Raw genomic sequence first — 288358 nt, 5'->3', positions numbered from 1 at the left:
GAATTCAGAATAATGATAGTAAGGATGATCCAAAATCTTGGAAATAGAATAGACAAAATGCAAGAAACATTTAACAAGGATGTAGAAGAACTAAAGAGGAACCAAGCAATGATGAAAAACACAATAAATGAAATTAAAAATACTCTAGATGGGATCAATAGTAGAATAACTGAGGCAGAAGAAAGGATAAGTGACCTGGAAGATAAAATGGTGGAAATAACTACTACAGAGCAGGATAAAGAAAAAAGAATGAAAAGAACTGAGGACAGTCTCAGGGACCTCTGGGACAACATTAAACGTGCCAACATTCGAATTATAGGGGTACCAGAAGAAGAAGAGAAAAAGAAAGGGACTGAGAAAATTTTTGAAGAGATTATAGTTGAAAACTTCCCTAATATGGGAAAGGAAATAGTTAATCAAGTCCTGGAAGCACAGAGAGTCCCATACAGGATAAACCCAAGGAGGAACACGCCAAGACACATATTAATCAAACTGTCAAAAATTAAATATAAGGAAAACATATTAAAGGCAGCAAGGGAAAAAAAACAAATAACACACAAGGGAATCCCCATAAGGTTAACATCTGATCTCTCAGCAGAAACTCTGCAAGCCAGAAGGGAGTGGCAGGATATACTTAAAGTCATGAAGGAGAAAAACCTACAACCAAGATTACTCTACCCAGCAAGGATCTCATTCAGATTCGATGGAGAAATTAAAACCTTTACAGACAAGCAAAAGCTGAGAGAGTTCAGCACCACCAAACCAGCTTTACAACAAATGCTAAAGGAAATTCTCTAGGCAAGAAACACAAGAGAAGGAAAACACCTACAATAACAAACCCAATACATTTAAGAAAATGGGAATAGGAACATACATATCGATAATTACCTTGAATGTAAATGGATTAAATGCTCCCACCAAAAGACACAGGCTGGCTGAATGGATACAAAAACAAGACCCATACATATGCTGTCTACAAGAGACGCACTTCAGACCTAGGGACACATACAGACTGAAAGTGAGGGGATGGAAAAAGATATTCCATGCAAATGGAAATCAAAAGAAAGCTGGAGTAGCAATTCTCATATCAGACAAAATAGACTTTAAACTAAAGACTATTACAAGAGACAAAGAAGGACACTATATAATGATCAAGGGATCGATCCAAGAGGAAGGTATAACAATTGTAAATATTTATGCACCCAACATAGGAGCACCTCAATACATAAGGCAAATACTAACAGCCATGAAAGGGGAAATTGACAGCAACACAATCATAGTAGGGGACTTTAACACCCCACTTTCACCAATGGACAGATCATCCAAAATGAAAATAAATAAGGAAAAACAAGCTTTAAATGATACATTAAACAATATGGACTTAATTGATATTTATAGGACATTCCACCCAAAAACAACAGAATACACATTTTTCTCAAGTGCTCATGGAACATTCTCCAGGATAGATCACATCTTGGGTCACAAATCAAGCCTTGGTAAATTTAAGAAAATTGAAATCGTATCAAGTATCTTTTCCGACCACAATGCTATGAGACTAGATATCAATTACAGGAAAAGATCTGTAAAAAATACAAACACATGGAGGCTACACAATACATTACTTAATAACGAAGTGATTACTGAAGAAATCAAAGGGGAAATCAAAAAATACCTAGAAACAAATGACAATGGAGACACGACGACCCAAAACCTATGGGACACAGCAAAAGCAGTGCTAAGAGGGAAGTTTATAGCAATACAAGCCTACCTCAAGAAACAGGAAACATCTCGAATAAACAACCTAACCTTGCACCTAAAGCAATTAGAGAAAGAAGAACAAAAAAACCCCAAAGCTAGCAGAAGGAAAGAAATTATAAAGATCAGGTCAGAAATAAATGAAAAAGAAATGAAGGAAACAATAGCAAAAATCAATGAAACTAAAAGCTGGTTCTTTGAGAAGATAAACAAAATTGATAAACCATTAGCCAGACTCATCAAGAGAAAAAGGGAGAAGACTCAGATCAATAGAATTAGAAATGAAAAAGGAGAAGTAACCACTGACACTGCAGAAATACAAAAGATCATGAGAGATTACTACAAGCAACTATATGCCAATAAAATGGACAACCTGGAAGAAATGGACAGATTCTTAGAAATGCACAAACTGCCGAGACTGAACCAGGAAGAAATAGAAAATATGAACAGACCAATCACAAGCACTGAAATTGAAACTGTGATTAAAAACCTTCCAACAAACAAAAGCCCAGGACCAGATGGCTTCACAGGCGAATTCTATCAAACATTTAGAGAAGAGCTAACACCTATCCTTCTCAAACTCTTCCAAAATATTGCAGAGGGAGGAACACTCCCAAACTCATTCTACGAGGCCACCATCACCCTGATACCAAAACCAGACAAAGATGTCACAAAGAAAGAAAACTACAGGCCAATATCACTGATGAACATAGATGCAAAAATCCTCAACAAAATACTAGCAAACAGAATCCAACAGCACATTAAAAGGATCATACACCATGATCAAGTGGGGTTTATCCCAGGAATGCAAGGATTCTTCAATATACGCAAATCAATCAATGTGATACACCATATTAACAAATTGAAGGAGAAAAACCATATGATCATCTCAATAGATGCAGAGAAAGCTTTTGACAAAATTCAACACCCATTTATGATAAAAGCCCTGCAGAAAGTAGGCATAGAGGGAACTTTCCTCAACATAATAAAGGCCATATATGACAAACCCACAGCCAACATTGTCCTCAATGGTGAAAAACTGAAACCATTTCCACTAAGATCAGGAACAAGACAAGGTTGCCCACTCTCACCACTATTATTCAACATAGTTCTGGAAGTCCTAGCCACAGCAATCAGAGAAGACAAAGAAATAAAAGGAATCCAAATCGGAAAAGAAGAAGTAAAGCTGTCACTATTTGCAGATGACATGATACTATACATAGAGAATCCTAAAGATGCTACCAGAAAACTCCTAGAGCTAATCAATGAATTTGGTAAAGTAGCAGGATACAAAATTAATGCACAGAAATCTCTTGCATTTCTATACACTAATGACGAAAAATCTGAAAGTGAAATTAAGAAAACACTCCCATTTACCATTGCAACAAAAAGAATAAAATATCTAGGAATAAACCTACCTAAGGAGACAAAAGACCTGTATGCAGAAAATTATAAGACACTGATGAAAGAAATTAAAGATGATACAAATAGATGGAGAGATATACCATGTTCCTGGATTGGAAGAATCAACATTGTGAAAATGTCTCTACTACCCAAAGCAATCTACAGATTCAATGCAATCCCTATCAAACTACCACTGGCATTTTTCACAGAACTAGAACAAAAAATTTCACAATTTGTATGGAAACACAAAAGACCCCGAATAGCCAAAGCAATCTTGAGAACGAAAAATGGAGCTGGGGGAATCAGGCTCCCTGACTTCAGACTATATTACAAAGCTTCAGTAATCAAGACAGTTTGGTACTGGCACAAAAACAGAAATATAGATCAATGGAACAGGATAGAAAGCCCAGAGATAAACCCACACACATATGGTCAACTTATCTTTGATAAAGGAGGCAAGCATATACAGTGGAGAAAAGACAGCCTGTTCAATAAGTGGTGCTGGGAAAATTGGACAGGAACATGTAAAAGTATGAAATTAGAACACTCCCTGACACCATGCACAAAAATAAACTCAAAATGGATTAAAGACCTAAGTGTAAGGGCAGACACTATCAAACTCTTAGAGGAAAACATAGGCAGAACACTCTATGACATACATCACAGCAAGATTCTTTTTGACCCAGCTCCCAGAGAAATGGAAATAAGAACACAAATAAACAAATGGGACCTAATGAAACTTAAAAGCTTTTGCACAGCAAAGGAAACCATAAACAAGACCAAAAGACAACCCTCAGAATGGGACAAAATATTTGCAAATGAAGCAACTGACAAAGGATTAATCTCCAAGATTTACAAGCAGCTCATGCAGCTCAATAACAAAAAAACGAACAACCCAATCCAAAAATGGGCAGAAGATCTAAATAGACATTTCTCCAAAGAAGATATACAGATGGCCTACAGACACATGAAAGAATGCTCAACATCATTAATCATTAGAGAAATGCAAATCAAAACTACAATGAGATATCATCTCACACCGGTCAGAATGGCCATCATCAAAAAATCTAGAAACAATAAATGCTGGAGAGGGTGTGGAGGAAAGGGAACACTCTTGCACTGTTGGTGGGAATGTAAATTGATACAGCCACTATGGAGAACAGTATGGAGGTTCCTTAAAAAACTACAAATAGAACTACCATACGACCCAGCAATCCCACTACTGGGCATATACCCTGAGAAAACCATAGGTCAAAAAGAGTCATGTACCAAAATGTTCATTGCAGCTCTATTTACAATAGCCAGGACATGGAAGCAACCTAAATGTCCATCGACAGATGAATGGATAAAGAAGATGTGGCACATATATACAATGGAATATTACTCAGCCATAAAAAGAAATGAAATGGAGGTATTTGTAATGAGGTGGATGGAGTTAGAGTCTGTCATACAGAGTGAAGTAAGTCAGAAAGAGAAAAACAAATACAGTATGCTAACACATATATATGGAATCTAAGGGAAAAAAAAAAAAAGGCCATGAAGAACCTAGTGGCAAGACGGGAATAAAGACACAGACCTACTAGAGAATGGACTTGAGGATATGGGGAGGGGGTGGGGTGAGATGTGACAGGGTAAGAGAGTGTCATGGACATATATACACTACCAAATGTAAAATAGATAGCTAGTGGGAAGCAGCCGCATAGCACAGGGAGATCAGCTCGGTGCTTTGTGACCACCTAGAGGGGTGGGATGGGGAGGGTGGGAGGGAGGGAGATGCAAGAGGGAAGAGAAATGGGAACATATTGTATATGTATAACAGATTCACTTTGTTATAAAGCAGATGCTAACACACTATTGTAAGGCAATTATACTTCAATAAAGATGTTTGAAAAAAAAAAAAAAGGAAAAAAAAAAAGAAGGAAAAAGGGGGTGCTTTTTTTCAGGAAATGATGAGATATATAGTTGGACTAGTATAGTGTATTTTTAATAACTTCCGTTTATTGGGTTTCAGGCATTGTTCTAAGTATCTTATATGTTTTAATTAAATTAATCCTAACAAAGACCTTAAAAGGTAGGTACTATTATGCTCACTTTAGAAATGAGGAAACTGAGGACACTTGTACAACTCCCCACTCTTTTAAGTGGTGAAGATAGGATTCAAATCCAAGCCTATATAATTCCAGAGCTCTTTTCTTTAACCTATTATGTAACCTACCATCTTAGAGAATAAAGGTAGAAGATAAGGCAGGAAAAAGAGGTAGAGCTAGAAGACAGAGGAAAGCTTTAATGTCAGATTTATTTGTTAGGGAAAGGAGAGCCACTGAAATTTTATAAACAAAGAAGGGACGTAATCGAGCTCTGCTTTAAGAAGGTGGACTTGACAACAATGAATAGGAAAAAGGATGGATTAGAGTGGGACTAATCAAAGTCTGATCCCAGAACTGGCAGCATTAACATTATTGATTTGCTAGTTACAAATAAATGCTTGTCCCCCTCCAGACCTACTTAATCAGAATCTCTGGACAGAAAACCAAAATCTGTGTTTTAATAAGTTTTCATGTCATTCTGATCCACACAAAAGTTTGTGAACCACTAGTTAAGAGAGAGGAAAGGCCAGCCTTGAGAAAACAATTTTGAGACAACTGTAATGAAATGAAGGGTATTGAAGGTTTGGGTTAAGATAATTGCAAGGAAAGGATGGAATTGAGACTCCCCATGGCTCTAGAATTTACAGAACTCAGTCACTTCTTGGATGTGGAAAGTAGGGAGATGGAGAAATAAAATAGAAATAAAAAAGTCAGGATTTGCAAGTTTGAGAGAAAGGATAATTTTGGTTTTGAATAGGTTCCCTGGTTAATGTCACCAAAAGGAATTTTTCAAAGCTGATAGCTTACTTCCCAAGCCTAATTTAAACAAACAAACAAACAGATAAAACATATTTCTGCTTGTGGCATGTGACAATTTGTTTGAAGGAAGTTTCTTTTAGCTATTATTTTGGTTTTGTGCATTTCAAACACGTACAGAATTCATGTTAAATCTCCAATAATGCTAGCTGTAATCACTCACATAAAACCACCAAGGAGCACAGAAACAGCTCATCAACTTTCATTGTATAGCTATTAATAAAAATGGACCCTATCCAACATTTAACTACTCTCTCACCCTATGTTCTCAGAAATGCCATTATTTATATATCAGAAAGACACATTTATAGCCTTTACCTTAACCACCAATGGTCTTATTCTACAAATAATTAAATTCTTCCTCTTCCCTTTCTGGGTCTCCTTGCTACTGAATTTCAAACTATTACAAAAATTCCAGAGAGAAACACCTTACATAGTGCCTTCCACATACTAAGCAAGTGCTATAAATGTTGATTTGATTTAAAAGTGTTTTCTAGCTACATTATTTCAAGACCACGCTCTCCAAGGAGAGAACTCTGTGCAATTAAGATCCCCTAGAATTATCTGTTAACAAATGACAATATACTAAACAGAGGCTATTCTATTACAACAAACAGACATTTGGAATAGGAATAAAATGCTGCAAAGTGTTGTTAGCAGCAGAATATGAAGCCTGCTCATCTTTCCTCATCTCAACTTTTTACATCAGTTTCTGATTTAGATGCATTTATGACAGCTGTGGTGGCATTTCCAGACACTCTCTTACTGATTGATTATGATAAACCAGGTTTCTATTCCTCTTCCTTCAGTCAATTCAAAACTGAAGTAGAAAAAGCCTCTATATAGACCCTGAATTAATCATCCCCTCTTACATTCTGTTGTTGGTCTACCCAAATAGGTTTACCCTTCTCCCACTCTCTCTCCCTACTCCATAGCCTCCTTATAAACAAGTAACAATGCACTTGTGAATTTAGGAAGGATGACATACACATGAGTCTGGATAAGATATGGTCTAGAATGAGTTTCTGAGGTAATACTAGCATCTCAAGATACAGAAAACTTTTGCAGGTTTCAATGTATGACCAAATATTGCTTAGGGCCTGCATGTGAGTCCTAGCTCAACCACTAAATAACAATGACTTTACATATAACTCTTTTCCTCTTTTGGCCTCAATCTCCTAGAAAAAGCAGATGATTGGACTAAACAATCTCTAAAGTCTCTTGCAGCTCTAAAGATCTATTATACAAAACTCACTTTTAGTAGTCTGTACATTCATTTAAATTAGCTGGTAACTATGCATTATTTATATTGTGTTAGAAAGCAAAGTATGTGGAAGCTATGTAATAGAGTAGTTAAAAAATGAGGTTTGAAATCATGCTACTGCTTCCAGACTTGATCCATTACTTACTAGCTGTGTAAACTTGAGCAAATTATTCAATCTCTCAGAGCCTAGGTTTCCTCATCTGTTGAACTGAGACAATAACTGAACCTGTCTGAAAGTGTTGTTGTGAAAATGAAAATGATGCTTAGTGATTCTCAATGCATGTTAGATATCATTGCTATTGTAAAACTTAATGTAATCTTAGAAAATATTCAATTTCCAGTTCTGTCTATTACTACTACCTTACTTAAACACTGTGTTAAAACTTTCTTAAAATTGAAGGTGCTAATAAAAATAGTGCCTACTATAGTAGACATTACTAATATTCCCCCTAAATTTAGCTCTCTTTCTACTTACAGATATGTGGAGGATTAAGCTTCCCCACCCTCTTTAACATAGACATGATCACAGGAGTAGTTCTGGCCAATGAAATCGGAGGAGAATTGTTTCAATTCCAAACTGAAACATTTAATCACCATGATTTAACTCTTGCTCTCTCTCCCTCTGACACAGTAAACTCTAAAATCTCATACTGAGAACATGGCATAAGAAGATGCTAAAACCTTAGTCAGTCTGGATCCCTGGGTGAATACAGTGAGAGCAAAAGCGTCTCCCTACCCTGCTGGCCCACAATAGACATGTTGCATGAGCAAGATATAAACCTTTGTTGTTATAAGCCATTGAGATCTGGCAGTTTTTTTTCCAATGTAACCTAACCTAATCTGACTGATGTCATCAACCTGTAACAGTGGTTCCCTGCAGATTAAGAAAGGTTATATTACAACAGTCAGCTCTACCCATCACCAGAGCCTCCCATCGAGCCTCTTAGATAGCCTCAAACACCAGAGGGCAGACAGCAGAAGCAAGAAAAACTACAATCCTGCAACCTGTGGACCACATTCACAGAAAGATAGGCAAGATGAAAAGGCAGACGGCTATATACCAGATGAAGGAACAAGATAAAACCCCAGAAAAACAACTAAATGAGGTGGAGATAGGCAACCTTCCAGAAAAAGAATTCAGAATAATGATAGTGAAGATGATCCAGGACCTCGGAATAAGAATGGAGGCAAACATCAAGAAGATGCAAGAAATGTTTAACAAAGACCTAGAAGAATTAAAGAACAAACAAACAGAGATGAACAATACAATAACTGAAATGAAAACTACACTAGAAGGAATCAATAGCAGAATAACTGAGGCAGAAGAAAGGATAAGTGACCTGGAAGACAGAATGGTGGAATTCACTGCTGTGGAACAGAATAAAGAAAACAGAATGAAAAGAAATGAAGACAGCCTAAGAGACCTCTGGGACAACATTAAATGCAACAACATTCGCATTATAGTGGTCCCAGGAAGAGAAGAGAGAGAGAAAGGACCAGAGAAAATATTTGAAGAGATTATAGTCTAAAACTTCCCTAACATGGGAAAGGAAATAGCCACCCAAGTCCAGGAAGCGCAGAGAGTCCCATACAGGATAAACCCAAGGAGAAACACGCTGGGACACATAGTAATCAAATTGGCAAAAATTAAAGACAAAGAAAAATTATTGAAAGAGGCAAGGGAAAAACGACAAATAATATACAAGGGAACTCCCATAAGGTTAACAGCTGATTTCACAGCAGAAACTCTACAAGCCAGAAGGGAGTGGCATGATATATTTAAAGTGATGAAAGGGAAGAACCTACAACCAAGATTACTCTACCCAGCAGGATCTCATTTATATTTGATAGAGAAATCAAAAGCTTTACAGACAAGCAAAAGCTAAGAGAATTCAGCACCACCAAACCAGCTCTACAACAAATGCTAAAGGAACTTCTCTAAGTGGGAAACACAAGAGAAGAAAAGGACCTACAAAAACAAGCCCAAAACAATTACGAAAATGGTCATAGGAACATACATATCGATAATTACCTTAAACGTGAATGGATTAAATGCTCCAACCAAAAGACACAGGCTTGCTGAATGGATACAAAAACAAGACCCATATATATGCTGTGCACAAGAGACCCACTTCAGACCTAGGGACACATACAGACTGAAAGTGAGGGGATGGAAAAAGATATTCCATGCAAATGGAAATCATAAGAAAGCTGGAGTAGCTATACTCATATTACATAAAATAGACTTTAAAATAAAGAATGTTACAAGAGACAAGGAAGGACACTACGTAATGATCAAGGGATCAATCCAAGAAGAAGATATAACAATTATAAATATATATGCACCCAACATTGGAGCACCTCAATATATAAGGCAACTGCTAACAGCTATAAAAGAGGAAATCGACAGTAACACAATAATAGTGGGAGACTTTAACACCTCACTTACAACAATGGACAGATCATCCAAAATGAAAATAAATAAGGAAACAGAAGCTTTAAATGACACAATAGACCAGATAGATTTAATTGATATTTATAGGACATTCCATCCAAAAACAGCAGATTACACTTTCTTCTCAAGTGCGCATGGAACATTCTACAGGATAGATCACATCTTGGGTCACAAATCAAGCCTCAGTAAATTTAAGAAAACTGAAATCATATCAAGCATCTTTTCGGACCACAACGCTATGAGATTAGAAATGAATTACAGGGAAAAAAACGTGAAAAGCACAAACACATGGAGGCTAAAAAATATGTTACTAAATAACCAAGAGATAACTGAAGAAGTCAAAGATGAAATCAAAAAATACCTAGAGACAAATGACAATGAAAACACGACAATTCAAAACCTATGGGATGCAGCAAAAGCAGTTCTAAGAGGGAAGTTTATAGCTATAAAAGCCTACCTCAAGAAACAAGAAAAATCTCAAGTAAACAATCTAACCTTACACCTAAAGGAACTAGAGAAAGAAGAACAAACAAAACCCAAACTTAGCAGAAGGAAAGAAATCATAAAGGTCAGTGTGGAAATAAATGAAATAGAAACAAAGAAAACAATAGCAAAGATCAATAAAACTAAAAGATGGTTCTTTGAAAAGATAAACAAAATTGATAAGATATTAGCCAGACTCATCAAGAAAAAGAGGGAGGGGACTGAAATCAATAAAATTCGAAATGAAAAAGGAGAAGTTACAACAGACACCACAGAAATACAAGGCATCCTAAGAGACTACTACAAGCAACTCTATGCCAATAAAATGGACAACCTGGAAGAAATGGACAAATTCTTAGAAAGGTATAACCTTCCAAGACTGAACCAGGAAGAAACAGAAAATGTGAACAGACCAAGCACAAGTAATGAAATTGAAACTGTGATTAAAAATCTTCCAACAAACAAAAGTCCAGGACCAGACGGCTTCACAGGGGAGTTCTATCAAACATTTAGAGGAGAGCTAACACCCATCCTTCTCAAACTCTTCCCATACATTGCAGAGGAAAGAACACTCCCAAACTCATTCTATGAGGCCACCATCACCCTGATACCAAAACCAGACAAAGATACTACATAAAAGGAAAATTACAGACCAATATCACTGATGAATATAGATGTAAAACTCCTCAACAAAATACTAGCAAACCAAATCCAACAACACATTAAAAGGATCATACACCACAAACAAGTGGGATTTATCCCAGGGATGCAAGGATTCTTCAATATACGCAAATCAATGAATGTGATACACAATTTTAACAAATTGAAGAATAAAAACCATATGATCATCTCAATAGATGAAGAAAAAGCTTTTGACAAAATTCAACACCTATTTATGATAAAAACTCTCCAGAATGTGGGCATAGAGGGAACCTACCTCCACATAATAAAGGCCATATACGACAAACCCACAGCAAACATCATTCTCAATGGTGAGAAACTGAAAGCATTTCCTCTAAGATCAGGGACGAGACAAGGATGTCCACTCTCACCACTATTATTCAACATAGTTTTGGAAGTACTAGCCACGGCAATCAGAGAAGAAAAAGAAATAAAAGGAGTACAAATTGGAAAAGAAGAAGTAAAACTGTCACTGTTTGCAGATGACATGATACTATACATAGAGAATCCTAAAAATGCCAGCAGAAAACTACTAGAGCTAATTGATGAATTTGGTAAAGTTGCAGGATACAAAATTAATGCACAGAAATCTCTTGCATTCCTATACACTAATGATGAAAAATCTGAAAGAGAAATTATGGAAGCACTCCCATTTACCATTGCAACTAAAAGAATAAAATACCTAGGAATAAACCTACCTAGGGAGACAAAAGACCTGTATGCAGAAAACTATAAGACACTGATGAAAGAAATTAAAGATGACACAAACAGATGGAGAGATATACCATGTTCTTGGATTGGAAGAATCAATATTGTGAAAATGAGTATACTACCCAAAGCAATCTACAGATTCAATGCAATCCCTATCAAATTACCAATGGCATTTTTTATGGAACTAGAACAAATCATCTTAAAATTTGTATGGAGACACAAAAGACCCCGAATAGCCAAAGCAATCTTGAGGGAAAAAAAACGGAGCTGGAGGAATCAGACTCCCTGTCTTCAGACTATACTACAAAGCTACAGTAATCAAGACAATATGGTACTGGCACAAAAACAGAAACATAGATCAATGGATCAAGACAGAAAGCCCAGAGATAAACCCACGCACCTATGGTCAACTAATCTATGACCAAGGAGGCAAAGATATACAATGGAGAAAAGACAGTCTCTTCAATAAGTGGTGCTGGGAAAACTGGACAGCTACATGTAAAAGAATGAAATTAGAATACTCCCTAACACCATACACAAAAATAAACTCAAAATGGATTAGAGACCTAAACGTCAGACTGGACACTATAAAACTCTTAGAGGAAAACACTCTTTAACATAAATCACAGCAAGTTCTTTTTTGATCCACCTCTTAGAGTAATGGAAATAAAAACAAAAATAAACAAATGGGACCTAATGAAACTTCAAAGCTTTTGCACAGCAAAAGAAACCATAAAGAAGACGAAAAGACAACCCTCAGAATGGGAGAAAATATTTGCCAACGAATCAACAGACAAAGGATTAATCTCCAAAATATATAATCAGCTCATGCAGCTCAATATTAAAGAAACAAACAACCCAATCCAAAAATGGGCAGAGGACCTAAATAGACATTTCTCCAAAGAAGACATACAGATGGCCAAGAAGCAAATGAAAAGCTGCTCAACATCACTAATTATTAGAGAAATGCAAATCAAAACTACAATGAGGTATCACCTCACACCAGTTAGAATGGGCATCATCAGAAAATCTACAAACAACAAATGCTGGAGAGGGTGTGGAGAAATGGGAATCCTCTTGTCCTGTTGGTGGGAATGTAAATTGATGCAGCCACTATGGAGAACAATATGGAGGTTCCTTAAAAAACTAAAAATAGAATTACCATATGATCCAGCAATCCCACTACTGGGCATATACCCAGAGAAATCCATAATTCCAAAAGACACATGCACCCCAATGTTCATTGCAGCACTATTTACAATAGCCAGGTCATGGAAGCAACCTAAATGCCCATCGACAGATGAATGGATAAAGAAGATGTGGTACATATATACAATGGAATATTACTCAGCCATAAAAAGGAACGAAATTGAGTCATTTGTTGAGACGTGGATGGATCTAGAGACTGTCATACAGAGTGAAGTAAGTCAGAAAGAGAAAAACAAATATCGTATATTAACGCATGTATGAGGAACCTAGAAAAATGGTACAGATGAACTGGTTTGCAGGGCAGAAGTTGAGACACAGATGTAGAGAAGAAACGTATGGACACCAAGAGGGGAAAACCACGGTGGGTTTGGGATGGTGGTGTGCTGAATTGGGCGATTGGGGTTGACATGTATACACTGATGTGTATAAAATTGATGACTGATTAAAAAAAAAGAAAGGTTATATTAATCACTCAGTACAGTGTCCAACCATTATGGATATTTGTAATTATTTGTATCTGCCAAGCATCTTGAACATCTGCTTATGTTTTTGGCAATCCTTCACTTTATGAGGCATATACCACCTCCTACCACAGAAGCTGAAAATACCAGAGTCTCCCTTTTCTAATTTGCCTGGCAAGTAATGTAAGAGAATATTAAACCTCTGAAAATTAGAATCACCCACCTCAGACTTTGAATGGAAGCTAGAAATTAGAGGACATTGGGGTCATCCAGAAATAATTCTGCTGGTGGGCAATAGCAGTAGCAGTAACTATGTCCAATTACTGAAGTGGTAGTAAAAGTTCTGGTGGTAGTTTCCAGCACAACCTGTGAAAACTTCAAGTTTGGTTCTCTGGTCCCATTCGACTGACAGTATATAAACTACCCTTTTATGCTTAATTTAGCCAGAGTCAATTTTTGTTTCTTGCAACCAAGAACCCTAATATATATATATACTAAACCTTCAAGAGAGATTATCCATTATTTATATTTACTGCTGTTATTCTCCATTCGATAAGGTCAGACAACTTGGCTTATTTTTCTTCGTCTCCACAGAGCTTAGCACAGTGCCAATAATAGAGTAGGTGGCTAAAGTATCAATGTAAAGTTTAATAAATCATAGCACAAATGCTTTCCCGGAATTCAATAGACTTCTCCTTACCCTCACCTCAATTATAAAGTTGTCTGCCTTTTATGATCTTCTATACTTCATTCTATACAAAATTTTTCACGATGGAGAATTGCTATCAAGACTGATTTGAAAATATGTTATTTGTCTGTATTCTGCGCTTTAATATTTCCTTTTGCATTAAAGTATAATTTGGGGGATACCTTTTCATATTAGAAAATAGTAGTGAGCTTAAAATATAGTTATAGTTATAGAGCACACTTTGATGCTGATCACTACAAATTTTTATACTTTTAATCTATTCATCTAGATTCGTTTTTATTTGGAGACATGGCTTTGCTACATCCCCCAAATAGTATTTTATTGAATATCCCAGTCTCCAGCAATCAATTTTCTGGCAGTGCTTGAACGTAGGGCCTCTGTTTTTCTATTTATGACTTTGTACCAATCTCCCCCACCCCATTCATATGCAAATGCAGAATATTTATCACAATACCTGTTCAAAGTAGACACTTGTTATAGGCCTTTTGAAAGACCCTTGCCATTTTGACCCCACTATGTTTTCACTTATGTTGTATGTCCAGGGTACACCTCTGAAAATGCTCAGCTTTACTGATGGAAAATCAATTGGTGATTTTTCCATTCTCATTTGGGGATATCTGTGTTCAGGTGGAAGTTACTGGGTACTGTTCTGAATTTAATGAAAAATAAGTGTGTGCAACATCATTTGACACACAAATAATAGCCAGATAGATATAAATGTATACTTAAGTGCAAATGGTTCATTATGTGAAAAAAAAATAATAGCTAGTATAAATATTTGAATATATGTGTAGCTGTTTCTTCATGTAAGAAAAAAACTGGTAGGTTCTCTTTCTACAACAATATAATATAAACATATAATGTAAACATGATAAGGTCAGCTATAGTTTGGCAACAAACTAAGTCTTAAAATATGCATGACCTTTCATCTAGCAATTCCTCTCCTAGGGATTTATTCTAAGGAGGTTATCAAAGATACATGCAAAAATTAATACATAAGGATTTTCATCAAGATATTATTTATAAGAGTGGAAAATTAGAAACAATCAAAATGTCCAGCAATGGAAAATTAAGTTAATTATAGAAAGTTCATATGGAGGTAAGGTGTACTGCCATTAAAAATCATGTTGTTGAAGAATATTTATTGATATGGGAAAATACAATCCAATGCTAAGGTAAAATATAAGTTTCAAAAAAGTATTACAATGTAATGCCACTTTGAAATATACAAAGAAATGTAGTAATAAATGTAACTAGAGATATATAGATATATGCAAAAACATTAACAATGATTATCTCTGGATGGTGGTATTACAAATGATATTTTGATCATTGTACTCCTTTTTCTTACTTTTTGTACTTAATTTTCTGCATTTGGCATATACTTACTTTTGTAAATAGAAAAAAAATTGTGCTAAAAAGATCAGTTATGATAAGGTTGCAAAGGAGTTTACTGTTATAGCAATTCGTCTGCTCATACATTGTCTATTGAAAAATATGGTAGCCCTTTTGAAAGTGGTTGGTGAAATATAACTTCCATTTGTTTGGATATATGGAATCAGCCTGTAATATATTTGAGAATGAAGGGAGCGATATTGTGTTGTTTAAACTGTGATTGAAACTAATTCCTGGAAGTGGAATAAATAATTTAGAAACAGCATTGTTGATACTCAATCCCGATTAATTCTATTCTGTCTGAGTCTTTGAATTTATAGATTGTGAGCTGTTGTGAACCTACAGAGAGTTTCTGTGATGAATGGAGATTGTGTGCTTCCTTAGAAATTCTCTGAAAATCAGATAAGACTCAACAGTCAGCTGCATGCCTTACTTTTGTATGTCTCAGAGACTACTTAATAGGTGCCAAGGTCAGTGACTATGTGTAGCCCTGGCTGCAGAAAGAATCAGCTCAGGAGCTGATTAGAATTAGAGTCAGAAGCAGGATCCAGGACAGATTTATGAAAAAGCCTGTTTTCCCCAGTGCAATCAGACCAAACACACATGTTGCCTAGACACCTGAGAGGCTAAGGCTAATGGTGTCACATTATATGTAGATTAGAATATACAGATGATGAAGTTCATGCTCTCAGGAACTTACAGTCTTAATTAAATCCAAAGAAAATGATGGCTCTCAAAAATTCCCTCAACTATGCATACCAGATTGGTCCAGAAAACAAGTGAAGCAGATATGTGTTTATCTAATATAAACATATGTATATATATTTTTTTCTGGCCCAAATGCATTCAGAAAATTTCCATCATTGAAAAGTCAAAAGAACTTGTTTAGAAGACACTAGTAACGATGTACAAACCATTTGTAGAGAAAAAAGAGGACATATTTATAAAATAACAGAGAATCAAAAGACTACCTGGAGTAAAGACGCAGACGTAGAGAGTGGACTTGAGGACACGAGGAGGGGGAAGAGTAAGCTGGGATGAAGTGAGAAAGTAGCATTGACATATATACACTACCAAATACAAAATAGATAGCTAGTGGGAAGCAGCTGCATTGCACGGGGAGATCAGCTCGGTGCTTTGTGACCACCTAGAGGGGTGGGATACGGAGGGTGGGAGGGAGACGCAAGAGGGAGGAGATATGGGGAGATATATATATATATATATATATATATATATATATATATATATATATATATATATATATATAAAATATATATAGCTGATTCACTTTGTTATACAGCAGAAACTAACACACCACTGTAAAGCAATTATACTCCAATAAAGATGTTAATAAAAAAAGACTACCTGGAGCTTTGTACAGGCTTAGAATTTTCTACCCAGTTTTACCTAAAACACCTCATTCTTATTCTCATTATTTTTCTGTTTGATGGTAAACTAAATTTATCACATTCACTCGCCAGATGCCTTTAGTTTTTCTTCCTACTCCTCTCTTTCCCTAAGTTGCAACACAACTCCTATTCACTTGGAAAAGATGAAAAAAATCTTAAGAATGAGAAACTAAGTACACCTCACCTCTACTTGAGAGAAGATGCACAAACATGTGTAACTAGTCAAATAATTGATTCAGATATCTCAAAAGCACTCATTGTACTTTAAAGAAACATTGGCAGCTATGGTAACGTCCACTGTTGAGACAACCTCTTGTTACTTAAATTACAAATTCATTTTTTAAAAAGCCAAATAAAACAAAAATAGACCTAAAAACAGATGTTTAAGTGTATGGTGTAGAGAGAAAACACAGTTGTAATGGCGATATGAGTATGAATTACCTCAATGCTGGATGTTCTGTCTACAATGCCAGTCTTCTATATCTTTTTCAGTATGTAAAGTGGGTAGTTTGCATTTTATTAGCTGTTGGTTAGGTATTAATGAAAGGCTGCTTTTTAAAAAAATAAAGGCCAATCAACCAACACTTAACAAATATATCTGAGAAATCTCTTTTTTGTTAAGGCCATATTTAGAGAATATCCGTATATTCAATTCATTTCTCTGTATTTTTTTTTAAACATCTTTATTGGAGTATAATTTCTTTACAATGGTGTGTTAGTTTCTGCTTTATAACAAAGTGAATCAGTTATACATATACATATGTTCGCATATCTCTTCCCTCTTGCATCTCCCTCCCTCCCACCCTCCCTATCCCACCCCTCTAGGTGGTTACAAAGCACCGAGCTGATCTCCCTCTGCTATGCGGCTGCTTCCCACTAGCTATCTACTTTACATTTGGTAGTGTATAAATGTCCATGACACTCTCTCACCCTGTCACATCTCAACCCTCCCCCTCCCCATATCCTCAAGTCCATTCTCTAGTAGGTCTGTGTCTTTATTCCCGTCTTGCCACTAGGTTCTTCATGACCGTTTTTTTTTTCCCTTAGATTCCATATATATGTGTTAGCATACGGTATTTGTTTTTCTCTTTCTGACTTACTTCACTCTGTATGACAGACTCTGACTCGATCCACCTCATTACAAATACCTCCATTTCATTTCTTTTTGTGGCTGAGTAATATTCCATTGTATATATGTGCCACATCTTCTTTATCCATTCATCCGATGATGGACACTTAGGTTGCTTCCATGTCCTGGCTATTGTAAATAGAGCTGCAATGAACATTTTGGTACATGACTCTTTTTGAATTATGGTTTTCTCAGGGTATATGCCCAGTAGTGGGATTGCTGGGTCATATGGTAGTTCTACTTTTAGTTTTTTAAGGAACCTCCATACTGTTCTCCATAGTGGCTCTATCAATTTACATTCCCACCAACAGTGCAAGAGGGTTCCCTTTTCTCCACACCCTCTCCAGCATTTATTGTTTGTAGATTTTTTGATGATGGCCATTCTGACCGGTGTGAGATGATACCTCATTGTAGTTTTGATTTGCATTTCTCTAATGATTAATGCTGTTGAGCATTCTTTCATGTGTCTGTTGGCAATCTGTATATCTTCTTTGGAGAAATGTGTATTTAGGTCTTCTGCCCACTTTTGGATTGGGTTGTTTGTTTTTTTGTTATTGAGCTGCATGAGCTGCTTGTAAATCTTGGAGATTAATCCTTTGTCAGTTGCTTCATTTGCAAATATTTTCTCCCATTCTGAGGGTTGTGATTGGTCTGTTCATATTTTCTATTTCTTCCTGGTTGAGTCTCGGAAGGTTTTGCATTTCTAAGAATCTGTCCATTTCTTCCAGGTTGTCCATTTTATTGGCATAGAGTTGCTTGTAGTAATCTCTCATGATCGTTTGTATTTCTGCAGTGTCAGGGGACACTGCTCCTTTTTCATTTCTAATTCTATTGATTTGAGTCTTCTCCCTTTTGCTCTTGATGAGTCTGGCTGATGGTTTATCAATTTTGTTAATCTTCTCAAAGAACCAGCTTTTAGTTTCATTGATTTTTGCTATTGTTTCCTTCATTTCTTTTTCATTTATTTCTGATCTGATCTTTATGATTTCTTTCCTTCTGCTAGCTTTGGGGTTTTTTTGTTCTTCTTTCTCTAATTGCTTTAGGTGCAAGGTTAGGTTGTTTATTCGAGATGTTTCCTGTTTCTTGAGGTAGGCTTGCATTGCTATAAACTTCCCTCTTAGAACTGCTTTTGCTGCATCCCATAGGTTTTGGGTCGTCGTGTCTCCATTGTCATTTTTTTCTAGGTATTTTTTGATTTCCCCTTTGATTTCTTCAGTCATCATTTCGTTATTAAGTAGTGTATTGTGTAGCCTCCATGTGTTTGTACTTTTTACAGATCTTTTCCTGTAATTGATATCTAGCCTCATAGCGTTGTGGTCGGAAAAGATACTTGATACGATTTCAATTTTCTTAAATTTACCAAGGCTTGATTTGTGACCCAAGATATGACCTATCCTGGAGAATGTTCCATGAGCACTTGAGAAAAATGTGTATTCTGTTGTTTTTGGGTGGAATGTCCTATAAATATCAATTAAGTCCATCTTGCTTAATGTATCATTTAAAGCTTGTGTTTCCTTATTTATTTTCATTTTGGATGATCTGTCCATTGGTGACAGTGGGGTGTTAAAGTCCCCTACTATGATTGTGTTGCTGTCGATTTCCCCTCTTATGGCTGTTAGTATTTGCCTTATGTATTGAGGTGCTCTTATGTTGGGTGCATAAATATTTACAACTGTTATACCTTCCTCTTGGATCGATCCCTTGATCATTATATGGTGTCCTTCTTTGTCTCTTGTAATAGTCTTTATTTTAAAGTCTATTTTGTCTGATATGAGAATTGCTACTCCAGCTTTCTTTTCATTTCCATTTGCATGGAATATCTTTTTCCTTCCCCTAATTTTCAGTCTGTATGTGTCTCTAGGTCTGAAGTGGGTCTCTTGTAGACAGCATATATATGGGTCTTGTTTTGTATCCGTTCAGCCAGTCTGTGTCTTTTGGTGGGAGCATTTAATCCATTTACATTTAAGGTAATTATTGATATGTATGTTCCTATTCCCATTTTCTTAAATGTTTTGGGGTTGTTATTGTAGGTGTTTTCCTTCTCTTGTTTTTCTTGCCTAGAGAAGTTCCTTTAGCATTTGTTGTAAAGCTGGTTTGGTGGTGCTGAACTCTCTCAGCTTTTGCTTGTCTGTAAAGGTTTTAATTTCTCCATCATATCTGAATGAGACCCTTGCTGGGTAGAGTAATCTTGGTTGTAGGTTTTTCTCCTTCATCACTTTAAGTATATCCTGCCACTCCCTTCTGGCTTGCAGAGTTTCTGCTGAAAGATCAGCTGTTACCCTTATGGGGATTCCCTTGTGTGTTATTTGTTGTTTTTCCCTTGCTGCTTTTAATATGTTTTCTTTATATTTAATTTTGGTTAGTTTGATTAATATGTGTCTTGGTGTGTTTCTCCTTGGATTCATCCTGTATGGGACTCCCTGTGCTTCCAGGACTTGATTAACTATTTCCTTTCCCATATTAGGGAAGTTTTCAACTATAATCTCTTCAAATATTTTCTCAGTCCCTTTCTTTTTCTCTTCTTCTTCTGGGACCCCTATAATTCAAATGTTGGTGCGTTTAATGTTGTCCCAGAGGTCTCTGAGACTGCCCTCAGTTCTTTTCATTCTTTTTTCTTTATTCTGCTCTGCAGTAGTTATTTCCACCATTTTATCTTCCAGGTCACTTATCCGTTCTTCTGCCTCAGTTATTCTGCTATTGATCCCGTCTAGAGTATTTTTAATTTCATTTATTGTGTTTTTCATCGTTGCTTGGTTCCTCTTTAGTTCTTCTACATCCTTGTTAAATGTTTCTTGCATTTTGTCTATTCTATCTCCAAGATTTTGGATCATCCTTACTATCATTATTCTGAATTCTTTTTCAGGTAGACTACCTATTTCCTCTTCATTTGTTAGGTCTGGTGTGTTTTGACCCTGCTCCTTCATCTGCTGTGTGTTTTTCTGTCTTCTCATTTTGCTTATCTTACTGTGTTTGGGGTCTCCTTCTCACAGGCTGCAGGTTCGTATTTCCTGTTGTTTTTGGTATCTGTTCCCAGTGGCTAAGGTTGGTTCAGTGGGTTGTGTAGGCTTCCTGGTGGAGGGAACTAGTGCCTGTGTTCTGATGGATGAGGCTGGATCTTGTCTTTCTGGTGGGCACATCCACGTCTTGTGGTGTGTTTTGGGGTGTCTGTGGCATTATTATGATTTTAGGCAGCCTTTCTGCTAATGGATGGGACTGTGTTCCTGTCTTGTTAGTTGTTTGGCATAGGGTGTCCAGCACTGTAGCTTGCTGGTCGTTGAGTGAAGCTGGGTCTTGATGTTTAGATGGAGATCTCTGAAAGATTTTCGCCGTTTGGTATTACGTGGAGCTGGGAGGCCTCTTGTGGACCAGTGTCCTGAAGTTGGCTCTCCCACCTCAGAGGCACGGCCCTGATGCCTGGCTGGAGCACCAAGAGCCTTTCATCCACACGGCTCAGAGTAAAAGGGAGAAAAAATAGAAAGAAAAAAAGAAAGAGGATAAAATAAAATCAAATAAAATAAAGCTATTATAAAGCAAAGCTATACAGATAAAATCTCATCCAGAAGCATACACATATACACTCACAAAAAAAAGGAAAAGGGGGAAAATTAATATATCCTGCTCCCAAAGTCCACCTCCTGAGTTTGGGATGATTCTTTGTCTATTCATGTATCCAACAGATGCAGGCACGTCAAGTTGTTTGTGGAGTTTTAATCCACTGCTTCTGAGGCTGCTGGGAGAGATTTCCCTTTCTCTTCTTTGTTCGCACAGCTCCTGGGGTTCAGCTTTGGATTTGGACCCGCCTCTTTGTGTACATCACCTGAGGGCGTTTGTTCCCCACCCAGACAGAACAGGGTTAAAGGAGCAGCGGCTTCGGGAGCTCTGGCTCACTCAGGCTTGGGGGAGGGAAGGATACGGATGCGGGGCGAGCCTGCAGTGGCAGAGGTGCGCCATGCGTTCTCCTGGGGAAGTTGTCCTGGGATCACGGGAGCCTGGCCTTGGTGGGCTGCACCGGCTCCCGGGAGGGGTGGTGTGGAGAGTGACCTGTGCCCGCACACAGGCTTTTTGGTGGAGGCAGCAGCAGCCTTAGCCTCTCATGCCCATCTCTGGGGTCCGCACTGATAGCTGCGGCTCGCGCCCATCTCTGGAGTTCATTTAGGCAGCGCTCTGAATCCCCTCTCCTTGCGTGCCGCAAAACAAAGAGGGAAGAAAAAGTATCTTGCCTCTTAGGCAGCTGCAGACTTTTTCCCAGACTCCCTCCCGGCTAGCTGTGATGCTCTAACCCCTTCAGGCTGTGTTCACGCCGCCAACCAACCCCAGTCCTCTCCCTGGGATCCAACCAAAGCCCGAGCTTCAGCTCCCAGCCCCCGCCCGCCCTGGCGGGTGAGCAGACAAGCCTCTCGGGCTGGTGAGTGCTGGTCGGGACTGATTCTCTGTGCTGGAATCTCTCCGCTTTTCCCTCTGCGCCCCTGTTGCTGTGGGGTCTGCGCTGATAGCCACGGCTCACGCCCATCTCTGGAGTTCGTTTAGGTGGTGCTCTGAATACCCTCTCCTCACGCACAAGGAAACAAAGAGGCAAGAAAAAGTCTCTTGCCTCTTCGGCAGCTGCAGACTTTTTCCCGGACCCCCTCCCGGCTAGCTGTGGTGCGCTAACCCCTTCAGGATGTGTTCATGCCACCAACCCCAGTCCTCTCCCTTCGATCCGACCGAAGCCCGAGCCTCAGCTCCCAGCTCCCGCCCACCACAGCGGGTGAGCTGACAGGCCTCTCAGGCTGGTGAGTGCTGCTCGGCGCCGAGCCTCTGTGCGAGAATCTCTCCACTTTGCCCTCCGCACCCCTATGGCTGTGCTCTCCTCCGTGGCTCCGAAGCTTACCCCCTCTGCCACCCGCAGTCTCCGCCCACGAAGGGGCTTCCTAGTGTGTGGAAACCTTTCCTCCTTCATGGCTCCCTCCCACTGGTGCAGGTCCTGTCCCTATTCTTTTGTCTCTGTTATTTCTTTTTTCTTTTGCCCTACCCAAGTACGTGGGTAGTTTCTTGCCTTTTGGGAGGTCTGACGTCTTCTGCCAGTGTTCAGTGGGTGTTCTGTAGGAGCAGTTCCACGTGTAGATGTATTTCTACTGTATCTGTGGGAAGGAAGGTGATCTCCGCGTCTTACTCTTCCTCCATCTTGCCCTCCTCCTCCCATTTCTTTGTATTTTTAACGATGGCAGTTCTCATGTGTAGCTCTGAACACCTGGTGCTCTTTAAAAAGCAAACAGATTTTCAAATGCATTAGGGAACTTTTCAATACGTTACAAGTTGTTCAGAAAGGTACACAAAACATCCTCTTGCAGTTTTGCAAAAAACTCTTTTCTTGTGAGAGAAACAAGAGCAGTGGTTGCAATTCAGATAAAGTGGTGACCACTTTATCTGAATTGGGTAAAGTACAAACAAACAACAGATGAGTAAACAAAAACTCATATTAAAATAAATGAATTATTTAAAATTTTGAGAAAGGTATTTCATTCTTGTGGGATTGTCGTTGAGAGGTGTCCTAGAATGAGCAATTCTGCCAGGACAAATTATCTGTTAGCATACTCTCAAGACACTGCTGGAGAAATGGGGCCAAATTTGCCTGCACTGGGTAGACATGACCTAAAGTTTCAAAAGCAACAATAGCATACAGATCTAGTATAAATTCAAGCCTACTTTTCTTTTCTTTTTTTTTTTTTAACTTAATTTTATTATTATTATTATTTTTAACATCTTTATTGGAGTATAATTGCTTTACAATGGTGTGTTAGTTTCTGCTTTATAACAAAGTGAATCATTTATACATATACATATACATATGTCCCCATAGCAAAGATCAATAAAACTAAAAGCTGGTTCTTTGAGAAGATAAACGAAATTGATAAACCATTAGCCAGACTCATCAAGAAAAAAAGGGACAAGACTCAAATCAACGGAATTGGAAATGAAAAAGGAGAAGTAACAACTGACACTGCAGAGATACAAACGATCATGAGAGATTACTACAAGCAACTATATGTCAATAAAGTGGACAACCTGGAAGAAATGGACAAATTCTTATAAATGCACAACCTTCTGAGACTGAACCAGGAAGAAATAGAAAATATGAACAGACCAATCACAAGCACTGAAATTGAAACTGTGATTAAAAATCTTCCAACAAACAAAAGTCCAGGACCAGATGGCTTCACAGGCGAATTCTGTCAAACATTTAGAGAAGAGCTAACACCTATCCTTCTCAAACTCTTCCAAAATATAGCAGAGAGAGTAACACTTCTAAACTCATTCTATGAGGCCACCATCACTCTGATACCAAAACCAGACAAAGATGTCACAAAGAAAGAAAACTACAGGCCAATATCACTGATGAACATAGATGCAAAAATCCTCAACAAAATACTAGTAAACAGAATCCAACAGCACATTAAAAGGATCATGCACTATGATCAAGTGGGGTTTATCCCAGGAATGCAAGGATTCTTCAATATACACAAATCAATCAACGTGATACACCATATTAACTAATTGAAGGAGAAAAACCATATGATCATCTCAATAGATGCAGAGAAAGCTTTCAACAAAATTCAACACCTATTCATGATAAAAACCCTCCAGATAATAGCCATAGAGGGAACTCTCCTCAACATAATAAAGCCTACTTTTCTTATTTGGATACAGTAAAAACCTAGATTTGTCATCTGCTCTTTCTACCATACCGTATTCTCTATATACTACCAATAAAAGAATCTTGAAAACAGATTTATACAATCTCAACTTGTACAAGGCTCATATCTGAATTATGTTCATTGTTCCTCTGTGTTCCCATGACACATATATCTTATTATTAGCACTTCTTGTATGGTTTTGTTATTAGATTATGCGTTCCTGTCTCATAAGGTTGCTGTGAAAATTAGATGAAATAATATGCATACCGTGCATGGCATAAAGTAGGCATTCAGTAACTGGTATCTCCTATTATATTGATGAAGGAGGCTTCTGTCTATATGAATAATTTGAGTGATCTCAAAAAAGTCCCCTTATTCTCCAAAATATCTCCACCATGTCCTTTTCACTGATTAATGCCACCATTAGATTTTTAAATATTTCCTTTGTCTTTCCTTTCTCTCTTTCCTCCCTTCCTCCCTCCCTCCCTTCCTCCCACCCTTCCTTCCTTCCTTTCTTTTTCTTCCTTCCTTATTTCTCATATACTGTTAAAATACCCATTGTGGCAGATATTTCTTGTTGCTTACTTATTGCATGCCCATTACATGTCTTTCTTTTTCCTTACTAACAAAAAGCTTACTTTGTTCATGGTAGTAGTGCCAGCTAAAAACAACTCTATTTCCCAATTTCCCAGTAGCTGTGTTAAATAGTTAGGAGTAGCCATGAGACGTAACTCTGATCAGTGAGATGTATGAGGAAGTCTCTGGAAAGGGCATCTCTTTCTGATTTTAAAGGTGAAACCTTGCTAAAAGAAAGTCTTTCACCTTTTTTGCCCCTTTTTGCACTCCTCTCTTTTTCCTGCCAGGATCTCAGGTGTTAGGCTCAGAGATACAACAGTTATTTCACAATCATGAGGCAACAAGTATGAAAGCAGAAGTTTATACTGCTAAATATGGTAAAGGATGATATTAGAAAGAATATAGGTCTTTGATAGTATCATTAAGCTACAGTACTAGCCTTAGATTGCTTACCCCCAAATTTATCTCTTTAAGCACTTATAGTAAGATTTTTTGTTATTTGCAGCAGAATGCATTCTTAACTGCTACATCAATCTTTTTAGATGGAGTAACATATTATTAGTCATCTACTCTATCCAATCAATTTCAATATGAAATATCCGCAGAGAATTTTATAATACAGTGAAGGGAAAAGCTCAGAACATTGTTTAGGCAGAACAGCCCTATAAGAATGCTAGGAGATGGTATGAGAATATTCGGTCCTTTCTGAAGGAAGGAGATATTTCATTTCAGATAGAAGGCATATAAGACAGGCATAGGCCACCTAGCAATTTGTTCAGGGGCCACAAAGTTAAGAGTTTCAGAACTATTCAAAATTTTTGTTAGCACATTTTGCTATGACTCCAGGTCTGATTTTATAATAACTTTCATAGCATATTCAATGGAATAAAACCAGCAAGAGTTACAATTTTATACAGTAGCCAAAGGGTTAGTTGACACAATTATCTTCCTGGGATTATTATCAGTTCTGATTTTTTTTTTCTTTCACCGTGGACCAATATCTGCTTCTTTATTTTTTCTAATAAATACTAAAAGTAAGGTGGTCCCAATTTCACCTCCAGATAGTTCTGAGTTTTATAACGCACTTGTCACTTAACCTTGCACCAAGTAGACAACATATTTAGAAATGGGATAATCTACTAGAAGTAAGAGACATAAGTCATCCTTAAAATAAAAAGAGCTTTTCTGTTTAATCAGGGATGACTACATTAGAAAGAGCTATCTTGGACTGATCTCCTATGATCAACAAATTGTTTTACTTGGCTGAGTGAATTAATCCACTTTCTATTATTATTATTACTATTATTTCAAAATTTTAGTGAACTGACAGCTTATGGTCAAATTAATTTAGAAAATTTATGTTGAAATGCTTTGAAAAACTGAGAAGTCCTCTATAAATGTAAGTCCTCTATTACGTACTGTAGTATAGCATATTTTCTATCAATGATGCACCAATGGAGTAAAAACGTGTATACACAGGCTGAGTAAAGTTTGATTTTTATACTTTTGTTCATAGGTAGGGAAAGACAAAAAATTAAAAATTTCATCAAGTCCTTAGATTTCTGAGAGATAGCATGCTATAGTGGAATCAAACACACTTAGATACACTACTTATTAGCTAAATGACCTTGAACAAGTGAGTCAACCTTACTGATCTTCCAATCTCTCTTCTGTAAAATGGGAAAAATACTTCGTGTTAGGATTGAATGATTGACATAATGAATATAAAACAGCAAACACCGGCCTGGTAATTAATAGCACTAATGAAATATTTGAGGCATGTGGGTGTTTTGTGTTGAATTGTGTTCCTTCCCTCCCCTCAGAAAAAGAGATATGTTGAAGTTCTAACCCCTAGTGCCTTAGAATTTATTAATATCTTATTTGGAAATAAGATCACTGCAGGTGTTATTAGTTAAGATGTTGTCATACTGGGGTAGAGTGAGCTCCTAGTCCAATATGACTGCTATACTCATAAGAAGACAACCATGTAGAGACACATAGGGAGAATGCCATGTGATATCAAAGGCAGAGAGTAGAGTTATGCAGCTGCAAGCCAAAAATACCAAAGATTGCCAGCAAACCATCAGAAGCTAAGAAGAGGCTAGGAAGTATTCCCTTATAGATTTAAGAGGGAGCATGGTCCTACAATACCTTTGTTTCAGAATTTTAGCTTCCAGAACTGTGAGACAATAAATTTTGGTTGATACAAGCTACCCAGGTTGTAGTACTTCATTACAGCAGCCATAGAAAACTAATACAATGTGTTTCTTTTTAAAATAGTAGACCATATATCAATGCAATTTTGGACAAATTATGCACTTATAAAATAAACATAGTGCTTACTATGTACCAGGGACTGTACTAGTTGTTGGGAATATACTGGTGAACAAAAATAAGAGCAGTCTCTATTCCCATGAAGATATTAATCTTGTGCAGTAAATATCAAATAATCACACACAAAATAATGGATAATGTGTATTCAGTGTGTACAGAGTACAGATTTCAATCTCAAAACACAAGAAATAAAACTTCTTTTATTTTTTAATAACTGAGCTTAATTTCTACTCTGAACCCTCTTTCTACCAAGTGTTTCCTCATCTTCCCCCAGGACTGAGTCTGAGGTTGGGTTGGGGGCTATGTGGTATGTAGGCGTAAATGATAGAGGAGGATATCTGGGTGGGTCCTCATTTATCCAGGCTGGAATCTGCTAAGACATAGCTCATTTCTAAGTCATTTTTTTTTCGCAACCCCAAATATCCATCAGATCCAGTTTTATCTCATCTATCCATGACCCTCTGAGGTACACAGACCCCCTACAGGGCTCCCTCAAGTCTAAATCTTTGCCTAAACTATTAATCAGCTTTTGCTACATTAGAATTTTGCTGTCTTCCTGGATTCTACCAGGGAAGGGGGACACCAGTTTCCTTTTCAATGAGACACCCCCAACCAATATTCCAGGCAAAGGAAACAATGTATGCAAAGGTCCCATGAAGGAAGTAACAGCAAATAGGGAATTGAAAGAAAGCCAACCTGTCTGAAGCACCCTGGAGAGTGAGAAGAAGAGTTGATTAAAATAAAGTACTAGAGGTAGACTCTAATAGACAATGCAATGATTTGGAGGCTATAATAAGGATTAACTTTTAATCCTAAATGCAGTAGAAAGGTATGAAATGATTTTAAGAGGGACACAACTGATTAACAATTTAAAACTATGACTTCAGCTGCTGAATGGAGAGAAAATGGTCCAGGGAAGAGGGGAGAGAAGAAACAAGGAGATTAGGAGGCTATCTTGCCTATTCCAGGTAAGATATAGTGGTAGCTTTGGATAGTGTGTTAGGAATAGAACTGGTTACACATGAATATATTCCAATAAATTTAGGAGGTAAACCTAAGGATTTGGTGATGGATAGGATAAGAGAAATAGGGGTGGGGAAGGTGTCAAGGATGACACTTAGGTGGCTTGCTTGCAAAACTGGTCAGAAAACATTAAATCATGGAATGCTTCCCTCCAGGTGTGTTTGTTTGTTTGGTGGTAAAGGTAGTAGAGAGATGATCATTATTTCAGCCTTAGACGTGTTGAGTTTCAGGTACAATTGAGATCTGGATTAAGTACATGGAATATGAGTCTGACACTCAGATGTGTGCTCTCTGTCTTTCTAAATATTATGTAGATGAAAGTAAATCTCATTTTACAAGGAAAAAACTGAAAAATTCACAAATATGGGGAGAATAAAAATCCTGCTACTGAGCAACCAATGGGTCAATTAAAAAATTAAAAGAGAAATTAAAAATACCTTGAGACAAATGAAAATGAAAATGGAAGTACAACATACCAAAATTTATGGGATGCAGCAAAAACAGTTCTTAGAGGGAAGTTCATAGTGATAAATGCTTTCTCAAGAAATAAGACAAATCTCAAATGAAAAAACCTAACTTTAAACCTCAAGGAACAAGAAAAATAAGAACAAGCAAAGCCCAAAATGAGTACAAGGGAGGAAATAAAGATCAGAGAAGAAATAAATGAAATAGAGCCTAAAAACAAAATATAAAAAATCAATAAAACTAAGAGCAGTTCTTTAAAAGAGAAATAAATTAGACAAACTTTTATCTAGATTCACCAAGAAAAAAAGAGGGCTCAAATAAATAAAATCAGAAATGAAACAAGAGATATTACTACTGATACCATAGAAATATAAAGGATCATAAGAGACTACTATGAACAATTATATGCCAACAAATTGAACAACCTAGTAGAAACTGGTCAATTCCTAGAAACATACAACTTCCAAGGCCAAATCATGAAGAAATAAAATCTGAATAGGCTAATTACTAGTAATGAGATTGAATCAGTAATCAAAAAAGTACAAACAAACAAAAGTCCAGGACCAGATAAATTCTAATAAACATTAAAATTCTAATAATTCTAATGTTTATTAGAATTCTAATGTTATTAATAATTCTAATATTTATTAGAATTCTGCTGAATTTTAATAAACATTCAAAGAAAAATTAATACCTACCCTTCTCAAACCCTTCCAAAAAATGGAAGAGAGAACACTTCCAAGCTCATTTTATGAGACCATCATTACTCTGATACTGAAACTAGACAAGGACACCACAAGAAAAGAAAATTAGAGGCCTATGTCATTGATGAAGATAGATACAAAAATCTTCAACAAATTATTAGCAAACTGTATTCAACAATACATTAAAACACTTATGCACCATGATCAAGTGGGATTTATTCCAGGGAAACACAGATGGTTCAACATCCACAAATCAATCAACATGTACATTAATCTAGCAAAATAAAGGATAGAAATCTTATGATCATTCCAATAGACGCAGAAAAAAACATGTGACAAAAATTCAACAGCCATTTATGATAAAAACTCTATACAAAATGGGTATAGAGGGAAACAACCTCAACATAATGAAGGCCATATAGGACAAGCCCACAGCTAACATCATACTCAGTGGTGAAAGGCTAAGAGCTTTTCCTCTAAGATCAGGAACAAGACAAGGATGCCCACTCTCGCTGTTTTTATTCAACATATTATTGGAATTAGGCAACAGGTAATTGCAGTTTGTCAACTAGGCAAGAAAGGAAATAAAAGGTATTCAAATTGGAAAAGAAGAAGTAAAACCATCCCTATTTGGAAATGACATAATATTATATATAGAAAACCCTGAGGACTCTACCAAAAAACTGTTAGAACTAATCAACCAATTCAATAAAGTTGTAGGAAAAAAATCAATATACAAAACTCTGTTACATTTCTATGTAATAATAACAAACTATCAGAAAGACAAATTAAGAAAGTGATTGCTTTACAATTACATCAAAATAATGAGATACCTAGGAATAAATTTAATCAAGAAGGTGAATGACCTGTACACTGAAAACTATAAGACACTGATGAAAGAAATTGAAGACACAAATAAATGGAAAGATATTCCATGCTCTTGGATTGCAATAATTAAAACTGTTAAAGTGTCCATATTACCCAAAGTAATGTACAGATTCCACGAAATCTTTATCAAAATTACAATGGCATTTTTCACAGAACTAGAACAAATGAACCACAAAGGACCCCAAAGAGCCAAAACAATCTTGAGAAAGAAGAACAAAGCTGGAGGCACCATGCTCCTTGATTTCAAACTATTTTACAAAGCAATAGTGATCAAAACAGTATGGTATTGGCATAAAAAACAGGTATATAGATCAATGGAACAGATTCAAGAGCCCACAAATAAACCCACACATATATAAACACTTTAATTTACGACAAAGAAGCCAAGAATATACATTGGAGAAAGGACAGTCTGTTCAGTAAATTATGCTGGGAAAAATGGACAGCCACATGCAGAATTAAACTGTACTACTATCTTACAACATACATAAAAATTAACTTGAAATGGATTAAAGACTTGAGTGTAAGACCTGAAAGCATAAAACTTATAGAACCATTATATATATATATATGGATAAGGATATAATGTTCAGCATGATAACTATAGTTAATTTAAAAATAAGGTAAATCTGAGTTCTTTGCCTCTTGGAAGAATTACTTAACTTATGAGTAAGCAACTATTGGATGCTGGCTTGGGAAGTATCAAGGCCCGACAGATTTGGCTTTGAATCACTTCCACTTACTGAGTGAGTGGTCTTGGTTTTAAGTCCTTGAACATTCTGAGGTTAAATTTTTTCATATTTAAAGTGGGGTTGATAAAATCTGCCTAATTCTGGGTTTTTATGAGCATCAAATAAGATAAGGTTTAAGAATGTGTGAAACATTAAGCTGAGATTTAGTAACAGGAAAGTTCTGGTGCCTGTTGACTTTTAAATTAAAACTATAGATTGTGAGAATTTTAAGGGGTGCAAGAAATTATATAGTTCAATATCCAGGTTTAACTTATAAATGACTGAGGCACAGAGAAATCATATGATTTGTCCCAGGTCACAAAACTGGTTTGTGGCAAAGTTGGGATTTTAATGTTTCCAACTCGCAACAAACTATTCAGTTTGTTGCATGGACTTGTTTACCACTTTGTGCAGCTGAATCCTAGTGCACAAAGAGTATCTGGAAATTATATGCCTATTAATGACATTTCATGGAGGAATATTTCATGTCAGAGAGAGAGAGAGAGAATAATAGAAAAAATGGGGTGATTAAGTATTTTAAGAAGTCAAGGAGAATAGTAAAACTTTCAATCTTGCCAAGCACATGTTCCCTCACAAATATTTGCCTTATGTAACTAACACATTTATAACCCAAATTTCTAGACTAAAATTTGATTTACTCCCAAGTGAGTTAATGGGAATTGAATACAACGATGAGGTTTTTCTCTTTCCTGCACCTAACATTTCCTTTGAAAACATTTTTTTTAGGTTAAGGTTTTTTGTCTCCTTTGTGGACCCTTATGAAAAATGTCAAGAAGCTTTAGAATAAATTTCTTCAAATCACTGCCATCTGGATTTTTTCTTACTTTATATTTATCTGATATGTTGAAATATTGAGATGAGCCTTTAGTATCAGAAAAGAAGGGTCAGACTTTGCAGAGAATATTTGAAGACATTGCTCAAAGTTCAGAGAAAACTATTATGCTGTGGGTCTTTTACCTGAAATAAAGTAGCTAAGTAATTGTAATTGATAGTATCATCTACTGGGTCTAAAGTATAAATAAGGGTGACATTTTCCTACTATTTGCTTTCCCGTTCTTTATAAAAGTTGTTTTAAATTCTAAAGGGATCTTTAATGTGTTTTCCTCTCAACATATTGAAAGTATTTTGAGGTTGGAAGAAACTTGTTTATTTTGTCCTTGAACAACCTCCCCACCCCCATGTTCCTTCCTTCCACACATACAAGCACACAATGTCAATACATTGCTTAGTACATTTAAAATATTTGATACAAAATAGTTGAGTTTGTTTCCACAAGGTATCTAACACAGAATTCTCTGTTCTGAGAATAACAATTGCTATAAGGGTGGGTCAACAAAGCAGAATCCATTTCCAAAATAATTTAATGGGTTGGGCTAAAGCTGCTATTTAAGCAATCATCTGTACAGCTTAGAAGAGCTGCTCTCAACTAGAAGAGACTGGGACAGCTGGGACGTCATGATTTCAGGTCAGTATAGGAAGGGAAATTATTACAAAGTGAAAGCGGAAAAGAGGGAGGGCAAATGTGGAATTAAGAAGGAGCTATGTCTTGGGGATTATACATTTACAAACTGGTTTCATATGTATGATTTCAGGTGGAGTTTTCTAGGACCCAAGATACTTTCTTTTCCTCTTCTAGGTTTATCCCTATCTCTAAAACAATTTCTGACACTAGTAAAGAAAATTGCGTCAGGTCAAGGCAAAGTAAAGGGTATGTATAATTATTTCAATTTGCCAAACTCAGGATATGAGTCTTGTTTGGAGGTTTTACCGTGTGTGTGTGTGAGAGAGAGTGAGAGAGAGAGAGAGAGAGACAGAAAGACAGACAGACAGGCAGAGACAGAGGTGGAACTACTCCTTTTTCCCCTAAACAACTCCAGCCCCAGACAGACCCATCCTTACTTGGACATGCGTTGATCAGTCATTGTGAAGGTGTATGTAGGAAAAGGAACTTGGCCGCTGGCCTGGGTCTTGGAGTGAGATGCCTAGTGTTAAAAGGTGAACACTCTAGTTAATAACTTGGACTTAGATTTGGCAAGGGATAAATCCATAAAGTGCCTTTGACTATTTTTGTTAAGCCTCGCTGGAGAAATCCTCCCTCTGCCAGAGATTATAATTTGATACATGTGCCCCATGGGAGGAAGTGAGTATATCCCTCCACCCACTCCCTCTGCCTTGCTCCTTCTTTGGCACAGGAAAAGCACTGTTTCTGGCAACACATGAGCTGCATTTCAGCAACTGCTACCATTTTTGTTCTCTGGGTAAACTTAGGTTCACAACATTTCAAATTTTGCCTATGGTCTTTGCCCTCAAGCATTTATCCCTGCCCATCTAAATATGGGGAATTTTTTACAACCAAGTGGTTCTAGTATGATGTTACATGTAAAAAACATGGGAAAAACATCTTTTCCCATTTCTTTTAAAGCTAAGGTCCTGAAGTTCAAATGTGACTTTGAGAGTGCTATTTAATTGCAGGGGGGAGTGTATTAGGTTAAAACTGGGACTATGGAACCAGAGGACTTTAAATTTTATGTCTAAGTTTCTCACAGGAATGCTAGTACATTTTGATTAACATTAGCAAATATGTCAGTGCTCGACTATGCTTATGAGAAGGGATATGCCAGTTTAACAGATGAGGTTTTTCTTGTTTTGTTTTGTTTTTTTACATCTTTATTGGAGTATAATTGCTTTAAAATGTTGTGTTAGTTTCTGCTGTACAACAAAGTGAATCAGCTATATGTATACATATATGCCCATATCCCCTCTCTCTTGAGCCTCCCTATTCCACCCCTCTAGGTCATCACAAAGCATGGAGCTGATCTCCCTGTGTTATGCAGCAGCTCCCCACTAGCCATCCATTTTATATTTGGTAGTGTATATATGTCAATGCTCCTCTCTCACTTCGTCCCAGCTTCCCCTTCCCACTGTGACCTCAATTCCATTCTCTATGTCTGCGTGTTTATTCCTGTCCTGCCACTAGGTTCATCAGTACTGTTTTTTTAGATTCCATATATATGAGTTAACATACGGTATTTCGTTTTCTCTTTCTGACTTACTTCACTCTGTATGACAGACTCTAGGTCCATCCATCAGATGAGGTTTTTTTTCGAGGGTAGAGACAGTGGCAATAAAAATGGTTGGCAAAGACAAAATTGTGCAATTATGTCAGGAGTCTACATAGTGTAGCAGAAAAGTGTTGTGAAATTCCAGTTCATGTGTCCAACACACAGTGAGGCCAAAGAAACCTGAATGTTGGAGTTTAGAGCAGAGAAAAGTTTATTGCAGGGCCAAGCAAGGAGAACAGGTGGCTCATGCTCAAAAGACCTGAACTCCCTGATGATTTTTGGGGAAGAGTTTTTATAGGCAAAATGTGGAAGGAGGTCTGCAGGGTGTGTGACCCTCCTCTGATTGGTTGGTAGTGAGGTAACAGGATGATGTTCCAGGAATCTCAATCATCAGCCTTCTGGTTCCAACCAGTCTGGGGTTCATGTGCTTGTGCTCCTCCTAAAGTTACCATCCTCCTCCTGGGTGGAGGCCTTAGTTCCTGTAGAACTCAGAGATATGTATCAAATTATTATGCACATGCTCGGAGGAAGAACCAGGACAAAACCCCATGTTTCACTATTGTTTCTTTCTGCATTCCTTCACTCCCCTAATTAGTAACTGTCTGAATCTGTCCTTCGGAACTCAGGGAAGATTTAGGACACTTAAATCTTTTTCCAACAAACGAGAAATGGGGAACATGGAAAGGCGTTTGTACTTTGGAGAGCCACACAGGTTCCTGCTGGGTTTCAAAAGGACTAAGACTGGGAATCAGAGCTCTTATTCAACTTCAGACTCTGACCTTTGCTTATTGGCTAATGCAGATCTAGTTGCTTAACTTCTGTAGACTTCAAACTCCTTATTGATAAAGTAAGATAATGGGACTAGGTAATCACCATGGTCCCCTTCAGCTCTAACATTAAACAATTATCTAAATACAGTGAAGATTTTCTCTCATCAGATTACTGCACCCTGAACCTATTGGATAATGCTCCCTCAGAGCTCTGTTCTCAGGGTTTCATAACTCAAAAACAGGTCAAGTGAATAAAGGCTCTTTTTTTTCTTTGTTTGGCATTTAAATAGAACAAATTTTGCTTGTTTTTAAACAATTTACAATATACAGACCAAATGTTCAAAAAGAACCAATCCTTAAATATGGCAAATCATGTCATCATATGTCTGAAAGAGCTAAATGCCCTAATACAGAAAGTCTGTCCTCTAATCAAAGAATAAACACCTCATCTATTAAGAGAGAATAAGGAGAATAGTTTTTTTAAACATTCAGTTTTTTAAAAAAATTCATTCACTATTCCTAACCCTCATTCAATACAAGTTTCATAGCCATCACTGTAGTTCAGAACCTCATCAAATTATATCTGTATTACTCCACCAGCCTTCTAGCTATTCTCTCTTTTTTTTAACATCTTTATTGGAGTATAATTGCTTTACAATGGTGTGTTAATTTCTGCTTTATAACAAAGTGTATCAGCTATACATATACATATATCCCCATATCTCCTCCCTCTTGTGTCTCCCTTCCACCCTCCCTATCACACCCCTCTAGGTGGTCACAAAGCACCCAGCTGATCTCCCTGTGCTATGCGGCTGCTTCCCACTAGCTATCTATTTTACATTTGGTAGTATATATAAGTCCATGCCACTCTCTCACTTTGTCCCAGCTTACCCTTCCCACTCCCCATGTCCTCAAGTCCATTCTCTATGTCTGCGTCTTTATTCCTGTCCTGACCCTAGGTTCTTCAGAACATTTTTTTTTTTAGATTCCATACATATGTGTTTAGCTATTCTCTTTTATTCCAGTCTTTTTCTTTTCTCCCCAGCCTGCATAACATGCTTCGTTTAGCTTGATTTGCATAATTCCTTCCACCCCTGGTCAAGGAAATCCATTGATTGACTAGACTCAAATCAAAACACCTCAGCTTGATAAACAAGACCTTTCATTGATATGTTACCCTGTTTCCATTAACCTCATCACATTCCTCCCTAACATAACTCTGTGCTCTGGCTAGATTTGCTTCATTAATCCCCTGATCATATTTTGTTTACTCTTGTCTCCATGTTCCCTTAACAGAGTTTGTACTCCACTTTTGGAATATTTTCTTGGTTAGTCCACTGGCATCACATGTTTCAAAGCTCATGGATTAGGTTGAATTTTCTTAAATAGCTTTAATAAGTATTTTCCTTACGTATTGCATATGCACTGAAGACACTGTAGAAAATGCAAATACACAAAGAGCCAAATGTAAAACTAGCCCACACCCTAGAACAGAAATTCTCAAAAAAGTGCATAGAAGAATCATCTGCTGTGCTTGTTAAAACTCGAGAGTCCCAGGCCCCACCCCCACATATTTTTGCTCAAAAAGTTTATGATGGAGCCTGAGAATCTGAATTTTTCAAGTGCCTATGTGGTTCTGATCAAAGCAATCTCCATACCACACTTTAAGAAATACTTCTTGAATAGTTCAGATGTTCTTGTTATACTTCTTCAAGGAAACTATCAGTATGTTAAGGTCCTTGAGAGCAAGAGCCATATCTGTCTTGTTCACCACTGTATCCTACAGAGATTTGCATGTACTAAGCGCTTGATAAATAGTTCTTGAATGAATGGATGCATTTTTTAATTTAGTTTCTTTATTTTTTTTTCAAATTACAACAGCAACTCATGCTTGTGGTTATGAAAAAATAGAGTACAAAGATATATAATAGTAAAGTCTACCCTCTGCTTCACACCTCTCAACTTCCCTCCCATGCTTCTGAAGTAATTTGTGAGAGGCTTGTTTGTGTCGTAGCCCACATTATCCTTACTATATGAATTTGTTGAATTATGGAATAATGGAAGTATGTTATTATACCACTATAAATAGGAAGTATTAACATTTCCATGTATTTCTTTGAATCCTTGAGTGTTTGCGCTAGTAGAGAATTCAAAAAAGCTAAGTTTAACCCCCACTCTCATTTCATAAATGAAAAACTTGAATTCCATGAGGACAAATGGTGATTTTGATATATATGTGGAAGAAGACTCATCAGATTAGATATGGCAGACAGGAGCAGTGAAAGACAGGAATAAAAAAATAATTTTAAGGCTGTCATTCTAGACGAATAGGTGAATGATGGTATCAATGGTGGTAAAAGCCAAAGTGGTGTCTGGAGGATGAACTGAATTTCTTTTTGACAGATTAAATCTCAAATGTCAGGAATTCATAAAAAGGGATTTATTAAGAATTTAACTGAAGTTAGTATTGTAAAGTGGAGAACAGGGACTGGTCTGGGGTTATAAATCAAACATTTTAGTTCCGGCTCTGTCAGTAACTGTGTGATCTTGGAAGGTCATAATTTCTGTGAGCCTCAAGTTTCGCCATTTGCAAAATCTGAATAAGTCCATTCTGCTAATTTATAAAATGTTGTAAGGAACACAAAATGTACATAAAAGCACCTATGATGTAATAGGTGTTCTTAATTGAATTATGGGCTCAGCTGAATCTGAACATATGTGAAAGTGCTTTGTAAATTATAAAGAACTCTGTAAATATAAATGATGATTATGGTGATGGTTACCATCATTATTGAATGTTCATACTGTGCTATGCTAATAGCCATATGAAATGACCCAAAGAGACATAATTAGAGCCTGTCAAGATATTCACAAGTAGTCATCCTCCAAGCCTAAGTACATAGAAATGTCTACAATTAACACCTAGGAATACTTTGACAATTCCTGTGAATATATGTGTATGTGTGTCTGAGACTGAAATTTCCATTAATGCTTAAAGAATTTCAACCTAGTCTTTCTCACTTAGTTTTACTTGATATAACCTCTTTCTCTTGGCCTTTGTCCTTTGCAAATTTAAGAGATATTACATGCTACTTCATGGACTGCCGTTATAAGCAAATTTTATGTGTCTGACAGGGTTGAACAGGTAGTCTTGTGTCATGTTTTAATAACGAATACTCAATGTTTTTCTAATACCTGAGCAAATGGAAATTCAACTTAATTAATCCTCATTGCTGTACATGACAACCTCCCTCTTCCTGTTTCCTTACTCCTCTCCCAACACCACCTTGCACTGTAATATTTCAGAAGAGTATCCTCAGTTTCTTCTTTCTTCTTTGCCCTCCTCCCTTCTATCAAACATGTCCACAAATACACCCATCTACCACCACCAACACTACAACTAACAATATTAAGGAAATGTTTTGTGTGTGGTTTTGTGTTCAGTTCACTCAGAACTTTCTGAGTACCTAATATGTGCAAGGCCCTATGCTAGACTCTATAAGCGACACACAAAAAATTGGACTAGCATTTGTGAGCATCTATTATGTGCTAGACACTCTGCTATGAATTTTCCTAACAACAACTCTTGTGATTTAAGTACAATTAACTTCATTTTATTGATGAGTAAACTGAGACTCATAGAAGACAAGAAACCTGTCCAAGGTTCCTGTCCTCAAGACATCAGTTGTGGTTGGCAGACAAAGCTTATAACCATAAAACAGTTTACATACATGACAAGTTGATAGGAGCCCCTTATGAACTTCAGTAATTGGGAAAGGCTCCAAGGAGGAGTTAAGGCCTGAGCTGAGTGTTGAAGAAGGTGTGGAATTTGGATAGACATAATTGCAAGTGAAGATACTACAAAAGAGGAGAAAAGAACTGTGGGAGGTGATGTGTGTTTAATGAGAAAACCAACGTAACTATAACAGAAATAGTCTTCTTGGGGAGAAATTGAAAGGGGTCACACTTCAGAGTGCTTTAAAATTATGCTGGCAATGGGGAGGGCAAAAAATGTAGGGTTTTAATCAGGTATAATAAGTACTTATTATTCAGTAATTATTCCTTTAGAGCCACCTATATGTAAGGCACCGTGACATAATAATGAAAGCAGGCAGATAAATCTGATAGAAGTGTGTTGGATAAAGAGGTAATAAAGAGACCAGTTAGAAAACCATTACCATAATCCAGTCATTAATTGATTTAAAATAGGACTGGGTCATTTTATATGCTGCAGGAAGGATTGTGGCAGGAAAGGAATAAGGTTGTGTCAATAGCATCTCCCAGTTTTCACATTTGAGTGACTAGAAAATGTCATTGATAAAAATAGATAACTTTAGAATAGGTACTACTTTAAAGGTAAGGTATGAGGGGGTGAAAAATTGAATTCCAGATATATTGTTTGAGTTGACAGTGGATTCTCTCAGTGGTGATGTCTGGTAGGTAGATTATGCAGAGTGCTAGAATAGATTGGGGCATTATGCTTAGCTCAGGCCATGGACTCCTAAAGAACAAAGTCACTAATCATCTGAAAAAATGTGATTACCACATAACACTACAATGCTTCCAGGTGAGAATGTCTCCAGTGACTTTTAAGTATAGGTTTCTTGCCTTAACTTTGTAATCAGGATTCTTTTGCAACTACAGCATCATTCTGCAATTCATACTCATTTGTCTCTGATCCTTACCTCCCTTCTCTCTACTTTGTGCACTACTAGTTCAAGAGCACACAAAGCATTACACTCATATTCATGCATCATGTTTCTTTTTTAATGGCACCTACACCATGTCTCAATGCATAACTGACAACTTAGATTACAACCCACTATACCTTTTGCATGTATTTTGATAAGTAGAGTACATTATACACTCTATGAGGCAAAATGCCATCTGTTGAACAATCATTGTTAGTAAGAATTGAGCATTTGTTTTCTATAACTAAGAAATTAAATTTTCTAGTGTTTGCAAGAATAAAGTCCTGCAAGCTCATCATGAAGAGTAATTTTCTTAGTTTGTTTCTTAGAGGAGAGGCAGCATTGTGTAGTAGAAAGAGCATGGTATAGAGTCCAGAGATCTGAAATATATACCCTGATCTGCTATTAAAAAGGTATATGACCTTGGAGAAGACTTTCTTACCCAGGGGACTAGTTCCGTGATCCCTTCCAGCTCTAACACTAAAATTTAATAAAAGTTATTTCTGAAGAATAGTCAGTTCACTGTGGTATGTTTGTCTACTTGAGAAGAAAAGAACTTTCTGTGGAACTCCCATTAGTGTAGATTTCAATAATTTTGACTATGGTTGCTTCAAAATTTTTGTTCATACATGCACATATAATGCTCCTAGCTTAATTTTACTAAATGGGTCAACTACTCTGATGATTTACTATTCTATTTAATAAGACAGAATTAGGGTTGGAATAGGACCCAGTAGTTCTTACATACCTATCTTCTACTCAAACATGAGAGTACAATGTTACGTATCAGCCTGACAACCTTTATCAATGAAGTATTTTTTGCACTTGGGATTCTTTTTTTCCTTGATATTATGTAGCTCAGCTAATGGGCTTGAAATGACCACCTCTAAGTTGCCTGATAAGATGTGTCATTGGGAAGGAAACGATAAAAAGCATTGTTATATGGCAATTTTGTACTTTTGTGGATATGGTTTAGCCTCAGTAATATGGAAAATTGATGGATGGTAATGTGGGTGGCAGCCTACATTCACAGTGCACATTGGAAGTTTATTGTCCATCTGAATATTTAATTCATATTATATGAACCAAATCAGAAGGTATTCATAAAAGATGAAGCTTTGGGATGATTTTTTAAAAGTTCCCAGTAATTATCAAGCATAATTAAAATAATGCTATTGCTCTGAGGCAAGTCCAGCAATCAAGAGACTTGGTAGAAAGTGTGACCACCTGTTGCCGTAGCCTTGTGTTTCATTTATTCATGTTTTCATTCAGTAAATATTTCTTGAAAGTCTATTGGGGATAAGGCAGTGGAGTAAAAAAAAAAAGTGTAACCTGATGGTGTGTATATGTTTAACAGGGAGAGACAGACAATAATGAACAACATAAACAAAATAAACAAGTAGGTCATATAATATATTCATGATTTAGATAAAAATCACACAGGAAAGGAGGACAGGACAAAGAATGCTGGAGTTAGAAGTTTGTAGTTTTGAATAAGGTATTCAGGAAATGCCTCACCAAAAATGTGAGTTTGAGCAAATATTTGTAAAAATCTGAGGAAAGAAACTTCTTGGTGGAAGAAATAGTAAGTTTAAAACCTCTGAGGCAGTATTATTCTGGCTGTTATGACCTCTTTGTTCTTCCTCAGCATACCAGGCATTCTCCTCTCCTAAGGGCTTTTGAATTTACTTTTCCACAGGAGTAGTAGATGAGGTCAGAGAAGCAACAAGAAGCCAAACCCTACACAACAGAGCAGTGGAAGTGATGAGAAGGCTCTAAATTCTGGAAAAATTTTAAGGAGAGCCAATAGTATTTGCTGACTGATTGGATGTAGGGTGTGAGAGAAAGAGTGGAGTGAAGGATGCCTGTAAGGTTTCTGGCCTAGCAACTGGAAGGTTGGAGTTGCCTTTAACTGAAATAAGGAAGCCTATGGGTGAAGGAAGTTAAGAAGTCATTGGGTAATCTGCATTTCAGTTTGGGACACATATGTTTCATTTAATCTATTAGACATCATCTTTTACATTTAGATATCTATAAAAGAGGCAGTTTACAATCATAACTGCCATTTCTCTACCCTCCCTGAAGCCAACCCAACTCATTACAGAAAATAAAACAGGGCTAATACCAGTAATTGTGTTCTTTAATTGCACTTTCAAACTTTTAGTTCTGTAGCTCAATGCTATAAGTAGAGTGAGTCTCTATGCATGTTGATGTTGGAAGTACATATCACTCTAGGAACTATTCTGATTTCCTTAGCCCTTCATTGTTTTTATTATTATTTTTTCTATCATAAGTTTGTCTAAGTCTAAGCAAGCAAATTATCCAGCAATTCAATTATCAACACTGGTGCTTTTAAAGAGAGAAAGCATGAGTGGAAAAGGTGAATTTGTTCAGATGTGAGCATGATGTAGAGGAAAGTGTGCTGGACTTGGAGCCAGATAACATGGAAATTAGTAGAGTTAAGTAATTTGCCCATGTAAACAGAGCTAATCTCAGTTTCTTTATCTATAAAATATAGCTTCATTCTGCCAATCACATTAAAGATGAAATATTGGAAAGCATTTTATCTGGAAATTATATATATATATATATATATATATATATATATATATATATATATAAAATACAGTATACTATGTAAGATGACATTATTTGTGTTACTTTTGGACAATGAGGAAATACTATCAAACAAAGTGATAAATCATTAGTTATGATACCTTTCTTTTCCTTACAGAGAATTTTAAGTCCTGGCACTTTTAAATCTTTCCTGTTTGGCCATGCATTTCTGGCCATACATTTTATATTCTTATAAACAAGCTCAAAGCATAGTCCAACCTAGTAATAATTATTGTATACTGCCAAAATCATCACTTCCAGTGGAAAAGTAGATTAAATTTTAAATTTCTGTTTTGTTTTGTTATGTTTACTATGACCTTTCCACGACAATAATTATGATAAAAATTGATGTTAATGTAGCAATGAGGAAAGCACAACAATGAATGACATCAGGCAATTCAGTTTGGTACCAGACCACTGGGCAGATTTGTCAGGAGGCCAGGCCCCTAGAGTATAAGAAAAGCTGCATTTCAAATAAGCCTGACATAAAGACTATCATTTCCCTGATGGCTAAGGGAGTAAAGTCGAGGACTCTCTATGACATTTCTGGAAGAGATGGAGGAGGTGACCTTCAATTTCCTGAAACACCCTGGAGTCAGCACATGCTTTTTAACTTCGTATTACCTTTTTTGCTATGTGAATTGGAAATCCTATTGTAGAGCTTATGCAGCTCATTCTAAATGCGAAAGAGGTGGTTGGGAGCAGGGAAACCATTTGTAGAAAGCATCTGAGTTAGCCCACAACTTAGTGCTTCACTAGGTAGTTCTGTCTGAGTCAGGATTCATGGTAGTAGTCCAAGCTCAGTGGGGAAATTTGGGAGAGGTAACTTTGGTGTCAGAGTGTCAGGCAGTGGAATTCTGACATGGGTGAGCCAGAAATAGGAGGTTGGAAATCTTGTGAAAAGTAGGGCAGTAACAACTAAAGTGTTAGAATAAAATTAGACCTTTCTAGGTCATCACATACAGTCCCATGGCTTTAAATATCATTTGTACCCTGATGATTACCAAGTTAATATATCCAGTCTCTATCTCTCCTCTGGTCTTCAAACTCATATATTCAACTGTCTGATTTATATTTCCAAACTTAACATGGGCAAAATGGAACTCTTGATTTCCACCCCTCTATCCTGTCCCTTCCTCAGTCTTCTCCATCTCAATAAATGGTACCACCACTCACCCAGTTCTTCAAACAAAAATCTAGAAAGCATTCCTTATTCCTCTTTTTTTTCATCACCAGTATCTATCCCCTCCCCATACTGAGTCCATTAGCAAGTCCTATGAGTTATATTTTCAAAATATGTCCTAACTCTGTCCTTCTCTCTGTATCTCCACTACCAGCAGCTAGTCAAATCCAGTATCAACTCTCATCAGGAGTACAGGAATTATCTCCTATCTGATTTCCTTGATTCTATTTGTCCCTTCCCTTTCTCCAGTTCTCTACACAGCAGCCATAGTGATCTTAAAGTGTAAATTGGATCAAGCCATTGCCCAACTTAAAACCCTCCAATTGACTTTCCATTACACTTAGAATAAAACCCATATCAATGCAAATAAAACCTACCATGAGATACCACTTCATACACACTAGGATGGCTGTAATAAAAAAGAGAGTTAATAAAAAGTATCAACAAAGAGTAGAGGAATTGGAGTCCTCATTGTGGAGTGGTGCAGCTGCTTTGTTGGATGGTCTGGTAGTTTCTCAGACAGTTATACGTGGAGTTGCCATATTATCTAAGAGAAGTAAAACGTGTCTTCACAAAGACCTGTATATGAATATTCATGGTAACATTATTCAGAACATCCCAGAAGTGAAAATAACCCAAATGCCCATAAACTGATGAGTGGATAAATAAAATATCATATATTCATATAAGGGGATATTATTCTCCAATAAAAAGAAATAAAATACTGATATCAGCTGCAATGTGGATGATTCTCAAAAGCATATGCTAAGTGAAAGAATCCAGCTACAAAAGACCACAGATTATATGATTCCATTTATATAAAATGTCCAGAATAGGCAAATCTATAGAGACATAAAGTAGATTGGTGATTGCCTAGAACTTGAGGGGATGGGAAGATTATGAGATGATGGTTAAGGGGTGGGAGGTTTCTTTTTGGGATAATGAATGTGTTCTAAAATTGATTATGGTCATTGATGCATGACTCTGAGTATTCTAAAAGCCATTGAAGTTTACACTTTAAATGGGTGAGTTGTACGGTATGTGAATTATATCTCAAGTAAACTGTTTTAAAAATAAATAAAATAAAATCCATATCCCTTACCATAGCCTAAAAAAAATCTGATCCCTATCTCCTCTGTGACCTACTTACTTATCACTTCCCTTTGCTCATTATACTCTACTCAAACTGGCCTTTTTTCTATCCTTTGAACCTATCAACCTTGCTATTTTTACTCCATGAAATCATCTGCCCCCAGATTCTCATATGACTCGCACCTTCTGGACATTCTTTTCTTAGGTGAAATGAAACCTCCTCAGAGAGGTCTTCCCTGCCCACACGTTCTAAAGTAGTCCCCCTCCAACCCCCCAGTCAGTATCTATCATTTTTTTCTCTATTTTACAATTCCCATTATAGTACTTAATCATATATCAAAATTATTTTATTCATGTGTTTTCTTGCTCACTTTTTTTCTGCCTCTACTTGAATGTAATCTCCATAAGAGCAGGAATGTTGTCTGTCATGCATATCACTATATCTTTAGCACCCAGAACAATGCCTGTCACATAATAGAAGCTCAATACAATAATTATTGACTGATCAATGAAAGAATAAATTTATGAACCAGGGAAATTTTCTGTCTCAGCTCTAGCTGCCCCTATTCCTTCTTGTTCCAATGAGAAAAAATGCTCTGCAGGTACCAGATTAGAGGGCTGAGATACTATCATTTTTCTAATAAGGAAATAATAAAGATACTACAGTTATTATTATCTATTCAGAAGCTTAGTTAGAGGGATTTTCAGGACCACTGTGTAAATGTAAAAAATCTTTAAAATCCAACAAGCAGCTATGCTAGGTTTCTGCCCAGACATCAATCCCAGAATATGAGTAGTTGTGTGATATTTGTAATCACATGAGGAATGACATTCTAAAATAATTAGGCTAAAAGTTGGTACCTTTCTCTGATGAGGTTAGGGTAGTGGAATGCCTAGAAATCAGTGAGCATTGTTCCAGAAATCTTGATTTTTTCCCAGATTTCTATATGCAGCTATGTCTTAGCTGGCTAACCTCAGTTGGAATAGATGTAGAAATGGCAGTTTACTAATTGGCTTTCCTAAGGCTCTAGGGGTGATTTAGAGGAGGAACCTGCTGTCCTAAAAGCTATGATGAGGAACTTCACTCAGATCACAGAAAATCACCATTCTTGTTAAACTCCCATGAGATTCAAACATCTTTGAAAATGTACAAGAAAATGGATCATGATACTGTGATGTTAGGGCAGGAATTTATGTAAGGGCTTTTAAGCAATTTTGAGGTTATCATGCTTTTTTGGTAAAACAAAAAATGGGGACATCAATTCTGTGCCTAACTATTTAAATATGTGCTAAAACAGCTCCTATATCTCTATGGTTTTCAAATATAGCCACACTTCTTTTTCTAATTTCTTATTCTTCACATAAATATTTTAATGTCTATTTTATTCTTTCTAATTATGGTTAGTTCCACCACTACATATATGGCATTACAAAGTAAAAATTAAATGGACAAGTTTGAGGCTTTTTAAGATGTTGAAAAACCTTTTGACTTCTGTGAGATTGATATAAAACTCAAATAATTCAAATTTTGACAGGTTTAGACTCGCCAATTATTTTCTTGCTTGGTTTTAATTATTTTATTCTAATTTCCAAGTGGTCTTATAGTTGACACCTCAGTCTTTAACCACTTCCAAAGCACTAATATAATTTATGACTACTTGCTTTCTCTTATATTGGTAAAAGAGCAGTGGGCAATCAAAAGGTTTGATCATTTGGAAATTCTTGAGATTCAGAGAAACTAGTTAATATGAAAGTTCTGGCCAAAGACTAAAGATAATTTTATTGATTATGCTGAAATATCCTTTCACAGTGGCCAATTCTTTCTTAGTAATTGATTAGCATTTTTATCTCTGGGTACAGGATGACAGCAATATTACCTCTGATTTATTTTATTACCTCAGGATTGTTTCCAAAAATTATTTTTTTCATGGTGTCTAGAGAGAACCATTTCTTGTTGTATGGAGGGGAAATGAGAAATGTGTTTTTCTCTTTAAAAATGGCTATAATGTTTACCTCACTTATTAACAAAGTCCATCATGATACAATCCATCAGTGGCCTAATCCTGTGGAGAAGAGTTAAAACTTTGAAAAGGAAAATAATGTCTCAGATAAATCATTTTAATGACTCTACCTTTGGGAAATTCTGAATCTACACTTTACACAACCCATTTACTTAAAAATAGCTAAATTTGGAATGAACATAACTGTAGTGTGGCACTTAGAGGTGTATATGTTGTAGACCTTTTTCCATCTCCATTTAAGTATGCAAAATACCAAAACTGCAGTCCCCTAGAAACAAATTGTTGTATGAACCTTATTAACATCAAATGAAAAAATAGATACTACTAAATTTCAAGACAGTGTACCCCACAAATTTATTTTCAACATCCTTGCAACCTGCTTTATAAGAATGATATACCTAATTTCATACTCATTAGTAATGGAAACTACAAACACATCTATCACACTATGCTTTCCTGGTAATTCATATGTTCACTAACTAAGCCAGAGGTTAGGGCTAATTGTGCCAAACCCCTCTAGTGTCATCAATATTTCAAAGGCATATTTCAAAGTTTTCCCTCCGACTTCCCCTTGTGTTCCTTGAATTTCAATACTAAGGTTATTTTAGCATCATTGAAAGTCCCCACGAATTTGCAGAGATGTTATTTGCATTGATTTTTATACTTAGGGAGCCTAAACTAGCCACTTCACATTTGTCCATAGTCAAAGGATCTAAGTAGACCAATGGCTATTACAGTTCTCCTAAACATTACTGACACATTAATTAGCTGTTGGTATGGGTCCTTGATAAAAGATTTAGAAAAGCATCAGTCCTGGAATAAGTATTTACTGTGCATTTATTCAAAATATGACTGACACTGCACTGGGAGCTATACTTTCAAAGAAATACATATATTCTTACCTTCAAGGATATTATGGTCTATTTATATAGAGACAGACACTAGTGAAAAGTTAAAATACAAAATAACCATATAAATGATATCATTAAGCAATAAATGAACAGTATACATAATGAGGGCTGCAGCAGCTCATTGGAGGAAGTGATCACCATTGCTTGAAGTCAGAGAAGGCTTTTGGAGGAGGTAGGACGTGCACTGGATAGGTGACCAATAGGACATATTTTTCCATCACCATTAAACAATTGTGAATATGAATTCAGAATTACTATACTATTTTTCTCAGCTGCCTTAAAAATAAATCTTACAATTTTTTCAAACTATGTGTAAACCTATGAATCTTCAAGAATTATGCATTCAATATTACATTGTTTTCTACTTCTTGATATATCACTTCACAGATGTTTCCAAGTTTCATTATATGTGGTTTGTTACCCAGGCTCACCATCACCCTGAGCCAAGACTGTGAAGGTTTCAGTAGCAAACACTGGCAACAGTATACTCTATTCTTTCTTCTCCTTTCCCTCAACAGCCAGGTAAGATTTATAAAATAGTTAATAATATCATAAAAAGTCACATTTTAATTGTAGCAGGTAAATTACACAAAATATGACTTAGAGTGCGATTTTCTTATCCATATGTGAATCTAAGTTAATAATACTCGTTTCATGCCTCAGTATAATGTAATCTCCTTGAGAACTGGGACCACGTTTAATTCATGTTTGCATAATCTCTTTTCCACTATACACATTTTGCATGATGGCCACTCAATAAATGTTTATTGAACTGAATCACTTTGCTGTACACTTAAAAATTTTAAAAAAAGACCTGACACCAATGTTGAAGGTATGGATGTGGGAAAGAGCAATGGAAAAATTCAAGAGAAATTAACAAGTAAGAAATTTAAATTCAATATCCTATTTGGAAATAATTTTATATACTGAAAGTATTTGGACAATACATATTCAATTTACTGATCACACTTTCTATTACATCCCCATTTGTCTTCTTCTTTTCCAGCCAGAAAGTGTGGTATTTTAAATAGTTTATTAAAAATACATGTCTACATTTGAGTTTTGATTTGCATTTCTCTAATAATTAGTGATGTTGAGCATCTTTTTATGTGTTTCTTGGCCATCTTTATGTCTTCTTTGGAAAAATGTTTATTTAGATCTTCTTCCCATTTTTTGATTGGGTTGTTTGTTTTTTTGATATTCAGCTGCATGGGCTGTTTGTATATTTCAGAGATTAATTCCTTGTCCATTGTTTCATTTGCAAATATTTTCTCCCATTCTGAGGGTTGTTTTTTCGTTTTGTTTATGGTTTCCTCTGCTGTGAAAAAACTTTTAAGTTTAATTAGGTCCCATTTGTTTATTTTGATTTTATGTACATTACTCTAAGAGATGGATCAAAAAAGATATTGCTGTAATTTAGGTCATACCAGCTTGATGACAAATCCTTAAGGAACTTCTCTAGGCAGGAAACACAACAGAAGGAAAAGACCTACAATAACAAACCCCCCAAAATAAAGAAAATGGTAATAGGAACATACCTATCAATAATCACGTTAAATGTAAATAGATTAAATGCTCCAACCAAAAGACATAGACTGGCGGAATGAATAAAAAAACAAGAACCGTATATATGCTGTCTAGAAGAGACCCACTTCAGACGTAGGGACACATACAGACTAAAAGTGAGAGGATGGAAAAAGATATTCCATGCAAATGGAAATCAAAAGAAATCTGGAGTAGCAATTCTCATATCAGAAAAAATAGACTTTAAAATAAAGACTATTACAAGAGATAAAGAAAGACACTACATAATGATCAAGGGATGAATCCAAGAAGAAAACATAACAATTATAAATATTTATGCACCCAACATAGGAGCACCTCAATACATAAGGCAAATGCTAACAGCCATAAAAGGAGAAATCGACAATAACACGATCAGAGTAGGGGACTTTAACACCGCACTTTCACCAATGGACAAATCACCCAAAATGAAAATAAATAAGGAAACACAAACTTTAAAAGACACATTGGGCCAGATAGACTTCATTGATATTTATAGGACATTCCATCCAAGAGCAACAGAATACAGTGTGTTCTCAAGTGCTCATGGAACATTCTCCAAGATAGGTCATATCTTGGGTCACAAATCAAGCCTTGGTAAATTTAAGAAAATTGAAATTGTATCAAGTATGTTTTCTAACCACAACACTATGAGACTAGATTTCAATTACAGGAAAAAAGCTACAAAAAATACAAACATATGGAGGCTAAACCATATGCTACTAAATAAACAAGAGATCACTGAAGAAATCAGAGGAAGTCAAAAAACACATAAAAACAAATGACAATGAAAACAAGATGGACCAAAACCTATGGGATACAACAAAAGAAGTTCTGAGAGGGAAGTTTATAGCAATACAATCCTACCTCAAGGAACAAGAAAAATCTCAAATAAACAACCTAAACTTACACCCAAAGCAATTAGAGAAAGAAGAACAAAAAAACCCCAAAGTTAGCATAAGGAAATAAATCGGAAAGATCAGAAATAAATGAAAAAGAAATGAAGGAAACAATAACAAAGATCAATAAAACTAAAAGCTGGTTCTTGGAGAAGATAAACAAAATTGATAAACCATTAGCCAGACTCATCAAGAAAAAAAGGGAGAAGTCTCAAATCAACAGAATTAAAAATGAAAAAGGAGAAGTAACAACTGACACTGCAGAACTGCAAGGGATCATGATAGATTACTAAAAGGGAGTATATGCCAATAAAATGGACAACCTGGAAGAAATGGACAAATTCTTAGAAAAGCACAGCATTCTGAGACTTAACCAGGAAGAAATAGAAAATATAACAGACCAATCACAAGCACTGAAATTGAAACTGTGATTAAAACTCTTCCAACAAACAAAAGTTCATGACTAGATGGCTTCACATGCAAATTCTAAAAATTATTTAGAGAAGAGCTAACACCTATCCTTCTCAAACTCTTCCAAAATACAGCAGAGGGAGGAACACTCCCAAACTCATTCTACAAGGCCACAATCACCCTGATACCAAAACCAGACAAAGATGTCACAAAGAAAGAAAACTACAGGCCAATGTCACTGACGAACATAGATGCAAAAATCCTCAACAAAATACTAGCAAACAGAATCCAACAGCACATTAAAAGGATTATACAGAATGATCAAGCGGGGTTTATCCCAGTAATGCAAGGATTCTTCAATATACACAAATCAATCAATGTGATACACCATATTAAAAAATTGAAGGAGAAAAACCATATGATCATATCAATAGATGCAGAAAAAGCTTTCAACAAAATTAAACACCCATTTATGATAAAAACTCTCCAGAAAGTAGGCACACAGGGAAGTTACCTCAACATAGTAAAGGCCATATATGACAAACCCACAGCCTACATCATTCTCAATGGTGAAAAACTAAAACCATTTCCACTAAGATCAGGAACAAGACAGGGTTGCCCACTCTCACCAGTATTATTCAATATAGTTTTGGAAGTTTTAGCCATAGCAATCAGAGTAGAAAAAGAAAAAAAAAGAATGCAAATCGGAAAAGCAGAAGTAAAACTGTCACTGTTTGCTGATGACATGATACTATACGTAAAGAATCCTGAAGATCCTACCAGAGAACTACTAGAGCTAATCAATGAATTTGGTAAAGTAGCAGGATACAAAATTAATGTACAGAAGTCTCTTGCATTCCTATACACTAATGATGAAAAATCTGAAAGAGAAATTAAGGAAACACTCCCATTTACCATTGCAACAAATAGAACAAAATACCTAGGAATAAACCTACCTAAGGGACAAAAGACCTGTATGCAGAAAATTATAAGACACTGATGAAAGAAATTAAAGATGTTACAAACAGATGGAAAGATATACCATGTTCTTGGATTGGAAGAATCACTTTTGTGAAAATGACTCTACTACCCAAAGCAATCTACAGATTCAATGCAATCCCTATCAAACTACCACTGGCATTTTTCACAGAACTAAAACCAAAAATCTCAGAATTTGTATGGAAACACAAAAGACCCCGAATAACTAAAGCAATCTTGAGAAAGAAAGACTGAGCTGGTGGAATCAGGCTCCATGCCTTCAGACTATATTACAAACATATAGTAATCAAGACAGTATGGTATTGGCACAAAAACAGAAATACAGATCAATGGAACAGGATAGCCCAGACGTAAACCCACACACATATGGTCACCTTATCATCTTTGATAAATGAGGCAAGAATATACAATGGAGAAAAGACAGCCTCTTCAATAAGAGATGCTGGGAAAACTGGACAGCTCCATGTAAAAGAATGTAATTAGAGCCCTCCCAACACCTTACACAAAAATAAACTCAAAATGGATTAAAGACCTAAATGTAAGGGCAAACACTATAAAACACTTAGAGGAAATCATAGGCAGAACACTCTATGACATAAATCACAGCAAGATCCTTTTTGACCCACCTCCTAGAGAAATGGAAATAAAAACAAAAATAAACAAATGGGACCTAATGAAACTTAAAAGCTTTTGCACAGCAAAGGAAACCATAAACAAGACCAAAAAACAATGCTCAGAGTGGGAGAAAATATTTGCAAATGAAGCAACTGGCAAAGGATTAATCCCCAAAGTATATAAGCAGCTCATGCAGCTCAATAAAAAAAAACAAAAACAGCCCAATCCAAAAATGAGCAGAAGACCTAAATAGACATTTCTCCAAAGAAGATATACAGATTGCCAACAAACACATGAGGTGATGCTCAACATCATTAATCATTAGAGAAATACAAATCAAAACTACAATGAGACATCACCTCACACCGGTCAGAATGGGCATCATCAAAAATCTACAAACTGTAGGTGCTGGAGAGGGTGTGGACAGTGGGGGTGGCCCTCTTGCACTGTTGGTGGAAATGTAGATTGATATAGCCACTATGGAAAACAATATGTAGGTTCCTTAAAAAACTAGAAATAGAACTACCATATGACCCAGCAATCCCACTACCTGGCATATACCCTGAGAAAACCATAATTCAAAAATAGTCATGTACCACGGTGTTCATTGCAGCACTATTTACAATAGCCAGGACATGGAAGTAACGTAAGTGTCCATCGACAGATGGATGGATAAAGAAGATGTGGCACATATATACAATGGAATATTACTCAGCCATAAAAAAGAAATGAAATTGAGTTATTTGTAGTGAGGTGGATGGACCTAGAGTGTGTCATACAGATTGAAGTAAGTCAGAAAGAGAAAAACAAATACCGTATGTTAACACATATATATGGAATCTTAATAAAAAATATTTCTGATGAAACTAGTGGCAAGACAGGAATAAAGACACAGGTGTAGAGAATGGACTTGAGGACACGGGGAGCGGAAGGTTAAGCTAGGACAAAGTGAGAGAGTGGCATGGACATATATACACTACCAAACGTAAAATAGATAGCTAGTGGGAAACAGCCGCATAGCACAGGGAGGTCAGCTCGGTACTTTGTGACCACCTAGAGGGTTGGGACAAGGAGGGTGGGAGGGAGACGCAGGAGGGATGGGATATGGGGATATATGTATACGTATAGCTAATTCACTTTGTTATACAGCAGAAACTAACACAACATTGTACAGCAATTATACTACAATAAAGATGTTAAAAAAAAGAAACTAATAATAGAGGTAAGATATGATCCAGGAATCCCACCCCTGGGCATATATCCAGAGAAAGCCATAAGTCGAAAGGATGCATGCACCCCAATATTCATTGCAGCACTTTTTACAATAGCCAGGACATGGAAGTAACCAAAATGTCCATCGACAGTGGAATGGATCAAGAAGATGTGGTACATATATACAATGGAATAATACTCAGCAATAAAAAGGAATGAAATATTGCCATTTGCTGTGCAATGGACGGACCTAGATATTGGCATGCAGAGTGAAGTAAGTCAGACAGAGAAAGACAAATATCGTATAATATTGCTTATATGTGGAATCTAGAAAAATGATACAGATGAACTTATTTGCAAAGCAGAAATAGAGCTATAGATATAGAAAACAAACTTATGGTTACCAAGTGGGGGAGGAGGGGATGGGATGAATTGGGAGACTGGGATTGACATATATACCCTACTATGTATAGAATAGATAACTAATGAGAACCTACTGTATAGCACAGGGAACTCTACTCAGCCCTATATGGTGACCTAGATGGGAAGGGAATCTATGTTTTTTTTGAGTGGATATATATATATATATATATATGTATAACTGATTCACTTTGTTGTACAGGAGAAACTAACACAACATTGTAAAGCAACTATAATCCAGTAAAAATTAATAAAAATACATGTCTATACACGTACATACAATAATGGGACTTTCTTGGGAGAAGAGACCTGGTCTTCTAATGTTTGCTTATTAGTAATTAAAAGGCTAACTTAAATCAGTTCTAGTTCTCACCATCTTTACTACATCACTTTAGTAAGATGATGCACAAAGAAACTTTTAGATACTTTTAGAACTTATCAATACCTATTTGCACTAAGATTTCCAATACTTTAGATTTCATTTATTCATTTTATGTGTCAATATTATCAGAGTAAGTAATGCCTTTGTTTTTTGTAGATAATTGCATGAAAAATTTTTTTACCAAGTCTCTTTAGTCTGGGAATAACAAACTTTTGAAAGAACAAAAGTGAGGACAGACCTCAAAATGAATTTTGGTGGCACTCTAATTACCTTTACCTTACAACATAAAGCTTTAAAAGTGATATTATTATTTTGTATAATCCTCAAGTTAATAAGGAAGCAACTTGGACCCTTAAAATATGTTTCAGGATATAATTAGAGCCACATCTCCTATGCCACCTAGCTGGGTCACATAAATGTTACATTTTTACAAATAGGTTTCATGTTTCACAACTCTAATGATGCAAATCTGCTCAAATTCATTTTGGAAACTAGCTTATCAATTTTAATATTGATATTATAAATCTGTACTTATTTCATTATCTTATCCTCAATTCTATGTATAACTAATGAGCCAGAATTATGTAGAAGGGAGAATGTTCCTTCAAGTTGACTTGGGACAAGCCCACTAATTACAAGACATATTTTTCCAAGTAGTGAAAAAGAAACTTGCTCATCTCCATATTTAAAGTGTTTACAGTTTATAAAAGAGAAAACACATGTATTTGTTTTGTTTTTGTTTTTTTAACTTTTTATTTTATATTGTAGTATAGTTGATTAACAATGTTGTGATAGTTTCGGATGTATTGCAAAGTGATTCATTTATATATATATACATGTATCTATTCTTTTTCAAATTCTTTCCCATTTAGATTGTTACATAATGTTGAACAGAGTTCCCTATGCTATACAGGAGGTCCTTGTTGGTTATCTATTTTAAATACAGCTGTGTGTACATGTCAATCCCAAACTCCCTAACTATCCCTTCCCCCCACCATTCCCCTCCCCACCCCTGTAACCATAAGTTTGTTCTCTAAGTCTGTGAGGCTGTTTCTGTTTTGTAAATAAGTTCATTTGTATCATTTCTTTTTAGATTCTGCATATAAGCGATAACATACTATATTTCTCTTTCTCTGTCTGACTTATTTCACTCTGCATGACAATCTCTAGGTCCATCCATGTTGCTGCAACTGGAATTATTTCATTCTTTTTAATTGCTGAGTAATATTCCATTGTATATAGGTACCACATCTTCTTTATCCATTCTTCTGTTGATGGACATTTAAGTAGCTTCCATGTCTTGGCTATTGTAAACAGTGCTGCAATGAACATTTGGGTGCATGTATCCTTTTGGACCATGTTTTTCTCCAGCTATATGCCCAGGAGTGAGATTGCAGGGTCATATGGTAGCTCCATTTTCAGGTTTTTAAGGAACCTCTGTACTGTTCTCCGCAGTGGCTGTATCAATTTACATTCCCACCAACAGAGTAGGAGGGTTCCCTTCTTTCCACACCCTCTCCAGCATTTATTGTTTGTGGATTTTTTGATGATAGCCATTTTGTCAGGTGTGAGGTGATATCTCATTGTAGTTTTGATTTGCATTTCTCTAATAATTAGCGATGTTGAATATCTTTTCATGTGCCTCCTGGCCATCTTATGTCTTCTTTGGAGAAATATCTATTTAGGTCTTCTGCCCATTTTTTTATTAGATTGTTTGTTTTGATGACATTAAGCTGCATGAGCAGTTTGTAAATTTTGGATATCAATCCCACATCGTTTGCAAATATTTTCTCCCAATCTGTGGGTTGTCTTTTCGTTTTGTTTATGGTTTCCTTTGCTGTGCAAAAGCTTTTGAGTTTAATGAAAGCACATGTATTTGGAATGTGATTCTTGACCAATAGCATTCTTCCAAAAATTTGATTAAGTGTTTAAAAGTATATAAGATTGTAAAGGTTTTATAAGTACCTTTATTGTCATTTAATTATTTCAATACTTTGAAGCTTTAGATTTCTTTTTGGAGCCAACTAATGTAAAATGGATCTGATGTTATTTTTTAAAGTATTATTTAATGTCATATGATGGTTGCCTGTAACTCTATTATGTCAGATTTAAATACAGTACTCTGGTCTGGAAATGTATATTTGAAGCATTCTTCCAAATTACTGGAAACACTACCAATTGTCCCATCTTTGCTCTAGAGTCCTATTCAGGGCAAGGTAAAACATTGAGTATAATCTGCACGTTCTATCACATCTGGAGTAACTTTTTTTTGATGATAGGGAACAGTCCTTAGTTTCTTGGGATACAGACCTAGAAAACAGTAAAATAATTATTTAAACTCATTCAATCAATCAAGAACTTTAGGGCTTCCCTGGTGGCGCAGTGGTTGAGAATCTGCCTGCCAATGCAGGGGACACGGGCTCGAGCCCTGGTCCTGGAAGATCCCGCATGCCGTGGAGCAACTGGGCCCGTGAGCCACAATTACTGAGCCTGCGCGTCTGGAGCCTGTGCTCCGCAACCAGAGAGGCCGCAATAGTGAGAGGCCCGCGCACCGCGATGAAGAGTGGCCCCCGCTTGCCACAACTAGAGAAAGCCCTCGCACAGAAACGAAGACCCAACACAGCCATAAATAAATAAATAAATAAACCCAAAAGTTAAAAAAAAAAAAAAAGAGTTCTGTGCACACCGTCTATGTGTGAGGATCGTTTAAAAAAAAAAAAAGAACTTTATTGCCCAGTCTATATCTTCTTGAAAGGCCATTTCACCTCTTCTCCACCTTATACTTTTCTACTCACCATTCAGGACTCAATTCAAATCTCACAACATTCATTCATCCAGTCATTCAATAAATATTTCTTAGGTTTCTACTATGTGTCAGGTATTGTGTTATGTGCATAGTGAGCAAAATTAGAAATAGTTTCTATAGTCATAGAGTTTAAAGTTTATCAGAGGGAACTGAGGAGACAATCACATAACTACCCATAAAATACAAAATAACTGTGACTAGTGCTATTTTAAAAAGTAACATGGTACTCTGAGAGCTTAGAAATGAGTTATTTGACTTGAGAATTATGCCTCATTTCTTTTTAAGCAGTGTGAGTCACTACCTTCTCTGTGCTCTACTCACTTTTCTGTGCTCCCACAGTATTTGGTATATATATTTCTATTATAGCACTTAATCACATTACATTGCAAGCATTTCTTCATATTGCTATATCTCTTATAAGACTGTAAGCTCAGGATTTGAAGATGGACAGACATGGGTTCAAATTCTGTTTCTGCCATTTGGAAGCTATGACCTTGGGAAAATTACTTAACTTCTCTGAACTGCAGTTTACACAACTGTAAAATGAGGATGATGATACGTTCTTTGAAGTGTAAGAATAAGTCATATTATGCAAACCAGCTAGCACAGAACTGGGAATAAATTCTCTTCCTTAATGGTCAGAGGCCTTTCACATTTATTTTCATTCCTTAAACAGTACCTAATCCATCATAGCTGTCCAATACATGCTGCTGAATGAATTTTCAATACAGAACAGAACATCCCCACTTTTAGATAGAAAGTATTTCTGGAGACCATACATAAAGTATATTGTAAAATTGAAAATGCATGTGAAATGTATCTTGATGTTTCAGAGCTGCTAACTCTATTTTAACACTAGAGGATATTGTTGAATACATTGATAAAAATTTTTATAGGAAGCTGACCTTTCTTGAGCAGCCCCAAATGAGAGGAGTGGAAAGGTTCAAAAGGGAGAATATTGCTGGCTACTTTTATTAACAAACAATTATCCAATTTTGTGCCAGGCAAGAGAAATGTAAGACATGACTTCTTCAGTTAAGAAACTTACAATCTAGTTGAGAAGACTGACTCATGAAACTATTATAACAATTAAGAACAAAATTGTGTGGTGCTGGTTCTCAGTGCAGTAGGAGTCTGGGAAAGAGAGAAATCACTGTGAGCTGCAGAATGTCAGGAAAAGCTATTAAGTTAAAGCTTTAAATGAAAAGGTGATATTTTCAGACCTAAGAATACAAGTGAAGAAAAAAAGAGATTATTTTTAAGATCTTGATTGTACCATTGTTCTTTTCTTTAGAATTCCATACTTGAAAAAAGAAATAGACTTAATACCTCACACATTTAAAACAAAATATTCCCTCTCATAGTTGACACAATATGTTTCTTCAATGAGGCCTGTTATAAAACATTTCTAATTCATAATGTGAAAAGAGAAAATAATATTATGTGTAGCATATAATAATAATAATAATCCCCATGTAAATACTTCACTATTACATTATATTATAAAACATGATATTAGTTAAAAATTAAAACCTTACTTGCAGCTACATACCTCTTTGATTATGAGAAAAACCTAATTTCAATAACAGAACTATTTGTGTTAAAATGGATGCACATTAAAAATATTAACTTGTACTACTAAGTTTTAGGTTTTATTTTAAAGACAAATGTTTGACCTTTATTGTAAATCAAACTTTTATTTATTTTTAATTTCTAACATCTTTTCACTTTTTTTGTTTCTTACGAATTTTCTACTTTTCACCAGTGTATTTTGATGGAAGCAATGAGCACAGCATGGTATAAGGAAAAATAAGTTTCATAAAATTGGCACTCCCCTTGTATGGCTGAGTATGCATTTGTGCAGACAAGATTGAGGTAAACTTAGAGTATGATAGTTTCAACCTTTGGCAGAAACATATCCCGCAAGACTATGAATATGCATCATCTTTCCCATGTTATGTATCATCAGTCTTGTTATGAGGCTCTCCATAATATAAAAAGAACAAACCAAACCCCCCAAAACATACAGTATTCTAGAACAGATAAGCAAAATGTTGACACATTTTAGAAAACAGCCATGGAATAAAGAAATAAGTAATTCAATTAAGAAAATATTTGTTAATTATTCTTGAGGAATAGAGTATGAATTCCTCCTGAATTTAAATTGTGGATGGATAGAGTTACTTTATACGACAATAACAGGATGCAACTATATATAAGAGCTCCAAATCCTTTGTTTTATCTTAACATTTAATGGAAGGGAATGGATGACTGGGCAATCCAAAGCACCAAGCAATCTAACCATCATTCGAATATTTTTTTTATTATGTTAGGGTTTTTTAATTACTGAAGTATAGTAAATTTATAATATTTTATTAGTTTCAGGTGCACAGTGTAGTGAGTCAGTATTTTTACAGATTTTACTCTATTAAAAGTTATTACACGATAATGGCTATAATTCCTTGTGCTATATAATACATCCTTGTTGCTTATCTATTTTATACATAATAGTTTGTATTTCTTAATCCTATACCCCTAACTTCCCCCTCCCCCTTTCCTCTCCCCTCTGGTAACCACTAGTTTGTTTTCCATATCTATGAGTCTGTTTCTATTTTGCATATACATTCATTTGTATTATATTTAGACTCTGCATATGTCATACCATATAGTATTTATCTTTCTGTACCTGACTTATTTTTATACATAATATTCTCTAGGTACATCCACATTGCTGTAAAATACATAATCAGCTCATACAACTCAATATCAAAAAAATGAACAATCAAAAAATGGCCAGAGCACCTGAATAGACATTTTTCCAAAGAAGACATACAAATGGCTAACAGGCACATGAAAAGATGCTCAACATCGCTAATTATTAGGGAAATACAAATCAAAACCAAAATGAGATATCACCTCACACCTGTCAGAATGGCTGTCATCAAAAAGTCTACAAGTTACAAATGTTGGAGAGGATGTGGAGAAAAGGGAACCTGTACACTGCTGGTAGAAATGTAAAATGGTGCAGCCACTATGGAAAGCAGTATGGAATTTCCTCAAAAAACTAAAAATAGAATTACCATATGATACAGCAATTCCACCCCTGGGTATGTATCTGTAAAAAACAAAAACACTAATTCAAAAAGATAAATACACCCCAATGTTCATAGCAACATTATTTACATTAGCCAACATATGGAAGCAACCTAAGTGTCCATCAACAGATGAGTGGATAAAGATGTGATATATATATATATACATACATACATACTATATATATAGTGGATATATAATATTCCATTATATATATATAGTGGAATATTACTCAGCCTTAAAAAAGAATGAAATTCTGCCTTCATTCCAATTTGCATTAACACTATTTCATATGTACATTTCTTTTCTGAGTAGATGGGTTCCTTCAGCATTGGAAGTGAATACGTGCTTATGTGAGAAATCATATTTGATATGCTTTAAGGTTAATCATTAATAAATAATTTATTTTATAAACTAAAAATTATTTTCTTTTATAATTCAAGGAGACACAGTTATATAAAACCTTTCTATATGAAGAGTAATGTTGTATGTGAGGAGATGAAGAAGATATAGCCCCTGCCCACCAGTTTACAAGATAGTGAAAAAGAAATGCATACAAACTATCATAATACCAAGCAGATGGTGACAAGTGCTATAGTTATGAATGCAAAAACATTCTTCATAATACTTTCTTATATAGGACCCACAATAAAATATTCAAATGTAGTTCTATAAAGACGTTTATGAAGAATTTAACTATGTTGGTCTGGATAAGTAGATTTCTGGGGCTCTAACTTAGTATAAGGATATAGCTTATAAATCCTAAATGACAGTCTTTAATACGTCCCTTACACTATCTCAAATATCAAAAGCCTCAAGTAGGATTTGGAAGAAACTAGACTGTTATTAATTTCACTCTGTTTATAACTGAAAGGAACTTCTTAAACTACCAAGCACATTATCAGAGGTACACAGTACTGTGAGAACATAAATAGGAAAGAAACAAAATATAAGACAGAGCTTCTGTGGTGAAAGATTTGGGAACACTTCAGAATGGATGTGCTGTTATTTAAATTTGCTGCATAGTGTGATAACACTTGAGTGTAAGACATGTGGGAGTTCAGAGAAAAGATTATAGAGAGGGGAAGCTAGAAGGTAGGTTAGGAACAGATTATGGAGGACTTTCAATACTGCTCTTCTATTAGAAGTTTGGGGGTTATGCTGTAGGTAATAAAGAAAGTTAAGTATCAGCACAATAAAAATGGAGCCAGATTTTTTTAGATTTTGGGTTTTTTTCTGCAGGCAATGTGAACACTATACTGAAGTGGAAATATATTAATGGTGTGGAAAACATTTGTGACCACTGTAACAGTTCAGGTGAGAAATTATGAGGTCTGAGACTATAATAATGTTAGCACACATTTAAGGAAAGAGACAGATATGAAAAAGATTGCAAAGGCAAAATCAAAAGTACTTAACTATTTAGATGTGAGGAGGTGAACACAGAGTATATGGTGACCCTATGAAAGATATAAATAGACATTTCTCCAAAGAAGACATACAGATGGCCAAAAAGCACATGAAAATATGCTCAACATCACTAATTATTAGAGAAATGCAAATCAAAACTACAATGAGGCATCACCTCACACCAGTCAGAATGGCCATCATCAACAAATCTACAAACAATAAATGCTGGAGAAGGTGTGGAGTAAAGGGAACCCTCCTACACTGTTAGTGGGAATGTAAATTGGTACAGCCACTATGGAGAACAGTATGGAGGTTCCTTAAGAAACTAAAAATAGAACTACCATATGACCCATCAATCCCACTCCTGGGCATATACCCTGAGAAAACCATAATTCCAAAAGATACATGAACCCCATTGCTCATTGCAGCACTATTCACAATAACCAGGACATGGAAGCAACCTAAATGTCTATCAACAGAGGGATGGATAAAAAAGATGTGGTACATATATACAATGGAATATTACTCAGCCATAAAAAGGAATGAAATTGTGTCATTTACAGCAACATGGATGGACCTAGAGATTGTCATACTGAGTGAAGTAAGTCAGACAGAGAAAGACAAATATATGATATCACTTATATGTGGAATCTAATGAAAGGGTACAAATGAACTTTTCTACAAAACAGAAATAGAGTTACAGATGTAGAAAACAAACTTATGGTTACCACGGTGTAAGGTGGGGAGGGACAAATTGGGAGATTGGGATTGACATAATCACACTACTATATGTAAAATAGATAACTAATAAGGACCTGCTGTATAGCACAGGGAACTGTACTCAATACTCTGTAATGGTCTATATGGGAAAAGAATCTAAAAAAGAGTGGATATATGTATATGTACAACTGATTCACTTTGCTGTACACCTGAAACTAACACAACATTGTAAATCAACTATACTCCAATAAAGATGTTAAAAATAAGTAAATGAATAAATAAATATAATGTGACAGCAAAAAACATAAAAGAAAAAAGAGTATATGGTAACCCTAGATTCTTGTGAAGATGGCAGTGCCATTAATAGAGTTGAGGATACAAAAAGATAAATAAATATAAAGATAAATTCTATTTTTTTAAAAAAATTTTATTGAAGCATAGTTGATTTACATTGTTGTGTTAATTACTACTGTAAAGCAAAGTGATTCAGTTATACATATATATACATTCTTTTTTTAAATATTGTTTTCCATTATGGTTTATCATAGGATGTTGAATATGGTTCTCTGAGCTATACAGTAGGACCTTGTTGTTTGTCCATTCTATACATAAAAGCTTACATCTACTAACCCCAATTCCATTTCTGATGGGTTAATTTTAGCATAGCAGTAGATAAATAGAAGGAATTTGGAAATATGAATCTGTAGATCAAAATAAGAAGTTACAGGGTAAGAGAAGGAACACATGATTATTACCAACAATAATGGTAGTAAGTGTTTTTTTGGAAAAATGTAATACTACTCTCAGTGGACTTTTTCTTTAGGATAATTTTAGTAGACTGGAGGAAGGTAGAGATAATTTTTTTTAGTAACATGATTGTTTCTATGATGCCAAAGTAAAGAATGCTATTTCTAAGATGTATGCAGGGCTTCATACTTTTCATCCAAATATCAATCATTTACAAATAAAAATATTTGTAATGCTATAGAAAATCTAGTTCTAGTCTAAATTTGTGGTGTCTGTTCTTTGAGGAAGAAGAAAGAGTAAGAAAATATATTTGTATAATAATTTAATATCCTTTTGTCACACGGATCACAAGAAACAATAGTCACCATCTCTAACAGGTATCCATCAGTAATATTTGGAGCAGGGGATGACTAAAAATTTCTTACCTGAGAAAAAGAAATCTGAAGTCTTTACAGTAAGTCAATGTTTCTTAATATTGAATTAGATACTAGATTAAAAGGTTAAAAGCATATCCTGTGTAATAAAAAGTGGATATGTAACTCTTTCATGGAAGATATTTCTAGGACAGTTCATTGAACTGCATTTTTTATTATATGTCTCAGGTGTACACATTATAATTTATCTGTACACACTACAAAGTGATCAGCATTGCAAATCTAGTTGCCATCCATCACCATACACTTGACCCCCTTCACCCGTTTTGCCACCAACCAACTCCCTTCCCCTCTGGTAACCACTAATCTGTTCACTGTATCTATGCGTTTGTTTTTGTTTTATTTTGTTTGTTCCTTTCTTTCTTTTTTTTTTTTAGATTTCACATATAAGTGAAATCATACAGTAATTTGTCTTTATCCATGTGACTTATTTCACTTAGCATAATATCTTCAATGTCTATCCATGTTGTTGCAAATGGCTGGAGTTCATTATTTTTTATGGATGAGTAATATTTCATTTTATATATACATGCCACATTTTCTTTATGCATTCATCCATCGATGGATACTTATGTTGTTTCCATATCTTGGCTATAAATTAATGCTGTAATGAACATAGGGGTGCATATATCTTTTGAAATTACTGCTTCTATGTTCTTCAAATAAATACCCAGAAGTGGAAAACCTGGGTCATATGCAAGAGTTCCCTTTTCTTCACATCCTCTCCAACATTTTTTTTTATTTCTTGTCTTTTCAATAATAGTCATTCTAACAGGTGTGAAGTGATATCTCATTTCGGTTTTGATTTGCATTTCCCTAATAATTAGTGATGTTAAACATCTTTTCATGTACCTGTTGGCCATCTGTATGTCTCTTTGGAAAAGTGTCTATTCAGATCCTCTGCCCATTTTTTAATCAGGTTGTTTGGTTTTCTTTTTTGTTGAGTTTTATGAGTTTTTTTTGTATTTTGAATATTAACCCTTTATCAGATATTTGATTTGCAAATATCTACTCCCATTCAGTAGGTTGCCTTTTCATTTTGATGATGGTTTCCTTTGTTGTGAAGAAGCTTTTTAGTTTGATGTAGTTCCATTTGTTTATTTTTGCTTATGCTTCCCTTGCCTTTGGAGTCAGATCCATAAAAGCATTGCTAAGACTAATGCCAATGAACTTACTGCCTTTGTTTTCTTCTAGGAATTTTATGGTTTCATGTCTTACACTCAAGTCTTTGATCCATTTTGAGTTAATTTTTTTATATGGCATAAGATAGTGGTCTGGGTTCATTCCTTTGCATGTGGCTGTCCAGTTTTCCCAGCACCATTTATTGAAGAGACTGTCCTTTCTCCGTTGTATGTTCTTCACTCCTTTGTGATAAATTGATTGTCCATATATGTGTAGGCTTATTTCTGGACTCTTACTTCTCTTCCATTGATCTCCATGTCTATTTTTGTGCCAGTACCATACTGTTTTGATTGCTATGGCTTCATAGTATCGGTTGAAATCAGGGAGTGTGATACCTCCAGCTTTGTTCTTCTTTCTCAAGGTTGTTTTGACTATTTGGCTGAAATGCCTTTTAATTGATCTCACCTGAATCACATAATTGAATGCTTAACTCCAAATTGTTTTTACATGTAAATTTCTTTTACTTAAAAGTAGATTTTCCTCTTACTTCTGAGTCTATCCTCTGAACTGAATTTGCAGAAGCGTCCAGGGATTAAATGTAAACCTCTAGAGTGTTTAAGTTAAATAAAATTGCTGGCAGGATTTTGCTGGTTGTTGTAGGTGTAATGAAACACTTCTTTGGCTTTTTAGGGGGCAGGGAGAAAATTAGTAAAGAAAGGTGTTAGTAACTTAGAAAAGCCTCACTGTCTTTTATATAGGAAGTTAAGTCTGGATCTGTTGCCTCCATGTGCAAGTGAGAACATAAGAAAAAGTGTCATGCTGCTCTGAAGGCAGGGGAGAATTGGAAACTGAATTTTCTTCTGCAGGCCTTTGCTCTGCAATACCACTGCAGTAAGTTCTGTGATGATAGCAATATTATTGTGAGCCAGCCCAGAAAAATCATCATAGTGAAGTTCGGGCTATATGATTCTCCAACCCTAGCTCTAGGCATCTTAGGCAAAAAAGCGTCATTACCCAGAATGAAAATTTCTTATTTGAAGACCCAATTTCTTATGAACTCTGTGATTACATATCAAACTACAAAACTACAAAATGGCCAAGAGAAATTTCAGGTGTCATTGGGCTACATAACACATGAATTAATACATTTTTCTAACATTATCTCCTCAAAAACAGAGGCTTTTTAAATGTGTACATATGAGATATTGGAAAGCTTGCTGGTAGATGGCATATCATTTCATTACATATACAGTAAAATATCACTTCTCTACAAAGGTGAAATCAGCAAAAAAATCTGAAGTCAAAAATATACCTTTAAAATTGAGAGCTCTATGTTAAGATTGATTGTGTGAGGTATGTTTTGAAGATGTGTTTACTGAATCCACTAAAAATTTTAAAATGCAATTTTCGTAATTTAAGTTATCAAATTAAAGTATGGAAACTATACCTGCAACTATAAACCTATAAATGGCCTGAAACTTGGTCTCCTACAAATACTTGTTTGAAATGTCTTGCCTTTCTGGTACTGATGAGGCAAAAATAAATGAATCTGAGTCAAACCATTTGGTTTCCAGCCTGGACTATGTCACTTATTAGCTACCTGACCTTAAGCAAGTCAGTTAACATCTCTGAAAATCACTTTTTCCCTATGTAAAATAGGAATGTAATACTCACTTCACAGAGCTATTGGAAGGCAAAAAGAAAACTATAATACCAAAAGAAAATTCTAAATCTAAACAGTAGATTTTAAAGAGTGTTTTCTTAACAATGTATGGAGAAAAGATGGCAAATTATTCAAGAAATGGTGTTGACAATTATTTGAAAAAATGGTTTTAATTTTTATATCATACACCAAAAATAAATTTTAAATAAATTTAAGAGCTAAATATAAACTTTGAAACTATAAAATATCAAAAATAAATGAATAGCATATTATCTGAGCTATAACAATAAAGATATTTCTATGTATTTAGGCAAAAAAATGGGAAGTGATTAATGGCTTTGGTAACACCATAAACAAAAGCAAATAATAGACTAGAAAAAAGTATTTGCAACATGTATTATAGGCAAAGAGTTAATGTCCATAAGGCAGAGTTCTTATAAGCCAATTAAGTAGAGATTAACATTTGATTTTGTTTCCATTTCCTTAGCTTTATTTTTTCTATTAATATCTTATTTTGTTTGTTTTTCTTCCAGTTTTATTGAGATATAGTTGACATACAGCACTGTGTAGGTTTAAGTTTAAGGTGTACAGCATAATGATTTGACTTACATCATGAAATGACTACCACAATAAGTTTACTGAACACCCACCATCTCATATAGATACAAAATTAAAGAAATAGAAAAAAAATATTTTTCCTTGTGATGAGGACTCTTAGAATTTACTATCTTAAAATCGTTCATTTATAACATACAGCAATGTTAATTATATTTATTATGTTTTACATTGTATCACTAGTACTTATTTATCTTATAACTGGAAGTTTGTAACTTTTGACTATCTTCACCCAGTTTTCCCTCCCCACCCCCCAACTCTGATAACCACAAATATGATCTCTTTTTCTATGAGTTTGTTTGCTTTTTTCTTTTTGAAGTATAATTGGCCTACAACACTGTGTTAGTTCCTGGTACACGACATAGTGATTCGATATTTCTATACATTTCAAAATGAGCACCACAATAAGTCTAGTTACGATCTGTCACTATACAAGATATTGCATAATTATTGACTATCTTCCCCACACTGTACATTTCATACCCGTGACTCATTTGTTTTACAACTGGAAGTTTATACCTCTTAATCTCCCTCAACTATTTCTCTCCTACTCCCACCCAACTAACACTTGACTTTGAAAAATGAGCTAAGATCATAAATAAGCAATTCACAAAAGAATTTTTTTTAAATTACAGTAATCTAAGAAATGCAAGATAAAATGAAATTTCATTTTTTCCTTATAGGTTTGGCAATTTATAATAATAATATTCAGAGTCAGAAAAGGTAAAATGAAAGGTCTGCTTCTGCTGATACTGTAAACTGGTAAAATTTTTTGAAGCAAAATTTGGCAGTATGTATGCAGAGTTTTTAAAATGTGCATAATCCTTGACCCAGCAGTTGAAATAATTTATGCATAAAGGTATTCATTTCAGAATTATAATATCACAAAACTGAAGATAACCAACATGTCCAGCAATGGGGGTTGATTAAATCATGGTAGGCTATACAATTTAATGATATGCAGTCATTAAAATTCATGTTAAGGAAAATTTCACTTCATGTTGAGCGATAAATTATAAAATAGGATTTCAATATTATTTGAACTTGGTTTATCCAAATACGAATTCACATACACACACACATACTTGAAAGATATACACCAAAACTTTACCAATTTTTTGCTTTGTGTTATTTTTTATTTTGTAAGTTTTCTAAAATGAAGATGTGTTAACCCAAAAAAGTATATATATATATATTTTTTAATAAATTTATTTATTTATTTATTTATTTATTTATTTTAGCTATGTTGGGTCTTCGTTTCTGTGCGAGGGCTTTCTCTAGTTGCGGCGAGCGGGGGCCACGCTGCATTGCGATGTGCGGGCCTCTCACTATCGCGGCTTCTCTTGTTGCGGAGCACAGGCTCCAGACGCGCAGGCTCAGTAGTTGTGGCTCACGGGCCCAGTTGCTCCGTGGCATGTGGGATCTTCCCAGACCAGGGCTCGAACCCGTGTCCCCTGCATTGGCAGGCAGATTCTCAACCAGTGTGTCACCAGGGAAGCCCAAAAGTATATATTTTTAAAGCCCTGTAATTTTGAATCAAAATATACATATTTAAATGAAAATATTATATAAGAACCCCTAGAATAATCCATATGAAACATTTAGCACATAGTAAGTACTGTGTAAATATTCTTTATTACTGTTGTTGCTATTATTATCATTGATACTCAGCAGAAATATTTAAAGTTCCTTTTCTGTACTTGCAACATGTCAGTTCAATGATTTAAACAGTTTGTGCTGAAAGGATAGTTAAAGATATTCTAGCTCAACTCCCTTATTTTATCAGTGAGATGTGAAGCATTGATATGACTTGTTTAAAGGAGTACGGTTTATGGAAACCTAGGATCCAAATCCAACATTCTTCATATGATCTACATACGTGTTGCTATATTGGAATGGCATTGGTTTTAGGTCTCACTGAGGAAACTGTTAAAACAGGACATGACCCTAATTACTTAGCAAATTCTGGGATCCTGAAAACCCTCCATGCTCCAAGGGCATACAAGTTGTCAATTTTTTAAATGTCCAGAAACTTGGCCTCAAATCACATGATGAAACACTGTGGTCTGAGCCTCATTGGGACATCAATATGAAGCTGAAGGTTTTGAATCTTTGAGCACCAGGGCTTTTTTCATAATAACTGTAAACAATGAAAAATGAACTAATGAAGTAGTTAGCATCAGAGAAATACTGATTTATTCATTCAACAAATTTTTATTAAGTGGCTATTGTACGCTAAGCAATGTATGAGGCACTGGGGAAATGACTGGTGAACACAATTCCTCTGGTGTCTGTGCTCATGTAGATTTCAGTCCAAGATACAAAAATAGCCTTCAGTTTAATCTAGAACACAATTTAGGAAACAATCAAACTTCTGTTTCTGCTAAACCTTTCAAACAATGTACTTAGTTGTGATGTCATCACCCAACTCTACTGAGTTTGATATCTCTATAAATTTGATTTTGGCTGGAGTTTAGCCCCTGAATTATGGACAGATATTTTTCTATTCCTGCTTCCTTGTCCTGGTGGTAGGGGATGTAGCCCCTACCTCCTAGTGGTAGAGCATTTAACCCTAGACATGACTTTCTGCCCCAGAACAGAGCTTTATAACAGGGATCTGTATTTGTAAATTTGGCACTCCTGACTCTTTATTAGGTATTCAAGCTATTGAGCTTGAGTGGACAAACTTTGAGAAAGTTTTCAAATTCATTCTCTGCCTACAAATCAGTATATTGAAGGTAAATAACTAAGTATCTTTTACTGTATCATATAATAATTCTATTTTTAATTTTTTGAGGAACCTCCATACTGTTTTCCACAGTAGCTGCACACCAACTTACATCCCCACCAACAGTGTATAAGGTTCCAATTTCTCCTAATCTTGCCATCACTTGTTATCTTTAGGTTATTTATTTTTTTGTAATAGCCATTCTAACAGATGTGAGGTGATAGCTCATTGTGGTTTCGACTTGCATTTCCCTGATGATAATTATATTGAACATATTTTTATTTATCTGTTGGCCATTTGCATGTCTTCTTTAGAGAAATGTCTATTCAAATCTTTTACCCATTTTTTTAATTGGGTAATTTGAAGTTTTTTCCTTTCTTTTTTTTTTCTTTTTTGCTATTGAGTTGTAGGGGTTCCTTATATATTTTAGATGTTAACCCCTTATCAGATATATGCTACACATGTTTTCTCCAATTCCAGAGGTTGCCTTTTCATTCTGCTGATTATTTCCTTGGCCATGCAGAAGTTTTTTAGTTTGGTTTAGTCCCACTTGTCTATTTTTGCTGTTGTTGCTTGTACTCTTAGTGTCATATCCAAGAAATCATTGCCTAGAACCATATCATGAAGATTTTCCCTTATGTTTTTTTCTAGGAGTTTCACAATTTCATGTCTTAGTTTAACTCTTTAATCCATTTTTAGATAATTTTTATGTTTGGTTTTCCCAAAATATGATACAGCAGTTCCACTTCTGGACATACATCCAAAAGTATTGAAATCAGGATCTCAAGAGATATTTGCACTCTCATGTTCATTGCAGCATTATTCACAATAACCAAGCTATGGATGCAACCTAAATGTCCATTGAAGGATGAATTGATAAAGAAAATGTGGTATATACATACAATGGAATATTATTAAAAGGAGGTAAATCCTGCCATATGTGACCTGGATGAACATGGAGGACATTATACTAAATAAAATAAGCCAGTCCGCAGGACAAATACTGCATGAATCCATTATATGAGAACGATTATAAAATAGTTCAAATCAGAAGCAGACAATAGAATGGTAGTTGCCAGGGACTGAGGGGAGGGGAAAATGGGAGTTCCAGTTCTATGGGTATAAGATTCAGTTATACAAGGTGAACAAATTCTAGAAATCTGTTGTACAACATTGTGCCTATAGTTAGTGTTACTGTATTGTGCACTTCCAAATATAGATATGTTAAGTGCTCTTATCACAATAAAAATTTAATTAGTTGCCTAGAACGTTTTTTATTTGGCAAGTTGTTAATTATAAACAAAGGACAGAACGAGCCCTGAGGCCTCATCTCTTATTGTTAAGGTTGGGATCCGAGTGGTTTATAGATGAGTTTGAAAGGTCAAGGGCCAGGAGAACTTAGCCAGAAATTAAGGTTCAAGACCCTGAAGAGTTTAAATCAAGTAACTGCTGTGCTAGCAGATTGAAAAATAGTTTTTTGGACTAAAATATTTGAATTTGGATGTAGCAAGTGATTAAACCTTTAGGACCTGCAGAATCTGTAAACAGTAACTGCCTATACATCCCAAGGATTTAGAGCTCTAAAGGGAGTGGCATATTTCTTGATTTCTTTAAACGGGGTTCATGACAGATACCTCCCATCAGGTTTAACATATTGTTAATGGTCCAGGTGCTGGTATGAAACTGTCAAGGAAATAGAAAATCAATTATCATGAAAACTTATTAGAGACATTTCCAGGATCCAGAAACTGGTTCTGGCTTTACTTCTAATGACTGAATTTGCTATGAGAGCTGTGAGAGTTGGAAGGATTTTGATACATATAGATATAGATATAGAGATATAGATATAGATTATTTTTCCTGTCAGAGTAATTATATTTGAGTATCTGAAGACTAGTCACATTAGAGAAGGTATTTCCAGAACCCAAATCTGCATATACCACTTTTTCAACAATTCATTTTTTATTTCTTTAAATAGTAAAATACTTCAGACTCATAAAATGTATAGATAATAATAACAACCTTGTTCAGACTCTTAAATCTATCATTTATACAATTGAAATTTCTTACCCCTATGTCATTATCCTCATCCCCTCATTGTTACATATTGCCAAATATTAAATATTTCTATTATTTTGCACTCCTACAGTTGTATGAGTTCTTGTTGCCTCACCTTCTTCCCATCATTTGTTATTATCAGACTTCTAATTTTGCCAATATTATGGGTGTGACCTTGTGTTTCACTGTCAGTTTAGTGTGCATTTCCTTAATCTTTAGAGAGATTGCAATATGTTTATTGGACATTCATGTTTACCCTTCCATGAAAAGTCTATTAATGTCTTCTGATTGTTTGTATTGGGTTTTATTCCTCATTGAGTTGTAGGACTTTTATGTAAAACAAGTATCTGTAAGTAATAGAGAATTACATATATGTTCTCTCAGCCTACATTTTTCCCAGTCATTTATGATATCTTTCTATGCAGTTAAGATTTTTTGAGGAAAAAATGGAGGTAATATATTAAAGTTCTTAGTATAGTACATGACAGGGCATATACTCAGTGATTACTAATTACAACTATCATGATTTATTTTTCATGGCGGCAAATATACAGAACATAAAATTAATCATTTTAGTCATTTTTAGATTTTACATGTACACTTCAGTGGCATTAAGTACATTCACAAAGTTGTGCAACCATCACAACTATCCAGAACTTCTTCCTCATCCCAAAAATAAACTCTGTACTCATTAAACAATAACTTCCTATTCTTGCTCACCCCTAAGTCCCTGGTAACTTTTATTATAATTTCTGTCTCTATGAATTTACCTACTCTAGGAACCACATATAAAAACATCATATAATATTTTTCATAGCATAATATCCTCAAGGTTCATCCATGTTTTAGCATGTGTCAGAAGTTCCTTCATTTTTAAGGCTGAGTAATATTCCCTGGTGCATGTATATACACACAAATATATGTATATACATGTATATGAATATATATATATATATATATATATATATATATATATATATATATTACATTTTTTATTCATTCATCCTTCGATGGACATTGGGTTGGCTTTTGGCTGGACTTTTGGCTATCATGAATAATGCTGCTGTGAACATTGGTGTGCAATGATCTGCCTGAGTCCTGCTTTCAATTTTTTTTCGGTATATATCTTGAAGTGGAATTACTGGAACATATGTTAATTCTATTTTTAACTTTTTGAGAAACCACCATACTGATTTCCACAGCTGGTACATCATTTTACATTCCCACCAGCAATGCACAAAAGTTCCAATTTCTTCATATCCTCACAAACACTCATTTCTCTAATGGGTTTGAAATGGTATCTCATCGTGGGTTTTCAATTGTGTTTCCCTAATGACTAATGATGCTTAGCATCTTTTCATTTGCTTATTGGCCATTTGTGTATCTTCTCTGGAGGAATGTTTATTCAAGTCCAATGTTTTCTTTAGTTCTTATGTTTAGATCTTTGATCCACTTTGAGTTAACTTTTGTACATGTTGTAAGAGTCAAAATTCATTCTTTTGCATGTGGATATCCAATTTTCCCAGAACCATTTGTTGAAAAGACTGTCCTTTCCCCATTGAATGGTCTTGGCACACTTGTCAAAAATTATATAACCATATATGCAAGGGATTTTATCTGGGGTCTCTATTCTATTCCATTGGTTTGCATGTCTGTTTTTATATGAGAACCACACTGTTCTGACTACTGTAGCCTTGCAGTTATTTTTGAAATCAGGAAGTGTGAAGCCACCAACTTCGTTATTCTGTTTCAAGATTGTTTGGCTATTCTGGGTCTATTGAGATTTCATCAGCCTGTTAGGATAGGTTTTTCTATTTCTGCAAAAATATGTCATTAGAGTTTTGATAGGGATTTCATTGAACCTGTAGATCACTTTGGGTAGTACAGTCTTCTTAACTAAGTCTTCCAATCCATGAAAATAGGATTCTTTCCATTTATTTATATCTTCCTTATTTCAGTAGTGTCTTAAAATCTTTAGTATTCAAGGCTTTTGCCTTCTTGGTTAAATTTTTTGCTAAGTATTATTCTTTTTGAAGCTATTGTAAATTGAATTATTTTCTTATTTTCCTTTATGAACTGTTCATTGTTAGTGTATAGAAATACAATAGATTTTTCTGTTGATTTTGTATCCTGCAACTGTACTGAATTCACTTATTAGCTCTAAAAATTCTTTGTGAAATCTTTAGGATTTTCTACATATAAGATCACATCATCTATAAACAAAAATAATTTTACTTCTTTCAAATTTGGATGACTTTTATGCATTTTTCTTGCCTTAATTCTCTAGACAGAACTTCTAATACTGTATTGAATAGAAGTGGCATAAGCTGGCAGCCTTGTCTTGTTCCTGATCTTGTGGGAAAGCTTTCAGTCTTTTACCATTGCCTATGATATTAGCTGTGGATTTTTCATATATAGCCTGTATTATCTTGAAGAATTTTCTTACTATTCCTACTCTATTATTTTTATCAATAAATGGTGCTGCATTTAGTCAAATAATTTTTCTGCATCAATTAAGATGACCACTTGTTTTTCATTCCTTCATTTTATTAATGTGGTATATTCCATTGATTGATTGTTATATGTTTAACCATCCTTGCATTCCAAGAATAAATCTCACCTGGTCATGGTGTATAATAATTTTAATATGCTGCCGAATCTGGTTTGCCAGTATTTCGTTGAGACATTTTGCATCAGTATTCATAAGGGATATTGGTCTGTAGTTTTCTTTTCTTGTGGTGTCTTTGTCTGGCTTTGTTAGCAGACTTTACAGAATGAGTTAGGAAGCGTTCCCTTCTCTCCAATATGATGGAAGAATTTGAGAAAGACTGGTGGTAATTCTTAAATATTTGGCAGATTTCACCAATTATGCCATCTGGTCCTGAGCTTTCCTTTATTGGGAAGTGTTTGATTACCGATTCAACCTCCTTAGTAGTTACAGGTTTATTCGGATTTTTTTCTTCATGAATCAGTTTTGACAGATTGTTTGTTTCTAGGAATTTGTCCATGTCATCTAAATTATCCAATTTGTTGGTGTAGAAATGTTCATAATAATCTCTTATAATCCTTTTTTACTTCTGTAAAATAAGCAGTAATGTCCTCACTTTCATTTTTGATTTCATAATTTGAGTCATCTCTCCCTCTCTCTCTTTCCCTCTCTCTCTGTCTCTCCCCCTTTCTCTTTTGGCTAGCCAATGTAGCTAAATGTTTGTCAGTTTTGTTGATCTTCTCAAAGTTGATCTTTTCTAGTTCCTGATGGTGTAGAGTTAGGTTATTCATTGGAGATCTTTCTTCTCTTTCACTATATGCATTTAGACGTATAAATTTTCCTTTAAGCCCTGTTTTCACTGCATCCTATAAGTTTTGTTTTTTATTTAAGAAGTTCCTCCCTACCTTGACATCATGAAGAGCTTGTACTATCTTTGAAAAGCTTGATGCTTTTGCCATTAATAGTTGGATTTATTGGTATGATATGAGGCAGAGTTTGACTTACTTTTTTCAACATAGATACCTTGAATCTCAGACCATTTATTGAAAAGTTATTAATTTCCCACTAATCTTTAATGCCACCTCTGTCATATATGCAATGTCTATATATTCATGAAACTTTTTCTGGTCTGTTTTCTGTTCCACTGGCTTATGTGTCCCTTCCAGAATCAGTACCATACTATCTTAATTACTGTAAATTTTAACATAATTCTTGATAACTGGTAGAACAATTTCTCCCACATTCTTCTTCAAGAGTGTCTTGGCTGTTCTTGGTCATTTCTACGTACATGTACATATCAGAATCAGCTTTTCAAGTTCTTTTTAAAAATTGCATTTTTTTACACTGTAATTACATTGCATCTGTAGATCAATTTGGGGAGAACTGACATCTTTACAATACTGAGTCTTCCAATCTTTAAACGTGCTATATCTCTTAAAATGTTAGGTGTGCTTTAATGTCTCTAAATAATGTATAAAAAGTTTCTATGTGGAAGGATCTTGCATATATTAACTTATATTTATTCCTAGATATGTAGATATAGAAATAGATATTTTAATCTTATTTTAACTGCTTGGTGTTGGTACATTAAAGAACTATTGATTTTTATATGCAGGAACATGTTGAGCTCATTTATTATTAAAAGAATTGACAAATACTTTTAACTTTCTACATAGACAATTACATTATTTGTGAAAAATAACACTTTATTTTCTTCCTTCCCGCTCCTTATACCTTTATTTCACAGTCTTGCTTTACTGTGCTAAGACTTCTAGCAAACTGTTGAGTAGAAATGGTGATAGCAATTATCCTTATTTTGTGTCCTGATATCAAAAGGCAAGTTCTTAATGTTTCATCATGAAATATGAAATCTTATATAGCTTTTGCTTTTTGATTTTGGGGGCTACATACCTAGAAACAGATTAAATTTATTTCTATTTTTCCGCTACTACGAGTTTTGTTTGTATTTTAGTCATAAAAAAGATGTTGAATTTTATCAAACATTTTTAATCTACCAAGATAATTTCATAAGTTTTCTCTTTCAATCTATTAAAGTGATGAATTATATTATTTGATTTCCTAATGTTAAATATATGTTGCTTTTCAAGAAAAAGTTCAATGGTCATAGCATATTATCCTTTTTACACATTGTTGTACTCTATTAATATTTTGTTTAGAATCTTTATATCTGTGTTCATTAGTAATATTGCCTTTAATTATTTTTACTTGTACATTCCTTGATGGATTTTGGTGTCATGGATACATACTCTGTTTTCATAAAATGAGTTGGGGGGCTTTCATTCTTTTACTTGTTCTCTTGAAGAGTTTGCATACCAAAAATTACTTTTTAAGAATATTTTTCATTGGAGTAGGTTGCTTTAAAATGTTGTGTTAGTTTCTACTGTACAGCAAAATGAATCAGCAATACATATACATATAGCTCTTCCCTTTTGGACTTCCTTCCCATTCAGGTCACTACAATGCATTAAATAGAGTTCCCTGTGCTATAGTATGTTCTCATTAGTTACCTATTTTATACATAGTATCAATAGTGTATATGTGTCAATCCCCATCTCCCAATTCCTCCCACCTCCCCTTTCCCCCTTGGTATCCATATATTTGTTCTCTATGTCTGTTTCTCTGTTTCTGCTTTGCAAATAGAATCATCTATACCATTTTTCTAGATTCCACATATATGTGTTAATATACGATATTTGTTTTTCTCTTTCTGACTTAGTTCTCTCTGTATGATAGTCTCTAGGTCCATCCACGTCTCTACAAATGACCCAATTTTGTTCTTTTTTATGACTGAGTAATATTCCATTGTATATATGTACCATATCTTCGATCCATTCATCTGTTGATGGACATTTAGGTTGCTTCGATATCCTGGCTATTGTAAATGGTGCTGCTATGAACATTGAGGTGCATGTGTCTCTTTGAATTATGGTTTTCTCTGGGTATATGCCCAGTAATGGGATTGCTGGGTCATATGGTAGTTCTATTTTTAGTTTTTTAAGTAACCTCCATACTGTTTTCCATAGTGGCTGTATCAATTTACACTCCCACCAACAGTTCATGAGGGTTCCTTTTCTCCACACCGTCTCCAGTTTATTGTTTGTAGATTTTTTGATGATAGCCATAGTGACCAGTGTGAGGTGCTACCTCATTGTAGTTTTGATTTGCATTTCTCTAATGATTAATGATGTTGAGCATCCTTTCCTGTGTTTGTTGGCCATCTGTATGTCTTCTTTGGAGAAATGTCTATTTAGGTCTTCTGCTTATTTTTGGATTGGGTTGTTTGTTTTTTTGGTATTGATTGAGCTGCATGAGGTGCTTGAAATTTTGGAGATTAATCATTTGTCAGTTGTTTCATTTGCAAATATTTTCTCCCATTCTGAGGGTTGTCTTTTCATCTCGTTTATGGTTTCCTTTGCTGTGCAAAAGCTTTTAAGTTTCATTAGGTCCCATTTTTGATTTTTGTTTTTATTTCCATTTCCCTAGGAGGTGGGTCAAAAAGGATCTTGCTGTGAGTTATGTCATAGAGGGGATGCTATTTTAAATAGATTGGTCCCTGAAGACACATCTGAGGAGGTAAATTTTAGCAGACAATCTGAGTGGAGAAGTGTGCTATGTGGAGATCTGAGGAAAGAGTTTTCAAAGAAGGCACAAGTGTAACATCTATAAAGAGGGAGCAGGCTTTCCAGAAAGAGGGGAGTGAGGTGGAGGCAAAGACCAGTGTAACATAGTGAACTACGGCAGAAAAAAGTGGTGGAAAATAAGCCATAACAAGGATTTAGAATTTTATCGTTAATCTAGTGGGAAGCATTTGGAGGGCTCTAAGCTGGGGAATGATATGATCTGATTCAACTTTGTAAAGAATATTTTAACTGATGTTAAGAATAAGTATCAATATTAAAGAAGGACAATAGAAGACGATAGGAAATCATGTAAGATGCTTTTGTATTGGTTCGAGCTAGAAGTGACTGGTGTAGTAGTAATGGTGGAAGTGAGGAGTGCTCATCTTTGGAGCGTATTTTTGAAGGTACAGCGTACTGGTGGCTTGAATATGGAGTGTGAGGGGAAAGAAGAATGATCAATAGATGAATTTAATTACCTCTTTTTGTACTCTGGTTTCATATATGTCTTCTCTTGTCATTTGGGCTATACATTTTTCAACGGTAGGGAAGCTGCCCTTCTTTTTCTCTCAGATCACCTCAGTTCAAGGTATGCAATAGGTACTTAATGAATATGTTAATCCATCATAGGTTGGTCATCTCTGAATTCTCCACTTTCACCCTTATCATTCCTTCTTTGAAACATCTCAACTTCAATTATTTATCTTTATTTATGTTCTTAACATCCTGATCTCAACCCAAGTCATCTAGAACCTGGATTACTACTACAATTATCTAACAGACCTCTCTCACTACAGCCTATCCCCAATCTGTTTCAAACTGCAAATTGATGACTGACCAACCACTTGAAAAATTTTCTTTCAGTCATTCATTCAAAAAGTGCTTACTGATTTGTCTACTTTGTGTCCAGGACTCTTCTAGATGCCAGGGATATAATAATAAAACAGACATAAGAGCCCGCCTTCATGGACCTTATATTTTCAATAACTAAAAATATAGAGTATGTTAGTAACAAGTGCTATAAGGAAATATTAAAAAGTGAAGGGGTATATGTAGGTATAGGGAGTGTTGAGAGGATCACAATTTGAAATATGGTTACTGTGTAACCTCTTTACATTTTAAAGAGGTTACTTTTTAATCTGCAAACCATAAATGCTGGAGAGGGTATGGAGAAGAGGGAACCCTCTTTCACTGTTGGTGGGAATGTAAGTTGATACAGCCACTATGGAGAACAGTATAGAGTTTCCTTAAAAAACTAAAAATAGAACTACCATACGACCCAGCAATCCCACTACTGGGCACATACCCTGAGAAAACCATAATTCAAAAAGAGTCATGTACCACAATGTTCATTGCAGCTCTATTTACAGTTGCCAGGACATGGAAGCAACCTACGTGTCCATCGACAGATGAATGGGTAAAGAAGATGTGGCACATACATACAATGGAATATTACTCGCCATAAAAAGAAATGAAATTGAGTTATTTGTAGTGAGGTGGATGGACCTAGAGTCTGTCATACAGAGTGAAGTAAGTCAGAAAGAGAAAAACAAATACCGTATGCTAACACATATATATATGGAATCTAAAAAAAAAAGAAAAAGAAAAAGGTTCTGAAGAACCTAGGGGCAGAACAGGAATAAAGACGCAGACATAGAGAATGGACTTGAGGACACGGGGAGGGGGAAGGGTAAGCTGGGATGAAGTGAGAGAGTGGCATGGACTTATATATACACTACCAAATGTAAAATAGATAGCTAGTGGGAAGCAGTTGCATAGCACAGGGAGATCAGCTCGGTGCTTTGTGACCACCTGGAGGGGTGGGATAGGGAGGGAGGGAGGGAGGGAGATGCAAGCGGGAAGAGATATGGGGATATATGTATGTGTAGAGCTGATTCACTTTGTTATAAAGCAGAAACTAACACAGCATTGTAAAGCAATTATACTCCAATAAAGATGTTTAAAGAAAAATTTTTTTAAAGATATAAGTGGTCTGCAAAAAGATCAACTGTGCTGTTCTTTGGAATGGCATTCTTTCCTTCAGATGAATTCAGGAAAAGAATAAAAATTAGCTGGTCAGTGAATTAAATCCATAGGATTGATTTCATAAACATGGGGTTTGCATGAAAATATATCCAAGAGGTTGTCTCTTGTAGCCGTTTGACACTACAAACAGTTAGTTAAGACAAAAAGAATCAGCTAGAATATTTTTTTCTCATGTGGGAAAAACGTATCTGTTACTTGTTATTTAAGATATTTCCAATGGGTTGTATTTTCCTATTTGTCCTCTGGGGCATCAACAAGCCTATTTCCTCAGTATGTTAAGACTCTGTCAAAATAAAGGAGCAATTCTGGAAACATTTAAAAAAAAGTAAAGAAGTTACTTTTTAAAGAAGTTACGTAAAATTGATATATTTTAAAGAGGTTACATTTGAGGAGAGATGTGAATCAAGAGAGGAACTGAGTCCTACAAAGATCAGAGGGAACAATAGTGCAAGGGCCCTGATGTGGTCATGAATTTAATTTGTTTGAGAAATGGAGAAAAGGCTGGTGTGATTGGAAAGTGAGTTAGTGGTAGAGTGGCAGGAAATGAGGAGAGAGAGATGGGAAAAGCCATATCATTTAAGACCTCGGGGCTAATTTGTATTTTGTAGTATATGTGAATGGAAGCCATTGAATAATTTGGAGCTGGGCATGATCTGACTTTTGTTTAAAAAAAATAACACTCAAGCTGCTCTAAAAATAATCGACTAGAGAGGTCTGATGTACCCTGCCCTATGGCCTTTGGTGGCTTTTAATAAAATCAAAGTTCTCTGCCTACTTTCAAAGGCTTTTAGTATCAGTCTATCCTATCTCCCACTAGTCCTCAACATACACCCTCTATTCGTTAGGCTGATTTCATCATGGACCTCCTCACAGTTTCTATATATATATATATATATATATATATATACTTTCCTACTTTTGCCCATTTCTTCCCCTTTAAGACAGTGTTTTCCATCCTCTCTTATCCACCATTCAAGAAACAGCTCAAATTTCAATTACAACATAGAATGTTTCCCAACTATCCTCACCTCACTGATGTTTTCAGTCATTAACGATGTAACTCTTATCTGTAGTTCATGACTACATGACTGAGCACATGATCATGTACTTTATTATATTGTGAAAGTTTAATGTGTGCTAGTCACATCTTCCGAATGATATTATAAGTTCTATAATAGCAGAGGACCAATGAATTCTACATCTCTCATGGCATCCAGCATATTTTGGAAGTGTATCAAGTGTGTTAACTGATGTAACATATGGCTTGAGGTTTTTTTTCCTGTAATGGTGTAATGGTGATTACTCAAGTAACTTCCAGCAGAACAGATATTAAGGTTAGGTGAACAGAAGCAATAATTTAAATTTCTTCAGTGGCCAGAGTCAACTGGAGACATAAAACAGTACACTCACTCTTATCGACAAATTCTAAAGGCTCAATGGACACCTTCTTGATTTCAGTAACACTGAATATACATTTGTCAATTGACCACTGACCACAAAAAAACTACATTTCTGTATGTGATCATTTGATTTTGGCAGCGTGCAACGATTCTGCTGCAAGCGAATCTCAAGTCGGAAGACCAGGCAGCACCTGCTCAAATGGCTGGCATACAACTACTATAGTCACAGGGATGCTGGGCGTTCACTTCTACTCAGGAAGGGAGAGGTACAGAGAGGCCTGGCTTTGGATGCAGCTGATGTGTGCGGGGAAGAGGCAGCTCCACTGCAGGCAGCTATTTCTCCTCCCCCCTCCCCACTCTTGGGTTCTGGGCTGAGGCCAGGGACTGTCCGGAGCTGATCTCGGCTCCCATTGGCCGCTGTCTTTTGTGACGTCACGATCATGATGAGAATTGATGATCGGACACGCTGATTTCATTGTCTGAGGAGGCAGTGGAGACCCAGGAAAAATCTCGCTGAATACGCCTGCCCCAGCCCTGGCTTGATCTGGGATCCTCTGATCCCTCCCGTCACTGCACCACGCCCGAGGTAAGCACCCAGCATGGGTAGGTGTGAAGGGCGAAGGAGGGCGAGCAAGGCACCGAGCTAATGCTCTGCCCAGTGGGGGGCACGGAGGTTCAGAGGCCTAAAGAGGCTGCCAACAAACTGGTGCGGCTTTGGGGGAGCCAACTGCCTCTACCCTCCGAGTGAAGCCTGGCGGCAGCGTGAGATTAAAAACGAGATGAGGATAGGGATACAGTAGACACTGGCAGAGAGCGAAGGACCTTGCTCGGAGAGAGTGCGACGTTTGGGACGCGCTTCTGGCCCCTGAGTAGGAGGAAGTGGCGCCTCTGCCTCCGAAGAAAGGAGGGGGAGTGAATTCTAACACTTCTAGATTTCACTGGACTGTGGATTTCTCACAGCCCTACTCAAACGCGCTGGAGGTGCTGCGCCTGCGCAATAACAACCTCTGCGGGGAGGTGGGGGTGGTAGGGCGGAGTTCGTGGCGACGAGTATAGGCGTGGAGTTTGCGTTTGCGCATGCGCCTTTTCCGTTTCGCTGGAGGGGGTTGGGCTGAGGTCTGTCTGGGCAGAATATGCAAAGGGTTGGTAAGTTGGCCTTGTGATGTTTCAAGCGCTAGTTGATGGAAAGAATCTGCCAGTTACTTTGAATCTGGCCTAATGAGCATATTCAGCCCCAGAGTGGGCCTGAACAATTTAAGAAGGCAAATTCTTAATCTACAGTTATCAGGTTTAGAATAATGGAAAGAACTCAGATAGGAGTTTGGAATAGAAATTACTGAGATGAGAAACCATTTGGAGAATAGAAACACTATTCAAGTGAGTCCAACTTTTAGTCTTCAAGGAACTCTGATTTGGCGTGCCGCTCAGTGATTTTTGAAACAAACTCTTTGGAGAGACTCAGAGTAAAAAATTTTCCTTTCTTGTCTTTTTTTTTTTTTCCTTCTTGGAAAGGTTTCTTTTAAAGCTTTGGTCTCGGTTTCAGGTTTGGCGCTAAGTCCTTCCTTCTTCCTCTGTCTCTGTTAGAACCACCAAGGTCAAATCCTATTTTGAGAGATCCTGTACGACTCCCCTTTATTGGGAGGGGCTTTATCACTCGGCAACCATGAGGAACATCCTGCCTGTCTGTCCTTGGTGGAGAAATTGTATAGTAGTGTTAATACTTCTGCTCCACTGTCTGATCATGAACTCCTATTTTACAGAGGAATCTGGATTTTTCTCCATTTCTCATAGTTAAGGGATTATCACGTCCTGGTGAGTTTTCCTTTGAAAGCCTCTCCTACCATTTTTCCCTTATTTTACAGTCTAAACTCTCATTACCACCCATCCAGTCATTCCAGGAACCTCCTAGCCAGCCTTCTAATTCATCCTGTCAGACTAACGGCTTGATGACTTCCTTCATCAAGTCATTTTTCTTCACCAAAATATTATTGGCTTCTTATTTTCTATTGTTCCAAGCCCAGTTACACTTGGATTGCAAAGAGCTTTGTAATCTGACTTTATTATACCACAGGAACCTTATCTTAGTTTATTTCTCAGTGCACAACTCTCCCTAATGTCGCCAGAACAATCTACCTCCAGAACTTTGCTCCTTGTACCACTACCACTCCCTTCACCTAAGATGCTCTCTCTTTGCCTATTCACGTCTTACCCACTTTGGAAGCTCAACTTAAGTTGCACCTCTCTGTAAGTACCTTCCAAGTCTAATCCAACCATTATTAAGCTCACCTTTTCTAGAACTCCTACATCAGTTCTTATATTTGTCACTTTCTTATAGCCTGCCTTATACTGTCTTCTTATTTTTTTAATTTTATTGTGTGTGTGTATGTATGTGTGTGTTAGACTAGACTCCTCAACTGGATTTTAAACCTGTTCTTAAGAGTTGGGACCATGCCATCTACCATATACTTCTTTATCCAAAGCATCTGGATGGCTATTTGAAATATCTACAGCTGTATATGGTCTTTGTTTTCCAATTTCTTGGGAAACAAAGTAATACAGTTATCAAAAGAACTGTATATATGTGAAAACTTATTCATCATTAGTCAAGCAAGGGACCCTCCAGTGACTGAATAAACCTCAATATGATTCAAAGAAAATGCAATACAGAAAAACAGACATCTCTATATATTGGGTAGCCTGCAAATATGTTCTGTCCTCATTAATAAGACCAAGGGAACTTTATCCCAGAAGTGGTTCTGTCTGTAATTTTCTCAGTTTGAAAAATACTAAGACATTTTCCATTGTCTATATTTCTCTTTGATAACATTTCATTATGTATCTTCTCTTAAATCCAGTAATTATTCACTCTTTTTATTGCAGGATGTCTTGCATTTGCTGCTTTACATTGACTGTCACTGATAGTTTTCATCTTGAATCAGAGCTAATCATTGTGATGGCTGCCATAATTGCTATTTTATAATATATCAGTCATCACTTCCCTACCCCTTGGGCTTCAAACTGCATTGTTCCATGGAGCTCAGTCTTATTTGAAAGAAAGTGATTGGTTGTGGTTTAATACAGAGGCTTTCTACAGATTTCACTTGGACTGCTGCTTCACTCTGAGGCACCATCCCAATATTACATCAAGGTTTGAGGTTTAGGAAAATGGATGAAAAGCAGTCCAAAAGGGTTTTACATTCTGTAAATTTGAAAACTATTGTCATAGACTATTGTAAGTATACTATGAATATTTTAAAAATATATATTTAATTAATTCTGCTTTTAAAATTGTATTCCCAGAGGGAATTATATTTTTATGTAGTGTAATCCCCAACAAGGTAAAAATATTTGAATTGTTGATTTTGATTTTACAGTGGAATCAGTTAGCTAAACATGAAATTGGTGGTGTCTTATACTTGCACTGAGTACACTATATCTAGGCATAGTGATTTGGAAGTAAACAGTGAAAATTCTAGAGAGATATATTCTGCATACAAAGGGGACTGGAGAGGTTGGTATATTCAGAAACTGTCACTGACACCCTGAGACCTTTCTAGCCTGCATAAAATGTCACGACAATAAACTGAAACTTGTCTGTGCCAATGGAATCATCCTTGTGCCAACTAGTAGCAAAATTGCCTGGATTAACCAGAAATCTAGGTACATGGGAACTGAACAATTGACATTATATTGTCAATCAAATGCTATACTTTACATCTGACATCTGTAAAGAAATCTACAACAGCAGAGCTGTCTTACCCTCTTGATCTCCTGTTGTTTTACATGAGACTTATGTCCAATTGGGTTGATCCTTAGAATCTTTAAATGTGTTATTTGTTAGAGTGGCAAAAATTGAGGAAAACATTTTCTTAGCTTCTCTTCCCTTGGGGTTGGGGGAAGTTTATTTTATGGTTCTTAAAACAGCCATGGAAACATGTGACTTACATGCCCTGGGTAGGCACTTTTCTCAGGTAAATAAGCATGGTGCTTGTCCAGGGTCATACAAGTAGTAAGTGGCAGAGCCAGTACTTCAAAGCAAGTGTCATTCTAGAGGTTTCATTCTTAACTACTAGGTTATAGGTTGGAGAGCTAGAGTGAGGCCCTTCTTCATTTGTTTTCAAAAATTGTGTTTGTGTGTGTGTAAAATTTCTCCCTGACTTACTCTCTTTATGAGTCTGTAATGCCTGTGACATTTTCCTTTCTCTCTCAGTGGAAATGAAAATTTTTAACAGATAGGATGACTTTTAAGAGAAAGGGATCCTTGTTTTGACTCCAGTGGCTTCGGTGGCAGAAGGCATGTAGACCCATACACTATTTTTTCTATTGTCAAGTACCAAGCAATGGTGAAAGCGTTTCTTCATTGGGTTTTGTGAAAGGATAGATCATAAGTTTTCTCCAACACTAATATATTGCTTTAATATATTTCTTTATATATTATACTTTCTTACTTGGTTAGCTTGGTCTACCTGCAGTGTGCTTCATGGATGAAATGGCTATGCCATTTAGGAAAGTAATTATCCCAGACCCATTCTCCAAATAGCTTTGCCCTTTCATAGACCAATCGTTTATTGTGTTGAAATCTCCTCAACAGAGAAACAACTGGAAGAGATCTGAGGAATTGTGAGATGTAGAAGAAAAAATATATTCTACATTAATGGGAAGTATTACATTAGGTATAGAATGCTCAGCCTTTACTCATCCCCACTATTCTAAGACAACATGAAGTTATTTTTGAATATGTATGTAAGTTATTAAAATAATCAGTCAAGCATTTTAATGAGAACCTAGAGGCTCACTTTTATCACCAATGAATGCTTAAGAGATGCTAAAGGTGGTTTTTTTTTTTTTCCTTTTCCCAACTAGTACTTAATGTAGAGAGAGACTACTTTTGAACTCAGTATTGGTTGTGATTTGGAGTCAGTTTACTTATCTGGTAGGGTTTGGTGCATCTGTGTCTATTAAATCCTTGCAATTCAAAGTGTGTTCCATGGAGTAGCAGTATGGGCATCACTTGGGGACTTCTTAGAAACTGCAGAATCTCTGGCTCCACCCAAGACCTACTGAATCAGAATCTGCATTTTAATGAGATCCCTGGGTGATTCATATGCACATAAGTGTCTGAGAAACACTGATACAAAGTGAAATATGAATTCCTGTACAACTTAAGCATTTTAAGAGCTGGTAGTTATAGAAAACTCTGAATTTCCTTTTGTCCATTTTCACATGTGTAAAGTAATATGTAATCAAAGTATTATCTGGCTAATATACATCAGTTTTGCTCCATTCTGGAGTCAACATTGTCTCTTTGAGAAGATAGCTACACCTGTGTGATGGGTAAAATTGTTAAGAGTGACTGAACCTACTTATTTTGTTGATAATAATGACCTTACCATTAAAATGATATTTATCCTAATTACTTGACATGTCAACAGTGTTACAGAAGAGTATAGATTTACTGGGGTCACTGTTGTTAATACCTTCAAGAGGAACTGTATTAGTTTTCTATTTGCTACTGTAATAAATTACCACAAACACATGGCTTTAAACAACACATGTATTATCTTACAGTTCTGGTGGTTAGAGGTCTGAAACAGGTCTCACAGGGTGAAAATCAAAGTGTCGTCAGGGCTTTCCTTTCTGGAAGCTCTAGGGAAGAATCTGTTTCCTTATCTTTTCTAGCTTCTAGAGGCTATCTACATTCCTTGGCATGTGGCCCTCTTTCATCTTCAAAGTCAGCAATGTTTGATCACATCTTTCACATTGCATCACTGTGACACTTACTCTTTGCCTCCATCTTCCACATTTAAAGATAATTGTGATTACATTGGGCCCACTAAAATAATCTAGGATAATCTCTTTATTTTAAGGTCAACTGATTAGCAACCTTAATTCCTCCTGCAACCTTCATTCACTTTTCCCATGGAGTCTAACATATTCACAGGTTCCAGGAATGAGGATATAGATACCTCGGGGTGTAGCGGGGTAAGGGTCGGCACAGGAATTGATGGCCTTTTTGACTGATAAAGGAAGCCAGCCTCTAATCTTGTTATTGGGATAAGTAATCGGTCAGTGTTCAGGGAGAATGTCATCTAAACATGAAGATGGCCATTTACAAGAGAGGCCTACAACCCATCCTTCCCTCATTGTCCTCAGAAGGAACCAGCCCTACCAACACCTTGATCTCAGACTTCTAGTCTTTAGAACTGCAAGACAATAAATTTCTGTTTAAGCCACCATGTTTTTGGTACTTTGTTATAGCAGCTTTAGCAAACTAATATAGTCAGGGTAGTCCTTTAGTTGATATTTAAGTTGATCCTCAAAAGCACTTATTTATTAAGCTTGTGTTCTTTAATATTCTAGGTGTTGGATAAAGTGAATTAGGCATCAAAGAGTTTATAATACACATTAGACATTTTTCGTAAAACAAGTTTGAAATACATCACATCTCTGGCCCTCAGTTTATTCAACCGTGAAATGAGGGCATGATCTTCATAATACCTAAGGATATCTCTAGCTTTAAAATTCTATGATTCTATTTATTAAATTTTAAGAAGTTATTAAATCCATATATTAATAAAAAGTATTAAGTGCAGACAAAATTGTGTTAATGTTCTCTTCAGGAAACAGTATTTTAATAACTACCATCCCTGCCATTCATCACCCACTTCCTAACCTTCAACTTTAAAGAGAAGTAATAAAGATATTATTGAGAAACACCTTTGTTCTTTTGACTCTCTAGACTCCTTTGAAATTGGTTTAAGACTTAGGTTCAGAACACAGTAAATTATTAGCTCTCTATATGCAAATATATGCTTAATAAATAAAATTTTAAGTGACTAAATTAAAATATCTGTGGTAATTCACTTATATATTGGCTGCTTTTGAGAGCAGTGACTTGGAGAGGAGAGGGTTATTTTGCAAAAAGTTTTGCTCCGACTTCTCAGTACTGCAAAGTATATTGAAGCAATATGTGTTCTGACAATTCACAAGTGAAGCTATAGTTTCTAAATAGCCTTGAGAATATTTTTGCAAATGGTTATCTGGTTACCTGAATTAAATATTAGTGGTAAAATAACAATTGCTGAATATGGTCATGATTAAACCTTGGATAGTATAGTCCATGTGTTCAGATCTAGTCTGATTAACACCAGTGAATAGCATTGTGATGAAATACACAGAAGCACATGTGTTATGTAACAATCTCTCCTTTTGTGCCTCATATCCAAGTGAAAAACATGACTAGGCAGGAGAAATGCAGTGCTGACAAAAACATTAGGGGTCACTGTTTATCCCACTCTTCAAACATATATACGTCTATGATTTGGTAATAACGTATGTTTTCTATCTTAATGTCATAGGCTTAACATAGGGCGGTGTCTCTAAAAATTGAGGTCTGCAGACCCCTAGGGGTCCAAGGACGTGTTCTCAGAGGTCTGCAAGTTTTATGAAAATTTTTAAATTTGAGGGTTTTATTTCACTGATAATCTTGAAAAGAAAACCCCACAATCTGCATGTGTTCACTTACACACAGAGCCTTTCCACCAGGTATAATGATAAAACTTCTCTTTTATAGTCATAAGCCACAATTAAAATACATTTGATGGAATGAATTGAGTACCTTAAGGCAGAGTTCCTCAGACAGAGACCCAAAGGTGGATTTGGACAATATAGGAAAGATTTTGTTTGTGATTTTGTTTTCCTCTTTTAAAGCAAGAAGAAAGAAAAGACTTTACCCGTGACTATCAGATTTTAGTTGCACTCCATGAGGCTTTTAAACCATTAAGCAGTACTTAGTCTATTAAAATTATTTGTAGGGATAAATTTATGCTTCCACTATTTGATGAATTAGATATGTGTGTGTGTTGGTTCAACACTATACATGTGTGTAATTATATACTGTTACCTACTTACCACCAGATGGGGTGCTTTGAGAAATCTTCCTCCAACTCCCAAAGAACAGATGTATACTTTTTCCCCCAAAGTTTTTGCAATAAAATCAGGGATGGAAAGTATGAGAGTCAAACAGTCCATCTCTTTGCTTCTAGGTAAAACTACCCTTAAATATTAACATATACTATGTAAATCTGACTCATAAAACACCAAAAGAATATCAAGTTTAGGTGAATAAATATGGCTTTAACATTTTAAAAACAAATTTTAGTTACCAATGGAAATTCTTGCTGGGAGTGAGAGAAGAGGTAGGATAGAGTAGGAGAGAGTTGTGTGGATGATAGAAAAAAGTTAAGAGAGAACTAATAAGGATAAATTCACAGTATGGTGAAATTAAAGAGACATATATATTATTTTGATATAATGAGTAATTTATTAACAATCACTTTTGCAATGTGCAGCTATGAGAAATTTTATAGAGCTACCCTCAATAGTAAATTAAAATGCAACCTATATTTAAAGGTGTTAGAATGTTAATTGCAGGATGTTAGGGGTCAGTGCTTATGGCAGTGGAATCACTATCATGAATTAGTGAAAGATAGAAATGATTTACTTGCACGATTTGCTTGAGGCTAGAAATGTAAAAAGAAATAGAATTTAGTCACAAATATATATGGATCAAGGTAGTATTTAACTCATCAGGAGATGCTATATATCACTGGTCATTAATTGTCATTTTTTCTGTTTGAGTGTATGCATGTGGGATTGTATGAAAGCAGAGCTAAAGACAACAGGAAATCAATTATCCGATTGAGGTCCTGTTTATGCTTCTGTTGTCCAACTGATTATCTGTTTGAAATTGATCTTTCTTATTTTGTTATGAGTTTTGACATCTGAGTGTATGATAAGGTATTTGTAGTTTAAATGTATTTTATTATTTTAACATTGCCACTTTGTGATAAAAGCAAATGTCACTAAAAGCTAACAAATTATTATAATTGATGAAAAAATCTGAGATTAGTATATCTACTTGCCAGTGATTGATTGTTTTTGAACAAACATTCATCATCTTTGAATTTAGACATTAGACATGTGGCTATAGAGATATATGTCACTGTAGATATATCTTTTCATCTATTTATATGGAAAATTTATACATAATATTATCTTGGAATTTATGCCCATGTCATTATGAATATATATTTAGCTTTTGTGTAGTTGGAAAATATGAACATTGATTATATAGAATTCTTAAGTGTTTTTTAAAGTGAGGTCAGTGTACAATTTCTTTGTGCCCTGAGAAAGTTTTCTGGGTTGTAGTTAAAATTTCCTGTTTCATATTTCCACCTAAGTGATAGAGGCCAATTATACCTCTAAAATGGAAGATAAGAGATGTGTGCAATGCATTTCAGTAGTTATAGCCCAATAAACAAATAATGAATATCCTTTCATAGTATTTGAATAGATGCAATGCCTGTTACTTGGCTTTATGCTTAGAAAATGTTGAAATTTATTTTTTTGCAATATCTGCAAATTCTGGCAAGTTAATTATAAAATAACTAAATAGAACTGCTGTTTGTAAAGATGAGGATCATTAAATGTAAATGACACATTAAAGTGACAGCTTCTGAAAACAGATTTACCATAAATTCTTTTTTTTTTTAATAAAGTTATTTATTTATTTATTTATAGGCTGTGTTGGGTCTTTGTTGCTGTGTGCAGGCTTTCTCTACTTGCAGCAATCAGAGGCTACTCTTTGTTGCACTGCACAGGCTTCTCATTGCTGTGGCTTCTCTTGTTGTGGAGCATGGGCTTTAGGTGCACGGGCTTCAGTAGTTGTGGCACGTGGGCTCAGTAGTTGTGGTTTGAGGGCTCTAGAGCACAGGCTCAGTATTTGTGGCACACAGGCTTACTTGCTCCACGGCATGTAGGATCTTCCCAGACCAGGGCTTGAACCCGTGTCCCTTGCATTGGCAGGCAGATTCTTAACCACTGCACCACCAGGGAAGTGCACCATAACAATTCTTTTGCACGTATTCAAATTTCATTAAGTTCAAAGTGTCAGTTCATTACTGTATATTTAATCAAGCTTTTGCTAAATATTACATTAAAAAATTATGCAGAGGCACCTACATACATGGACACCATGCCCATTGGTGTTGTGCTTAATTTTTTCATTCTCCAAAACTTTAAAAGATCAAACTCTCATTACATAGAAGAGGGTCAGGATCTGTCTTCCTTTTGCCATGAGAATATATTAATGTATGTTTCCTTTATTTGAGGTTTATTACACATTATGTGGGAGTGGTTTGGTATATGTTAAATTAATTATTACTAGTAGGAATGACAAGTTGGTTACATAAATGTTTACAATTAACAAAAATAACTTTTGCATAGCACATTATAGTTTACCAAGTATTTTAATTAACATAATTCATCATGTGAAGAAGAGTAGGACAGATTTTATAACTTTATTTTCCAGATGAAACTGAGGCCCAAGAGGTCAATTATCTTTGCTAAGGTCACAAAAATAGCAAGTAGTGAAGCTTAATAGGAACAGAGATGTCCTGACTCCTAACATAGTGTTCCCATTCCACCACTCCAAAAGGCCACCTGAACTTCTGCTTACAGCTATGATGAAATAACAAGAACAGGATTTACCCTCTCATCTTAAATATCTAAAAACAAACAAACAAAAAACAGCAAAAATATGTATGAAACAGTGGATTTTGGACATTTGACAAAAAGTAGCATAGGACCACGATTTTTTGAGAGAAGGGAAACAAATAAGATAAACCCTGTGAATGTCCCAACTCACTGCCTGGAGAAAGTATCCAGACCACAACCAAGGGAAAGGGAACCAAACAGCCTGGAAGTCTCTCTAAGTTGAGGAGACACAATTCAGAGTTCACAGAGGACAGGGTGACTAGAATTTGAGTACTGGAGGGGAGAATGCTCACAGGAGAAAACTGCACATAGATAGAGCTCTGGAGATTTGTAGAGGGGCCCCTTGAATCTTTGGCTGAATACTGATCAACTCCAGTGTGTGAGAAAACTATTGCAGATGGGGAAAGAACCACTAGAAAGGATCAGGCAAACAATCCTCAGAGCTCACATAAGACCAGGAATAGTTTAGGTTTTCAACCACCAGGCTGGAAAACTATATTTCATGGAATATCTAGGAAGGTCCTCAGAAAGGTATTACTTTAGTAATGAGACAAATTAGCCCTAGACTAAAAGCAATTTTGGATTTGCCTAACAAAGCAAACCTCAGATGAATCAATTTCCAAGTAATTTAAATATATCCCAGAACAAAGTTCCAAAATATTTAAAGAATATAAAAACATCCAGTATCGAAGAGCACCATTAGCAATATCTGCCATTAAATGAAAAACTACAAAAAGCATGCAAAGAAACAAGAAAATACAGCTCATAGTGTGGTGAAGAAATAATTAAAAAAACAGAATGAAAAATAATAGATTTTAGAATTAGTAGAGAATGTAAAAGCAGCTATTAAAGCTGTATTCTCTATGTTCAAGAAGGTAGAGGAAAGCACAAGCCTGATGAGGAAAGAAATGGAAGATTTATTAAAAGATCCAAATTGAAATTCTAGAGACAAAAGTAAAACTATGGGGAAAAAAATGAATGGACCAACAATGAGCTGTGGGACAATATCACTCAATGTAATATACATGTTTTTGAGTCCCAGAAGGTGAAGAAAAGTATTTTTAATTAACAGTTGAAAATTTTCCAAATTTGATGAAAACTATGAACCCACATAGTCAAGAAGCTTAACAAATTCTGAGAAGAAGAAAGCTAAAGGAAATGGCTCCAAGGTATCTCCTAATCTAACTGCTGAAATCCAGAGAAAAAAGAAAACTTAAAAGTATCCAGGGGAAAAAAAGTTACCTTTATGTACAGGGGAACAAACATTAGAATGACAGGAGGCATCGTGTTGAAAACAATGCAAGCCAGAAGACAATGGAACGACATGTTTAAAGCACTGAAAGATTAAAAAAAAAAATCTGTTAACCTAGAATTCTATATCAAAATATCAAAGCAAAACAAAGGTTTTCTTACTCATTCTAAAGAAAAAAAAATGCACTGACAGCAGAAACACACTACCAAAAATGTTCAAGGAAATCTTTCAGGCAGAAGGAAAATGATGCCAAATTGAAATTAATTTTTCTTCATTATTATGTTTTTGTTTTGTATGTAGCCTGTAAAGAATTAAAGAAAATGAAGGGCATTACTACAGTAAAGCTCCTTGCATTTGCACCTAAAAAAAGAACTTTGGACCTACACAATGGAAGTAAAAAATATGTAGGTAAATATGTATGATTTTTAATTTTTGAAAATCACTTTCAATGATAACTGTTTAATTTTTTTAAATAACCATTTATTGGAGGTTTTATAACATATGTAAAAGCAAAATGTATGACAACAATAGCACAAAAGACAGTAGAACAGAAATACAGGTATACTATTGTAAGATTCTTCTATTATATGTGAAGTAGTATATATAATATTATGATAAATTATCTTGATAATAAATTAAAGGTGTATACCATGGTCACTAAAACAACCATTAAAATAACATGACAAAGAGTGATGAGCTAACCAAGAAGATAAAATAGAATTATAAATAATGTTTAATTAAAATCAAAATAGGAAAAAGGAAAAAAAGGAACAAAAAACATATGAGGCAAATAGAAAACAAATAGATTGTATATAAGCCCAACCATATCAATAATTATATTAATTGCAAAATGGTCTAAACATACCAGTTAAAAGGCAGGTATTGTCACATTAGACTTTAACTCATCTATAAATGTCTACAACTAACCCACCTAAGTATAAAGAAATAGATAGGTTAAATATAAATAAATGAAAAAATATATACCATGAATCTAAATAAAGCTGACTATATCCGTATCAGATAAAGAAGATTTCAGAGAAAAAAATATCAGCGGTAAAGAACATCATTCATATTGATAAGGGGGTCAATTAATTAAGAGAACATAAAAATCCTAAATATTTACGTACCTAATAACAGAGCTCCAAAATATATGAATCAAAAACTGTTAAAAGAGACATGAGAAACAGACTAGTATACAATTAGAAATGTTAACAGCTTCTCTCAGTAATTGCTAAAATAAGTAGAGAGAAAATTAATAACTGTTTAAGACTTGAACAACACTTTCAACAAACTCAACCTAATTGACTCCACCCAAAGAGAGCAGAGTACACATTATTCCCAGAAGCACATAGAAAATTGATCAACATGGACCATATTTTGGGCCATAAAACAAACCATCAAAAGTTAAAAAGTTGAAGTCATATGAGGGATGTTCTCTGATCATAAAGGAATTAAACTAAAATCAATAAATCAAAGATATCTGGGAAATCCCCAAATAGTTGGAAAGTAAACAACACAGTTGTAAGTAACCAATGGGTCAAAGGAGAGCCCACAAGGGAAATTAGAAAGCACTATGTAATCAGTGAAAATGAAATTGCAACATATCAAAATATGTGGAATACAGTTAAATCAGCACTTAGAGTTCATTTAGAGCATTAAACACTTGTAGAAAAGTAGAAAGCTTGAAAATCTGTTACTTGAGCTTCACTTTAACAAACTATAACTAGAAGAGCAAATTAAGCCCAAAGCAAGCAGAAAGAAGTAAATAATAAGAGCAGAAATAAATGAAATAGGAAACAGTAACAGATACAAACTACTATATATAAAACAGACAAGCAGCAAGGATATACTGTATAGCACAGGGAATTAGACCCAGTATCTTGTAATAACTTATAATGGAATATAAGCTGCAAAAATTCCTGAATCACTATGCTGTACACCTGAAACTAACACAATATAGTAAATCAACTATACTTCAATTTAAAAAAATAGAGAAATGTAATGAAACCAACATCTGGATATTTGAGAAAAGGCTGTACACAAAAAAGAGAGAAGACACAAATTACCAATATCAGTAATGAGAGAAAGGATATCACTACAGACTGTACAGACATTTAAAAATATACTAATGGACTATTAACTTTACACCTATAAAGTAAACAACTTAAAGTAAATGTATATATTCTTTGAAAGACAGAAATCATCAAAGCTTGTTTGAGAAAAAATACAATAACTGAACACTTTATTAAAGAACTTGAATTTGTGATTAAAAATCTTTCTTTTCAGAAATCTCCAAGCCCAAATTACTACACTAGTGAATTCTACAAAACACTTAAGAAAGATAAAAATTTACAGATTCAAGATCCCTTGAAACAAGTTAAACTCAAAGGAAATCATGCCCAGACACATTATAATCAAATTGCTAAAAATCAAAGATATAGTGTTGAGAAAAGCTGGAGAAAATCAAAATACATGGGGAAACAAAGATTTGGAAATGACCATGGATTTTTCATGACAAAACATGGAAAACAAAGTCAGTGGAAAAACCACTTCAAAAATATGGAAAGAAATGTAGCCCAAAAGCCAATGAATTAAAACATTACAAAGACATATTAAAATAATAAAAAAGAAGTTGGAGAAAGGGGAACAGCAAAACGAACAATCAGAAGGACAAACAGAAAACAACTAATAAAATGGTGCACCCAAATCCATCCATATTAGTAATTACGTTAAATGTAAGTGATCTAAACACACTGTCATACTGTCATACACATACCATCATATTGGGTTTTTAAAGCCCAACTGTATCCTACTTATAGGAAACCTACTTTATATATAAAGACATAAATTAAAATAAAATGAAACAAAATTATATACTATGACAGGTTATTCTAAACAAAGCTGAAGTATATTCATTAGTGTCAGACAAATTAAAATACAGAACAAGGAATAGTATGAGGAATAAAGAGGGGGTATTACATAATGAATAAAGGATCAATTCACCAAAATTATGTAACAATATTAGTTGCATATGCGTCTAACAACAGATCTTCAAAATACATAAAGCAAAACCGATACAATTAAAAGTAGAAATAGACAAGTTAACAATTATACTTGGGGACTTCACATTTCCTCTTTCGGTAATTGATAGAACAAGTAGTCAGGAAATCACTAAAGACACAGAAGATCTGAACGACACTATTAAGCAATGTGACCTAATTGACATTATTAGAACTATCTACCTAACAATAGCCAAAGATACATTCCTTTCAGATGTTCATGGAGCATTCTTTTTTTGTTTTTAAAGAGACTCCTCTTTTTCTTTTTAAATTTTATTTATTTATTTATTTATTTATTTATTTATTTATTTATTTATTGGCTGTGTTGGGTCTTCGTTTCTGTGCAAGGGCTTCCTCTAGTTGTGGCAAGTGGAGGCCTCTCTTCATCGCGGTGCACGGGCCTCTCACTGTCACGGCCTCTCTTCTTGCAGAGCACAGGCTCCAGACGCGCAGGCTCAGTAGTTGTGGCTCACGTGCCTAGTTGCTCTGTGGCATGTGGGATCTTCCCAGACCAGTGCTCGAACCCGTGTCCCCTGCATTGGCAGGCAGATTCTCAACCACTGCGCCACCAGGGAAGCCCCATGGAGCATTCTTTAAAAGAAACCATATTCTGCCTGGGCCATAAACTTTAAAAAATTTAAAACAGTTGAAATAATATAAAGTATGTTCTCTATTCATAACCACACTAAACTAGAAATTGATAACAAAGATATCTGGAAAATACTTAAATATTTTAAACAATAAACAGGAAAATTAATATTTTGAACTGAATGACAATTGAAACACACCCTGTGTCAAGATAGTTTTTATTTGCATTTCCCTGATAATTAATGATGTTGAACATCTTTCAAATACCTGTTGACCATTTGTTTGTCTTCTTCAGAGAAATGTCTGTTCAAGCCCTTTGCCCATTTTTAATTGGATAATTAGTTATTTTGCTATTGAGTTTTAGGAGTTTCTTATATATTTTGGAAATTAACCCTAATCAGATATATGGCTTCAAATATTTTCTTTCATTCTGTAGGTTGCCTTTTTTTTTTTTTTACTGTAGTTGATTGTTGACTGTCCTTTGTTTTGCAGAATATTTTTAATATGATGTAGTCCCACTTGTCCATTTTTGCTTTTGTTGCCTGTGCTTTTGGTGACGTATCCAAGAAATCGTTGCCAAGACCAAAGTCCAGAAGCTTTTTCTGTATGCTTTCTTCTAGGAGTTTTACAGTTTTGGGTCTTATGTTTAAGTCTTTATCTTGAGTTGTTTTTTTGTGTATGGTGTTCACACCTGTTGGGATGCCTATTATTAAAAAACCAAAACATAAAAAGTGTTGGCAAAGCTGTGGAGAAATTGGACCCCCTGTACATTGTTGGTGGGAATGTAAATTAATGTTCAGCAGCTATTGCAAACAACATGGAGATTCCTCAAAAAGGTTAAAAATAGAACTACCATATGATCCAGCAATCCCACATCTGGGTATATAGTCATCCCTTTGTTTCCATGGATGTGGAACCCATGGATAGGTGGATACAGAAGGCCAACTGTAATGGACTTGAGCACCCTTGGATTTTGGTATCTGTGGGGGGTCCTGGAGCTAATCTCCCACAGATAGCAAGGGACAACTATCCAAAAGTATTGGAATCAGGATCTTGAAGAAATATCTGCATGCCCATGTTTATTGCTGCACTATTCACAATAACCACAATATGGAAATAGCCAAGTGTCCATCGACAGATAAAGAAAATGTAATATATACATACCATGGGATGTTATTCAGTCTTTAAAGAGAAGGAAATTCTGCCATTTGCAACAACATGGATGAAACTGGAGGACACTATTCTAAGTGAAATAAGCTAGTCACAGGACAAATACCACATGATTCCACTTATGTGTGCTATCTAAAATAGTCAGAAGCAGAGAATGCAATGGTGGTTGCCAGGATGGAGGGTGAGGGAAATGGGAAGTTGTTATTCAGTGGGTAGATAGCTTCAGTTATGCCAAATGAATAAATTCTAGAGATCTGTTGTAGAACATAATACCTATAGTTAACAATACAGTATTGTGCACTTCAAAATTTGTTAACAGGGTTGATCTCATGTTGTGTTCTTATTACAGAACAAATAAACAATGGGACACAAGGAAACTCTGGGAGGTGTTGGATATGCTGATTACTTTGATTATGGTGATGGTTTCACTAGTTTTTGCATAAGGCCAAACTCATCAAATTGTAGACATTAAATATTGTGCAGCTGTATGCACCTCAGATATACCTCAATAAGGCTGTTAAAAAATCCAACCTATCAAAATTTGTAGAATGCAGCCAAAGCAGTACTGAGAAGTAAATTTATAGTATTAATTGCTTATATTTAGAAAAGAAGAAAGGTCAAAGATCAATAATCTAAGTTCCCACCTTAAGAAACTAGAAAAAAGAAGAGCAAATTAAGTACAAATAAGCAGAATGAAGGGAATAATAATGATAAGAGCAGGAGTCAATGTAAATGAAGACAGAAAAACAATAGACAAAAGTCAATGAAACCAAAAGCTAATTATTTCAGAAGATCAATAAAAGTGATAAGCTTCTTGTCAACTGACCAAGACAAAAGAAACAAATTGCCAATATCAAGAAGGAAAAATACATCACAATAGACCCTATGAATATTAAATGGATGATAAAGGAATAGTATATAAGAAACTTTACACCTTTAAATTCAGCAACTTTGATAAAATGGACCAATTCTTTGAAAGACACGAACTGCCCAAACTCACTCAAGAAGAAATAGATTATCTGAATAATATAGAAATGTAATGCATAGCTTAAAACTTTCCAACAAAGAAAATTCCATGCTCAGATGGCTTCATTGGTGATTTCTAACAAAGATTTAATGAAAAAATAATAATTCTATGTAAACTCTTCTAGAGCATACAAGTAGAAGGAACACTTCCTAACTCATTGCCTGTACCAAACCAAATACAATACAAGAAAAAATCACAAACATCCTCATGAATGCAGACTCAAAAATTTTCAACAATATATTTCCAAATGAAATAAATATATAAAAAAATAATACATCACCGCCAAGTGGGGTTTATTCCAGGAACAGAATACTCATTCAACACTTGAAAATCAACCAACATAATTTACCATATCAAAAGGTTAAAGAAAAAATCTGTACAATTATCTCAATACATGCAGCAAAAAGCATTTTACAAAATTCAATATCCATTCATTATAATGATGATAGTAATAGTAATAATAAAAACTCTCAGTTTAATACAAATAAAAGGAAACTTCCTTAAACTTGTAAAGCATGTGAAAAACCTACAGCTGACATAACACTCAATGGTGAAAGACTGAACGCTTTTCTTCTAAAATTGAGAATGAGGAACAAATGTCCACTCTCACAGCTCTGATTAAAACATTATACTATAGGTCTTAGACAGTGCAATAAAGAAATAAAAGACCAGTACCTACAGAAATATAGATTAATGGGACAGGATAGAAAGCCCAGAGATAAACCCATGCAAATATGGTCACCTTATTTTTGATAAAGGAGGCAAGAATATAAAACAGAGAAAAGACAGCCTCTTCAATAAATGGGGCTGGGAAAACTGGACAGCTGCATGTCAAAGAATGAAAGTAGAACACTCCCTAACACCATACACAAAAATAAACTCAAAATGGATTAAAGATGTAAATGTAAGGCCAGACACAGATCCTTTTTGACCCACCTCCTAGAGAAATGGAAATAAAAACAAAAATAAACAAATGGGATGTAATGAAACTTAAAAGCTTTTGCACAGCAAAGGAAAACATAAACAAGCCGAAAAGACAACCCTCAGAATGGGAGAAAATATTTGCAAATGAAGCAGCTGACAGAGGATTAATCTCCAAAATTTACAAGCAGCTCATGCAGCTCAATATCAAAAAGCAAACAACCCAATCCAAAAATGGGCAGAAGACCTAAATAGACATTTCTCCAAAGAAGATGTACAGATTGCCAACAAACACATGAAAGGATGCTCAACATCACTAATCATTAGAGAAATGTAACTCAAAACTACAATGAGGTATCACCTCACACCAGTCAGAATGGCCATCATCAAAAAATCTACAAACAGTAACTTCTGGAGAGGGTGTGGAGAAAAGGGAACCCTCTTGCACTGTTGGTGGGAATGTAAATTGATACAGCCACTATGGAGAACAGTATGGAGGTTCCTTAAAAAACTAAAAATAGAACTACCATACAACCCAGCAATCCCACTACTGGGCATATACCCTGAGAAAACCATAATTCAAAGAGTCATGCACCACAATGTTCATTGCAGTTCTATTTACAATAGCCAGCACCTGGAAGCAACCTAAGTGTCCATCGACAGATGAATGGATAAAGAAGATGTGGCACATATATACAATGGAATATTAGTCAGCCATATAAAGAAACGAAATTGAGTTATTTGTAGTGAGGTGGATGGACCTAGAGTCTGTCATACAGAGTGAAGTAAGTCAGAAAGAGAAAAACAAATACCGTATGCTAACACATATATATGGAATCTAAAAAAAAAAAAAAAAGTGGTTCTGAAGAACCTAGGGACAGGACAGGAATAAAGACGCAGATGTAGAGAATGGACTTGAGGACATGGGGATGGGGAAGGGTAAGCTGGGACGAAGTGAGAGAGTGGCATGGACATATATACACTAACAAATGTAAAATAGATCGCTAGTGGGAAGCAGCCACATAGCAGAGGGAGATCAGCTCGGTGCTTTGTCACCACCTAGAGGGGTGGGATAGGGAGGGTGGGAGGGAGATGCAAGAGGGAGGAGATATGGGGATATATGTATATGTATAGCTGATTCACTTTGTTATACAGCAGAAACTAACACACCATTGTAAAATAATTACACTCCAATAATGATGTTTAAAAAAAAAAAGAAAGAAAAGGCAAATGTATTGGAAAAGAAGAAACAAGCCTTTCTCTGTGGATGACATAATTGTTTAGAAAATACCAGACAATCAACAAAAAAAGCTGCTGGAACCAATAAATGAATTTAGCAAAGTTAATATACCAAAATAAATTGTATGTTGATATCCTAGCAATGAACAATTGGAATTTTTTAAAATTTCTAGCTCTATTGAGGTATAATTTACAAATGAAAATTGTATATATTTAAGGTGTACAGTGTGATGGTTTGATATATATATATATGTATTATGAAATGATTAGTACAATCAAGGTAAGGCATATGTGATATCCATCACCTCACATAGTTCTATTTCTTTTTGGTGTCGTGAGAACACTTAAGATCTACTCTCTTAGCAAATTTCAAATATACACTACATTATTTTAAACTATAGTAACCATGATTTTAAAAATACCATTTACAATAGCCCCCTCCCCCTTCAAAAAAACCATACACATATAAGAAATACACAGGTATAAATTTAACAGACTATGTACTGAATCTGTATACTGAAAACTATAAAACTCTGAGGAAAGAAATCAAACAAGATCTAAATAATTAGAGAGAAGTATATCATATTCATGATTTGGAAGACACAGCAATTGTCCCTAAACTGATCTATAGATTCAATCCAATCCCAGCAGAATTTTTTGTTGGTACCAACAATCTGATTCTAAAATTCATATGAGAATGTAAAGGATGTAGGATAGCTAAATTCATTTTTAAAAGTACAGTATTAGAAGACTCACACTTCCTGATTCAACAGTCATGATAAAGCTCCAGTAGTTAAGACAGTGTGGTTTTAATGAAAGAATTGACACATAGGTCAATGGAACAGAAAAGAGTGTCCAGAAAAAGAGCCACACATATATGGTCAAGTGATTCTTAACAAAGATGAAAAAGCAATTCAATAAAAAGTTTTTTTCAATTAATGGTACTGGAACAATTGGATATCCATATGCAAAAAACCCCACAAAACTTCGACCTGTACTTCACACCTTACACAAAAATCAACTCCAAATGTATCCTAAACTAAAATGTGAAATGCAAAACTATAAAGCTACTAAAAGAAAACATAGGAAAAAGTTTCTGTGACCTTGTGCTAGACAAAGATTTCTAAGGTATGGCACTAAAAGCACAATCCATAAAACTAGAGAGCAGTGATAAATTGGGCTTCATCAAAATTAAAAACTGCTCTGTGAAATACACTGTTAATAAAATAAAAACAAGACACAAGCGAGGAGAAAATATTTGAAAATCATATTTCTCTTAAAGGACTTGTATCCAGAATGTGTAATGAACCCTAAAAGTTAAATAATAAGAAACAAACAATCCAATTTAAACACTTGCAAAATATTTGGACACTTCTACAGAGAAGATGTATGAATGACAAATAAGAATAGCAAAAGATGCTCAATATCATTATCACTAGGGAAATACAAATTAAAACCACAATAATAATACACAATTACACAACTATTAAAATGACTAATTTTTTAGAAATATATGATAATAATTCTGGTAAGGAAGTGAAAGAACTGAAACTTTCATAGAATGTTGGTGCAAAAGCAAATTTGTATAGCCACTTTTTTTTTTCAAAACTAATCAATTTCATTTCACAATTACCCCCTCATCACCCCTGTTCAGTGGGAAGTAGCCAGAAAGATCATTGCCCCTTTTTCCCACAAGATTGTATAAAAGCAGCCTGAATTGGGACTAGGATAAGATGGGTTTTTTTTTGTTTTGTTTTGTTTTTTAATTTTATTTATTTATTTATTTATTTTTGGCTGTGTTGGGTCTTCCTCTAGTTGCGTCAAGCGGGAGCCACTCTTCATCGCGGTGCGCGGGCCTCTCACAATCGCGGCCTCTCTTGTTGCGGAGCACAGGCTCCAGACGCGCAGGCTCAGTAGTTGTGGCTCACGTGCCTAGTTGCTCTGCGGCATGTGGGATCTTCCCAGACCAGGGCTCGAACCCGTGTCCCCTGCATTAGCAGGCAGATTCTCAACCACTGCGCCACCAGGGAAGGCCCTGTACAGCCACTTTTGAAAAGGGTCTATATTTAACTTATAAAGTTAAGTATAGATTTACCATAGGACCCAGCAGTCCAACTCCTAGGTATTTACTCAAGAGAAATGGAAACTTATTTGCAGACAGAAACCTGCACACAAATGTTTTTAACAGTTTTATTCATAATAGCTAAGAACTTAAAACAGCCCACATGTCCTTCAATGGATGAATGGATAAACTGTGGTATATTCTTACAATGGAATGCTACTCTGCAAGAAAAGGGAGCAAATTACTGATACAGACAACACAGATGAATCTCAAATACATTATGCTAAATGAAAGAAGCTAGTCTCAGAAAAAATACATACTGTATTATTCTGTTTATATGGCATTCTATAAAAGCAAAATAATAGGAACAGAATAGGGATTGTCAGGGGCTGGGTGGCTAGAGAGATTGATTATAAATAAGCAGCATAAAGGTTTTTTTCAGAATGATAGAACTGTTCTGTACCTTAATTGTGATGGTGGTTTCATGACTATATACGTTTGTTTTAACGCATAAAACCATACATGAAAAATAGTGATTTTTACTGTATGTAAATTTAAAAGCGAATAATAATAATGGATTAAAAGGACAATGTTAATAAAGACATGTTAGCCAAGATAAAGATATCCAAGGTATTATATTAACCTAAACTCAACTCTTTGTAAACAAACGAACAAAAAAGTTGATGGCTTACCCAAAATTCAAATTTTTAGTGTTGGCAAGAATGTATTCTATTTGAATTGGTGATGATTTTATGGACTCATTCCATTTTTAAAACCAGGTTTTCCAAGAATGAGTCCTTAATGAGTAAAATTTTTTGGTACTTTTCAAATGATTTAGCCATTTAAAACATTATTAGGGCATTATTAGAGCTGGTTTTAAGTACGATATCAGATATATAAGGACAGTGTTACATAGGAATTTATCTGAAATATTCCAATGTAAAAATAGAGCCTTAGCTATATTTTAGCTATTTCATTCCTCAAAGCTGTATTTTTCAAGTATTTCCAAAGCAATACATCTAAAATATTTCACTCATTGCTCTGCTTGTTTGAATAGAACATACTGAGCATAATTTAATCTTTTGCCAATGGCTCAGGGTCTTCATTAAAACACCAAATTCTAAAGCTGAGAGCAACCTAAGAAATTCCATATCTGAATATGATAGATAAACTGAAGGGCCTAGTTATCCTCAAAAATATAAATATGTTACAGCTATAACATGCTTTAAAATTTTAGAAAAATGAGAATTCCCTGGCAGTCCAGTGGTTAGGACCCCATGCTTCCACTGCAGGGGGCACAGGTTCCATCCCTGGTTGGGGAACTAAGATCCCACAAGCCGCGGGGTGCGGCTGAAAAAAAATTTAAGAAAAATGAGTTCACATATCTTAAATTATTTTTAACAATCCAGACTGGTAAGTAAAACAAGTAATATAATCCAGAATTTTACAAACTAGGAAATGAATGCTCATAGAAATTAAGTGATTTACCAAATAGTCTCCAGTGGAGTTGAGAGTAGGACACAGGTTGTCTTATTCCTTGTGGGCTGGCATGTGCTCAGTGGGTAGTACAATGAAAAGAGAATTAGACTAGGAAATCATGAGGTAAAGCTAAATGACTTGTTATTTCAATATTTAATCTCCTAGTTCAGTTAGTTACCTTCCCTACCCCAATACAGTAGACCTCAATTTCTGTGAATCCAATGGATTGTCATTTTATCTTCCACATAAATAACAACCCAACTTTTAAAATGAAAGTTTTTACAACTTTTTTTTTTCCTGACTTTTGTGCAAACGATTAAGAACTTTGGCTGTGCAGTCATTCAATAACTTGCCACTCCATAGACCAAGATAACTAATCTGCCATGCTTTTTAAGATTCATATCATACTGGAGCAACGTAACCAGCCAATAGGAAACCATTCCTACATAAAGCAGATATAGTGATACACTTGGGGATCAGCCATATCTTGTACTCTAGGCTTTTTTATGGTAGTTACAGCCCTACAGAGAAGAATCAGAGCCATTACCCGTATTATGCATTAGTGAATTGAAATTTACCACACTCCTCAGATCTCATTCCAAAGTACTGGAATACCAATACCTTGCTTCTTAATCCACAATAGATGAGGTATTTCAGGTATTTGACCTTCATCTTCTGGCTCCTCTCCTGACTGTAGCTGAACCACTTAGGAAAATGAACCCCAAATTGCTCTGAAAACTGGAAAACATGATAGTAATATTGCTTTGATGAATATCGTCCCTACCCTCTGGCCCAAACATCCTTGAAAATTTATTCAGTTTGCAGATTAGAGGTTTACATTTCCACATTGTTGTACTTGAATGAGATCCCCTTCATAAAGTGGAGGTATTTGTTTCTGAAAGTTCCTGCCCTCTCTCACATGTGATTTTCTCTCATCAGATCTCTTAACATTATATAGGAAAACGTTTGCATGGTCAAGAAAACAAGTCGTGTACAGATTTCACTGGGTGCCTATGTGACTGTCTTTAATTTCTTCATGAAACTGCTTTATTGTTCAAAATATTCAAAAAGTGGAAATTATTTTTTATTTCCATGTCAATGTACTTAGTTGTTTCCATACCCAGTATACTAGAATGATTTCTGTTTGGTTTGGCTTATATTGTTTTAGTTGTCACTGTTTTTTCTAATTTTGAAGAGATTCATTCCTTGAAAAGGGTTTTCTTTCTGTCAGCTTTTAGGAATAACAATTTTAGTGCGACAGCTTGTAAGAGGAACCTGAAATTGCCTTTATCTAATTATGTGTTCTTCTTTATAAAATGCACTACTAGAATCCATCTCCTTTATGAAGAGTTTGACCTGCTTCTTATTTGTGAGATTCACAGAGTTGTTTTCCCTTAATATTAAACATCTTGCCTATTGGCAAGAAGAGCAATGTGTTTTTAAAAATTTCTCTTGTCTAATTATGATGTTGTCGATTAAAAGTACTTGGTATATTTTTAGTAAACTATACATGATTTTTAATTTTGATTTATATACTACAGCTATTAAAAATAATTATTTTGGTTAGTGTTGCCTAAAGCAAATACATTTTCAGTCACTAAAACTTCCTGTTTATTTTAAAGCTTTAAAGAGAGATTTTGACTTAATATATAAAATGGACCCCTTTATCCCAGAAAAAGAAAAAAATAAACGCACCCTTTTGTTTCAGAGCACATCTTTTGGCTGTAAGACATATGCCAGATGCCTTGCTTGACAAAGAACAGTGAGTGTCCCTGTTGATAATTGACCACCTATGGCTACTACCATACCACAATCTCTGGCTTTACTAGCCATAAATATTTATTTCGGTGAAAGAAGCTTTTTTTCTCCAAGCACTGACACTAACCAGACAAGGGCTTTCCGCTTTTTTTTTTTTTTTTTGTCTTTAAAGTTGATACTTTTTCTGAACAAATTCAATAAGGGTTCGCATTATGCATAATATTCATTAAGAACCTGTCTCCCTTTAGCACACAAATTATTGCCCATTACTGGGATTATTTCACTTAAAGAAATCTTGCAGCTTGAAAGCATTGAAATTGTATCAAAAAACAAAAACGTGCAAATTCTACACAAACCCAATTTTTATTCAAATTTTCAGAGTATCTTCTTTTATTTTTAGATGAATCTACGTTCTGTATTTACTGTAGAACAACAAAGGATTTTACAGCGTTATTATGAAAATGGAATGACAAATCAAAGTAAAAATTGCTTTCAGCTCATATTACAGTGTGCACAGGAGACTAAGCTGGACTTCAGTGTAGTCAGGGTAAGTATTGAGGTCTTAAACTCTTGAATTTATAGCTTTGTATTACAAGTCATAATTGATTAATATGAGAAAAACTATCAGGGTGTGAAGTCACTAACTATAAACAGCTTCATTTCCCTGGTATAAAATTACTATTTTTTAATATATAGCTAATCATTTAGTATGTACTTTTTTCTATAAGTACCTTGAAAGCACTAAAACTTTTGCATTTTAAGTATATCTTTTAAAAATCCCAGTCCTTTGAACTAATAAGTACCTTTAGGATGAGTTGCTGATCTCATGCTTGGTTTACACCTAGAATTTATCTAGATATAACCCTCCAAACTGATATTAGTAAAACAGGCATTTACCAAGGGAGTTAGCATATTTTCTTGTTGTGTTTAAATTTTTTTCAGCAGGCATTTATGAATTTAGTATTTTTGTCTTTTTAGGAAAACCTATCCTTTTTATGAATATCTCTTCCTCCTTCTAAGTAAAATGTATGCATTTTAATGGGTTAGCAAGTAAGGGACAAGAAATCCCTAGGGAGGAAAATTTCCTTTATCACAACCATTGTTATTCAGTTGTAAAAATCAGAGCTGCTACACATTTGGGAAAGGCAGTGAGAAGGTGATAGAGAGGAGGCAAGAAATAAACCTAACAGAAGTAGTCACAGATTTCATAGTGAGTGCATAGGTCCTTTCATGATTGCTTGAACGTGTTACAAATCCCCCTGGAGCGAAACCTTAGGGATTCAAAGATTAACAGCTTTCCCATCCTTGTCATTCATTAGGCTAATTTGTTAAGAGAAAGGACTTCTGTTTAAGTTTATTTTTCTGTTGGAAGAACTTTTAAAGACCCCAAAGATAAAAATCTCTTGATAAGAAGAATTCTTTGGAAAATCTATTTTTTAAAGACTGAAAGATATATTCACCTTCAAATAGGGAATTATGCCACCAGTTCTAGGAGGGAAATATCCAGGATATCTGTTTTTTGTTTGCTGAGATCAACCATCATACTCAGATTTTTGTAAGAACTAGAAATATCTCCTGTTGATAGCTCTAAATTCCCTATTTGCAATACCTTTAGTAAAACCTCGAGAAAAAAATTAATTGCCTTAGAAAAATTATTTTAAAATGTGTAATATTTCAAGTTGATGAGCTTTCCATTTTATAAGTACAAACTCATTTTTTTCTGCAATAACTTCTTTCTTTTCTTCTCTCTTATTTTACCATTACTTTAAAATGAAAAGTCTTCTTAGGCAGCTGCTTTGTGGACTGTGACCTTTCATATTTACAATTTGCTATTGCAATCTTCCCCCTAATAATTTACTTGATTGTACTTGAATATTGAGAGTGTTGAAATACAAAGGTTTATATCTTGTTCCAAATGGTGTGAAATCTGTAACAAGTAATGGAAATGAAAGAAATAAACTTTCTAGAACGTAAGCTTACAAGTAAAATGTTATGTAAGTTATACGGAATGGTGTAAAACAGATTCATTCTCTCTGTTCTAGGAGAGTGTAAATTCTGCAGAAATTCAGTCTTTCTAATCTAAATTTCAACACAATTTTGGCGGCTTTTCCAGCCAGAGGAGATGGGAGTTGTTTATAGACCCATTATTCCACAACCTCCCCTGCCCCTGATATTCTGCTAGGTCTATATGTTCTACTTGAAAGAGACCTTCCTTTATTATTTTTAATATAGTATTTGAGCCTAATATTTTGCTAGGTCTACATGTTCTACTTCAAAGAGATCTTCCTTTATTATTTTAATATAGTATTTATTGTGTTTTTTTCTCAAAAGAACTAAAATCCCACTGTACTAAGAACTTGATCCCAATGTAAAAAGAACTTAAAAGGTTAAAACATCCATGCAATATATATATATAGTGGGGTAAAGGAACAGGAAAACAAAAAGGAGGTATAGAAAAAGGAAAAGTTTGGAGACATTGACTTTCTAAAAAAGGACTGAAAAAGAATTTAATGGACACCAAGGATTGGTGACCCAAATTTATTGCCTTTCTTTATTAGTTCCAAACCCCAAATGCTCATCATATCAATTTGATTGACCCATTTTTTCTCTCTCACCAATGAAACACTTGGAATGAGAAATTTATATCCTATAGACATTGGTAAATTTTGGATTCTGTAACTGAATGACTTTTAGTAAAATTTAATTCAGTTACTGGTATCCCTTAGGTAATGAATTTTCTTTATTTTCAACATTTTAATAAAAAATATTTCTTAACTATATACTTTCCTACTTTACTTCAATAGAGACTATTGAAAATAACTGAACCTTTACTTTTTGACTCAGAGTTTTACTATGGAAATCAATTATTGTACTGTGCTATAAAATAATAATGCTTACAACACGGTAAGGTATATGGAGTGACTTTCTCCTTTACTAAAGAACCCCAGACCATTTAATGATTTCTCACAACAATTCTCTTTTATTTTTCCTTTCTTCTCCTTTTTAGTGAGTAATATTTAATGAACATTCTTAGTTTTGGTGCTATCAAGGTGCTTTCAACAGCAATCACTATTACCAAAGCCCCCTCCTGTTTTGTTATTTCTAATTTACTGTAGATTAAGATACCAGGTTTGGTAAAATTATGTGTAAAATAAGATAAAGTGTGTTTTAAGATCAAGTGTTGTCTTTTCAGTAAAGTACATGGGACTTGTGACATCTATATTGGCTGCATTCTGCACAAGTGAAGTTGTTAGATAGCTGAGTTTCATATTCATGTGATATTCTATTGCATTTTACTTTTTTATGAGTACATGATATAGATATCTAGTAAACTATGTAAGTAACTATATATATGAACTATAAAACTATGAAAGTAAGCCATAAATTTGCAGTGCACTAAGATCACTTAAAATTCCTGTGTTAAGGTAGGTATTGTGATGCGAACATGGTAGGTTGTTTCTTTTCTTAGAAATCTTGCCCAGAGTTGCCCTCCAGATGTAGTAGATCTTGAGTTTAAATTTTACCAATTCACTATGCCTTCCCACTGAAAGTTTTAAAATGTTGAAATTACAAACAAATGCATCATGCTTCCTTTGCATATTGTTATTTGAAAAGCCATAACACAGTGACTTATTTTGAATATCTGTAATATTCACCTTTTTGAACCATAAATTGAAATTATATATATCCCTAAACATTTCTTTTTTTTTAAACATCTTTATTGGAGTATAATTGCTTTACATTGGTGTGTTAGCTTCTGCTTTATAACAAAGTGAATCAGCTACACATATACATATATCCAGCTAATGGGAAGCAGCCACATAACATTTCTTTTTAAATATTGATCTCGAGTATATACTTTAGAACCTTTTAGTTTTTCTCCCCTGCCTCCTTCTCTTGTGACATTTATATTCATTTGTCTCTCTGCTTATAATTCTCACCTCTGCTGTTTAGTAAAGCTAAATAAGAGTGAGTTTTAAATTCCCACAGCCTCATGTGAAGCAAAATGGAGCATCTCAGTTTCTGGAACATTTTATTAGATAAGTACTAATTATAAAAGTAAAATGGCCAACAGAAATGGCCAACTCCATTTCAGGAGTTTCTCACCATAGTGGAAGGAGAATGTTCTTTGAGGTCAAGTTAAATTGATTTTGATTCCTTGCTCTGCCAGTAGCTGACAGGATATCTTTCCACAAGCTAGTTAATATTTCTGAATCTCAGTTTCTTCATTTATACAATTAGAAAATAATACCTAGCAAAGGAGCTAATATATATGAAAACACATAATGGGGATTCAATACATGTTAGCTTTTATTTATAGTATTACAACATTTAATGTTGTATATAATATAAATATACATTGAAAATTGGATAATTCATGTGGTTTTCAAAATCACATCACACAAAATTAACCAAATACACTCTGCACCGTGTTTGTGCAAGGCTAGTTCATTTAATGTTTTCACTTATTTATTTTTTGAAATTCTTAATAGATTAATGTGTTTTGGTAGTTTATAATATGGTATGTATTTTGAAATAATTATAAAGTTTACTAATCATTTTATGGAACATAATATTTCTTATTGTATATTTTAAGAAGAATCATGATTCAGTGTAATAATACTAAGATTATTATAATAAATTACTTATATAAAAGTACATATTTTATAATCAAATTCTAAATGCCTACCACTGGTATTATTTTTATTAATTTTTGGTTTATAAAAGTAATACATATTCACTGTATAAGATTTGGTAAATCGAGAAAAACATAAAGAAGAAAATAACTACCACAAATTAATGACAAACTGGGAAAAATATTTGCAACTTGTGACAAAGTGCTGCTACCTCTAGTAGGAAATTGCTCTTATAAATCAATTAAAAATGACAAATACCCTAATATAAAAATTAGTAGAGGTAATCAGTAAGCAACTCTATCAAAGTAATATAGTAACCATAGAAACTCAAATCAAAACAGCAATTATATACCTTTTCTTAACTCCTGGGCTAGTAGAGACTACAAAAAGATAATGCAAAGTGTTGTTGAGGGTGTGGGGAAACCAGAACTCTTATACATTGGAGGGTAGTTTGAAAATATCAAAAAGCCCAGCAATTTTCCTTCTAAAGATGGCATTCTAATGGACCAATAGTACAAAGATGCATGCACAATGAAGTGTATTGCTATATGGTTTATAATAGTGAATATTTCTAAAAGTAATCTAAATATCTAGCAATATTAAATTAACCAAATTATGATATATTCATAGAAGTTGTTAAATCTGAAGATTCCTAGTGTATATTTCTTTAACAATACTATGAGCATTTTCCAATGTCATTAAACATCCTACCTCTAGTATGTTTCCAATTTTTCACTATTATACATAAATATGATGAACATCTTTGCATATAAACTTTGTATACATCTAGGATTACTTTTAGGATAAATTCCCAGAAATGAATATACTAGGTCAAGGGATATAAACATTTTAGGGTTCTTGCTACATATTAATTGGATGGGTTTTGAGGAGAAGAAGAACAATAATATAATTCTTCTATCAAAGTTCCTAGATATTTATTATGTGTTGGTCCCAGATTATCTCTGACCTTATACTTTAGTTACTTTTTCTTTTATTGTATATTTTTTATTTTAAATTTGTATAGGCCTTGACTTTATGACAAATGAGAATATAATTTATCACATAGAAATTGTTTTTTCTTGTTTTTTGGTTAAGAACTTTTCCATAATATCATTTTTTTATCCTTCCAGACGTGGGTTGGCAATAAGAGAAGAAAAATGAGTAGTAAGAATTCTGAATCAGGAGCAGCAACAACAGGAACTGTTTCTGGTACTCCTTTGGCAGCTCCAGACGTTACAGTCAGAAATGTGGTTAATATTGCTCCACCTGCAAGCCAACAGTCTTCTTGGACATTGCCCAATAATGATGTCATTGTAACTGGTATATACAGTCCAGCCAGTTCATCAAGTAGGCAAGGGACAACCAAACATACAAATACACAAATTACAGAAGCACATAAAATCCCTAGTCAGAAAACAGCCAGTAAAAATGATACTGAGTTTCAGTTGCACATTCCTGTTCAAAGACAAGTAGCACACTGTAAAAATGCCTCTCTGCTCTTAGGTGAAAAAACAATTATTTTGTCAAGACAGACAAGTGTGCTAAATGCTGGAAACTCTGTATACAATCACACAAAGAAACACTATGGAAGCTCTTCAATGCAAGCCTCTGAGTTGACGGTACCACAAAAGCCATCTGTGTGCCACCAACCTTGCAAAATTGAACCAGTCGGAATTCAAAGATCATATAAGCCTGAACACACGGGTCTAGCATCACAAAACTTATGCGGGCAAAAGCCACCTATTAGAGACCCTTACTGCAGAACACAAAACTTGGAAATCCGTGAAGTATTTTCACTGGCAGTTAGTGATTACCCCCAAAGAATTCTGGGAGGAAATGCCCCACAGAAGCCTCCTAGTTCAACAGAAGGAATTTGTTTGTCCATTGCAATGGAGACTGGAGATGCTGATGATGAGTATGCCAGAGAGGAAGAGTTGGCATTGATGGGAGCACAGATACCAAGCTACTCAAGATTTTATGAAAGTGGCAGTTCCCTTCGAGCTGAGAACCAAAGTACAGTTTTGCCCGGACCAGGAAGAAATATGCCAAATTCACAAATGGTGAATATTAGAGACTTGTCAGACAATGTACTGTATCAAAACAGAGAATACCATTTGACACCACGGACCTCATTACATACAGCATCTACTACAATGTACAGTAATACAAATCCATCACGGAGTAATTTTTCTTCACATTTTGCATCATCAAACCAATTGAGGTTATCACAAAACCAAAACAATTACCAGGTAATGTGTATGTTTATTTTATAAAGGTTTTATAAAAGTTTGTTTGGTGTAAAAAATTGTGTTGGTAATCAATTAGACTTGAGATCTGGGTCACTTAACTCATAATTTGAAGTACTTTGATTTGTTTGCTTCTAAATAGTGGTTTGGGGTCAACTCTTTAAAGAATCTTGTGCTTTCTTTGTCACGTTTAAAAATGGTGAGTCCTTTTTTTCATGGAATATAATAATTTTTATAACATGGCAACTGTCTCCTGACATTTCAAATGATTTTGTTCAGGAAATAATAGTCTTATGGGAAGTATGGCATTTCCCATCACTAAAATAGGACTGAATTGGCTAGACTCATCCTCTTGAACATAGATTATTCCTGTTATGACTTTTACTTGCAGTTTGGGAAGATGTCACTAGATGAGTGGTGCTTTCCCCGGGTACATAGTCAGGCAAGTCAATCATTTCTCTAGGTGACAATGGTTGAGAAGTCAGAGCCTGCAGTAACTCAGCCAGCTGTTTTTTTCTAAAAGTAAATGCTTTATTAAAACATTAAGTGCAACATTAATCAAATTGTCTTTTTAAAAATGTTTAGAGGGAAGAGACACATTCAAAGTAAGAATTAAAGCAATTTTAAACCTGTGCAAAAAATAAGCATTATTTCTTTACTGTTTCACATATTCATTTGTTTAGATATGCTTCAAATAATCTCAACAGTGAGGTATAAACCTACCTCAGAATATCTCTTGAGGCCATAGATCTTCTTTCTGAAAAAGTCTGCTTTAGAGAATTTGAATAGCAAAGCAGGAATGTTTGCCATTTTTTCTTGCTGCTAGCTAGACCCTTTAATTTGTTCAACCACAGTATTTTTTATCTGTATTTAAAATGCTTCCAGGCTATTATCAACCAATATAAGGAACCAACTTCTCTTGACTCCTTTTATCTTATAGCTCCCTGCTACAAAATGAAAAGCAATAACAGAGTATAGGAAGTATCCCTCTGGCACCTATCTCTAACAGAAGAGTACTCCATCATCATCATTAGTAGACATTTCTTATTAGGGATCTTTTCATTTTTCTGTGTTTGCTCTTTCTTAAATCATGCTTAAAGTAACATTGAACCATACCTTTAAGATCCTCCCCAATGCCCCTTTTCATTCACCTCTTTTGTACTTTTTACCCCTTCAGCGGTGTTGTTCCTAATAATTGTAATAATAATAACATTTATGATTTGTGGAGGGTCTTGCATGTACTAGGCACCATCAGTAAATTTATATACCTGATCTCATTTAATCTTCATGGCAATCTGGTCATATAAGCATTTTATCCATGTTTTAATATCTTGTCTAGAATCATACAGCCAATACATGACAGAACCAGGATTACAACTCAGAAATATATCATGTGGGGTTTTTTTCTGCTTTACCATGCAGCCTAACAATTTCAACTTTATTGGAATATTTGGAGGCTTGAGAGTGCAAAGTTTAAGTTTTAATTTTTCATAACCCGATTGCTCCCTAAAGGATAATTTAGCCTAAAAAAAAGAGCTTTTTACGGTCTTTATCTTTTTTCCTGACAGAACTTTTAAAGAAATTAAATTTATTTTATATAAAAGAACCTTTTAAATGGAATAAAACTTAGCAATATTTTTTGGAAAAGTAATCTCTTTAAAGAAAGACAATCTGACATAATTTAGGACATGGGCTCAGAGACAGACAGACCTGGATTCAAATCTAGGCTCTGCTACTTTCTACTTGTGTGACCTCAGGCAAGTGTCATAACCTCTCTGGGTAACAGTTTCCTAATTTGTATAATGCACTTAATAATATATACTTCACAGGAATGCTATACATGAAATGACACAATCTGTGCAAGCCTCCTTATACATTCCCTGGCACATAAACTTTCTTGTACTTATGACATCATAGTTGGAAAGTTAATGAAACTCTGCTAGTCCAGGTCTTCTTTACATTCCATTTCAAGTAAAATATTCCATAGCCCACAGTTATCACAGTGTGATTGAGGAAGAAATAGCTGTAGTGCTGGCTGAAAGAAAATTGGTGATCAGCTTTCAACCTCACCATAATCTATGTATTAAAAGCCCATATATTTCTATTTATACTATAACAGACCTCCTCCAACTTGACCTGAGACAGTATGGTAGAGAGTCTTTGCATAGAACTCTTGGGCATCACTTTGCCCCACCTTTCTTTTTTGTTTGTTTTTATTTATATATTTTTAAATTGAAGTATAGTTGACACAATATTATATTAGTTTCATGCCCCACCCTTATTTTAATTAGTAGAGATTTTAGGGAACCAAGGTAGCCTGGGGAAGTGTAGTCCATGAAGACTAATGTTTTAGTCCATTTGGGCTTCTATTACAAAAATATCATAGACTGGGTGACTTAAAACCCAACAAACATTTATTTCTCACAGTTCTAGAGTCTGGGAAGCCCAAGATCAAGGTGCTGGCCGATTTAGTATCTGGTGAGTGCCTGCTTCCTAATTCATAGACGGCTATCTTCTCACTGAGTCATCATGTGTCAGAAGTAGTAAGGGAGCCCTCTGGGGTCTCTTTTGTAAGGACACTAATCCCATTCATGAGGGCTCCATTCTCACAACCTAATCACCTCCCAAAAGCCCCACCTCCAATTGCCATTACATTGGGGATTAGGTTTCAACATATGAATTCAGCTGTGACCCAAACTTTCAGTCCATGGTAGTTATCCTCCAAGATTTTGATGACACTCTATTACCAAGCTATATTATTAGTAGATCTGGACTTAGGAAAATAAGACCTATGACCATCTTGTCAACTTTCTAGCTATGAAACTATAAGCAAGCAAGCAATTCTCTTTAGTTTCTGACCCTGGGACTATAATATAACAGAGATATCTGCCTCTTCTCTCTGTTGTACCAGGTATCTTCAAGCCGAGGTCCTATTCCTAGAGTATAGTCTAGTTCCAAGCTATATAGGTGACTGAGTACAAACTGAGGAAATCCATGAGGATGCTAAAGAGTTGAAATTGGCTCTGTTTTGGAGTCACTTTGGAATACCATATTAAGAGTTGAAGTGATGATAAGGAAACTGTCAGGAGGTAACTATACCAGGGTACTATAGCCCAGTTCTATTTCAAGAACTCTATGGGCTGACCTCACTCTTTTGGAGCTAGATTGCAACTGTATTGGTCTCCAAAGTGCCTTTCACTTTTCATATTATGTCTATGTCAGTCCATCTTGAGTGCTGTGTTGATTACAGATTAATAATTGATGATAATCTATGTGAAGATATTGGGGTATTTTGGAAAACAAGTGCTATACATTCAGGATTTTGTTGTAATTATTATTGTTACTTAAAAATTAACTGCATTCCCAACTCTTGTGAGCTTCTTAAGAACTTAGAAGTTAATAGACGTAGAGCACTTTGAGCTTTCTTTAAAAGCTACTAAATAAGTACAATGTATCCCCCACCAGTGGAAGTACTTTGGTAGTACCCTCCAAATTTATTCAGTATTTGTGTGCTTGAGTTCATTTTTTAAATAAACATGGATATTTAATAGTTGTAAAAACTTTAAACATCATGACATTCTAAACCAATAAAAATGGTATTTTGACCTGAGGAAAGTGAGGGCCAGTAAGATTGACTTTGCTAAAATAACTCTCAGGTAAATAGTCAACTTTAAAAAAGCAATAGTAATCTGTGTTGAATAGGTGTAGTTAGCATGGATCATTTTTAAATGACTTTATTAAGATATAATTCACATAATACAGCAGTCACACATCAGAAGTGTACAATTAAATATTTTTTAATATAGTCACAGCTCTGTTCAAGCAGTACCACAATCGAATTTTAGAACATTTTGCTACTTCAAAAATAAACTACATACTGATTAGCACAACAAATCCCCCATCGCAATACTAGACAACCGTTAATCTTTCTCTATGGATTTACCTATTCTGAATATTATTATAAGTGGAATAATACGATATAATGGTTTTTTTTGAGAGTAGTTATTCGTTATTTCATTTTTTTTTTAAAGCTTGATGGTATTCACATTGCTTAATTTGTGTCATGCTTTATTTATTTATTTTATTTATTTATTTATGGCTGTGTTGGGTCTTCGTTTCCGTGCGAGGACCCTCTCCAGCTGTGGCAAGCGGGGGCCACTCTTCATCGCGGTGCACGGGCCTCTCACTACCGCGGCCTCTCCTGCTGCGGAGCACAGGCTCCAGAAACGCAGGCTCAGCAATTGTGGCTCACGGGCCCAGCCGCTCCGCGGCATGTGGGATCCTCCCAGACCAGGGCCCGAACCCGTGTTCCCTGCATTGGCAGGCAGACTCTCAACCACTGCGCCACCAGGGAAGCCCCGATATAATGGTTTTTTATGACTGGCTTCTTTCAGTTAGCATAATGTTTTCAAGGTCCATGCTATAGTATATATCAGCACTTCATTCTTTTACATTGCTCTATGATATTCCATTGTGTATATATAGCATAAATTGTTTATCCATTCATTAGTTGATGGACATTTGAGTTGTTTACATTTTGTCTATTATGAATAGTGCTGCTATGAACATTCATATACAAATTTCTGTGTGGAAATATGTTTTCATATCTCTTGGTTATATATCTAGGAGTGCATTTCTAGTTCATATTGTAATTCTATGCTTAAAGTTTTGAGGAAATGCCAAAATTTTTTCCAAAGTGGTTGTGTCACTTTACAATCCAACCATCAATGTAAAAGAATTCTAATTTCTCCACATCCTGACCAACACTTGTCATGTCAGTCATTTGATTATAGCCAGTATCATGGGTGGGAAATATCTCAGGGAGATCTTGATTTGCATTTCCCTAACAGCTAATAATATTAACTCCCTTTTCATGTGCTTATTGGCCATTCAAATATCTTATTTGGAGAAATGTCTATTCAGAAAATTTGGCCATTTTGTAAATTGTTCTTTGAGTTGTGTTTAGATCTTCATATTCTCTATACTAGTCCTTATCAGATATATAACTAGCAAATATTTTCTCTCACTCCACATGCTTCCTTTTCACTTTCTTGAGGGTATTGTTTAAACACAATTTTTAAAATTTTGATGAAGTCCAATTTATCTATTTTTTTCTGTCATTACTTGTGCTTTTGGTGTTGTATCTAAGAACCTATTATCTAAGCCAAGATAACAAAGACTGACTCATATGTTTTCTTCTAAGAATTTTATACTTGTATCTCTTATATGTAGGCGTTTCAGCTGTTTTGAGCTTGTTTTTGTGTATGATATGAGGTAGGAGTTCACCTTGATTATTTTGCATATAAATATCCAGCTGTCCCATCATCATTTGTTTAAAAGATTATACTTACCCCATTGAATGGTCTTGTCATCCTTCTCTAAATAAATTAATCATATGGAAGAGTTTATTTCTGGACTCTCAGTTCTATTGTATTGATATATATGTTTCTTCTTATGCTGATACAACACTGTTTGTATTACTGTACCTTTGTAGTAAGTTTTGAAATTGTGAAGTGTGAGTCCTCCAAATGTCTACAATTTTATCTAAATTATTTTAACTATTCTAGGTCCCTTAAATTTGCATATGAATTTTAAGATCAGCTTATCAATTTCTGCAAAAACAACAGATGGAATTTTGATAGAGATCATATTCGATCTGTAGATCAATTTGGGGAGTATTGCCATATCAATAATACTGTGTTTTCTGATCCATGAACATGGTATGCCTTTCCACTTATTAGATCTTCTTTAATTTCTTTTAACAATATGTTGTACTTTTCAGTTGTCTTGTACTTATTTTGTTAAATTTATATATAAGTATATAACTTTTAACGTTATTTTAAATGGAATTTCTTTCTTAATTTAATTGTTGGATTGTTCATTGATTTTTGTACATTGATCTTGTATCCTGAAAAAGTACTGAACTAATCTATTAGCTATATTAGACACTAGTGGATTTCTTAGGGTTTTATTTATGTAACGTCATGCCATCTACAAGCACAAATAGTTTTACTTGTGTAAAAACTTACTGCATTTTCTTTTTCTTAACTAATTGCTAGAACCTCCAATCCAATGCTAAGTAGAAGTGGTAAGACATCTTTCTCTCCTTCTTAATCTTAAATGGAAAAAATTCAGTGTCTCACAATTAAATATGGTGTTACCTGTGGTGTTTTTGTAGATGGTCTTTATCAGGATGATAAAGAATAAAAGACCCCTTTTATTCCTGGTTTAGAATGCTTTCATCATGAAAATGTGTTGGATTTTTGTCAAATGCTATTTCTGCATCTAAAGAGGTATATTCATGTGCATTTTTCCATTTATTTTTATATTAATATGGAGTATTACATTATTTTTTTATTTTCATTTTCTTTTTTTGGTATCTATTTTGCATATCTTTTTTCAGTTTTACTAAGATATAATTGACATACAGTATTATGTAAATTTAAAGTGTTCAGCATAATGACTTCATTTACATATATTGTGAAATTATTACTAAGCAATAAGTTTAGTTAACATCCATTATCTAATGTATATTTTTAAAAAAGAAAAAGAAAATAATCTTTCTTTCCTTGTGATGAGAACTCTTAGGAACTACTTTCTCAACAACTTTCAAATATACCATACAGCAGCAGTGTTAACTATAGTCATGACACTGTACATTATATCCTTAGTACTTATTTATCTTATAAGTGGAACTTTGTACCTTTTGATCACCTTCATCCAATTCCCACTCCCCCACTCCCTGCCTCTGGGAACTGCAAATCAGATCTCCTTTTCTATGAGGCTGATTTATTTTGTCTGTTCGTTTGTTTTAGATCCCACATATGAGATCATACAACTAATTGTCCTCCTCTGTCTGACTTATTTCATGTAGCATAATGCCCTTGAGGTCCATTCATGTTACTGCCAATGGCAGGATTTCATTCTTTTTATGGCTGAATAATATTCAATTCTATATATATTTCACAACTTCTTTATCCATTAATCTGTTGATGGGCACTTAGGTTGTTTCCATGTCTTGGCTATTGTAAATAATGCTATGAATATGAGGGTGCAAATATCTTTTCAAGTTAGTGTTTTCATTTCCATTAGATATATTCCCAGAAGTGAAATTGCTTGATTATATGGTAGTTTTATTTTTAAATTACTGAGGATCCTTAATACTGTTTTGCTTAGTGCCAGTACTAATTTACAATCCCACCAACAGTGTGCAAGTTTTCGCTTTTATCCACATCTTTGACAGCATTTTTAATCTCTTGTCTTTTTGATGATAGGCATTATAACAAGCATGAAGTGATATCTCATTGTGAAATTAATTTGCATTTACCTTTTGATTAGTGATGCTGAGCACATTCCATATACCTGCTGGCTATTCATTTATCTTCTTTGGAAAATATCTATTGATATTTTAATTGGATTATTAAATTGGATTATTTGATTTTTGTTATTGAGTTGCATGAATTTTTTATATATTTTGGATATTAACCCCTAACCAGATACATGGTTTGCAAATATTTTTTCTAATTCCATAGATTGTCCTTACATTTTTATCAATCATTTCTTTGGCTGTGCAGAAGGTTTTTAGTCTGATGTAGTTCCACTTGTCTATTTTTGATTTTGCTGCTTGTGCTTTAGGTGTCATATACAAAAAAAGCATTGCCAAGATCCATGTTAAGGAGATTGTTCTTCTGTTTTCTTCTAGGGGTCTTATGGTTTCTAGTCTTATATTTAAGTCCTTAATCCATTCTCACTTAATTTTTGTGAGTGATGTAAGATAGTGGTCTAGTTTCATTCTTTTGCATTGGAATATCCAGTTTTCCCAGCACCATTTATTGAAGAGATTGTCTTTTCTCCACTGAGTGATCTTGGCTTCATAGTTAAATATTAGTTGAACATATATGGATTGGTTCATTTCTGAGCTTTTGATTCTGCTCCATTGGTCTATGCATCTGTTTTTATGCCAGTGCCACACTGTTTTGATTACTGTAGCTTTTTTTCCTTCCAGTTTTATTGAGATACAATTGACATACAGCACCATATAAGTTTTAATGTGTACAGCTTAATGTTTTGACTTACATACATCATGAAATGATTACCATCATATCATATAGCCACAGATTTAAAAAAATAAAAGAACAAAGTGTTTTTCCTTGTGATGAGAACTCAGGATTTATTCTCTTAACAACTTTCATATATAGCATACAGCAGTATTAATTATATTAATCATGTTGTACATTATATCCATAGTTCTTATTTATCTTATAACTGGAAGTTGGCACCTTTTTGACCACCTTCATCCAATTCTCCTTCTCCCCTTCCCTGACTCTGGTAACCACAAATTTGATCTCTTTCTATGAGCTTGTTTATTTGTTTGTTGAAGTATAATTGACCTACAACACTATGTGAGTTCCAAGTATAAAACATAGTGAGTTGATATTTCCATACATTACAAAATGATCACCATGATAAGTCTAGTTACCATGTCACCATACAAAGATATTACATTATTATTGACTATATTCCCCAAGCTGAACATTTCTTCCCCATGACTCATTTATTTTGCAACTGGAAGTTTGTACCTCTTAACTCTCACCTATTTCACTCATTCCCCACCCCACCCCCCAGCAACCACCTGTTTGTTCTCTGTCTCTATGGCTCTGTTTCTGTTTTGTTATGTTTGTTCATTTGTTTTGTTTTTTAGATTCCACATATAAGTGAAATCATGTGATATTTGTCTTTCTCTGTCTGACTTATTTCACTTAGCATAAGGTTCTCTAGGTCCATCCATGTCACAGATGGCAAGATTTCATTCTTTTTTATGGCTGAGTAATATTCCAGTGTGTGTGTGTGTGTGTGTGTGTGTATCAGATTTCTCTTTATACAATCATCTGTTGATGGGCACTTAGGTAGCTTGGCTATTGTGGATAATGCTGCAATGAACATCGGGGTGCATATATATTTTTGAAATAATGTTTTTGTTTTATTCAGCAAAATACCCAGAAATGGAATTGCTAGATCATATGGTAGTTCTATTTTTAATTTTTTGAGGATCCTCCATCTTGTTTTCCATAGTGATTACTGTAGCTTTTTAATATAGCTTGAAATCAGGGAGTGTGATACCTCCTGCCTTGCTTTTTCTCTGAATTGTTTTGGCTATTTGGAGTCTTTTGTGGTTCCACATGAATTTTGAGATTATTTTCTACTTCTATAAAAAATGCCATTGGAATCTTGATAGGGATTGCATTGAATCTATAGATGGCTTTAGGTAGTACTGACATTTTAACAATATTAATTTTTCCAATCCATGAACACAGGATACTGTCTCGCTTATTTGTGTCTTCTATTTCTTTCATTAATGTCCTGTAGTTTTCAGAGTAGACATCTTTCACCTCCTTGGTTTAATATATTCTGAAGTATTTTATTGTTTTGATGCTATCGTAAGTGGGATTATTTTCTTTTTCAGATAATTCAATTGTTAGTGTATAGAAATGTTACTGATTTTTATATGTTAATGTTGTCTCAGTCTACTTTACTGAATTCATGGATTAGCTCAAACAGTTTTTTGGTGGACTCTAGGATTTTCTATACATAAAATTTTGTCATGTGAAAATAGAGCCAATTTTATTTCTTCCTTTCCACTTGTGATGTATTTTATTTCTTTTTCTTGCCCTATTACTCTGGCTAGGACTTCCAGTACTAGCTTGAATAAGAGTGATGAGAGTCAACACCTTTGTCTTATTCCTGATCTGAAAAGTAAGGCTTTCAACCTTTCACCATTGAGTATAATGTTAGCTATGGGCTTTTCATACATGGCCTCTTTATGTTTAAGTGTGTTCCTTCTATATCTAATTTGCTAAAAGTTTTTATCATGAGGATTCTGATGTCACCCATATGGCAACATAGATTGTTCCTGACTTCACTTCCCCTCACAACAAAAACAGCTAACAAGAATTGACAACTAACAACAGCTAGCAACTCAAGAATAAGACACTACTGAGAAAATCCTTGGACATGGGGATAAGAATGAAGCATCCTGCTGCACATATTACGCTTATGCTGCACATAAGCATATTGACTGCATTGTCTCTCACCCAGGCTAGCACAGCACCATGTGGACAGGTCTCAGCTGAGCCTTTGGTTCCTCCAGTGGGAAGAGAGAAAATAGGGGGACAACCAGCCCACCCCAGCATTGTTCAGCACTTTGCAGTAGCACCTACTCTGCAACATGGACGTTATCGGGAATCTGTGAGGCTCAACCACTGGGAATCTGACTGTGATGGGGGGAGGGGCTTGCAAAAACCAACACACAGATCTTGGAAGACTGCATTCATATTTGCAAATATGATAGTATATTTGCTATATAGTAATCCCAACCAGCAGCTTTGCTCATATGAAGGACCAAATAGTAATCCCACCCAGCAGCTCTGCTCATCTGTGGAACCAAGTTGGGGCTGCATTCTGACCATGGAACATGGTGGGGTAAAGATCTGCCTGATTTGGATTCTCAAAGAGGAGTTTTGCTGACCCACCTGCTGTGGAGAGTGCCTTCTGGCCCCATCTGACCAGAAGGGCTGGTGACAACTCTTGGAAGCTGTGAGGCTCAGCAACACTTGAGCTAAGAGGTGGGCAGATAGAGCCAATAGTTGGCAGAACAACATCAGTGGTCCTGTTCAGTAAGGAAACTTGGGGTATGGGTTGGCTTTGGTTAAGACAACAAACCAAGAGGCTTTCTGACCTTGCAGATGATTCTTTTGCTTAGCCTAGGCAGGGAAAATAATTCACAGCCCCACCCATTTCTGAATATAACCTTCAGTCCAACTGAAGAGGGAACCTAACCCAGTGCACATGAGAAGGTATATAGCCCATCCAACAGCCTGCTTACAGTGGAACGTAAATAGAGAGCACAGCCATGGCTTTCTCCATCTGCAGAAGAAAGTCTGGAGCCTTGTATGGCCACAGAAATCAGAACATAGTCTTGCCTGATTTTGGTCCTTAAACAAGGTGATATGCAAATCATGGGGCCTTTTCTACTGCCCTGACAAGGCAGGGAATCAAATTCATAGCCATGCTTACACTGGAATATAAATCCCAGTCCTAAACACTTAGTTAACCTGAACAAAGAGTCCAAGCAACTGCAGAGCACTTTATATAGCCTCACATAGGCAGGAAACCAAGCCAGCGGTTCTATCCAACTATTCTGAACCAGTGGCACACACCCCTATCTCTGTCCTCAGAGCTCTCGGACAGTGACCTTGCCCAAAAATAGACCCTGATAAAAGTCCCACTTGCCCAAGGACATTACCAGCAGGCATGCCCAGAAATCCAAACTGAGTTGATGGGTGAAGAACTATCTCTGCCAAAGAGAAACTTTAAAGTCTGAGAGAGGAAACCACTTACTCAAATGCACAGATACCATCTTAAAGAATCAAGGATCACTAAAAAATTAGGTAAATGTGACATCACCAAAGGAAAATAATATAACTCCAATAACTGACCCTAAAGAAATAAAGACCTATGAACTGTCAGAAATAATTCAGTGATCATCTTAAGGAAGTTTAGTGTACTACGCAAAACCACAGAGAAACAACTTAATGAAATAAGGGAAACAATGTATAAACAAAACAAGTTCAATGAGGAAATAACAACCATCAACAAACAAACAAACAAATCCTAGAGTTGAAAAATAAAATAACTGAACTGAAAAATTCAGTAGAGGTTAAAAAAATTGATTTGAAGATGAAGAAGAAACATTCAATGACCTGGAGGACGGACAATGGAAATTACCCAGAGGAGCAAAAAGAAAAAAGAATAAAAAAAGAGTGAAGAAAGCTGATGGGAATTATGGGACATGATGAAAAGCGAAATACTCACATCATGAGAATTCCAGAAGGATAAGGGAAAGAGAAAGGGACAGAAAATATATTCATAGCAATAATGGTTCAAAATTTCCCTAACCTGAGGAGAGGAAAGGACAACCAGAGGCATGAGGCCCAAAGAATCTCAAACAGGTTGAACCTGAATAGGACCATGGTAAGAGACATTATGATTCAATTCACGGAAGTCAAAGGCAAAGATAGAATTTTAGAGCACAAAAAATAGAGAGTAGTTACATAAAAAAGAATACTCATACAACTATTGGTGGATTTTTCAACAAAAACTGTTCAGGCCTGGAGAGACTGGGATGGCATATTCAAAATATTGAAATAAAATAAGTCAACCAAGAATGCTATACCGGCAAAGATGTCCATCTGAAACAAAGGAGGGATAAAGACTTTCCAGAACAAATGAAAGCCAGTGGAGTTCATTACCACCACACCTGCCTTACAAGAAATGCTAGAGTTCTTTGAGTGGAAGTTAAAAGACACTAATTAAAAACATACATAGAAAGGTAGCATAAATCTCACTGGCAATATTAAATAAATAGTCATAGTTATAGCCTGCAATATGATAATAGCAGTGCATAATTTACTTACAACTAGTTTAAAAGTTAAAAAAATAGCCAAAGTAAACATAACTGCAATAATATGTTATTAGTTACACAATATTAAAAAACTTGTAAATTGTAACAACAACAACCATATGAAATGTAAAGGGAAAGAGAATTAAAAGTGTAAAATTAAGAAATTCTATTAAAGTTAAGTTTATTAGTTTAAAATAAGGTATTATATACTTAAGATATTTTATGTAAGCCTCATGTTCAACACAAGGGTAAATCCTGTAGTAATTACACAAAAGAACATGATAAAGAATTCAAAGCATGCTGATATCAAAAGAGACAAAAACACAAAAAAGACAGCAGGATAAAATACAAGGTACAACAATATCAAAAGAGACAAAAGTACAAAAAAGACAGCAGGATAAAATACAAGGTACAATGGATCTACAAAATATTCAGAAAACAACTTTGAAAATGGCAATAGTAAGTGCTTACCTATTAATAATTATTTTGAATATAAACAGAATAAATTCTTCAATTAAAAGACATGGAATGTCTGAATGAATGAAAGAACAAGATCCAATGATATGCTGCCTACAAGAGGCTCACTTTAGGCTTAAAGACACACATAGATTAACAGAGAACGGATGGAGAAAAGACATTTCAAGCAAATGGTAACCAAAAGAAAGCATGGGTAGCAATACTTATATCAAACAAAATAGACTTTAAAATGAAAATGGTAAAAGGAGACAAAGGAGGTCCTATAATGATAAAAGGGTCAATCCATCAAGAAGATAGAACAGTTGTAAATATGTATGAACCCAACATTAGAGCATTTAAATATATAAAGGAAAAACTAACAGAGCTAAAGAAGAAATAAACAGTAATAAAATAATAGTTAGGGACTTTATACCTCACTCTCAACAATGGATATAGCATCCAGAGAGAGAAACAATAAGGAAACAGTGCACATGAACAATACTATGCCAAATAAACCTAGCAGACATATACAGAACATTCTAACAACAGCAGAGTACACATTCTTCTCAAGCACACATAGAACATTTTCTAGGATAGACCATATGTTAGGCTACAAAACAAGTCTTAGCACATTCAAGAAGATTTACATCATACCAAGTATTCTCTGACCACAATGCCATGAAACTAGAAATCAATAACAAGAGGAAAACTGGAAAACTTAAGAACAAAATGAAATTAAACAACTCTCCTGGATAACCAAAGAATCAGAGAAGTAATTAAAAGGGAAATAAGTTTCTCCAGACAAACTAAAATGGAAACACAACATACTAGCACTTGTGGGATTCAGCAAAAGCAGTTCTAAGAGGGAAATTCATAGCAATAAATGTCTACATATTAAGAAGCAAGTAAGATTGCAAGTAAACAATCTAATTCTATGCCTCAAGGAACTAGAAAAAGAAAAACAAACTGAGCCAAAAGGTAGTAGATGGAAAAAAATAATCAATATAAGATCAGAAATAAATGAAATAGAGAACAGGAAAAAATAAGAAATATTTAAAAAATCAAGAGATAGTTCTTTGAAAAGTCAAACAAATTTGAGAAACATTTAGCTAGACTACACAAGGATAAAAGAGAGAGGAACCAAATCAACAAAATTATAAATGAAAAAGGAAACATTACTATTGACACCACAGAAATACAAAGGATCATGAGACTACTATGAACAAGTATACACAAAAAATTGCACAACCTAGAAGAAATGGAAAAATCCTTACAAACATACAACTTGCCAAGACTGAATCAGGAAGAAATAGAAATCTGAAAAGATCAATTACTAATAAAATGATTGAATCAGTAATCAAAAATCTCCCAATTAATAAAGGCCCAGGACCATTTGGCTTCTCCAGTGAATTTTACCTAAAATTAAAAGAAGCATTAACTCCAATCTGTCTCAAACTCTTCCAAAAAAATCATAGAGTAGAGAACACCCCCAAACTCATTTTAAGAAACCAGTGTTGTCCTGATACTAAAACCAGAAAAAGGATACTGCTGGAAAAGAAAACTGCAGGCCAGTATCCCAGATGAATATAAATGCAAAAATTATCAATAAAATAATAGAAAACTGAATTCAGCAGTATATTAAAATTATGATTCACCATGATCAACTGGGAATTATCCCTGGGATGCAAGGATACTTCAACATATCCTTGTTCAACATATTCAACAATTATATTCAACATATCCTATGTTCAACATATTCAACGTATTTAACATCAATATGTTGGTGTTAATCAACATATTGTTACCACACATTAATAAAATGAAAAAAAGAATCATGTGAACATCTCAATAGACACAGAAAAAAACATTTAATAAAACTGAACACCCATTAATGATAAAAACATTTGTTAATTTAAAATGAAGCAAGTTAAATTATTTAATTTTTTAAGGGACACACATCACTGTATAAGTTTAAGGCTTAGAACATGATGGTTTGATTTACATATATTGTGAAATGATTATCATAATGGGTTCAGCTAACATCCATATTCTCATATAAACAGAATAAAAATATTTCTTATGATGGCAACTCTTACAACTATTTAACAACTTACATCTTTATAATACATCAATGGTAGCTATCATCATGATGTTGTACATTACATCCCTAGTATTTATTTATCTTATAACTGGAAGTTTGTAACTTTTGACCACCTTCCTCCATTTCTCCCTCCTCCCACATTCCAACTTTGGTAAACACAAGTCTGATCTCTTTTTCTATGAATTTGGTGATTTTTCTTTTGTAGTTTCCACATATAAGTGAGATTATACAGTATTTCATTCTCTGACTTATTTCACTTAGCATAATGCCTTCAAGGTACCTACATGGTGTTACAAATTATATGGTTTCCTTGTTTTTTTTATGGCTGAATAATAGTCTATGGTACATATATACCACACCTGCTTTACCCATCCATCCATCAGTGGAGAGTTAGGTTATTTTTTCTTTTTTGAAACGAATCTGTAATTTATTTATTTTTTTAACATCTGTTTTAGAGTATAATTGCTTTACAATGTTGTGTTAGTTTCTGCTAACAAAGTGATTCATCTATGTATATACATATATCCCAATATCCCCTCCCTCTTGTGTCTCCCTCCAACCCTCCCTATTCCAACCCTCTAGGTGGTCAAAAGCACTGAGCTGATCTCCCTGTGCTATGCAGCTGCTTCCCACTAGCTATCTATTTTATATTTGGTAGTGTATATCTGTCCATGCTACTTTCTTACTTCATCCCAACTTACCTTCCCCCATCCCATGCCATGTCCTCAGGTCCATTTTCTAAGCCTGCATCTTTATTCTTGTCCTGCCCCTAGCTGAATCAGAATCATTTATTTTTAGATTCCATATATATATATTACCATACAATATTTGTTTTTCTCTTTCTGACTCACTTCACTCTGTATGACAGACTCTAGGTGCATCTACCTCACTGCAAATAACTCAATTTCATTTCGTTTTATGGCTGAGTAATATTCCATTGTATATAAGTGCCACAACTTCTTTATCCATTCATCTGTCAGTGGACACTTAGGTTGCTTCCATGTCCTGGCTAATGTAAATAGAGCTGCAATGAACATTGTGCTATATGTCTCTTTTTGAATTACGGTTTTCTCAGGGTATATGCCCAGTAGTAAGATTGCTGGGTCATATGGTAGTTATATTTTTAGTTTTGTAAGGAACCTCCATACTGTTCTCCATAGTGGTCATATCAATTTACATTCCCACCAACAGTGCAAGAGGGTTCCCTTTCCTCCACACCCTCTCCAGCATTTATTGTTCGTAGATTTTTTTGATGACTGGTGTGAGGTGATACCTCATTGTAGTTTTGATTTGCATTTCTCAAATGATTAGTGATGTTGAGCATTCTTTCATGTGCTTGCTGGCAATCTGTATATCTTCTTTGGAGAAATGTCTATTTAGGTCTTCTGCTCACTTTTGGATTGGGTCATTTGTTTTTTTGATATTGAGCTTCATGAGTTGCCTGTATATTTTCGAGATTGATCCTTTGTCACTTGCTTCATTTGCAAATATTTCCTCTCATTCTGAGTGTTGTCTTTTTGTCTTGTTTAAGGTTTCCTTTGCTGTGCAAAAGCTTTTACATTTCATGAGGTCCCATTTGTTTATTTTTTATTTTATTTCCACTTCTCTAAGAGGTGGGTCAAAAAGGATATTGCTGTGATTTATGTCATAGAGTGTTCTGCCTATGTTTTCCTATGTTTGCCATTTTGCTGAGGATTTTTGCATCTATATTCATCAGTGATATTGGTCTGTAATTTTCTTTTTTTGTAGTGTCTTTGTCTGGTTTTGGTATCAGGGTGATGGTGGCCTCATAGAATGAGTTTGGGAGAGTTCCTTCCTCTGCAATTTTTTGGAAGAGTTTGAGAAGGATGGGTGTTAGCTCTTCTCTAAATGTTTGATAGAATTCACCTGTGAAGCCATCTGGTCCTGGACTTTTGTTTGTTGGAAGATTTTTAATCACAGTTGCAATTTCATTACTTGTGATTGGTCTGTTGATATTTTCTGTTTCTTCCTGATTCAGTCTTGGAAGGTTATACCTTTCTAAGAATTTGTCCATTTCTTCCAGGTTGTCCATTTTATTGGCATAGAGTTGCTTGTAGTAGTCTCTTAGGATGTTTTGTATTTCTGCGGTGTCTGTTGTAACTTCTCCTTTTTCATTTCTGATTTTATTGATTTGAGTCCTCTCCCTCTTTTTCTTGATGAGTCTGGCTAATGGCTTATCAATTTTGTTTATCTTCTCAAAGAACCAACTTTTAGTTTTATTGATCTTTGCTATTGTTTTCTTTGTTTCTATTTCATTTATTTCTGCTCTGATCTTTATGATTTCTTTCCTTCTGCTAACTTTGGGTTTTGTTTGTTCTTCTTTCTCTAGTTTCTTTAGGTGTAAAGTTAGATTGTTTACTTGAGATTTTTCTTGTTTCTTTAGGTAGGCTTGTATAGCTATAAACTTCCCTCTTAGAACCGCTTTTGCTGCATCCCATAGGTTTTGGGTCGTCGTGTTTTCATTGTCATTTGTCTCTAGGTATTTTTTTATTTCCTCTTTGATTTCTTCAGTGATCTCTTGGTTATTTAGTAACGTATTGTTTAGCCTCCATGTGTTTGTCTTTTTTACGTTTTTTTCCCTGTAATTCATTTCTAATCTCATAGCGTTGTGGTCAGAAAAGATGCTTGATATGATTTCAATTTTCTTAAGTTTACTGAGGCTTGATTTGTGACCCAAGATGTGATCTATCCTGGAGAATGTTCCGTGTGCACTTGAGAAGAACGTGTAATCTGCCGTTTTTGAATGGAATGTCCTATATATATCAATTAAATCTATCTGGTCTATTGTGTCATTTAAAGCTTCTGTTTCCTTATTTATTTTCATTTTGGATGATCTGTCCATTGGTGTAAGTGAGGTGTTAAAGTCCCCCACTATTATTGTGTTACTGTCGATTTCCTCTTTTATAGCTGTTAGCAGTTGCCTTATGTATTGAGGTGCTCCTATGTTGGGTGCATATATATTTATAATTGTTATATCTTCTTCTTGGATTGATCCCTGGATCATTATGTAGTGTCCTTCCTTGTCTCTTGTAACATTCTTTATTTTAAAGTCTATTTTATCTGATATGAGTATAGCTACTCCAGCTTTCTTTTGATTTCCATTTGCATGGAATATCTTTTTCCATCCCCTCACTTTCAGTCTGTATGTGTCCCTAGGTCTGAAGTGGGTCTCTTGTAGACAGCATATATATGGGTCTTGTTTTTGTATCCATTCAGCCAGTCTATGTCTTTTGGTTGGGGCATTTAATCCATTCACGTTTAAGGTAATTATCGATATGTATGTTCCTATGACCATTTTCGTAATTGTTTTGGGTTTGTTTTTGTAGGTCCTTTTCTTCTCTTGTGTTTCCCACTTAGAGAAGTTCCTTTAGCATTTGTTGTAGAGCTGGTTTGGTGGTGCTGAATTCTCTTAGCTTTTGCTTGTCTGTAAAGCTTTTGATTTCTCCATCAAATCTAAATGAGATCCTTGCTGGGTAGAGTAATCTTGGTTGTAGGTTCTTCCCTTTCATCACTTTAAGTATTTCATGCCACTCCCTTCTGGCTTGCAGAGTTTCTGCTGAGAAATCAGCTGTTAACCTTATGGGGGTTCCCTTGTATGTTATTTGTCGTTTTTCCCTTGCTGCTTTCAATAATTTTTCTTTGTCTTTAATTTTTGCCACTTTGATTACTATGTGTCTCGGCGTGTTTCTCCTTGGGTTTATTCTGTATGGGACTCTCTGCGCTTCCTGGACTTGGGTGGCTATTTCCTTTCCCATGTTAGGGAAGTTTTCGATTATAATCTCTTCAAATATTTTCTCTGGTCCTTTCTCTCTCTCTTCTCCTTCTGGGACCCCTATAATGCGAATGTTGTTGAGTTTAATGTTGTCCCAGAGGTCTCTTAGGCTGTCTTCATTTCTTTTTATTCTTTTTTCTTTAGTCTGTTCCGCAGCAGTGAATTCCACCATTCTGTCTTCCAGGTCACTTATCCGTTCTTCTGCCTCAGTTATTCTGCTATTGATTCCTTCTAGTGTAGTTTTCATTTCAGTTATTGTATTGGTCATCTCTGTTTGTTTGTTCTTTAATTCTTCTAGGTCTTTGTTAATCATTTCTTGCATCTTCTCAATCTTTGCCTCCATTCTTATTCCGAGGTCCTGGATCATCTTCACTATCATTATTCTGAATTCTTTTTCTGGAAGGTTGCCTATCTCCACTTCATTTAGTTGTTTTTCTGGGGTTTTTTCTTGTTCCTTCATCTGGTACATAGCCCTCTGCCTTTTCATCTTCTCTGTCTTTCTGTAACTGTGGTTTTTGGTCCACAGGCTGCAGGATTGTAGTTTTTCTTGCTTCTGTTGTCTGCCCTCTGGTGGTTGAGGCTATCTAAGAGGCTTGATGGGAGGCTCTGGTGGTGGGTAGAGCTGACTGTTGCTGTGGCGGTCAGAGCTCAGTAAAACCTTAATCCACTTGACTGTTGATGGGTGGGGCTGGGTTCCCTCCCTGTTGCTGTGGCGATCAGAGCCCAGTAAAACCTTAATCCACTTGACTGTTGATGGGTGGGGCTGGGTTCCCTCCCTGTTGGTTGTTTTGCCTGAGGCAACCCAACACTGGAGCCTACCCGTGCTCTTTGGTGGGGTTAATGGCAGACTCTGGGAGGGCTCACGCCAAGGAGAACTTCCCAGGACCTCTGCTGCCAGTGTCCTTATCCCCACGGTGAAACAGAGCCACCACTCGCCTCTGCAGGAGACCCCCCAACACCAGCAGGTACGTCTGGTTCAGTCTCCCCCAGGGTCACTGCTCCTTCCCCTGGGTCCCGATGCACACATTACTTTGTGTGTGCCCTCCAAGAGTGGGGTCTCTGTTTCCCCCAGTCCTGTCACAGTCCTGCAATCAATTCCCACTAGACTTCAAAGTCTGATTCTCTAGGAATTCCTCCTCCCTTTGCCGGACCCCCAGGTTGGGAAGCCTGAGGTGGGGCTCAGAACCTTCACTCCAGTGGGTGGACTTCTGTGGTATAAGTGTTCGCCAGTCTGTGAGTCACCCACCCAGCAGTTATGGGATTTGATTTTACTCTGATTGCGCCCCTCCTACCGTCTCACTGTGGCTTCTCCTCTGTCCTTGGACGTGGGGTGTCCTCCTTGGTGAAGTCCAGGGTCTTCCTGTCAATGATTGTCCAGCAGCCAGTTGTGATTCTGGTGCTCTCGCAAGAGGGAGTGAGAGCACGTCCTTCTACTCCGCCATCTTGGTTAATCTGTTTGCTAGTATTTTGTTGAGGAGTTTTCCATCTATATTCCTCAGTGATATTGTCCTGTCGTTTTCTTTTTTTGTGACATCTTTGATTGGCTTTGGTATCAGGGTGATGGTGGCCACATAGAATGAGTTTGGGAGTCTTCCTCCCTCTGCTGTATTTTGGAAGACTTTGAGAAGGACAGGTGTTAGTTCTTCTCTAAATGTTTGGTAGAAGTTGACTGTGAAGCCATCTGGTCCTGGACTTTTGTTTGTTGGAAGATTTTTAATCACAGTTTCAGTTTCGGTGCTTGTTATTCATCTGTTTATATTTTCTATTTTTTCCTGGTTCAGTCTTGGGAGGTTGTGGTTTTCTAAGAATTTGTCCATTTCTTCCAGATTGTCCATTTTATTGGCATATGGTTGCTTGTAGTAATCTCTCATGATCCTTTGTATTTCTGCAGTGTCAGTTGTTACTTCTTTTTCACCACTAATTCTGTGATATGAGTCTTCTCCCTTTTTTTCTTGATGCGTGTGGCTAACGGTTTGTCAATTTAGTTTATCTCCTCAAAGAACCAGCTTTTATTTTTATTGATCTTTGCTATTTTTTCCTTCATTTCTTTTTCATTTATTTCTGGTCTGATCTTTATGATTTCTTTCCTTCTGCTAACTTTGGGGTTTTTTTGCTCTTCTTTTTCTAATTGCTTTAGGTGTAAGGTTAGATTGTTTATCTGAGATTTTTCTTGTTTCTTCAGGTAGGATTTTATTGCTATAAACTTCCCTCTTAGAACTCCTTTTGCTGCATCCCAAAGGTTTTGGGTTGTCATGTTTTCATTGTCATTTATTTCTAGGTAGTTTTTTGATTTCCTCTTTGATTTCTTCAGTGATTTCTTGGTTATTTAGTAGCATATTTTTTCACCTCCATGTGTTTGTATTTTTTAGTTTTTTTCCTGTACTTGGTATCCAGTCTCATAGCATTGTGGTCAGAAAAGATACTTGATGTGATTTCAATTTTCTTAAATTTACCAGGGCTTGATTTGTCACCTAATATGTGACCTATCCTGGAGAATGTTCCATGAGCACTTGAGAAGAAAGTGTATTCTGTTGTTTTTGGATGGAATGTCCTATAAATATCAATTAACTCTGCCTTGTTTAATGTATCATTTAAAGCTAGTGTTTCCTTATTGATTTTCATTTTGGATGATCTGTCCACTGGTGAAATTGGGGTGTTAAAGTCCCCTACTATTATTGTGTTACTGTCAATTTCCCTTGTATGGCTGTTAGCATTTGCCATATGTATTTAGGTGCTCCTATGTTGGGTGCATAAATATTTACAATTGTTATATCTTCTTTTTGGATTGATCCCTTGATCATTATGTAGTGTCCTTCTTTGTGTCTTGTGATAGTCTTTATTTTAAAGTTTATTTTGTCTGATATGAGAATTGCTACTCCAGCTTTCTTTTGATTTCTATTTGCACAGAATATCTTTTTCCATCCCCTCACTTTCAGTTTGTATTTGTCCCTAGGTCTAAACTGGGTCTCTTGTAGACAGCATATATACAGGTCTTGTTTTTGTATTCATTCAGCCAGTCTATGTCTTTTGGTTGGAGCATTTAATCCATTTACATTTAAGGTAATTATCAATATGTATGTTTTCTTAACTGTTTTGGGTTTGTTATTGTAGGTCTGTTCCTTCTCTTGTGTTTCCTGCCTAAAGAATTTCCTTTAGCATTTGTTGTAAAGCTGGTTTGGTGCTGCTGAATTCTCTTAACTTTTGCTTGTCTCTAAAGGTTTTAATTTCTCCATCAAATCTGAATGAGATCCTTGCTAGGTAGAGTAGTCTTGGTTGTAGGTTTTTTCCTTCCATCACTTTAAATATGTCTTGCCACTCCCTTATGGCTTGCAGAGCTTTTGCTGAAAAATCAGGTCTTAAGTTTATGGGGCTTCCCTTGTATGTTATTTGTTATTTTCCCTTGCTGCTTTTAATATTTTTTCTTTGTATTTAATTTTTGATAGCTTTATTAATATGTGTCTTGCCATGTTTATCCTGGGATTTATCCTGTATGGGAGTCTCTGTGCTTCCTGGACTTGACTGACTATTTCCTTTCCCACGTTAGGGAAGTTTTTATCTATAATCTCTTCAAATATTTTCTCAGTTCCTTTCTTTTTCCCTTCTTCTGGGGCCCCTATAATTCGAATGTTTGTGCATTTAATGTTGCCCCAGAGGTCTCTGAGACTGTCCTCAATTCTTCTCATTCTTTTATTTTATTCTGCTCTGCAATATTTATATCCAGTATTTTTTCTTCCATGTCACTTATCCGTTCTTCTGCATCTGTTTATCTGCTCTTGATTCCTTCTAGAGAATTTTTTTATTTCACTTATTGTGTTGTTCATCATTGTTTGCTGTTTAGTTCTTCTAGGTCCTTGTTAAATGTTCCTTGTATTTTCTCCATTCTTTTTCCAAGATTTTGGATCATCTTTACTGTCATTACTGTGAATTCTTTTTCAGGTAGACTGCCTACTTCCTCTTCATTTATTTGGTCTGGTGGGTGTTTCTCCTTGCTCCTTCATCTGCTATGTATTTCTCTGTCTTCTCATTTTGTTTAACTTACTGTGTTTGGGGGTCTCCTTTCTGCAGGCTGCATGTTCGTATTTCCTGTTGTTTTTGGTGTCTGCCCCCAGTGGGTGAGGTTGGTTCAGTGGGTTGTGTAGGCTTCCTGGCGGAGGGGACTAGTGCCTGTGTTCTGGTGCGTGGGGCTGGATCTTGTCTTTCTGTTGGCAGGACCGCATCTGGTGGTGTGTTTTGGTATGTCTATGAACTTAATATGATTTTAGGCAGCCTCTCTGCTAATGGATGGGGCTGTGTTCTTGTCTTGCTAGTTGTTTGGCATGGTGTGTCCAGCACTGGAGAATGCTGGCTGTTGTGTGGAGCTGCGTCTTAGCTTTGAGACAGAGATCTCTGGGAGAGCTTTTGCTGAATGATATTATGTGGGGCCAGGAGGTCTCTCATTGTTCAGTGTACTGAACTCAGTTCTCCCACCTCAGAGGCTCTGGACTGACACCAGGCCGTAGCACCAAGACCCTGTCAGCCACATGGAATTATAAAGATAGTGGTCACTGGCAAGTGAAACCACAAGAGAAGGGGCCCTTGCTATGCCTGGTCTTGCTGAGCAATTTTCAGACTTCACCTCATTCTGTCAACTGGGCGACTGGGTCAGTGACACAAGGCAGGATGAGGTCCAAGAGTCATGTGACACTCAGCTAGTGCATGGCCTGAGGGGTCCAGTCGAAGGCCTCGGGTAAGGCCTACAGCAGCCAGGACTCGGCCTCCTGTGTCTGCGGCCCCTTTGGGGTCTCCCTCCCGGCATCAAGTCACTCTCACTCCTCCTTTGGTGGCCGTGCAGTGTGCGAGGTGGCTCTGGCTGAGGTGGGGGGGAGGGGACTGGTGACGGGGGTGCTGCGGCTGAGGCTGGGGCTCCAGCCAGTGGCTCCAGGGCAAAGTGACCTTACAGAGGCCGCTGTGGTCTCTGCCTTCAATGCACAGAGATTGTGGCATGTGGTGAAGAGGGGGCTTCAACTGTACTGTTTAAAGTTTTTAAAAATCACAACACAAATATCGGTATGTTCCTGGGCAGTCCTTAGTAGAGTCATCCTTTGGCCACATTTCCACATCTGGTATGCCTGCAGCAATTACACCCTATGCAAACGCCACCATCTTAGGTCTTAGATGAGCCAGTAATTTTCATATCTTCGCTACTGTAAATACTACTGCTATGAACATGGGGTAAAGGTGTCTTTTCATTTTAGTGTTTTCATTTCCTTTGGACATTTTCCCATTAGTGGAATTGCTGGATCATATGGTAGTTCTATTCTTAATTTTTTGAGGAAACTCCATACTGTTTGCTATAGAGGCTGTATCCATTTACAATCTCTCCAGCACTGCACAAGTGTTCCTTTTTTTCCACATTCACCCCAGCATTTGGTTATCTCTTGCTTTTTGGTGATGGCCATTCTTATAGACTTGAGGTGATATCTTGCTGTGGTTTTAATTTGCATTTCCCTAATGACTAGTGAAGTTGAGCATTTTTTTATGTACCTGGTGGCCTTTTATATACCTTCTTTGGAGAAATGTCTACTCAGGTCCTTTGCCCACTTCTTAATTGGGTTATTTGGGTTTTGGCTATTAAGTTGTATGTGTTCTTTATACACTTGGGATATTAACCCCTTCTCAGCTATATGGTTTACAAACATTTTTTCCCACTCCATAGTTTGCCTTTTCACTTTGTGGATAATTCTTTTGCTGTGCAGCAGCTTTTTAGTTTATGTAGTCCCACGTGTTTATTTTTTATTTTGTTGCTTGTGCTTTAGGTGTCATATATAAAAAATCGTTGCCAAGATCCATGTCAGGAGAATTTTTCCTATTTTCTTGTAGGGGTCTTATGGCTTCTGGTTTTACATTTAAGACCATTTTCAATTAATTCTTGTCAGTGTGTTATATAGGGGTCTAGTTTCGTTCTTTTGCATGTGAAATCCAATTTTCCCAGCACCATTTATTAGACTGTCTTTTCTCCATTGCATACTCTTGGCTCCCTTGCCAAATATTAGTTGACCATAAATGCTTTGACTTATTTCTGTTATCAAATGAAATATTCTATATATGTCTGTTAAAACCATTTTGTCTACAGTATTGGTTAAATCCTCTGCTTCTTTATTGATATTCTTCCTAAATGACCTATTCCTTTTTGAAAGTGGGGTATTAAACTCCCCAACTATTCTTGCATTGCTGTTTATCTCTTCTTTTACTTCTGTTAGTGTTTGCTTTATATATTTAGGTGCTCCAAAGTTGGGTGCATACATATTTATAATCATTATAGTTTCTTGATAGAGTGAACCGTTTATCATTATATAATGACTTTCATTTTCCCTTTTACCAATTTCATTTTAAAGTCTACTTTTCCTATTATAAGTATAGCTACCCCTGCTCTCTTTTTTTTTACCATTTGCTTGAAATGTCTTTTCCCATCCCTTCACTGTAAGTCTATGTGTGTATCTAAGGCTAAACTGAGGGTCTTGTAAGCTATCAGTGGATCTTGTTCTTTCATCCTTGCAGCCATTCTGTTTCTTTTGGTTGGAAATTTAATCCATTTACATTTAAATTCATTACTGATAAGTAAGGACTTACTATTGCCAATTGCTAATTATTTTCTGGCTGTTTTGTAGATCCATTGTTCCTTGTTTCTTATCCTGATGTTTTTTTTTTAATGTCTGTTTTGATGTCTTTTGGTATCAGTATGCCTTGATTTATTATGTTCTTTTTTGTGATTACTACATGATTTTTCCATTCTGGTTACTGTAAGACTTACATAAAACGTCTTAAAATTATAACACCCTATTTTTAATTGATAACAACTTAACTTCAATAGCATTCCTAAACTTTATACTTTTTATTGAAGTATAGATCATTTACAGTATTATATTAGTTTCAGGTGTACAACATCATGATTCAATATTTCTATAGATTATACTCCATTTAAAGTTATTACAAAATAATGGCTATATTTCTCTGTGCTGTACAATATATCCTTGTTCCTTATCTGTTTTATACATAGTAGTTTGTATCTCTTAATCTCATACCCTTATTTTGCCTGTACCTCCTTTCTTCTCCCCACTGGTAACCACTAGTTTGCTTTTTTATCTATGAATCTGTTTATGTTTTGTTATATATATTCATTTGTTTTATTTCTTTATATTCCACATATAAGTGATGACATAGATTATTTGTCTTTCTCTTTCTGACATTTCATTAAACATAATACTCTCTAGGTCCATCCATGCTGTTACAAATGGCAGAATTTTATTCTTCTTTATGGCTGAGTAATATTCCATTTTAATATTCCATTCCATCCACATCTTCTTTTTCCATTCATCTGTTGATGGACACTTAGGTTGTTTACATAACTTGGCTAATGTAAATAATGCTGCTATGAACATTGGGGTGCATGTATCTTTTCAAATTAATGTTTTCATTTTCTTTGGATATATACACAGGAGTGTTAGTTCTATTTTTAGTTTTTTAGGAACCTCCATACTGTTTTCCATAATGGCTGCACTTTACACTTTTAATTCTCCTCCAACTGACATTTTAGACTATAGACATTATACTTTACATAGTTTTATATTACACAACCAATAACAAATTATTATAGTTATGGTTAATTTTTACTGTCTCTATTTTTTAACTTTTAAACTACAGTTGTATGTGAATTATGCACTATCATTACCATATTACAGAATCTAACTTTGACTATATCTTTACCACTTGCAGTGAGTTTTATGCTACCTTCGTACATTTTTATGATGTTAATTAGTGTCTTTTAACTTCCACTCAAAGAACTCCCCCTAGCATTTTTATCTAAGGCAGGTCTAGTGAAATTCCTTAGCTTTCGTTTATTCAAGAAAATATTTTTTCTTCATTTCTGAAGGGTAGCATTGTCAGATATAGAATTCTTGGCTGACAGCTTATTTCTTTCAATATTTTGAATATATCATCCCATTCTTTTCTAGGCTGAAGTTTCTGTTGAGAAATCTGCCTTTAGTCTAATGGGGGTTTCCTTGTATATAACTTCTCTCTTCTCTTTTGCTACTTTCAAAATCTTCTCCTTCTGGAATTCCCATAATATATTCTTTTTTATTGTGTCCTATAAGTTCTTTGGGCTTTCTTCATTCTTTTTAATTCTTTTTTGTTTTTGCTTCTCTGACTGGATAATTTAAAATGTCTTCCTGGTCTTCTAGGTCACTGAATCTTTCTTTTGTGTGATCAAGTTTTCCTTTGAAGCTCTCTATTGAATTCTTCAGTCACTGTAATTTGCATCTCTAAGGTTTATTGTTGCTGTTGTTTTCTTATTGTTTCTGTTTCTTTGTAACTCATTTTGTTTATGTTCTGTTTTCCTAATTTCATTTGTACATGTATTTCTGTAGTTCACTAAACTTCTCTAAGAACATTATTCTGAATTCTTTGTATGAAAAGTCAAAGATGTCCATTTCTTTAACACAGTTATTGGAGTTTTATTAGTTCCCTTTGGAGGTATCGTGTTTACCTGGTATTTTATGACCCTTGATTCTTTGGTATCTGCACATTTGAGTAAGTTGTGTCTTTCAGACTTTACAGGTTCTCTCTGGCAGAGACAGTTCTTCACCAGTCAGCTCAGGTTGGGTTTCTGGATGTGTCTGCTGGTTATGTCCTTGGACAAGTGGTGGGGCTTGCTATCAGGGTCTATTTTTAGGTGAGGACACTGACCAAGCTTTTTGTTTGGGTGGGATGCAGCTGGCCGAGAATGGTTGTATAGTACTGCTGGCTTGGTTTCCTACCCAAGTGAGGCTGTAGGATATAACAGCTCTGCAGTTGTCTGTATTCTCTGGACAGGCTTACTAGATAGTCAGATCTAGGTACTATACTCAGTAGTTGGTGAGGCTATGAATTTGATTCTCTGCCCTGGCAGGGCAGCAGGACAGCACCAAGGGCCTATACAGCTCATTCTTTGGGGAACAGAATCATGCTAGAGTGTGCACTGAATTCCCTGGTCAGATGAGGCCTGTGGTTTTGCTTTGCAGATGGGGAAGCCATGGGTTGTGCTCTCTTTGAGTGCCACTGTGCACGGGGCTGTTGAATTAGCTGTGTAGCTTTCTGTGTACTCTCATTAAGTTCCTTGATTGGGCAGACTGAGAGCTGTATTCAGACATGAACAGGACTATGAGTTCATTTCCCTACCTGTGGGTAGCTGGAGAAACAGCTCCAAAGCTGGTAAAGCTCTTTGATTTTGGTCTTGACTCAAGGTAACCCACTCTGTCAAGTTCCCTGGCTGAATGCGGCCATTGGTTTTGCTCTGTAGATGATCAACTCTGCCTGCTGGACTCTCCACTCGAGCATTGTTGGGCTCTCCAGGTGTTTTGGCCAGGCTTTCTTGTTGGGCAGGACAGAGAGGTACACTCAGCAGTGAGCAGGCTTGCTAACTAGCTCCCCTGCCTGGGCAGAACAGGAGGGCCAGCCCCAAGAAGGCTTTCAGGTATTCTGGGTCAGGGTCTCTTGTCTTGAGGGGCCTGGAGCTATATTCAGCAAAGGGTGGAGCTAGAATTAGCTCCCCTGCCTGGGCAGAACAGGTAAACTGACTCCAAGCTGGGCAAGGCTCTTTATTTGTCATCTTGAATCAGCTGACCCCCTCCCCAAGTCTTCTGGCTGAACGGTGCCCCTAGGTTTTCCCTGTGGATGATCAGTTCTGCCTGCCATACTCTGCTTGAGTGTTGTTGGGCTGTGTAGCTTTCAGGTCTTCTGACCAGCCTTTCTGATCAGATGGGGCTGGGAGCTACGCTCAACAGTGGATTGGGCTATGACTCAGCTACCCTGCCTGAGTCAGGGAAGACCATGCTCCAGGACTGGAATGCTCTTCCTTTGAGGACCAAAATCAGGCAGACCTGCACCCTGTCAAGTTCCCTGGTCAGACTGTGCCATCGACTTGGCTTTGCAAATGAGCAAAGCCACTCACTGTTTGGGACCACTACTTGGGTGCTCCAGGTAGGAACTTGGTCTACAAAGATGCAAGTTCTGGTTGTTGCTAGCCTCTCCCCTTTCCTCCATCACAATCAGATTCATAGTGGTCAATCCCCACAAATTCCCCCATAATCCCTGTGGGATAGACCAGAGTGGGGAATCCCAAGAAGTGACCCACAATGCAGGGGGTGCTGGATGTCTACCCTGAGTGCTCTCTTTCCACTGGAAGAACTGTAGACTCAGAGGAAACCTCTTGGTGTGGTGCTGTGTCCGCTTGGGGGAGGGGCAATGTGGTCAGCATGTAGCTGCTCCTCTTACCATCCTAGTATGGTCTGTCTTGGTCTCTGTGGTGCAAGGGGCTGCTTCATCCTCACAACACTGTTCTAAGATTTTCTCTGTGGTGTCTTGTCCAGTAATAGTTGTTATTTGTTCTTGTGAGAGGGAGCAAAGTTAGGAAAGACCTATGTCCCATCTTAGTGGCTTCACTCCTGATTAGTTTTTATATGTTGAACCAACCATAAACTCTTGGGATAAGCCCCACTGGGTCATTGTGAATAATCTTTTTAAAATGTTTTTTTCTATGCCCATTGAGGTTATCATGTGATTTTTGTCCATTATTCTAGGAATATGATATATTATGTTAATTGATTTTTAGATGTTCAGTCAACCTTGCATACCTGTGATAAATTTCACTTAAACATGGTGTAAATACTTTTTACATGTTGCTGGCTTTTGTTCACTACTATTTTGTTGAAGATTTCTGGGGGTATATTCATAAGAGATATTGGCTTATAGCTTTCTTTATTATAATACTTTGGTTTGATATCAGGGCAATACTGGCCTCATAGAATGAGTTGTGAAGTGTTCTCTCCTGATTTTTGGATTAGTTTGTAAAGAATTGTTATTAATTCTTTAAATGCTTGGTAGAATTCACCAATGAAGCCATCTTGGCTGGGACTTTTTTGTTGGAGATTTTGGTATTACAAATTTTTTACTTGTTTAAGCCCATTCAGATTTTCTATTTATTCTTGGATCACTTTGTGGATTTTAGGTCTTTCTAGATATCTATTTTGGATAAGTTATCTAGTTTGTTGGCATAAGGTTTTTCATAGTATTCCCTTTTCATGTTTTAAATGTTTGTAAGTTTGGTAGAGAGTGCCTTCTTTCATTCCTAATTTTAGTAATTTTTGTTCCTCATTTCTCTTTCCTTTTCCTTTGGTTAGTGTATTAATTTCCTAGGGTTTCTATAGCAAACAACCACAAATTGAGTGGCTTACATCAGTAGAAACTTATTCTCTCACCATTCTGGAGTCTAGAAATCTGCAATCAAGGTGTCCTCAGGGTCGTACTCCCTCTGATGGCTCAAGGGGGGAATACTTCCTTGCCTCTTTCAATTTCTTGTGGCTCCAGGTATTCTTTCACTTGTAACTGCATAATTCCAATCTATGCCTCCATCTTCACATGATCTCTTCTCATCTCTTCTCTTCTTTCTCTTGTAAGGATACTAGTCCTTGGATTTAGAGTCCACCTGAATAATCTGGGATGATCACATCTCAAGATCCTTAACTTAATTACATCTTCAAAGGCCCTTATTCCAAATAAAGTCACATTCACAGATTCCAGTGGTTAAGACATGGACATATCTTTTTGACAGTCACCAGTCAACACACTACAGTCAATCTGCCTGAAGTTTTTTAAATGTATTGCTCTTTTAAAAAATTTGTTTTCATTGATTTTTCTATTGTTTTTCTTCCATTCTCTTTTGTATTTTTTTCTCTTCTAATACTTTCATTTCCTCCCTACTCCATTCTTTCCTTTAATTTGATCTTCCTTTGCCTTTTTAAAATCAGATTGTTTCTGTATTGTAGATTGTAAGGGTTCTTTATATATTCTGTATATTAACTCCTTATTGGATATATGGTTTACAAATATTTTCTGCCATTTCATTGGTTGCCTTTTCATTCTACTGATAGTATCCTTTTGATTCACAAAAGTGTTTAATTTTGATCTAGTTCAATTTATCTAGTTTTTATTTTGTTCTTATGCTTTTAGTGTCATATCTAAGAAATCATTGCCAAATCCAATATCAGGAAGCTGTTCTATTTTCTTCTAAAAAGTTTATAGTTTTAGCTTTTATGTTTAAACCTTTGTCCCATTTGAGCTATTTCTGTATATGGTGTAAGGTAAGGTTCCTTAGATCTATAGCGAGTCTGTTGTAGACAGCCTATGGTTGGATCCTGTTTTTTTAATCCATTCTTCTAATCTGTCTTTTAATTGGGAAAGTCAATCCAATTACATTTAAAGTAATTACTGATAGTGAAGGACTTACTATTACCATTATGTTACTTATTTTCTGAATGCTTTAAATATTTTGTCCCTCGTTTCCTCCATTACTACCTTCCTTCCTGTTTAACTGTCTTTTTTATAGTAACTCTTTTTGATTCCTTTCTCATTTCCTTTTGTATATATTCTATACATATTTTCTTTGTGTTTACCATGGGGGTTACATATAATGTCTTAAAGTTATAACAATCTATTTTAAATTGATAGTACAACTTCAATTACATGCAAAAACTTTAATCCTTTACAGTTCTGTCCTACCATTTTACTGATATCACAACTTACATTTTTATATATTGTGTACCTATTAACATAGATTTATAATTATTTTATGCCTTCATCTTTAAATTCCTGTAGAAAAATGAAAAATGGAGTTACAAACCAAACGTTACATTAATACTTGTTTTTATATTTGTCCATGTATTTACCTTTACTGGAGAAATTTATAATTTCATATGGCTTCAATTTAATGTATAGTGTCTTTTCATTTCAACTTGAAGGACTCCCATTAACATTTCTTGCAGAGCAGATTTAGTGGTAATAAACTCACTCAACTTATATTTATCTAGAAATGTCTTAATTTCTCCTTCATTTTTGAAGGACAGTTTCCTAGATATATAATTCTCAGCTGATAATTTTTTCTTTTACCACTTTAAATATATCATCCAACTTCCTTCTTACCTGCAAGCTTTCTGCTATGAAATCCTCTGATAATCTTACAGAGAATCCCCTGTATGTGATGAGTCACTTTTGCTGCTTCCAGTATTCTTTCACTGTCTTTGTCTTTTGACAGTTTGATTATAATGTGTCTCTGTGTGGAATTCTTTGTATTTATCCTACTTAGAGTTTTTTAAACTGCTTGGATTTGTATATCAATGACTTTTCTCAAATTTGGGAAGTTTTCAGGTATTTATTCAAATCATCTTTCTGTCTCTTTGCCTTTCTCTCTTCCTTCTGGGACTTCTATAATGCATGTATTGGTCTGCTTTTGATGTCCCATTAGTCTCTTAGGCCCTGTTCACATTTTTATTGATAAGAATTATTTTTCCTTTTTTGCTCCTCAAGCTTCATAATATGAAATGACCTCTTTTCAAGTTCACTGATCCTTTCTTCCACCTCTTTTGTCTTCTGTTGAACTCCTTCAGTGAATTTTTCCATTCAGTTATAGTATTTTCAGCTCTAAAATTTCTGTTTGGTTCCTTTTATAATCTCTATTTCTGCTGATATTCTCATTTTGTACATATATTGTCACCCTTATTTCTTTTATTTCTTTATGTTTTTCTTTAGTTCTTTGAGCAGATTTAATGTAATTGTTTTAAAGTATTTGTGTAGTAAATCCAATGTTCATGTTTCTTCAGGGACATTTTCTGGACATTTATTTTGTTCTTTTGAATGGCTGATGTTTTCCTATTTCTCTGTATATTTTGTGATTTTTTTTAATTGGGCATTTGAATAAACCACCACCTCTCCCAGTCTTTGCAGTCTGGGTCTGCACAGTTGAAGACCTTCACTAATTAGACTGGTGTAAAGGCTTAAGGTCTTTGTAGGCCTTTCCTGGGCATGTGTCTCCCCTGGTCTTGTGTGCATGTTTTGTACTGATTCCCCTGTGTACACAGCTACTTTTAAATATCTTTATTTCCTGAAGATTCTCATTCTTGCTTATCCTAGACCCTTAGATGGTCTAGTATATTCATCAATCAGTAATCTCTTTCTCCAGGTGTATGAGGGTCTATAGTCTTCTTGCCATTTTCTTGAGTCTTGCCTGATGCTTCCTGCTACTTCTCCTAGCCTGAGATCTGAGTCATGCCACTTTTGGCTATGTGAGCTCCAAGTTAGGAGCTAAAGAGATGAATCTCTCAAGCAGCCCAAAGTCAGGTTAGAATGTTGTAAGTTCTGTCTACTCTGTTCTCTTTGGTTCACATAAGGGGACTGGTGACAAAGCCAACACTTTCCCTGATCCATGTCATGCTACACAAGGAAGAGAGTGTGACACTTTTTAAAATGCTGTGAAATTTCCTACATTTTTAGTATGGCTTTTTCTTGGTTGTTTATTTGCTTGGTTGCTGTAAAATCTTTTTTTTTTTTTTTTTTTTAATTTTATTTTATTTATTTATTTATTTATTTATTTATTTTTGGCTGTGCTGGGTCTTCGGTTCGTGCGAGGGCTTTCTCTAGTTGCGGCAAGTGGGGGCCACTCTTCATCGCGGTGCGGGGACCGCTCTTCATCGCGGTGCGCGGGCCTTTCACTATCGCGGCCCCTCCCGTTGCGGGGCACAGGCTCCAGACGCGCAGGCTCAGCAGCTGTGGCTCACGGGCCCAGCTGCTCCGTGGCATGTGGGATCTTCCCAGACCAGGGCTCGAACCCGTGTCTCCTGCATTAGCAGGCAGATTCTCAACCACTGCGCCACCAGGGAAGCCCGCTGTAAAATCTTTGACTAATTTCTACCATGATGTTATTCTTGTCAGTCTCTAGTTTTTAATTTGATGTTTCCAGGGAAGAGGGATGAGACTCTAGGTCTGCTTAGTCTTTCATCTTGCTGCTGTCTCTGCTGTTTGTTGTTTAAATTACAGAGTAAGTGTATCAGTACATATAGTGTTAGTGCAACAAACAACCAGGGTGTTTGATTTCTTTTAAATGCCTATGTTTTGGTTCAGCAAGGATCCATGTGCAAAAACTAAGACATGAAACCATGATTCATGTTAAGAATGCTAGTCCATCCCAGCAAGGATTGTAGCCTGATAAGAGCTATAAATCTTTTGCTGTTTTTTAAGGAACTGATCTCTGAGTATACATGTAATAAAACATTTAATTTCAGTTGTAAAAATATATGTAGAACTTAAAGCTAACATTTGACACTTTATTTTCTAAAGTTAGTAAAGAATTTTTATATTTTCTCAATTTTTTTTACATGAGTAGCATTGAGATAATATCTTAAAATATTTTTGAGAGTATAATTTCAGGGGATCCAGATTTGTACTTGTAAACTCCCCAGGTCCTTGGCATCAGAACTTAATCATTCCACATAATAATTTATATTATTTTACTTATATCCTTCCATTATTTTTAACAGCCAGTATCTCTAGAATCAGTATGGTGAAATCAGGCTTGTTATGCCATGTATGTGTACTTTTTATAATTCCATTGAAATGTCCTAGAATTCCAGTTTCCCTGATCTTAATCTCTTAAGGTTTATGAATTTTTAACTAGTAAAATTATATAGAAAAAAACAAATAGCATCTTGGTTGTCAATTGCAAGAATTTGTCGGGCTAGTAAACTTTTCTAATTTCATGTGACTTAATAGAAGAACAATCCATATGCTTAAAAAAGGGTGTTAGTCCCTTAGCCAAAAGTTGTAATATTAAAATTTCAGTTGTAAGCTTATTTAGTTTCTGAAAGCTTTTCTAGACTTGGTAGAGAGAAGAGGGGGAAATATTTTTAAATAAGCCAGTACTTTTCTTCTTTGCTCCAGAACACATTGTTCTCAACCAGAAACAACTTACTCCCTTCCTCCCAACTGCCTACCCTATATAATGGTCTCTTGTATATTTCCACTCTTGGCCTTTGTTGAATTATGGCAAGTGAAGCTAGTTAATAATAAAGGCACAAGTTAATTCAATCATTCAATCAGCATATATTTATTGATTGCCTACCACACGCCCAGCAGTGTCCTCTATGTTCTATAACTCATAATTGAAAGACATCTAGGAAGCCCTGCTGATTAAAGCAGAATGCTTAATAGGTTTGATAGGTTTTAATGCTCAACTGATACCAAAACAACTGATGGAAAGCTAAAACATTAATTTATGAATCACTTACTGATGAACTTTGCCGAGAGACATGGTTATTGTCTGAGTGTTTCAGATAATCAAATTCTCTTTAAGCATATGCTAATTAATAATATACTTAATTTTCCTGGCTTATATAAAATATAGTATATTTCAGATAGGAGCTTTGTTAGACCCATGAACTGCTCTGAAGTTTTAAAAATATAATACCTATGATATGTGTAGAATTGTCTTTCTAACAGAAAGATTTTTGAAATCAAACAAATGCTTTTTTGTGTATATTCTCTGTGTTACTATATAAAAATAATTAGACTAAATTGTTTTAAACATGATACTTTGCCCTTAAGAATCTCATAGTCTAGAAAAAATATTACAACAGAGTCATATGTAGGGTCTAAATCGTATAAAATATAGTAAAAATTGTTTTAAAAATTCCTTAAATCATCCACAAAAGTAACTATATGCATGCTTTCCTGTGAAGGTATAACCATGTATAATAATGTGTGTATAAAATGTATAATTAATATTCTGATATACGGTATCTATTTTAAGTATAATTTTCCATGAGAAAGGTAAGTGTTATAGCTGGATTCACAAATCTTAACTATCCATATGATGTGACTCCAGTTTACATCCAAATTAGTGTGTTACATACTTTAGTGTATCCACTCTTAGCCAAGAGAAGCAGATTTCCAACATTAGGCACTTCCTTGCATTCACATTCAAAGTTGTGACTCTGCAACTCTCCATTAGTTTGAGCAGGACAGCCATTTGTGGAGGCAGTTTTATGATGGCCATAAAAAGACTATTCCAGTAATCTCCTGACTGTCTAGTTATCTTCTATCTCATGCACAAGACCTTTCTTTAGAAATATGTTTTATATTTCTCTTCTCAATTCCTACCTCCTCTAACCTAGTTCCAAGCCTAGATTACCTCTTGCCTAAATTATTGTGAAAGTTTCCATACTTATTCAATTCACTATACACATTTAGTCACATTAATCATCCTAATGTATAAAAGTACAATTCTGACCATATAACTCATCTGCTTAAAAACTTTCAATGACTCCCCATTTTCTACAGAATTAGATATAAATGTACCTTGGCATTCATGGCCTCCACAAAGACCCTAACTCCCTTTCTAGTTCTAGCTGAATTCACCATTCCCAAACACACCCTATCCTTTTATTCCACAGTATTCATGCCATTCTTTACCCCTGGAATGCTCTTTTATTTCTATCAAGATTCTGCTCATCTTTTAAGGTTCAGCTGAGATATAAATCCTCAAGTTGATGTAATTTTGCCGTGTCTTTAACTCCTATTGTACCTCCCTTGTGGCACTTATCATATTTATCTTTGTATTACAGCCATTCATGTACCTGTCTTATCTTTCCCTCTAAGATCATAGTTCTTGCCCTCCAGGAAATTATGTTTTACCCACCTTTTTATTTCCTGTAGCACCTAAAACAGCACCTAGTACAGAGATGCCTGATAAATATTTGAAGAGAATTCAAATTAGTTACCTTGGAAAGTTATCTATACTTATTTCAATAATGTTCAATTTGTCAAAAAGTTTCTGAAGTTCTTTTACAATTGCTTTAAGGACCTGTGGGATTCTTTTAAATGCTTTCAGTGGTGACAAATCTTCATCATTTCAGGGAAAATTTGATTTTGGAAAATAGAATTCATTCTGAGACACATTTAGTGAATAATATGGATGTTCAATCTGAGCTGTTATATTTTCAGTTAAAACAAAGAGAATATGAATGAGACAGAATATCTGGGTGAGTCATGAACTAACAGCTCCAAAAGAAAAGTTCCCAAAGTGCTTTCAACAATAGCAACATCATTGTAATGACTTTATAACTTCCAAAATTTTTATTTTGAAACACAAAGTACTCATTTGGATATGTAAATTCTAATATATTTGTTAAATTAGTCTTTTCTTGTAGATTCATTTTGCAATTTTCCAAACCAGGGTGTTGAAAAGTGTGTTTGGAACTTAAATATCACTTAAATGAGAAGTATATTTTCCGACTCATTTGAAATACTGTATTTTATAGCTTCTGGTGAGGGAGAAACCTTGTCATCACTCTTGCACGGAAGAAAACGTTCCAAATTTGAGGGAAACATTTGTACAGTACTATGATTCAAAAAAGCCTACAAATTTAGCTACTATGCTTGGCCATTCTTAAGTTTTAGCAGAAACATAAGGAACTGAAAGATAGATTTAAAGTAAATAATAGAGGGTAGTTGAATATAGCATTTGAGTATCATGTAACTGGTGCCACAGAATTATAAAACAAAAAAATGAAACTTCATCTCTTCCCAAATCACATGGAATTTATAATATTTGTATGTTAAGGTGCTTATAGGAGTTTTCAATTTTCTTGGTTACATACAACTGACTTAATCAAGAAACCACATTTTATAGTCTTAAAATGTATAAGGTCCATGTTTAAAGAAATTCAATTACCATGTTTATTATGTGTATCATTTTTATGGTTTCATATTAACTTTTTATTAGTAGTTTATGGGGGGGTTGCAATTTATTTGGTTTAACATGTTTTCTCTAGCAACTTTAAATAATCAGTTTTAAAATATCCTCACTAATAGATGGAAGTATGTGCACAAATATTCCAAAATAGTTGGATATCTCTATTCTTTCAAGAGTATATTATGTGATTATTTTAGCAGATTTACCTCCTTCATTGTGACTAGCAATCAATTTACTCTGCAAACATTGTATCATATACCAAGTATTAGTGGGAGGACAAGAAAGTATACTTTTTAAAGAATTTTTCTGTAGAAATTTTCTTTTCACTCTTGTTCACCATTTAAAAAAATCAATTATTCAAACCTTCTCATGACCCTCAAGGATTCTAGTTAATTGTCATTTTACCGTAATGGGATTTTAACTTTAGTAAAATTTTTCCTTACAACTATTATTTGGAGTTTATATAATTTTTAGCCTGTCCCTAGCATATTGATGAATTTTGAACTCAAAGTAAAATGGCAGGTCTGGTGGCCAGGGACAGTATTCTTTTACCTGAAATTTGAATAATTGAGGATATTACTCTACTATTTACTTTGACTGTTTGATCATCACTTCTTATCAGTAAGCATAATACAAATTAATTGGCCATCACTGAATATAATTTATCAAAACCAATAAATGTTTGATTGAATACCACATTCCCACCACCACTACCACTTAGCAAGGTTGATTTGACTTGTCGGTCTCTCAGGAAACACATATTTGGAAGGGAAGGAGAGGGCAAGGGGAGAGTTTGGAGTACTCCCTAATTCTTGTGTGTCCCAGGAAAAGGTATGGTTAAGTCCAGACTAACCTGAGCCATAGCTCACAGAAACACCTTGGTCTCTTTAAACACTCCCCAGAATCCTATGAGAGTAGCATCTATCTCCTTGAGCGGCAATGCTGATGTAATAAGGTGTTACTAGCTATTCACCTTAGTAGTTTCTACCTAAAAAGGGACTTGCAGTTATGTAAGATGAATAAACCTAGAGAGCTAATATACAGTATGATGACTATAGTTAATTATTTAATTATTGTAACATTTATTCCACAGAACACTGCATTTTTATTATAATAATTTTCTTGTCCATAGATTTCCAAACCGGGTACTTCCAGGCCCAAAAAATGTCTTCAAAATTTTCTTGAATTTTCAGAGGAACTGCACTACTTCTTGAATTTTCCCACAAAGGAAAGCTTTTTAAATCTCTTGCTTTCAATAAGGTAACAGCATTGTCCACATGGGAGATATGCTCTGAATGCAGACCTATCATCTTGACATCTTGTATGAATTCTTTGGTGTTGATCAGCATTCCAATAGTGTCAATGCATACCTTACTGAGATTCCATTTGTTGTTTCCACAGATTTCAGGAAACCTTACTGTGCCTTGGATTACAGGGTGTTCTAGAAAAAGAGCAGTAAGTAATCTTTCATTTAAAGCAGCAAATGGGTTTCCCCCTGTCTCGTTAGTAAGAATGCCATTGAGAAAGTTGTTATGATATTTGTAAAGTTGGCAAAACTGAACTTCAATAAGTTAATTAATCTCAAAGGACATATTTTGAGATTATAATATTTATATATATTAAAAAGGTAACCTTAAATAAAATGCAGTAATCAGCACATTGTATAATCTTTGAGCAGGTTTTTGTAGTTTAAAAAAAAAAATTAAAGGTATTTCATAAAATATCATAATTTTTCTACATCTAATAAGCCCAGTTAATTTGATCATAGAATTGATTGATATAAACATCTCAATCAAAGTTAAATAATTTACATTACTATTTATTATTTGTGTATTTCAGTATTTAGAAATGATGAGTAACTAATATTTTAACAATACTATTTTCTGGCTTTCTGCTACAACTGTTATGGTTCTTAAAATACTAATATAACAGAATTTCATTAAAATTGTGTTTTCTCAAAGAAGCTCATTCAGTTGGTCTGTATAGGACCCATAAATCTGCATTTTAACATGCAGGAGATTTTGATGTAACTTTTCCTTAGAAGGGAAACTATTAAAGGATTTCAAAAGTAAAAAAAAGACATGAGTAGACTTTTAGAAAGATAGCTCAAGTTATTGTATGGTAGATAGCTTTGGAACAATGGAACAGGATTGAGAGTGCAGAAATAAGTTGTTATATTTATAGTCAATTGATTTTATACAAAGATGTTATGACAGTTCATTGCAGAGGAGAAAGATAGTCTGTTCAACAAAGTATAGTGCATAAAATTTAAAAATGGATAAATTGGATCTCAACAAAATTCAAAACTTTAGCACTTCAAAAGACCATGAAGAAAATGAAAAGGCAAGCAACAGCCTAGAAGGAAATACTTACAAATCACTTATCCATTAAAAGACTTGTAACCAGAATATACAAAAAACTCTTACAAAGAAAAACAATCTGATCATAAAATGGACAAAAGATATGAACAGATATTTCAACAAAGCAGATACATGAATTTTTAATAAATACATGAGCAGATGCTCAAAATCATACATCATTCAGGAAATGCCTATTAAACCCAAAATAAGGTATTTCACAGTCTCTACAATAACAAATATTGGCAAAGATATGAAGATAAAGGAACAATCATACATTGATGGTGAGAATGTAAAATGGCACAGCCACTTTGGAAAACAGTTTGGTAGTTTCTGAAAATGTCAAACATAAACTACCATACAACCCAGCAATTCCACTCATCAGTATCTGCCAAAGAGAAACAAAAACACTTCTACATGTAGGATTGCATGCATATGTTCAACAGTTGATGTAACATCCTTAATAATAACCAAAAATTGGAAGCAACCTAAAAGCCCATCAACTTGTAAATGGATAGACAAAGTACAGTATATCCATACAATGTAATACAATTCAGTAATAAAAAGGAATTAACTAGTGACACATGGTGCATCATAGATGAACCTCAAAAAGATTATGCACTGTGACAGAAGCTAGACACAAGAGACCACATATTATATGTTTCTATTTATATGAAATGTCCAAAGACAAATACAAATTCATAGAGACAGGAAATAGATCAGTAGTTGCCTGAGGTTGGGGATAGGAATGTGGAACATCTGGAAATAGATATGAGAGATATATTACAGAGATTACAATGTTCTAAAACTGATATATGATGATGTTTTCACCACTAAGTGAAGTTACTAAAAATCATTGAACTGTATACTTTAACTCAACATATTCAAAATTTTATTTAAACATGTAATTAGTATAAAAATTGAGATTTTTACATATTATTTTTACTTTACAAAATCTTTGAAATCATGTGTATTTTACATTTATAGTACATGTCAGTTTGAATGTTAAATTTTCATCATACAAACTTGATCTATATGTAAATTTCATAAGATTTACAGTTGAAAATCTGTTTATATTATGTAAACATAATACTGTAGTAAAGTTGTTTTTATAAAGAGATACCATTAAGAGAATGAAAGACAAACCACAGATAGGGAGAAAATAATTACAAATGGTACAGCTGATAAAGGACATGTGTCCAGGATACAGAAAGAATTCTCAAAATTCAATAATAAGGAAACACAACCCAATAAAAAATGGGCGAAATATTTGAAAGACACTTCACCAAAGAAGATATGGAGATAGCCAATAAGAGCATGTAAAGGTGCTCAACACCATTAGTCATAAGATAAATGTAAATTTAAACCACAATATGACCATCCATTATAATAGCTAATTTTTTTTAATCATACCAAGTTTTGGTAAGGATGTGAAGGAATCGAAAATATAATACTATAAAACTGACAACAAATATTGGCAAAGATATGGAGATAAAGGAACAATCAAACGTTGATGGTGGGAATGTGAAATGGTACAACCACTCTGGAAAACAGTTTGGCAGTTTCTTAAAAAGCTAAACATACACCTACCCTATGACCCAGCTATTCTAAGTATTTACCCAAGAGGAGTGATAGCACATATCCATACAAAGATTTGTACATGAATGTTTATAGCAGCTTTATTTATAATAGCCTAAAATTAGAAACAAACTAAATGTTCATTAACAGGTGAATGGATAAACAAAATTTTTGTTCGTATAGGGAAATAGTACTCAACATTAAAAATATGAACTATTGATGCACACATCAACATGAATGAATCTCAAAATAACCAGCCTGAGTGAAAGAAACCAGATGAAAAAAAAGAGTACATACCGTATGCTTCCATCTGTATAAAATTATTGAAAATGCAAACAAGAAGCAGATCAGTGGTTGCATGGTAAGGCAGGAGGGCAAAAGGTAGGGCAAACTGATTGAAAGGGAGCATTAGGAAACTTTTAGGGATGATGGGTATGTTTGTCCAAGATTGTTTCTTGAGCATATACATATATCAAAACATCAATTTGTATAATTTAAATATGTGTAGTTTAGTTTTTGTTAATTATACCTCAATAAAGCTTTAAAAATATAACAATTCAGTTATTAGAAAACCTAGGTATTTGAATCTTCTTTTTCAACTGTAAATCTTATGAAATTTACATATAAATCAAGTTTGTATGATGAAAATTTAACATTCAAACTGACATGTACTATAAATGTAAAATACACATGATTTCAAAGATTTTGTACAGTAAAAATAATATGTAAAAATCTCAATTTTTATACTAATTACATGTTTAAATAAAATTTTGAATATATTATGTAAAAGTATACTATTAAAATTAATTTTACCATCTGTTTTTCATTATTTTAATGTTGCTACTAGAAAATGTAAGCCTACGTATGTGTCTCATATTGTATTTCTATTGTACTACACAGGTCCACAATGTGCCAGATATTGTGCTTGATCTTAGGGATACAATGGTGAGAAAAAACAGATGTTTTCCCTGCTCTTATGGAGCTAATGACCTAGATTTAATAAGAAGAGAGGTATTCATGAAATAATTACATAATCAGATATAAAATGCCATTGTGACAAACGCCCATGTTGGTCACTTTCTAGCTTCTTCTGGAAGCACACTTTATACACACAATGGAATATAACCATTGCCTCTGAAAATTCTCTCACCCACTTCCAAGGAAAATTTTACCAGTGTCAATGTCCCTCAGTCAAACCCACTAAGAAAAAAACAGTAGTTAAATAAGTTGTGTTTATTACTTGTTGCAGCAAAGGAGAACACATACCATGTAGAACCATGACACATCACAGTAAGAAGATGTTAGAAATAACTTACTGGAGGATTTGGGCTTTGGTTGGGTGATTTAAGGGAGGGTATAAGGAAGTGAGGATTTGTTCTAGATTGGATGCTGTGAGAAAGTGGGAGCAATTCTGTGATAGGGTATTTTGCGTGTGGCATTGCAAACTTGGTTTTGTCTGTTGAGGCAAAATTATGAAGAAGCCTTGTTTTGTTTTATCTTATGATAGTCTCTGAGTAATCTTGTTTTAGATTGTAGTCTGTGAAATTAAACAATGTGTTCAACAAGAGAACAAAATAGCCTGACTGTGAGTGTCAGGCCAGCATGTAATAATATTGTAGTCTAGCTCTGAACATCAGTTTAATTTTGGATGACGGTGGCTGCTTTTTTTTTTTTTCTATCTCACTAGTATATATCTTGACATCATTATGCACACTGTGTTTAACATTCTATTCATATTACAGTTACTGTCCATGCACACCATCCTGAAAAGTCATCTTTGTGAAACTGATTGTTAAACGGATAGTTAGTATCAGTAAGTGTCCAAGCAGGAAAACAGAAAACTCACCAGAAGAATTTAATATGATAAATTATTTAGACAGGTTTTAGAGGATTTTAAAAAGCAAAAAGGAAACTGTGAAGCAACAAGAGTGTTAAATTCAGGAAGGTAACTATTACCCCTTGGGCTAGGAAAACAAAGAGAAGTTTGTATTTTCAGAAACTACAAAATTAGAGGAGAGGTTTGCTGAGATGGGACTCATTTCTGAGTCTGGTACACTGCCAGCTAATGCTGGTACCTCTAGGGGGCACAATGAGGTTGATTCTGGTAGTGTAGAAAATCAGGAACCAACTGTGACTATTACCAACAACCAATGTCAGGATGAAGGGTTGTCCCTTGGGTGATACTGATAGGAATAGGAAGCAAAACAGGAAGAACCATCTTCTCTTCTTCAGCCTTCCAGTCTCCTTCTACTGCTCTCTATTGTCAGAATCTCATTCAAAGACATTTGGTAAGCAGAAATATACTTTGCAGAGTCCCATCAAAAACATGGTATAGAAGAGTGCATTTGGAACTGAGAAAATGTAGTGTAATTACCAATACAGAAGAAATTAGGAATTTTCATTTGTTTTAGTTTTTTGTATAACCAGACTGTATGAGTGTATGCTGCCACTTGTGGAATCAAAATAAGTCTATATAAATTAAGGACTTTTACTATAGAATTTTAAAAATCTGGTTAGTGTCTTTTTGACTTTTGAAGACTACAAATGGTTCTGATTGTTCTTATTATAACAAACTATTTATGTATGTTAATGCTACTCACATTAGGTTGTGGCTTTTCAATAGTAAAAGTAATATTAGCATATGTATAGTATTTTATCGTTCAAAGTCATATTACTTAGATTATCTCATTCTAATCCTTGTAAAAATATAGAGAGGTAGATAGGGCAGGCGTTTCTATTTAGACTTAATAGATGAAAAAGCTAAATTCAAGATGGTTAAGTTACTTGAAAAGACTGCATATCTAGTAAATGATTGAATTTGGATTAGAACTCAAGTCTTTTATGACTTGTAGTTCCACTATCTTTAGTATTTTGCCTCATAGTAGCATCAGGAAAGGGGAAAAGCTACTGTTTGTTTACAGCAGAAGTCCTCAGCTTTTTGTTTTTCATTTTGTTTTGTTTTTGAGTAAGAACGCCTTTTTTTTTTTTTAGATTTCTTTGGAGTCTCAACGTGCCTGCAACAGGGTCTGACTAAAAGGAAAGTGGAAGGATGAATGTAGTTAATTATCTGTTTCAGTCAGTTTTGGAAAGATATGGAAGTATAACCTTTTGAGTAAGTCATTGCAAGTGGATTCTAATGGCAACTCTATTCTCTTCAGCCCCTGGAATGAAGGGAAAGCCTGGAGAAAGCAGTCAGTAACGTGAAGATCCGTCCAGTCAGTATGTGTTTCCCAACCTTGCCTGATCATAAGAATCATTGGAGTTTGTACGTTGGGGGTAATGGTGACCTGTTAAAAATAAATGTCTGGATACTACCCAAGATATACTGAATCAGAATCTCTAGAGGAAAACCTGGAAATAGTATTCTTAATAAATGGCCCAGTGATTCTTATGATGAGCCAAGGTTGTGAAACACTGTCCTGGTTCTAGTGGTTAGTGGTACACTGATCAGACTCCATTGTCTAGCAATAACTGAGCCATATTGTGAAAATTAATTCCACCAAACTTTTTAAATGACTTTTTTCCCAAAAGGCTACAGGTCGATGGAAGCTACATGATTTATTTACAATTTCAATTAAATCCTCTCTAATTTTCTGTCACTTCTATCTATACACTAAGATTTCTTAAAATATTTTTTCATATTGTAACTTTCAGCAGAAAGGAGAACTTAAAAAATACAGATTGGTACTTAGTGATCTACTCACTTAGGTTAATTGCAATATATTTTCAATTCTGCTAATAACGTAATTTCAGGATTTCTAAGAAATCCAGTGAAAGCATGAGAGCACCATGTTTTAAACATGTAATACAATTTTAAACCACCAAAAATACAATGCATTCCCCTCAGAAAAAAAGAGCAATAAGAGTCACATAAAATAATATTAAACTTAACCTTTGAAACTCTAGTTTTACTCTCTTTAAAAAAATAATGGGAATGGTGTCAGCAAGATTCTCCTTCCCTACATGACATCCCAATTCAACAGCAATACACAGTTCAGTTCCTTTTGTGAGAAATCAAGACACAAGTTAGAGGCTCCTGCACTCAGGGCAAATATGAAACTAGCCACGTTAAACTGGTAAGAAAATTGGAGATACCTTCTCATCATAATCCCCACCCCTGGCACAGAACCATACAATTGGGAGGAAACCCTCAGCGCACAGCTTCTTCCTGAGTAGGGAAAGACATGTACCAAACATCCAATATCCTAACTTTTCCAGGTGCTATCTGAAGAACTGGCTTCTATCTCACTTGTCTCAGAGTCCTGATGAGACACAGCATATACTAAACCTCTGGGAGCTACAGAAACAAAGGAGATAACACACCCAAACTCATTTTTAGGGGCTAGCATTACCATGATACCAAAGCCAGAAACACTATAAAAGGGACTTCCCTGGTGGTACAGTGGTTAGGAATCCGCCTGCCAATGCAGGGGACACGGGTTCAAGCCCTGGTCTGGGAAGATCCTACATGCTGTAGAGCAACTAAGCCTATTCACCACACCTACTGAACCTGCACTCTAGAGCCTGCAAGCCACAACTACTGAGCCCACATACCACAACTACTGAAGCCCACATGCCACAACTACTGAAGCCTGCATGCCACAACTACTGAAGCCTGCGTGCCTAGAGCCTGTGCTCTGGAACAAGAGAAACCATCACAATGAGAAGCCCGTGCACCGCAACGAAGAGTAGCCCCCACTCGCTGCAACTAGAGAAAGTCCACACGCAGCAAGGAAGACCCAATATGGCCAAAACTAAATTAATTAACTTATTAATTAAATTTTAAAAACTTAAAAAAAAAACACTATAAGAAAACTACAAACCAATATTCCTGATGAATGTAGATGCAAAAATCCTTGAACATATACTAGAAAACTGAATTCAACAACATGTTAAAAAGATCATACATCATGACCAAGTTGGATGTATCCCAGGGATGCAAGGATGTTTCAACATGTGAAAATCAATTAATGTAATGCAATATATTAAAATAACATAGGATACTCACATGATCATCTCAATAGATGCAGAAAAAGCATTTGATAAAATTCAACTCCATTTCATGATAAAAACCCTCAGCAAACTAGGAATAGAAGGATAGGACCTCAATATGATAAAGCTCATATATGAAGAGCCAAAAACTAACACCATACTCAAGGGGGAAAAATAGAAAGCTTTCCTCTAAGATCAGGAACAAGGCAAGGATGCTCACTCTTACCACTTCTATTCAACATAGTACTGGAAGTCCTAGCCAGAGCAGTTAGGCAAGATGAAATAAAAGGCATCCAAATTGGAAAGGAAAAAGTAAAATGATCTCCCTTTGCAGATGACATGATCTTATACACAGAAAACCATAAATAACTCTACAAAAGACCCCGTTAAGACTAATGACTGAATTCAATAAGGTTGCAGGATACAAAAATCTTCTGTGTTTCTATACACTAACAATGAACTATCTGAAAAAGAAATTGGGGAAATAATCCCATTTGCAATAGCATCAAAAAGAATAAAATACTTAGGAATAAACCTAACTAAGGAGGTAAAAGATGTACAGGCATGCCTCAGAAATATTTTGGGCTCGGTTCCAGAATACCACAATAAAGCAAATATTGCAATAAAGTGAGGCACACAAATTTTTGGTTTCCCAGTGCATATAAAAGTTATGTTTATGCTATGCTGTAGTCTATTAACTGTGCACTAGCATTATGTCTAAAAAAACAATGGACATACCTTAATTAAAAACACTTTATTGCTAAAAATAGCTAACCATCATCTGAGCCTTCAGCGAGTTGTAATCTTTTCACAATAGTAACATCAAGGATTACTTATCACACTATAATAAATATAATAATAATGAAGGAGTTTAAAATATTGTGAGAATTACTGAAATGTGACACAGAGACTTGAAATGGGCAAATGCTGTTGGAAAAATGGCACCAATAGACTTGCTCGATGCAGGGTTTCTACAAACCGTCTATTTGTAAAACAAACAAAAAAACAAACAAAAACCAGTATCCACAAAGTGCAATAAAGTGAAGTGCAGTGAAACGAGATATGCCTGTACACTGAAAACTACAAAACATTAATGAAGAAATTAAAGACACAAACAAATGAAAAAACATCCCATGTTCATGGATTGGAAGACTTAATGTTAAAATGTTCCTACTACCCAAAATAATCTACAGATTCAGTGCAATCCCTGTCAAAATGTCAATGGCACTTTTTACAGAAGTAGGAAAAAATATTCTAAAATTCATGTGGAACCACAAAGGACTCAGCCAAAACAGTGTTAAAAAGGACAGACTTGAAGGCCTTACACTTCCACTTTTCAAAATATATTACAAAACTACATTTAGATCTCATCTTAAGTGTCCTTACAACAATAAAATAAAAATAATTGTAAAAAATAATGATAGAAACACTGTTGAGAAATGACCCATTACATGCCTCTAAAATTTTTAATTTGAGTGTTTTTTTCTTACTTAGTTTCAAATGAAATAAATTTGTAAATCAATAGTTTAGTTTGATAAGTAGGAAGGAAACCTTCTGAGTTAAAACCATAAATCTAAACACTAAACTAAACTTGTAAAATGCTCATGAATGCATGATAGCAGTAAGAGAGTATTATTTAATGGCCATTTGTTTAGCCTACTTTGTTATTAATTTTGGTGTAATTGTCTCATATCTTGAACATGTAAAAGTGAAGCTCTGTGAACTTTTTAATAACACCTATGTCTAGAGATATAACTGTATATAGATATTTTATATAGATATGTATTTATGTATGTAGTATATGTATCTCACTATTCAGGGCACAGCTCAAATGTCACCTCTTTTGGGAGAGGTTTTCTTTTATCACTCTATCTAAAAACTCCTCTCTAGCCCAAGTTGCTCTTTATCCTACTACTCTATTTAATTTTCTTCTTGCACAAAACATTAACCCAAAGTAGCACATTTATCTGTTTGCTTGTGGTTTTTTTCCACAACCAGATTTTAAACTCCATGAGAATATGAACCTTGTTTATCTTGGCCACAGTCTGTAGCTTAGTAATTATTTTTGTATGAGTCATATTTGTTGCAATAAGCCATCTGTCATATGCTGGACCTACACTGCTGACCAGATAGAATCTGAAATTTTTTAAAAGTTAGTCACCTAGGCAGGGGTCATTTAAATATTAAATTTACAAAGGTCACTTGAACATGGGATTCATGGATTCATGTATGCATGTAGTCTGTGGTTAATACTGTAGGCTTTTTAGATTTAAAAGCATGTCCCACAACTTACTATTTGTGTAACCTTAAGCAAATTATTTAACCGCTCTAGACATCAATTCCCAAATCTGTAAAAATCTAGATAATAATATATACCACTCACGGTTATTTTGAGGTTTAAATGAAATAAATTTGAAAGTGCTCAATAATGGTGTATGTTGTAGTTGAATGCATTTTTTAGGTTTACTATGGTTCTGGGATTAGAGTCCAGCTTATTAAAAAGGATTATAGTTTATGCTTCAAACTAAGTTGGCACCAAGAGAAGAAAAAATATATTTTCCAAATAGATTAATTGCATTCTCTAATACTTTTGTAAAAACATAAAGCCTGTCAGACCCTCAATCCATAGTTCCAAAATAAGAAAGCAATAGGACAATATCACAAATCAATCAGCCACTGCAGTCATCAGACAGTCTCTGAAGAAGTCATAGTACATGTGCAACAACTAACTATGGAATACAAATAAAAATATAGTGGAAAGACATTTTTAATTCACATAATGTTACTCTTAAGAAGCATTTCTTCTTTTTTCCATATCTGTTTAGGTGGACCTTTTTAAAGTTACTAACTTGTACGTAGACACATATTTAAAATGTGAAAACTATGTCAAAAAAGAAGATACTGGTCTGGTCTATCAGAGTTTGAAATTTTTCTCATGTAAAATATTTAGAACTTTAAGGAAAATAAGTTGGACTCGTTGTGAATATTTATATTTTTAAAAGTTGAATGACCTTGGTCATCTAAATTTCTGGATAGGAATTAAGTTTTTCTAAAAAGAATAGATCATTGGTAGATGGAGTTTGATATAAAATCTTATAATTCTTGTTGTTTTGTAGCTCTTTTTCTTTTTAGAATATTGCCTATAAACAAAATTTTTAAACTAAATTTTTCCCTTCATATTTATGTAAAATCAGTACAAGTAAAATCTCAATTCAATGATTATTATTCCATTAAAATTTTCATATAATATGTATGCAAAGATGGATTTTTTTTTACAGCACAAAACACAGTGGAACAAGTGTACGCTTCATTCTCTGCCTATTTAATTACCCTTCTATATTGAGAACATAAGTGATATGCCCTTTCAATGAAGGAAAAAATCTCCTGTCAAGTTATAGTTAATTCTCCTTATTCTTTCTACTTCACACAGCTCATCTTTCAACTTCTCACTCAAATCAAAGTAATTATTCAAGAAACTCAGAAGATAAAGGTAAACATATAAATATTTACACGATACCTCCTGCTTTCTCCTTTTCACCTATTTATAAACAACTCTTTATATCTTGCTTCTTTAAACTGAGAATGCAATAGATTATAATTCATTTTAATAAAATTCCCATATTCATCCATTTATTCAATTATTCATTTAACAAATTTTTATTTGAAGTTCCTACTCTGTTCCAGGAATTGATGTAAGCGTTTGACATATATTAGGAACCATACAGACAAAGATCCTTGCCTTTGTGGAGCTCACTTTGTAGTCAGGGGACATATACGGTAAACAAATAAAATAAGCAAATAAATTGTATGTCAGAAGATTTTAAGTACTATGTAGAAAAAAGGAAGCAGAGTAGGGATAATTGCAAGGGTTTAGGGGTGGGAGGGACAGACTGCAGTAGTAAATAGTCCTCATTGCAGTGAAAGAATATTTACTGCAGTGTGTGTGCATGTTTATACTTGACTGTTCCATTACTCAAAAGGTATTTTGCTTTTGCAGTCTCAGCAACACTATTGTGGAATTTCTTTAGATTTAATTGTTATGAAATGTAGCGGTTTAAAAAATATAGTGTATTACTTATATATGAATTATTTGTCCATTATTTAATAATTATATACCAGTCTTTGCTTTGATTTGGAACTCATAGTTATATTCCTTTCCCTTGTGATATTTGAAATATGTTACCCCAGTTTGGTTTCTATAATCCTGTTTAGCATTTATATAGTTTCTTTCATGTCCCTCTTCTGTTGATGCAGCTACTGTGTCTCCTCATTGCCTGTGGAATCTACTAAAACTTATTCTAGCATTAAAGCTCGCTATTTTCTGGTTCCACCTTGCCTGTTTAAATATACTTTTCAGTAGAGGTTGTTGTCTCCTTTTGTCACTTGAGCAAATCTATTGTGTTCGCTGGTATCCTCACCTACACTTTCACTTTCTCACTTCCTCTATTATCTCTCTCTAGTCAACTGTTACTCATGCCTCAAGCCTCAACTCACAATCCTCCCCAGTGACCACCTACTAGCTCTCTTTCGTCTGAAATTCCATAGTACTTACTGTTTGTACCACACATTTCAGTCTTTAATTCCACTTAGCCTTCAATTTCTGTTTGTTTATCCAGCCTTCCCAGCAAGCCTCTCTTCTATCACCTATAATACTTAAAAAAGTTCTGAGCCTTTACCTGTAAGCATGTTGAAATGAATGGGTAATGTATTACATTACAGTATTCTCTATCTGAGGACCTTAGATCTGCTATTTTGACTTAATCGATCAGTCAGTTACTGGGCAATAATCAATTTGATGATTTTTCAAAAACTGTGCTGATTGTTTCTAAATTTGTTGACTCATACCATTGCTTAAATATACTATAGTGTGACACAGCTATGGTATTGGGAAAATAGTAGGAATTGTATGTAATAAGAATCACAGGAGCTATGTATATTTTTAACAACACAAAGGTGCGTATTTTAAAAAGTATTTTTATAATTCAGATAATTTTCATGGTGTAAGAAACAACTAGATTAATCCATTTTTTCTTGTTCAGGAATTAGGTGGTTAGAACAGTTACTTGCCAGTTAATTAAGATAGGCTCTCTTTATACAGGGTTAACCAAAAAATAAGAATTATGAATTTTTAAAAATAAGATTAACAGTCTGATTTATTCAGAGATACTTTAGTTTTTTTTATAAAACTCTTTTTATTTATTTATGGCTGTGTTGAGTCTTCGTTGCTGCCCACGAGGGCTCAGTAGTTGTGGCTCACGGGATCTAGAGCGCAGGCTCAGTAGTTGTGGCACATGGGCTTAGTTGCTCCGCTGCATGTGGGATTTTCCAGGACCAGGGCTCGAACACGAGTCCCCAGCATTGGCAGGCGGATTCTTAACCACTGCACCACCAGGGAAGTCCCCAGAGATACTTTAAAGTATCGCAGTGTCTTTTCCTTTCTGTCTTTTCCCTATTCTAAATTAATGTGTACTCTTTTTTTTTTCTGACAGTATTAAGTGTAAACCTAGTAAAACACATCCATCTTCTGTTGAGTGGGTGTCATATAAAACTTCTGTGAGACTTTAATATATCATGTTTTCATGATAAACATTTTAAACTACCTATCTACATATATATTGGTTTGTTTTTTAATTGTAATGAAGTTTAAATTTAAAGAGCTTAATTTACAGACATTGTGTATGTCTGTTGAAGGACATTCGCTATCTGGCTGTATATACCAAAAAAGTGTTACTTAAGAAGTTGGTTACTAAGCCTATACTTTGTGGTTTACTGTTGAGCTATTAGATAACTCAAATTTCTGTACCTGGTGTCAAGTCTGTTGCAATATATCCAAATTAGTAAAAACTAAGATCCGTACTAAATCTGATTTTGGACTTACTTTGAACTTGAAATCTCTTTCGGGCACTGATTCATCTTTGTTGTTTGTTAATATGGAGTAGGGACCTGGATTTTCTTCTGGTGGTGCTATATATAGCTCCCAAATGATAATTCTGCAATATATTCTTCTGGAATTTTTAGTTTTATTTTTGTTTATTTTTCAGTTTTGTTTTCGAATTGGCTGTCTCAATGTCAGCAAAAGAAGTTTCAGCTTTTTAGTTTTATTGAGATATAATTGTCATACATCACTGTTATAAGTTTAAAGTGTGCAGCATGATTTGACTTATATATATTGTGAAATGATTACCACAGTAAGTTTAGTCAATATCCATCATCTTATATAGATACAAAAAAAACAAGAAAAAAATTTTTTTCTTGTGATGACAACTGTTAGGATCTACTCTCTTAACAACTTTCAAATATACTATATAGCAGTGTTAACTATAGTCATCAGATTGTACATTACTTTCCAATACTTATTTATCTTATATCTGGAAGTTTGTACCTTTTGACAACCTTCGTCCATGTCCCCCACCCCTTTTCTAGTGTTACATAAAGTACAAAGGACATTCTATTTAACCCTTATTTTATCTATCAGTGTTTCTTAATTTGCTTATTTAGATTACAATCGCTTGATGTTTCAGAGTCAAATTTACTGGAAAGCTTGACCAGAGTCTAGCATTTTCTGTATGCAAGTAGCAAATAGTTCATTCTAAGGTGATTGATAAAATGAGTTAGTTACTTTGATTTTTCCCGAAGTCATATTGGAGCAAATAGTTCCAGACTTTTTAGAATATTTTCTAAGCAAGCATAAATTTTATCATAAACACATGTTTAAGCTCAAATATAAAATTATAATTTTAAAGGTTATTTGGGGAAGAAAATCACACAAAGATGACTTTGCAAAGTACCAGTGTCTTTAGTGTGAAAATTCCATGTGATTTTCGATTGTATATGTTTTAGGTTAAAGGCTATTCATCCATTAGAATGGCTAAATTCAAAATGCTAAGATAGCAATTTCTGATGAGGAGCAACAGGAACTCTCATTTATTGATGGTGGGAATGTAAAATAGTACAGCCACTTTGGAAGACAGTCTGGCAGTTTCTTTCAAAGCTAAACATAGTCTTACCATATGATCCATCAGTCACGCTCCTAGGTATTTACCCAACTGATTTGAAATTTTATTTCTACCCAAATCCTTAATGCAAATGCTTATAGCAGCTTTATTCATACTCACCAAAAACTGGAAGCAACAAAGATGTCTTTCAACAAGCAAAGGGATAAACAAACTGGTACACTGAATAGAATTGGAATACTATTCAGTGATAATAAGGAATGATCTATGAAGTCATGCAAAGACATTGATGAATCTTAAACATATATTGCTAAGAGAAGCAGCCAATTTGAAAAGGCTTTACACTGTATGATTCTATTTCCGATTCCTCAGAAGACTGTAGAGATATGCATAATGCCTGCATTGTATTGCACAATATTTCAGCCTTTCAAGTTAAATTCATTGAAGAGTATTTCTCAAGTTCTACATTTAACTGCTTTAATCAGTAACACTTATCCACATTATAGATTTGTCTTGTTATGAGACAGGTTTCCATTTGAATACTTTATTGTTAAGCATGATAAAGTTATGAATTTCTTCTGACTACCTCTCTAAACTATTTTCCTATGCAAGAAGATGTTTGTATGAAAAATAATTAAGCCAATCCTTTTATTCTTTTTTTTAACATCTTTATTGAAGTATAATTGCTTTACAATGGTGTGTTAGTTTCTGCTTTAAAACAAAGTGAATCAGTTATACATATTCTTTTACTTAGAATTTAATTACAATGGATTGCAAAAGTTGCCACAAATTAAAATCTCCTGGTTACTTGCATAGATCCTCCTTTTGTACACTGGATAACAATAGATGAATACTAATACTTATTTATCTTGGATAATTTTGAAATTGTCCAGCCTGGACTGGGGAATAGCTAGAGATCTCTTTCTCTGCAGTTCTATGAGCCACATGCCCCTGAATTATGCTCTTAAATCTATGCTAAGAATTATACAAAGAAAAGCTAAGTCTTTCAATCTGTGCCCTCTAGTAGCTTATAATTAAAAGCTAAGCAAATTTTTGGAATATGATAAAAAAATTTATACCATTACAAGTGCAGCACAACAGAGGATACTAAACTACAATATTGGAAACAGGAATTAACTTTTTAAAATTTTTTCTGTAAAAGTTTATTTAACATAAGAGAGTAAAACTGGATATGAATTATTGCCTTAATGACATTTATATTTTATTTTATTTTTCCCAGTTTTATTGAGACATAATTGGCATATAACATTGCATTCATCCAAGCATAATACGTACATGTTGAAGCATATGTACAGCATAATGATTTGATATGTATATAGCATGAAATTTTAACCACAATAAGTTTAGTTAGCATCAATCACAGGTTAACAATTTACTGGAAAAAATAGAATTTTTTATTACACTTATCAACAGCAGATTATTTTAAGACTCCCTAGGACTATATGCTTTAGAACTAGATGCATGTGTGAATAGAGATTGGGATGGTTGATGCTTCTAGGTACACAATGTAATATTAACAAAATAATAACAACAGTAGCATAATAACAACAGTAGCAGGTAAATGTAGCCAAACATATGGTCTTGATGACTTTTAACACTTTTAGTGCTTATTACTGAAGTTAACAGTGAAAACTGCATATAATGCATATTAATATAAAATTACAGTAGACTTGAAAAAAGTTTTTTTCAATTTTACCACAAAAAGCAATAAACTAATGTACATTATTTTGGAAGTTGTTTTTAGATCTGGATTGGGTGCAGATTTCTCTATTTATGGTTTATGTTATCATGTATGAAATCAGGTTTCAAAATTCATGTGCGATATTATAAAATCATCTAAGAAAAGTCTCTTCTCCCTTTGGGTGACTTAATTTCAGTCATCTGTAAACATTCATGTTAATTCTAAACATTTGCTAGTGTAAGTCTGCATTCCCAAAAGCTTTTCTTCCTGTATTGGTGATGCCATCATTCTACAGATAGATTAAGACGGACCAAAATTAAGAAGAAAGCTATCTTTTTATCTTATATATACCACTTTTGAAATTTATATAATTGTTCATATTTTCAAAATGGTCACAACCTAATTTGGTTATCAAAACTATTTTAAGAATTATTTTTCTTTTTTTAAGATAAAGTTTCTAAGTGATTCAAATGCACTTTGTAATTTGGATTTTTAATATACATGCTATTTAGCTATCATGTTCAAAGTGTCAAGATTCAGAAACTAAATCTTTTTGCTTAGCCACATTACCTACTAGATTCTGGTGTTTCTAAACATGGATCGAAGCCCATTTAAAAGCAAGGTTTTCCAAACATGTGGTTATTAAAGGGGATTGCAGGGGGCAGTGGGAGGGTACGGGGAGAGAAATAAATTAGGAGTTTTGAATTAATATATACACACTACCATATATAAAATAGTAAATCAACAATGACCTACTGTAACTCTACTCAGGGAACTCTACTCAACATTCTGTAATAACCTAAATGGGAAAATACTTTGAAAAAGAATAGATATATGTATATGTATAACTGAATCACTTTGCTGTACACCTGAAGCTAACAAAAAATTGTAAATGAAATATACTCCAATATAAAATAAAAATTTAAAAATAATAAAGATAAAAATAAAAAATAGATAAAAACAATGACCTACTGTATAGCACAGGGAACTATATTTAATATCTTGTAATAACCTATAATGGAAAAGAATCTGAAAAATAATATATATATATATGTATAACTGAATCACTTTGCTGTACACCTGAAACTAACACAACATTGTAAAGTAACTATACTTCAATTTCAAAACATGGTTAAAAATATATATCGTCTTTAACTTGCTATCAATTGATTTCAACTCCATGTAAAAATTAGATAAATAATTTTAAAAAACAGTAAGTGTTTTCAATAAAAAATGCACCAGTCAAATGAATTTGGATTTTTAATCTATTGTGCAAGTCTTCAGAATAGCTCTGTTCTTCATTCTTTCACACTTGAGTAGGTTAGGGACATCCTGGCTGGTAAGACATAGTTTTCCCCTAAATTAGGCCTTATTCTTTAGATAATGTTTATGGACTTGTTTTTGTTTTGTTTTAATCTGTTTTCAAAACATCAGCCTTTATGAATAGTTATTTTTAAATAGCATACTTTAAGGCAAGAAGTATGTCCTGTCGCTCACATGCTGCAAATGAAACATCTTAATTTTTATGATTATATTGGTTTTATACTCATTGCAAAAGCTTTCCCATTCTCAGGTAAGAACCCTGACTGAAAAGTCATACCTTCTGATAAACCTTTTGGAGTTTAATTACATTTTACAAGAATAATTCTCATTTTTAGGTCTGTGTTATACCTTAGTTCAGTAAGATAAAAATATTTTTTAAAAAATGTAAGAACAAAAAGAACCTGTACAATGCAGTGAAATTAAAGAAAAGAAGAATTTAAGTGGCAAAAGTCTGCTGGTGTTCAAATGTATATTACAGAATCCTCAGCGACACATGAGTTTTAGTGACAGCAAATGTAAACTTATAAACAGTAAACCTGTATGCTTATGTATCATGCAGTAGACACCCAATAATGTTAATTGACTGTCTGACAAAATTTCCCATCTAGTGGAAGGTTTATCACTTATTTTTCTTCTCACTTAAGGTTATGCAAAAAGTTACTGTCATTCGATGTCTTAAAATTGTATATTAAGTATGGATGTACATAACTTAATATCCATATATGATGCCAAAAATGTATTAACACTGAAAAATTTAACAGCACTTTCTGCTACTGGATTAAGATTGTGAGACATATGTAAGGAAAAATTATGTAAGTTTTCCTCAGTGCTGAACTACCTGATTTACTACTATGCTTACCCCCTTTGTGTCTAATTCTATGATCCTGTATTCTCCTTTCTGTCCTAGTGGCTGCTATTTCATTATATCTGAACATTCCAAGATGTCTACAGGTTTATTCTATTGTATCAATAAGAGATCCTCTCAAATTACATTTTTAAAAATTTTTATTGGAGTATAGTTGACTTACAATGTTGTGTTTGTTTCAGGTGTACAGCAAAGTGAATCAGTTATACATATACATATATCCACTCTTTTTTAGATTCTTTTCCCATTAGGCCATTACAGAGTATTGAGTAGAGTTCCCTGTGCTATACAGTAGGTCCCTATTAGTTATCTATTTTATATATAGTAATGTGTATATGTCAATCCCAATCTTCCAATTTATCTTCCCCACCCCCACGCTTACACCCTAGTAACCATAAGTTTGTTTTCTACATCTGTAACTCTGTTTCTGTTTTGTACATAAGTTCATTTGTATCCTTTGATGTGGGCTTCCTATTTTGATTTATTTTTTAACTTTTTCCTAATTTTATTAATTACTAAATTAATAATGGAGAAATACAACCAATGTATAAGAACTATAGTAAGTAAGCAGCAGAAGTAGTGGCAATGAGCAGATGACCAAGTGCCATATTGCAGAAGGATCCTGCAGCAGTTTGCCTTTTAGGTCCAGAACTTTGCTTCAGGACTCCCAAATATTGGACTCCCAATATTTAATTTAGTCAACAAAGAAAGTTCCTCAGACAGCACATAATAGCTGGCAGTACCAAATGTGAACCTGAGCAGCCATCACAGGGGGATCTCTAGAAGACCTTCTGAATGGTGATGTGATACTGGCAAGACAGGAAATCAGACCTTCTTCACATGCTAGCTATCATCCAAGTGACATCTGTGTTCCCTGGGAACTGTGACTAAAATAGAAATAGTAAAACAAACAAACAAAAAAAGCTACATCCTCTGTCTTGAATATATGCAAAGGTATAATTTCTAAAAGAAGAAAAAAGTAGGCAGGATGAGATGCCCTTCACAAAGAAGCTGGGGCAAACTCCAAGCATGCCCAGCTACAGCTGTTTTTTGCTTTGTTTTTTTTTTTTCTAAAATAGCAGGTTATTCCCTCAGGTATGTGTGATTCTTCTTTTAAATTAGTCTCCCCCTAATAGCACCTTGTACTTTCTTCCTGTTTAGGATAGAGGTAGGGGTGTGGGGGGGCGGAGTAGGTGCCAGGGGGAGACTAACGTTTATTGGGTCCCTCTATGAGCATGTTTTGTTTTATATGGATTTTCTCTTTTATCTTTTTAGCAATCCTATGAGGTAGGTAGTATTATTCCCATTTCCAGATAAGGAAACTAAGCCTCAGAGATTAAGTCACTTGCCCACAACTAGGAAGAGACAAAGTTAAGATTAAAATCTAGGACTTTCTTGATTCCCACTATTTTGCACTAAGGAGTAAAATTACAGCTTACTACTTGTTACCAGATCTAATCCCCTACTATATGCACATCAATATCAGAATCTCTGCTGCCTCTGGCTTTTAATTTTTGTTGCTAGAGAAGTTTTGTATACATGTTGAAGTGATGTGAGATTTTGTTGTGTTGTGTTTTGTTTTCAGCAAATTTGCTCTTGTATGTAGAGGGTTACCAGCGATTCCTTTATTTTGTATTGAGACTACTGCCTGCTAAGTTTAGAGAAAAAACCCTTATTTGATTCTTTCCAAAGAGGATGAGTCAGTTTCTCCAGGGAATTCTTTAGAAGTCTAGTTATCTGCATTCAATGTTTTTAAACTTACCTATGATAATAAGGGTTTTTGCTTTACATCTGCTCATCAGTATAAAGAAGTTTTCTGTTTCTGCCTGATACATTTTGTATGGTGTTCCTGTAGCAGAAGATTGTGATTGAAACTGTACATGAGACAAGAAAAATGTCAGCTGGACACTGTCAGATTAAATTCTAGAGTTGGCTGTTGATCTTTTTAAAAGAATGAAACCAAAAATGACAGTAAGTTGTTATATGTGGTGGCTTTTGAAGGACATTGAGTCAAGGATTTGGATGACAGTATTCCTAGGACTAAAGATTCAAGATACCCTATGCCCAGACACCTATAGTGTAAAGCTGAAGGATGTTCTTCTCAAGATTAAAGTACAAGTGGCCTTAGGTTTATAAAGAGATTAGTCAGAGTTCTCCAGAGAAACAGAACCAATAAGATGTATGTATGTATATATGTGTATGTATATTTATATGAGGGGAGATAGAAAGTATATATATGTGTGTGTATATATATATATAGAGAGAGAGAGAGAGAGAGAGAGAGAGAGAGAGAGATTATAAGGGATTGGCTCACACAGTTATGGAGGCTTAAGATGTCCCAAGATCTGCAGTCAGCAAGCTAGGGACCTAGGAAAGCCAGAGTGTAGTTCCAGTCGAAGTCCAAAGACTTGAGAATCAGGACAGCTGATAGGGCAAGGTCCAGTCTGTAAGCCAGCAGGCTCCAGTCCCAAGAACAGCTACTGTTTCAGTCTGAGTCCAAAGGCTAGAAAAGACCAATGTTGTAGCTCAAGCAATCAGGCAGAAGGAGTACCCTCTTAGTGTTTTTATTCTATTCATGTCTTCATTTGATTGGACAAGGCACACCCGAAGTAGGGAGGGTGATCTGCTTAATTCAATCTACTGATTGAAATGTTAATCTTATCTTGAGACACCATCACAGATACACTCAGAATAATGTTTGACCAAATGTCCCGGCACCCTATGGCCCAGTCAAGTTGACACATGAAATTAATCATCACAGGAATATATCTCAGAAATTCAAGGACTAAAAATTATGAGAATTTAAAAGATAAATCTCTTATCTGATAAGGTGTTAATATTAGGAATATATAAAGAACTCCTACAACTCAACAACAGAAAAACAAATAACATGATTAAAAAATGGGCAAGGGGAAGACCTTCAAGATGGCAGAAGAGTAATACGCAGAAATCACCTTCCTCCCCACAAATACATCAGAAATACATCTACATGTGGAACAACTCCTACAGAACACTTACTGAACGCTGGCAGAAGACCTCAGACCTCCCAAAAGGCAAGAAACCCCCCACGTACCTGGGTAGGGCAAAAGAAAAAAGAAAAAACAGAGACAAAAGAATAGGGATGGGGCCTGCACCAGTGGGAGGGAGCTGTGAAGGAGGAAAGGTTTCCACACACTAGAAGCCCCTTTGTGGGTGGAAACTGCAGGTGGTGGAGAGGGGAAGCTTCAGAGCCACGGAGGAGAGTGCAGCAACAGGGGTGTGGAGGGCAAAGCAGAGAGATTCCTACACAGAGGATCAGTGCCAACCAGCATTCACCAGACCGAGAGGCTTGTCTGCTCACCCGCCGGGGTGGGTGGGGGTTGGGAGCTGAGGCTCGGGCTTCAGAGGCCAGATCCCAGGGAGAGGACTGGGGTTGGCTGCGTGAACACAGCCTGAAGGGGGCTAGTGTGCCACAGCTAGCCGGGAGGGAGTCCGGGAAAAAGTCTGGAGCTGCCAAAGAGGCAAAGGACTTTTTCTTGCCTCTTTGTTTCCTGGTGCGGTAGGAGAGGGGATTAAGAGCGCCACTTAAAGGAACTCCAGAGATGGGCGCGAGCCGCACCTATCAGCGCAGACCTCAGAGATGGGCATGAGACTCTAAGGCTGCTGCTGCAGCCACCAAGAAGCCTGTGTGCAAGCACAGGTCACTATCCACACCGCCCCTCCCGGGAGCCTGAGCAGCCTGCCACTGCCAGCGTCCCATGATCCAGAGACAACTTCCCCGGGAGAACACACAGCACACCTCACGCTGGTGCAAAGTCACGCCGGCCTCTGCCGCCACAGACTCGCCCTGCATTCCGTACCCCTCCCTGACCACGGCCTAAGTGAGCCAGAGCACCTAAAGCAGCTGCTCCTTTAACCCCATCCTGTCTGAGCAAAGAACAGATGCCCTCAGGTGACCTACACGCAGAGGCGGGTCCAAATTAAAGCTGAACCCCAGGAGCTGTGCAAACAAAGAAGAGAAAGGGAAATTTCTCCCAGCAGCCTCAGGAACAGCGGATTAAATCTCCACAATCAACTTGATGTACCCTGCATCTGTGGAATACCTGAATAGACAACGAATCATCCCAAATTGAGGAAGTGGATTTTGGGAGCAACAATATATATATTTTTTTCACTTTTTCTTTTTGTGAGTGTGTATGTGTATGCTACTGTGTGTGATTTGTTCTGTATAGCTTTGCTTTTACCATTTGTCCTAGGGTTCTGTCTGTCCGTGTTTTTTTTTTTTTTCTTTTTAGTATAGTTTTTAGCACTTGTTACCATTGGTGGATTTGTTTTTATCTTTGGTTGCTCTCTTCTTTCTCTCTTTTTTTTTATTACTTAAAAACAATTTTTAAAATAATTATTTTTTATTTTTTATTTTAATAACATTATTTTATTTTATTTTACTTTATTTTATATTATTTTATCTTCTTCTTTCTTTCTTTCTTTTTTTTCTCCATTTTATTCTGACCTGTGTGGATGACACACTCTTGGTGCTCCAGCCAGGCGTCAGGGCTGTGCCTCTGAAGTGGGAGAGCCAAGTTAAGGACACTGGTCCACAAGAGACCTCCCAGCTCCATGTAATATCAAATGGAAAAAATCTCCCAGAGATCTCCATCTCAATGACAAGACCCAGCCCCACTCAACGACCAGCAAGCTACAGTGCTGGACACCCTATTCCAAACAACAAGCAAGACAGGAACACAACCCCACCCATTAACAGAGAGGCTGCCTAAAATCATAATAAGGCCACAGACACCCCAAAACACACCACCAGACGTGGACATGCCCACCAGAAAGACAAGATCCAACCTCATCCACCAGAGCACAGACACTACTCTGCTCCACCAGGAAGCCTACACAACCCACTGAACCAACCTTAGCCACTAGGGACAGACACCAAGAACAACAGGAACTACAAAACTGCAGCCTGCGAAAAGGAGACCCCAAACACAGTAAGTTAAGCAAAATGAGAAGACAGAAAACACACAGCAGATGAAGGAGCAAGGCAAAAACCCACCAGACCTAACAAATGAAGAAGAAATAGGCAGTCCACCTGAAAAAGAATTGAGAATAATGATAGTAAAGATGATCCAAAATCTTGGAAATAGAATGGAGAAAATACAAGAAACGCTTAACAAGGACCTAGAAGAAATAAAGAGCAAACAAACAGTGATGAACAACACAATAAATGAAATTAAAAATTCTCTAGAACAGATCAATAGCAGAATAACTGAGGCAGAAGAACGGGTAAGTGACCTGGAAGATAAAAGAGTGGAAATAACTACTGCAAAGCAGAATAAAGATAAAAGAATGAAAAGATTGAGGACAGTCTCAGAGACCTCTGGGACAACATTAAACGCACCAACATTTAAATTATAGGGGTCCCAGAAGAAGAAGAGAAAAAGAAAGGGGCTGAGAAACTATTCAAAGAGATTATAGTTGAAAACTTCCCTAATATGGGAAAGGAAATAGTTAATCAAGGCCAAGGAAGAACAGAGAGTCCCACACAAGATAAATCCAAGGATAAACACGCCAAGACACATATTAATCAAACTATCCAAAATTAAGTACAAAAAAAATATTAAAAGCAGCAAGGGAAAAACAACAAATAACATACAAGGGAATTCCCATATGGTTAACAGCTGATATTTCAGCAGAAACTCTGCAAGCCAGAAGGGAGTGGCAGGACATATTTAAAGTGAGGAAGGGGAAAAACCGACAATCAAGATTATTCTACCCAGCAAGGATCTCATTAAGATTTCACGGAGAAATTAAAACCTTTATAGCCAAGCAAAAGCTAAGAGAATTCAGCACCACCAAACCAGCTTTACAACAAATGCTAAAGGCACTTCTCTAGGCAGGAAACACAAGAGAAGGAAAAGACCTACAAAAACAAACACAAAACAGTTAAGAAAATGGTAATAGGAACATACATATCGATAATTACCTTAAATGTAAATGTATTAAATGCTTCAGCAAAACACAGAGACTGGCTGAATGGATACAAAAACAAGACCCATATATATGCTGTCTACAAGAGACCCACTTCAGTCCTAGGGACACATACAGACTGAAAGTGAGTGGATGGAAAAATGTATTCCATTCAAATGGAAATCAAAAGAAAGCTGGAGTAGCAATTCTCATACCAGACAAAATAGACTTCAAAACAAAGACTATTACAAGGTACAAAGAAGGACACTACATAATGATGAAGGGATCAATCCAAGCAGAAGACATAACAATTGTAAACATTTATGCACCCAACATAGGAGCACCTCAATACATAAGGCAAATGATAACAGCCATAAAAGGGGAAATCGACAGTAACACAATCATAGTAAGGAACGTTAACACCCTACTTTCACCAATGGACAGGTCTTCCAAAATGAAAATAAATAAGGAAACACAAGCTTTAAATAATACATTAAACAAGATGGACTTAATTGATATTTATAGGATATTCTGTCCAAAACAACAGAATACATATTTTTCTCAAGTGCTCATGGAACATTCTCCAGGATAGATCATATCTTGGGTCACAAATCAAGCCTTGGTAAATATAAGAAAATTGAAATCATATCAAGTATATTTTCCAACCACAACGCTATAAGACTAGATATCAATTACAGAAAAAAATCTGTAAAAAATACAAACACATGGAGGCTAAACAATACACTACTAAATAAGCACGAGATCACTGAAGAAATCAAAGAGGAAATCAAAACATACCCAGAAACGATTGACAATGAAAACACAACGACCCAAACCTATAGGATGCAGCAAAAGCAGTTCTAAGAGGGAAGTTTATAGCAATACAATCCTACCTCAAGAAACAAGAAAAATCTCAAATAAACAACCTAACCTTACACCTAAAGCAATGAGAGAAAGAAGAACAAAAAACCCCCAAAGTTAGCAGAAGGTAAGAAATCATAAAGATCAGATCAGAAATAAATGAAAAAGAAATGAAGGAAACGATACTAAAGATCAGTAAAACTAAAAGCTGGTCCTTTGAGAAGATAAACAAAATTGATAAACCATTAGTCAGACTCATCAAGAAAAAAAGGAAAAAGACTCAAATCAGTAGAATTAGAAATGAAAATGGAGAAGTAACAACTGACACTGCAGAAATACAGAGAATCATGAGAGATTACTACAAGCAAGTATATGCCAATAAAATGGGCAAACTTGAAGAAATGGACAACCTTGAAGAAATGGACAAATTCTTAGAAATACACAACCGTCTGAGACTGATCCAGGAAGAAATAGAAAATATGAACAAATCAATCGCAAGCACTGAAATTGAAACTGTGATAAAAAATCTTCCAACAAACAAAAGCCCAGGACCAGATGGCTTGACAGGCAAATTCTATCAAATATTTAGAGAAACCAAACACCTATCCTTCTCAAACTCTTCCAAAACTGTTCCTTCCCCTTCCAGATGGAGGAACACTCCCAAGCTCATTCGACCAGGCCACCATCACCGTGATACGAAAACCAGAGAAAGTTGTCACAAAACAGAAAACTACAGACCAATATCACTGATGAACATAGATGCAAAAATTCTCAACAAAATACTAGCAAACAGAATCCAACAGCACATTAAAAGGATCATACACCAAAATCAAGTGTGGTTTATCCCAGGAATGCAAGGAATCTTCAATATATGCAAATCAATCAATGTGATACACCATATTAACTAATTGAAGGGGAAAAACCATATGATCAACTCAATAGATGCACAGAAAGCTTTTGACAAAATTTAACACCCATTTATGGGAAAAACCCTCTTGAAAGTAGGCATAGAGCAAAGTTAATAACTTCGCTCAACATAAAAAAGGCCATATATGACAAACCCACAGCCAACATCGTCCTCAGTGGTGAAAAATGAAACCATTTCCACTAAGATCAGGAACAAGACAAGGTTGCCCACTCTCACCACTATTATTCAACATACCTTTGGAAGTTTTAGCCACAGCAATCAGAGAAGAAAAATAAATAAAAGGAATCCAAATCGGAAAAGAAGAAGTAAAGCTGTCACTGTTTGCAGATGACATGATACTATGACTAGAGAATCCTAAATATGCTATCAGAAAATTACTAGAACTAATCAATGAATTTGGTAAAGTAGCAGGATACAAAATTAATGCACAGAAAGCTCTTGCATTCCTATGCACTAATAATGAAAAATCTGAAAGTGAAATTAAGAAAACACTCCCGTTTACCACTGCAACAAAAAGAATAAAATATCTAGGAATAAACCTACCTAAGGAGACAAAAGTCCTATATGCAGAAAATTATAAGACACTAATGAAAGAAATTGAAAATGATACAAATAGATGGAGAGATGTACCATGTTCTTGGATTGGAAGAATCAACATTGTGAAAATGAATATACTACTCAAAGCAATGTACAGATTCAATGCAATCCCTATCAAACTACAATTGGTATTTTTCACAGAACTAGCACAAAAAAATTTCACAATTTGTTTGGAAACACAAAAGACTAAGAATTTCCAAAGCAATCTTGAGAAAGAAAAACGGAGCTGGAGAAATCAGGCTCCCTGACTTCAGACTATACTACAAAGCTACAGTAATCAAGACAGTATGGTACTGGCACAAAAACAGAAATATAGATCATTGGAACAGGATAGAAAGCCCAGAGATAAACCCACGCACATATGGTCACCTTATCTTTGATAAAGGAGGCAAGAATATACAGTGGAGAAAAGACAGTCTCTTCAATAAGTGGTGCTGGGAAAACTGGACAGGTACATGTAAAAGTATGAAATTAGAACACTCCTTAACACCATACACAAAAATAAACTCAAAATGGATTAAAGACCTAAAGGTAAGACCAGACACTATCAAACTCTTAGAGGAAAACATAGGCAGAACACTCTATGACATAAAGCACAGCAAGATCCTTTTTGACCCACCTCCTAGAGAAATGAAAATAAAAACAAAAATAAACAAATGGGACCTAACGAAACTTAAAAGCTTTTGCACAGCAAAGGAAACCATAAACAAGACCAAAAGACAACCCTCAGAATGGGAAAAATTATTTGCAAATGAAGCAACTGACAAAGGATTAATCTCCAAAATTTACAAGCAGCTCATGCAGCTCAATAACAAAAAAACAAACAACCCAATCCAAAAATGGGCAGAAGACCTAAATAGACATTTCTCCAAAGAAGATATACAGATTGCCAACAAACACATGAAAGAATGCTCAACATCATTAATCATTAGAGAAATTCAAATCAAAACTACAATAAGATATCATCTCCCACCAGTCAGAATGCCCATCATCAAAAAATCTACAAACAATAAATGCTGTAGAGGGTGTGGAGAAAAGGGAACCTTCTTGCACTGTTGGTGGGAATGTAAATTGATACAGCCACTATGGAGAACAGTATGGAGGTTCCTTAAAAAACTAAAAATAGAACTACCCTACGACCCAGCAATCCCACTACTAGGCATTTACCCTGAGAAAACCATAATTCAAAAAGAGTCATGTACCACAATGTTCATTGCAGCTCTATTTACAATAGCCAGGACATGGAAGCAACCTAAGTGTTCTTTGATAGATGGATGGATAAAGAAGATGTGGCACATATATACAATGGAATATTCCTCAGCCAGAAAAAAAAATGAAATTGAGTTATTTGAAGTGAGGTGGATGGGCCTAGAATCTTTCACACAGAGTGAAGTAAGTCAGAAAGAGAAAAACAAATACCGTATGCTAAAACATATATATGGAATCTAAAAAAAAAAAAAAAAGGGCTTCCCTGCTGGTGCAGTGGTTGGGAGTCTGCCTGCCAATGCAGGGGACACGAGTTCGAGCCCTGGTCTGGGAGGATCCCATATGCCGCGGAGCGGCTGGGCCCGTGAGCCACAATTGCTGAGCCTGCGCGTCTGGAGCCTGCGCTCCGTAGCAAGAGAGGCCGTGATGGTGAGAGGCCCACGCACCGCGATGAGGAGTGGCCCCCACTTGCTGCAACTGGGGAAAACCCTCGCACAGAAACGAAGACCCAACCCAGCCATAAATAAATAAATAAATAAATAAATAAAATTTTTAAAAAAAGAGAAAGGTCATGAAGAACCTAGGGGCAAGACGGGAATAAAGACATAAAGACAGAGACCTACTAGAGAATGGACTTGAGGATACGGGGAGAGGGAAGGGTAAGCTGGGACAAAGCGAGAGAGTGTCATGGACATATATACACTACCAAATGTAAAATAGATAGCTAGTGGGAAGGAGGTGCATAATGCAGGGAGATCAGCTAGGTGCTTTTTGACCTAGCTGGGGTGGGATAGGGAGGGCGGGAGGGAGGGTGACACAAAAGAGAATATATATGGGGATATATGTATATGTATAACTGATTCACTTTGTTATAAAACAGAAACTAACACACCATTGTAAAGCAATTATACTCCAATAAAGATGTTTTTAAAAAAATGGGCAAAAGACTTCAATAGACATTTGTCAAATAAAATATACAAATGGGTAACAAGTATATAAAAAATGCCCAACATCACAGGAAAATGCAAATAAAAACCACAATGAAATATCACCTCATACCCATTAGCATGGTAACTATTAAAAAATTAAGCTAACAAGTGTTCATGAGCATATGGAGAAAGTAGAACACTTGTGCACTGTTGATGGGAATGTAAAATGGTACAGTCACTATGGAAAGCGCTATGATGGTTCCTCCAAAAATTAAAAATACGATTACCATATGATCCAGACATTCAATTTCTGGGTGTATACCCCAAAGAGTTGAAAGGAGGGACTCAGATACCTGTACACCAACATTTGTAGTAGCTTTTTTCACAATAGCCAAAATGTGGAAGCAACCCAAATGTCCATCAGCAGATACATTGATGAACAAATGTGGTATATACATGAAAGGGAATATTATTCATTCTTAAAAAGGGAGGAAATTCTGACACATGCTACAACATGGGTGGACCTTGAAGAAATTATGCTAAGTGTAATAAATCAGCTACAAAAAGACCAATACTGTATTGTTCCACTTTGATAAGCTATCTGGAGTATTCAAACTCATAGAAACAGAAAGTAGAATGCTGGTTGCCAGTGGCTGGAGAGATGAGGAAATGGGAGTTTTTGTTTAATGGCTATGAAAAATTTTGGAGATTGGTTGCACAGCAATGTGAATGTATTTACCACTACTGAATTGTACACTTAAAAATAGCTAAAATGGTACATCTTATATTAGTGTGTTTGATCACAATTTGGAAAAAATTAGTTAAATTAAATTTCCACCCAGAAGTCACAAAAGAGTATTCTTTATGAGGACCCCATATTCAATCTCTTATAGATAAGAAGACATTTTCACTGGGGGTAGGTACTGTATCAGTAAGTAAATTGAATGGAATAATATATCTGTAAAGCATACAGTTTTTAAAATCATACAGTTTAAAAGGGTAATGCATTGCTAATCATAGAAAATGTATTTCATATGATTAAAAATATCATTGTTTACAAAAAAGATATCTAACATATGTTTAGCACAGTTCTGGTCACTAAGGGTATACAAATTTTTAAAAAAATAATAAATAAGAAAGAAAAGCATTTCTGTGAAATATAAGGCCAATAAGCATATAAAAACGCTTGGTCTTTCTTAAAGAAATATAAATCAAAACAGCACAATACCATTTTTCACTAAACTAGCAAAAATTATAAAGTTGGATAATACCTAGCATTGATAAAGATATAGGAAAATAAGGACTATCATACATTTCAGTCTTTGTCCAGGCAATTTGTCTATATTTACAAAAAAGAAAATTAAATGCACATACTCTTTGGACAACCAATTCCATTTTGTGGTATAAGATCTAAAATTAAGTCCCCATATTATATATGTCTTGACATCTGGGGAAAGCCGAGAGGGTCTTGAATGATGGCCCAATCACAAGTTCCCCTTACCATCGTGTTCCTGAAGATAAAGTACCATATTCAAACAACTCTCCTTAGCATGGGGACCAGGCACAGTGCCTGCTTATCCCTGAATAGCAAGCTTCAGTTCCCTGCTAGCCCACAGAATGATTCAAACAAGTCAATCACATTCTCCTGTGGGAAACAGAGATTTCACCATGCCTAGGGGTTACACCACAGCCTCTGCTTGTTCATTCTGTTTCCAAGTAGAATTACCCTATGGCCCTGCATGTCATACAATGTTCTCCTCTTATAGGCTGTAAGTATATGTGACTAATACACTACTGTTGATTTCATCTGTCTAGTGTTGGGAATCAGTTGTTTATCAATCCTCATAACCCTAAGCAAGAATCCCTTCCTTATCAACTGGAAGAAGTGGAGGTGATCAAAACATATGGCTTGGAATTTCCCATCATATATAATTGCAAATATAAAGCAAGATATAGGTACCAGAATGTCCATTTCAGCATTGATTTTAATAGCAATAACCTGAAAACCACCTAAATGTTCACCATTAGATAACTAAATTAGATAATATAATTAGAAAATATTAGATAACAATTACATAAGTAAATTGTATAGTGTCCATATGATGGAGCACAAAGTAGCAGTTAAAAAGACTGAAGTATATCTGTATGTGATGATATAGAAAGATCTTCAAGATACACTAAGTGAAAAAAATTAAATTATAGTATCATCAATTTTTTTTCTAAATGTATATGCATTTTTACCCTGGAAAGTTATGCAGGAAACTACTGACAGTGGTTGCCTTTGGTGTCAGGATTGGAAGTTTGTAACTAAGGAAGGAGAGAGACCGTAGCTCATTTTATACCTTTCTAATTGTTTGACTTTTTTTTTAATCAAGTGCATAATTACTTTTATTTTTACAATGAAAATAAAAGTAAAAAGGCATGATACCTGCTATTAAGCAGCCCATTGTCTAGTGAAAAAATGAACAAGATTTCACAAAACAAGTTTGAAATCTCAACAGCATGGGTTAATATCTGGACTGATGATTGGGATAAGGCAGAGTAGTGCACAGCATATGGAAAACTGAGGGAGTAAGGTGAAGGAAGTGCTAATTGAGCTAGAAATTTTTTAATAGTTCTCACTTCAAAAGGGTTACTTCTAAGTACAAATATATAATTCAGTTCCACATTTAACTAAGATACATACTTAAAACAGGAAACTCTGCTCCCCAATATCAGAGTTTTGTCACTTAGTTTTATTTTTAAGAGAAAAATAAAAGAACTAAATTCCTAGAAGTGTCCTTGAGGCTGGTGAAGAGGCCAGAAGGTTTTTTTCTATTGTGTTACAATATAATCCAGGTGAAATCAAAACAATTGTCTTGTCACATGGGCCAAACCTCAGCTTTCACCTAGATTTCCAGGGTTACTGGAATGTTACTCTTCACAAAATCAGCAAGATAATTGACTAATATGTCTCCCTCACTTAAGTCAGCAGTTAAGGCTGAGGGATGTCTTATAATGTGAAAGTGGCTTTAGATTTCAATAGAGAGACAAAACTGATTTCAACTTCAAGCTCCTCGGGGAAGAATTCACCTTCTCTTTTAAGTGTCCACATTTTTTTTCTTCAGTAAATGAGTATTCAGTTTTAATGTTAATTGATTTTTATTACCTTATTTATTTTCTTAGTTAAAATATGCTCTTAGGAGCTTTAATAATAACTGCCCTTTCCCCCATAAGCTTCTACTTATCAGGCGTTGTCATAATAAGTTGCCTTCAGCATTGCTAATGCAGGAAATTTCTAACAAATCAAATCAGCTTTTATTTAGTTCAATTTAAGGGATGAATCAGCTTTGGATGTCCTCTAAATGAATTACAAATTAATTGGCTCAGTGTGTTCAGTGTTTTGTTCATTATTCCTTCCAGTTTGACAATAATGTAGGCTAGCTTATAGTGGAGAATTTGGTTCAACGGAAAAATATGGGAATATTTATCCTGGCTGTTATGAATTATTTGAATCTACCTAGAACCTTACTACCATTTATTTTGCTCTTTGTTTTGCTTTGAGAATTTTAGCTCCACAACTATTGTACAATAAATATAGGAGGGACATATAATGAGATTTTTATGTTATAAATATTATAACTTGAGGGTTATTTCACTTGATTAAAAAAAAACTTGGATGACATGTTTTGATTCTTTTATTGGAAACATGTAATTTAGTATCAGTACTTGTAATAAATATTACTCATCAGGGTTTTTTTTTTAACTGGGGGGAGATCTAGCTGGTAAGGAAATTGATTGACACACTCAAAGAAAAACTGTACTATATGTCTTATGAAGACACATACTAATTGTACAATCTAACTTCACTTTCTTGGTGGTAAACTGAGAATTCATATATTGTTTTTCCTCCTGATAGCTAAAATTTCTTTTCAAAAGATTGTAGCTTTAAAACAAATTTGCACCTGTTGTTTAGTATTGTATCAGCTTTAGTTATGATAACTCTTTTATTTAAGTCATGGTTTATATGTTGTGTACATTATTTCCTGTTGTTACCTGTATCTAATTTAGGAGAGGGTTCCATTTTAAATTTCAGTTAGGAAGGAAACATTGTAAGCATTTTATGTCTAGGAAGGCTTTGAAGTCTAACCTCTCTGTGGGACCAGATCATTTATTCTTAGGTAGAAGGTAGCAACAGAACCTCACATCTCATGCCATCATGATTTGCCACTTTTGTCCTCAATTCATTCAGTCTCACAGGCTTTCTCTGTCTCTCACTCTCGCTCTCACCACATTCTTTCATCACAAACACACACATACACATACAGGGTTTTGCAGCATATAGATAGATAGACAGATAGATAGATAGATAGATAGATAGATAGATAGATATAGATATTTAGTTTACAAATTTTATTTTTATTTAAAATTTTGGTCATAAAAGTTCCCAATAAATTTTTTAAACAATATTTAACTTAGGAAGTAAAAAGTCTTCTGTTTTCCCTATATATAGTTGGTTATTATATATTCTTGCAGAACTTCTTCCACGTGTCAGCATTTTTCTTTTGTTTTCCTTTTTGTTTTTTTAACATCTTTATTGCAGTATAATTGCTTTACAATGGTGTGTTAGTTTCTGCTGTATAGCAAAGTGAATCAGCTATATGTATACATATATCCCCATATCCCCTCAACAGCATATATATATATTTTTTTTTAATAAATTTATTTATTTATTTATTTATTGACTGCATTGGGTCTTCGTTGCTGTGCACAGGCTTTCTCTAGTTGTGGCAAGCGGGGACTACTCTTTGTTGCGGTTGAGGTGTGCGGGCTTCTCATTACGGTGGCGTCTCTTTGTTGTGGAGCACAGGCTCTAGGCACGTGGGCTGCAGTAGTTGTGGCATGCAGGCTCAGTAGTTGTGGCTTGCAGGCTTAGTTGCTCCACGGCATGTGAGATCCTCCCGGACCAGGGCTCGAACCCATGTCCCTTGCATTGGCAGGCAGATTCTTAACCACTGCACCATCAGGGAAGCCCCTATATTTTTAATTAAAGTTAATTTTCAGATTTTTTTACCACCCCTTGAGATAATTGGAGACACCATAGGGATAAAGCTACTAGAAAAAAATCAGCTATATTTCTACATCTAGCCCTGCTATGGTCTCTCTGTGCCCTGTTGAATAAGTCCTTTAACCTTTCTTTTCATGACTCCTTATTCACAAATAGAGGTCATTATTCTATCATGCTTCTAATTTATTTCCTAGGGATGCCTCCAGGATTCGTTGAATTCAAACAGTATATAAAGTCCATAGTTTATTGGTTTAAAAAACCCCTAAGAATAAAAAGGATGGGCTTATTCTGAAACTTTCAGAAGCCATAAATATGATTCTTTTAAAACAACATTATCTTTGGGGCTTCCCTGGTGGCGCAGTGGTTGAGAATCTGCCTGCTAATGCCGGGGACGCGGGTTCGAGCCCTGGTCTGGGAAGATCCCACATGCCGCAGAGCATCTGGGCCCGTGAGCCACGACTACTGAGCCTGCACGTCTGGAGCCTGTGCTCCACAACAAGAGAGGCCATGATAGTGAGAGGCCCGCACACCACGATGAAGAGTGGCGCCCGATCGCCGCAACTAGAGAAAGCCCTCGCACAGAAACGAAGACCCAATACAGCCAAAAATTAATTAATTAATTTAAAAAACCAACATTATCTTATTACATTTCTCTTATTTAGTCTTTTAATTAATTATAACATTAGTAGGAGCCTATCTATGGTAAGTCTAGATTAATTTATCAAAAGACAACACGGTGACATGATCCTGACTCTGGTATTTTTTAAATATATGTAGTGTGAATGTGAATACATGTATTATAGAAAAACGTTTGAAAAAACATATATTAGAATTAACAAGTGTAATTTCAGGATTGTTAGTGATTTAAATTTTCTTCTTTTTAAATATATCTGTATTTTCTACAATTAATACGTATTATTTGTGTGACTACAACCATTTTAAGTCAACATTGCTTAATTGTTATCAGGTAAATTTTTTTACTCATTTTATTCTAGCACACTTTCATGTCAGAGTAATAAATACCATGATAATGCCCATTTCAGCAAGGGGGAACACAGAGTAAGAATTGTGAAATTAATTTATGTGTTGAAAGTAACCTAGCACATATCACTCTGATAATTTAATATTCTTCCTTTGAGTATTCTAATTTTTAAAAATGTTTTTTACAGCTACAAGACCGCACTCAGTTCAGTGACCAAGACTTAGCCACCCTTAAGAAGTACTGGGACAATGGCATGACCAGCCTTGGCTCTGTTTGTAGAGAGAAAATTGAAGCAGTTGCATCTGAATTGAATGTTGACTGTGAAATAGTTCGGGTAAGGCATTTTCTTTTTTTTTTTTTAATTAATTAATTAATTTATTTATTTATTTTTTTGGCTATGTTGGGTCTTCGTTTCTGTGCGAGGGCTTTCTCTAGTTGCAGCAAGCGGGGGCCACTCTTCATCGCGGTGCACGGGCCTCTCACTGTCGCGGCCTCTCTTGTTGCGGAGCACAGGCTCCAGACGCGCAGGCTCAGTAATTGTGGCTCACGGGCCTAGTTGCTCCGCGGCATGTGGGATCTTCCCAGACCAGGGCTCGAACCCGTGTCCCCTGCATTGGCAGGCAGATTCTCAACCACTGCACCACCAGGGAAGCCCGCGGGTAAGGCATTTTCAATAATTTTCATGTTTTGGTTGATGAGTGTCATAAATGAAAGCCCTAAAAAGTTGTATGGTTTGCGTTTCTCTAATTAGTGATGTGGAGCATCTTTTCATGTGCTTTTTGGCCATCTGTATGTCTTCTTTGGAGAAAGGTCTATTTAGAGATTCTGCCCATTTTTTGGTTGGGTTGTTTGTTTCTTTCATATTGAGCTGCATGAGCTGTTTATATATTTTGGAGATTAATCCCTTGTCAGTAGCTTCATTTGCAAATATTTTCTCCCATTCTGAGGGTTGTGTTTTCATTTTGTTTATGGTTTCCTTTGCTGTGAAAAACCTTTTAAGTTTCATTAGGTCCTATTTGTTTACTTTTGTTTTTATTTCCGTTTCTCTAGGAGGTAGGTCAAAAAAGATCTTGCTGTGATTTATGTCAAAGAGTGTTCTGCCTGTGTTTTCCTCTAAGAGTTTTATAGTGTCTGGCCTTACATTTAGGTCTTTAACCCATTTAGAGTTTATTTTTGTGTATGGTGTTAGGGAATGTTCTATTTTCATTCTTTTACATGTAGCTGTCCAGTTTTCCCAGCACTACTTACTGAAGAGATTGTCTTTTCTCCATTGTATATTCTTGCCTCCTTAGTCATAGATTAGTTGACCATAGGTGAATGGATTTATCTCTGGACTTTCTGTCCTGTTCCATTGATTTATATATCTGTTTTTGTGTCAGTACCATACTTTTTTGATTACTGTTTTGATTACTGTAGCTTTGTAGTATAGTCTGAATTCAGCCTGATTCCTTCAGCTCCATTCTTCTTTCTCAAGATCGCTTTGGCTAGTTAGGGTCTTCTGTGTTTCCATACAAATTCCAAAATTTTTTGCTCTAGTTCTCTGAAAAATGCCTCACACTGGTCAGAATGGCCATCATCAAAAAATCTACAAACAATAAATACTGGAGAGAGTGTGGAGAAAAGGGGACCCTCCTACACTGTTAGTGGGAATGTAAATTGGTACAACCATTATGGAGAACAGTATGGAGGTTTCTTAAAAAACTAAATATAGAGCTACCATATGATCCAGCAATCCCATTCCTGGGCATATATCCAGAGAAAACCAAAATTCAAAAAGATACATACATCCCAATGTTCACTGCAGCACTATTTACAGTAGCCAAGACATGGAAGCAACCTAAATGTCCATCAACAGAGGAATGGATAAAGAAGATGTGGTACATATATACAATGGAATATTACTCAGCCATAAAAAGAGAATGAAATAATGCCATTTGCAGCAACATGAATGGACCTAGAGATTATCATACTAAGTGAAGTAAGTCAGACAGAGAAAGACAAATAGCATATGATATCGCTTATATGTGGAATCTAATTTTAAAAATGATACAAATGGACTTATATACAAAAGAGAAACAGACTCACAGATCTTGAAATCAAACTTATGGTTACCAAAGGGAAAATGTGGCAGGAAGTGATAAATTAGGAGATTGAGATTAACATATACATACTTCTATATATAAAATTGATAACTAAAAAGGACCTACACTGTAACACAGGGAACTTTACTCAATATTCTCTAATAACCTCTATGGGAAAAGAATCTGAAAAAGAATGGATATATGTATAACTGATTCACTTTGCTGTATACCTGAAACTAACACAACATTGTAAATCAACTATACTCCAATAAAAATTAATTTAAAAAATTGTATGAGGTGCTTTAAACAGTGCCATCAATAAAGTGAAAAAGATAACCCACAGAATGGGAGGAAATATGTTCAAATCATATATCTGATAAGGATCTTATCCAGAATATGTAAAGAACTCTTACATATCAATAATAAAAAGGCAAATAATGCAATTTAAAAATGGGCAATAGATTAGAATAGTCATTTTTCCAAAGAAGATGTACAAGTGGCCAATAAATACACTAAAATATGTTCAACATCATTTGTCATTATGGAAATCAAAACCACAATGAGATACCTCTTAACACCCACTATAATAAGAAAGACAGGTAATAAGTGTTGGCCAGGATGTGGAGCAATTGGAACCATTATACACTTCTGGTGAAAATATAAAATGTTTTAACTACTTTGGAAAGCAGTCCTCAAAATTTTTAACATAGAGTTATCATATGACAGCAATTCCATTCTTAGGTATACACTCAAAAGAAATGAAAAGTGTGTCCACTCAAAAACTTATACATGGAGATGCAGAATCTCTCATATGGAGGGCCAACTATGGGACTTGAGTATCTTGGATTTTGGTATCCCTGATGAGTCTTGGAACCAATCCCCCCAAGGCTACTTCCCGACTGTAGAGTCACATAACTAAGTTGTTGCAAGCATACTTAAAATGTTTCCAATAATTGCATCAAGTAAAAAAAAAAAAAAAAAAGGTATTTCCTTTAGTGTTTACATCTACATTGATAACATCAATTTATTATGTTTTTTTTGTTATTCAGACCAGAGCAGCTTGTTTCTTTATTGCAGATAATACAGTTCATTCAGAGCTTTCAAAATGTGCTTGAAGAGAGAGGTGTAGAATTATGCAACATCATTTCAACATATATGACTACAGAACACTTTTTTCAAAAGACTGACATTACACAGTGACATCAGTTAAGGGGTCATTGCTTTAAGTGTCTTCACACTTGTGATATTTTATTTTTTCTTTGAAATAGTCCTATGAGGTATAGAAGAACAAGGTCACACCTTTCAGATAAAAATGTTGCTAATAAATAATTAAAACTAACTGATATATCAAGTATTAATCGAATATATAGGATATCATTTACTATTCTAGTCACCATAGGGCTAGAATGAAAATGTAAATCTTAGTTCTTGCTCTACTTGAAGAGATAAGTCATACAAGAGGAAAACAACCATGAAATGGTACTTTCTTTTTATCCAACAATATTTTTATACAAGTTTTAGTACATAATGGTATCTGATGTTGCCTGATTACTGAAAATAAGACACATGGATGGTAAATTATTCACTGAAGTTATAAGCAGGTCAGTTCTAGACCTTACATTACCACTTGAGCTTTGTGAATTCCAAAAGAAAATCACTAACTGGTATAATGTCTATCATATAAAGAAAAGAAAGGATAACTAGATTCCCCCAATAATTAGTCAGCAATATCAATGCACCAGCACTGGGGTATTGTTGAATCCAACCTCGTGATCTTCTAAAAATGACCATTCAAAAGTCCCTGGGAAATCACCAGACTCCTTTAGAAGGATCTAGCTAGAACTCTCTGTGTTTCTATAATAATATTTTATTGATCAAGATTGACAAAGTAGAACATTACCCTTCGTTTCCAAAGAGAGACACAAGGTCCTTGGTTTTGTTATTTAAGAAGTGTGTCCTCACCAAATGAACCTACCTATGAAACAGAAACAGACTCACAGACGTAGAGAACAGACCTGTGGTTGCCAAGGGTGGGGGGTGGGGGAGAGATGGAGTGAGAGTTTGGGGTTAGCAGATGCAAACTATTATATACAGAAGAGATAAACAGCAAGGTCTTACTGTATTGCACAGGGAACTGTATTCAATATCCTGTGATAAACCATAGTGGAAAAGAATATAAAAAAGAATGTGTATATATATATATATATATATATATATATATATATATATATATATCTGAATCACTTTGCTGTACAGCAGAAATTAACACAACATTGTAAATCAACTATACTTCAATTTAAAAAAAAAGAAGTGTGTCCTGTAAAATTAACATTATCTTTAGTCTTAATGAAAGATTATTACAAGGGCTTCTAACAATGGGGAACTTACACTACAAAACTTGGCCAGCATGTAATAATGAGAGATATTTTTCTGTCATATAATTTTTAAAAGACAGTATATTTGCTTTGGTTGGAGGTTTTGGCATTCTCCACTAATGACCTCTCTACTACCTGTTACATTATTAACATTAACTTGTTTTGAGAATTGGCAAAAAGTTGCTATATCATATTACTTCAAGTGGTTCTATGGTACTACAAACATAAACTAGGGACCAAAGAAACAATAAAAATATTCATCTATGTTAAGAGACTTATTATTCATAATGGTCAGAAATTCTGAATTCTACATATAATACAAGGTGGAATTTCAATTAATGCTTTAATATTATGGTGACAACATTCACAGCTCAACCAGTAACTAATGGGATAACTTTGGGTGTCACTCTCTAAAATTCAGTGTTCACAGCTGTTTTAAAAAAGAGAGAGAGAGAGAGAGAGAGAGAACAAATTACCTGCTTCACTGAGGTGAAAGAAATGAGAACTGAATATGTTCTAAGGATCACTGGTCCCTTCAGGGAGCCAGTTCCAAATTACTTAGGAAAACACTTAATACTATACCTTTCCCATGCCCCCAGGAGATTAGTATAAGTATCAACATACTCCAAGGCTCTGTGAAGTTCTGCTGTATTGAAATTTATTAACTTTCCATAACCAAGTATTTCTCCAGTCTACTTGTTCCCAAAACAATTCTGCTTTTTCCTGTTAACACCTATTTGTACCCCCAGGAATCAGTGCTCCCCAGAACACACTTGAGGGTGATGCCTCATGAAAACAAAAAGATGAATTTTAATGACCTCCAGGAATAAAAGTTTTGAACTTGATGATGTTATTCTTTCTGATTATAAGCAACACACACAATAAGACACCCTTGCCACCCTTGCTGGAGGTAGCTGCAGAGTTCAAGTACCGATAATGTAACAGTGATGAGTTTGTACGGAGAGCAAACTGGATGCATCTCGTGATGCTACCTATACAGGATGAGGTAAAGCTCTTTTGAGTGTGAACATCGATTCATCTTTTTTAAGAAAAATTGATTTGACTTTGAAGCAAAAGTTTATCAATTTCAAAACTATATCGGGCTTCCCTGGTGGCGCAGTGGTTGAGAGTCTGCCTGCCAATGCAGGGGACACGGGTTCGAGCCCTGGTCTGGGAGGATCCCACATGCCGCGGAGCGGCTGGGCCCGTGAGCCACAATTGCTGAGCCTGCGCGTCTGGGGCCTGTGCTCCGCAACGCGAGGGGCCGTGATGGTGAGAGGCCTGCGCACCGCGATGAAGAGTGGCCTGCGCTTGCCGCAGCTGGGGAGAGCCCTCGCACAGAAACGAAGACCCAACACAGCCATAAATAAATAAATTAAAAAAAATTATATCTATTCAAATTAAATAAGACTACCAATTCTTGTGTCAGCTTACCATCATTAACATGAAAATCAAAAAGACATACTATAAATTGAAAAGAAACTCTAAGCTTATGAATATCAACAAAGTATCCTTCAAATTTTTCTTTTAATTTTGAAATCCTTGTATATAGAACTGGTGATTACTGCTACAATCTGCACATTGATTCATATTAGAAAAGTGTATAAAATAATCATTTTTATTGATTTGAAAAGTTTTAATCTTAGCAAAAATTATCACACTTGTCTGGGTAGTTCACAAATAAGCTCTTCCTTTCATTGAATCTTCAAATTTAACTTGATCTTATGCAGTGTGATCTCAGTGAAAAAAGTAGAAATCACATTGCCAGTTTTGTCTTTTATTAGTGAATATTCGGTAAACATTACTACTGTGGACTTATTGTGTCACTTCCAAATTCAGATGTTGAAACCCTAATCCACAATATGATGATATTTAGAGGTGGGGCCTTTGTAAGGTAATTAGGTTAAATTAGTTCCTGAGAGTGAGGACCTCAAGATGGGATTAATGCCATAATGAAAAGACCCACATCTCTCTTTCTCTCTCTTGGCCCTGTGAGGACACATGGAGAAGTTGGCTGTCTACAAGCCAGGAAGTGGACTCTCAACAGACACCAGGTCTGGTGGTGCCTTGATCTAGACAAATATTTGTTGTTTAAAGAAAACTTCTACATGGATATTCATAACAGCATTATTCATAATAGCAAAAAAGTGGGAAAAAATGCTCATCAAGTGAATGAATAAACAAAATGTGATATATGCATATAGTGGAATATTATAGAACCATATAAAGGAATAAAATACTGAAATATGCTACAAAATAGATGAATCTTGAAAACATTATGCCAAGTGAAAGAAGCCAGTCACAAAAGACTGCATATTTTATAGTTCCATTTATATGAAATGTCCAGAATAGGCACATCTATAGAGACAGAGGGTATATTAGTGGTTGCCAGGGGCTGGGGGGAGAGAGGAATGGGGAGTGACTGCTAATGGGTATAGGGTTTGTTTTTGGCATGATGAAAATGTTCTGGAATTAGCTAGTGGTAATTGTTGCACAACTCTGTGAATATGTTAAAAATCTTTTCACTGTACACATTAAATGAATGAGTTGTATGGCATGTTAAATATATCGATAACACTGTTTTTAAAATTGCATGAGATATCTGCCCTCTTAGCGCAGCTGGCAGCACATCAGTCTCATAAAATTGCATGAGGTGATCTGAAATACAGTACTTCCCCCTTATCTGTGGTTTTGCTTTCTGCAATTTCAGTTACCTGTGCTCAACTGCAGTCTGAAAATATTAAATGGAAAATTCCAGAAATAAACAATTCATAAGTTTTCATTTGTGCTCTGTTTGGAGTAGCATGATGGATCTTGTGTCCTCCTGCTCCATCCTAGGATGTGAATCATCCCTTTCTCCAGCGTATTCATGCTGTATATGCTACCCACCCATTAGTCACTTAGTAGCCATCTAAGTTATTAGATTGACTGTCATGGTATCTCAGTGCTTGTGTTCAAGTAACCCTTATTTTACTTAATAATTGCCCCAAATCTCAAGAGTAGTTATGCTGGCAACTCGAATATTCTCTTACTGTGCCTAGTTTATAAATTAAACTTTATTGTAGGTGTGTGTATAGAAAAAAAAAAGTATATATAACGTTCGATACTATCCCTGGTTTCAGGCATTCACTCAGATAATGGGGGAGTACTGTACATCTCACATATTATATAATTAATGATAGATTGAAAAATTATATTGATCAGTCGTGGGAACTGTAGTTTACATTCCATTTAAAAGATACTTGTATAAGATTTAGACAGTGGCAGAAGTGTGCTGGTATTTAACAACCAGCTTTTTAAGGAAAAAAAAAAGCCCTGATTTATAACATTTGTTGATTTCTATGATATAAAGATTCCTGCCATGGCTGATTCCATGGGTCATTCAATGCAGAGTTCAAAAGAGATGCTAACAATTGGCTCTTGAGAGCAAGTATAAGTAGGCTTCAGCTCACACTGGAGGATCATTACAGAAAATCAAGAGTTAAGTACTATTAAAGAAAAAGGACAAAACGCAGAACTCTTCCAGAGGAAGAAATAAAGTATTTTCTCATACATACATGAAGAAAGAGGGAGAAATATAGGGAGAAATCATAGAGCACATTCCTCAAAATAAATAGTATTCTCAAAATAAATACTGCCCTGTCCAGAGCCGTGCTTTTAATATTTTTTAGGATTCAGATGAGAAATCAAATAAAATCCTGTATTTACTGAGCATGCTATGTGCTATATATACGAACAGGGAACTAGAAATGCATTAGACACTTGTCCTATTTCTAAGGAGCTTAAAGTCTAGCAAAAGGGGTGACAAAAGAATATAAATGACTGAAGAGGAATTGGACTGGCATCATGGTATGAGGAGCCTAAACAAAAGCCACAATTAGGGAAATACAGAGCATGTGTTTTTGTTGTCATTGTTGTTTTTAATGTTTCTTTAAGTCAAAGTTATACATGCACATAGCTTAAGGAGTTAAGTTCTGTAGAACTTGCTAGAAAACCAACATTTTTTTTTAAATCCACAAGCATTTATTTATTTATTTATTTTTTAATGGATGAAAATATTTGAATACTTTATTTTATTTTATTTTATTTTTTAAACATCTTTATTGGAGTATAATTGCTTTACAATGGTGTGTTAGTTTCTGCAAAACCAACATTCTTTACTCCTCTCCTCCTACCATTTCCCGATAGCCAGAGTCAACTACTTTCTACTCTTTTAGATGATCCCTTTGGTATTTACCACCATCTGAATAATGTGGTATATTAATTAGAATTAGGTTTTGCTGTGAATAACAAAAAGACTCAAAATAACAGTGGCTTAAACAAGATATTTCAATTCCATGTACAAGTCCAGAGCTGGCATAGCCGTTCTGCCTTGTGAAGTCCTCAAGAGACTCTAATGCCTTCCATCTTCCATTCTGCCATCCCTATGATGTAGCCCTGGTCCTCAAGGTCCAAAATTATGGCATTTATGGTCCAGGCAGCATGACAGAGATGGGGAGAAAGAAGGGACAAAAAGTGTGTACTAGCTATCTTTTAAAAGGGATTCCCAGAAACTGCCACAAAACACATTCACTTAAATCCCATTGGCTAAGTATTAGTCACATGGTCATACCTAACTAAAAGGGAAGCTGCAAATGTAGTTATATTGTAGGGAGTCATGTGCCCAGCTAAACTTTCAGTTATTATTGGAAGAGGGAGAAAGATATTGGGGAACACCTAGCTGTCTCATCTATCTGTTTATATCACTACTTCCTGATTTTTCAGTGTTAGGCATTGTTGATTGATTTTTGACTATGAAATGCAAGGCATTTTTTCTAACTCTTTCAAGATCTCTTTATTGATCCTTTCACCTACATGCATACTTCTTCTCTTCTTATCCTCACAGTATAATTATTCCATAATTTTGGTTAGTTTGATATTCAGTGTTAACATTATTATGACTATGTAAATGCTTTACACATTTGACTTGTGTGGTATAATATTATTTTTTGTCCTTTTCTGCATACTATTATTTTGTTTCCTTGGAGTTCTTTATTTACTTAGGTTTTGGTTTTTGTATGTTTGCTTGCTTAATTTTCTAGGTACTACTACTAATTTATCCTCAAAACCTTCCCCAGTTGTACATACCTCCTTTCAATACATTCATACACATTTGGTAGTGCAGCAATTTTATCATCTTAAAGAAACTTTCCTGGAACTTCTGAGCTGCTCCAACATGAATTGGTTACTCTGCACCTGGAGCACAACTGTTACCCTGAGATTTCCATATTCAATCTGTTTGTTTTTTTGCTATGCTTTCAGTAAGATATCCTCAAATTTATCTTCCAACTTTTCTACTGAGTTTTTTTCATTTTTGTTCTTATTCAATCTGCCACTGATACTAATAAACTCCACGTGCCATGACAGCAGCATTCAGGCTCCATGGACTGTCATAAGGGTTCCTGGAGACCCCATACTGCAGGAGAGAGGACACAGAGACAGAGTATTACTAAAAACATACTCTTCCAAAATGAAAGATAAGATAACCACAGGGTTCCTCACTAGGATTCTATTTGATATAAAGGAGTTTTAGGCATAACTGAGGTTAAAAATGGTCAAAGCCATGGATACTGTGCAGAAATCTTTATCCCTATAGAAAATACTAACATACAGAAAAAGAAAGAAGTATTACCATTTTCTTCTTGCTTATGGCTTGTTAAAGCTTCTACTAGAGGAAAGAATAGTGAACTGCTTACTATTTTTTTTATTTTTAGTGGTTTTCCAAAATGCATCATGCCCACAGCAGAAAGAAACTTTGAAAAGGTTATGTGTTGTAATAGGACCTCTTTTGTAATATTAGATAAACTGCAAATAAGAATATGTTTGCCACATAAATATATTCCTGAGATTGTGGTAGAAACTATGTAGATGTTTTAAAGTCTAATAGACCTTCTAGTTATTGATCACCAAAATGAACTTTGCCTCAGGATGTCTAGTTAGCCATTACTTGTGGAATAATGTGCAAATTTTAGATTCATGTTTCCTTGTTATATCTTATACTTCTTAAAAAGCCTAGGAAGCAAATTTGGTATATTTTCCCTTTAACTTCATTGAATATTATGTACATACATTTCTTTAATGTGGAATGTTTTCCCAGGTTCGTGCCTATTATTTAGTGACTTATTTATTCATGAAAGATAAACCGAACACCTATTATGTGCCAGAACTCTTCTAGATGCCATGAGAAAAACGCAGCTCTCCTTCAGAATTTGCAATTTAGCATGGTCAAATTTTTTAAAGTCTCTGCGCTTCAGTAAACAGTAAATGGACATAATATAACAGAGGGTTGTTTTGAGATAATGTATGTGGATAATAAGTGTAAAGCACTATAAGTCACCCATAAAAGTTTGTTCCCTCTCCTATCTCTCTGCAATTCAGTTTAATGCCTACCCTTTCCATCTGTGTTTTCACTGTAGTGGACATATGTAAAAACAAACTCTTGTATGGTCAAATATTTATATAAACAACACATGTTTGAATGTTTAAAATACATTTTGAAAGACAAGTAAATTTCATGGAAAACAGATGTATGTTTTTACATTTTAGATTATGTTTATTTTCCAAGTATCATGGCTAAATTTGAAATGCCTTTAAATAGAAGAATGCTTTTCACTTATACTGTTTTTAGCTTGTTTTTGCATTAAATATAACCCTCCACCACCGCTGTGTATGAAAAACAAATTGTAAACTCTCTATTATATAACATGGAGATTGACTTAAAGCTGGTGGGCATCTTGAGATTGAATACCATACTCTTATTTTATATAAGTAAAGTGTAGATAGATGGGGGTATGGCTCACCGAAGATCACACAGCTGGTCAGTGATTAGAGTCCAGATCTCTTTATTACCAGTCTACCATTATTTTCATTTCCATTTAACCAGTCTATGCCTTACCATAAGAATTACTTTGCATATTTCTTTTTTTTTTTTTTTTTTTGATGTTTGCTGTGGGTTTGTCATATATGGCCTTTATTATGTTGAGGTAGGTTCCCTCTATGCCCACTTTCTGGAGAGTTTTTATCAGAAATGGGTGTTGAATTTTGTCAAAAGCTTTTTCTGCATCCATTGAGATGATCATATGGTTTTTATTCTTCAATTTGTTAATATGGTGTATCACATTGATTGATTAGCGTATATTGAAGGATCCTTGCATCCCTGGGATAAATCCCACTTGATCGTGGTGTATAATCCTTTTAATGTGTTGTTGGATTCTGTTTGCTAGTATTTTGTTGAGGATTTTTGCATCTATATTCATCAGTGATATTGGTCTGTAATTTTCTTTTTTTGTAGTGTCTTTGTCTGGTTTTGGTATCAGGGTGATGGTGGCCTCATAGAATGAGTTTGGGAGTGTTCCTTCCTCTGCAATTTTTTGGAAGAGTTTGAGAAGGATGGGTGTTAGCTCTTCTCTAAATGTTTGATAGAATTCACCTGTGAAGCCATCTGGTCCTGGACTTTTGTAGTTGGAAGATTTTTAATCACAGTTTCAATTTCATTACTTGTGATTGGTCTGTTCATATTTTCTGTTTCTACCTGGTTCAGTCTTGGAAGGTTATACCTTTCTAAGAATTTGTCCATTTCTTCCAGGTTGTCCATTTTATTGGCATAAAGTTGCTTGTAATAGTCTCTTAGGATGCTTTGTATTTCTGCGGTGTCTGTTGTAACTTCTCCTTTTTCATTTCTGATTTTATTGATTTGAGTCCTCTCCCTCTTTTTCTTGATGAGTCTGGCTAATGGCTTATCAATTTTGTTTATCTTCTCAAAGAACCAACTTTTAGTTTTATTGATCTTTGCTATTGTTTTCTTTGTTTCTATTTCATTTATTTCTGCTCTGATCTTTATGATTTCTTTCCTTCTGCTAACTTTGGGTTTTGTTTGTTCTTCTTTCTCTAGTTTCTTTAGGTGTAAGGTTAGATTGTTTACTTGAGATTTTTCTTGTTTTTTAGGTAGGCTTGTATAGCTATAAACTTCCCTCTTAGAACTGCTTTTGCTGCATCCCATAGGTTTTGGGTCGTTGTGTTTTCATTGTCATTTGTCTCAGGTATTTTTTTTTATTTCCTCTTTGATTTCTTCAGTGATCTCTTGGTTATTTAGTAACGTATTGTTTAGCCTCCATGTGTTTGTCTTTTTTACGTTTTTTTCCCTGTAATTCATTTCTAATCTCATAGCGTTGTGGTCCGAAAAGATGCTTGATATGATTTCAATTTTCTTAAATTTACTGAGGCTTGATTTGTGACCCAAGATGTGATCTATCCTGGAGAATGTTCCGTGCGCACTTGAGAAGAACGTGTAATCTGCTGTTTTTGGATGGAATGTCCTATATATATCAATTAAATCTATCTGGCCTATTGTGTCATTTAAAGCTCCTGTTTCCTTATTTATTTTCATTTTGGATGATCTGTCCATTGGTGTAAGTGAGGTGTTAAAGTCCCCCACTATTATTGTGTTACTGTCGATTTCCTCTTTTATAGCTGTTAGCAGTTGCCTTATGTATTGAGGTGCTCCTATGTTGGGTGCATATATATTTATAATTGTTATATCTTCTTCTTGGATTGATCCCTGGATCATTATGTAGTGTCCTTCCTTGTCTCTTGTAACATTCTTTATTTTAAAGTCTATTTTATCTGATATGAGTATAGCTACTCCAGCTTTCTTTTGATTTCCATTTGCATTGAATATCTTTTTCCATCCCCTCACTTTCAGTCTGTATGTGTCCCTAGGTCTGAAGTGGGTCTCTTGTAGACAGCATATATATGGGTCTTGTTTTTGTACCCATTCAGCCAGTCTATGTCTTTTGGTTGGGGCATTTAATCCATTCACGTTTAAGGTAATTATCGATATGTATGTTCCTATGACCATTTTCTTAATTGTTTTGGGTTTGTTTTTGTAGGTCCTTTTCTTCTCTTGTGTTTCCCACTTAGAGAAGTTCCTTTAGCATTTGTTGTAGAGCTGGTTTGGTGGTGCTGAATTCTCTTAGCTTTTGCTTGTCTGTAAAGCTTTTGATTTCTCCATCAAATCTAAATGAGATCCTTGCCGGGTAGAGTAATCTTGGTTGTAGGTTCTTCCCTTTCATTACTTTAATTATATCATGCCACTCCCTTCTGGCTTGCAGAGTTTCTGCTGAGAAATCAGCTGTTAACCTTATGGGAGTTCCCTTGTATGTTATTTGTCGATTTTCCCTTGCTGCTTTCAATAATTTTTCTTTGTCTTTAATTTTTGCCACTTTGATTACTATGTGTCTCGGTGTGTTTCTCCTTGGGTTTATTCTGTATGGGACTCTCTGCGCTTCCTGGACTTGGGTGGCTATTTCCTTTCCCACGTTAGGGAAGTTTTCAACTATAATCTCTTCAAATATTTTCTCTGGTCCTTTCTCTCTCTCTTCTCCTTCTGGGACCCCTATAATGCGAATGTTGTTGCGTTTAATGTTGTCCCAGAGGTCTCTTAGGCTGTCTTCATTTCTTTTCATTCTTTTTTCTTTAGTCTGTTCCACAGCAGTGAATTCCACCATTCTGTCTTCCAGGTCACTTATCCGTTCTTCTGCCTCAGTTATTCTGCTATTGAATCCTTCTAGTGTAGTTTTCATTTCAGTTATTGTATTGGTCATCTCTGTTTGTTTGTTCTTTAATTCTTCTAGGTCTTTGTTAATCATTTCTTGCATCTTCTCAATCTTTGCCTCCATTCTTATTCCGAGGTCCTGGATAATCTTCACTATCATTATTCTGAATTCTTTTCCTGGAAGGTTGCCTATCTCCACTTCATTTAGTTGTTTTTCTGGGTTTTTTTCTTGTTCCTTCATCTGGTACATAGCCCTCTGCCTTTTCATCTTCTCTATCTTTCTGTAACTGTGGTTTTTGGTCCACAGGCTGCAGGATTGTAGTTTTTCTTGCTTCTGCTGTCTGCCCTCTGGTGGTTGAGGCTATCTAAGAGGCTTGATGGGAGGCTCTGGTGGTGGGTCTGCATATTTCTTAAAAGTACAGAATCTTGTTAAAGCTAAAGCCTCTGGCAAGTACTGAAATTGGAGTTGATCATTTCCTAAGGTGCAGCATTAATCTTTCTTACGTAATGTATCACCATGTACATATTTTTCTACATGAGCTTCTCTGAGGACAACAGTTATAAACGCTTGATGGGGCATATGCCAGAGTGTAAAAAAGAAAAATATACTGATTAACAAGACTCGAAAAGAAAGGTGGGGGGAGACCTTCCAGATAGCGGAGGAGTAAGATGCAGAGATCACCTTCCTCCCCACAAATACATCAAAAATACATCTACATGTGGAACAACTCCTACATAACACCTACTGAATGCTGGCAGAAGACCTCAGACTTCCCAAAAGGCAAGAAATTCCCCACGTACCTAGGTAGGGTAAAAGAAAAAAGGAAAAACAGAGACAAAAGAATAGGAATGGGACCTGCACATCTGAGAGGGAGCTGTGAAGGAGGAAATGTTTCCATACACTAGGAAGCCCCTTCAGTGGCGGAGACAGGCGGTGGGCAGGGGGGAAGCTTTGGAGCCATGGAGGAGAGTACAGCAACAGGGGTGTAGAGGGCAAAACAGAGAGATTCCCGCACAGAGGATCAGTGCTAACCAGCACTTACCAGCCTGAGAAGCTTGTCTGCTCACCCACCAGGGCAGGTGGGGGCTGGGAGCTGAGGTTCTGGCTTCGGAGGTAAGATCCCAGGCAGAGGACTTGGGTTGGCTGTGTGAACACAGCCTGATGGGGGCTAGTGCACCACAGCTAGCTGGGAGGGAGTCTGGGAAAAAATCTGGACCTGCCTAAGAGGCAAGAGACAATTGTTTCCAGGTGCTCGAGGAGAGGAGATTTAGAGCACTGCCTAAACAACCTCCAGAGATGGGCATGAGCAGGCTATCAGCACAGACACCAAAGATGGCCATGAAATGCTAAGGCTGCTGCTGCAGCCACCAAGAATCCTGTGTGCAAGCACAGGTCACTCTCCACACCTCCCCTCCCAGGAGCCTGTGCAGCCCACCACTACCAGGGTCCCATGATCCAAGGACAACTTCCCCAGAAGAACACACGGTGCACCTCAAGCTCTTGCAACATCATGCCGGCCTCTGCCACCACAGGCTCAACCTGCATTCCATACCCCTGCCACCCCCTGGGCTGAGTGAGCCAGAGACCCCTAAACAACTGCTACTTTAACCCCGTCCTGTCTGGGCAAAGAACAGACACCCTCAGACGACCTACACGCAGAGGCAGGGCAAAACCCAAAGCCAAACCCCAGGAGCTGTGCAAACAAAGAAGAGAAAGGGGAATTTCTCCCAGCAGCCTCAGGAGCAGTGGATTAAATGTCCACAATCAATTGGATGCAGCCTGCATCTGTGAAATACCTGACTAGATAACAAATGATCCCAAAATTGAGGTGCTGAATTTTGGGAGCAACTGTAGACTTGGGGTTGGCCTTCTGCATCTAATTTGTTTCTGATTTTAAGTTTATTTTAGTTTAGTATTTAGAGTTTATTATCATTGGTCGATTTGTTTATCGATTTGGTTGTCCTCTTCTTCCTTTTTTTTTCTCTTATATATAGATATATATTTTTTCCTTATTCTCTTTTTGTGATGGTGTATGTGTATGCTTCTTTGTGTGATTTGTCTGCATAGCCTTGCGTTTACCATTTGTCCTAGGGTTCTGTCTGTCCATTTTGTTTGTTTGTTTGTTTGATTTTTAGTATAGTTTTTAGCGCTTGTTATAATTGGTGGTTTGTTTTTTGGATTGGCTGCTTTCTTCTTGCTATCTTTCTTTGTTTTTCCTTTTTTTATTACCTTACAATTTTTTTAAATTTTTAATACTTATTTTTTATTTTAATTACATTTTAATTTAATTTTATTTTATTTTTTCCTCCTTTCTTTTTTTCTCCCTTTGTTTCTGAGCCGTGTGGCTGACATGGTCTTGATGCTCCAGCCAGGTGTAAGGCCTCTGCCACTGAGGTGGGAGAGCCGAGTTCAGGACATTGATCTAACAGAGACCTCCAAGATCCACATAATATGAAGCAACAAAAGTTCTCCCAGAGATCACGATCTCAACGCTAAGAGCCAGCTCCACTCGACAACCAGCAAGGTACAGTGTTGGACACCCTATGTAAAACAACTAGCAAAACAGGAATACAACCCCACCCATTAACAGAGAGGCTGCCTAAAGTCATAAAAAGATCACAGACACCCCAAACCAAACCACTGGATGTGGTCCTGCCACAAGAAAGAAAAGATCCAGCCTCATCCACAAGAACACAGGCACCAATCACCTCCAGAGGAAGCCTACACAAACCACTGAACCAACCTCAACCACTGGGGGCAGACACCAAAAACAACGGGAACTATGAAGCTGCAACCTGCAAAAAGGAGACCCCAACACAGTAAAGTTAAGCAAAAGGAGAATACAGAGAAACACACAGCAGATGAAGGAGCAAGGTAAAAAACCACCAGACGAAACAAATGAAGAGGAAATAGGTAGTGTACCTGAAGTAGAATTCAGAGAAATTATAATAAAGATGATACAAAATCTTGGAAACAGAATGGAGAAAATACAAGAAACGTTTAACAAGGACCTAGAAGAACTAAAGAGCAAACAAACAATGATGAAGAACACAATAAATGGAATTAAAAATTCTCGAGAAGGAATCAATAGCAGAATAACTGAGGCAGAAGAACGGATAAGTGACCTGGAAGATGAAATAGTGGAAATAACTATTGCAGAGCAGAATAAAGGAAGAAAGAATGAAAGGAATTGAGGACAGTCTTAGAGACCTCTGGGACAACATTAAACACACCAACATTCGAATTATAGGGGTCCCAGAAGAAAAAGAGAAAAAGAAAGGGACGGAGAAAATATTTGAAGAGATTATAGTTGAAAACTTCCTTAATATGGCAAAGGAAATAGGCAATCAAGTCCAAGAAGCGAAGAGAGTCCCATACAGGATAAATCCAAGGAGAAACACGCCAAGACACATATTAATCAAACTATCAAAAGTTAAATACAAAGAAAACATATTAAAAGTAACAAGGGAAAAACAACAAATAATATACAAGGGAATCCCCATAAGGTTAACAGCTGATCTTTCAGCAGAAATTCTGCAAGCCACAAGGGAGTGGCAGGACATATTTAAAGTGAAGAAAGGGAAAAACCTACAGCCAAGATTACTCTACCTATGAAGGATCTCATTCAGATTCAACAAAGAAATTAAAATCTTGACAAAAAAGCAAAAGTTAAGAGAATTCAGCAGCACCAAACCAGCTTTACAACAAATGCTAAAGGAATTTCTCTAGGCAGGAAACACAAGAGAAGGAAAATACCTACAATAACAACCCAAAACAATTAAGAAAAAAGGTAATAGGGATTGCATATTGAAAACTACCTTAAATGTAAATGGATTAAATGCTCCAACCAAAAGGCATAGACTGGATGAATGGATACAAAAGCAAGACCCATATATATGCTGTCTACAAGAGACCCACTTCAGACCCAGGGACACATACAGACTGAAAGTGAGGGGATGGAAAAAGATATTCCACACAAATGGAAATCAAAAGAAAGCTGGAATAGCAATTCTCATATCAGACAAAATAGACTGTAAAATAAAGACTATTACATGAGACAAAGAAGGAAACTACATAATGATGAAGGGATCAATCCAAGAAGAAGATATAACAATTGTAAATATTTATGCACCCAACGTAGGGGCACCTTAATACCTAGGGCAAATAATAGCAACCATAAAACGGGAAATCGACAGTAACACAATCATAGTAGGGGACTTTAACACCCCATTTTAGCCAATGGACAGATCATACAAAATGAAAATATATAAGGAAACACAAGCTTTAAATGATACATTAAACAAGATGGACTTAACTGATATTTATAGGACATTCCATCCAAAAACAACAGAATGCACTTTCTTCTCAAATGCTCATGGAACATTCTCCAGGGTAGATCATATCTTGGGTCATAAATCAATCCTTGGTAAATTTAAGAAAATTGAATTCATACCATGTATGTTTTCTGACCACAACACATTGACACTAGATATCAATTACAGGGAAAAATCTGTAAAAAATACAAACACATAGAGGCTAAACAATACACTACTAAACAACCAAGAGATCACTGAAGAAATCAAAGAGGAAATCAAAAAATCCCTAGAAACAAATGACAATGAAAACACAATGACCCAAAATCTATGGGATGCAGCAAAAGTAGTGATAAGAGGGAAGTTTATAGCAATACATCTTACTTCCAGAAACAAGAAACATCTCAAATAAACAACCTAAACTTACACCTAAAGCAATTAGAGAAAGAAGAACAAAAAAATCCGAAAGTTAGCAGAAGGAAAGAAATCATAAAGATCAGGTCAGAAACAAATGAAAAAGAAATGAAGGAAATGAGAGCAAAGATCAATAAAACTGAAAGCTGGTTCCTTGATAAGATAAACAAGATTGATAAACCATTACCCAGAATCATCAAGAAAAAAAGGGAGAAGACCCAAATCAGTAGAATTAGAAATGAAAAAGGATAAGAAACAACTGACTCTCCAGAAACACAAAGAGACCTCTGGGACAACATTAAATGCAGCAACTTTCACATCATAGGGGTCCCAGAAGGAGAAGAGAGAGAGAAAGGACTCGAAAAAATACTTGAAGAGATTACAGTCAAAAACTTGCCAAACATGGGAAAGAAAATAGCCATCCAACTACAGGAAGCACAGAGAGTCCCACACAGGATAAACCCAAGGAGAAACATACTGAGACAAATAGTAATCAAATTAGCAAAAATTAAAGACAAAGAAAAATTACTGAAAGCAGCAAGGGAAAAATGACAAACAATATACAAGGGAACTCCCATAAGGTTAACAGCTGCTTTCTCAGCAGAAGTTCTACAAGCCAGAAGGGAGTGGCATGATATACTTAAAGTGATGAAAGGGAAGAAACTACAACCACGATTACTCTACCCAGCAAGGATCTCATTCAGATTCGATGGAGAAATCAAAAGCTTTACAGACAAGAAAAAGCTAAGAGAATTCAGCACAACCAAACCAGATCTACAACAAATGCTGAAGGAACTTCTCTGAGTGGGGAACACAAGAGAAGAAAAAGACCTACAAAAACAAACCCAAAACAAATAAGAAAATGACCATAGGAAGATACATATCGATAATTACTGTAAACGTGAATGGATAAAATGCTCCAAACAAAAGACACAGACTTGCTGAATGGATAGAAAAACAAGAACCATCTATATGCTGTCTACAAGAGAGCCACTTCAGACTTAAGGACACATACAGACAGAAAGTGAGGGGATGGAAAAAGATATTCAATGCAAATGGAAATCAAAAGAAAGCTGGAGTAGCAATACTCATATCAGATACAAAAGACTTTAAAATAAAGAATGTTACAAGAGACAAAGAAGGACACTACATAATGACCAAGGGATCAATCCAAGAAGAAGATGTAACAATTATAAATATATATGCACCCAACATAGGAGCACCTCAATACATGAGGCAACTGCTAACAGCTATAAAAGAGGAAATCGACAGTAACACAATAATAGTGGGGGAGTTTAACACCTCGCTTACACCAATGGACAGATCATCCAAAACTAAAATAAATAAGGAAACAGAAGCTTTAAAAGACACAATAGACCAGATAGATTGAATTGACATTTATAGGACATTTCATCCAAAAACAGCAGATTACACTTCCTTCTCAAGTGTGCATGGAACATTCTCCAGGATAGATCAAATCTTGGGTCACAAATCAAGCCTCAGTAAATTTAAGAAAATTGAAATCATATCAAGCGTCTTTTCTGACCACAATGCTATGAGATTAGGAATGAATTACAGGGAAAAAAGGTAAAAGAAAACAAACATGTGGAGGCTAAACAGTACATTACTAAATAACCAAGAGATCACTGAATAAATCAAAGAGGAAATCAAAAAATACCTAGAGACAAAAGGCAATGAAAAAAAGACAATCCAAAACCTATGGGATGCAGCAAAAGCAGTTCTAAGAGGGAAGTTTATAGCTATACAAGCCTACCTCAAGAAACAAGAAAAATCTCAAGTAAACATTCTAAACTTACACCTAAAGGAACTAGAGAAAGAAGAACAAAGAATACCCAAAGTTAGCAGAAGGAAACAAATCGTAAAGATTAGAGCAGAAATAAAGGAAACGGAAACAAAGAAAACAATAGCAGAGATCAATAAAACTAAAAGCTGGTTCTTTGGGAAGACAAACCAAATTGATAAACCATTAGCCAGACTAAACAATAAAAAGAGGGAGAGGACGCAAATCAATAAAATTAAAAATGAGAAAGGAGAAATTATAACAGACACCACAGAAATACAAAGCATCCTAAAAGACTACTACAAGCAACTCTATGCCAATAAGATGGACCACCTGGAAGAAATGGACAAATTCTTAGAAAGGTATAAACTTCCAAGATTGAACCAGGAAGAAATAGAAAATATGAACAGAGAAACCACAAGTAACGAAATTGAAGCTGTGATTAAAAATCTTCCAACAAACAAAAGTCCAGGATCAGATGGCTTCACAGGTGAATTCTGTCAAACATTTAGAGATGAGCTAACACCCATCCTTCTCAAACTCTTCCAAAAATTGCAGAGGAAGGAACACTCCCAAACTCATTTTATGAGGCCACCATCGCCCTGATACCAAAACAAGACAAAGATAATTTTTAAACAATTACAGACCAATATCACTGATGAATATAGATGCAAAAATCCTCAGCAAAATACTAGCAAACAGAATCCAACAACACATTAAAAGGATCATACACCATGATCAAGTGAGATTTATCCCAGCGATGCAATGATTCTTCAATATACGCAAGTCAATCAATGTGATACACTGTATTAACAAATTGAAGAATAAAAACAATATGATCTTCTCAATAGATGCAGAAAAAGCTTTTGACAAAATTCAACACCCTTTTATGATAAAAACTCTCCAGAAAGTGGGCAAAGAGGGAACCTACTTCATCATAATAAAGGCCATATATGACAAACCCACAGCAAACATCATTCTCAATGATGAAAAACTGAAAGCATTTCCTCTAAGATCAGGAACAAGACAAGGATGTCCACTCTCACCACTATTATTCAACATAGTTTTATAAGTGCTAGCCATGGCAATCAGAGAAGGACAAGAAATACAAGGAATACAAATTGGAGAAGAAGAAGTAAAGCTGTCACTGTTTGCAGATGACATGATACTATACATAGAGCATCCTAAAGATGCCACCAGAAATCTACTAGAGCTAATCAAGGAATTTGGTAATGTTGCAGGATACAAAATTAATGCACAGAAATCTCTTGCATTCCTGTACACTAATGATGAACAATCTGAAAGAGAAATTAAAGAAAAACTCCCATTTACCATTGCAACAAAAAGAATAAAATACCTAGGTATAAACCTACCTAGGGAGACAAAAGACCTGTATGCAGAAAACTATAAGACACTGATGAAAGAAATTAAAGATGATACCAACAGATGGAGAGATATACCATGTTCTTGGATTGTAAGAATCAATATTGTGAAAATGACTATACTACCCAAAGCAATCGACAATGCAATCCCTGTCAAATAACCAAAGGCATTTTTTACAGAACTAGAACAAAAAATCTGAAAATTTGTGTGGAGACACAAAAGACCCCGAATAGCCAAAGCAGTCTTGAGGGAAAAAAGCAGAGCTGGATGAATCAGATTCCCTGACTTCAGACTATACTACAAAGGTACAATATGTAAACAAGAAATATGGTACTGGCACAAAAACAGAAATATATATCAATGGAACAAAAAAGAAAGCCCTGAGATAAACCCAGGCAGCTATGGTCAACTAATCTATGACAAAGGAGGCAAGGATATACAATGGAGAAAAGACAGTCTCTTCAATAAATGGTGCTTGGAAAACTGGACAGCTACATGTAAAAGAATGAAATTAGAACACTCCCTAACACCTTACACAAAAATAAACTCAAAATGGATTAGAGACCTAACTGTAAGAACGAACACTATAAAACTCTTAGAGTAAAACATTGGAAGAACACTCTTTGATATAAATCACAGCAAGACCTTTTTTGATCCACCTCCTAGATTAATGGAAATAAAAACAAAAATAAACAAATGGGACCTAATGAAACTTCAAAACTTTTGCACAGCAAAGGAAACCATAAACAAGATTAAAAGACAACCCTCAGAATGGGAGAAAATATTTGCAAACGAATCAATGGACAAAGGCTTAATCTCCAAAATATATAAACAGCTCATGCAGCTCAATATTAAAAAGTAAACATCCCAATCCAAAAATGTGCAGAAGACCTAAATAGACATTTCTCCAAAGAAGACATACAGATGGCCAAGAAGCACATGAATAGATGCTCAACATCACTAATTACTAGAAAAATGCAAATCAAAACTACAGTGAGGTATCACCTCACACCAGTTAGAATGGGCATTATCAGAAAGTTTATGAACAACAAATTTTGTGGAGGGTGTGGAGAAAAGGGGACCCTCTTGCCCTTTTGGTGGGAATGTAAATTGATACAGCCACTATGGAGAACAATATGGAGGTTCCTTAAAAAACTAAAAATAGAATTACCATATGACCCAGCAATCCCACTACTGGGCATATACCCAGAGAAAACCGTAATTCAGAAAGACACATGCACCCGAATGTTCATTGCAGCACTATTTACAATAGCCAGGTCATGGAAACAACCTAAATGCCCATCAGCAGACAAATGGATAAAGAAGAGTGGTACATATATACAATGGAATATTACTCAGCCATAAAAAGGAATGAAATTAGGTCATTCGTTGAGACATGGATGGATCTAGAGACTGTCATACAGAGTGAAGTAAGTCAGCAAGAGAAAAAAAATATCGTATATTAACGCATATATGTGGAACCTAGAAAAATGGTATGGACGAACCGCTTTGCAGGGCAGAAATTGAGACACAGATGTAGAGAAGAAACGTATGGATACCAATGGGGTAAAGCAGCGTGGGGGGGTGCGGGGGGTGTGTGATGAATTGGGCGACAGGGTTTGACATGGACACCTTGATGTGTATAAAATTGATGACTAATAAGAACCTGCTATATAAAAAAATAAATAAAATAAAAGTCAAACGTTCAAAAAAAAAACAAAAAAGAAATACAAAGGATCATGAGAGATTGCTACAATCAACTATATGCCAATAAAATGGACAACCTGGAAGAAATGGACAAATTCTTAGTAAAGCACAACATTCCAAGACTGAACCAGGAAGAAATAGAAAATATAAACAGGCCAATCACAAGCACTGAAATTAAAAATGTGATTAAAAATCTTCCAACAAACAAAAGCACAGAACCAGATGGCTTCACAGATGAATTCTATCAAACATTTAGAGAAGAGCTAACACCTATCCTTCTCAAACTCTTCCAAAATATAGCAGAGGGAGGAACACTCCCAAACACATTCTACGAGGCCACCATCACCCTGATACCAAAACCAGGCAAAGATGTCGCAAAAAAAGAAAACTACAGGCCAATATCACTGATGAACACAGATGCACAAATCCTCAACTAATTACTATCAAACAGAATCCAACAGCACATTAAAGGGAGCGTACTCCATGATCAAGTGGGGTTTATCCCAGGGATGCAAGGACTCTTCAATATACATAAATCAATCAATGCGATACACCACATTAATAAACTGATGAATAAAAACCATATGATCATCTCAATAGATGCAGAGAAAGCTTTTGACAAAATTCAACACCCATTTATGATAAAAGCCCTGCAGAAAGTAGGCATAGAGGGAACTTACCTCAACATAATAAAGGCCATATATGACAAACCCACAGCCAGCATCATTCTAAATGGTGAAAATCTGAAAATATTTCCACTAAGAGCAGGAAGAAGACACTCTCTCTACTATTATTCAACATAGATTTGGGAGTTTTAGCCACTGCAATCAGAGAAGAAAAAGAAATAAAAGTAATCCAAATCAGAAAAGAAGAAGTAAAGTGTCAATGTTTTCAGATTACATGATACTATACATAGCGAATCCTAAAGATGCTACCAGAAAAGTACTACAGCTAATCAATGAACTTGGTAAAGTAGCAGAATACAAAATTAATGCACAGAAATCTCTTGCATTCCTATATACTAATGATGAAAAATCCGAAAGAGAAGTTAAAGAAACACTCCCATTTATCATTACAACTGAAAGAATAAAATACCTAGGAATAAACCAAAAGAAGGAGACAAAAGACCTGTATGCAAAAAATATGACACTGATGAAAGAAATTAAAGATTATTCAAACAGATGGAGAGATATACCATGTTCTTAGTTTCGAAGAATCAATATTGTAAAAATGACTCTACTACCCAAAGCAATCTACAGATTCAGTGCAATCCCTTTCAAACTACCAATGGCATTTGTCACAGAACTAGAACAAAAAATTTCACAATTTGTATGGAAACACAAAAGACCCCAAATAGCCAAAGAAATCTTGAGAAAGAAAAATGGAGCTGGAGGAATCAGGCTCCTGGACTTCAGACTATATTACAAAGCTGCAGTAATCAAGACAGTATGGTACTGGCACAAAAACAAAAATATAGATCAATGGAACAGGATAGAAAGCCCAGATATAAACCTGCATACATGTGGTCACCTTATGTTTGATAAAGGAGGCAAGAATATTCAATGGGGAAAAGACAGACTCTTCAATAACTGGTGCTGGGAAAACTCGACAGCTACATGTAAAAAAATGAAATTAGAACACTCCCTAACACCATACACAAAAATAAACTCAAAATGGATTAAAGACCTAAATGTAAGGCCAGACACTATCAAACTCTTAGAGGAAAACATAGGCAGAACACTCTATGACATAAATCACAGCAAAATCCTTTTTGTTCCACCTCCTAGAGAAATGGAAATAAAAACAAAAATAACCAAATGGGACCTAATGAACTTAAAAGCTTTTGCACAGCAAACAAATCTATAAAGAAGGCAAAAAGACAACCCTCAGAATGGGAAAAAATATTTGCAAATGAAGCAACTGACAATGGATTAATCTCCAAAATATACAAGCAGCTCATGCAGCTCAATATCAAAAACACAAACAACCCAATCCAAAAATGGGCAGAAGACATAAATAGACATTTCTCCAAGGAAGATATAGAGATTGCCAACAAACACATGAAAGGATGCTCAACATCACTAATCATTAGAGAAATGCAAATCAAAGCTACAATGATATATCACCTCACAGCAGTCAGAATGGCCATAGTTAAAATATCTACAAACAATAAATGCTGGAGAGGGTGTGGAGAAAAGCGAACCCTCTTGCATTGTTGGTGGGGATATAAATTGATACAGCCACTATGGAGGACAGTATGGAGGTTCCTTAAAAAACTAAAAATAGAACTACAATATGGCCCAGCAATCCCACTGCTGGTCATATATCCTGAAAAACCATAATTCAAAAAGAGTCATTTACCACAATGTTCATTGCAGCACTATTTACAATAGCCAGGACATGGAAGCAACCTAAGTGTCCATTGATAGATGAATGGATAAAGAAGATGTGGCACATATATACAATGGAATATTACTCAGCCATATAAAGAAAGGAAATTGAGTTATTTGCAGTGAGGTGGATGGACCTAGAGTCTGTCATACAGAGTGACATACGTCAGAAAGAGAAAAACAAATACCGTATGCTAACACATATATATGGAATCTAAAAAAAAAATTAAAGAGGTCTGAAGAACCTAGGTTCAGACAGGAATAAAGACACAGATGTAGAGAATGGACTTGAGGACACGGGGAGAGGGAAATGTAAGTTGGGATGAAGTGAGAGAGTGGCTTGGACATATATACACTACCAAATGTAAAATAGATAGCTAGTGGGAAGCAGCCACATGGCACAGGGAGATCAGCTCAGTGCTTTGTGTCCACCAAGAGGGGTGAGATAGGGAGGGTGGGAGGGAGACACAAGAGGGAGGAGAATTGGGGATATATGTATATGTATAGCTGATTCACTTTGTTATACAGCAGAAACTAACCCACCATTGTAAAGCAATTATACTCCAATAAATATGTTAAAAAATATACAGATCACCCCATCCCAGACCTACTAATCAGGATTTTCAGGGAAGGACCTTGGAATCTATATATTTCCTTTCCCCCAGTAATTCTGATGATAGGCAAATTTGGAAAGGATTTCACTTCACTACACTATATCATTGTGGCTAAATATTCTAGTTGGTGCTTTCCCTCCATAATAATTGGTCAAATTTTGTGATTTGTATTTTTCTTGTCTATTTTTTTATTGTGTATACATCTTCTGGATTGTAAATTCTAGCTCCACAAGGGTATATATCAGGCCTGCTTGTTCACTACTCTATCCCCAGCACTAGAACAGTGCTTGGTATGTACTTGATGTTCAGTAATATTTGTGGAATGAAAGAATGAATTTTTTGTACTATTTTAAAGGTTACACTCCATTTACAGTTATTACAAAACATTGGCTATATTCCCTGTGTTATACAGTACATCCTTGTAGCCTTTCACCCAACTGTTTGTACCTCCCACTGCCCCATCTCTATATTGCCCTTCCCCTCCCCACCACTGGTAATCATTAGTTTGTTCTTTGTATCTGTGAGTCTGCTTCTTTTTTGTTATATTCACTAATTTGTTGTAGTTTTTATATTCCATATATAAGTGATATCATATATATTTGTCTTTCTCAGTCTGACTTATTTCACTTAGCATAATGCCCTCCAAGTCCATCCATGTTGCTACAAATGGTAAAATTTTTGTTCTTTTTATGGCTGAGTAGTATTGCAGTGTGTGTGTGTGTGTGTGTGTGTGTGTGTGTGTGTGTACCACATCTTCTTTATCCATCCATCTGTTGATGGACACTTGGCTTGCTTCCTTATCTTGGCAATTGTAAATAATGCTGCTAAGAATATTAGAGTGCATGTATTTTTTGAATTAGTGTTTTTATTTTTTATTTTTTGATATGTACAGGAGTGGAATTGCTGGATCATATGGTAGTTCTATTTTTAGTTTGTGGAGAAACCTCTATACTGTTTTTCATAGTGACTGCATCAATTTACATTCCCACCAACACTGTAAGAGGGTTTCCTTTGAACGAATGAACGTTTAACAGAAAGGTGTGCCCTCTATTTATAGCACACAGAATACAAATATATAATAATATACATTTAAACTAATGGCAGTTTGGAATATTGGGTTTTTTATTATTTTAATAGAAATGTACTTAGAAGCTAATAGGGCCTGAGGGTCCTCATTTTAAATAGCTAATATATTTGAGCTGTCAATACATAGGAGTTATGGTTATAGAAGATACTTATTCTATAAATAGTTATAGAAGATACTTATTCTATAAATTTATGAGCAACTCTGGAGGGATAAAGTTTATCCAGGAGACTAAAGATTTGGAAACCAATTATCTCAATTTCCAGTTTCCTCAGTTAAGGAATATGAGTCCCAGAGTGATAAAATAACTTGACCATGGGTCATATAAAATGGTTGAAAAACTGTATTATACTAAATTAGGGGCATTTATTTTGAAACAAAGAAATAAATACTTGAATTCCCTGGTGGCCTAGTGATTAGAATTTGGCGCTTTCACTGCCGTGGCCTGGGTTCAATCCCTGGTCAGGGAACTGAGATTCTGCAAGCCACATGGCACAGCCAAAAATAGGAATAAATACTCTTTACATAATTGATAGCTGGAATGTAGAAGAGGCTATTTGGATTAAGGTGGTTCCATAGTGAAAAACTGGAACCAAGGCCTAGAATTAATAAGACAATAGATACTGTTTCAGTTTTAGGAAGAACATTTTTGGGAAAAAAAAAAACCCAAAACTATCCAAAAACTGGACTGAGGAACCTTGCAAAGTAGTATGTTCCATATTCCTGAAATTTTCATGCAAAGACTGAATAACCATCCACCTATAATGCTGAAGAAGGAACTTTTACCTTAAATGGAAGGTTAGACTAGTTGGCTTCTAAGATCCCTTCCATCTTCTATGATTCTTTGAAAATGTAATAAACCCATTAAGATTATGTTTGTATACTGAATTATTTTCCTGGTGCCTTCCAGTTTTGAGAAATATCCAGAGAGGAACTATGTCAGCTGTGGTATGTAATAAATTCCCATATAGTCCCAATGTTCACATATTATTTTACCTTTATCATTATACAGTATATAATCACTCATTTCTCCCGAGAAGGGTGAAAAAAGAAGTTGAAAATAAATGGACATTGGTTTCTGTTTTCTGTTTTCTTCTCTCTTCCCAAGCCTTTATGACCCAAAGGAAGCCAAAAGCATCCTAAGAAAACTGGTATCGTTCTTCTTCTGCCCACACCATCATTTTCCCAAGCATCTGTGGCTAAGATTATTGTGAAAAAGAAGCATCAGTATTTGATAAGCATCAGTATTCAAGGACAGGAAATAGAGAAAGTACATGACAATTTAATGGAACTTTAGTAAGAAGTTGAAATTCTTTACTTTTTCTGAAGTCTAGTAGCTTATTCTCAATGAGACCATATACTGGGAAATTGAAATTGAACTATATTCTTTTAAATAGTGTTTCTTCCATGGGAGAATTTAGCAAAGCTAGGAAAATTAATATCCATAAATATTTTCCTTTTCTACCAGGTAATTTTCACTTGGGAGCCTACAAAGCAATCCATGTGTTTCAGGTTTCACATTTAGCAATGAATGCTAAATACATCAAAGGTACTACATATCCTGAATTTGAAGAGAAAATGCCCCCCCCAAAAAAAATTATAAAGAAGAATTAATCTTCTTGGACTAACTGAATAGTTTTTCTGTTTTGCCCTGCATTTTTTTTTTTTTTGCAAAATCTTACCACGTAAAAGTTAACTTTATTCATGTTTTTTATTTACATTAGAGAATATCTAAGGTGGCTTTGTATTGACGTGGACCTTGTTGTATAGAAGCAATTCTACTTTTTATACAAAGAAAGGGTACCATAATCAAATTTAGATCTGAAATTATGAAATGCTATTGAATGACTTTCTACACTAAAAGAGAATACACAGGTTTTAAGAATTCTTCTTCCACTTTGTAGATTGGCATGGCAATTCTACTTTGTAGAGTCACATGTCAAAACTATAAAGATTACAAACTCTAATCATATAAAATGAGCTTTTTGAAAATTGCATGAGAAACTTGAGAATAAAATTGGTTTTAGACTGTGGCTTCCAAAAAATGTTGGAGTAGACATAATTTTCCCTATCCTTCCCACTAAGTACAACTAAAATCCCTGGACATTATATATAAAACAAATATAAGAAGACTGTGAAGGGTGGAAAGAACTCACATCTGCTAGGGACCACAGGACCTAAGGAATAACATAAAAAATATATACATTCATTTATTTATTGTTAACCGTTTTTTAATTGAAGTATAGTTAGTTTACAATGTTGTGTTAGTTTCAGGTGTACAGCAAAGTGATTCAGTTACATGTATATACACATATATGTATATATATATTCTTTTTCAGATTCTTTTCCATTATAGGTTATTACAAGATATTGAATATAGTACCCTGTGCTATACAGTAGATCCTTGTTGGTTATCTATTTTATATATAATAGTGTATATATGTTAATCCCAAACTCCTAATTTATCTCTTCCCCCACCCCACTATCCCCTTTGGTAATAAGTTTGTTTTCTATGTCTGTAAGTCTTATTTCTGTTTTGTAAATAAGTTCATTTGTATCATTTTTTTAGATTCCACATATAAGTGATATGATATTTGTCTTTCTCTGTCTGACTTCACTTAATACGATAATCTCTAGGCCCATCCGTGTTGCTGAAAATGGCATTATTTCATTCTTTTTTATGGTTGAGTAATATTCCATTGTATATATATACCACATGTTTATCCATTCATCTGTCAATGGACATTTAGGCTGTCCTATAACTATTAAGGAAATTGAATTCAAAAAAAATCTCCCCAAAAAAGAATCTACAAGCACCTAAAACCTACAGCTAACATCATACTTTAATGGTGAAAAATAGAATGCTTTCCCTCTGAGACCAGAAACAAGATGTCCACTCTAACCACCTATATTCAATTTGGTAGTAGAAGTTCTAGCCAGCACAATAAATCGAGAAAAGGAAATAAAAGATACACATGATTAGCTGTGTAGAAAATCCTAAAGAATCTACAAAACACTCTTACAACTAATAAGTGAATTCATCAAGGTCTCTGGATACAAGATCATCATATAAAAATCAATTGCATGTCTATATAGTAAAAATGAATGCAATGAAATTGAAATTTGAGATATTAATAAGTTATTTGCAATCACTCAAAAAATCAAATACTTACATGTAACTCTAAGAAAACATGTACAGGACTTGTATGCTGAAAACTACAAAACACTGATGAAAGAAATAAAAGAAATTCTAAATAAATGGAGAGACATTCTGTGTTCATGTACTGGAAGACTCGACATAGTGAAAATGTAAATTCCCCCCAAATTGATATTCAGGTTTAACATAATTCCTATGAAATTCCAGCAAGATTGTTTGTTGATGTAGACAAGATAATTCTAAAATTCACATGGAAAGGAAATATGCTAGTATAGCTAAAACAGTTCTTGACAAAAAGGATAAAGTGGAAGAAATCCATCTACCCAACTTCGAGACTTATTATATAACTACAGTAACCAAGACTGTGGTATTGGCAGGGTGATAAGACGTATAGATCATTGGAACAGAATGGAGAGCCCAGAAATAGTCCTGCACAACCATGGCCAACTTAGTTGATTTTTGACAAACATGCAAAAGCAATTCAATGGAGGGAGTCTTTTCAAGAAATGGTGCTGGAACAATTGGATATCTATAGGAAAACATAAATTAACCTTCATGTAAGTCTCACACCTTATACAAAGTGAATTCATAATGGATCAGAGATTTAAATGTAAAAAATAAAACTATAAAAATGTTAGATAACATAGGAAAAAATCTTTGTGGCCTAGGGCTTGGTGAAGAATTCTTAGGAATAGGACTAAAAGCATAATCCATAAAAGAAAAAAGCAGTAGCTTGGACTTCATCAAAATTAAAAAAACTTTTGTGCTGCAAAAGACCAGGATGATGAAAATACAAGCTACAGATGAGGAGAAAATATTTGCAAACCACATATCTGACAAAGAACTCATATCTACTAGAGAATGGGAGAAAATTTTGCAAAACCACATATCTGACAAAAATTCATATCTAGAATATATAAAGTACTTTCAAAACTTAATATTAGGGGCTTCCCTGGTGGCGCAGTGGTTGAGAATCTGCCTGCTAATGCAGAGGACACGGGTTCGAGCCCTGGTCTGGGAAGATCCCACATGCCGCGGAGCAACTAGGTCCGTGAGCCACAACTACTGAGCCTGTGCATCTGGAGCCTGTGCTCCGCAACAAGAGAGGCCACGATAGTGAGAGGCCCGCGCACCGTGATGAAGAGTGGCCCCCGTTTGCCACAACTAGAGAAAACCGTCGCACAGAAACAAAGACCCAACACAGCCAAAAATAAATTAATTAATTAATTAATTTTAAAAATAACTTAATATTAAAGAAAAAACAACAATTACAAAATGGACAAGAGACATTTCACTGATATATGGATGGCACAAAGCACATGAAAAGATTTTCAACATCACTAGCCATTGGGGAAATTAAATTAAGAACTTGATGACCTATTGCTACATGCACCAATGACAACAGCTAAAAAAAAGAATTACTTATAATACGAAGTCCTGGCAAGAATGCCAAGAAACTGGATCTCTCATACATTGCTGGTAGGAATATAAAATGGCACAACTTTTATGGAAACAATTTGGCAGTTTCTTTTAAAATTAAACATATAATTACCATTTGACCCAGCAGTTGCATTCTTGGGCATTTATCTTAGAGAAATGAAAACTTACATCAGCACAAAAACCTGTACATGACTGTTCATAGAAGCTTTTTAGCTGTATATAATAGCCAAAAATTAGAAACAACCCAAGTGTCCTCCAACAAGTGAAGGGTTAAAAAAACATTGCAAAGAAACAGAAACAAAATGGTACATAAGTATCATGGAAGACTACTTAGCAATAAAAAGGAATGGACTATTGATATATGTGAATTTAATAAATTTCCAGGGAATTAAGCTGAATGAGAAAAGCCAATTTTTTGAAATTTTTGAAGTCACATGCTGTATGACTCCGTTTATATAACATTCTCAAAATGACACAATTATAGAGGTGGAAAACAGATTGGTGGTTGCCAGGGGTTGAGGATGGTGGGAGGGAGGAGAAGAATGGTGTGATAAAGGAACATAGAATTGTACACATATATTGTACAATATCAATTTCCTTTTTCTGTTATGGTGCTATAATTATGTAAAATGTAAATTGGAGAAAACTGAGTGAAGAAGACCAATTTTTGAAACTTCCTGTAACTCGAAATTTATTTTACTATAAAAAGTGTAAAAAATTGGTTCTAAATCTAATAAAATGCAATTTTAGAATACTTAAAATACCCAGGTAGTCATTATGGAGCCAAACAAAGTTACTAGAAGGCACATTTTCACGTACGAAGAGCAAGATTGGAAATGGGATATGAACTATAGTTAGAGCTGCATGCCTGGTTCCTTTCAGAAAAGAACCAATTCATGTTTCTTTTGAAACATTTGGTGGATAATTTTCACCAGAAAAAAAACAAAAACAAAAAAGTGTTCTGCGACGGGCTGCATGTTGCTTGAAAGTCTGAGTATTTAGATAAATATTTCTTCTAATAAGGTATTTTAAAATAAAAGCAATTACTTTTATTTTAGGTTATTGAGTAATAATAAAACTGCATTATTCTAGGTACCTACTTATTCTTTTTAATCATATTTTATGTAGTATCCATTCATTATTTTAATGGCTAGAACTGCTAAGGTTTCTATTTTTACAAAACTTTCTCTTCTATTTCTCTTACAAAGACTTGGATTGGGAATCGAAGAAGGAAATATCGTTTAATGGGGATTGAAGTTCCACCTCCAAGAGGAGGCCCTGCTGATTTTTCTGAGCAACCCGAATCTGGTTCTTTATCTGCACTCACACCAGGAGAGGAAGCTGGTCCTGAAGTAGGAGAGGATAATGACAGAAATGATGAAGTATCCATCTGTTTGTCTGAAGGAAGCTCGCAAGGTATTTTATATGCTCCACCTCCTAATGATATCTTTTGTGAATTTGATGCTTTTTTACTTGCTTTTCAGCTTACCATACTTCAAATCTAAAGTCCTCAAAACATTTGGTTAAACATTTGAAAAGAATAGACATATTTTTATTCTATTTTAAAATAATAGTTGTATATATTTGAAGTGTGCAACATATTTAGATATACATATACATAGTGAAATGATTACTACAGTCAAGCTAATTAACATATCCATCTCCTCACATAGTTACCTTTTTGTGTGTGTGTGGTGAGAGCACCTGAAATCTACTCCCAAAGCCAATTTCCAGCATACTATATAGTACAGTTGACCCTTAAACAACATGGGTTTGAACTGCACTGGTCCACTTTCAATAAATACATTGGAAAAAATTTTGGAGATTTGCAACAATTTGGAAAAACTTGCAGACAAACCGTGTAGCCTAGAAATATCGAAAAAGTTAAGAAAAAGGTATGTCGTGAATGCATAAAAAATATGTAATATACATATAACATACAAAATATGTGTTAATCAACTGTTTATGTTATTGGTAAGGCTTCTGGTCAACAGTAGGCTATTAGTAGTTAAGTTTTGGAGGAGTCAAAATTTATACTTGGATTTTTAACTGTGCAGGGGGGTTGGTGCCCATAACCCCCACGTTGTTCAAGGGTCAACTGTATTGTTACCTTTAGTCATCATGCTCTACATTAGTTATCTAGACTTATTCATCCTATGTAATTGCAATTTTGTACCCTTTGACCAATATTTCCCCATTTTCCCCACCTCCTCACCCTGGTACCTACCATTCTACTCTCTGCTTCTATGTATTTGACTTTTTTTGATTCCACATGTGAGATCATGCAATGCTTTTCTTTCTGTGTTTGGCTTATTTCAGTTAGCATAATGTCCTCTAGGTTCATCCAAGCAGTCGCAAATGGCAGGATTTTTTTTAAAGACTAATATTCCATTGTATATGTATACCACGGTTTCTTTATCCATTCATCTGTTAATGGACACTTAGGTTGTTTCCATACCTTGACTACTGTGATGAATGCTGCAATGAACATGGAAGCATAGATATCTCTTTGAGGTACTGATTTCATTTCCTTTGGGTATATACCCAGAAGAAGAATCACTGAATCATATGGTAGTTTCATTTTTAATTTTTTGAGGAACTTTCATACTGTTTTTCATAATGGCTCTACCCCTTTTTTCCATATCTTCATCAACACTTGTATTTTACCTTTTTGATTTTTAATGCTTCCACCTAAGCAGTCTCCCACATCGTCATAACAAAAAGTGACACTCATCTACCACAATAATGATCTCCATGATTCAAAATATTGGTTATTACAACAATCCATAAACTATAGTATATGATCGTTTTAATTTTATTGTAATTCTAGTCAATTTGGGTTAGAGCAATTTAAATGCATTGTAATCAAAGAGATTATGGTATAATGTGACAAATACCAGACTAGTAGTTGGGTAGCCTGGGTACAAGTCCTAGATCTTCCACTAGCTGATTATGTGACTTCAGGCAAAGTATTTAATTCATCATGCTTTAGTTTTCTCATCTGCAAAATAAGGGAATTAGGCCGGATCATCTTTATATTACTTCTCAGTGCTTCCCTAAATGAGAATTCAAATAATAACATGTAATTATACCATTTGTCCGTGAGAAGTATTTTTCATTTGACTTCAAGCATAGAAAGAGTCCTCTCCTGACACCTTTTTTATGAACACTTTTATTGAGGTTTAATTTACATAGAATAAAATTCATCCATTGCAAAAGTAGAATTCAATGATTTTTAGTAAAGTTATAGAGTTGTACAACCATCACCATCACTAAAATCAAATTTTAGAATAATCTCTTCAAATCACTAAAATCCAATTATAGAATATTTTCACCACTTCAAAAAATTTCTTTGAGCCCATTTTCAGCCAGTACCCACTCCCATCTCCAAACCTAGGCAACCACAGATCTGATTTCTGACTATATAAATTTGTCTTTTCTGGGCATTTCATATAAATGAATCATATAATATATAGTGGGGGGGTTGCATCTGTAATAGAGAGAGATAATTTTGCATTGGCCCATTTTGTTTGTTTTTATTTTATCGATCAGGGTAATTACACTATATTTTCCAGTTTATTTTTGCCTTCTAAATTTGCTTATGGGGTTTTCAAATGTCAGAACTTTTGTTTGTAATTTTTGTATTGTTAAATATACCAATTCTTTCCTTTATGGTTTGTGACTTTGGTGCCAGGATTACAAAATCCTTCCTTGTACTACAATTATGTAAACATACCCCATGTTTGCTTCATGTATCCTTATGGTTTCATTTTTACAACATGATATTTATCCCACGTAGAAATTGTTTTGCTTTAAGATACGTGAAGACAATACCTAATTTTGTTTTTCCAAATGATTAACTTAACCAAATGCCGCTACATTATTTGTTGAATAAGTCAGCATTTTTCCAGTGAGTTTGTGTAGCTTTTTTTAATCAAAGATAGATAGATAGATAGATAGATAGATAGATAGATAGATGACAGAGAAATAGAGAGATAGATAGACACAAATTCATGTATGTATACATACACACATGGATTAAACTCTGGATTTCCTATTATGTTAGATTGATCTGATTGTTTATAATTGTGGTTTTATAAGATATCTGAAGATCTGGCAAGGCTCTCATTCTTAGCTCTTGTAGCACACTGATTCTTCTGGATGAACTTAGTTCATACATTTACCCAATACCCTTCCCCAAATTCATTTAAGATTTTTATTGTTACTGCACTAAATGAATAGGATAATGTGGGAAGATGAATGCAGTTTTGCATGTGCTGAGTTTTAAATGAGGGCAGGACATCCATGTGGAGCTGTCCAGCAGACCCTTGGATAATATGGGTCTGGAGCTCAGAAGAAGGGGTAAGATACGAGAAGAAATATTGGAGTCACCCACATCGAGGCCAAAAAAAAATGTCTAGCCATAGAAATAGATGATTTAGTTAGGTGAGAAAATGGAAAACAAGAAAGGAAGATGGACAAGGACAGTGTGTTGAGAAATATCCAGATTTCTGGAGGAGAAAAAGGAGCCATTGAAAGAACAGTCAAATATAGGAGAATAAAGATAGTATGCTATTACCAAAACCAAGGAAAGAAAAAGATTTCAGAAGGAAGAGGCATCATTATCTCAATGGTCTCATAGAGGTTGAGTAGAAATTCCTCTCATATAAGGCATCTAAAGTGGTTAAAGTTATATAAGTGGACGATAGAACAGTGGTATGAGGGAGTGGAGGGAGAGGGATATGGGGAGATGTTGTTCAATGGATATAAAGTTACAGTTACAGAAGAGGAGAACTGCTGAACAACTCAGTGCCTGTAGTTAGTAATAAGTGATTGTATACTTAAAAACTTAAGAGGGTAAATCATGTTAAGCATTTGTAACACAAAAAAAAGGGACACAAGGAAACTTTTGGAGGTGATGGATACGTTTATTACCTGGATTGTGGTGATGGCAACAAAAGTATATACAAGTTCAAATTCACCAAATTGTATACATTAATTATGTGCAGCTTTTGTGTACAAATATTTTCAGTGATTCTAAATAGATCCTTAGAGAATGATGTCTGAGAGCTATTTGAGGGATAGTGGGGAAGTAGGGATTTGTGTGTTTCTATGGGTGGGTCAGAGAGCTGTGAGGAAATATTCTGATAAAAGGAAATTACATAAGCCCTTAAGGGGAGTTTGATTCCCCAACTCCATCTTCCCCACCTAAAAGGGAATTTTAAAAAATAAAGTAGTTAATGGGAAAAAAGTGAGTTAATTTTAAGGTTGCTAATGGACCACTGCTCCTACACTAGCATCCTTTGTCATTTAATAGCGTGCTCTCTAGACAGCTGACATAGTAATCAAGATATAATGAGAAAAAGGAGAGAGCATTTAATGCATGAATCAAAAAATACTTGATGGGAAGTGAGATTGCCTAGGATTCCTCTCGGTGGCTTATTTTTCACAGCTGCATGGTAAACTTTTCATTCTCATAATAAATTGCAAAATAAAAGCATAAAAGAATTTTCAAATACTGAAAAGAGTCTTTTTCTGTATGGTTTCCTACTAGTGCTGTCCTGTTATCATCCTCATTTTACTGATGGAAAATACTAATCTGATTTAACTGTGTGATTCTTTTGTGACAATTAAGTGAATTGTATCATCCGGCCTAGATTAATATAATACCTTTAAAATATGCTGACCATATTATCTTCCAGTTATGAAAATGTAGTCGAATGTATGTTTACTTTGAGCTTCCATTAATTACATCTTAGAGATATGGAGGCAAGATAATCAGAGTAGCTTCCCATACTATTTCAAAAAACTAACAACTTGAAACTCAGGGTCCTTTATAATACAGCTGTTGATTCAATAGGGTTAGAGTCTTTTAAATGTCTAAGAAGAAAAAAAAGTCTTTAAATCAGGGCTCACATTTTATATGTCAAAAAACAATTAAAATCACTTTAAATATTCTAGAAAAAAACTCTACAAGCAAAACCAAGGATTATTTTTTAAAACACAGTAAAAGGCAGGGTTAGCCAAAGTCACGAAAAAGTGCTGTTGATCTTTTATAGCTACTTTATTTATTTATTTATTTATTTTTGGCTGTGTTGGGTCTTCGGTTCGTGCGAGGGCTTTCTCCGGTTACGGCAAGTGGGGGCCACTCTTCATCGCGGTGCGGGGACCGCTCTTCATCGCGGTGCGCGGGCCTCTCACCATCGCGGCCCCTCCCGTTGCGGGGCACAGGCTCCAGACGCGCAGGCTCAGCAGTTGTGGCTCACGGGCCCAGCCGCTCCGCGGCATGTGGGATCCTCCCAGACCAGGGCCCGAACCCGTGTCCCCTGCATTAGCAGGCAGATTCTCAACCACTGCGCCACCAGGGAAGCCCGCTGTTGATCTTTTAGTGGTTTCAAGTCCATTCTTTTGCTTCTGGGATAGTAGGTACTTCCCTGATACATAGCTTCTGACTTACCTCTAATTTCCTCCTTCTACTTCCCACCTTCGCTTCTCCCATTTCCTTTGCCTTTCCATGTGTGGAGGTGAAGTGAAAGGAGATGTGGCTGGGATTGATAAAGAAAAGGCTACCTGGATTCACCCCCCACACCCAACTGCAAACTTTAGCAAATGTAATAGATGACTCAGCTCCTTAATTTCAAGTTTTGTGTCTACCAAAATATATTTATGGTTGAGCAACTTTAAAAATTTATACTATCCTGAGAAGTGAACTGTCTAAAGTATAGAAACAATTAACATCTATAACGTTAAATTCATTTAATTTTATAACAAAGCCTCTTTTCAGCTGTACCTATTATGTATGTGGATATGCACATGAAAGATAATTCTGCGTACAGTTACTTAGTGTGAGCATGCGGCCACCACATATAGTGCCCTCTAGAGTTTTCACTGATTAGTAATTCTACTTATTTGTTTAGTTTCCAATTAAGAGAGCTGCTTTTGTTGAGTAATAACCAGACAAATTGACAGTATTTAGCTTTCAAACTTTTACAAATGTGGAAGCTATCTGTAAGCAAAAGAAAACATGCCTTATTCAGCTGTATCATTTCATACCTTTTTATTTTAGAAATCCTCAAAACAGTTTTTATATGCATCTTATAAAAGAATCAAATGATGGATGAATCTGTTGCTGGTAAAGCAGAACTGTGTACCAAGGTATGAGCAAGTGAGAACAGAAATGTAAGGCAAACCTCTAAGGAATGATACCAGTAAAGATCTGTTGATGAGCAATGTAACTCCTATTCTGAGGGCACCAGTACTAATACGAGCTCTGCAGCTAAATCTGATGACAATTTTCCCTTCCTTCATTTCATTTAGTTGCTGATTACACAGGACTTGAAATGCAGTGATTTGAAATGCCCTAATAATTAATAAAATTTCCTCTATCTAAGAACCACTTTTCTATTAACTTTTTATTTTATATTGGAGTATAGCCGATTAACAATGTTGTGATAGTTTCAGTTGCACAGCAAAGCGACTCAGCCATACATATACATGTATCTATTCACCCCCAGACTCCCCTCCCATCCAGGCTGCCACATAACATTGAGCAGAGATCCCTGTGCTATATAGTAGGTCCTTGTCGGTTATGCTTTTTAAATATAGCAGTGTGTACATGATATAAATCCCAAAAACTCCCTAACTATCCCTTCCCTCCACCCTTCTCCCACTGGTAACCGTAAGTTCATTCTCTAAGTCTGTTTCTGTTTTGTGAGTATGTTCATTTTTATCGTTTCTTTTTAGTTTCCACATATAGGCGATATCATATATTTCTCTTTCTCTGTCTGACTTACTTCACTCAGTATGAAAATCTCTAGGTGCATCCATGTTACTGCAAATGGCATTATTTCATTCTCTTTTTATGGCTGAGTAATATTCCATTGTATATATGTACCACATCTTCTTTATCCATTCTTCTGTCAATGGACATTAAGGCTGCTTCCATGTCTTGGCTATTGTAAACAGTGCTGCAATGAACATTGGGGTGCATGTATCCTTTTGGACCATGTTTTTCTCCCGATACATGCCCAGGAGTGTGATTGCAGGGTCATATGGTAGCTCTATTTTTAGTTTTTTAAGGAACCTCCATACTGTTCTCCATAGTGGCTGTACCAATTTACATTCCCACCCACAGTGTAGGAGGGTTAGGAACCACTCTTTTATAGAAAAAAATCAATTGAATTTTTAGTGGACTTTGTGTTAAAACTCTGGTAAAACTTCCCTGAATATATTTTTTAAAGCCTTTTTTTTTTAATTTATTTATTTATTTATGGCTGTGTTGGGTCTTTGTTTCTGCGCGAGGGCTCTCTCTAGTTGTGGCAAGCGGGGGCCACTCTTCATCGCGGTGCGTGGGCCTCTCACTGTCGCGGCCTCTCCCATTGCAGAGCACAGGCTCCAGACGCGCAGGCTCAGTAGTCGTGGCTCACAGGCCTAGCCGCTCCGCGGCATGTGGGATCCTCCCAGACCAGGGCTCAAACCCGTGTCCCCTGCATTGGCAGGCAGATTCTCAACCACTGCGCCACCAGGGAAGCCCCTTCCCTGAATATCTTTAATTCTCAATGCACTCATATGTGAGTTCCTGGATGAGCAATGTTTTCCTCCTAGTCATTTCCCATGTTCATACACGGCACCCTTATATGTCTTTCCATGGGAAGGAATGGACTCAAAAATCTTAGGAGAACTGATAACTATTTTTGTTCTGCTTTCTATGGTGAAATAAATTGTTCATTACCGAGGGGCTGAGAACTTCCACTAGTATTTATCCAAATAATCTATGACATGGCTGTGCAGAAAGAAAAGAGAGAAACATTAGCCCTATTTTTCTAAGGGATAGAGGTAGGGGAAATCTTAAGACAGAGGATTATCTTGTAGACACACCATGCTGTGAATTAGCCACTTCCCCTAGCTCAGCACAGAGAATTTTTAGTACACTGATTTTTCTGAGTTAATTTTTCTTTTATTTTTTCTTTTCTCATTTTTAAACTGTCGAGGTTTTTTAAAAAATTTCATTGCTGTTTTATTAGTATGACAGCCAGGGATTGACTACTCATTCATACTTACAGCATGCAAACTTCTTTTTCCAGTTTTTTGAGATATATTGACCTACAGCACAGTATAAGTTTAAGGGGTACAGCATAATAATTCGACTTACATACATCATCAAATGATTACCACAAAAGTTTTAGTAAAAATCCCTCACCTCATATAGAAACATTAAAGAAATAGAAAAAAAAAATTTTTTTCCTTGTGATGAGAGCTCTTAGGATTTACTCTCTTAACAATTTTCATTTATAACACACAGCAGTGCTAATTATCTTTATCATGTTGTGCATTACATCCCTAGTATTTATTTATCTTATAACTGGAAGTTTGTACCTTTTGACCAGCTTCATCCAATCTCCCATCCACCCACCCCCTGCCTCTGGTAGCCACAAATCTGATCTCTTTTTGTATGAGTTTGTTTGTTTCTGAAGTATAATTGGCCTACAACGCTTTGTTACTTCCTGATATAAAAAAATAGTGATTCAATATTTCTATACACTTCAAAACGTTCACCATGACAAGTATAGTTGTCATCTGTCACTACAAAGATATTACATAATTATTGACTGTAATTCCCCACACTGTACATTTCATACCTGTAACTAATTTATTTTGTAATTGAAAGTTTCTACCAATTAATCTTCCTCAACTATTTCTCTCCTGCCCCCACCCCACCCCATCTGACAACCACCTGTTTGTTCTCTGTATCTATGACTCTATTTCTTTTTGATTAGTTTGTTCATCTGTTTTGTTTTTTAGATTCCACATATAAGTGAAATCACACAGTATTTGTCATTCACTGTTTGACTTATTTCATTTAGCATAATACCCTCTAGGCCCATCCATGTTTTTGCAAATGGCAAGATTTCATTCTTTTTATGGCTGAGTAATATTCCACTGTGTGTGTGTGTGTGTGTGTGTATGTGTGTGTGTGTGTGTGTGTGTGTGTGTGTGTGTATACCAGATTTTTCTTTATCCATTCATCTGTCAATGGTCACTTAAGTTGCTTCCATTTCTTGGCTATTGTAAGCAATGCTGCAATGAACATAGGGGTGCATATATCTTTTTGAATTAGTGTTCTCATTTTCTTTGGTGAATACCCAGAAGTGGAATTACTAGATCATATGGTAGTTTTATTTTTAATTTTTGAGGAGTCTCCATGCTGTTTTCCATAGTATCTGCCAGCACCAATGTACATTCCCACTAACGGTACATGAGGGTTCCCTTTTCTCCCCATCCTCACCAAGAGTTGTTATTTCTTGCCTTTTTGATAATAGGCATTCTGGCAGATGTGAAGTGATATCTCACCATGGTTTTGATTTGCATTTCTCTGATGATTAGTGATGTTGAGCATCTTTTCCTGTTGGTCATCTGTATGTCTTCTTCGAAAAAAAATGTCTATTCAGGTCCTCTACTCATTTTTTACTTGGGTTGTTTGTATTTTTGATATTGAGTTGTATGAGATCTTTGTATATTTTGGATCTTAACCCCTTATCGGATACATCCTTTGCAAATATTTTCTCCCATTCAGTAGGCGGCCTTTTAGTTTTGTTGACAGTTTCCTTTACTGTGCAAAAGCTTTTTAGTTTGATGTAGTCTCGTTTGTTCATTTTTGCTTTTGTTTTCCTTGACTGACGATATATATCCAAAAAAATACTGCTAAGACTGATGTCAAAGAACTTATTACCTATGTTTTCTTCTAGAAGTTTTATAATATCAGGTCTTACAGTTAAACCTTTAATCTGTTTTGAGTTTTTGTATATGGTGTGAGAAAGTAGTCTATTTTGATTCTTTTCTATGTAGCTGACTAGTTTTTTAAACACTATTTATTGAAGAAGCTGTACTTTCCCTATTGTATATTCTTGCCTCCCTGGTCATAGATTAATTGCCCTTATAAGTGTGGGTTCATTTCTGGGCTCTCTGTTTGGTTCTGTTGATCTATGTATCTGTTTTTGTGCTAGAATCTTACTGTTGATTACTGTAGCTTTGTAGTATAGTATGAAATCAAGGAGCGTGCTACCTCTTGTTTTGTTCTTCTTTCTTAAGATTATTTCAGCTATTCGGGGTCTTTTGTGTTTCCATACAAATTTTACAATTATTTTTTCTAGTTCTTTGAAAAATGCCATTGGTATTTTGGTAGGGAATGCATTGAATCTGTAAATTGCTTTGGGTAGTATGGTTCTTTTAACAATAGTAATTCTTCCAACCCATGAACGCAGAATTTCTTTCCATCTGTTTTGTCATCTTCAATTTCTTTCCTCAGTATCTTATAATTTTCAGAGTACAGATCTTTTACCTCCTTAGTTAGATGTATTCCCTGGTAATTTATTCTTTTTGATGCAATTGTGAATGGGATTGTTTTCATAAATTCTCTTTCTGGTAGTTCACTGTTAGTGTATAGAAACACAACAGATTTCTGCATATTAATTTGCTATCTTGCAACTTTACCAAATTCATTGACAAGTTCTAGTAGTTTTTAGTGGTATCTTTAGTATTTTCTATGTATAGTGTCATATCATCTGCAAACAGTAACAGTTTTCCTTGTTCCTTTCCAATTTAGTTGTCTTTTATTTCTTTTTCTTATCTGATTGCTATGTCTAGGACTTCCAATAGAATGTTGAATAAAAGTGGTGACAGTGCCACTCACTGATGGGCAGAGTTGTGTCCCACAGTTTCTGGTTATAGGGCCCTGGGAGTCCTGGGGTTAGCACAGGTGCACTGGTGACCTGGGCCAGGTCCTGGGCACTCTGGTGGATGTGGTCATGTCCTGGAGCAGCTGGGAGCTTAGGAGATCCTAAGGCAGTCAGCCTGCTCATGGGTGAGGCTGTGTCCCTTCCTGGCTAGCTGTTTGGCCTGGGGCATCCCAGAACTGGTGCCCACCGGTTGGTGGGCAGGGTGGGTCCTGGCACTAATAAGCTAGAGGGCGGATTCCAAAGTAGTGCTTACCAGCACCAGTGTCCTTATGGTGAAATGAACTCCCCCAAATGGCTACTGCCGGCGTCTGTGTCTCCAAGATGAGTTTTAATTGCCTCCTGCTTCTCCAGGAGGCTCTCCAAGATCAGCAAGTACATCTGACCCAGGCTCCTTTCAAATTACTGCTTCTTCCCTGGATCTTGGAGGGTGTGAGATTTTGTGTGTGACCTTTAAGAGTGGAGTCTTTTTCCCACAGCCCTCTGGCTCTCCTGAAAGTAAGCCCTGCTGCCCTTCAAAGTCAAACTTTCCGGGTGGCTCATCTTCCCAGTGCAGGACCCCTGGGCTGAGGAGCCTGATGTGGGGCTTCAATCCCTTGCTCCTTGGGGAAAACCTCTGCAATTATAATTATCCTCCTGTTTGTGGGTCACCTTCCCCAGGTGTATGGGTCTTCACTATACTGTGTCTTCGCCCCTCCTACCCCTCTTCTTGTGGCTCCTTCATTATATGTCTAGCAGTAAAGATTCTTTTCTGCTAGTCTTCATGTTGCTCTCATGGATAGTTGCTCTGAAATAGTTGCAGTTTTGGTGTGCCCATGGGAGGAGGTGAACTCAGGGTCTTCCTACTCTGCCATCTTGGCCACTCCCCCTACAGTATCAGAATACTAAATTTTGATCATAAAAGGAATACATGTTCATTATATAAAATATTGGAACATACAATGAAAAAGTTAGAAATAATCCTACTCCTCAGTGATATCCTCTCTTGAAATGGGGGTGAGAGAATACTTATGCCAGTGTTTTCTCTGCATATATACAGGTTTGTTTGTGTGTGTGTGTACACTCATATACACATCCCTTTTTACAAAATTGAAAATGTACTATATTTATAGCTTTATATGATGTATTTGAACATTATTTGTATCACTTTTTTCTTATTAAAATGAGCAATACATGTTTATTGTAGAAGATATTTAAATATAAATAAGCAAATGAAAGAAAATAAGAAATATTAAATCAAGTAAATTAGACAAAATGAAGAGCAATAAAAGTTGCCTGTAATTTCAATCAGAAATAATAATGGCAATGTTTTGGTGTAAATAACATCAGTCTTTCTTTTCTCCATGAAAATGTATACTTTTTTTCTTTTACAAAATTAAGATCACAGTGTACCTATAGAGTAGATTTTGTCACCTTCAGTTTTTCTCCTTCCAATAGATCATGAATATTCTCTTTATTATCAACTATTCTTCTACTTCATTTTTAGTGGCTTTCTAGTATTTATTGTAAGGATAAGCCCTACATGATTTATCCAAGCCTTCATTGTTAAGCATATAGGTTACTTCATTTTTTTAAATTATAAACAGCACAGTGATGACCATCCTTAAATTCAAGTCCATCCACACTTATTTCCTTAGAGTACATTGTTAGAAGTAGAATTGCCATTTGTGTCTTTTTACAATAGAGAAATTATTTAAGTGATTTTGAAAAAAGCATTCTCAATAAAGTTTTAAGGAATGAAAAATGAAATCATGGCCTTCTTTGTTTCTGTAGAGGAATCCAGTGAAGTTGTTCCAAATGAGGCAAGGGCTTATAAGGAGGAGAACCACCATACAGTATCCGCAGATAATGTGGTATGTATGTTTTGAAATTCTTTCCTCATTACATGATGGATTCCAAGGATTTGTTTCCAGTTGGTGACAATATCAGCGTTGTCAGAATAAAGTCTTGCTTCACTTCACAAACCAAAATGGATCTGTTACCAATGCAATGATATATCTTATAGGGTTTAATAAATGAAATTTAAAGCGATGTCATTTGTACCATTTTTTAATTTAAGAGATTTGCAAATATAAAAACCTAATGCTTACTACACATGTGACATTTTATACATAACAAGTTATTTTGCTTCAACACATTTAGCAAAGAGCAGATTTCTTCTCATTTGACAGATGGCAGAGTTAAAAAAGTTTAGCCTGAGACCATGGAGGAAGGCTTTCTTAGTTCTGGGACTTGTATCCAAGGATTCCTGATTCTTGTGTTCTTTGTTCAGACCATACCTATCTATACTGTTTTTGGAAACTTTTCTTCTTTTTAGTTAAATTGGACTCTGCTAGTCATCTTAAAAATTGCAGCAATGGAAGAAAGGCAGTATTAAGAAACTGAATAGCAAGCAGACACAGCCTACATGTGGATTAAACTGAGTTTTGTGAAAATGTAAACATTGATATATAGAGATCTTCTCTAAGCAGCTGTATTAGCAGCATCTGTTTATATTCTGACTCCATCAAATAATACAGAAATCAAGATGGTATTAACCTAAAGTCAGACATAAAGGCAAATGTCATTGTCCTTTTGCTTTTGCTTTTGAATTAGTGCTTTGTGCTTGTGCTTGATTGCAGACTTTACAAATGGTCCCTATAATGGATTTTTCTGTTAAAAAATGGCTGTAACTTCAAGATTTACCCTAGCTTCCATTACAAACATTATTTATCTGACACTATAATTCTGTCACATCTCCTTAATAAAAGTTGAGCACAAAAAAAAAAAAAAAAAAAGTTGAGCACATAAAATACAGTTTTGTTCTTTTTTTGTTAGATTTCGACAATATATAACAGTGTTTTCCATGTACAGAGTGTAGTTTAGGATTGCATTTTACTGATTTCAGTCCTGATTTAAGTTTATATTTGACCCTTCTAACAGTAAACTGAATGGGCATATAGGAAAACATACTTTTATTCTGAGGCAAAGTTGTGTTTTCATTAGATAGCTAGTAATAATTGTTTTCCGCAATTATTAATTGTGCTAATATTCTTAATTCCACCAAGTAATAATCTCCTTTGCTCCAGATTTGAGTAATACTATTACAAATTATATACAATTATTTACAAATTGGAACTCTTTTCCCCTAAAGACATGCTCATTTTTAGTCTGAATTTCTCAACATTGGATCTCCCCTGTGGCAGACATTTGAAGATAATGAATGAAGTCATGGCATGGGATGACTCACAGTCACTTAGGCACCTAATTTTTCAAGAGCAATTGATTTTCAGAGACAAAACTCCAAACTTTCAAAAGTTGATCTCCTCTGCCTATAACTTTTGAATGTCCCCAATTATTCATGGATGACAAATCACAAAGACATACAAGACCTATTTATATGTGCAAATCTATACAGTGGCCCTTGGGGCCTTCCTCCCTGGATTACTTAGCTCTTTTTTCCCAGAACCAATCCAAATAGAAAAATCTAAAAAACAACATCGAAAAAGATATCAAATCTGCATTCTGGTGAGAGCTGACATGATTAAGCCCCAAGTTTATAGTGATTATAATAGAAAACAAAACATTAGATTCATCTCCAGGCAGCAGTAGAAAGCAACTTCATTGCAGCTGTCCTCCTGACTCAGAAGTCTGCAGGTCACAAACACTGTTATGGCATCATATCTTCATAGGCAATATATCAAATATGATCATTCCCAGTTCATTTGTGATTTTTAATCACCATATCTATTGCTGGGTAGGAAACTTGATTTCAAATTCTGCCTACGACATGTTGCTATTAATGTGATTGTTCTTAAAACACTTCCTAGTGACTAACTCTAGCTTAGCTTTTCTCTTTTTTAAATTTTCTTTTGGGTTGGCAGGATTTAAATGTTTAAAAGTGTTTTTTCTTAACTGTGTTTTTCATATGCAAAAGAAAAATTAAAGCCGATTTTGTTTTTTCGTTTTGCTTTTGCTTTTTTTAAAAAAAAGTTCTATGATTAGAGAACTTGCCTTGCCTCCATGGTTGGAGCTTAATGGTCACTTTTTTTTTCCATCAGTGCTAAGCTGTTTTGTTCATTCTTTTGACAAATATTTAATTAGTACCTACTGTGTGCGAGATACTGTACGAATTATGCTGTACCTTAATTCTAAAGCTAAGGGCAGTTTAGTGTGTCTCTTGTTCTTGCTCTCTTCTCCTTCTTACTGTCTAGTGAAGGAAACAAATCATCCTGCTCTTTTCGCCATTACATTATAAATGTCTGCTTTCAATTGTATAACTAATGGAGTGCTGTAAATAAGTGAATTTTTTAAAAACTGTATTTGACTTTGCAATACATGTCATATGTTGATATTTTACATTACAAGTTGCAAAGAGATATATGGAAACTTATAAAAGAAAACCCTTCCAGCCAATTAAATTTGGTTATCATTAAATAGACTACCCTTATAGGAAGCAAGCTCCCTTCCTGGAGGGCACTATTTAAGCAGAGTTCGAATGCCTACTTTTTCAGGAATATTGTGAAAGTGTTTTTTTCTGTTTTAAATAGTATTACAATAATTTTCTGTTACTAAGGGAGGTGGCTCAGACACATACTGGGTGTAAAGCTGAGGAGCCAGTCAGAGTTATTCTGGATAACCTAGACGAGATAACCCCATCACTAAAACTGAATATTGAATGTATATATGCTCTATACATTATTGAGTATAGTGATGATCAGATATATATTTAGGAAAACTTCTTTACTTGTGTTACAGAAAATAGAAATTATTGATGATGAAGAAAGTGACATGATAAGTAATTCTGAAGTAGAACAAGTGAATTCTCTCTTGGATTATAAGGTAAAAGTATTTTCAGATTCTGAATTTTTTAAGAGAAGGTATTAAAGGAGGCAGACTTTTACAGTACCTATGCACCGGTTTATTTCACTTCCATTTGATAAATTAGGTATACTGGGACTCTGCATTGACTCTCTCAGGCACTTGGATATCAGTCAGAGTGCCGAACATTTTAATTAATGCTGGCTGGTTTAGTGGTTATGGTTTTAAGCACAGTTTGCTGAGCAGGAGTAATTATTGATGGTGTATGGCAAGATGAGGCATAGTGGTGGTTAATGTGAAATGTATGACAATGTTTTTTTTAAAGCCCATGTTCATTTTTAAATGATGGTAAAGGGGATATTTTTTCCAGTGTCCCTTGCTAATTTTATCTTGAATTTCAATTTCTTTTTAATATACTTTTTATATATATAATAATATACCTGTTTTAGAAGTTTAAAAACAATCCCCAAAGCAAATACTGAATGAATATGAATAGAAATGACCTTTTCTTAATGTCACTTGTTACTGAACTGAAAGACTTACTTTGACAGTGTGCCATACATAATTTTGTTTTCATTAAATTTTGACATAAGCTATCAGTCTATGTTTTCTGCATAGATGTGTAATTGTTTTCCCTTTGTTAATCAATATCCTGTCTTACTAGGTAATTTGGGGCCTTCTGAAATTTGGCAACAGATTCATTCCTTTCATGCACAAAAGTTATTTTCTTGAATATCATACATCTTCAAAGCAGAGACTAGTAATCTTAAGATGTTAACAAAAAATAACATTTAATCAGAAAAGACAACAGCTGTCATTTTCTCAAAAATCTTTTCAGTTTTACTATAATTGAAAGTTATGTCATTCGACAGATTCTGTTTTCCAAATGTTCGTAACACGTCAGACTTTAAAATATTGAACATTGTAAACACAGAAGGAAATTAGTTTTTGAAATTTATTTGCTAAGTGGTCAAAGAGCACAATATAACCCTATATTTAAACTGTATTTTCAACTAATAAAATTATAAAGTTGTTGGTTCTGAAGTACAGGAGATCCTTCTAATCTCTCCTACATGGTCATATAATATTTCTAAATGCCCAGCTCAGAATTAAAATGGCTCTGCAAGCCACCACTTGGCACAGGCTATGGAAACTACAGACGAGAGGACTGGATTGCACAGCTGTTAAGTGTGCTCCACTTAGTACACTCAAACAGTTCAGATAGGGCTGGGCCCAGAACTCAGAGGATTCTTTCCAGGACCTTTCCCCTCTGGGGCACCAGCCCACTTGAGAAGGTTTCAAGCTGAAGACCTGGGCAGGCCAGTGTATCCAGCCCAGAAATTTCAATTATCATTTTCATTGACTTCTAAAGGACATTTAATGATCCAGTGTTTTCCATTTTGGTAAATGCTGTGGGAACAAGGGGTCTTTCGCTACCTTATTAAGGATATCTTTTATAAAACTTCACCATCCTAGATGAACTTTTATTTAACTCTCAAAAATTAGCACTTATATAGAAAATATGTCTCTTTATAATCATTATTTAAGATATTTCGGTTCACTTCATCAGTGAATTTTGTTACCTTAATTCTGAAGTAAGTGCAAGTGAAACCTCATATAGCAGTTCTCATTGCCGATTTCAGTAAGTTGATTTAAAATAGCCTTACCAGGGACTTCTCTGGTGGTCCAGTGGTTAAGACTCTGCACTCCCAGTGCAGGAGGCACAAGGTTCAATCCCTGGCCAGGGAACGAAGATCCTGCATACCATGTAGTGCAGCCAGAAAAATAAATAAATAAATAAATAAAATAGCCTTACCAGTTTGGAAATTTAATCTTCCTTGAGAGAACATTGTTTTATTCTATTTTCATACACATGCTAGTGTTCTTTGTTTTGGGATCAAAATCACCTTGCTGGTTTCTTGAATATATTCATCATATGCTTCTTGTAGATACTTATCTTATTCATGTATATGTTATCTGGTCTAGTGCCTAGGATATAGGTGTCCAGTAACTAGTTCCTGAGTGAGTGAATAAATTAATTAATTTATCCTTGGAAATACTTTTAATATTATTATGCAAGTGCTCACTTATATAAAATCAATTAAGATCTGCAGCTGGATTATTATAACTTTTTCCCCCCACACTAAATTGAACAATCTCTCGTTGTTCTTGGGATTCACTGTAGCAAAATGAAAGAATGTTTTTTATGTGTGTTTGGTAATTACTACTATGCAAACATCAATATTCAGTGTGGGCATAGTGGAGTTTCTGACTGAGATATTTGCTAGAAATCCATATTGCTAGGAGTTCTAACTAACCCCAAATGCTTATAAAACAACTTGATGAGCTGAGTTTCTGAGGCATGAGTAGCTATATCATAAAATAACACCTCAAGTTTGGCATCCATCAGTAGCCTGCTCAGAGATCAAAGCCCCGATCCATATGAAGCCTTGAGTGCTCCCTACAGTTATCTTGGAGAATTGACAAAGCTTAGTGGGAATGTAGGGAAGATTTTAAAAAGAAAAAGAAAAATGAGCTAGGTCTTTTTTCGTGAAATGCAGTGACTGATGTTATCTTACTAGTTCCTCTCGCAAACCATTTGCTTAGGAAAATCTTGAAAGTACACATAAATTACTGCCTGTAATCTAGGAAGTGTTTAATAGGCTTGCAAAAAGCAGCTCCAAGAGGAAAATGTCTGAAATATTAAATTATCTTCAAGCTGTTTATGTTTTAAAAACATTGCATAAATACTGAGGAGGAGGAATATTTGCATGAGAAATTAGAGATCTGCATACCAAAAGATGCTTCCTGACTTTTGCAAATGTGAATTACTGTTTTTAAAATGTTTTCTAATGGACTGTGAGTGTAGCTCAAAAGGACTGTGCTTTCAAACGACACTGTGATAATGATGATAGATATCTCCTGTATTCAAAAAGACTCCCTGGTCAGCACTTTACTAATACTGCTGTTCTGACAATGAATACTAAAAATACAAAAAGTTTAGAATTAGTCAAGTGTATTATAGCAGAAGCACGTGGAATTTTATTATAATGCTTACTTATAACTTAGATTACTGTAGAGTGCCTTTGAACAAGGAATTTAGCTTGAATCATCATTTGCAGATCATTCACTTGATATTAAATGGTCTGAAAAGGAAGCAGTTTTATTAGGTAAAATAAGTTCTAAACTGAGCTGATAAAATAATTGATGCAGTAAACATATTCATAGATAGAATATGATTAATACAACTGTATCCTCTCAATTGAAACAAGAATGCCCATAGAATTAACTAATTTTCATGTATTTTATGCAGCTTTTTGAGCAAATGTTGTTAAAGGTCCTGCTATGCTCTTTGAGACAGATTCTCTGGTTGCAGAGAATACGCACAGCTTATTTTCACGTTTTTGGCAAGAGGGCTGGGTAATAAATTTTTTAATCAGGTTTTTTGATATATAAGTTACATACAATAAAATTCACCTTTTCATACATTTAGTTTTGACAATTGGACACAGTTGTGTAACCATGAACACCATTTGTTATTCATCTGCTGATGAGCACTTGTGTTACTTCTAGTTTGGGGCTACTATGAATAAAGCTGCTATGAATATTCATGTCTGTCTTTTTGTGGACATGTGTTTTCATTTCCCTCTGGTAAATACTTAAGAGTAGGATTGCTGAGTCAGATGGTAAAAAAGAGTATGTTTAATTTTATAAGAAACTGCCAAAACATTTTCCAAAGTTGCTGTACTGCTTTACACTCCCACCAGCAAAGTATGAGACTTCTAATTGCTCCACATTCTCATCAGCACTTGCTATTGTCAGTCTCTTTAACATTAGCCACTGTAGTATGTTGGTGGTAGTATCTCTTTGTGATTTTAATTTGCATTTCCTTAATGATAAACGATATTAAGCATTTTTCACATATTTATTGGCCATTCACATTTCTTCTTTGATAAAGTGTATGTTCAAATATTTTGCCTGCTTTTTATTCTGTTGCTGGTCCTATATTTGTGCTACAAGAGCTCTTTATGTATTCTGTGTGCAAGTCCTTTATCAGATATGTGATTTACAAATTTTTTCTCCTAATATGTAGCATGCATTTTTATTTTCTTAAGTGTCTTTTGAAAAGCAAAGGTTGTGTTCTGTTTTGTTTTGTTTTTTAATGAAATCCTTCTTTTAAGTTTCATGCTTTTTGTGTCCTATTGAAAAATCTTGCCTAACCCAAGGACATAAAGTTTTTTTCCTCTGTTTTCCTCTAGAAGTTTTATAGTTTTAGGTTCTACATTTAGGCCTACAATCCATTTCTTATTAAATTTTGTACATGATGTGAGGTAAGAGTTAATAATCATTTTTGGAGGGGGTATGGATTTACAATTGTTCAACCACTGTTTTTTGAAAGACTGTTCTTTCTTTGTCCATTGAATTACCTCAGCATCTTCATCAAAAATCAACCAAATATGTATGTGTATGTATATATATATATTTATGTATGTATTATATATGTATAAAGTAATATATAATAAATATTTCTGGACTCTGTTCTGTCCATTGATCTATATGTCCACCCTTTTGACAATACCACACTTTCTTGACTATTGTAGCTTAAATAGTAAATCTATTCAGAGCAATTTCATGGCCATTATCTTATTTGAGCCTTATAACCCTCAAGCTAGAATTCCCAAAGACTGCTAGTATTATATCCATTTTATTGATGAGTAAATAGAATCACAGGTTAATTGGCCTGCCCAAGTTTACACAATTATCAGTAGACCTGGCACTAAAATCCTCCCAAAACCTAGTCTATTGTTCTTTTCCTACACAACTAGGAAAAATAGTGGAGACTGGGTTTCAAATTAGTGGTAAATTTGGAGATATTTTCTAAATAACAAACTCTTACATAAAGGTGGGGGCCTCAGCAAACTACTTAAGACAGTCTTATTAAAAATTTGAGTCCTTTCTTGGTACAAAATAATAACCTCAGTATTTGGCTTTGTGAATGGTACATTCAGCATTACTGCATCTGCTATTGCTCTTTACTTGGGGTTAATTGAGCTCTATTATTAATCCTAATCCAAATGCTAATTAGGTTTAATGTAGGAGGAGTCTTTCCAAGAGGGGAACTGTTTCTTGATTTTTCTCTTACTGGAATTTATTTGATTCGATTTTTGACCTTGCAGATTATTTTCTGTTGGTAATTTGCTTAAAAGGCAGCCTTTGAATAACAGGATAATTTACTTCTGTGCTCTATATTCCTTTATGCTAAAATGTTATCTTCTTTATTGTCCCTCTAAGTTGATTGCTTTTTAAAAATTTATTGTACATCAAACATGTACAGTCCTAGGTTTGCATAGAGTAATTGTATTATTCGATGTTTTCTCCTTCAGAATGAAGAAGTCAGATTCATTGAAAATGAGCTAGAGATTCAAAAGCAAAAATATTTTAAACTTCAGACATTTGTAAGAAGCTTGATACTAGCTATAAAAGCTGACGATAAGGAACAACAGCAGGTAAGTGACAGAAGAGAATAGTAAGCTGTAATGTATCATGTTGAAAAGTAGCATGTCACACTTGGGTTCTACATATTTTTTTTGTTTTTATACCTCTTTCTTACTTGGCATCAAGGAAGGATTTGTTACTTTGTGACTTTTTTTAAAGCACAGTTTTATTGAGAAAAAATACTCAGATTTTGTGTGCTACTTTAGTGGAAAATCAAAATAACTGATTAACATACTTTGTTAATTCCAAGCCACCATTAAGTAGGGAAAACATTTAAAATATTATCTACATAATTATTGACTGTATTCCCCATCTTGTTCATATCATTTCACTTAATTAGTTTTAAAGAAATTCTCAAAATGTTTGTAGAGATGGGGCTACACTAAATGGAGAGGCACATATTTTGGAACCTTTTGTGAATGAAAGAAGTGAGGCATTGGCCTCTCTTCTGGATTTCAGTTACATTCCAGCCCCTACTAGAGTTCACAGGTGTTTGAATACCTTTTATTTCATGATATGTTGTTCATCACTAAAAAAAAGGTGAGATTACTTTGTGAAATTCTTTGTGACCACAGTGCAGCATTCACTTTTCCCAACTTAACGATAGTGTTTGGTTCCTCTACCCCAGCGGTCCCCAATCTTTTTGGCACCAAGGATTGGTTTCACGGAAGACAATTTTTCCACGGACCAGGTTGGGGGGGGCATGGTTCAGGTGGTAGTGAGAGCGATGGGGAGCGATGGTGAGATGAGCGGCAGATGAAGCTTCCCTCTCGCACCCGCTGCTCACCTCCTGCTGTGTGGTCCGGTTCCTAATATGTCGAGGACCGGTACCAGTCCGCAGCCTAGGGGTTGAGGACCCCTGCTCTACCCCAAAGATGAAATGCAACATCTTTTGTTTGTCACTGTGGATTTTTGTTTACAAATTTCTCTCAAAGCACATTTTCTGTCTCATTTTTTCAGTTAAAATTTGTGAAATAATGTATTAATCTTGCTAAAAAGGAATATAGAATTATGTTAAAAATTCCATTTAATGCTAAAAGATACTAAATTTGCCTCTGAGTTGTATACTACCATGTTGATTCTTTATCAGAGAAATTCAGTGTAAGTAGTATGTCACACAGGTAACCATTAATTAAGCAGTCTCAGAGTTTTTTATTCAGCCGGAGTAAAAACATTTATCCCTTCTATTCAAGCAAGACTGCACATACGCAGCCTAACCGAGTTATCTCTAGGGAAAAAGATTAGTGTCTTAGCATCCAACAATTCTCCCTTTTTTATAAGAAAAAAGTCGTTATATATTTCACCAAAGTACTGAACCACAAAATTTAAACTATAAAAGAATTTACTCATGAGGTGTAAACCAGCATGTACATTATGTGTCCAGTTTCATGAATTGTGCTCCCCCCATGCTGTACATACACAGACATCCCAAGACAGCAGTTTTCAGTTACCTTTGCCAGCTTTATTTAAGCATTTTGCTTTACTATGTGAGTTATGCATATTCCATGGCATATTGAAAATGTATTTGTTTTTTAGAACCGAAACTACAGATTTTTAAATAAATAAGGTGGTAGTTTTTTGAGTTTTTTTTAACATCTTTATTGGAGTATAACTGCTTTACAATGGTGTGTTAGTTTCTGCTTTATAACAAAGTGAATCAGCTATACATATACATATATCCCCATATCTCTTCCCTCTTGCGTCTCCCTCCCTCCCACCCTCCCTATCCCACCCCTCTAGATGGTCACAAAGCACCGAGCTGATCTCCCTGTGCTATACGGCTGCTTCCCACTAGCTATCGGTTTTATATTTAGTAGTGTATATATGTACATGCCACTTGAACGTGGTCCCAAAGGAACTGTAAATTTTAATTAAATAAATGTTATAAAGAAAAAAAAGCAGAATTAGGTCCAACTATGGGAGTAACTTGGAGTGTGGTCCTGGTCCCAAAAGTCGTAGCATGGTTTGGAATGGTCAGCTTCTTAGCAGTTGTTTATGTCTCTTGATATCAAGGCGTGGCACACAAACTGCACTTTATTTTCTAATTCTAACCTGACTTTATTCTTTCCCCAAAACCACTAACAAGTAAGAAAAGTACCTATGGTACATTTTATTTTTCTCTTTTTCTTGTACTTTTCCTCTGGTAAAAGGCTGATGAACTAAGATATGAACAAAACATTGGCTGGGGGGAAAGAGAGACAGTTATACAAAAATTATACTGAAAATCATGGCCTATATAATCAGCCCCCAAATAGAAACTACTGATTTTCATAGTTGAGATTGGGTATAATGGATCTCAAAATATGGTCTAAAAATATAGAAGACACCTATAGTAGTCCACAAAAGTTATCCAGGTCATCTCTTAAACTACTGATCTTTATACTATGAAATACTTAGAGGTTTATTTCTGGAAGGAATTAATTTTTATTCTGCCTAATAAAAGAAAACCATATTGCCACTGGTTTCTCATTTTAAAAGACTGTTTTTCTATTAATCTTGATTTTGGTAAGTTGAGTGAGATGAGTGGTCCACAGAATACTTTGCTCCAATGAAGCAGTCCAGGATTTAAAAATATATGAAAATGTCTGACTGAAATATTAGATTATCCAAATATTTTTTTTTAATCAATAGCCATTTTAAAATAAAAATAATGTTCCCAGAACTGTGCTAAGTCATTAGTTATGGTCTTTCTTCCCTTGATAATTCACTGTGTGATTCTAGCCAGGTCAATTGCCTTTCTTGAACTTCGATTTCTCCACTTTGCAAGGAGGATAAGAATGATTAACATTATGGAACTTGGCATTCACACCCTAGGGCCTAGAATAAGTGTTATAGAGACTGATGATATATTTGGGAAATGCCTTAATCTCTTAGGAAGAGTGACACTAGGTCAGGCTCTGACTGATGAAGAACCTGGAGTGAAGAAAGCTCATTGTGTTCACTTTGGTCTATGAAAAAGACAGTTCTAGCAACTGACATAATCTGAAGATTTGTTCAGTGTGCCAATGTTGCAATCCAGAAAGATACTGAAAAGGAGAATTTTAAAGTGGACTTCATGCATTAGTTGTGCCTTATACTGCCTCGGATATTAAAGTTTTCCTATTTCATACTACACTCATTTTAGTCAACTACATTAAGTGCAATGAGAAAGAAATAAATAGTAGTGCTTCTTTGATTTGAAGGTCTCCCCACTAGAATTTAGAATGTCATTAACTCTGCTCATCTACTTTGACTTTCCAGTACTCTAAGCTATGTTAATTGGAACACTTTGCCCTCTTTAATGGGGCTTCTTCACACTTGCAAAGTGAAATAAATCCAGTGATGTATTTCTCATAAACTATGATCAACCAATATCAGCAAAGTCTTTGTTTCACCTAGACTGGGTTAGTGGTAAACAACTGATCCAGAAGAAAATGGCTCTGTGTCCTATGACTGCAATCTAGAAACCTTAGAGAGTATGTAGTACCTTTAGGTGACTGCTTTGTAAACAGTACTCTCAGTTTCACCAAGAAGTTCATGGACTATTTAATAGCATAAAATAAATAATAAATTTTTGTTCAGAAGGAGTTAGTCTTTCCTTTTGCAGCCTGACAGAAAGCTCTAATCTTTCCTCTTTGCTCTAAGACAAAAACTATAGGATTTATAGCTGTCACTTCTTTTAATAAAGATAATAGGAGAGTAATGTTTTATTTCAACAGTGGATTTCATGTGTTCTCTAACATGCCCTGTTTTTTCCGTTCCGTATTTGGGTAGTGGCAAGCTTACATTTGTTCCTGTTCCCTTAATCTTTGTTTACTACTGCACCCAAAGCCCACACTACAAGTAACGTTGTCTAAAAATTGCCGAGATATGCTACATTCTTTTTGGTATTAGGAGCAGCGAATTAACCATTTAATTTGCAATTTCTGATGGTCAAATGGGCATCAGCACTACCAACCAGATAAAACTTGATTAATTATTTATTTCTCTAGTATGAAGGCATGTTCTGCAACTCCAGATGAAACAATTACACCATGGCACAGTTTAGTTCATGGCTCTTGGCTTATCCTAATTACTCCAGTGGAAAAATGAGCAGCCCTCTAGATGCATCATTACACAGCCAAATTCACTGGTTCAGCAGTGTCTTGGTGAATGCTTGGCCATCTGTAGATACGGGCATGGCCTAAGAAAAGAAAAAAAATCACTTGGACTCTTAAATTGTTAAAGTTTAATCTAAAGTAGAATAGCTGAACTTTTTCCCTAACTGCTAAGTTCTTTCTCCCACTGAAGTACAAAATAGTCTTTTGTGAAATGTGTTTTAGTCTGAAGGACACAGCATAACCGAGCAGGACTATTTTAATAAGGAATATAATTTTAAAGCCCTTTAGCAGTGATCATTGAACACTCAAAACTAGTATGAAAATCACTTATCTCAAACACTTCAAATCATTTGGTTCAGAATAGTTGCTCATTTCTCTCCTTATTTCCCTTTTGTCCAGGGTTCCACACTATATAATCCACACTCTCAAGATCTAGTATTTTGTTACCTCCTTAATAGTGTATGAAGAATTTTTCTCTTAGGTAAGATATTGTATAAGGACCTGAAAGAGAAATGCTCCTTTATTTAAATCTGTAAGAATAAATCAATGTGAAAGGACCACAACTATAAAATTGGAAAAAATATGTCCACATACTAATTCAAAACAATTGATTTTTCTGACTCAGGCACTGCTGTCAGATTTACCTCCTGAATTAGAAGAGATGGATTTCAATCATGCCTCACCGGAGCCTGATGATACCTCATTCAGTGTGTCTTCTTTATCAGAGAAAAATGCCTCAGACAGTTTGTGATTGGGTGGGGGGAGGATATACGATACAGCCTTTTGGCTACCTAACAGGTATGCATTTCAACATAGTTGCATTCTGTTGTCCCGAAATTCTTCAGTTGGAAAAAGATATTGTCGAACAATGTATACTGAAGGATTAACAAGATACAATGGCTGTGGTGCAAAAAGATGTATGTAAAATTTAAAAGCATTGTTTGAGAGTTTTTTCCAAATTGATGGAACTCTGGGGAAAAAATGTATTTAATTTTGAGCAGTTTAGCTATGAAATGCATAATGTCTAATTTCTGAAAGGTCTTTTTGGTTTTATAGAAGAATCTTAGTTTTAGTAATAGTTTTGACCAGAGACACAAAAACAAAGATATTTCAACATAGCTTATCAAGTTACTGAAGCTTGATTAGTCTTGTTTATGTAGCCATTACATCTTCTTTCTTCCTCTCTCCTTTTCCTGTCATCCACATACACCTTTATTCAGGAAAGTGGACTGAAAATTGAAAACAAAACCTTAAAAATGTTTTAACCTGGATGAGTCTTGGGATTTATTTTTAAACCCCTATGAGAATTTGACTTAAGTTAATGATTGAAAATTGAAGTGATTACTAGTATGTAATTGTAAATTATTGGTATTCTTCCATTATGTAACCCAAATATTTTTTGGTGGGGGAAGCATTATGGAAAAGTAATTCATGAACATGAAGTCAAATAAATTATTAAGTGTATAGAACAAAATGTTGTAAAAGATTAATCTTAATGGGAGCTCTTCATTGCTGCAAACAACAAATATTGATAAGATTCACATTCTACTAGTAAATTTGTATAACTGAGTTAGACGAAATGTTGCACAAATATTACAAGTTTATCACCATCACCATAATATTTCTTCAGTTCTTACACTTTATGAAACAAGAAGTCAAGGTAAGCCACTGAGTTTTCTTTGTGTTTTTTTTTTAATCTAGTCACTTAGCTTTGCCACAAAATTTACCTCATTTCCATGCGAGACTTGTACAGAGTCATCAGCCAAGGATAATATCCAAAAAGAATTATACTACTTTGGTTGTAAATCACAGTCCTCTGAATTTCCTGGATACTATTCTATGAGTACACTCCTAAAATGGGCATGCTACCCAGTTGTTCTATTAGTAGCTACCAGATAGCACCACACTGTAGACAATTTTTTGCAGACCTTCCCTTCCAGGGTACCAGATGGCATTACCATGACCCATAGAAGGGAAAATGCTAGTTTCTCCCTGAGCACACAGTATCACATATTTGTGAGTTGGCAGTGTATTTGTGAGTTGGAATTGTATCACATGATTAAAATACTATCTATACCTAAAAGATTAATGAAGTAACTACATGGCTCTTTTGGCCATCAAGCTTCTATGTCAGATATTTTTGTAATTTGTAAGTAAAATCAATTTTTATCTTGGAATTCACAGGTACCAACTTATGAATACAAAAATGCAGTCATGAATGTCTTTGACCTTTAAATGTCCCCTCCCACACACACAAATAGGTAAGGTTCATTGATAATCATTCACTTTGTCAGCTATTTGTTTGATTTAATATTGCTGCCATGCTACTGTTATGGTTCTTTGTTAGCAGAAATATTTCAGTGGTTAGGTATGCTCCCTTTTAGCTGAGAGCTGTATGGTTCTTCATAAACAATTTTTAGTACTCCTTGTTGACAAGACAAATTCCATTCAGAGAAAAGAGGGCTGAGTAACAGAACCTTGGATATTAAGTTTAAATTTATCAGTCACACTAATTCCCCTATGAGATAAAGAGTCTCTATTATATACAGCAAATATAGAAACCATTTCTTGAAGTAACATGAACAAATTCCAGGCCTTCGAGTCTCTCTTAGGATCCTTTTTACTAGTTGTTGAGTTTATCTTTAAATTCTAATTTCTCCTGCTTCAATTTAAGCCCCTTATTATTGAGTTCTTGTTACTAAGTAAAGATAGGTGATTCTCTTCTACATCTTTCAACTCTATGGATTACGCTTGTCACACTTCAGTAATTAGTCAATAAATCAAAAAATATTCATTGAACTCCTGCAATAGGGACATTGGATTTCTACTCCTCAGCAAGCCATAAACTTCAAAATAAATTATTTCTTTTCACTTTTTCAGGGATATAAATAAAATTATTTAAGTAGAAATTTTAATAGACTTAAGGATTTTACTAGGTATGGCATAGATGATTCCCTTGTCCCTGTTTAAAGTTCCATTAAAATAGAAACTGCATAAATCATAACAGTACACTGAGGAATCCTTTTGTCTTGACATTTGTGTTTCAGCCCTAAAATTATTTCTTTTACTATCATTGAATGTAAAACATTTCTAAAACGAAATACAGTTTTTCTGTAGCAGGAACCAAAGGAAATACATGTATCCAGAAAAAAAAAATCAAAATTGGCAGAATGAAATTATACACCATAGATTTTGAAAATGACGCCAAGGTCAAGTATTAAAAATCTACTTTGAAGAAAACATATTTTCACATGTATAGATTGGAAGTGATTTTGAGACATTTTAGAGCAGGAAAATATCAGTTTATGGACTCCTTTTGTGAACATCATCATGATTGGGAGAAGAAAAACAACTAGTGTTTTTTTTCTTTAGGGCTTTGACACAATAATAAAACAGAACATACTATCTGAAGCCATACTATCTCTCACAAAGACAGATGCCAACATGAAAAATTTTTTTCCTTTTCTTTTAACTATCCTTTGATGTCTGCTTTTGGCCTGTTTCTAAACAGGGAATGTGTATCTAAAAGCAGTTACCAGGACTTCCCTGGCAGTCCAGTGGTTAAGACTCTGAGCTCCCAATGGCTCTGCCAAAAAAAAAAAAAAAAAAAAAAGAGAGCACCTACCTTTCAAAATGTGTATTAAAAAAACCCTGAAGTACCTTTCTTATTTCAGCCAAGCTAAAATTAGTCCCAAGAAAATGAGAACTGCAGTTACCCTGGAGAATAGGAAAATTAGCACATGCAAGGAAAACACTGAAGAAATCGGCCTCTTCATGGAACCTAGGGATGTTTTGTTGTAACGTCAGTTATCGACAGAAGGAATTTTGTACTACCATTGAAATCTTGTGATAGAAATGTTTGTTATTGTTGGAGAAGAAAAGGCTGCAGCCCAATTACATCCTAAACTCTGTATACTACCAAGACCTCAAAAGATGTCCAAGAGGTAATTTCTCCAAAGACAGTAACATCTATTTTAAGACATTTTCACAGTCAGCAGTATGTAAGTTTGTAGGAGAAACCATAAGTGGTATATTTAAAAGAATTCTAGGCTCTAAGATTGACTTTGTTGCCCTTTTTTAGGGAGGAGGGAGCATTCAGCCCATTTCCAAGAATAGTTTCCTCACCTTGGCCTGATAGCTTACGATCATATTTAAGAAGAATTCTGAAAACTCTAACCCCTGTCCTTCCTCCATATTGCAGTGATGGTATACAGGGAATATTGCTTATTTTTTTTAAATATTAGATTTTCATTCAGATCCTAAAAATGCCAAATTCTGATAGATTAGCCTTTTAAGGGAGTTATCAGTACCATGGTGTCTAGATGATGAATAAATGGGTTTATCTTTGAAGTTAGTGTTATCCTTGGCAGACAGCACTGTATCATGCTCTTCACTAAGCTATGCTCTGTGATGTTATAATGGAGGAGCCTACTAACTTGTGAGCCTACAGTCAACATACCATTGCCCGAAACAAACCTTTATTAAGAACAGATTTCCTAAGGGATAAAAGAGAATAAAGTGATATTTTCATGGAAATATATTATGATTGTTCCATTAAAGTGTATACTGAGTATATATTTCTCCACATTGAAATTTTATTTTGCATTAACTTGTTAATTACTTTTAGTAATCTTGTGTCCCATTTTACTGGCACTACCTCTGAAACATACTATCATGTTAAAACCACATCAGACTGTATAATGTGAAATTTTGTAGTGTTTTTATTTAAACTTTTATAGAGGTAATAAATGATTTCCAACTAATAAAGACATCTCTTTCTTGTAATGTTTATTTCTCTTTCTTGTAATATTTATTTTTCTAAGTCTTTGTGTTTTAAGCATTGTTCCCCTTTCACAGATAATTTTTTCCTCCCCAAAATAAGGTTCTGATAAAAAGACCAAACAATGCAGAGAATAATAAGGTATTTCGAGTCAGAAAAGGGAGAACATGGAGCACTCAAGTGGAAATTTGGTTGATTTCCAAGCTGACATGTGTATCATCTTTAATTGACTTTACATAACAAAGAATTACTCCAACACCAGTGGAATAGAGTGAATATTCAGTAATAGACAACAGATTCAAATGGTTAAAACAGCAAGTAAATCTCCACAGTATAAACAAAGAATGCTGTTTTTACAACAGATTTTTTTTAAGTGTCAGTGGTTGCATCTAACTTCTGGCTCTCTTTTTGACACCTGTTGAACAGGTTTTTAGTTTGGGTGAAATACACCCATAATTTTTTGGTTAAAGTCTTATGCCAATTAAAGCTTTTCATGTTATCAAATGTGGGAGGGCATGGGATGAGCTTCAAATAGCACATCAGCAGTTTTCCTTCCCAGTTGATACATTTTCAGGAATGTTGGAAGGACAAAATGCACTTCACATGACCCAAGTCTTTCTCAGATCTGCAAAATCATTGACTTAAGGTGGTGAAATCCTTTGATTTTATAAAAATGAATGGGAGTCATTACAAATATATTTAAAAGACAAGTCGATCGATGAGTATGTCCAAAAAATTGAATGATGTGTTTCACACTCTTTGAGACTAGTTTTTTTTATATTTCTTGTTTATATCATATTATAAAAATAATAGATGTTCTTTGCAGACATTTTAGAAAATGTAGCTAATATAAAGACAAAAACACTTGCAATCCCACTCCCCAATAATAATCATTGTTATCATCTTAGTATATTTACTTCATCTTAGTATATTTCATTTCTTGTGCATATTACATATATTCAGCAATAGTGGGATTATACTGATTATGCAGTTATGTGTCCTGCTTTTTCTCTTAACAATGTATTGAGAGCATTTTCCCATGTGACCATTTGTCACCAAGATGTTTTAGTCTCAATTACATTTGGACCTAAAGGGGATTTTTTTTTTTAATGTATACGGGAAAAAAATCAAACCTTCTACTAATGAAAATACATTTATTCTAGAGAATTAACAAGTAGCTGCTTTACATAAATACTATACTTTTTAACTTAAATTTAAAACAAATGATGCTATTAATCTACTTTCACAATAATAAAGTAGCTATATTTTGGCTGCAAGTTACAAGGTACTTCTCCTTGATACTTCTACCTAAGTAATGTTTTTATTACCTATACTAGTAAACTATTCTAAACTCGAAAAATAAAACAAAATCATTTTTAGGTATGAAAGGTCTCCTACTGTGTACACCAATATGCACTTGGAGTAATAATTTTCTGAAATCAGTTGGAATGTAATTCCAATTCTTCTCTAAAGAGTAAGACTGTTTCTTTTTATTACAGTGTTCTGTTTCAGCCAGTTTTGGAAGTTTGGAAAATGTTACCAATTCTGGATTTTGTTGTGAAATAGCAATCAATATTTATATCTCCATTTTATGATATAATACAATGTATACCAAGACTATCATAATCAAGTACCTCCTCTGTGACCTAGGCCATGTGAAACTAATATTTCCCAGTACCCAGGTCACTCCCTATTTAAAAGTTACATCTGTAGGGAGGCTTATTAATTCTTTCAAGCTGTTAGGAGACCATTCAATGCAGTGCTTCAATAATGTCAGAACTGGTATCAATAACAATTGTTAGCACAGTTCTGAGACCCAGGTCACAGGTTTGATCTCCATTCAGATCAGTTAGTTTATACAAAAGGGAAAAAAACCTTCTGCTACAGGGTCACCATGTTCGAATCTTGTCTTGCAGTCTATCAGTAGTCACAGAGCGCCCCGGGGAAGATGTGGGTGGATATAGTCAACCGTATATGTGGCTTAAATGGTATAAAATAATGGATGTTGGGAAGGTTCTCTTGTCCCTACTCACCTCCCATGCCTCTTCTGGAAGTTTATTGGTAGTAATTTACTGGGAGTAGTTTGGTATAAAATGTGATCATCTTTGACAAGGATAAGGGGATCTATAAGGTGTTCATACCATAATAGCATTCGCCTAATCAGCTGCATTCTTTTATTTTTTTTTCCAGATTCTCCTGTTCTTTTTTTCAGCTTTATTGAGGTATAATTGACGGACAAAATTGTAAGATTTTTTTTTTCACACACACACACTGTATTTTATTTTTACAAGAGATAAATAAACTGACACCAAGCATTGTAAATGGATGACCACAACAAAAGCAATAATGATTGAAATTACCAAACCAAAACACACTCATACTATGTCATAATATTGACATTCAGTCCAGTAATCCTCCACTGTAACAGCTCCTTTACTTTGAACTGAAAATTGATTTGTATATATTTTGCCTCTGAGTCCTTGTGGGATTTTTTTTTATTCAAACAGAAAGTCACAAAAATTATAATCATCCTCATCAGTTCACTCAGTCCCATGTAATTAATTTTTCTTTTTATCTTGATCTTTTGTTAGCACTTTTATGAATTCATCAGTTTTCCATTAGAGTTCTGAAAATGCTTATTCATTCAGTTCAGCAGTATAGTCAGTTACCAGAAACCTGTACTTGTCAGTCTTTTCCATGAATTCCTTGAAGATGAAACCCCTTTATAGAAACATTTTTGTGAAAGCATCAGAGTACACCCAAAACTGTCTGTAAATGACAAAAGACTTAAAAATGACCACGGTTAAAGATTTCATGAAAGTTCATAATGATGCAATTGACAAGGTAATTTAGTTATTTCTGAGATACACATTTTAAAGTAATAACTAGAATTATGACTTATAACATTATACCAGAACATACAAGATTTTTAGAAATTTCATGTAATGTCTGAAACATTTATATTAACATATTTCCATACAAATAACCCAAAGAAAGTTTAGTATTAGTTGGGTTTTTTTGATTGTTTGTTTTATTATACTACACGTTCTTATTAGTCATCAATTTTATACACATCAGTGTATACATGTCAGCCCCAATCGCCCAATCCAGCACACCACCATCCCCACCCAACCACGGTTTTCCCCCCGTGGTGTCCATACATTTGTTCTCTAAATCTGTGTCTCAACTTCTGCCCTGCAAACCCGTTCATCTGTACGATTTTTCTAGGTTCCACATACATGCGTTAATATACGATATTTGTTTTTCTCTTTCTGACTTATTTCACTCTGTGTGACAGTCTCTAGATCCATCCACGTCTCAACAAATGACTCAATTTTGTTCCGTTTTATGGCTGAGTAATATTCTATTGTATATATGTACCACAACTTCTTTATCCATTCATCTGTCAATGGGCATTTAGGTTGCTTCCATGACCTGGCTATTGTAAATAGTGCTGCAATGAACATTGGGGTGCATGTGTCTTTTTGAATTATGGTTTGCTCTGGGTATATGCCCAGGAGTGGGATTGCTGGATCATATGGTAATTCTATTTTTAGTTTTTTAAGGAACCTCCATACTGTTCTCCATAGTGGCTGTATCAATTTACATTCCCACCAACAGTGCAAGAGTGTTCCCTTTTCTCCACACCTTCTCCAGCATTTGTTGTTTGTAGACTTTCTGATGATGCCCATTCTAACTGGTGTGAGGTGATACCTCATTGTAGTTTTGATTTGCATTTCTCTAATAATTAGTGATGTTGAGCAGCTTTTCATGTGCTTCTTGGCCATTTGTATAGCTTCTTTGCAGAAATGTCTTTTTAGGTCTTCTGACCATTTTTGGATTGGGTTCTTTGTTTCTTTAATATTGAGCTGCATGAGCTGTTTATATATTTTGGAGATTAATCCTTTGTCCGTTGATTCGTTTGCGAATATTTTCTCCCATTCTGAGGGTTGTCTTTTCATCTTGTTTATGGTTTCCTTTGCTGTGCAAAAGCTTTGAAGTTTCATTAGGTCCCATTTGTTTATTTTTGTTTTTATTTCCATTACTCTAGGGGGTGGATCAAAAAAGATCTTGCTGTGATTTATGTCAAAGAGTGTTCTTCCTATGTTTTACTCTAAGAGTTTTATAGTGTCCGGTCTTACATTTAGTTCTCGAATCCATTTTGAGTTTATTTTTGTGTATGGTGTTAGGGAGTGTTCTAATTTCATTCTTTTACATGTAGCTGTCCAGTTTTCCCAGCTCCACTTATTGAAGAGACTGTCTTTTCTCCATTGTATATCTTTCCCTCCTTTGTCATAGCTTAGTTGACCATAGGTGTGTGGGTTTATCTCTGAGCTTTCTATCTTGTTCCATTGATCTGTGTTTCTGTTTTTGTGCCAGTACCATATTGTCTTGATTACTGTAGCTTTGTAGTATAATCTGAAGTCAGGGAGTCTGATTCCTCCAGGTCCTTTTTTTTCCCTTAAGACCGCTTTGGCTATTCGGGTTCTTTTGTGTCTCCATCCAAATTTTAAGATGATTTGTTCTAGTTCCATAAAAAATGCCATTGGTAGTTTGATAGGGATTGCATTGAATCTGTAGATTGCTTTGGGTAGTATAGTCATTTTCACAATACTGATTCTTCCAATCCAAGAACATGGGGTATCTCTCCATCTGTTGGTATCATCTTTAATTTCTTTCATCAGTGTCTTATAGTTTTCTGCATACAGGTCTTTTGTTTCCCTAGGTAGGTTTATACCTAGGTATTTTATTCTTTTGGTTGCAATGGTAAATGGGAGTGTTTCAATAATTTCTCTTTCAGATTGTTCATCATTAGTGTATAGGAATGCAAGAGATTTCTGTGCATTAATTTTGTATCCTGCAACTTTACCAAATTCATTGATTAGCTCTAGTAGTTTTCTGGTGGCATTTTTAGGATTCTCTATATTATAGTATCAGGTCCTCTGCAAACAGTGACAGTTTTACATCTTCTTTTCCAATTTGTTTTGCTTTTATTTGTTTTTCTTCTGTGATTTCCATGGCTAGGACTTCCAAAACTATGTTGAATAATAGTGGTGAGAGTGTACATCCTTGTCTTTTTCCTGATCTTCGAGGAAATGTTTTCAGTTTTTCACCATTGAGAATGATGTTTGTTGTGGGTTTGTCATATATGGCGTTTGTTATGTTGAGGTAGGTTACCTCTATGCCCACTTTCTGAAGAGATTTTATCATAAATGGGTGTTGAATGTTGTCAAAAGCTTTTTCTGCATCTATTGAGATGACCATATAGTCTTTATTCTTCAATTTGTTAACATGGTGTATCACATTGTTGATTTGCATATATTGAAGAATACTTGCAACCCTGGGATAAATCCCACTTGATCATGGTGTATGATCCTTTTAATGTGTTATTGGATTCTGTTTACTAGTATTTTGTTGAGGAGTTTTGCATTATATTCATCAGTGATATTGGTCTGTAATTTTCTTTTTTTGTAGTATCTTTGTCTGGTTTTGGTATCAGGGTGACGGTGGCCTCATAGAATGAGTTTGGGAGTGTTCCTTCCTCTGCAATTTTTTGGAAGAGTTTGAGAAGGATGGGTCTTAGCTCTTCTCTAAATGTTTGATAGAATTCACCTGTGAAGCCATCTGGTCCTGGACTTTTGTTTGTTGGAAGATTTTTAATCACAGTTTCAATTTCATTACTTGTGATTGGTCTGTTCATATTTTCTGTTTCTTCCTGGTTCAGTCTTGGAAGGTTTTACCTCTCTAAGAATTTGTCCATTTCTTCCAGGTTGTCCATTTTATTGTCATAGAGTTGCTTGTAGTAGTCTCTTAGCATGTTTTGTATTTCTGTGGTGTCTGTTGTAACTTCTCCTTTGTCATTTCTAATTTTATTGATTTGAGTCCTCTGCCTCTTTTTCTTGATGAGTCTGGCTAATGGTTTATCAATTTTGTTTATTTTCTCAAAGAACCAGCTTTTAGTTTTATTGATCTTTGCTATTGTTTTCTTTGTTTCTATTTCTTTTATTTCTGCTCTGATCTTTATGATTTCTTTCCTTCTGCTAACTTTGTTTTTTTGTTTTTTCTTCTTTCTCTAGTTCCTTTACTTGTAAGGTTAGATTGTTTACTTGACATTTTTCTTGTTTCTTGAGGTAGGCTTGTATAGCTATAAACTTCCCTCTTAGAACTGCTTTTGCTGCATCCCATAGGTTTTGGATTGTCGTGTTTTCATTGTCATCTGTCTCTAAGTATTTTCTGATTTCCTCTTTGATTTCTTCAGTGATCTCTTGGTTATTTAGTAACGTATTGTTTAGCCTCCATGTGTTTGTGTTTTTTACATTTGTTTTCCCTGTAATTCATTTCTAATCTCATAGCGTTGTGGTCAGAAAGGATGCTTGATATGATTTCAATTTTCTTAAATTTACTGAGGTTTGATTTGTGACCCAAGATGTGATCTATCCTGGAGAATGTTCCATGCGCACTTGAGAAGAAAGTGTAATCTGCTGTTTTTGGATGGAATGTCCTATAAATATCAATTAAATCTATTTGATCTATTGTGTCATTTAAAGCTTCTTTTTCCTTATTTATTTTCATTTTGGATGATCTGTCCATTGGTGTAAGTGAGGTGGTAAAGTCCCCCACTATTATTGTGTTACTGTCGATTTCCTCTTTTATAATCAGCTGCCTTCTTTACAACATTGGGTGAAGAAGATTAGGGCACTGAGAGCAAGATAGGTGGGGAAGTGGGCAATTAAAACCAGAGAGGGATAAATACCTCTAGAACCTCTAGAAGTCTTGTGGGAGGCATAACAATGGAGGGCCCTAAGTGTCTGGTGGGCAGGAAAGAGGGAATTCTAGGCTCTAAAATATAGAAGGTTAAATGTAGGTGGAGTATTATAGTGCAGGGGTTAGGATAGAATATCGTAGGAGTTAAGTTATGGGGTCAAATCTGAGTTTTATATTTGGACAAGTTATTTGAACTCTCTGTGTTTAAGTTTCTTTGCAAAATGTGAATAATTATAATACCTATCTCATTGGGTTGTTGTGAGGAATATGATAACCTACCATAAAGTGCTTAGCACAGAGCCTAGCACACAGTAAGTGCTCAGTAAATGTTAGCCAATGCTATTATTATTACTTACAGAAAGGAAATTGAGGGGATCCAAATATAATACCCAACTACCAATTTTACCCTGGACAAAAATGGCTCAAAACAAACATCTAGGAGGATCAAAACACAATTCAAAACAATTTCACCTATATTTAGTTTCTTACTAGCAGGGTTGTCACATTCAATGGATGGCACAGTTTATTGGTAGTGCCCTCAGTATTCTTCTTACTGCCTTAAAGAGTTAAGAGCCCTTCCTCTCTATCAAAGAGCTGCCGTGGGAACTGGGGCAAATCATACTTATCTTGCATTGAATAAAATATTGATGTCATATAACATATTTCATCCAGTTTCATTGATCTGTTATCTGTATGTGTACAGTTTTATAATCTTACATGAGCCAAACTCGTTGTGGAAAATGATATTTCTTTAAACATTCATTTGACTGTTTATACACCAAGTGCTGGTCTCCAGCTTAATGTGTATGTGTATGCAGGTGAATTTCTGACAGATTTTTGAAATTATCTGCAGAAATTTTAGATTACTTGCCTTTTTGTGGTTTTTCTTCAGTTTCTAATCAAGTGAACCCAGGAACAAATCACTGATACATGCAACAACTTGGATGAACCTCAAAGACATTATGCTATGTAAAAATAAACCAGACACAAAAGGCTACATACTGTATTCTATTTATATGAAATTCTGGGAAAGAAAAAACTATAGAAACAGAAATCAGATCAGTGGTTACCAGGGATTGGGGTAGGTGCAGGACTTAGACCGCAAGCTGGCACAAGGGAATTTTTTAGAGCAATAGAAAAAAAAAGTGAATTCTAGCCAGTTATTACTGGTTCTGGAATACATTAACTTGTTTTGTTCAAGCACATGTTATTTATCATTTGAAAACACATTATGGTTTTTCTAACTACATGTTCTATATTTACAGGCAGGTTTCCTTCCAGTCTATTCATGGGCACACATTTTGCTTTCTAAGGAAAGGTTATTCTTTCTAATCAAATGCCATTTGAAAACACTTAGTTCACCCCTGTGTCAAGGATTGTACAACCTGTATCTTCACTGGCACACTGGGTCAGAGGAAAGGGCTGTTTACCTTCCCTAAGGCTGGTTACTAGATGCAAGGCTCTTTTACTAAATCTATTAATATAGGTGCTGGAGAAATTAGATAAATATTTCAATGGATTTATTTTATTATATGGCCTTATAAATTTTTATATTCAAAGCTCATTTTTAAAGCATTAACACACATCTTAACTGGAAAACCGGCAACAACAGCAATAACAAAATTTCAGACATAAAAAGAAAGAGACCTCGGGTTCACTAGGATAAGATATATTGACCCATTTGGATACAAATGCTTGCTGGAAGCCAGTAAGGAAAAAAAAAGCCTAGGTAAAGGAATTTAGAAAACCTTAGAACCAAGACAATATCAAAGTCAAAATGTAATAAAGCTACTTATCCAATAATTAATGTTCCTCCTCATCCTAATTTGAAACTCATAATATTCTGGGCTTTTATCCCCCCACTCTTTTTGGTACTTTTCTAGTACCAGCATTTTTAGTAGAAGGGGCTGAAATTCTTGAGATGGAGAGTTCCTGGATCTTAAAACCTATGCCCCAGCCTCTCTTTTCTCCAGTAAGATACATTGTAGTGTGGTAGAAAAGAAAGATCACTGGTTATGTGATTTTGCTCAAGCTGTAAATTCTTTAAGCCTCAATTTCTTCATCTATGAAATGGAAATAATATGTGTTCTGATTGCCTCTCACAGTGGTTGTGAAAATCATGAACTAGTTTTAAAAGCACTTTACAACTTACAAAGCAATACAGAAAAAAAGATTACCATCTATTAATACTCATTGATTGCCTATATATTCAACATTATATAGGCTCTGGGGGCCATATGGAAAGCATTTTCACTGGCTTCCAGGAGCTTGGTGTACTTTTAAAACTTATGCTTAAACAGATAAAATGTAACATACAAGGCAAAATACAATTGAGTGTTAAATGTCATGGTGTGGTTACTAAGAGGTTGGTGAGGAGTTGTTTGGAGGGGACCTAAATCAGGGGCAGTTGTCAAATGAAGCTTTGTGTAAGAGGGTAAGTTTGAGCTGATTGGATCCAGCCAAGAATTCATCCCTTATGGCCACCAAAAGATGATGTGGGGAAAAATACATGATTTGTCTTCATGGGTTTAAAGATAGCTCCCAAACATTTTCCTAGCTTTCATTAAGGCATTGTTCATTACATATCTGTCACCCGAGAACTTATTCAATTCCAGTTTGAACATGTTTATATTTTCTGTTTTCATTCACATAATTGATATTGAATCCATATTATGTGCCAGGAATTGTGCTGGGTGCTAGGTTCTATGACCTCCCGGAACAAGTTCAATTAATTTAATGTCCTCTGTGTAGATTCATACAATGTTAGGGCTGAAGACCTTAGTTCCTCTGGATCAAATCTCTCACTGTAAAAAGAAGGAAAATGGGGCTCATAGAGATGACATCACTTAGCCAAGATCTCACAGATCATAAAAGGCGAAGCTAGAACTAGACCCTAGGTCTCCTCCTACCCAGATCAGTATGTTTTCCATCATACTAGATTATAGAATAGTACCTTGTTTTACTGATTCTAAACTACCTCTTTAAAACAATGGTTCTCAAAGTTAAAATTGCATAAGAATCATAGGAGAGGGAGTTGTTTAAAATGCAAGTTCTTAGGCCTCATAGCCAGAGATTCTAGAAACCTGAGACTTGGGGTTTTGGTTTGTTTGGGGTTTTGTTGTTGTTGTTTGTTTGTTTTGCTTTTTTACTTTCTTTTGGCCTTGTCATTTACCCAAGTGATTGCGATGTAGTGGCCCTCAGCTCACACTTGGAGAAACTCTGTATTAAAGTTTTAAGTAATGACTATACATAGTTTCATTGTTCTGTGATTTGCTGTTACTCATTAATAATCTTCATAATTTTAAGGACTTCATTGATCTGTATCAGCCTTGGTCTTTGCATATATAAAAAGCCTACACTTTAAGTTCTTTTCTTACATTGAAGTCTTCCATAGCCTTGAAATTTTTAGTTCCTTCATCATAGAATAAGAAGTGACTACCTCATACCCTTACTACCACAGCAGTGGCCCCAGACTGAGTTGGTTGTTCATGAATCAATACCTGTCTGGGGTTTTCAGAAAATTAGAAAGGATTCTATGTTAGAGCAGAAAAACTGGTGCCTAGTGCAGACCCTAAAACCATGTCTCGATGACAACAGATGTAGGCTTCTAAGGAAGATGTAGACCTCTAAGGTCACAGTAAAAGTCTATCTAAAGCAACACACATACACACACATAACAACAATTCACAAATAGGAATGGCACCAACTGATGGATCAGATTCTAGGAAAATAATTGGGTCCCCTGTTGCTAGTGGGTGGGACAACTATGTGTGAAAATATCATTAATGTTGGTGTCTCTGTCTCCCTCTCTCTGGACCTTTTTTACCTCCTCCTTCTATGAACTTAAGAGTGTCAAAAGGCATGGTCCACTGATGCCTGCTCACCTCTTCTCAAGCACATCTTTTCAGTATGCTATACTATGCAGTCAGCTGGTGGCTGATCTGACTGATTTGGGCTCAGGAAAAATACCCCTGTTAAGTTCCCAGTCTAAACTTGTTTTCCAATCATTTTTACACTAATCTCAGCACTAGGTTTTTACAAACCCAGTTAATAATACAGTCACACTTTACTTTCTCATTTACCACTGTTTCTCATGTGATCTCTCTTTCAGTGACCTCAAAGTGGGGAAAGGGTGATTGGTGTGGTAGAGTTTGGATATTCTTGAGTCTCCATAGCACTCCAAAGCCTAACAGTAGCAGATAAATATTTTAAGACTGAATATCATTGAACTTTTTTATCATGAGGAAAGTAAGTTGTCCAAGGTCCAAGAGTTACATAAGAACTCAGGAGCCAGGATAGAAACCAGGAATCTTGTGTTCACTGTCTTATACCCTTTGTACCAAACAATTACATGCTAAGCGGCTACTTGAGGTTACCTATTCCCAGAGTTAGTAGTTCTTGTGTGTGTGTGTGTGTTTTACACTTCCCAGAGACAAAATGGAATCACAATATGCAATATTTAGAAAGCAGACTTTCTCACATTTTATCTTAAGGGCTGGAGGTTTTGTCTTTCACCAATATCTAATCAAAAAATTGTGGTGGGGGCTTCCCTGGTGGCGCAGTGGTTGAGAATCTGCCTGCCAATGCAGGGGACACGGGTTTGAGCCCTGGTCTGGGAAGATCCCACATGCCGCGGAGCAACTAGGCCCGTGAGCCACAATTACTGAGCCTGTGCGTCTGGAGCCTGTGCTCCGCAACAAGAGAGGCCGCGATAATGAGAGGCCGGCGCACTGCGATGAAGAGTGGCCCCCACTTGCCGCAACTAGAGAAAGCCCTAGCACAGAAACGAAGACCCAATGCAGCCATAAATAAATAAGTAAATAAACCCAAAGTTTAAAAAAAAAAAAAGTTGTGCCATTTAAAAAAAAAATTGTGGTGACCATATATCTAATTTTAAGAATGAATACAGTACTCTATATACAATAGTCACCCAAATATGCTTGTTGATAGTGATATCTTATTCTAAAAATACTAATCCTATGGACAAAATCCACTGGGTCAATTTCAGTATAGAGCCTCAGACTAGAAAGACACTTTGAACAACACCAGATCAATTTTTAAGCCAACAAAGATCCTTTCAAATATCAATGGCATATAGTCCTCCAGATTCTACTTGGACACTTCTAGTGATCTCTTCTTAAAAAGACAGTCTATTCCATTGTGACATCCTTCAAGCATTCTAAAGAATTAAATTCAGACTTTTTATAACTTCTACCTATCGATCCAAATTTTGCCCTCTTAATTGACACAGAGCAATTCTCCATTTTGTATATAAAATCCCTGTAAATACTTGAATCCAATAAGCATGGCCTCTCTCTCCATCCACAACTCAAATTTTCATCCCTAAAAAGTATTTTCCCATGTCAAACAGCCATAGCAATTTCCAAGAATTCCACATTTGACTTCATAACCAAACTCAAAGCCAACCTGGTCACTCTCCTGTAGACTATCTGAGATTGTTGCACCTGGAAAGAAATAAAATTCCAGTTGCAATATAGTCAGTCAGGAGTAAAGTAGAGCTACTAATGGCATTGCTCTGGATTTCTATACAGTTAAAGAAGCCTGAGCTACATACTAGAAAAGCTAAAATATTGAAACCATACTAAAGAAGCTCTGACATCTTTTACTTTATTCAAATTAGCATCCTATTGAAATTTGGAGATCTGTACAACTAATAACATGTTTAGGAATGGCCAACTATAGTCATTTACATCCCTTAAAAATCTCTAAATTGCTGAGCAAAGAAGTATTCTGCTTCCTGAATTCTTAACAATTGATCTTAAAAAAAAAAGAACAAAGTCTTCTATTTTCAGGAGACATTAATTATGCCTTCCTCTATGTCTGTGTTATAAAACAACCTATCATTGATCACAACTGTACTTGAACTTTCTGCACAGTTGCAGAAAGGTTAATATAAAATAGACCTTCTTATACAGTGTGCAAATTGCCTTTAGAAAGATGGAGGTTTTAAGAACATGACTATTCCCAAAAGGGAATAAAGAGTAAAGAGTAAATTTTCAATACTTTTGTTATGCAGGCTAAACCACAAGATTACAAAATTACTAATAAAGAAGAAAATTAAACTATTAGCAGTAATTAGTAGTTATCAGAGCTGTTTCTAGAAGAGTATGGACTATCTCTAAGAGATAGTGATAATATTGGGAGTAGTGATGGTGCATATTATTGTACAGTTTCCACACTGTACCTATGTACTCAGGCAAGGGATAAAATGGGTGCTGAAATGCAATTTGTGCACCCCTTGTTAAGACTTGCAACCTCAGAATGGAAGGAAGACTAAAAGGGGCACCCTTTTAAAATTCACCAGGCCAGAGGAGGCACTGTTTGTAATGTTGACCTTAAACAAATAGACTGTCAGTTATTTCTCCAGCAAAAGTGGGCTTATTTGGGATTAGCAAATGATTGCAATTTGGGGTCTGCAACCATGGCAAGCCACATGCAAGTCCCCACACAGCAAGCAAAGGAGAACTTTTTTTTTTTTTTAGAAGTTCACGTTCTTTTATTTATTTATTTATGACTGTGTTGAGTCTTCGTTTCTGTGCGAGGGCTTTCTCTAGTTGCGGCGAGCGGGGACCACTCTTCATCGCGGTGCGCAGGCCTCTCACTGTCGCGGCCTCTCTTGTTGCGGAGCACAGGCTCCAGACGCGCAGGCTCAGTAATTGTGGCTCACGGGCCCAGTTGCTCCGTGGCATGTGGGATCTTCCCAGACCAGGGCTCGAACCCGTGTCCCCTGCATTGGCAGGCAGATTCTCAACCACTGCGCCACCAGGGAAGCCCGGAGAACGTTTTTAAAGAGGGGAAAAGGAAGTTGGGATGGCTGTGTTAAACAAAAAGTCCATTGGAGGAATTGAGAATTCAAAGTATAGTGCCTTTCATTGGCTGAGTTCTTACAGTCCCTCACTGGCTGAGCTCTTACCAGGCAAGAAGAGGGAGACTTTCTTCTTCCTGTTGGGCTCTGCTATCATCATAGGGCTTGAGAGCACCCCTTTCTAACCTGCCCACTCTATTTTAATTGATGTTTCTACTTATTAGTTTTTACATTTCCCTCTTTTGATCACGATCTTTCTCTGAAAGCATCACTGATCAAGAGTCAGGTTTTCCAGTTTCAGCAGCTTCTGTCCGTCAATGCCAGGAAAGACCTTTCCTGGGTGTAGTGTCCCATGTCAGAGGGAAAGTGCACAGATTGGAAACCTATTGAGGTCTCATTCAAGTAACAAGGAGGGGTAGGAGGGAGAACTGGGTTGTAGTCCACACTAAGTTTGGTATCAATATGGTGACCTCCCAGGAGTAGGGGAACACCTGATTGCCTAGGGGGAGGTGAATTGGCCCAGGTCAGAAATGGAACAGGTCAGCAGCATTTGTATAAAAACACTTTGATTAGGAACCCTAGGGCAATACTTGTGCTTTACCCCTTGTTCTTCCTCAGACATTTATATTTAGATTAAATTAGTCATTAAACAGAAAAGACACAAAAAAATGTACAAATTTAGAAGGCTTTGTGGGAGGGTTAGTTAGAGTTGGAAAGTCCTTCCCTTTGTTATAAGATGAAGGTCAGTGAACAAATATTTATAAAACATTTACAATGTGTCACTCATTAAGACAATTATTAGCAAGACAGGAACCATCTTTATCCTTATGTCTCTTTCAGTCTATTCACTTTAGTGTGAAAGTTTATGGACTGGACTTTTGCCTCTTTTTTGTTTGTTTAAATATCATCTAAGAGTGTCATCATCTTCTCCTCTACAGTCTGCCTCTCTTAGTCACTTCCTAGTTTCTAGAGTGAGCTCTCCACCACACACACACAAATCCTGAGGCCTGGAGTAATAACCACCATCCCTTAGGGGCAGCTCTACTACTCAGGCATGTTTTAAACTCAAAGCAAAATAGATGAATTGGAGATTAGAGGAATAAAAAAGACCATCCAGAAGGAAATATGGATGACCTTGAGCCTGCTTAATGCATTGCTGTAAATAAGGAGGTTTTGCAGGGGTTTTTTGTTTTGTTTTTGCCCTTGACTTGAAATATCTCTCTTCTCCTTAGGTTTCTACAACAATTCTTTGAAAATTTCCAACAGCTTAACTTTAACCAATACAGATTGATCCTTCTGTATATGCAGGCTGAAGAAGAAAAAATTTCCTTTTTATGGCTAAAGAGCCTTTGGCAGATTAACAAGGGTGTTCATATCCATTATTTCTTTTGATTCTCATAACAACCTCATGAGGTAGACAAGGCAGCCTTATTTTTCATATTTTCAATAAAGAAATTGAGACTCCTAAAGAATTAAATGATTTGCCTCTGGTCATATGACTAATAAATTATAGAAGTGAAAATTAAACCCAAAATTCTCACTCTAAATTCAGTGCTCTTTTTATTGATCATCACTGTGTCAGTTAAAAACCAACAAAACAAATCACACTATATATTTAAGAACAAATATAACAGATTTTCCTCATTGGAGAATGGTAGGTAAATGAGCCTTTTTTTTAACATCTTTATTGGAGTATAACTGCTTTACAATGGTGTGTTAGATTCTGCTTTATAACAAAGTGAATCAGCTATACATATACACATATCCCCATATCTCCTCCCTCTTGCGTCTCCCTCCCACCCTCCCTATCCCACCCCTTTAGGTGGACACAAAGCACTGAGCTGATCTCCCTGTGCTATGTGGCTGCTTCCCACTAGCTATCTATTTTACATTTGGTAGTATACATAAGTCCATGCCACTCTCTCACTTCGTCCCAGCTTACCCTTCCCCCTCCCCGTGTCCTCAAGTCCATTCTCCACGTCTGCATCTTTATTCTTGTCCTGCCCTTAGGTTCTTCAGAACCTTTTTTGTTTTAGATTCCATATATATGTGTTAGCATACAGTATTTGTTTTTCTCTTTCTGACTTGGTTCCTTAAAAAACTAAAATTAGAACTACCATACAACCCAGCAATCCCACTACTGGGCATATACCCTGAGAAAACCATAATTCAAAAAGAGTCATGTACCACAATGTCCATTGCAGCTCTATTTATAATAGCCAGGACATGGAAGCAACCTAAGTGTCCATCAACAGATGAATGGATAAAGAAGATGTGGCACATATATACAATGGAATATCACTCAACCATAAAAAGAAACGAAATTGAGTTATTTGTAGTGTGGTGGATGGACCTAGAGTCTGTCATACAGAATGAAGTAAATGAGACTTTTAATGATCAGATTGCATGGCTCATTCTAACTCTTAGATTCTTGGACTTCCTTAAAGAGAGAAAGAAAGATTCAATTCAATGATTAACTACAACTCCTCAAGCAAACTGACTTTAAAAGGAACATTTCTCTTGAGGTAATCCATTCAGTTACTGGGAATTTAAAATAAATCAGTATATTGTTAAATGTTTAAAAGTTTTTAAATAGCTCCATCTATAGGTTAATATGTTTGTTTCCTATACCCATTCTAGATTTTACATGTGGATATACTGAAAATAAATGTAAGTTACCTTGTTAAGAGAAAGCACAGAACCCATAGTACCTGACGTGGTATCTGAAAATGTACCTACTCTGTAAATGCTTTTTTAATGGATAGATGCACAGATAGATGAATGGACAGATGGATGGATGGATAAAGATGGCAGACATCAAGGACTCAGTTCTACATAAGAGTGGGTGTACAAGGAGGAGACTATTTAAAGCAATGATTTGGTTTGCATTTTCCTTTTTTTAAATGTTCAGTGGGAGACAAATAAAGCAACAACTACTATTCCTAAATGTTTTATAGACTGGAGTGTGTGTGAAAATGAAGTGGAACTAGAATGAAGAAATAAAAATCTCACTATTGAGATCTGCTAAAGAAGAGAACCGTTCTCACGTTCACATATATTCCTCTAAGAAGGCATTGGTACTATCCTTGAAATTGGGTAACCAGCTGAGACTGACTCTAGTGACCTCCTTCTTACATATTTCTTCTGATCATTAGTTTTTGGAAAGCATTTGCTCAAAATCTCATTTACATTTTCTTAGCCAGAGTTTGATACTATTTGATTTGTACTGATTTGTGGAAATTAAAACACGATAAAATATAAGTAAGTCTCTGGTCAAAGTTATGAAGACCACACAACAAAAGGAAATGTCTTATTTCTGCTGTTCCTTGTTTTATCTGAGATTTTCCATTGCTGGCAAAATAACAAAAACAAAAAATCAGTTTCTCCAAACATGTCAAAACTGTTTTCTACAGGGTCAGAAAAGATCTTTGAATAACACCAAACTCTCGGACCCTAACTTTTGTTATAATTGGATTTTAAAGTAAAATAACTTAACCCTGGCAAAGCATTAAAAGGTCAGGAAATAATGGGTCCAAACTGAACTTCTAAGTCATCAAGTCTAACCCATGCTTCCCAGCAATATTGTACAAAACTCCTCTTTCTTCAAACAGGAATATTGTTTAGCTGAATTATTCTGGTATTCAAAGCCCTCCCCAGTATGGACTGAACCATTTTCACTTCCTCTGGATCTTATACTCCAGTTACATTGAGCTATCTGGATTTCCCAAATGTACCTAAACCTTCCTACCTTTTATGCTTTGCTCATGAGACTACTTTTGCTTAAAATATTTTCACCTCATCTCCACTGGCCCAAATTCTGCCCATATTTCAAGGTCCAGATTAAATGCCAACTCCATGAAATCTTATAGAGTCACACAGAACTTTGCTTATAATTCTATCAACTTTCTGTTCACACTCTGCCTTCTATGTTAGATGTCTGAGCATTTTCTTTTCACCTTTGGATCCTCTGGTGTCTTACTCATAGTAGGAACTCAGTAAATATTTGTTGAATACTGACTAAAGTACTATATTTTCTCCTAGGTATAGCCATTCATTCATTCATTCATTCACTCATTCAAAAAACATTTACTGGGGATACAGCATTAAACATGATAGACAACATCTCTATCTTTTTAAAGTTTTCATTCTAGTGGAAGAGACAAAAAAAATCAATATATAATTTAGGGAGTGATAAAATGCTATGAAGAAGGTTGAAAACTCCTTACGAGCAGTGAAGGTGTGAGATTCATCTTTATTTCACTACAGTGCCAATAAATATGTGCTGAAAGTTTTGAATGGTTTCATTTTTACAAAAAATGAATTAATGACAATACCTTACATTTTTTTATAGCATTTAGCTACTTCAAAGCATTTTTTCAGTTTTTCTGATTTGGTCTTCACAACATGCTTGTGGACTAGATATGATTGTTACCGTTCCCATTTCATAGATGAGGCCCAGAAAGTTTTTTTATTCAATATCAGAAAATGGTTCCCTTTGCGTCTTCCATTCATTTATTCATTCAAGAAATGTTTGTTGATAGCCTACTCTGTGAGAGATATATAAAGCTAAATAAGACATGTTCCTAAGGAGCTTTATTTAAAAGAGGGAAAGGTGTCGAATTAACTGTAACCAAAAATAATATGACCTCAGTGTCCTGAGAAAGGTATCAACGAGGTACTCTGGCAGTTCAGAGGAGGGAGGGTTTGGCTCTGACTGAGGAGAATCAGACAAAGTTTTCGGAAATAGTTGGGCATTTAAGCCAGGTCTGAATTTTCCCTCATTTATAATGGTAGCAAGGATGTAATCACAGATGAGTTCCCACTAAGAGAAACAGTCCTGCCATTTTGTCCCGCACATTATACGAGGCATGATTATAAAGTGGTAGGACTGATTTCCTCATGTTGCTCATAAATTTGCTCTGCTGGAAGCTCCAACAGAGAAGTTCTTGCATGGCTTAGAGCAAAGGCAGCACCATTAGAACAAAACATATAGTTCTCAAAGTTATTACTTTGAAGGGAGCACCACTCATTTGACTGTACAATTCCAATAATTTATAATAAGTTGACACCTCATTTTCAGATAAGGATTATTTCAGTTTTACAAGGGTGTTGTCTCCATGTGGCTGAATTATATACAAGGAGTTGGGAGGGCATAAAATGATAGCATCTTAGAGCTGTAATGTAATCTTCTGTATCCTATCATCTTAAAGAAAAAGGTAGAGGGGACTCAGAGGTGAATTGCTATGACATGACCCTTTGAGACTCCTGAGAACCTCCTGACTAAAATAAAGTTCCTGTGTTGCTAGAGTCAGGAGACCAATATAATAACATTCAGAGTGAGACTGCATAACTATAAATTTGAGAATACAAGATGAAGAAATTTGAATGAGCTGCACCTCCTTCTTTGACTGCAGTAATTTACTGCAATAAAATAGTTTTACACGGATCATGCGACTAAGCCAAATTTTACTATTAAGTCATGCTTTAAAGATTGAAATACAGTATCTTAGAAATGTGTATACAAAGATGTGAACCTTTTTCTTTCTTTTTTTATTGAAGTATAGTTAATTTACAATATTGTAATAGTTTCAGGTGTACAGCAAAGTAATTCAGTTATTTGTTTCAGATAATTTTCCCTTATAGATTATTACAAGATACTGAATATAGTTCCCTGTGCTATACAGTAAATCCTTGTTGCTTACCTATTTTATGTATAGTAGTTTGTATCTGTAAATCCCATACCACTAATTTACCGCTCCACCCCTTTTTTCCTCTTTGGTAACCATAGTTTGCTTTCTATGTCTGTGAGTCTGTTTCACTTTTATATACAGATTCATTTGTATTATTTTTTAGATTCTGCATAAAAGTGCTATCATATCATATTTGTCTTTCTCTGTCTGACTTACTTCACTAAGTATAATAATCTGTAGGTCAATTTATGCTGCTGCAAATAGCAATATTTCATGCTTTTTATGGCTGAGTAATATTCCATTGTGTGTGTGTGTGTGTGTGTGTGTGTGTGTGTGTATACCACATCTTCTTAAGCCAATAGTCTGTTGCTGTACATTTGGATTGTTTCCATGTCTTGGATATTGTAAATAGTGCTACTATGAACATTGGGGTGCATGTATCTTTCGAATTAGAGTTTTCTTCTTTTTCCAGATATATAGCCAGGAGTGGGATTGCTGGATCATATGATAGCTCTACTTTTACTTTACTAAGGAGCCTCTGTACTGTTTTCCATAGTGGCTGAACCAATTTACATTCCTACCAACAGTGTAGAAGGGTTCCCTTTTCTCTACTCCCACTCTAGCATTGTTTGTAAATTTGTTGATGATAGGCATTCTGACCAGTGTGAGGTGATACCTCATTGTGGTTTTGATTTGCATTTCTCTGATAATTCGTGATGTTGAGCATCTTTTCAGGTGCATGCTGATCATCTGTATGTGTTCTTTGGAGAAATGTCTATTTAGGTCTTCCACCCATTTTTTGATTGGGTTGTTTGTTCTTTTGATATTGAGTCATATGAGCTGTTTGTATATTTTGGATATTAACCACAGGTCGACTGCTTCTTTTGCAAATAATTTCTCCCATTCCATAGATTATATTTTCTTTTTGTGTGTGTGGTTTCCTTTGCTGTGCAAAAGCTTTTAAGTTTGATTAGGTCCCATTTGTTTATTTTTGCTTTTATTTATTTATTTTTTCCCCCTGGGAGACTGATCTAAGAAAATATTGCTATGATTTATATCAAAGAATGTCTTGCCTATGTTCTTTTCTAGGAGTCTTATGGTGTCATGTCTTATATTTAGGTCGTTAAAACATTTTGAGTTTATTTCTGTATATGGTGTGAGGGAGTGTTCTAATTTTATTGATTTACATGTAGCTGTACAGGTTTCCCATCACCACTTGTTTAAGTGCCTGTCTTTTCTCCATTGTATATTCTTGCCTCCTTTGTTGTAAATTAATTGACCATAGGTACATGGGTTTATTTCTGGGCTCTTTATTCTTTTCCATTGATTTATATGTCTGTTTTGTGCCAATACCATGCTGTTTTGATTTCTGTAGCATTGTAGTATAGTCTTAAATCTAGAAGGGTTATTCCTTCAGCTTTGTTCCTTCTCTTCAGGATTGTTTTTGGCAATTCTGGGTCTTTTGTAGTTCTATATAAATTTTAGGATTATTTGTTCTAGTTCTGTGAAAAATGTCATGGGTTTTTGTTTACCTCTTCCCTTTCAAACTGGATAACTTTTATTTCTTTTTTTGTCTGATTGCTCTGGCTAGGACTTCCAATACTATGTTGAATAGAAGTGGTTAGAGTGGGCATCCTTAGCAGGAAGGCTTTCAGTTTTTCACCTTTGAGTATTATTTTGGCTGTGAGTTTGTCATAAATGACTTTTATTATGTTGAGATATGTTCACTCTGTACCCACTTTGGTGAGAGTTATCATAAATGGATGCTGAATTTTGTCAACAAAATTCTGTGACTATTGAGATGAGCATGTGGTTTTTATTTTTCCTTTTATTAATGTGGTGTACCATGTTGACTGATTTGCATATGTTGAATCATCCTTGTGACAATGGAATGAATCCAACGTGATCATGGTGTATGATCCTTTTTATATATTGCTGGATTTGGTTTGATAGTATTTTGTTGAGGATTTTTGCATCTATATTCATCAAAGATATTGTCCAGTAATTTTCTTTTTTTGTAGTGTCTTTGTCTGGTTTTGGTATCAGGGTGATAGTGGCTTCATAGAATGAATATGAGAGTATTGTCTCCTCTTAAATTTTTTGGAAGAGTTTGAGAAGGCTAGGTATAAGTTCTCTTTATGTTTAGTAGAATTCCCCAGTGAAGCTATTCAGTCCTTCAAATTATCTGTTTCTTTTTGACTCAGTTTTGACAGGCTGTATGTTTCTAGAAACTTGTCCATTTCTTCTAGGTTGTCCAATTTGTTGGCATATAACCGTTCATAATATTCTCTGATGATTTTTTGTATTTCTATGGTATCTGTTGTTATTCCTCCCTTTAATTTCTTATTTTATTTATTTGGGTCCTCTCTCTTCTTGGTGAGCCTGTCTAAATATTTATCAATTTCGTTTATATTTTCAAAAAACCAGCTCTTGGTTTTATTGATCTTTTCTATTTTTTAATCTCTATTTTATTTATTTCCTCTCTGATCTTTATTATTTCCTTCCTTCTGCTTCTTTCTTCTTCATAGACAGATCTCTATGAATTTAGGAGAAATAGTTATCTACTGTAGTCTTGAAGGGGTGTTTTTATGTGGGAGCCTCCCTGTGTAGACTGTGCGTGTCCAATAGTTTTGGTGCAAGGGCTGATTTTAGTACGGATGCTAGCCACATCTTTCCTCAGGGTATGCTGGCCATTATCCCCTTGATAGGAGCTGTGATTGGTGTTGTGGTGTCCATAGTCTATGCTGGATGTGAGGTGGGACCTCCTCTTTGCTCTGAAACTGTCACCATCCTATCAGGAGTGGGGTCTGCTCCACAGTTGTTGGAGTAGAAGCCCTGAGGGTGGGGCTTGATCAAGCTCCATTGCCCTTGAGAGTGTGCCTTGCCTAAAAGGAGGTGACTACTGAAGCAAGTAAGGCCTCTGTGGTCACAGTGCACCAATGCACTTCCCATGCAGGCATCCAAGGTTCCCCCCAGAAGCAGCCCAAGGTCTCAGCCCTTTCTCTGTTGTGTTTGTCCCAGACCTGGTGCAAGACTTTGGTGTGAAATAGGCTGGTGCTGGGGGCGAGGGCACTATGCTTACAGGAATTGAGGTGGCCATGCTGCCGCCTGAGACCTGGGCTGTCTATGTGGCAGACTTCTCCCAGGACCTGTCAGCCCCTGATCCAGGGCCAAGCTGAGTTGGGGAGTGGGAGGATCCCTCCAGGAAATGAACCACGAGATGACATTCCAGATCCTCTGGGCTTTCTCCATGTAGTTAGATCAAGTCCTCCCCCAGGGCCTGTCTGCCCGAGATTCAGTGCCCAACCACTGCACATTCCTGTGGTGCTGCCTTGTGCAGGCACTGACAATGTTCACCATGGTCAGACCTGCCCCCACTCTGTGTGCACTGACAGCGGGCTCCACAGTTTCCCCTGGATCACACCCCAGGTGCCCTTGTCTGTCTCTGCACAACTAGACCAACTCTCTGCCCTGATCTCATTCCAGGCTGTGGTGTGGAGTGGGCCAAGGTGTTTGTCCCTTTAAATTGGGAAGCACAGGGAGGCAGCAGCTGCCAGTGCAAGTCTCTCTCCACCCTGATTGTTAGCAAGCCAGCACACGTGCTCCTCCTGAGTAGAGTCTAGGTTTTTCCAGACCCTCTATTTGTCCCAGTGGATTTCTCAGCAGTCAACAGGTCTCCCCAGGGTGAGTGTCTGCCTTTGTGAACCTTCTCTTCCTTACAGATCTCTCCCAGGGGCACTGATGCCTTTTTTTTTTTCCATCCTACTCGGTTATGTGGGGATCTTTCTTGCAGGTTTGGTCATAGAGGAGACCTTCTACCAGTTTCCAGTTAGCTTTTTGTGAGAATTGTTCCACATGTAGATGTATTTTTATGTGTTTGTGAGAGAAATGAGCCCCACGTCCTCTTACTTGGCCATCTTGATCTCCATCCAAAGATGTGAACCTTTAAAGTATTAATTAAAACGATTTGGGGAGCATATAGCATGACATCTCATGAAAATGATTTCTCATTTAATTATTCATAAAGTTTATTTTTAAATAAGTTTATCATTCTTTCTAGAATATTTTTTTAAATTGTGGTAAAAAGACACAAAATATACAATTTACCGTCTTAACCATTTTTAAGTATACAGTTTAGTAAAGTGTTAACTATATTCACATTGCTATGTAACAGACCTTTAGAACTTCTTTATCTTGAAAAATTGAAACTCTATACTGATTGAAAAACAACTCCCAATTTTCCCCTCACCTTAACCCCTAGAAACTACTATTCTACATTCTGTTTTGATGACTTTGCCTATTCAAGATATCTCATTTAAATGGAATTATTCAGTATTTATTATTTTGTAACTGGATTATTTCAATCAGCATAATATCTTCAAGGATCATACATATTGTAGCATCGGACAGGATTTCCTTCTTTATAAAGGATGAATAATATTCCATTGTACGTATATAACACATTTTCTTTATCCATTTATCTATCGATGGATATTTGTGTTGCTTCCACCTCTTGAGTACTGTGAATAATGCTACAATGAACACATATGTGCAAATACCTATTTGAGATCCTGCTTTCAATTATTTTGGATATATATCCAGAAATGGGATTGCTGGATCATATGGTAATTCTATTTTTAGTTTTTAGAGGACCTTCTGTACTATTTTCCATAGTGGCTGCACCATTTTATGTTCACACCAGCAGTGCACAAAAGTTCCCAATTCTCTACAATCTCATGACACTTATTTTGATTTTTTTGATAATGGCGATACTAATGGGTGTGAGGTGATATCTCATTATGACTTTGATTTAAATTTCTCTAATGATTAATGATTTTCAACAGCTTTTTATATGTTTGTTGGCCATTTGTATATCTTCTTTTTTTAATTTTTTAATTTAATTTTATTTTTTTATACAGCAGGTTCTTCTTAGTCATCAATTTTATACACATCAGTGTATACATGTCAATCCCAATCGTCCAAATCATCAAACCACCACCCCCACCACCCCGCCGCTTTCCCCACTTGGTGTCCATACACTTGTTCTCTACATCTGGGTCTCATTTTCTGCCCTGCAAACCAGTTCATCTATACCATTTTTCTAGGTTCCACATATATGCGATAATATACGATATTTGTTTTTCTCTTTCTGACTTACTTCACTCTGTATGACAGTCTCCAGATCCATCCACGTCTCTACAAATGACCCAGTTTAGTTCCTTTTTTATGGCTGAGTAATATTCCATTGTATATATATACCAGTTCTTCTTCATCCATTCGGCTGTTGATGGACACTTAGGTTGCTTCCATGACTTGACTATTGTAAATAGTGCTGCAGTAAATATTGGGGTGCATGTGTCTTTTTGAATTATGGTTCTCTCTGGGTATACGCCCGGTAGTGAGATTGGTGGATCACATAGTAATTCTATTTTTAGTTTTTTAAGGAACCTCCATACTCTTCTCCATAGTGGCTGTATCAATTTACATTCCCACCAACAATGCAAGAGGATTCCCTTTTCCCCACACCCTCTCCAGCATTTGTTGTTTGTAGACTTTCTGATGATGCCCATTCTAACTGCTGTGAGGTGATGCCTCATTGTAGTTTTGATTTGCATTCACTAATAATTAGTGATATAGAGCAGCTTTTCATGTGCTTCTTGGCCAACTGTATGTCTTCTTTGGAGAAATGTCTATTTAGGTCTTCTGCCCCTTTTTGGATTGGGTTGGTTTTTTTTTAATATTGAGCTGCATGAGCTGTTTATATATTTTGGAGATTAATCCTTTGTCCGTTGATTCATTTTCAAATATTTTCTCCCATTCTGAGTGTTATCTTTTCGTCTTGTTTATGGTTTCCTTTGCTGTGCAAAAGCTTTTAAGTTTCATTAGGTCCCATTTGCTTATTTTTGTTTTTATTTCCATTACTCTAGGAGGTGGGTCAAAAAGGATCTTGCTGTGATGTATGTTATAGAGTGTTCTGCCTATGTTTTCCTCTAAAAGTTTTAGTGTCTGGCCTTACATTTAGGTCTTTAATCCATTTTGAGTTTATTTTTGTGTATGGTGTCAGTGAGTGTTCTAATTTCATTCTTTTACATGTAGTTGTCCAGTTTTTCCAGCACCATTTATTGAAGAGACTGTCTTTTCTCCAATGTATATCCTTGCCTCCTTTGTCATAGATTAGTTGACCATAACTGTGTGAGTTTATCTCTGGGCTTTCTATGTTGTTCCATTGATCTGTGTTTCTGTTTTTGTGCCAATACCATACTGTCTTGATTAATGTAGCTTTATAGTATAGTCTGAAGTCAGGGAGCCTGATTCCTCCAGCTCCGCTTTTTTCCCTCAAGACTGCTTTGGCTATTCGGGGTCTTCTGTGTCTCCATACAAATTTTAAGATTTTTTGTTCTAGTTCCATAAAAAATGCCATTGGTAATTTGATAGAGATTGCATTGAATCTGTAGATTGCTTTGGGTAGTATGGTCATTTTCACAATATTGATTCTTCCAATCCAAGAACATGGTACATCTCTCCATCTGTTGGTATCATCTTTAATTTCTTTAATCAGTGTCTTATACTTTTCTGCATACAGGTCTTTTGTTTCCCTAGGTAGGTTCATTCCTAGGTATTTTATTCTTTTTGTTGTTATGGTAAATGGGAGTATTTCCTTATTTTCTCTTTCAGATTTTTTATCATTAGTGTATAGGAATGCAAGAGACTTTTGTGCATTAATTTTGTATCCTGCAACTTTACCAAATTCATTGACTAGCTCTAGTAGTTTTCTGGTGACATCTTTAGGATTCTCCATGTATAGTATCATGTCGTCTGCAAACAGTGACAGTTTTACTTCTTCTTTTCCAATTTATATTGCTTTTATTTCTTTTTCTTCTCTGATTGCCGTGGTTAGGACTTCCAAAACTATGTTGAATAATAGTGGTGAAAGTGTACATCCTTGTCTTGTTCCTGATCTTAGAGGAAATGTTTTCAGTTTATCACCATTGAGAATGATGTTTGCTGTGGGTTTGTCATATATGGCCTTTATTATGCTGAGGTAGGTTCCCTCTATGCCCACTTTCTGGAGAGTTTTTATAATAAATGGGTGTTGAATTTTGTCAAAAGCTTTTTCTGCATCTATTGAGATGATCATACGGTTTTTCTTCTTCAATTTGTTAATATGGTGTATCACATTGTTGATTTGTGTATATTGAAGAATCCTTTCATCCCTGGGATAAATCCCAGTTGATCATGGTGTATAATCCTTTTAATGTGATGTTGGATTCTGTTTGCTAGTATTTTGTAGTATCTTTTTCTGGTTTTAGTATCAGGGTGATTGTGGCCTCATAGAACGAGTTTGGGAGTATTCCTTCCTCTGCAATTTTTTGGAGGAGTTTAAGAAAGATGGGTGTTAGCTCTTCTCTAAATGTTCAATAGAATTTACCTGTGAAGCCATCTGGTCCTGGGCTTTTGTTTGTTGGAAGATGTTTAATCACGGTTTCAATTTCATTACTTGTGATTGGTCTGTTCATATTTTCTATTTCTTCCTGGTTCAGTCTTGGAGGGTTATACCTTTCTAAGAAATTGCCCATTTCTTCCTGGTTGTCCATTTTATTAGCATAGAGTTGCTTGTAGTAGTCTCTTAGCATGTTTTGTATTTCTGTGGTGTCCGTTGTAACTTCTCCTTTGTCATTTCTAATTTTATTGATTTGAGTCCTCTGCCTCTTTTTCTTGATGAGTCTGGCTAATGGTTTATCAATTTTGTTTATCTTCTCAAAGAACCAGCTTTTAGTTTTATTGATTTTTGCTATTGTTTACTTTGTTTCTATTTCATTTATTTCTGCTCTGATCTTTATGATTTCTTTCCTTCTGCTAAATTTGGGTTTTGTTTGTTCTTCTTTCTCTAATTCCTTTAGGTGTAAGGTTAGATTGTGTATCTGAGATTTTTCTTGTTTCTTGAGGTAGGCTTGTATAGCTATAAACTTCCCTCTTAGAACTGCTTTTGCTGCATCCCATAGGTTTTGGATCGTCATGTTTTCATTGTCATTTGTCTCTAGGTATTTTTTTTTTCCTCTTTTACTTCTTCAGTGATCTCTTGGTTATTTAGTAATGCATTGTTTAGCCTCCATGTGTTTGTGTGTTTTACATTTGTTTTCCCTGTAATTCATTTCTAATCTCATAGCATTGTGGTCAGAAAAGATGTTTGATATGATTTCAATTTTGTTAAATTTACTGAGGCTTGATTTGTGACCCAAGATGTGATCTATCCTGGAGAATGTTCCATGCACACTTGAGAAGAAAGTGTAATCTGCTGTTTTTGGATGGAATGTTCTATAAATATCAATTAAATCTATCTGGTCTATTGTGTCATTTAAAGCTTCTGTTTCCTTATTTATTTTCATTTTGGATGATCTGTCCATTGGTGTAAGTGAGGTGTTAAAGTCCCCCACTAATATTGTGTTACTCTCAATTTCCTCTTTTATAGCTTAGCAGTTGCCTTATGTATTGAGGTGCTCCTATCATAGGTGCATATATATTTATAATTGTTGTATCTTCTTCTTGGATCGATCCCTTGATCACTATGTAGTGTCCTTCCTTGTCTCTTGTAACATTCTTTATTTTAAAGTCAATTTTATCTGATATGAGTAATGCTACTCCAGCTTTCTGTTGATTTCCATTTGCATTGAATATCTTTTTTCATCCCCTCCCTTTCAGTCTGAATGTGTCCCTAGGTGTGAAGTGGGTCTCTTGTAGACAGCATATATATGGGTCTTGTTTTTGTATCCATTCAGCAAACCTGTGCCTTTTGGTTGGAGTATTTAATCCATTCACGTTTAAGGTAATTATTGATATGCATGTTCCTATCACCATTTTCTTAATTGTTTTGGGTTTGTTTTTGTAGGTTCTTTTCTTTTCTTGTGTTTCCCACTTAGAGAAGTTCCTTTAGCATTTGTTGTAAAGCTGGTTTGGTGGTCCTGAATTCTCTTAGCTTTTGCTTGTCTGTAAAGCTTTTGATTTCTCCATCGAATCTGCATGACATCCTTGCTGGGTAGAGTAATCTTGATTGTGGGTTCTTCCCTTTCATCACTTTAAATGTATCAATCCATTCCCTTCTGGCTTGTAGAGTTTCTGCTGAGAAAGCAGCTGTTAACCTTATGGGAGTCCCCTTGTATGTTATTTGTTGTTTTTCCCCTGCTGCTTTCAATAATTTTTCTTTTTCTTTAATTTTTGCCAATTTGATTACTATGTGTCTCAGTGTGTTTCTCCTTGGGTTTATCCTGCAGGGACTGGCTGCGCTTTCTGGACTTGGGTGGCTATTTCCTTTTCCATGTTAGGGAAGTTTTCGACTATAATCTCTTCAAATATTTTCTCAGGCCCTTTCTCTCTCTCTTCTCCGTCTGGGACCCCTATAATGCGAATGTTGTTGCATTTAATGTTGTCCCAGAGGTCTCTTAGACTGTCTTCATTTCTTTTCATTCTTTTTTCTTTATTCTGTTCCACAGCAGTGAATTCCACCATTCTGTCTCCCAGGTCACTTATCCGTTCTTCTGCCTCAATTATTCTGCTATTGATTCCTTCTAGAATAGTTTTTATTTCAGTTATTGTATTTTTCATCTCTGTTTGTTCTTTAATTCCTCTAGGTCTTTGTTAAACATTTCTTGCATCTTCTCGACCTTTGCCTCCATTCTTTTTCCGAGGTCATGGATCATCTTCACTATCATTATTCTGAATTCTTTTTCTGGAAGTTTGCCTATCTCCACTTCCTTTAGTTGTTTTTCTGGGGTTTTATCTTGTTCCTTCATCTGGTACATAGCCCTCTGCCTTTTCATCTTGTCTATCTTTCTGTGAACGTGGTTTTTGTTCCACAGGCTGCAGGATTGTAGTTCTTCTTGTTTCTGCTGTCTGCCCTCTGGTGGATGAGGCTATCTAAGAGGCTTGTGCAAGTTTCCTGATGGGAGGGACTGGTGGTGGGTAGAGCTGACTGTTGCTCTGGTTGGCAGAGCTCAGTAAAACTTTAATCCACTTGACTGCTGTTTGGTGGGGCTGGGTTCCCTCCCTGTTGGTTGTTTGGCCTGAGGCAACCCAACACTGGAACCTCCCTGGGCTCTTTGGTGGGGCTAATGGTGGACTCTGGGAGGTCTCACACCCAGGAGTACTTCCCAGAACTTCTGTTGCCAGTGTCCTTGTCCCCACGTTGAGCCACAGCCAGCCACTACCTCTGCAGAAGACCCCCCAACACTAGTAGGTAGGTTTGGTTCAGTCTCCCCTGTGTTCACTGCTCTTTCCCTTGCATCCCGATGCGCACACTACTTTGTGTGTGTCCTCCAAGAGTGGAGTCTCTGTTTCCCCCAGTTCTGTCGAAGTCCTGCAATCAAATCCCAGTAGCCTTCAAAGTCTGATTCTCTAGGAATTCCTCCTCCCGTTGCCGGACCCCCGGGTTGGGAAGCCTGGCATGGGGCTCAAAACCTTCATTCTAGTGGTTGGACTTCTGTGGTATAAGTGTTCTCCAGTCTGTGACTCACCCACCCAGCAGTTATGGGATTTGATTTTACTGTGATTATGTCCCTCCTACCATCTCATTGTGGCTTCTCCTTTGTCTTTGGATGTGAGGTATCTTTTTTGGTGAATTCCAGTGTCTTCGTGTCGATGATTGTCCAGCAGCTAGTTGTGATTCTGGTGTTCTCGCAAGAGGGGGTGAGAGCACGTACGTCTACCTTGTATATCTTCTTTGAAGAAATGTCTATTCAGTTCCTTTGCCAATTTTTAATCGGATTATTTGGGATCTTGTTGATGAGTTGTAGGATTTCTTTGTACATTCTAGATATTAACCTCTTATCAGATATGATTTTCAATTATTTTCTCTCATTCCATAGGTTGCCTTTTCACTTTGTTGATTGTTTCCTTTGTTATGCAGATATTTGTAAGTTTGATGTAGTCCTATTTGTCTTATTTTGTTGCCTGTGGTTTTGCTGTCTTAGACAAGAAATCGTTGACAATGCCAATGTCCAAAAGCATTTTTCCTGTGTTTTCTTATAGGAATTTTATAGTTTAAGATTTTAATTTTAAGTCTTTATTCCATTTGGAGTTAATTTTTTTCATTATGTAAGATAAAGGTCCAACTTCATTCTTTGCATATGGATATCCAATTTTCTCAACACCATTTTCTGAAGAGACTGTCTTTTCCCCCATTGTGTGTTCTTGGTGCCATTGTCAAAGACTAGCTGACTACACAAGGGTTTATTTCTGGACTCTCTATTCTGTTCCATTGTTCTATGTGTCTGTCTCTATGCCAGTGCCACACTGTTTTGATTACTGTAGATTTGTATATTTTGAAACCAGGAAGTATGAGGCCACCAAATTTTTGAGTTTTTTTTTTTTTTGAGATTGTTTTGGCAATTTGGATTCTTTGAGATTCCATATGAATTATAGAATTTTTCCCTCTATTTCAGCAATAATTCCATTGAGATTTTGCTAGGGGTTGCACTGAATCTGCAGATTTCTTTAGGTAGTATGGACCAGAAATTTATTTAGGTAGTATGGACCAGAATACTATAGATATTTCTATAGTATTTAATAGATAGATGGTGTAAATGTTGGTAACCATTGGTAAATACTGTTATATATGTTATTTTCCTCATTTTACACGTGAAAAATCTGGAAAATGAGAGGTAAGTTTGACTACATTTTAAGCAGTGAGAAATAATTCTGCCTTCTAGTTCTTTAGAGAACTAGACCACACTACCTCAGTATTCTCTTTCCTGTCTGTAAGCAATAAGAAATAATGATTCTGCTCTGTACCTTCATAAAGAATACAAGGAGGTGATGTACATGAATCTCAGTCAAGAGATTGAAACCATGGATAGGTTAGCTCTCAGCCAGTTTGTGTGAACTATGGTAGAATCCCTTTTATGCTAGCCAGCAGTGACTCCAATAGTATGATCTCAGGGGACTATTGTCTGGAAGTGACTGTATTGAAGATTTGATGCTTGAACTGATATGGATACATAGCAGATATTGAAAAATACAGCCATAAAATACAGTGACATCATATTAAGGAGCTGGTATAATTTTATATTCTGTAAATGAAGAAAATAAGGCCACTCTGAGGTTATATGACTCATCCAAAGTCATGTTAAAAATGGAAAGCTAGGGACTTCCCTGGTGGCACAGGGTTTAAGAATCTGCCTGACAATGCAGGGGACATGGGTTCAATCCCTGGTCCAGGAAGATCTCACATGCCGAGGAGCAACTAAGCCTATGCACCTCAACTGCTGAGACTGCACTCTAAAGCCCGTGAGCCACAACTACTGAGCCCATGTTCCACAACAAGAGAAGCCACTGCAACGAGAAGCCCAAGCACTGCAATGAAGAGTAGCCCCCGCTCACCACAACTAGAGAAAATCCACGCACAGCAACGAAGACCTAACACAGCCAAAAATAAATAAATAAATATATATATTTTTTTAAATGGAAAGCTATGCTTGAAATAAAATCTGAAGTTCCTAATCCCCTGATATAAACTGCAGCCATTAATTCTTTAAAAGGTATTTCTTTTTCTGTCTATAATGAAATATATTGTCTATAACGTGCTCACTAGAAAGATTCCCTGAAGATATTAAAGCTGAGCCTACTTGATATCAAAATAACCAATCGATTCTGTCAGCTGGGTAAAAAGAATCTGTCAAACTAGTTGGCTGTATGACTCAATCAGCTGAGAAAAGCGGGCAACTTTTAAAAAGGCCAGCAAAATGAGCAAAATGATGGCGAGTGATTGATCACTGTTCTATCTTTGGAAGCCTAAAGTTTTATATCCCATTCATCTCAAGCATTGGATGAGACTTAATTTGTGAAATTTAAACGAATGAGACTGCTGTTCTCCTAATGTTTTTTTTTTTATCTGCATTCACTACAAGGGGGCAGCACAGCCATACAGATACATTCACACTGCTTCTCCAGAGTTTATAAATATTCAGGGTCACATTTCCTAAGACCTCCTCTGGGCTTTCACTTCATGTGTGTGTAAAATTTCTACTTGCACTTGAGCTAGGTGTGAAAAGGTCAGGCACATTTCCAGTATGACTTTCAGGCTGACCTTTAGTGCAAAGTCCATCTGACTTTCCGAGAACAACTTAGAAAATTGCATTTTCTTTGAAAATAAGGTCCGAGTGTGGGTGGGGTGTGTCAGGGAAATTTTTTTCCTCCCCTCTTCTAGGTACTTTTGGTTGGCTTAAGAATTAAACTGACATGAGACAGATTAAGAGGAGGAAATCACACAAAATTTTAATAACATGTATACATGGGAGAGATGTAGGAAAACTGAGTAACTCACCAAAATGACTGAAGCCCTCACCTTAGATACCATCCTCAGCTAAAGACAAAACGGGATGTTGAGAGTGAGGAGTCAGTTATGGAACGCCACCAGGAAAAAAAGCACAGTAAACAAGGGTAAGTTTGTTACTCAGATTTGTCCTTGCTTTTTCTGATAGATTTCTAGAGGTTTGGTCATTCTCCTCTTCCTGGTACAGAGAGGGAAACATGCTTACAAATGGAGATTTTTTCTTATAAGTGTAAACATTTCTTACAAAAAAAGTAACTCCTACTTGGTTTTCAGAGTTTTTCCCAGGTGCCTGCTGTTTCTTAGAAAATAACCAGCTTAAAATAATTAATATGCCAAGAACACATATTTTAGGGTGGCAAATTCTACTCCCCTACAGGTGGAAGTGTTCAGAGAACTTCCAAATAGAGGCAATTCCTTGTGCCTAGGCTCCTAATACTAGTGTTTGAACTAATAATCTACTGTTAAGGAAAGGTGAAAAACACAACTAACCATCACAGACTTAGCTCTTACATTGCTCACTACTCTTTTAGTGAAAAGAAATTTGTACTTCATTTTTATTTCTATTCCCTCATGATAATTGTATGGCTTATAAAGTTAGGATTAATTATTGTGTTAAACTAAAGAGAAATAACATTAAAGAGTATCATGAAGACTCAAAGAAGGAGACTATCATATCCAGTGAGAAGGAATTAAGAAAAGCTTCATGGGAAAAAATGGTGATTAAGACAAACTTTGAGATGCAGATGTAGAGAATGGACTTGAGGACACGGGGAGGGGGAAGGGTAAGCTGGGACGAAGTAAGAGAGTGGTATGGACATATACACACTACCAAATGTAAAATAGATAGCTAGTGGGAAGCAGTCCCATAGCACAGGGAGATCAGCTCGGTGCTTTGTGACCACCTAGAGGGGCTGGATAGGGAGGATGGGAGGGAGACACAAGAGGGAAGAGATATGGGGATATATGTATATGTATAGCTGGTTCACTTTGCTATAAAGCAGAAACTAACGCACCATTGTAAAGCAATTATACTCCAATAAAGATGTTAAATAAATAAATAAAGACAAACTGTGAAAAATTAGTAGAATTCTAAATGACAGAGATGGAAAGTGATGGGGCTGGTGCTTTCCAAAGAGAAAAAATGGCATAAACGAAGAACAAAAGCATGAACAACATTAAGGGGTCAATTTTGGCCAAATGGAAGTTTCTTGTGAGGAAGAATTGGGAGGCAAGACTGGAATGTTAGAACTAATTAACTTTCTATGGAAAATACTTTGTTCAATAAGATACTACGGTAATTAGCAAAGAAAGTAGATCTTTATTGTAATATTTAAATTTTGGAGGATTTTTTTTCCCTTTGGCTACATCACTTATAGCAATGTGATGACCTATGGACAAACATTCACCCAACTAACTTTGTGAATCAAGCCTTTAATAGACTACCCTCCACCCCCTACCTTTGCCCCAAGAGTTGCACTTTTAAGGAGCTTCAATTCAACTAGCTAGCCAACATCCTTGCCTGAGTGGCAATGCTAAAGTTTTAGTGATATAAAATCTTTAGCAGGAATTAGTGAGAATGTATGGCAGAACAAGCTCTGGATAGACAAAGACAAAAGAGATCTGCTAAAGTTTGGAAGGGGGCACCAAAAATTGATTTGCAAATTTCTGAATATTGTCATAAATTTACTTGAATTTGTTGCAAGAAGGGGGACCCCGTCCAGGGCCTGAGAGTGGGCTCTTGTCTAACACTCAGAAATGAATTGTCTGAGGAGACACACACACTGACAAAGCAAGAAACTTTTTTGGGAAGGGGCACCCGGGTCGAGAGCAGAAGGGTAAGGGAACCCAGGAGGACTGCTCTGCCACGTGGCTCGCAGTCTCCAGTTTTATGGTGATAGGATTAGTTTCCGGGTTGTCTCTGGCCAATCATTCTGACTCAGGGTCTTTCCTGGTGGTGCATGCATCTCTCAGCCAAGATGGATTACAGTGAGAAGGATTCTGGGAGGTTGGTAGGACATATGGACTGGCGTCTCCTCTCTCCTTTTGACCTTTCCCGAATTCTTCCAGTTGGTGGCAGCTTGTTAGTTCCGCATTCCTTACCAGGACCTCCTGTTGTTAAGATAACTCATGCAAGTGGCTACTATCTTGCCTGGCCAGGGCCGGCAGTTTCAGTCAGTGGTTCCCCTAACAAATTTACTGGTAAATCTTATGAAGACCCTTGAAGTTAAATATATTATCAGCTAGTCATCTTTTACATTTTAAATGCCCCCCTGAATAAAATATTAGTGTTAGAAGTGACTTTTTAAGATCATCTAAACCAGTGATTACCAATGATATGAAGTTTTCTATGAGAAATATAAAGACAAATTCAATTGTTCATAAACCTGAATTTAAGTAACTTTGAGAATTATTTTTTCCTATAATTTTGCTCTTATTAGTCCTATTAACTTTGTTAAAATATCTTTTATGTATTGAATTAATGATAATGATGATAATAACAATAATATAAATTAAATGTTTACTATGTGCCACTTGCTGTTCTAAACACTTTACATATATTAATTCATTTAATCCTCACAACAACCCTATGAGATAAGTACCATTTTGTTCCTAGTTTCTTGATGATGGCAATAGTAGACGGTAAAGTATTTTTTAAATTATCTTCTAAAGTATCTTTATAGGTAAGATAAAAATTAAGCAACCCCATATTTGCACCCCACCTTTTTATTAGGTCTGAAAAATAAAAAGAGAGAATAAATTATTTAAAAATTAAAGAAATTGAGGCCCAAAAAGAAGAAGAAATTTGCGCAAGAGCAAATAGCTAACCAATAGCAGAGGCCAGGACTAGCACTCAGATATTCTTTCACCTAGACTAGCCCTTTTTTCCTAATACCCTAAGTTGCCTTGCAAGGGAACTTTACAACTTTGTTCATGAACATGTTGAAAATGTTAACATTTGACTTTTTCCTACTGCACAACTCTGAGATGCTTTCCCCTGCCTCTTATAACAGTTCATTTAAATCCAGGCCCTTAAGCAAAATGTCAGAATGGAACCCCTTGGATTCTTAGTCAACTGTCATCTCCCTATAGGAGAATCAAGGATCTCTCATTCTTTGATCCTCCCTTAACACACACAGCTGTGCAGTGGGTATTTCTAATCATGCTGTCACCCAGAAGATACACCTGTCACTCCTCAGGTCCTGAAAATGTTCTACTCTGCCTTGAGTCAAGATAGCTTTTATGCTTTTGGAATTTCCTGCTGCAAAAGAACTCTCTGCCTGGGGCTCTGATCTTCAGGGGATTGTGTAAGACACACATTATTAGTCCAGCTTTCCCCTGAGTCTGGTGTATTTGAGAGACTTAGTTGAGAGTACTTTGTCCTCTGCTTTCTCACCACCTGCATGCTTCACATATACACTCTTGCATTTATTTCTGATTTGGGGAAAGTCAGGACAACCTTGTCATCTGTTTGATTTTACTAAACTCATGGCCCCACCTGCTTCCTAAAAAATGTTTTTCTGGGTTATATTTATTTCTTTCTGTTAAGAATTAAATATAATTTCCTTTTAGAGAATGTCATGCTGCCCCTGGAGACAATTTGCCTCCCCAGGGCTGAGAAGCCCAACTCTGTTACTTTGAACCTATTACAGGAACAGTGGAAAGAAATGAATAACAAATTGACTATGGTGCTGTTTAATTTGTTTAAAGTGGCTCCCAGTTTCTGATTTACCATCTCAAAAACTGATTTGTAGCCAATATATAAAGCAGAAAATCCTATTCACATGATAGCATCTGAATTATGAATACTTTCCCTGGCTCAGAATGGCTAGAACCATCTATAAAGCAGCTACATGAGATAAAGATTAAAAGTCCCATACCTCATGGTTGTTCTCATAATTCTCGGATGGTGCCCATCCATAAAGACGACTAAATAGCAGAATCCAGAGTGGGGTGGGTTTGAAAAAGCTAAATGATGAATATTATGTTGGAAATTATTTTAGCAATCCTAGGGGAGATCGCAAGGGTATATATGTATGGGGAGGGTGGGGATAATTCAAGAAGAACTCAAATTAGTAACTCTTCTCCTCACTGAATCTAGCCACATGTTAAAAACTCAGCTTGATATGTTTGTACTTTGCATTATTAACTCATTAAGCTATACCCACGGACTATAGCATGGGAAACTGGCTGTAGTGTCCTTGTTGTTAGCACTATCCAGATGGCTCCCTACTATACTGAGCAGCCTTACGCATAGAGTGAAATAGATGGCCAGCTCCATGCAGTGATATGAAGAGCAGTAAGAGGCATCCCATCCCCAAAGTGTTGTCCCTTCCTTAGCTTGCTACTTCCATCAACAAAGGATTAAAAGCCTTTGTTAGAATATAAATGTTACCCGAAATGGGCAGGGGATTAGTGATTGACTAATTACAATCATTAGTCTCAACCATCTCAACTAGTTTTTCCTTGAGCAGGATTCTGAGAAATTGTGACAGAGGACAGGCAAATATTGGTGGTTGGAGGGAAAGGAACTGACAGTAGTGGTAAGTAGGAAGAGAAAATTGGAAATGAGTATTTTTTTCCCCAGGCATTTCTGTCAGTGGAAAAGAACTGAAGTAGATGGCATGGAAACTTTGGAGATCTACAAAAACAAGAATGTTAACATAAGACTTTAATCTTGACCTCCTTCACCATATCTGTCCTCAATTTCCCTTCTTGGATATACTAATTTTGGGGATACATGCACATCAGCCTAGAAGTCAGGATTTCCTGATGCTCTGGCTGTGATCCTGATCATAAAGAAGCTGCTCCTAAATGGGAGAGTTACAGAGCTAGCTGCTTTTTTTCCACCTTCTTTAATAATCCATTAACAATGGAAACCTCAACGTTTCTTCTGCTGAGAAAGGACAAGTTCTGCTTCCATCCCCATCATCTCTTTGTTCTTTTCTAATTGTTATTCACCGCCAGCTTGGTTTCTTGGGATCAAACTTAAATGGACTTAACCTTGACTTTAGGCATGACTGAGGTTAGTTCCACTGAACTCTGAATCTTAAGATTTACCAGCAGACTGCTTAGAATTCCAAAAGTGTTTCTAGGCCTCCCTTTGACCCTGTAGGCCTAGTGAGCAGTAAGGTGAGAAGATCTCTAAGTCTCCATTGCCTCCTTCTCACAATTGTCTGAGCTATGTGCACAAATTTTACCTACACTCATGAAGATAATAGGGAGGTTTTTACAGTGAGGAACAAATTGTCTGATGGGCCTTCAGAGCAGACACAGTCATTTGCATGTGTAAGGAGTAGAAAGTATTAACTCCCAGCCTCTGACCTAATTCCCTCACTCTCCTTCTCTGGTGCCCTGGCCTGGCTTCATGCCTTCTGAGGATATTATTATTTTAGCAAATGCATTTTTAGAATTCATGTCATCTCTTCAAAAAGGAAAGCACGTGAGTCTGAGGGAAGGGTGTGTAGGATTGTTATGAAGGCTTCACCTGAAAAGATACAAATGACAGGATAATTTGGCTTTCTGTTGATTGTTTTGTTTCAGACTAAGGAATGATTCATCAACCAATTATAGCCAGAAGAAATGAACACATGAGTGGGCTTACATGAGAATAGAACTTCAGCCCCATCAAAGTTAGCTAATAGC

The 288358-nt window shown here is 35.6% G+C and overlaps 1 protein-coding gene across 2 annotated transcripts; it reads left to right on the top strand.

The window, feature by feature from the left end:
- Nucleotides 1-81657: 81657 nt before the first annotated feature.
- HDX (highly divergent homeobox) lies at nucleotides 81658-247128 on the top strand. 2 transcript variants are annotated; one of them, XM_057537540.1, is made up of 10 exons: nucleotides 81658-81785; nucleotides 106712-106858; nucleotides 112079-113197; nucleotides 152001-152054; nucleotides 187059-187205; nucleotides 220432-220639; nucleotides 232729-232808; nucleotides 235693-235776; nucleotides 241140-241262; nucleotides 245956-247128. In XM_057537540.1, exons 2-10 carry the CDS (start codon nucleotides 106712-106714, stop codon nucleotides 246079-246081), a joined length of 2088 nt encoding a protein of 695 aa, XP_057393523.1. In that variant the 5' UTR covers nucleotides 81658-81785; the 3' UTR covers nucleotides 246082-247128. The 2 variants fall into 2 exon arrangements, with proteins under 2 accessions (XP_057393523.1, XP_057393524.1); XM_057537541.1 differs by lacking the exon at nucleotides 152001-152054.
- Nucleotides 247129-288358: the final 41230 nt, after the last annotated feature.

Source organism: Balaenoptera acutorostrata, chromosome X (assembly GCF_949987535.1).
Source record: "Balaenoptera acutorostrata chromosome X, mBalAcu1.1, whole genome shotgun sequence".
Taxonomy (NCBI): domain Eukaryota; kingdom Metazoa; phylum Chordata; class Mammalia; order Artiodactyla; family Balaenopteridae; genus Balaenoptera; species Balaenoptera acutorostrata.
The sequence above is the reverse complement of the archived record's forward strand: the minus strand, read 5'-3'. Positions and strand labels throughout refer to the sequence as shown.

Coding starts and splice junctions, on each gene's coding strand:
- HDX (XM_057537540.1), top strand. CDS start 106,712: ATGAATCTACGTTCTGTATTTACTGTAGAACAACAAAGGATTTTACAG. Junction 152,055..187,058: donor GGTGTTCTAGAAAAAGAGCA/GTAAGTAATCTT, acceptor TGTTTTTTACAG/CTACAAGACCGCACTCAGTT. Junction 220,640..232,728: donor GTCTGAAGGAAGCTCGCAAG/GTATTTTATATG, acceptor TTGTTTCTGTAG/AGGAATCCAGTGAAGTTGTT.